The following is a 285,634-nucleotide window of genomic DNA, read 5'->3' on the forward strand; positions in this document are numbered from 1 at the left end:
TGTAATTATTTAATTTTATTGTTTGTCTCCTGTAGCCAAAGACTCTGGCCGTTCAGCAAGATTTCTATATATCAGATCAGCTAAGGCATGGCCGCACAGAGCTGGGGCGTCATAATCTCTAAATGCTCGAGCCCCATTAGGCTTCTATAGATAATAAACGACTTGCACTCGCTGCACTCGTCGAGAGATAGAGCCAAACAGAATCTACTATCATATGCTGTGACGGCCCTCGAGGCTCGAGTATGTTGCATAAATTATTCAAATTGGGTTGTTCGGTTCGCACAGATGGCACTCAAACCTGTCCACGGACCATAACAAAACTCAATTGTCTGTCAGCATTTATAATTTGGATATGCATTCGATACGGAGCTGCAAATGAATTTGCCAACATTTCAGAGAGAGAGAGAGAGAGAGAGCAGAGCGAGATAGCAACAAATACCTGCACACACTTCGCATATTTTAGCAATTCCATTTGAATTATTTACTGCTGCAAATTGTTGACCTGTGCACAAAATGCTCAAATATTTAAAAACCCAGCAACAAATTCTAAATTTATTTCCACTTTTTTTTTTTTTTTTTTTTTTTTTGGTATTTTATGTTTTCGTTTCTTTTATGAATTCATTGAAAATTCATGAAATGTGAATAGAAATTCGTATTTATAAGTGCAGCAGCGAAATGATAACGTGCGCGTATTGTATAAAAAAAACCTTTTGAAATAAAGTTAAAATTGTTGAATATTTGACGATCTTTTCTGATTTCATTTTGATGTAAAATGTGGCACACTGTGGACTTAAGGCAGTTCATAAACAAATGGCACAACTAATTGAATATTTCAACAACACGAGGAAATATATTTATGGGAAAGAACTTCACTCTTGTGTGCTCTCCAGCAAGCAAAAATGTTCAACTCGAACTCTACCTGACTGCATCATACTGATTGCATCAATGATTGATGGATTGAGTTTTCCAGTTACCGACTCTAAAGCTACAGATAATATAAAATCAAACTATAGTATATATTCAAAATATAACACTTTAAATAATAGTATTTCTACAAGACATAGTCTTTCTGGATTTGCCATGTCTATAGTAGTTGATTTTGAGAGCAGCACGAAAATCTTAATATAGAACAATATTAATAATTATTCACTAAATTTATTATTATTATATTTTATTATTATCATTAAATTTAAAGCCTGTGCTTTTAACAACTGCGAAGCGGGTTGCGCATGAGCAGAGAAACGGGCATTACTTAAACCTAAAATACTTTCTTCACTATTCACTAGATGAATAAATCTAAAAAATAAATTAATAAAGATGTTAATAAATAAAAAAATATATATTTCATTTGTAAACTTGTATATCTATATCTATATTGTATAGAGACTGAAAAATCAAAGACGAAATCGATAAAGTTGAAAGTTTTACAAAAAGTAAAGAATTTTCATCCTTTTCTATTATTTGTAATTTCAAATTTCCAACTAGTCAAATCTATTAAATATTATTAAATTATATTATTTTTATTTTTGTTCAGAATTTATTTAAAAATAAACAAATATAAATAAGCATTCTTATTTTTCTCTATTTATTCATTGTTATTATTTATTGACTTTAAATAATAAAATGAATATTATTTATTTACGCAAGCAAACGAATCGCATTGTACTTGAACTGGATTGAAAGGGCGCTTAAATGCTTTATTATAAGCTGTTAGCACAAATGTCAAAATTAATTACTTGTGTCACAAATACAAATCATAAAATATAACATTTCAACATTATTTATCATAATGCAGACAATCAAAATTTCTTTGATCTGCGGCGACGTGTGGCTTTTTGTTTTTCTGTTTTTTTTTTTTTTTTTTCTTTCTTTCTTTTTCATTTTGCGCTGCCTGTCAAAAGGGGGTAACAGAAATTTATGTGACACAAATATTTGGCCATCAAAACATCACTCAGAAAGCGGTATGATTGTGTGTCGAAGAGAGAGAGAGAGAGACAGGGAGAGGTTAAGACTCTTGATATCCGCAGACTTCACATTATGGTTGACTGAGAAATAATGAAAACAACATTAATTCGAGACATTATGATGTGTGAGATATATATATAAAAATATATATATATATTTATATATATATTTAAGATATATATTTAAGATTTTCATTTTCATTTTGAGTTTTGCTCAATATTGTCCCGTATAGATGCATATTCATCTATCTACATCTATATAAATTCATAGCTGACAAATTGTTGGCACAGCTGTTTGTGTTTCGTATAAGCAAACGGATTTTAGTTAATGGCCCCCAACGGTTTCACTTAAGTTGTTTATGGCTTTTGTGTGCGGGAATTGAAATTCCAACCTGATCTCAGCAGCCCCCAACAACATGTACGCAATTATATACATATTTATACATACATATCATTCACATAATTTGCAATAAATATTTATTTCAAAAGACTTTTTTTTTCAAAACTAAACTTGATAGATTTAAAAATTTTTAACACGAACATTTACTTAAAATAGCTCATAAAATAATCGTAAATAACTGAATTTTACTTTGAATTAAAAGGTGTTTTTTTTTTTAGCAGTTTGCAAATGAGTTTATGAAGCGTAATTTATAAATACAAAGCGTGTTTCGTTTTTGTTCTATTAAATGGTTTGAATATTTAAAACCTATTTCGACTTTATGCGAACTCATATCTTAACAAAAATAATGCCGCAATATTCATAAATCAAGAGCACTAAACACTTTGTATTTCATCGAGCAATAATCCGCAGTGATAAAATCTTGTGAATGCATCGAACAAGATTTTCTGTTATTTATTTTATATATATTTATATACCCTTTAAGCGATTGAAAGTATTTGGAGAGATTGGATAGATTTAGTGCATATATGGGAGGGAAATGAGATCGACTACAAATTATACGTAAATCGAAGATTTGGATAATTTAAAAAAAAAATTGAATGAAATTCGTTTTCAATAATTCTCGAGAATTTGAATTTTTTTTGCCATTTCAAATTATCGGGATTCTTCAGTATATCTATTATATTACAATAGTACATAATATAATATATTATATGTGTATGTTGTATCTTTACTAAAGAAATTAAACTAATAATAATTAATAATTAAATTTTAAAAAATATATGTATATGTATATTTCCCATGCCATTTGCAGTAAATGTTTATCATTTTGTTTGATATCTTATCTCATTGCTGGAATGACTCTACATTAGTTGTGGAGATCGAGGTATTTGCTGGTCGTATACTCCCCGCCTTGAGCACTGTTGCTTGTCTTTTGTGGAGAATTAGAAATTCTAGTCGTTTAGCTCATAAATAAAGCACGCGGAACCGTTCATACTTAGCATTTATGTTTAAATTTAGGCAGAGTGTAGTAATGTGTACGCAAACACATATTAGAAAAACAAATAAATAAGAATCTTAAGCTAAAGCCAAACGCCAACGTTGTGTCGCGCCTCATGCCATGGCTAAAAGAATTTTCAAATTAATTTTTATTAGCGCACGGCTAATACTGAAAAAAAAAAAAAAAAAAAAAAAAAAAACATCAACAACAATCCCCCACTCACTCACTGAGGCGTCTCTAGAGCATGTCTTTAGAGCAAGCATAAATCAAGTCAACAGTAAAAAAAAAATATATATATATAAATACAAATTTATATATTTTTATTAGCATGTCGCGACATTTCTCAAGGAAAATAATGTAGTTGCCATTTAGCCATTTCTCTCTGGTTCTATTCGTGTGTCTTTCAATTTAATTTATTAATCGAGCGTGAACATTTTAGTGGGTGCTGTGCTGGGAAATTGAAAATACAAAATGGAAAACGAAAGACGAAAAACGGCAAATGTGACCGATGAGGTATTTTGAAATTAACATTTTTCTTGATTGCTCAATGAGCACACAAATTGAGGTGTGGGCAGGGCCAGGGGCAAGAGCGGGGCAGGGGCGATTCGAATGGAACGCCTTGTGCGAGTGGGGCCATTAAATATGCCAGCTAATGAGTGTGAATGAATGACAACATCTGGTCGACTCTAATCGATATTTATCGGTTGAACTAGTTGACAACATTTTCCAATGAAATGAGTGTGAAATGTTTTGAATGCAAATATTTTAGTTTATTTTTATTTATTTGTATTATTATTTATTTTTATAAATTTGTTTTATTGTATTGCATTTAATTTTGTTATTTTATTTTTATTTCTTTTATTTTAGCTTATTTACAAGTATAGATATTTGGATATAATATAAAAAATATATATGCATATTATATAATATGTATATAATATATATAAATTCCAAAATAATGAGAGTCATTAAATAACTTTTCCAGTATTTTATCAAATTTTATTTGCTTTTATCCATATTGTATTAATGTATTATAACTGGAATACTCAAAAATTAAAAATGAATAAATACATATTGTTTTTCTAATAATTGTGGCATAATTTATATTTGCTTTCGAAAACAAATGCGATTCATTTCTGTTTATTTTTATTTTTATTTATTTTTTTTTTTTTTTTTTGCATGATATATTAATGCACATACATTCCACTTAGTTCTAAATTACGTCAGTTTGTGGCACAGAGGCTCGTTTTAAAGCCATAAATTATAGTCAACAAGTTTGAATTATGATTGCCTGCTGAAGCCAAAAGAAATACGGTTTCCAATTAAACACAATAATTTACACAAAGCACTCTGACGATGATTCATATTCGTTTTAATGTTTTTAGCACAAATTTCATTTTTGCCATAATCTGGTTTTAAATAAAATAAATATGCAAATGTGTTACATAAATACAAGTTTGCCATAAAAAATAAATACAAAGATAATAAATAATATAATAAATATATATATTATTAAAGCAAACAATAATTTTTTTAAGCCATTAAACGATATTTATCGATATTTTGATTTAAGAATATATAATATATTATTTTAAAAGTATATATTTTATCTATTTAGGATGAACAAGTAGCTCATAAAATTGATCGATCATAAATATCGTTATATAGATTATATATATAATTATGAATACAATCGTCAATCGTTTTTTTTTTTTTTTCATTTTTCAACCTTAAACGATAATAAAAAATATATTGAATAATATATATTAAAGAATATTAAACAAAGTCTACTACTGTTGGTAGACAGGTGATACAACCTGCTAACTTATGCGTGCTTAGCCTGGCTATTTGTAGATTATAAATAATAAAATATTGCATTGTCTCAGCTGACAAGATTTAAAAACATCAATTTTATAAAAATCTTTCACAACTTATTTCTTGACAGCATATAAAAATTTGCAAAAAAAACGTCAATAAATTTTAGCTATTGTGAACATTGTGTGAGCTGTCAAAACATAGCAAAAGACAAAAACCCCATAGAAATGTAGTGAATCGATTCGAATATCTTATTTTCTATTTTATAGGTTCAATGAAGATTTTGCATATTGATTTTAGTTTTCATTGTCTTTTTATATCCTGAACCCATTTTCAATGGGAAATCAGGGTATAATGGTTTTGTTTAATATTAATATCGTTAAAGCCTTAAAAAAAGAACAGAAATTTGTTTAGAAACCCTTAGAATATGAATAGATATATTCTTAAAATATTTATAATATTTATATATAATATTTCTACTAAAATTCTACCTTTCCTCCCACATATAAAAGTCAACTTTGATTTCACTCATATTTTTTTTTTACATAATAAAAATTATATATCCATATATAAATTACTATAATAATATATGGAATATAATTTATATATTTTATTATAGTTTTGATTGAATAAAATGTTGTTTGGCCCATTTAAGTGGAAATAAATGTTTTAATATTCGAATGCGCATTTTATTTACATTCACATTCCCATTTTTAGATATATGTCAAGCTCATAAATCAGTTCGACAGCTCGCTTCTGGCATTTCGCAGACTATGAAATACCCTGGATAACTCTTAAGACAAATTAGACAACACTCTCTATAATTATTTAAAAAATAAAAATAAATAAAAAAACAGATTAATAAAGACTTATTTTAGTATCCAAATTTTAGGCATTCCTAAAATATATTTCGCATCTGTTGAGGGTATATCCATATATGTTTTTAATTACATTTAGCAATACATATTTTGATACCACGTCTCTAAGACAACGCTCGTCAATCAGCTTGGCGCGCTCTGACTGGCTGTCATTGCGACGATTGATTGATTGATTGATTTATGGATGCCATTTAGCATTGATTTGTGTTTGAACAAAACCAAATATGAGTTTATGGCAATTGTATAAATGCTACCAAAATACAATCCAAAGAGAGCCATGGAAAGAAAGCGACAGAGAGAGGGAGATAGATAGCTGTGACAAGTATTTGCATGCAACTTCCGCTCTGTATGTTTCCGGAGCAACAAAACAGTTTTAGGTCTAAACATTTTGTGCATAGCATAATAAATAAGATATAAAGATAAATGTGCTTTATCTAAACAGAAGAGTAAATACTCTACAATTTGCTCAACACAAAGCTTTAACTCTCTAGAAACTAAAAAATAAAAAAAATAAAATAAAATAAAAAAAAAATATTTGAGAATTTCGAATACAAAATTTCCGTTTCTTCTACTCTTTATCTATGTCTCTTTCACTCTCTTTCTCTAATTCTTTTTCTATGTCAGCCACTCTCACACTATAAGTCATTCTCTCTATCATTTTCTCAGTTTATCACACAATGTGTCTCGCTCTCTTTCTTAGCCTCAATGTTTATCTGCTATCCCTCTATCTCTCTCTCTTTTTCTCTCTCTCTCTCTCTCTCTCTCTCTCTCTCTCTCTCTCTCTCTCTCTCTCTCTCTGCCACATTTAACCCACTTATCAGGCTGCCTCTTTCATCTAATCTCCATCTATCTCTCTCTTTCTATATTTGTCTGACCCCTCTCTCATTCTTTTTCGATCTCTCCTCATTATTCTTTATCTCTCTGTCTCTTTCTCTCTCTCCTATTACCTTCCTCTGCTTCCCTCCCTCTCTCTCTTTCTTAAATTCTTCATCCTCATCTCCCTCTCAATCCTTAACTCTCACTCTCTCTCTCACTCTCTCTCTCACTCTCTCTCTCTCTCTCTCTCTCTCTCTCTCTCTCTCTCTCTAGTTCCTCCATCTCCTCTCCCTCTCATTATCATTCTCCCCAATTCTCTCACTCTCCCTATCGCACTCTCTCTTTCCCTCTCTCTCTCTCGCTGATAGGTAAATTCCATATGCAAGTCAATGTACGCCTGTTTTGCGAGTGTATTAATATTATTTATGACAAAACATGGAATATGATATTCAGCTTTGGCTTTTGGCCTGGCACTTAATCATAATCAACTGTCGCGTAACTGGAAGTTAGCAGACCGGAGACCGGGGCATAGAGCCTCACCTATTCAGAGCCAAACTAGCTACCCGATTTGGCTCCACGGGCCTCTGTTGACTGTTATTTCCATTGAAGTGCGACTGGGGCTCGAGCTGGGGCTGGGGCTGGGGCTCCCATGAGCCCGGAGAGCGTGCCCAAAAACGAAAAAACGAAAAAACAGAAAATGAAGCAAAATAAAACAAAATTTGTTTGAGAAATAAACTGTGTGCATAAATCAAAAATGTTGACGCTATGATTACGATACACTTCGAGCCTCTTTTGCGGACCGAGGCAGCGGCAAGTCGTGTTTGGAGGTGTTGCGGCTCTGACAGTTATTCTATAAATTATGACAACTGACAGCTACATTTATAAGCCGCAACTCTTGCATTGGCACCGAATTAACTTTACATAAATAAATTGTTAACACGCAACAGCAGAAACAACAAAAGCAACAACAACATCAGCAACAGCCACAACAATCGAGAGCCCACGCTAATTAATTTGACCGCATTTAAAATAATGTAAAGCAATTAACTAAAATATGATGGTGAAGCAAATAATATTTTCAATATGCCATCAGCGAAGCTATAAAATAAATACAAAGTCTATAATATTCATGGTATACACTTAATTAGCCATCTAGCAAAGTCCATTTAATCATCCAAATGGAAAAGAATATCCATTAAAATAAAGTAGAATAGCTATTCAGCCAATCAACTATCTACTCATTACGAAAATTAACTTCTTTAAATTAAAATTTCTATTATCGATTTTATGGAATGAGTAGAATTAGTAGGTAATAATAGTATTAGTATTAATAAAATAGTAGTAGAGGTAATAATAAAATTAGTAGTAGAGGTAATAAAAGAATTAGTAGTAAAACAAATTAGTAGTACAGGTAATAACATAATTAGTAGTAAAATTATTAGTAGAGGTAGTTAAAGAATTAATAATAGTAGTAGCAGTAGCAGCATGAAAAAATGTGAAAGAATAGAAGCGAATCAATTATATGAACATGTGGCTGATTCATCAAAGTCTTTCAAAAATAAACTCCTTGCATATTTTTGAGGAACCGCATAGTCCATAAGCAAACTTAATATTTAATACAAAAAGAAAAATTTTATAAGCGTAACTCGTTTTACGGGAAATAGTTAGATCTTATATATAATATATCAGGTATTCGTCACCTTCCGAAAAAATAAAATTAGTGCAAATTTCTCTATAATTCGCTTGGGAGTGTGCAAAACACATTAAATGCAAATCCGTATTGAGAAATACTATAAAGAGTTAAATTGTTGAAGCCTGGAATATAAATTCGTATAAATTCACATCAAGTAAACAACTAAAGTCTACATTTAAAATATGCTCTTGAGGTTTTGTAACAGCAGTTCACAAATTTATTTTCTCCATTTTGCGAAGCTATTTACAAGATTTTTCATTAATTTAGATTTCATGTTTTAAAATATATTTTATTCCCTTTGACCCGCTGAAAAGATTGTATAAAAGATTATATTCATTTTTTTTATAATGTGTAATGACTAAACGAATGAATTTCACAGCTAAACCCTCAACACAACCATATTTTCCTTTAAAAATAAAAAGAAACGCAAAATAATTTAATATATGATCTCTGTGGGCGTGGCAAATCAAAAAATAGGATTAGTATTATTTTGCATTTGTTTTATGATCTACGCATTGGATCGTAACAAATGCGAAAATATATGCCGAGAAACTTGGGAGAAATTCCTGTTTATTCGTAGATGAGTATCAGCAAATTAAACTCAAGATTTCCATATCATTTTCATGTAGGGCAAAACGAAACTTTACAAAGAGCATAAACGATAGGTAAGAGTCCATTAGCAGCATTTATCTCAATTTAAATGGTGCTTGAATTTTGTAGATTTTTGTTTGCTAGAAGCTGTCGTTAAAGTCATTGTGAAAGCTTCCTTATTAATTTCCATTGTGCGAACACAAATCAGAGTCATTGTCATCTCATTCAGTGAATACGAAGCAATAAAATGTATTCAATTACAATAGGCACAACAATGCTCAATAGCTCTCGCATTGAACTAAATGCGATCAAGTCGCAGACACGACAAAGAACCCAAGATCACAATAAGCTTTATGTTTATAAAATATGAAATCTTTTGTTTGCTGCCGACTCTACAATATTCGCTGAGCTGTGCCACTAATTTACAATTCGCAATCAATTAACATAAATTTTCAAGCATCTGCGATATTTTAGCCAAACTCAAATGACTCTTGACAGTTGGATCATGGCTGTTAGTTTGTATAACAAAATAAAAAACAACCAACAAAACAAAAAATACAATGAGCAAGCATGTCATAAGCTATTGTCTTTTTACATTTATCTTTTCATATGCTCCGCACTCACTAACAAGCTGACAAAGCAGGGTATATTGACAACACGAAGATACCAGAAAGCAATTTTTTTGTTGAGGAAAGAAAACAATTTCTAAAAGATCAATTAGTATCGCTATAAAAGATGAATCAGAGTTTAGTTCTGTTAAGATGTCTCGGAATCGTAAAATCGAATAGCTTATTTAACTTTATGAGAATAAGCTTATTTATTTATAGATTGATTAGGGTAGAACACCTCAAAATTTGGCAAGATTTCAAATTATATACAAATATATATAAAAATCGACAGATATTGACATGAAGCCCGAACATAATTATCAGATTATATATATACATATATATATACATATATATATATATATATATATGTATATATATATATATATATATATATATATATATATATATATATATATAACTAACAGTTTGATAAGAACTGAGAGAATGCGAGGATTTATAGCTATATACAAATATACATATAGCATATACGTAATATCGATAAATATCGATTTTAAATTCAAGTTTAGAACCAATAAATTAGAGCTGCTATAAGATATAGGTATACGAATATGGTATAAAGATATCTATATTTATAATATATTTAGAATATATATTAAGCAGGGTAGCTGTCAGTCGAGCTCTTCGCACTTAATCATATTGAAATATTATAAGTTATTCAAAATGTCTCATATAAACACATTTCAATTTGTCCAAAAGCTTAAGACACAAAATGCCGCTTCTTATAAATAAATTTTCATCTCAATTCGAGTTCCTTGAAATTGAAAAAAAAAATGTATATATAACGCTTTATGAGAATTGCTCATAAAAATATTTTAAGAAATTTAATGATTTTTGCAAAACTTGTTGACATTAAATATTTTGTTTATTCAATATTAAAATATATTCGAACGAGAAACATTTCAATAAACAAGCCGAAGCGAATATTTATTTAATTTTCGCCCAAGCGTCGAAATTTTAATACTCTGCCATAAGATAAATTATAAATGCCGTTGCGGATCTATAAATACTAGATATACATAATTATTTATTTAATTAAGTTTTGCGGGAAATTTGTTGATAATTTTATAAGATCATGAATTAAAACATTTCATGCAGATTTCTTTTCTTATTTTTGTCAATGGGTAAATAGTAAAGGTAATAAAAAATGTACAATATATATTTAAATAAATAAGTACAAAAAAAAACTTTTAATTGTTTTTCACTTTTTTTTAGATATCAATGTAAAATAAAATGGAAAATATTTTCATAGTATATTTATTAATATTATATAAATTTTTATATTAAATAAAATATACAGAAATTGGCATATTATAGTATATTTACTAGTAAGTCATTAGTAGCGTTACCTTAATATCCTATCTCGGCCAGTTTCGAGATTGCATTTAAAAGCTTAAAAGATAACAATAAATTTGTGGTATTCCCATAAAGTGTATGATATAATATAGTATTAGTATGACATAGACTCTAATAGGCATCAATTTTTTGAGATGTTTATTAATGATATTTGAATACGGATTCATCGCCCACTTTAGATTTAGCAGCAGCGGGCCTTTTTTTTTTGGCTAATCATTAAAGCACAATATTTTAAGAGCGTCATAAAATTTTATAACAAACTTCATTAGTGGCGCCCCTGATACACACAAAGAAACACAGAGATTTGTGTATATTTGCTTATACTGTTTTCGTTTAGGCGATAACAGATCTCGCACAATAAAACCAAATATATTTATACATATACATACATAGCATACATGTATATAGTATATGTTTTAAGACTAGGTGTCTCCGTAACACTCAAATATTTAGTCATCATCGGCACACCTTTGCTCTGAAATCATGAGATCAGATTTCCGAATGAGCGACACCAATGTGCAAAGTGAACTGAACTGACAGCTGCAACAAGAGCTTGATTTGATGTGGCTCGCTTATCGCTTATTATTTATTAATCCGCCAGATCACAAACGAGCACTCGAAAATCCCGGTCTATTAAGTCTTTATCTTTATCTAAAGACACCCATGCAATGAATCGCATTTTAAACGAATGTCCGTTGATTTGATTTGCAAATTGCGAATGGCCTAATGGACGCCAAGCCCGACTGTCGTCGAGCCTCCTTGAGCCTCTTGTCCACTGCTCCGCGTCTCAGTCGCCTCGGGGGGCCTTGAGCCACAGACAGCCGCCGCAACATGGTCAGTTATTTGGACCGCTATCTATATCGAATGTCTTTGACCAATCGACAGTTGAACAACCAGATGACAAGTGCCCCGGCAAACGACATCGTTACCATAGCTACAAGCTGCTCTCGCCCTCCTCTCAGCCATCCCCTCGCCCCTCTGGCGATATCCACTTCCATGTACCATGTCCATGTCCGTGGCCGTTATTAACATTTTCAAATGCCAAGAGGGGCCAAAAGTCTGATGGACATTGATGCGGCATGCAAGCCAAACCGAACTCTGCATAGCTAATTGGACCTTGTAAAGCAAATCAACTATTAATTGAGTCCACCTTTTCGGGCAATGGGATAAACTGCACTCGCATACACTCACAAGGCGTTGCTCCACACAATATTTTCATCGAGTATGTAACGCTATGCAGAAAATATCGCCGATGCTATTCCTGGAGAGTATAGCATCTATAGTAACTATAGTTTATTATGGATGCTGACTATATAGATGGATTCTATTTATGCAACAGTTTGTTTCAAGATATTATATATTATATCTCTTTTTTTTTTTAATGTTGATGTTGTAGAGAGAATGGAGTAGATGGGAATAAATTTCTATAGTTATATATTACTTCATATATATTATACATATCACTTATTTCCAATTCACATAGTCAGTAAATATTTAGCTAAAAGATGGATTAAAATAAAAAAATAAATAAATAATAAAAAATAATAAAATAAAATAAATAAAATTCCGGGTTTAACGGCGATCCCTTGAGCATCCTTCTAATCGGATACTATTGTATATATTATATATTGTGTATATTTAGATACAAAACTGTACCTTCCTAGGTTTTACTTTTGACTTTATGAAGTAGACCTACAAAATATAGATCTCAAGTTCCAGCAGACTCGTGAAATAGTCAGGTATTTCACCACTGCAGAATAAACTGATATTTGACTGTGTAGGCATATTATGCAGTCGGTAGTGCCCGAGGGCAAACCTTTCACTTATTTCGATTCTCATTATGTCATACTAAAGTTTTGAAAGATAATTATAGATCAATATATTCATTCCTGAATGATTATTAAATTCCATAATTATCTTAAATACATTTCCAATCAGCATATATCTATCGATTAATGTCTATAAGAAACGTAAACAGGATTAAAAATGCACTTTGAATCAATTTCCTTATTGCATTATAGAATCTCAATTCGATTATTACCTTCTATATGAATATGTATTTAAGTTTTTAGGATCCACATCTCCATAAACGATGCTAAACATATGCTTATCTCTAGGGAGCACTGCGTGACTGGTGATTCGTGGTCATCTTTGCAGTCGACATCGAAACCATCAACGTGTTGATATTGTCTACGAGAGCCGTTGACTGTTGGCTATTTGAAAGCCAAGCAGCCGTTGAGGCAGATGTGGAGCTGAGCTGAGCTGAGCTGGGCTCCACAGCTGCAGCATTTTGAGCGTCTGCCATTCATTTGCCGTGCCTCAGCCGCATTTTGTGGCATAGGGTTCGCTTCAAATGCGATACGTGAGCCGTCATCAACGTGGGCAGCGTGTGGTGCCCCTCCACCCGCTTCGAGCTGCTGTCAGCTGTGTGTAAGTGTGTGTATGTGTGTGTGTGTATGTGTTGGCTCATATTGTAGGTTTGTAACGTTTTTATGATGCCTGGCGGCATGTTAAAATTGAAAAACGCATTTGCGTGATAAATTGCAATATTTAACACACACGCCGCCACACACACACAGACACACACACGCACACACACAGACATGAACACATGGCAGCTGTAGCATGTGGTGTCCAGTTGTAATTGCAACAACTGCTCGGACTCTGAGCTCGAGTCGTACTCAGCCAACACCGGCTCCGGCATCGGGCCATGAGTTATGGCACCCGTCAACTCTGCAGCGCTGTTGAATGTGGCGAAATACGAGCGTATAATGCAAACGCCATTGCACACACACACACACACACACACACACACGCACACATACAGTTGCAAGAAAGCAGTTAACATGTTTCTCCTTCAGCTTTTTTCTTGTTGCAAGCCAACGCGACGCCGCCTGACGATATGAGTTACATGCCGTGCTTAATGGCATAATTTAAAGCTGCAAATTTTGTCATAAATTTTAAAATTGATTACCACAGCACGGCAGCAGGCAGGGGCATGTTGTTGTTGTTGTTGTTGTTGTTGTTGCTGCTGCTGCTGCTGCTGTTGTTGTTGTTGTTTTTGCTCGTTAGTCGAACATTGCATGCCGCCTGATGGCTACATTGGCAGCGGTGTTAAATTGTGTTACCTCTGAGAGTGCCTGACCATAACAGTATGTATGTGTGTGTGTGTCTGCGTTGGCCATAAAAATTACACACTTTGCCTTTTGTTTTAGCCATTTTTCTTGCTGCTAATGATTTTGATAAGCCAGCGTTAAGAGAAAACTTTAAAATTAACCTGTCAAACACATCAATTATAAACCAAAAACTAATAACATCTTAACTGCCGATCATAATGGCCACGTTGGAAAGCCCATAATGAAGTGGAAAAATTGTTGATAAATCAAAGGTCATTTATACAGTAACTTCAAGTATATATAAACATAGAAATCGATGGATAACAACTTTGCTTTAAAAAAAATCGAAAATCTAAAATTAAATTAATAAATTCATTAAACCTAAAACACTAATATAGAAAATTCCAATTAAAACTAATTTGTAAGATTACATTTTTAATTTATAATAAATTAAACATTAAAATACAATATTAAACATTTAAATTAAAATTAAATTTTTTTAAGTAACGACAAAAAATTTAATTTATTTAATCAAAATAAAAAAAATTAAAAATTTTAGTTTTAATTTTAATTTAATTTATGTAACTTAAAATTTTTTAAACTTATAATATTAAAATAAATAATTTAATATACATTTTTAGAATTATATATATAAATTTAGAAGCGACTATTATGTAAGTGCTATGTATAATTTTTATAATTATATTTATAAAATTCAAAATTTATAGTTAAATTCATATATACAGATTATTTAATTTCTTACTAGATTAACTCCGATTGGATTTCGAATGACCTTTATTATAATTAATAATAAATATCTAATCATAAATTAACACATTTAACACATTTAAAATAATTATACTTATGTTTTCAATAAACATCAGCCATCAAATAGTTGTATCCTTTTATCCATTCCTCTACTGTCTATAAAAAATTTGATATACGTACATCTAGATTTGAGGGTTTTAATACAAAGGAGTTTTAATTGTAATTCTCTCTATTCTTGAGCCATGGGTGAAAGAGACAGAAAATCGTCTCATCTGCTCCAGTGAAGACGGATGTTTTTTTTTTTTTTTTTTTTTTTTTTGCATAATTGCAAAACGCGAGATAATTGACATTGAAATATTTATCAGTTGCAAAACTAATTGTTAGTTTATGGCCGATGTATGTGCTGAATGGCTCACATCATCATTAAAATCTTGTATCATTCTGGGCAGATGCGCCAGCCGCAGCGGGCCATATAATTACTGGCCATATCGGGAGTGATGAGCAGAAGCCGACAAAGCATGCGAGATGGTGTGACTGGGTTTGCTCAAGAGCTGCCAATTATGGACAAGTTGGTATACCCGTCTGATTATAGACTTTAGACTGTAACCGAAGAGAACGAACCAAAGAGAGAGAGAGAGAGAGAGAGAGAGAGCGAGAGAGAGGACACGACATTATACTAATTTAATTTTAAACGAACACAAATGCCATACATATAATTTAAATAATTACACAGAGGCCCGGGGCCAAGACTATTGATGATGTTATCATGCGACTCTTATCAACAATTTCCGCTGGCAGCTGCATTCCGCTCGGAACTGGAGAGCTCCATGGCATAGCCTTGTTCAGTTAATTATTATGTATCGCTTAATGGCCACACTTTGTGCCTACAGAAACATTTCCTTGGCGAGGCAGAGCAAATGAGCCAACAACAAGGCCCAGCCCAGCCCAGCCCAAGCCAGGCCCGGCAAGGCCAGAAACTATCGACTGATAAAACAATTTACTCTCCTCATCTGTTTCGTGTGCTCAGCTAAATTATGGTTACAAAATTTTATGAAGCCATTTATTTCACTCACAGCGCGCACCACTCACTCCACTCGCACCACTCGCAGCACTTGCACCACTCTCATATTATACTTAAACCGATCGCCTTTAATCAGTGGGCAGCGCTTCGCTCTGCACTTCTTTTCAATTTCGAGCAGGGGAAGCATCTTGTAGATTATTCATAAGAAGAAAATTACAAAATTATACAAATTAGCCCCAGCTCTAAATGAAAGAAGTCACTTAAGCGACCAGCGAGTGCAGCGAGGGCTGTGCGGCGAACCAGTTCACTAAAGGAACTGCAAATTCATTCGTGCGATTTGTGCGATTTGTTTATGAAACTTGAGTTAGATTCGTGCATGTTCTGATACTAGTTCATTAACCGATTCATCCTGGTTGGAACTAGTGCATTAATGAAAATAAAATATGCCAATTAAAAAAAATTAGCTAAGATACTTAAATGAGTTAGTTCACTGGTCGGAACTAGTTCAAGTGTGAATTGAAGTTTTTAACCTAGTGATTTGAACAAAAGGAATATGGAAATACATAAGACACACATGAGTAGCTGCTCTTGATAGCGAACTAGTTCACTATGGGGAACAAGTTCAAAGCAGAAAACTAGTCTTTGAGCAAAGGGAAAATGAATGCAAATGAACGAGAAAAATACGTTTGTATATATGAGTAGCAACTAGTTCGCTATGCGGAACTGGCTTAAAGTGTGCAAAGTTTGGCAAGTAATACATATTATGAACTAGTGATATAAACCGTATTTAAAAGATGATCAATTTAAGAACACATACAAGAGAGTAACTGTTGGTGGTGAACTAGTTCGCTGGTCGGAATAATTCAAAATGTGAGACAAAGCTGATGAACTACTGATTCAAGCTAACTGAATATGATAACAGAACCCTTATATCTATATTAGCTATTTTCAATACATTCAGGGTATTGAAATAAGCTATAAAAGTAAACAAAAAGAACAAATTTGTTAATATGGTTTGATTTATAGCTATGAAAGCTTGGTTCACAAACCGAAGCGAATCGATCAAGAAGTTCACAGTTTGAGCCTAACCTGACACATGAAGTTTATACAGACATCCGTCAATATTATTTCGTAATAGACAGCTGAATGAATTCATATGCTATCAAATTTGCATTGAACACGTTTCGCTACTTTCGGCTTTCGAATGGCATTCAGCTGGGAGTTAACATGTGTACGATGGAGTCGTAGAGCTGTTCGTGGATCGCTGCATAGGCAGACAATTATGCATATAAACGTACCAGCCTACTCGTACGCTCCATCATTAAGTCTAACAGACAATTTGTCAAAAGGAAAACAAGAAAACTAACACGAAAATTTGCATAAAAAATAACAAACAACTAATATTAGACAACAACAGCAGAAACATAAAAATTTGCATGTCTGAACGACTAACTAAGTTGGCCAACAGATACAACAACAACAACAGCAACAAGTTAGCTACCAATAACAATTTTCTATACAGGTAACACAGAAGCAGAGGCCCAACTGCAATTACCGAAAGCCAGCCAAACGGCGCAGAGCTATCAGAGGAGGATCGTCCAGCCAGTTGGAGAGGGGGAGATGGGGGCGGGGCGGGGCGGAGTCTTGCATGGGGCAGCTGCCAGCAGCAAGCTGACAGCAGCAAGCGGCAAACACTGTTGCAAGCAACATGTGCGTTTGTGTCTGCAACGATTAAGTAAAAACAATTTACACGCCTGCCAACCCGAGCCAGAGACAGAGCCAAAGCCAGAGCCACTGACTGAGCGACAGTGGAGCTAAAAAACAAAACAACAGGCAAAAGTCTGAATAGAAATATATAATAATTTAATATATAATAATAATAATAATCCGTTTTTAAAGTTATTTTAATATGATACAAAAAATGTTGGTATACTAAAGTTTGGGAAGTCTTTGCTTTTTTCAAATACTATGATTTCTGGCATACCGGAAAATGCATTTTCCAATCTGCCAAGACTCTAGTGGGCGGATTGAGAAAATATTAACATTTTATAGCTCGAGTATATGCTCCAAATTTCTACTAATAGCAAGGCTTTGCATAAAACCAATATACTCATTTTTCTCTTTCGTGAATGAGTATAGAAATGATCACAGCATACCACGCATGTAGTTTTTTCTAGGTTAATTAAAAGCCCAGAAAAGTGTGAAATATGATACGAATTGTCTATCAGTCGCGCCATTTTCTTCTAATTCTGCAGCTAGCGGCTGTTGCTGCCGCTGGGAGTAAAATTTTAACGAAAATTTTGGTTAAGTAACAGGCGAACAGAAATGAGAAGCAAGGAGGTCTTAAAAAGAATGTTTAGTTAACAGTGCTTTGTAACGCACTGATATTTAACAGTGATGAATATGTTAAATAACAGTGAGTCAACAGTGCTACGCTCATACACTGTTAACTAACATTTTTCACCCAACTACTCATTTCTGTTCGCTTCCAAAACAAGCACGTCTAGAAACGAAAAGTAGCCTGAAAAATGTTCGCTAAAAGTACAATAACAGTGTACGGGTAGTTAACAGAGTAATAACATTATTATGTTAGTCATTCCAATTGTCGTTGTTGTAGTTGTTGAAATGGTGTCCCCAACTGCCACAATAACAGCTCCCTAAATTATGCAACTATATTTTGTAGGGAGCCTATTCGTAACCGTTATTTTTTGAATATTAATTACCAGTACAAAAACCCTGTTAAATAAAAAAATAACACCGTTTATATATTTTTTGACCAACATAATTTTTAAATTTAAATCTACATTTATATGTACACACATACACACATACATACATATCTCTAAAATTATACCTTGTTTTAGAATACAATGAACAGCAAGAGAGACGAATAGACTGTTTTGCGTTAATACGGTACAGCTTGGAATAAATTAATACCTCTAATGACGGACAGAAAGCCAGACAATACCAATATACTCATTTCACTTTCGTGAATGAGTATAAATATTCGTAAGATTTGACAGCAAATGATGATGTTATTTTTTGCAACGTAAGCTGAGCAATGTGTTCCACTGTGGAACGTGAATGTGAACGGAACGTGGGCAAGATCGAGTGTCCGTCCCATTGCCGGTCTTTGGCCAGTAAACGTGTGGCGTTAATATGCGTCGCTCCGGCTTAGCTCGTTCATGTTAGTGCTTCCTTTTGGCATCGCCAACATGTCAATTATATCGTATCAAATTAATAATTGAGCAAACAAAAAAAAAACTAAAGAGAAATATATATATATATATATATATATACATCTATCTTTATGTCTGCCTGTTAAAATGTGGCACGTCTTCGGCCGATTTGCCAATAGAGTCGCCTTAAGGAGCTGCCAGTTGTTCGAGCCAATTGCCCCCATATCACAGCCAAGTCAGTCCCGTATCATACCGGAATACCCGAACTCTTTCAATTTAAGCTACTCGGCTAATCATTGCCGTCGTCTTAGCAACACACAGGTTTCTACTATTCGAGGTAGTACATGTTTGAACTACTCCAAATCCGCCAAGGGAAAGCCTAGAAATTTTACGCTCAAACTGCCTTGGTAAAGTGACAAATAAATGTTCCAGGCTTCAACTGGGAATCCCTATCGGGATTCGGAAAAATGAACGTGGACTTTTCCATACCCGATCTTTCATCAAGCTCACCCCAATCTACACTCACATCATTTATAACATTATTCACTCATACTTATTATCATCATTGCCTTTGACAGGTCTCTAAGTTACTTTTTTTAATGAGATCTTATATAAGTATATAAGTTATAAATGAAATAAAAATTTGAACTCGCATACCAATACATACAAAGACCCTTTGCTTGGAAGGAATCAAAAATAAAAGTTCTTTTCCGATCGCCAACGAACTCCATTGCAATCGGTTGCCCACTTGGTTTTTTATCAGAGTCAGTAAAAGAGATTTGCAGATATCGAGAGTAGATCAACAATGATTGTAATCCACTTCATGCCCCTTATTTCGGGCAGAGCCAGGAATTCAGAATAACATTGTTAAGGAATCAGTATGCCCTATTAAACCATATTCCCTTGTACAATATCCGATTAAAATTCAATTTGATTAATATATACTGCTCTGAAAGAATCTTATTTGAAGAGGAGACAAGACAAATTGGAAATTTGGAAGGCAAAAGTTAGAGCTGGATAGATTAAAAGAAAATTCTATATCTTTCTCAGTTTTTGAGCTAGGAAGGGTTGAATGGGTGGCACATATCTGAATACAAGTTGTTCCCATCCAAAGACAAAAAAACCTACCCAGTGGATCATGAATGAAATTAAGTTGAAGTTCAGCAAATGAATGGAGCTCACAGAAATACCAGTAAAATACTTCAGCTGATCAAAGCAGAAATACAAAATACAGGGTATCACATAGTCAGCATACAATTTCTTGAATTAGTTGCTCATTCGAAATCGACTTCTGTAACAAAATCTAGCAAATTAATCAACATTTTTAGTGGTTTTATTGAAATGTACCAAGCGAGATGACAAAACACCAAACTGGTTAACAACAATTTTTCAAAGTTCGCGTTGTTGTTGTTGCGTTGGCGTCAGTTGCGGCTGTGTGTGTCTGTGTGTGCAAGAGCCGAAACGGTAATTATCTTTTGACAGCACTTTGCTTGAATTTGGTATTGACATCCAGCTAAAGATCGAAGGCGATGGCAACGGCGACAAGAGCAACGCTTTAGCCAGGCCGACAGCTGAGGTTAAAACGTGGCCGATTAAACTGACAGCCAGACAGATGGACAGGCAGCCAAGCAGCCAGCAGGTAAATTGCCATTCAGGCGCACCACGGACAGCGACTGTTGTTGAAAACGCCAAAATTAAACGGGGCTCCAATATCGCAAATGCACACATACTTACATACGCACATAAGCATAACCATGTAGAAGCTAGAAGAGTATAGAACTACTTGTACTAACACACAGCATCATTAAAAGTTTTAAGAAATTTTTGTTTTACTTTATTTTTATTTAATGATTACTTATTTTTATTTAATTATTTATTATTTATTTTTATTTATTTATTTATTATATTTTTATATGTATGTAGCATAAACAAAATCACATTTTGTTCAAACTTCAGGTTAAAATTTAGACTCAATTCAAATCGTGGTGAATTTACAACAAAAAATATATATATGTACAATATACATACATGTGTGCGTAAATATACAACAAAAACAATAGAAAATAGCCAGCTGACACTGAAACAATGAAAGTTGAAGATCGAACTATCGCCCATCTCTAACGCGCTCTGTTTACCAATAAGCCGCTGCGCGCGTGTATGCGTGTGCATGTGCATGTGTGGGTGCGTATGTGTGCGTGCGTGTGGGATGAGCTAGAAGAGAAAAATGAAAACGGCGCCAACGATAAGTGAAATTCGTGCAAAGAGAGCACGAAAATCGAAGACAAAACGCAAAGTCAAACGAACGCCGCCAATTGAGACCATCGGAAAGAAAATAGAGCCGCATGCAAAATACCAAAGAAAATTGTGGAAAGTTCATAAATAAGCGAAATAACGATCGCGATCGCGATCGGGATCGAAAGCGGGATTGGGATTGGGATTTTTGCCACAGCGCAATTTAAATATAAACAAGTAAAAGTGAAGAAAAACGCGCGAAAGAAGCAAAAACAGCGAGGGAAAGAAAGGCAGAGCTACATAGAGATCGCGATCGAGATTGAGAGGCATGGCGAGCAAGCGGCTGAGTCTGATGCTGGAGGAGCAACTGCACTCCAACGATGGCGTCGCCAATCTGGAGCAGCGCTCGGCCAAGCGGCACAAGGCGAGCGACGAGTCGCCATTGCAGCGCATGCTGCAGCGTCAGATCTCCGGCGGCAACTGCACCGTCCACCTCTCGCCGATCACCGAGCTGGCGCACAATATGCGCGACACACAGCTGGATGGCGGCGGCTGCGGGACGCCCAAGTCGAGCACACTGCGCAGCTACAGCAGCATCTCGTCCAGCTACGACTCCAGCAACTCGCTGGATGACGAATATATGGCCATGTTTGAGCTGGAGGCACTGGAGCAGCGGCCGCCGGACAAGCTACCCGGCGATCTGGATGCGCTGATCAGCGGACAGCTGAAGAGCACCAGCGTGTGCACGGAACGCAATCGCACCGTGCGCCGTTGCCTCAGCATGTCCGAGCAGCAACTGGAGGAGGAGCAGGATCAGCAGCAGCAGCAGCACGATCAGCAGCAGAAGATTTCATCTCTGGCCGTGACGCCGGTTAAGACGAGCAACGTTAGCATGCGCAAAGCCGCCTCCATGAACGATGCGGACATCATGAACGCCCTGGCCGACGAGCCGGAGCTGATCGGGGATCTCAGTAAGCCGTGTGCCCTGCCCGTGCTGCTGCACGGCGTGCGCCATCGCGATCTGAAGACCATCTCGTGCGAGACGCTGGCGCGTCTAATGCGCGGCGAGTTCGCCGAACTGCAGAATCACTACCAGATCATCGACTGTCGCTATCCGTACGAATACGAAGGCGGTCACATACGTGGCGCCCTCAATCTCTATACGCGCGCCCAGATCAAGGACGCCTTCCCACCGTGCGATCAGGTCGCTGGCCAGCATCGCATCTACGTCTTCCACTGCGAATTCTCCTCGGAGCGTGGACCGAAACTGTTGCGCTACTTGCGCAGCAACGATCGCAACGAGCACACCCACAACTATCCCATGCTCGACTACCCGGAACTGTATCTGCTGCACAACGGCTACAAGGAGTTCTATGCCAGCTATACGGATCTCTGTGAGCCCTGCAACTATGTGCCGATGCTGGCGCCAGCCCACAATGAGGAGTATCGTCTGTTTCGGGCCAAGACCAAGTCGTGGCAGTGCGCCGATAGCGATGGCGGCGACAGCGGCATTGGCGGCACAGATGGCCACTCATCCTCCTCCTCTTTGTCCTCGAGACGTGGACGCACTCTGCACAAATCACGATCCCGCCTGCTCTATGCCGAAGAATAGAATACCCAGATGCATATGGCCATGATGGAGCTCAAGCAAATGATCTAGAATTTAGAGTGTCGTTCTGTTGCATTGATGATGCGCAGCGTTGCCAGACTGTTTCAACGATCGAGCCACTCGTATAAGATCTATTTAGTTTAGATGTTTAACCCAATGGACGCAAATTTGAAGTTTCGTTAAGTTGATGCGTTTTCCCATATATGTTAAGTGGAATTTATGTAATTGTTTAACTTGATTTTACGCTTTACGGTTAGCTGTTAACGGTTTACGATTTACGGTTCTGGTTCATTGTTAACAGTTCTCAAATGTTACCCCAAAAATGTCCTCTAGTCAGTGCAACAAAATTCATATATTTAAGCTATTTTCGATTATCATCCTTATGTATGTGTGTGTTTCTCTTCCATTCCTTCTTTATTTTCCTTTGGCGTTTAGTTAAATTTAGTTTTTCAAATTTTCTTTATGTTTAATTATATTGATGATAATAAAATTATTCGAAGCAAACAGTTTCCAAATCGGATACAAATCGCTTTTTAAGCTAAGATTTCGATCATATATTTCTATAATATATAGGATTAGGTGATCGTTAAACAAATGAAAGTATAATCTATATATGGAGCTTATTTGAAATTACAAAAAAAAATAAATATTTTTAATGTGATCTAGAAAATAAGAATATTTATGTTTAAATAAACTTCTTTTAATATAATCTTAATAAAATGTGGAAATATTGAAAATGATACCTTATACTTTTATTGAAGTTATAATTTAAAAAATAAAATGCTGTAATATAATTTCCCTATGTGGGTGGAGCTTTATTAGTTATGCCTAATATGAAACAATATTCAAGGTATTTTCTAGTCAGGCACTGTCATTTTAAAACGTTCTAATTTTATTAAAATATTGAATGCAGGCAATATATTTAAGCAACTAACTTAAACATAAATCTTTTCTGATCTATATTTAAAATATATAATTAAGAAACATGGCTTACAGAGCGATAGAGAAAAGGTAGGATGTCATATATGTATGTAGACCTGCGAATATGTATATATGTAAGTATGTACATATGTGTATGTATGCAGACAAACACTTTGGCATTTCACAATACTTTCGCTTGCCACGCCTTTTACTGCTGCTGCTCCTGCTACTGCAGATGCCTCTGCAGAGAGATAATAAAAATGAAATATTGCCCGAATGTGTTCGGTGCAACAGCTTCAGTTCAGCTTCTCTTTCTCCTTTCTCTCTCTCTATCTCCCTCTCACTCTCTCGTAGCCAACTTGGCTCCTATGTATTGCCACTGCCATTGCCATTGCCATGAAAATCGGATAGCAGACATATTTTATGTTGGCTAACTGGCAAAAGAAACTACGAAAAAAAATTACGTTTTATTTATTGCCAACAGCGGAATATTACGAATATTACACAAGAGACCGCAACGGGCGCCAACTTTCACCCACCGCCAGCCGCCAGGAGAGAAAGAAACGCATATCAAATATGCATACATATACAGATAGATGTGTGTATATGTACAATATATGCGGGATAAATCAGCTGAACGACAACTGTCTGCATACATTCCTATTGCAATTAATTACTCTTCTCTTAACTACCCGCGCATGCTCCTACATCTTTTTCAAATATGTATGTGTGCCTCTTCGTGCATGTGTGTGTGTCGAGCACAATTAGTGCTCAAGTTGAGTATATTGTGTGTGCTGGAGCGAGCGTCAACTCAGTGAGGTGAATACTACAAACTCACCATCCTTGTGTGTGAGCAGAGGGGAGAATTTCAACTCCTAATTTTATTCCCTTCATTTCATCAGATTTTAGAATAATTTTAAGTTTACATAAAAAATATAAATAATGTATATTTATCAGTTAATATGCAATTTTCACTTTTACATTCAACTCAACTTTAATTGTACAATTAATAACATCTAGACTAGGTTAGTAATCCACAAAGATATTCAAATAGTTCTTAAGGCTTTTAGGGTGAGTCGAAAGGCGCCTTGAAGCCGGCCTTGTTGTAGAACTCCGCTGGAAGAGCGTCGTCGGCATCAAAGAAATCCGAGTCCCTCGAGCAGCATGGCCCCAGCTCCAGCTTGACGATAGTGTCGCCCCAGAAGCTGAGCATCTTGCGCTCGAGCAGCTCGTCGCGCAGCTTGACAATCCACTCATTGTACTCCCAGGGCCCGTAGAAGCCAGCGTCGCTCTTGTACTCCTGCAACAGCTCGGCGGCCTTCTCGAACTCCGACGCGGTCGGCGTGCCCTCGAACAGTAGCTGCCAGATGGCTGTGCGGGCCGCCTGGCCAATCTTTTCAACATTCTTCTTGTGCACCTCGTCGGGCACAATGACGGTGGTCAGCACGTATCGCTTCATCAGGTCACGATAGTCGCTCAGCGGCTCTTCTGCACCGATGCGCGCCTCAAAATCGCCAGCCAGAGCAGACGCATTATTGGAATCACGCTCGACCTCATGGCTGCCATCCTCGTCACCGCTGGCGGCAGCCTTCTCGGCTGCGCGCGCCTTCAGGCTGGCCGCGAAGGGCGCCACACAGCCGGCATGGGCATAGAACTCCAGCGGCGGCTCATCCTCACTGTCAAACAGATCCGAGTCACGGGACCAGCACGGACCCAACTGTTTGGCCACAATCGTATCCCGCCAGAAATCGAGGAGCTCCCGCTTCAACAGCTCGTCCCGCACCTTCACTATCCACTCGTTGTACGGCCACGGCGCATAAAAGCTTGCGTCACTTTTGTGCTCTTCGAGCAGTTCGCTGGCCTTTTTCTGTGACTCAGCATCGCCGCACTCGTCGCTGAACAGCAGTTTCCATATAACGTCGCGGGCAGCACTGGCGATTCTCTTGAAGTTCTCCTTGGTCACCGCGTCGTCGACTATCTGATCGACCGTTACTTTCGTTTCGATGAGTCTAATGTAGTCCTTGAGCGGCTCTGCGGTGCCAATAACGAAAATGTTCTTCGGAAATTGTGAAAATACCATTTAATAATTCATTCATTTCCGAAAATCCACATGGCTTACCTCCTGATCTGTGGCATTCGTTTTTGCTGCTGTGGATGTCATTTCGTCTCCCCCTTCTGCGCTGTCGGCTTTGCGTTTTGACATTCCTCTTGATTGTTGTCACTTTGTAAGGTTTACTTTTAATTTCACACTTGTTCGCAACAATCGATAAATAGCAAAAAATTACCAAAAAATACGCTTTTTACTCCACAATTTCTTAAAATGCTCCACATTTAACAGAATTCAATACTCTTAGCATGGTCTCTGTTAAGAATATGGTATTTTAACATTAAAAACGTACGGTCACACTGATTGCTTTTAACAAAAAATATTCGTGCTTGAGAGTTTACGCTTGTCCCCAATTCTAAAACAACTAATTTAAATTGCAATTAGTTGCGCAACAATTCAATTGAGGCGTGTATTGAGCTGCAAATAATCGTGGGTGCATTTATCGCAACATCAAGTGTTGTCCTCCGGCTGTGTTTCGTCTGTGTCCCATTCAGACTTGGTGAAAAAGTTTGAGGTTACAATATTTGACCACGGCAGCAAGAAGCCACACGACGTGTTAATGCCTCCCGCAAGCAATAAATTACCCATTCAAATAAATATAAAACATTTCTAATACGAGTGTAGCAGACACTAAAAAGAGCCTGCAACCAAAACGAAAATCCAAAAATCAATTGCATTTGTGTCTGTGTTTGTGCGTGTGAGTGCAAGTCCAAGTGTGTGCGTGAAATTCCATACTCTCGTACTCGAAAGACAACGAAAAAGTCTCAAAGTTATACTCAAATGTGTATGGCAATTGTGGTAAGTGCACAAATAGTTGCCCAATAATAGTAAATAGATCAAAGTTCATGTATTTAGGCCGAAAAAGGGCACAGCGCATGCAGACAGTCCATGTACATGTATTTGTGTGGGGAGTGTGACCAAAGTCAGTAATTAAATTAAATACCATGTCGACGAAGGGGGTTCATTGCCTTGCAACGATTTCTCTGTTGTACTTGCTGCACTTTGCAAAGTAAATGCATCCTAGGGCGTGACTGGGTTTGCTTTACTTCAATTGAGGAAACTAGTTATCCATTATCCTCTTTGTTTTGCTCAGTGTCCGTCAAGTTCATGGAAAAGAAAGGCAGATAGTAATGCAATGAAGTAATGAAATACGATTCATGATGAAATACACGCAGGATTCATCCTTTTATATATTATTCTCAATTCTGAATAAATCACGTCATTTGCATTTACATTTATTTTAATGACGGACTAGGCAAACTCGAGCTAATTAGTTTCGCGTGCCTATTTAGTTAGCTTAATCTACAAATGCAATCTCTTGCTATCCCTCTCTCTCTCTCTTACAGGCACGGAGCGTGCTGTGCCTGTGGTGAATTGGCATGAGTCGAAAATTCGCCAACTTGTGAAATGATTCAGAATTTGGATTAATGCTTATTCAATTTTAGTCCACTTTGCCTATGAGGTATTGACCCACATGCACTTGCATATACATCCATATATGTATGCATATATATGCTATATTAAATATTTATGTACATTATGACGTCGCTAGATGAAAGTAAATGTCTGCACTGGATTGACCCGGTTACAGTTATAACTGAAAGTAGCGCAAATGCAAAACTAGGGCATGACCAGCACAGACGAAGGAGAACAGAAACGCTCTGAGATGCATACATAGATATATGTATAAAAGTATGTGTATGTATGTACGTATATATGCCGATGCTCTAAATTTGTGTTTACTTTCATTCGCAAATACAAATCGTACTTATGTATGTATATATAAATGTATATGTATGTATGTAAATATGTATGTACGTCAGAGCGCTCACTAATATCTAATCTATATTAAATGCTCAAACAGATTTATCATATCAACGTCAACTGCAACAAAATAATATTTAACCAACAAATAGACGACGCAAAAAGATTCACTTGAGCAAAAGACGAAAAAAAGATTTATATTCGGTTCAGTTGAATTTCTTTCCGAGCAATTGAGGACGCGATATACATCTCCATTCCGCCTAGTTATCGTATTTATTTTTAAACACATACACACACAGGTAGAAACAGCAATGAACATAAATTTATTATCAGTTTGCATCGGTCAAGAATTGCCTGCTGGTATGTGCACTCAACTAAGTTGAAAGTTATTCTTTAGTTTATTCATTTGTATGTATGTAAATATATAAATATATACCGATAGTATTTATACATTTGTTTTTGTCTCGTCTGCAAGACACACAAACATACGTGCAACTCTTTGTCATTTGCGTCAATGCGAATAAACAAATAATCTAAATGAACGGCCTAGCGTAACTGTAAAACAAAAGCCAGCCAGTATTTATTTACATACAAGCATACATGTACGGTAACCAAGTGCCTAATTGTAACTTTAAATAACCGTTAATCCAATTGCATATGTAGCTCCCGGTGTGAACTCTCGCTCTCTCTTCTCGCTCTTCTGTTTTCAGTTTCCGTTCGTAGCGCTCTGTACATTCTCTGCGATATTTGCGCTGTCCTTGAACAAGTTCAATGATATTGCTCAGCGCATAGCATTAGTGTTGTTGCTGTTGTTTTTTCTTTGTTTTATTTTTTGATTGTTTATTCTTAATATTAAAATGAATAGAGCGGTGGATATACGACATGTACGGTCCCAATCAACTGTATTTAATGTTATTTGATTTTATTGTCTGCCTTCTCTACGTACGCCTTGTGCCATTTCGAAATTTGCAAATGCATGTACATATGTACATATGTATCTTTGTACATTGCGATTTCATATATTGTATGTATGTTTATGTTTATATGACAGCTCGGGCATCCTTCAAATTTAAATAAAATATTTAATTTAGCTTTTAAAGCCAACAATTCACTTAAGGCACGTCTGTGTGAGTGTCGACACACAGAGATCTTTTTTCATGTTTCTGCGATTAGATTATGAAAGCTGAATACAGATAATATGAAATATTATTTAAATGTCTTCCCCTGGCGAATAATTTATTTTAATAGACAGTTTTTCGATCGAATTTTGTCTGCAAAAACTATTTGTCAACAGCAAGTATATACATATATAGTATATATGTATATATTTTCACTATTGTCACGTTTCCGGAAGGCGTGCGATTTGCGTTAGTGTGTGTATGTCATATCTAAATATAGAAAAGGAAGAAAACGACCAAAACATGCAATATTTACAACGTCAGTTGCCGTTATTCGCTTGCCAAAGGTGGGGGATGTGGAATTGGGAACTGGGAGTGGGAGTGGAACGTGGCACAGGGAGAGATAAAGAGAAAGAGAGATAGAGGCGACACTAAAACCACGAGCCAAGTCTAAATATAGTTAAGCAAATATTGTTGTTGTTGCTGCAGCCGGTGTTGTTGTAGTTATTGTTGTTGTTGTTGCTGTTGGCTGCCATCTAAAGGGAAAACTGCATAAAACGACGACAATTTTTGACTGGATAACCTTGCAAAGGGTTCTTTGCTGGCATGTGCAAGCGACATTTACTGCGCGAAATCGTTCCTTGCCTGATGGGTACGACAAAAAGAGCGAAAGAGAGAGAGAGAGCGAGAGAAAGAGATAAAAAGTAATCAGAACTTGTTCTTTAGGTATTCTATCTGCGGCACAAACAACGGTTGTATCAACAGCGATTGCAACCTTCAAACTGTAATCATGCTCCATACATGTACATATGTACATGTACATATCTGTATATGCATTGAATCAAATGCGATAAAAGGGCTGACGCATTTTCCGGCTCAAGACGTCATCAAAATTATTGTTGCCTTGCTGCTTGGCACCAAAAGATTATCAGGCAATAATACAAGACTCCTCAGGCACTTCACATACACAAGCTGACAAACGCCGTATCAGTGTATATATAGATATATATATAAGGCTATATACTAGCTTGAAGAGCACTTAATGTTGAGAAATGTGCGTATGTGCCAAGCAATATAAATCGTAAAAAGTTTTGATTAAAGTAAAATAGCTTTAATACTGATAAAAGACGAAAGAAAAAAAAATATCTTAAACAAAAGTGAGAAACAATGAGTATAAGGTTAGTTGTGCTCATGAGCAAACACTGAATACAATATAGAAATCGATATAATATTCAAATGTAGCATATATGCACTGCAGAATTACAACTTGCATTTTTGATCTTAATTAAAATTGTGAAGCCGGCTAAAATGTTGATGTAAACAAATAATTATTTTTGCTTTAAATACTAGAACACTGCCCCACATATTACGTCATTCAATTGCGCGAATTATAGTTTATATAAGTTTTATATATGTATGTATAATTTGTAGTGTATGCTTTATCTATTTTAGATCTTTTATTCAATCTAATAACATTAAATACAAGGAGAGAAACATGCAAGAAAAAATGAAAATCATGCACAAAAATTATTAAGTTCAAATTGAAATTATTAAAAACGCAGAATTTCCTTGTAATACAATAAGATAATATATTTTCATGAAACTAATTAATTTAAAAAATATATGTATAAAATATATTTTATTATTTTGTGGTCATAGGACTTAGACAAATTAAATTGGTAGAATATTCAAATGCAATGATATTTAATACTTTTATTTAATAACCTTTAGATAATTTTATTATTTATATTGAGGACTAACGTCAATGTTAATGTCGAAATAACTGCTCTTAGCAGTACGTAAACAAATTATCTATAAACTAGGAGCGAATATTAAATGCTATTTAGCATTCATTTTTCCTACGAGTATAAAAATAGAACGAGAGCTTCATCGACTCTACCTGAACTTTTTGAGCCACCTTCGATTAATGGGTATCCCATAAACATAGACAACGACCTCATTGTGTGCCGTATCTCTACCCAACCCCAAGCCTTCAGTGCCGATAATTTCCATTATGAAAGTGAAAGGGCAGACTAGCATTTTGTGTTGTGTTTACACTTGGATTAGCCACGCCCTCAACACCTCCTTTGCTGTTCATACAGTCACAACCAACAGCCAGCAGCCGGTAAATCAATATTTCGGAGCAAAGTCGCAATAGTGTCCTAGTTATTTTTTTTAGCTTTACATGTGCTCTACTTTTTGCTCAAAATGTGCCAAATACTGAATTGTTAATGCTGTTGATCAAACAACTTTATTTGCTTGAGTTAAATAAAGTCTTTTAAGGTTTTTTTTTTTTTCTTTTTTTTTTTTATAATAGTTAATGCATAGGCCATTTAATAATACATTTAAAAAAAATAAGAAAAAATCATAAGAGGATTGCTTTAAAGCGAATGATCGTTTATATATTTATTATTACTATTACTATTATTATTATTCTTATTTTTTTGTTGTTGTTATATATATTTATTATATATATATTTATATATTTATATTTTTATAACTAATAGGCTTGGAATTTTTTATGTGATTTTATTCTAGTTGTATAATGTTCTTAGATCGATTTTTTTTGATCCCGAATAGAGTAAAATTGAAATAATCATATAATGACATTTTGTATTAGATCTCTAATAATGATCTCTATACCTCTATTAATGAAACCTTAAATTTTCAGTCGAAAATCGCAAATCGTAGTTTATTAGTGATCCAAAATATTTACTGCTTAGAATATTTTATATCATTCATGTAGCTCTGTTTTGTCCAATATTCTTCTAGTTTAAAATTATTTTGCCTTTAATGAAGGCTTACTGTCTAGAATATTGCCGCATTCAAACTTTTGTCCTACAAACTTTGACTTCCATTTCGCTCATTTAGCAGATCAAATTTGTGTATCGCGCACAAGTTTAGGTAAAAAGTTCCTAGACCTTTGTCTGAATCAGTTAATCCATATATAAATATTTATGTATTTATTATTTTCTTCTTTAAATCGTAATTGTTTTTTGCACTTTCATGCAATTAGTGATATTGATGATTCATCACAATTGGCCATATATCAGGCAATGTCTGACCAGTGTCTGGGTCTTACTTGAAAGTTATTCCCTTGAATTATAAGGGCACGTTTGAGCATATTGAATGACAGACGAATCAGGTTTCTTCCCGTCGTTGTTTAGTTTGATATAAAAAAAAAATATATATATATATTTCTCATTGCTTTTTTCCTTTCATTTAGCAATATAATAAAAAAGTATATATGCGTTTTTTTCGGCTGTGAACTTCGATATTTTATATCAGATTTTGGATTTTTTTTTTTTTTTTTGGCTGCCTTGTTGTCTAGAGAATACCCAAATTCGCATACCTAAGAGGGTTCATATCTGTTTCCATTATTTTGTTCCTTGTGCCGACGAATCTTCGACTCCTTCCGTTGCGTTAGTGTTAATGTTGCTGTTGTTGTTGCTGTTGTTTGTTTGTCTGCCAGCGACATGTTTCACAATGGCATTGACTTGTCTGGCCGGAGTGCAATCAACTCTTGGCTCTCTGCTCTGCTCACTTTATCCTCAATTTCTTTGGCCAGAAAAGTTTCAAGCTTACCTTCCACACTATGTCTCTCTATCTCTCTCTTTCTCTTTGTCATTACCTTGCGAAATCTTTTTCCCTCTATGTACTTCTTCCACTCCACTTCTGCACTTCCTCCCCTTTCGCTGCTTCAACTTTGTCTACTGCCCTTCTCCCCTCTACCCTCTCTCTCTATATGTCTCACGCCTTCCCTGTCTATATACATACTTCTTTCTCCAACTCTTTCTTCTCACTTTCCCCTTCTTTCTGCTCATATATTTTCCTCTTGAGATATGAATTTAATCTTGTGTTCCTCGAGATATTCGTAAATTTAATTCAATTTTTCACTTAAATTTAATGCTTCAAAACCTTGAGTTGCTGCCTGTATTTTACATCACTGTGCAATATACATATATATGTTTATATAAGTATATACGTCATATTATACAGATAAGATTAGCTAACGGAAAGTGTCTCGTGTCTACGAATTTAGTGCCAAATAAGGCTAACACGATTTTCGTCATGTCGCCAAGCGGATTGAGCTGGCATTTTCCAGTCTGAATTCTTATATACTAGACGGACGTAATACACAGGCTAACAATAAATGAAAATCGGTACAACTATCTAAGAACTCTTTTAGATTTATATAATTATACTAAAAATATAATTAATTCAGCAATGTTTAACTAATAAACTATAGTCAGGTATTTAGATCTGGATTAAATGCAAATGCCTTAATAAATCATTTAAGGTCTAGTTTAGATGTGAACGCCTTTTAATAAAGTATTTATGATCTGGTTTGGATAAGCCCACACAAAGCAAAATGAAGTTAGTCAAGTATAGGTATAATTTATCATTTATCTATTTATCAGGCACAAATGTATACTATAAAATAACTTTTTCGCATTGATAGACTGTAAAATACCCTGTAAAATAGTTATGTTTGCATATATTATACAGACTTCTCAAACGAACTAGACTCATTATTTCAAATCAAAGTGTAGGGTGTTGAAAAATTAGCCATGAACTTGAGCTTTTCATAGTCCATGAAAAATAGTCTGTGGTGCACATATTATAAAATATAGTTATGTGAGGCCTTCACTTCCCTGATATATCAAGCAAATTAGCTGAGCGCATTGAAGCGTGGCATGGGGCTTTGTTGTATAGGGGAAAATTGCTGGAAAATTCATCCGCCCACTTGGACGACCGTGTGGGTAACAACAAAAATAAAAATAAAACACAATTACAATAAATTACAATTTACACTACAAATGGGCACATAGTACCTGCCCAGCCATAGTCCGACTGTCTGGAGCCTCATTTTACTGTCGTCATATTAGTTTAAACTGGTTTCAATTTGAACTGCAATTGTTTTGCGGCCTGACCTTGAGTGTGTTTGGTTGCTTTTTCTGTTATCGTGCGATAAATAATCAGATAATTCTTTATAATTTAACTGTCGTAAGTTGGTTTGTTATTTTTCTTAAATATCGTTGACCTTGGCTCGAAAGCTGTCGAGCGGTATTTGCATTCCGATTGAAATAAATTTAAAAAAAAAGTTGGAAAACATTTCTATACTTTTTTAATGACTTTGTTAATGGGAAAAACTTACATAATAAACAAATGTATTTTTAAAAATGTGTATTTATATTATGCTTCGCAAGTACGTAGAAATACATATGTTTCTTTATAATGAAAAAAAAAAAAGCAACGCAAACGGAATATGAAAAAAATTCCAAAAATAAATACATTTTAATAGGCCGGTCTCTCCTATACATAAGTTTTTCTCTCATAGTGCCAATTTGCTGTTGTGTAATTTACCTTTGCAGTCGCATTTTGAGTCTCACAGAGGATATAAATAATATAGGCGCGTCGCACCTAATATTTCGAAAGTAAATATGTTAAATATAACATAATTCACACATTATGATTTGTTGAAGTTCTATTTTCGATTTAATACATGCGTAAATTTTTATATAATCCTAATGACTATGAGTTATAAATAATTATGCTAAATACATAATTGTTATTAATTTTTATCGGGATTTCCTATTGCTTTCGTGTCAGATAACACGAGCTGTAGCCTGCAGTTTGATAATCTCTAAATTAATCGATATTTCGATTGGTCGCTCTTGGATTTGAAATTGAGGTGGGCCACACACGAAATTGGCTTGCTTTGTTTGTCTTTAACGCAATTGAAAACAATTTAAGGCGACAGCAATTCATACGTCTCGTTAAAAGGCTTAAAAATGCGCCAGAATAACCAAATATTGCTTCGAGACGGGAGCATTGTACGTACGTACGTATGCAAGTACATATGTAAATACATCCATGCACACACATATATATGCATATACATATATATACGTGTTTGTCCATATTCCATAGCGATGCGAGTGAACTAATGTGCGTCACAGCGAGAGGCGAGAGCCCAAACACACTCGCAGCTGAGAGAGAGAGAGCAAACAAAACAAATGAACCGCAAGTACTCGTATTCGTATTCGTGTCGCACTGTCGTTCGTTTTTCATACGATTTCTGCGTCAGGTTCGCTCTCTATATTTTGTTCGCTCAGGCTAAGTTCCTCGCCCTCTCCGCCTCTCTTTCTCTGTGTTTCTCTTTGCTGCGCTCACAGTAATTGTTGTTTGAATTTGTATTGGTTGATGGCTGGCTGGCCTGCTCCGGCAATGAGTTGGCAACGTTCAGTCGATAGCAAAAGATGAAACAGTGCTCATCGCGCAGCATTTGGTGTCTGCTCAGTGTAATCGATCAGCGTCTTAGAATTGACACCTGTCGATATCTAATCGAGATATTATCGCGCCGCATTACTGGCGACTAAGATTAGAGTCGGTATTAATCACTTAACACCATATACTAATTATAACTAATAAACAAATAACACCAGTGTCATCATTTATCTATATATATTATAGATAGTTGTTTGTATATACCTGTCTCTCTGTGTGTGTGTGTATATATATATATATATATCTGTGTTTGTCATTTGCAAAGACGCAAAACAAAATACATTGCATAAGTCTAGTAAAAACCAGAAAACGCCAAGTAAACAGCTGATATAGTATGTATGTTCGTACATACATGCATACGTATATATGAACAGATATTTCACTCCCATACGTACGTTCGTTTCGCGTGATTCTGAGCTCCCAATGCCCCAAAGGTACAAACAAGTGAAAGTTGTTCAAATATAAATCATGTGGCCCAAAATGACGAAACCATTCACGTCTAAATACATATATTTGTAGACAAATACCAGGCTATACGATTTCCAAGAGTTTGTTAATTAGTTCTACGTTTCCCACTCGAAAAGCCACAAGTTCTACGATTGCTCTATGTGTGTGTTTATACATTTGTTCCCATGCTCATTCCATTTTTATCAACAATATTATGCCAAATTTCAGCGGAATCGGATTGTTTGTATAGTTATATTTAAGACCTGCATAGACCGACCGACCGACCGACCCACACACCTTCAAACAAAACTAAATATTTGCTGAAGATATTTTCCATATACAACTAAACATATGCAAAATATTTATGTATATAACAAGACTGTGTGTGTGTGTGTGCACCAGTGTCTCTCTATATACATATATTATACAATAATATTCGGTTGTATCTAGTTTTGACGCGCTGTTATACACATATCCATCTATATATGTATGTGGCTGTGTTTCTTAAAAGAAAAACAATCGGGACAAAGCGAAGCATTGTGAAAATCTGTGTATATTTGGAATTTTGTCATATTTTAAATATTTTCTTGCTGTATCATTCACATACATATTTACAATCGCATATATATAATAATAATAATCTAACTTTGTACTAACTATTCCATTTTTCTCGCATTCCTCTTGCAGTTGGTTAGACCTGTTCCCACATCTATGGAGTTTCATCTAGACAGTGCAGAATACTGCCAGGCACAGCACAAATAAAAAGTAAGTCTAGGGCAGACATATATATACATATATGTATATATATGTCTGTATTCTGTCAAAGGTCAAGAATGTTGCTGAACTTTTAAATGCCGAAATGGTGAAATTCCCGAATTGCGTGTAATTTGCTCAATTGCTCCCCTCGAATTCTTCTCCCTTGTACTTGTCCACAGAAAATTTTGAACAATTAAAGCGAAATGAACGAAATTCAAGAGGGCCAACTATAAATTTGGCAATTAATCAAGCTAATTGAACAGTCAATTTAAAATTGACGCAACAATTGCTTTAAATTTGAGAATTTATCGAAACGACTGCTGAAAATTTAGCTAAAGAGACAAACTCTAGTTCTCTTCTTATGAAACAAATTGGTTCAAGTTTTAAATTGTATTCAATAGAATTTATAGAGTAGATTAACTTGATAACAGTTTATCCAGATTTCCAAATGCAGAACTAGGTTTCCAATAGATGAATTCTTGTGTTTGTTAGCTTAGCTTGTAATCCTGTACATATTATATTGTATATACTCTATATATACAATTCTAAGTGCAATTTTTAAGTAGGATTTTTCACAATTTACTCACAACTATGCAAAAGAACTTTACTGTCAATCAATCAAATTGGTTCAAATAAAGAATTTAAGTACTCAAGAAACAACAGCTGAATTGCTGAATAGAACTAGTGGTTCATGAACATTTCAAAAGCACCTAACTTTAATGTGGAAATTTAATGTAAATGCTAAACAGAAACAATCAAGACTCGCTGATACTTAAAAGTCTAAAGGGTATATTAAAGTCAAGCACCCTCTAATTTGCGATTACTATCGATTATTGACCAATGCTTTGTTTGAATTTCAGGTAATCAAGAAGCAAAGAAGGCCGCGATAGCCTGAGACAACGCGCTGTCATCCTCTGCCCGGAAGTCAACGGACGCCAAAACTGATTCGAAGCGTGGAGCGCGGCAGAGTTCAAGACAGAAAGACACTGTTCAACAGAGCGGGAGAGACAGACAGACAGAGAGAGAGAGAGAGATAGAGCAAGAGAAGGAGTTGAATTAGGAGCAGTCCCGAGCGAAAGTTTTTAACGTCTGGGTGAACTGAGTTCATATCACAAAGAAATCACATTTAACCGTAGGGTGCCACAACGAAAAGTGTTTGGAAACAAGAATTGTAAACATTGAAGAGGAGCAGCAACTGCGCCTGAAATAAATTTAATTCGATAGATTCGCCGATAGATTCGATATAGCGAAATTCACAGGGATTTTTACTAGACGGGGTTGAGGCACAGCAAAAAATACTTATATATTTTTTGTGATAAACGTTTTGAAGGTATCCAAAATTTGTACTTAATTATTCATTTATACTTAAACAATTATTTGGTTTGGTGTATAAATCTAAAGCCTGCTAAAGGAAAAATAAGAAAAAAAAAGAAATCTTATATTTATATATATTTTTACAAAACCAATTTCTAAAATTACGCTGAATTTTTTTCTATCTAAATAAAATCGCGTAACTTCCCAAAGTCAAATCAAACAAGGAAAAACAAAACACACAAACACACACACACATTTATATTTAGCCCAGACAATTTTGAAACAATTAACACAAATACACATAACACGTAATATTAACTTAGTTTGAAAAACAAGAATTAGGATCGATTAACATATTGTAATTCAACTGATTTGTAAAGTTATTATAAGTTAAGCAACAAAATGCGTCAAAAAGATCTGCGCCCAGCACCAGCTCTTATTGAGTATAAGGGCATGAAGTTCCTAATCACCGATCGACCATCAGACATAACAATTAATCACTATATAATGGTGAGTATCAAAGTCACAAATGTCCAACTTTCATTTCCATCATAATTCATTGTTATTCCTGGGCTTTGCAGGAGCTTAAAAAGAACCATGTTAACACTGTGGTGCGGGTGTGCGAGCCCAGCTACAATACGGACGAGCTGGAGGCCCAGGGTATTACTGTTAAGGATCTAGCCTTCGACGATGGCACATTTCCGCCCCAGCAAGTCGTCGACGAGTGGTTTGAGGTGTTGAAGGACAAGTAAGTCTGAGCTAAGTGCCTTACCCCCGATTTCTATATCATTTCTTCAACAAGCTGAAGTCATAGTATTTATAATTAATATTTTGTTTTCTCTAAATGACGACCAGAAATTTGAGCTATCAGAATTTAATTGAAATGAAATTGCTTATATGATATAGAAATTTGTAAAATAATATTTCAAAGTTCTATTAGAGAACTATGCACTTATAAGAGTCAAAAGATATAATTATATTAAATGTTTAGTACAAGTAACTTGACTATTTATCAAAGTTTTACAAAAGATTTTATTAGATTTGTTATATACAGTCCAGTCCCGATAATTCGAAACGGGAGGATCATTTTTTTTTTTTTTTTTTCGATTAACCCAGAAATTTAAATTATCGAGAACGATTTTTTTTTCTATTTATGGTGATATATATGGAAAACTTGTCCAAAAATTCTTTGTAAAATTTATTACATTTTTATTTTTTATTAAAACTTAAAAAATCCGAATTTGAATTAAACTTGCTGAACAAGTTCACCTTTATGTCCTCCTAGTTCAGTGAGTTTTGCAGTTCATGAACATAGATAAAGTTCAGTTAATTATGATAAATTTGTATTTGTTAGTCTACCAAAAACAGACGCTGAATAGAGCTCAGTAGAACGTATGATTCATGAACAGGTGAACAAAGTTAAAAATAACGAAGTTATTAAGAACCGCTGGAAGAACAGATCTCTGAGGGTAGCTCATAGCCAATTGAACTTTATTGTTGATAGACTGAATTAGTTCAGCTAACAGTTTGCTGAACTAGTTCTTTGCTTCAGGGAATTTTACAACGATTTCTATATCAACTAAGCAATGACGTTTAATTATTCTTCAAATCCAGTTAAATATGATTTTATATAAATTCCGTAGCTTAGGCTCATTTGCAAAAACAAAAAACAAAAAAGCGATACCAAAGTTGATTTTTATCAATTTATTCAGTATTATTTGTTGCTTTATACACCGACAATGAGATGAACATTAAAACGAATTCCAAAAACAAATCATCGACTAACCTGCTGCTAACAACATTTCAAAGAGCTGCGCTTCAAATCTCCCATCAAGCAATATATTTAAAACATAAACATCGATTATATCTGTATCTATATATATATACCTGCATATATCTGCACCATATCCCGTAGCCCGCGCTTAGGCCTTGCTGTTATGTAGCTCTCTGTACCAGATCACACTTATTGAATATCATTTCTTTTTACCATAAATAAATATGATTTGCTTTATGTAATATATCCATATCCATATCACTTTTTCGTTAAGTTTTCCCTAGATGCCTTTGTAAATTTGATTTAACCTCACAGTAGATACCCATAAATACTTGAATATAAACTATTTAATTTCGGTTTCGAAAGTCTTACCTACTTCCTCCATGCATATATGTATATATCATATATATATATTGATTTGTAAATATATATATGTATATGTATATGTATATGTGTGTACTCCGTTTCGTTTCTTGGTTTTGTGTGCTATTATCCGCTGGCTAGTTTTAGAAAGTCCACAAGCGCCACACTATCCTACTACAGACATAAGCGTTTCTCGCTTAGACACATACCAAAAACAGCTCCAATGGCAGCTCGAGCCAGCCTCTCGGCAGCGGCGTCGGCGGCAACGGCAGCAGCAGCAGCAGCGACAGCATCAAATACTACAGCTTCTTCAGACACAGATACAGATACAATGCCCCTGACAGCAAATGAAACAGATACAAGATACAATAATACTGCATTCGTTGATAATGAGACTTGTCGGTAAGCGTTGCCTTGTAATACCAATTAAAGCGAGCCTTTAGAACCACACTGAATGAACAATGACAATTTCAACAGCTAAACCTCTCTTTACTGTGCGCTCAACAAAATATACTGATATATTCATGCATTTATCTTTTATCTCATCCACAGATATCAGCAGAACCCCGAGGCGTGCGTTGCCGTTCACTGCGTGGCTGGTTTGGGACGTGCCCCCGTTTTGGTTGCACTTGCACTCATCGAATTGGGCTTGAAATATGAAGCAGCTGTTGAAATGATTAGAGAGTGAGTCATAATCTTAAATCTATGGAATCGATTATTAATATTTGTTTCGTTCTCCTCATTTTTTTTCTTAGTAAGCGACGCGGCGCTATCAATGCCAAGCAGCTCTCATTTTTGGAGAAATACAAGCCGAAGGCGCGTCTAAAGCACAAAAATGGCCACAAAAATTCATGTTCTGTGCAATAGATTTCCAAAACCATATGTATATTCCCACCAGATAAAAAGTGTTCATTTTTTCAAAACAAAAAAAAGGAAAACAACAAAAACAAAACAAAACCAAAACAAACGCTAAAAATTCTAAAACTGTATAATTGCTAAAATCACAAAAACGAGAAAATGTATGATTGAAGAGACAGATTGAAAACAGCCCAATATTCTATAGACGAGTCGATCACAGCCCAGTTATATTTATATATTGAAATTCGCATGAATTGGCAACAACAATTGTATTTATTGTATGTATTAATTAATGTAATTTATTTAATTTTATATTTCGCCAAACAAACGCAATTCTAATTTTATTTCACGCCCCCCCCTCAAAGTGTCCATTAAATGGTTGTGTGGCCGGGCATCGTAGCAAAAAGATAAACATCTATAGCATCTGTAATAGTAGCGATTATGTACCTATCCACAAATCCAAATCCAGATCCGATTCCAAATCCAAATCCCAGTCCGAATTCAAATTAATGTCAAGGGTCAGGCGCCATAGGCAATAATATGACTAAATATATATTTTATTGCAATATAGCCAAAAACGAAAAAATACAAAAAAAAAAAAAAAAAAAAAGAAATCAATAACGATAAAAATAAATGAATCACGTGTAGAAAGCTATACATATAAATACATATATAGATATATGGATATACACATATATATATATAGATGTATGGAGGAATGATATCTGCTTTAAACTGAACGCTGCATTTGATGTAAACGATCTGCAAATGATGTACTTAATCGCATGTTTAGTTTAGCCAGCGCTCAGACGCCGATTCATTTCATAGTGAGAAATATATTCTAAATAACAATACAAATAAAACGAAAGGAAAACGTAAATCTAAAGAAAATATAGACTAGTTACATAACTATTAAGTCGAACCCTGCTTGAACCGTAAACGAATTAACGTACTTTCGGGTTTTCCATGTAATTGCAAACAATTTTGATTTCGATGTGCTTAAAGGAATGGTATAATGGTCGGATCCTATGCGCTTTCCCTATTCTCTCTGTAACATACGAAACTCCGCTGGATAACAACTATTTATATACTACTAAATCGTACAGAAATAAACAATTAATTAACAAGTACATACAAATTTTACATTAATGACTACATACATTTAAACGCTATATGCAGCCGTTGCAATACACATAAATACAACAAATACACAGCAAAACAAAAATTATTTATAAATATATATATACATATATATAAATAAATCTATAAAATATGATGAAACAAAAACACAGACACTTAAAAAAAAAAAGAAAAAAAAATTGAGAAAATGAACATGAATGAAAATGATACAAACCTTACAACAAATTTAACAAAGTATAGTCAGGATAAAGCAGAAATTATAAAATTATATGCTTACAATTAATTTATCCAATATTGAATTGTAATTTTTTAAAATGTTAGTCATTACAATGAAATAAAAACGATATATGAAAATTAAACATTTTGTATCAAATGAATAATCTATTTTAAATTGTTCGATTTTGGGAACTTGCAGATGGCCCATTTTTACGTGAAATACCATCGTATATGATTCAATATGCTATTCGAGCTTTTACTATGATGATGAACTGACTATGCGATTCTTAAGAAGTTGCGTAGTAAATGTCTAAATAAAGTTTTGTTAAGGCTAACAGAAATTCTTCGAGTCTTTAACTTATTAAACCCTGAACCCATTGAAAATGGGAAATCAGGGTATAATGGTTTTGTGAAAAAGTATGTAACGGGCAGAAGGAGTCATCGCAGATCCCATAAAGTATATATATTCTTGATCAGGATGACGAGCTGAGTCGATATAGCTCTGTCCGCCTGTCCGTCCGTATGAGTGCGTCGATCTCAGAAGTTACAAGAGCTAGAGAGCTGAAATTTAGCATGCATACTCGTGTGTACCATACGCAGTACGGGTTTATCATATTTTTTTGATAACTCACTCGATAACTCTTTTATCGAAAGTTTCATTAAGATTGTATATCTACAAAAAAAATTATTTGACAAATAATTTCTTATAAATAATATTGCTCACACTACAGCGCAGCCCAAGCGCAGTCGCTGCTAGTTGCGCAGTCAGCAGAGTGCGTGTGGATGCGTGTGTATGCATGTGTGCATAAAAGAAGTGCAGAATGAGTAGAAGCTTAGTAGCTTAGAGGGTTCAGGGTATCTCCCAGTCGAGCAGTCTCGACTGGTGCCTTCTTACTTGTTTTCCATGACATTTTTTTAGAAAGACAGACTCTTTAAATCTTGTGCAGATTCGAGCGTAACCCATTTCTCTTCTAAATGAAATACATATGTTCAATAAAGCGCAGAAATTCGGCCCAAAATAATGCTAAAAGTCGATTATTATTTAACGTGTTCTCTTTATTTTTGCATACGTAAATAAATATATATTGATAATGGTTACAACTAATAAATTTTACATTTTCTTGTTGTTTTAGATTTTTAAACTTTATCGGGCACACATTCGTTTCGCTCTGATGCCGGTTTTTATTAATTTTTTATTTCTTTTTTTTTTTTTTTGTGTGTTTTGGTTTTTCTTATTACAAACTGTAAACCTAAATTTTCAAAGCATGAACAATTTCGTCAATATATGTATTTATGTTGCTCTTGATTTTAATACAATAATTTCATCAGTGATATACGTTTTGTTTTGCCCAAATCAAAGTATATGTAAATAATGCAAAATAATATATCAAATTTGTTTTTCTTGCTTTTTTTCTTTGTTGTTCTTTCCTCTTTTTTTTTTTTTTTGTTTGTCATTTTGTGATAGAATAAGGGCTCTTCCACACACAGCGAACGCTGTTGGCTAACAGTGATCTAGTAACATGTGTTGCAAACTATGCTATGCCAGCCAACAGCACTGCCGATTAACAGCCAAATGTTGTTGTTGTAGTTGCTTTACTTTGAGAATAAAAACTAAAATAGTATGCATAAGAGTAAATATTTATTGGGTTTCGTTCAGTGCACTCCGTTTAGAAGCTATGCATTGATAAAGCTAAGCGCATAGCCAAAGGAGTGCCGCGTTTTTTCTTTGTGTGTGTGTGTGTGTGTAGTATGTAAAGACTAGAAACAAATTGATTTTGGGATATTCTTCTTTTTTCTTTGTATGGCTGCGCACAAAGCACCAGAAACAGAAGCGTTTTAGAATAATGCAGGCAGTTAAAAAGATATATAGTGTTCAATTTCTTGTTTGTGATATACGTAAGTCGGCTAGAGTGGAAAGCAAAAACGTAAACTATATATATACATGTGTAAAAAAATATATATACCTTTTTGCAAGTCCACCTTCAGTTAATTATATCTTATATACATACATAATTCTTTTCACACACTCTTCGGTTTATACAGCGAATTATTATCGAGCGAGAAAACCAAATAAAAGTAAAATTAAAAATTATATAGTATATACGTAAACTACGTTTCGTACCCTTTAAGTAAGCACATAGATGAAAATAAATACAAAATTGGCAAAAATCATATATAAGTTTATATCGTTAAGTGTGTTGAGTAAATAAAAAGCTGCTTTGGAACTGTATTCTTGTTTTTCTAGCACTATCCTGCTGGGTTGTTGTTGCTGCTGCTGTTAATAATCGCTTTTAGTTGGCCGCCGTTGCACAAGCAAAACAAGTGATTCTTTAATTAATAATAACTACTAAATTTAAACATTTTACTACAAGTATTTACAAATCACAGCTACAAACACTAAGACAGCAGGCGTGTGTTGCCAGTGTTGCATAACATCGACATCGACATCCACTTCAACATCCACATCGACAGTCGTTAACAAAATGGCGGCTGCAACGGCGACAACTAACGGTACACCCTCATTTGCTTGGCTCTACTGATCTCATTCGAATCTTCACATGGAACAAAGTCTAATTAAATCATAGTCCGGCGCGCTTAGCTCCCTTAACGAGTCTCTCCCTAGCAGACGCATCTGTATTTCTATGTTTGTGTTTGTATATGTGTGTGTGTGTGTGTTTCTCCTCTCTCCCCTCTTCGTCTTCTTACAGCCAGCCTCCTTTGCGGCCAAACAACAAGGAACTAACCGATCCCACAAAGGCCTGCGTAATGCTCTGTGGCGCCGCCCTCGCCTCACTGTCGCTGCCCTTGGCATCCCCAGCAGCTGAGGCACTGCTGTCCGCCACCTTGCCGAGATCGGGCCGCACTCGCCGGCCGCTGCCTGCGCCTGCTATGGTGCCCAGATCGGGTCGCTGGGCAGCCATGCCGTTCTTCAGGTTCCGTCGCGACTTCTGTCGCTGCATTTGCTTGAGTCGCGTTTCACTGGCTGTGGCGGAAACATCAACGGACGCAACAGCTGCTGCTGGTGCTACTCCTGCTTTTGCAGCTCCTGCTCCGGCTGATCCTGCTCCTGTTCCTGTTGCCGGCTGTGGCCTAGCCTTCAGCTGCAACACTATGCCCTGGTCATCGCTGTCCTCGCTGCTGTAGGCGCTCGTCGTGGCGCTGCCGCCGCTGGCCACGCCCGTCGACGTTGCGGGCTGCTGCGGCGTTGGTGATTTGAGGCCGCGATGTAGCACACCCTTGATTTGTGCGCGATCAAAGTGGATGTCATCCACGATCTGGTTGCTGTTCGTGTGCAAGCTCTGAAGACTCTCGCCGCTGATACTGCCACAGCTGCTCAGCTGGGAGAGCGGCGAGCTGCTGCGATTGGCGATGCCGGCGCTGCGACCGCGCTGTGCGCTGATTATGTTCTCCAGCCCGATGCTCTCCACCTTCTCGATCAGATTGAGCGAGCGCAGCGCCCGACGCTCCAGATGCGACAGCATCACCTTCTGCTGGTGCTGCTGCTTGCTCAGGCTGCGCTGCAGCTGGCTCTCGCTGGGGCCCACCAGCTTGCGCCTGATCAGATCAGCGCCCGAGGAGAGCAGCCCGAAGAGCGGCTCCGGCGACTGGCCACGCGGCGGCGAACCCTCCGGACTGTTGCAGGGCGTCACTGTGGGCGAGAAATTGGGGCCGGCGGGCGTATTCAAAGCGCTGGGCGTGACCGCCTTGATGCCGCGCTCATTCAACATGCCGGCCAAGCCCAGATTAACCGAGAACGTGGAGCACGAATTCTTGCGCGACATGCCGGCACGAGGTGTGGCCGGACAACTAAAAACACAAGAGAGAAACAATGAGCATAAAATAAATTAAATAAACTTTTGTTATTTGGTATCCCACCTTGGCTGTCTGGATGTGGATGTGGAGGCCATGCGCGACGACATCTGTGACTGGGAGAGGAAGGACAAATCGTTGACGAAACCATCATCCGGATGCATTACCATGCTGTTTGTGTAGGTGTACGTGCAGCCGGGCGCCTCGAACTGCTTGCCCAGGCCAATATCATCGCTGACGTCCTCCTCGACGTCGGACAGCGTGTACACCTGCATGCCCAGATCGTCGAGGCCGCGTCCGCCGCGTATTGTCACGCCCGGTCGCTCCTCCAGCAATCCACTTAGCGTAGGCGTGGCCAGGCGCGACCAGTGATGCAGCGTCTGGGAGCCCTCCATGGGCTTCACAATCTGCAGCTTCTCTGGCAGGCGCCACTGGTGCGTCGTTAGACCGGAAGATGAGCCCGATCCCGTTGACATGATGCTGTCCGGCGTGCGCACACCCATGGGTAAAGTGAGTCCAGCCGGCTGTCCGACTGCTGCAGCTCCTGCTCCGACGCGGCCATGCGTCGGGGGGTCATCGTAGTTGTAGGTGCCGGCGGGCGCATAGGAGAGCATCGCACGCCGAGCCAGTACCTCGGCAGGCGTCAGACGCTTAAGTGCCGCCTCCAGCTCCTTGGCACCTGGAGCACCAGGCACGCCAGAAGGCTGCGCCGGATAGCCATCATCCGACTGCGAGTTAAGGCTTTCGCTCGAGAGCGTCTTCAGGCCCAGCGAATTGCTGCTGCCGCGATAATAGGACCCAGCCGGATACGCCATGGAGGCCATGCGCGGACCGGACGAACTGCTCATGGACATGGCGCCCATCTGGGTCATCGACACATTGCCGCTGTCCATGTAGTTGCCGTTCTTGGTGGCACAGCGCACCGTGTCGAAGACGCGCTTGTAGGGCGGCGGCCCGTAGATGCTGCTGGAGCCGAAGCTGGCCGCCATGCCCATGCCGCCCGGCAGCTGCGACATCATGCGACCGATGCGATCCGCGCAGCGCTGGCTATCGCCCGATATGCCCGAGTCGAGGCTGTTCTCCGAGTACAACGAGGACTCCATCAGCTCCGACTGCAGCGACTCTGCGGCCACAGCGGCAGCGGCTCCGTTCGTGCCCAGGCCGCCCAGGAAGGAGCTGCGCGCCTGCGGCTGCGACCGCTTGCGTTGCTGCTTCAGCTGATCCTGGGCCGAGTGCAGTAGCGCCAGCACCTCCTCGTAGCGCTGCTTGAACTCCACCAGCTCGAGGGCGAGCGCATTTTGATTCTCCTTCGTCACATGCAGCAGCGATAGGTGTTCATCGTTGTCCTGGGTCAGCTGATGCAGTCGCATCTCCGCCTCGGCCAGGCGCGCAGTAAGGCTCACAATTTGCTCGTGCTGCAGTCGATTCTCCTCGCGCTGTCGCTCCAGCTCCAGACTGAGGTTGTCGAACTGTGAATTGGCATCGTTCAGCTGGGCACTGATGTCCGCCATCAGGCGTCGCTCGTGCTCCTCCACTTCGTCCGTTTGGTGCGCCAGCTGTGTGGCCTCGTTCTTCAGCGTCTTGTTCTCATCGAGCAAGGAGTTCACTTTCTTCTGCAGCAGGTCCAGAGTGATCGATTTTGACATGGTAGGCGTATCTAAAGGTGGATGATTTCATTATTATTACTTGCATATTATTATAATTTTTATTCAACTTACCCGCATCAGTTGCATCGTCTGCATCGTTGGTGAGCACCGAAATTAGTTCGTTCTTCTTGTGCAACTCGTGCAGCAGCTGGGCGCGGTCATCGTTGGAGGCTTTAAGATCTGTTTCCAGATCACTTACGCGCGCTTCTAGTGCATTGTTTTGCGTGAGGAGTTCCTTGCCAATTTGCACCGTCAGCTCCAGATCCTTTTCCTTCTCTTCCAGCAGACGCGTCACGGCCTCAATATCATCGTAGGCACGAGTCATCTGGCTAACACGGTTACCACATAGAACTGCAAGCAATAAATATTATCCAATTAATACAATGAAATTCAATATTTTCACTAATATTTACAATTCGACTTCAATTACAGACTATCGATAATGTTTAAGCTGAGCCTTACAATTCGACTTAAGTTACAGACTATCGATAAATAAAGATACAAGATCAGAATGCAAGCACACATCGACATATCGATTTAACAGGGCTGCCAGATCATTACGCAATTGAGAAATGTCCAAGACCTAAAATACCTTCCATAAGTAACTGTTCATTCTGCTGCTCCCGCTCTCCCAAACCAAATGTCGGCAGACCATACTCATGCGCTGGCGTCGCTGCCGATGTCGACGCCGCTGTTGTTATTGCACTGCAACCAGCTGAGAGCTCGAGTTCATCCTCATATTCAAGTTCATCCTCTGTGATGCAAAAGTCGTCGTGCCAATCGCTCGACGCTTTTGTTTGGCACGCAACGAATGCGCATTCCTCTAAGCAATGCTCGGCTATTGTTGTTGCACTAACAGCATCCACAGCATCCACATGAGAGCTGCTGCTGCTGCTAGCACTGCAATTCTCAGTGGCTAAAAATCGATGCTCACTGCCACCGGCAGCAGGCGCCACACCGACAGCCGACCACCACTGCCGCCCTCTCTCCATCTCTTTTGTTGGCGCTGACGCCGCTCCTTTGCCATTGTTTACGTGCGTCATGCTCAATGTATGTAAGTCTTTCGCTTTATTTTCATTGGGTTCTGTGCTCACAAATTTCCTTAGTCACGCAGCATTCTGCGAGTTTCTTTTTATAAAAGTTTAAATTTGCTTCGATTTAGCTTTTTCGATTATATCGCGTATTATGTAATAAACAATCTCATTGTAAAGTCTGCTGCCAAGGCACTTGGTTGCTTTGTTGGTGGCGGTGGTGGTTCTTGTTGTTATTGCGCTGATGTTTGTGGATCCAGCGGGGTTGCAACGTTACATTGGTGGTCACATGACTATTTTTTTTGTAGTTTTATCGTTGTTTGTTTTTCAGTATGAGTCAAAAAAGCATTGTCAACCGCAGATGAAACACTTAAATTAATTGCTAAATTAATGCGAATTGTCTGAAGTCAGCAGAGAAACTAAAACTGTCATCGCTATTGCTATTGCATTTGCTCTCTCGCACGTTCTCTCTTCTCTCTCTCTCTCTCTCTCTCTGCGCTCTTTGCCACCCACTAGACGCGCGCTGAGTATGCGCAATATTGCTTTTGCGCTTTGTTGTCGAAAAACTTAACATAAACCGAATAAAACCTAGCTTGAACTTCTAAACGAGTATTTCAATATATTTATAGCCGTGAGCGCAACTTTTTCAACTCTCAAATTCAAAGCCACTTCTTGCAAACGCGACGTGCACACATACACTGACGGCAGCAGCAGCGGCAGCGCTGCTACAGTCGAACAGTGGTACAAGCAGAGAGAGAGGCAACGGCAGAGGAAGCGAGCAGCGCAGCAGGCAACTGCAGGCAGGCTGGAAGTAAAAGGCGTTTTCCCTAACTCAAGTGAAAGGAAGAGCCACAAAAATGTTTGGTGAAAAGAAATGCAGCATCAACATATGTATGTATGTCCATATGTATATATGCTGTCTCCGCCAGCTCTACGGGAATTACGAGTAATAAATTTAGGCAAATGAACAAAACTCACGTGTCGAAAATAGCCACACAGATTGGTTTTTTTCAGTTAGTTTTGATTGCGAACTTCACGCGCGTTTCACTTCACTGGTTGGCACTAATAACAACAACAACACTGTTGGTAATCACAATAGCCACAAGGCTGTGGCCAGTCCAAAGGTTGTGAGACATAAACGAATGCAAACAACAACAAAACTTCCAAATGAATTCTAAGGTAAAAAGAAATATCGCCAGCCGGGCAAACGGCGCTCCAAACTCGTGACGGAGCAGCGACGTCCGACAGATTGACACATACACTTACGCACGCTTACACACGCACACACGCCTTGCTATACACAAACACGCAGTTCGAGTTGTTATTGGATGAGCCAGAGGAGGGTTAAGTTTTTGTTCGCAATTTTAAAGAAAATTGCTTGCTTATTTTACTCGATTTTTACTTTAGAAAATATATTGTAGCACTGAATGAAATTTTCCTTTTCGTTTTAATTTTTGACAATATTTTCTAGTATTTTTTGAACATTACAATTGGCACAAATTGTGTAATTTGCGGATTAGCAGATACACGACAAACGCTCAGAGTGAATTTTATTTGCTTCTGTGTTATTTGTTGCTGTAGTGGAATCCACCACCAAAGTTAGCATCCACATGTGAAAAAGAGAGAGGCAAAGCACTGTTATTGCTCTGTTATGAGCGCTCTGCGACTGTTCTGTTATATTGAAATCCACCAAAGAAGAGAGTGAGAGAATGCTAGCAACCTAACAGCATTGCCAACTTGAAAAAATTTACAGCTCAAATGGCTTCAATGGTTTGAATTCAAATTCGTTATCTTAATTTATATATAAATTATTTTTAATAAACACTAGTTTAAATTTAATTCTGTTTTTTACACTGATACTGAATCATAGCAAGTTAATGATTCAAAGGGCTTCATAAACCACAATTATGTACATACAGAAATATGTATGTATGTATGCATATGTCTCTCATTAATCATTTGACACTGTCTTTGTTTTTATAGTAGGGAAACCGGAATACGTCTACCTGAATCCTAATCCCATTCATGTTTTCAGCACGGATGTCGTGGCGGGTAATTTTCCGCGTATCCGGATATCTGGAAAGTAGGATAGCGAATTTCCCTGGAACACTAAACTGAGATAGAGGCAATAAAATCCAGGTACAAATAATGCAACGCACTACAAACGAACGCCGATCGAGTTGGAACTTTTGTAGAACCGAATTTCGAGTTCCAGTTTCAATCTGCTAAATACTGCTCCGCACGTGTCTGTGCCTCAGCCCAAATAAAATAAAAACGTGTAAATTCAATTAGTTGTCGAGTGTTATATAAGACTTTCGTTGACGATTCTGGCTGGGCAGCTTTATATTTCAATTTGATTTACCTTTAGCGATATGCACACCTACATATATAAATAAATTCATACATTTCTATCTACATCCATTTGTATTTCTCTAATTACTGGCATGGGAACAACTCCCGAGTTGAGCTTACAGGAGCATAAAAAAGACAAGTTTTTGTGCTTACAAGCGATTTACTGCAAGTCTAGTATTTTCTCTAAATCATCGTCGATCATTAAGCTACAAGCTTTAACGACTTTTGTCTGGGAGCGCTAATAGAACTCTATACGTCCATTTACCCATTTCATTGCGAATAGCTAGACAAACAGACAAACAAAACAAATGTCATAAAATTAAAAGAAAAATCTGAATGATCGGCAGTTTTAGTTGATCTAATCAACCGTCATAAGAGCGCTGCTTTGGTCAATCATGCGATAGGTGTAAAACGTTATGCACCTGACCTTAAAAAAGGAGAGAAACAAAACGGCAAAAACGTTGCAAAACTGTTAGGGAAAATAAGTTAAGAGTGCTGTAGATGAGTGAAACCGGCTGACAGATGCCCTAAACATCAAATTAGGCCTTTTCTGTTTGAGAGAAATGTGCATAGTTATCCACAGGTAACTCTTTAATCTATTGAGCTTGGGAATATACGAACTGAGTTTCATATTTTAACGCCCGGTTTCTTCTTCTTTAACTTGTGAGATGTAGTCAAAATAATTGTAATTCGACATCGACCTCAATCGATTTGATGATAATGGAAAATTTATCGCTGATTCGATGTGAAATCTATGTGACCTATTGAAGTCTGTAGCTCACATCAATTTTGCTAAATGCAGTAGAGTCATACCCCACATTTTCTCTCTCTCTCTCCTCTGTTACGGGGATTGCAACAAAACCAATATACCCTAAAAAAGTTAATTTCCCACACGTTCAGGGCATAAAAAGCTTAAGATGAGATCATGTGCTTCGAACTTTAATGGATTATTTTAACTTGCTAAAAGCTATTCTACCTATGTATATGTACGTATGATATAAATACATATATTTATTCATATATCGATAACGCCTTCCGCAAATATCAAGAAAACACAAATACAAAGTCTGAAATGGGAATTAGTAAGAGAAACGGGCGAAAAAAAAAAAATAAACAAAAAATTGCTGTCGTGCCGCTAAACACGTCCACCACAACAAAGGAATTATACAAATAAAAAATCAAGTAAAGAACTAATTCTAATTGAGAAAACATTAATCAATCGACAAATATAACTACTAACGATAAGATACGTCCAGTGACTTTCTACACCGCCACCAATTGCAGCGGAACGAGCTCTCCCCGCTGCACTTGACACTGATAAGCCGACAAGCAGGCGATAAGGCCAGCGATAATGGATAATGAGGCTCAGTCAGATAATTCGCACCTGTGAAAGCTAATTGAGCACCTAATGGCAGCTTTAATAACCTAATTAAGTGACGCCTGCCCAAATGGCCAGCCTGGGTATAAATTTTGTAAATATAAACTGTCAACAATTCAATCTAAAGGGGGTATTATAAAGAATGTATAAAAAAGTTTTATATATATTTTATATGACTGAAATTTCAGCTGATTAATAATTGAAATAAACAAAAAATAAAACTAGCATATCAAAAAGTATGAACTCGAAATAAACCCTTTCTTTAGGTGTAAATACATATGCATATATCAATATTTGACTTAATTATTAATTAAGAGTAAAGTCTGTTTTCTATTTAATTAACTGCTGTTATAGTATTACGGAGTGGCTAAGAGCTTGTTGTGGAGCTGTAATCCCAGTGAGTTTGCGGCTTGAGAGCACACTTCTCATTTCTAACTTATCACTCCCTCATCAGAGAAAGAGGAAGAGGGAAATATAGCTAAATAGAATCCCGCAGGTGTTGCTGAACAAGAGTGAGTGGTAATTTAGGCCATTTGTACAGGGTCTTTGGGACAAAGAGGAGCGACTCAAAATTGCCATTTGTTGTTGGGCGCGGTTACACATTATGCAATTAGGATGAGAGGTTTAATTGGCACAGAACTAATGTATGAAATAGTATAGTACTTAGTATAGTATATCCCCATTTATTTTTTGCATTTTTTCTCAATATAACATTTTGCCTATCTATTACTCATATATATACCCATATACCTATAAATGTCCAACAAAATTAATATGCTAAAATAGTTAAGGGGGTCATAAAGTCTGCACTTTATTAGGGGACTCACATACATGTATATTATTATTAATAATTATTGCAATCAAACGAAAAGGCACAAAAACACGTAACAATAATGAAGACATATGAACTTTAGCTGAAAATTATCTTTTACTTCATATATAATTATTTTTATATTATATCTTGCAGACGTAAATCTTCACATCTACTTCAATAAATTAAATGTCTATTAGACGCGACTTTAGTCAACATATTTTCCAAATATATCTGAAAGCCTTTCCACAACTCGCCTCAGCACCAGCTCTTTGCTTGATATCTAATCGCATATCTATTACTGCCAATAAAGTTATTTCCAACTAAGTTCGTAGTTTCTTAAAAAGTAAATCATTTTAGATTTAGATTTTTCTTATTAAGATAAAACTACATATTTTGCTATAGTTAATTTGATCTTAAAGTAAATAATTCCACTAAAATATGCGAGCGAAATAGTCCTAGTTTTTTTTGTATTTTCTTTACATATTTATTGAAATGATGTCTTGTTTTATAAATAGGTAGTTAAAGTACGATATTTATCAGTTCGGTAAGAGACATCTCTAGAGAAACTGTCTTAACTTTCTCTACCCACCATTCTAAACGAATTTTGTTCAGCATTTTACTTTCACCCGTGTTTGCAGTGACAGAATATAGAATAATATTTGGATAGCAATTCAATTGTAAAAGATTTCCAAATCGAATTAAAGAGTTGAGCTCGCGCCTTCAGTGCTTCAGTGGGTGATGCTTACCTTTGTTGGTCAACAGGCTGCGCACCACTTTCAGACAGTTCTGGCCATCGACGTTCTTGGAGGCGTAGTACATGAGCTCCCAGGAGTTGGCCGACTGCAGCAGCTGCGCGGGCAGCTCAAAGTTGGGCCCCTCGACGGGCAGGACGCCCGCGATGGGACTGGGCACTGGAGTGCTGGGCGTGCTGTCATCCTGAGCTGTGCTGTCCCGCCTTGGCTGTCCCTTGGCCGCAAAGTCGTGCAGCAGCGCCAGCAGCGGCGCCGAGGCATTCGTTGTTGCCTCTTGCGGCGTCGCCTTCATCTGTTGCACAATGACGCGCATGCGATCCACAGCCTCCAGCTCGAGCTCAAGTCGCGTGGGTGGCGGCTCGGTGCCATTGACAATCGCCGACATCGAGGCACAGGAGCTGCTCAGGCTGTCCAGGCTGTCCAGCTGCTGGTCCAGCTGCTGCAGCTTATCCGCCGTGCGCTGGCAATTGCTCTCCAGCTGCTTGCCCAGCAGCTTGTACGTGTTCTCAAAGTGTTTGCTGGCGTTCGAAGGCTGTTTGCTGATTGTCGAGGTGCTGCTGCAGTTGCTCATGTTGCTCATGCTGCTCATGTTGCTCATGTTGCTGCTGCTGCTGCAGTTGGACGTCAGCGAGCAGAGCGAACTGTTGCTGGCCACATGCTGTACCATTGAGCTGCTCAGCAGCTGCTCCTCCTGCTGCGTCTCAAGGCCGGCGACAAAGCTCCGCTGATAGCCATCAGAGTCGTCTTCCGGCTCCAGCGTGAACTCAGGGATGATGGGCAGAGCTACAGTTGTTGTTGTTAGTTTCACATTTAAATGTGGCTTTTGTTGTTGTTGTTGGTGCTGTTGTTGCAGATCGTTGCTCTTTAGAGCTGAATTGTTGCTAAATAGTGGCATTTGAGATTGTTGCTTTTGTTGTTGTTGTTGTTGGTTTTTGAAAGCCAGCGCATTGTCTTGTCTTATTTGGCTAACAAGTTTCACACTTGATTTTCCCTCTCTTTTTGTTTACGCGCACATTGAACAATTAATTTTAATTTTAAATGCTGCAATTTAATGTTGATGTACCAAAGAAATTTATGAATGAGTATGTGAAGTTGGATGTCTGTCAAATGCCAGTGTTGGACAACGTGCACATTCTCAATTGAGTCCTGTTGTGGCTAACAGCCCAAGCTAAATATGCCAATTTAGCTATTTACAAGCTAAATAAATCAATTTAGCTAATATCAAGCGAAGTTTACAAATTCAGCTATAATTTGAAAAGCAATTAGATTCCGTTTTGGCTTGATTGAGGGCTCTAATAGCTTTCCCACTTGTTATGTTGACTCCACTCAGAATACAGTGTTTCCACTAAGTTCGTGCACAGTTCATATTTTGCGCTACATTAACTTTAAGCACTGCCAGAAAGTTCTAAATGTGAGCTGGAAGACACTCGACATAGCCTCAAGTCCCCTCAGTGTTGAGTAACACAACCAAATATATATATGAATATCACGATTTCGTGCTGACTGCAGTCAAGTCATAACACTTCTACAACGCCTCGTCCTACTGATTTGATTGATCAACTCAAATGCGCATTTGGCTATAATCAAACTGACTCACGGCCGCTCAAGTAAATATGTTTATTATCTTTATGGTTACGCACTTATCGATGGTCTATTTTGGTTTATCTAAACACTTGCAGCACTATATGAATGTCTTGACTCACACACATATGTATATAGATACCATACATATATTACTTTAGACAATGGCTTATAACAAATTACAAAATTCCAATTTACATAATACAGCATTTCCACTTGCCATTCATGACACTTTAGTTTGCCTGCTGCAGCATTAACATACAATGCAAGTGGAAAATATTTCAAAATCCAGAGATCGAGAGAAGGGAGAGGCACAACTGAACAACGGCGTGTGGACTGAGCGACTGACTAAAACTGAAGAATGGCTCTGATGAGGTGGGCCCTTGGATTCGGAAAAATGTCGAGCATAAAACAAGTTTACATTTTATTAGCCAGCTCGAAAGATGCGCCTTTCCACTCAGCCATAACATGTCGGCGATCACGTAGCTAGCTCTAGTGGGCTTTCCTAACTGGGTCTGGGCGAGTGTCTATGTGTGAGTGTGTGTGTGTGTGGGCTGAGAAAATGTAGAACCCATCTAAGCGGAGGACGTTGAGATGACCAGCTAAAGTAAAAGGGGAAATGATGCAACATTAAGTTAAGAGCCACTGATGTAGGCTGATGATGCTGCTCTATCTACTGCCGATGCCGCTGCCCCTGCTGCTGCGCTTGATAACTATCAGATCATAATTTATGGTCGAACAGAGTGAAAGAAAGAAAATTGAGCTGAGCTAAAAAACAAACAACCGTTATAGCTTGTGCCAAATAGAATTTTCCGCTGAGAGATGATCAGCAATAAAAAGAAGGCAATATTCAAGCAGAACCAATGGCTATCTGAAAATAGATAATACTCGGGCTAGCTAAGCAAATTCATTGTCGTAAAAAATTATACTAGAATTATCTTTCATTTTGTTTTTTAGCATATTCAAAAAAACTATATATAGATAGGCTGGCCATATGCATAAATCATATTTCTTAGGCATTTGTCTTAAGGAATCAGAATTAATATTCCTTATTTACAAACTCTGTGTTTGTCTCTCTCTATCTTCTCTCACTGTTATTAAATATATAAACTCAAAAAAACTCTCAACCTATAAACTTAGTTTAGATCATAAATAATTCTTTTTATCATATCATCGGATACATATGTACATATGCCGGAATATACCATATATTATATTAAAATTTAAAATTTTAAGCCAACATGGGTCTTCTCTTATAAACTTGAATGAATCAACACAAAACAGTTTGATTAATGTGCAGTCACCATTTAAGCGAAATTGCAAAGAAATAAATACTTTGACACAGTCTTGGAATACACTATAATTTTTAAATATATAAGCAAACAAACTGGAATTATGACAAGCATAAAAAAATAAACCCAAGAGGATTTAAATTAATAACAGAATTTGTTTATTTCTATTTGAAGACAGAGCGAGAGAGGGGGGGGGGGGGGGGGGGGGGGAGAGAGATAGAGAGAGTACAGAGAGTATTGCATATAGCGACTGCAAATAATATGTGAGTGGTTCATCGACATGCTACAGGCGTAGAGCCCTCAAATGATATTCATTAATATCTGTATACGTATATAAATATATATATATATGTATATACACACACACTTTATGAGTCAGACTTTAAAAGGTAAGCCTCGGCTATAAAGGCAACGCGTGCACAGACAGGGGCGCGGGGCTTTAGTGGGTTAATGTAAATTACGCTATCGCATCGATAATAAAACATGTGAGAGACTCAAGAATGGCATTGCTTGATTGGCTAATTGGCTTTGAATGACAAAACTATCAAAATTATGTAAAGGAAGACAGCTGAATGAAACAACAAAATAATACACTTTTGTTAGTGGCGAAAGAAAAAATATGATAATAAACATACAAAAAATGCCAATCAATCGTGCTCACACGCGAAAATGAAATGAAAACGGTTTAAAGCAGCAGCTAAAATAAGACAAACTTTGTAGTTTCAATGTAGTTTTTTTTTGTCTTTTTTTTTGGTTCACATCAACTTTCACAAAATGCTGTTGGTGGTAATTAATTATTGGCAAAAGTTGGGCCCAATTAAATCTACTTCTACTTGTATGGTCAAGCAACGCGCTGAATGCAAAAACAACACAAGGAATGCACTCGCTATCCAACACTGCTAATAAGGAAGTTCACTGCGAGATAAGTACATGTACGTATGCTTGTGTGTGTGTGTGTACTAATAGCATATGCAACTATTTCCACTTGGCTCAACTGCAAGAAAAGCAAAACACTTTGCGCTCCATTTCGCTGCGCTAATTGTGGACCGCAATGTGAATGTCCTAATCAATAGGCCAGTGACAGACACACAACACTCTCCGCCATACATACACAAATACATACATACATGGCACAAAAGACACAAGAAATTCACACACTCACACACAACTGTATAACAACCGTTGGCCATTGGCGAACAGTAGCCAGAGGTGTGTAGTGTTGTAAAATGACGCAATTAAATATGTCATTTAGCATTTTGTTTGTGTTTGGCAAAGAAGTGCTCGCGGTCCCCCCTCGGATATAATACGTATTATATCCAAGCATAAGCACACACACATGGCACACATTTTTGCCAGTTTGTGCATTGTATGTTGGCCGGCACCAGCTTAACACCAATAAAAATAGCCAACAATGTGGGTCGGGGGGAAATGATCAGCAATTTAACGTGCCTAATAGCTAACAACAGCAACGTCCACTTTTATTGCGGTTTATTCTCGTGATGAGTAAACCAACGCAACGCGTTTGCGTTTTTGCGGGTTGCTTTAAACGCAAAAGATAAACTCACACGCACAGCTGACAAGAGCGGCGGCGGTGTCTGATTGATGCGATACGGCCAAGAGCAAGAGCAACGTAGCCATAAATATTTTCTGATAATGATTAATCAGCGTAGCTATGGCCGGTTGCAAGAACAAGAATTCGAACTCGAACTCAAACTGGAACTGAAACTGACACTGGCACTGGAACTGGAATTGTAATTGGCAGTGGATAAGCGGCATGTACAGAGCGCAACGGTAAATGGTTAAATTACGAATGGCATGCAAAAGGCGACGAACAAGCAAATAGCCGAGCAAACACCTAACAGCTGTGCTTGCTCGTCTGTCTGACCGATGTGTCGAGCGGACGGACAGTTGTAGAGAACGAACAGACGCTAAATTCCGATAGGCAAACACACTTGATTGCTTATCAGCAGCGGCAGCAGCAGCAAGCGACAAACAGCGAGACAGAATAGCGGCACATGGAAAAACGATTATGTAAAGCGCAGCCAGCAAATGGAGACATTCAGCGGGCGGCAGCAGAACAAGCAAGAACAAATTAATCTGACAGACGAAGACCCTGCCCTGCCCATGCCCATGCCCTATTATGAATTACAACTCCTACACTTACACACACACACACTGAGAGCATGGCGACCCCATTCATAAATGCGTGTGTTTACACACAGAAACAGGCAATGGCAATTCGTTTTCTTCGTAATTCATAAGCAAGTTCAAAGTTTCTGTTGCTGTGTGCGCGTCCTAAAAATAAATACAGTTGTATGACGCCAGGCGGCGGCAAGCTGAAGCACTTGGAGAAATTCCAAATGTTTCGTTTAGCTCTTGTATTTCTTTTCCTTTTCTTCGTTTTTTTGCACAAATGAGCAATACACACACACACAATAACACACTCAAAGTGCGTGTATTAGTAATAATTTTCGATTGTTTTTAGCTTATGGTTTTGCAACACATTTTTTTTTTTTTAGCGCTTTTATAGTTTGATATTATTTTTGGTAATTATGATTTATTTTTGCTTATTGGGGCACGCATACAATTTCACTGGGTACACAGCAAACGTCTCATATTTTTGGTTCAATGTCGACGTGTTTATATTTTTAAATTACATATTAAACAAAAACGCGCACGACGCTTACGAATTTCTTTTGGCACTATTCATTGCTTACGGCGCAACGCCGTCAGTTGGCAAAATCTTTTGAAATGCACACACATCGACGACGCACGCGGAATGACAAAGGCTAGGCAATGCCCCAAACCCGTTGGCGGCGGCTCCAACTACAGCTGATTGCGGTGTGAATGTCAAAACGGCGAATGACAACACCAGCTGATGCCAGTGTGACCAGCTAAATTAAAACTAAATTAGGCATATTCGAAATAATAATTCAATATGTCTTTCATTTAAAAGTATGTCTTAGAAACAAAAAAGTCAATGCCAAATATTTAATATTAGCTCTGACCAAATAATATATAGGAAAATATAAATTAACTCAAATATCGTTTATCTTGTGCGAATGGCAAAGAGAGCTTTTCCAGTTCGCAACACTGAACATACGAACAAGTATTGTGATATGAGTGAAAGAAAGCTTGGCGCAATTTTTAAATAGGTATTGCGATAACATTTGAGAATATAGCTGCTCACACATAATATATGAATATTCAACAGATGGTTAGCAAAACAAATTAACATTACAAATTACACTTTGATATACAGTATTATATTTGTTGTACATAGTCAAATCCTTTAAGTAAATTTTGGAGACGCATTAATAATACTTTGTCACAAGTTTATTGGCGTCAAAAACGCGGCACATTTGCAAAAAATAGAATACATATAGAATTTATTTTTATCTTGCTTTGCGTTGCGTAGATAAAAGAGAATTGCGTTTTGTCTTTCATGCGGCAGAGATAAACAATTTTTTTAAAGATCTTTAAAAATGAATAAAACTTGGCAAAAAACAAGAGATAGACGATATGTAGTATATGAATATATAAATATATATTCTATAATGACAATATGCACAAACTGATTCAATTTTTGCTCTATTATATAACTATAATAGCAACGGATTGAGAAATTCTTACACATACAAAATGAATTCAATTGAGCAATTATGAATGGGTGGATATTGGGCAATTAAAGTATCATATATGTATATGTATATAGAATTATATTTTATAAGCTTATCAGACAAGGTCAGACAATTTGTTTAAACAACTTCATAAACTATTTATAGCGTTTGAGTAACTTAATATTAGTATTGCTGATTAGTGCAGTACTCACGGAAATAGTTTAGGCACTCTCTAGTCTGTTCCTTGGTCAATCCGAGACCCTCGACCGGAATGGGCAGCGCTGGAGCTGGCACAAACCAATCCTCATTCGCATAGCCAGAGAAATCAGTGAGGAAATCATTTCGCACTTTATATTTGGGTATCTGTTCCTCCAGCAATGAAAATATTTCCACCTCCGGCAAATTCTCGTTGCTGCACAAATCTGTGAGGGTGTGAACAGATGGAAGTAATTAGCAAGGGGTTAATTACAGTCAAACAATTGCACAACTCACCAGTTAGGCAACTGGCATCCGCGGTCTGTGGTTTGTTGGGCGTCGTCGCCTGTTGCATGAGTCGCTTTGTTTGCAGCTTGGGCAAGTGTTTGCTGAGCGTCGCCTGCGCCGAGGGACTGAGCGGCATTTGGCCGCCATTGGCCCCCAATGTTGCGGATAGCATAAATGTTGAAGAATTTTAATATATTGTCGTTATCGATACCGATGTAAATATAATCGTTTTATCGGCTGGTCAATGTGTAGTTAGTTGATTTTCTGCAATTGGAAATATACATCGGCTTGTTAATTCACCGACTCTCAAACGAAACTAATATTTAGTCAACAGCTAAGAGCCAACAGCTAGCAACAAGTAGCACCCAGACTACGCGCGTTTTCCCCATTTGCTTTCTATTATTGAGTGGGCGCTTATCTTGCTGCCCAAGTTTCGATGATAAAGTCAACGTCAAAGCAATGATTATTAATACTATAAATATTAGTGAAACGTCAAAGGATTTTAGCGTTAATTTATCACAAGCATAATTCGCACATTTACACACAAGTTCTGCTGCCGAAGCTAGCTCCGACTCAATATCACTTATCATTACAACTGATTATTTAAACATACTGATTGATTAAAATTTGTTTTTATTTTTTATTTATCATTATTATGCGTATGAAAAATCATTATCTTCTTCAAGATACCACGAGCAGTATCTTATATGAAATTCGTTTGCTATCCAAATGTCACATTTGATTTAAAATTGCAAAATATTTTTGTCATGCGAATTGCACAACTTGATCATCAGGTATAAGGAAAGCCTTTTAATATAATAATTTTAAGTTTTTGATCACTACTACATACAAAATCGTAATATAATTATGTTTACGTTTGAAATTGATTTATTTTCATTATATATATTTTCATAGGTTCAACAGTTCGCTTTTTTGAAGAGTTTATCAATAACTCTGATTTGGTCACACTCGACTTGAAACTGGTAAAAATTTGCATCCAACAAGATAGCGATCATAGGACTAAACAGCAATGGTTTGTATCGATAAATAACTCCCAAATATGTATAAATTCATACGTTATTAGAAAAGGGATCAATATATTTTTTCCTATAATTTCCCGCGCACATTCACAAATATTAAAAGCGTTGCGTACTGACTGTCGTGCAAATGTTAACTGATTTATCATTGTCCATCTGGCAGTGGGTTAAATGGAGTCTGCACGAAGAGAACTCCAACTGAATTGAAAGTTCGATTGGTAATTGTTGTTGGCTTCTTATTTAAGAGTATGAAGTCAAAGAGAGATGGCCAAAAAGCAGACAGACACTCAGACTACGTGCCGAACGCGGCGTATACGTATCGCAGCAGACTCTGCAGCTCGCAAACGAAGCGATATAATATAACATGGTGCGGCGCGGCGTGCGGAGCGTAAAACCGTGTAATTAAACTGTAAACAAAACACAAACAGCAAGCAAGCACTCGCTCGAATACAACTTATTAGTGGGAGCGAAATTGCGGTGAAAAGTTGCACTTCCTCTGCCCAAAAGCTTTTCAAGGCAATTCGAAGTCAATGGCGCTGACGCACAAAGGCTGTTTTAATAAGAGCATGTGACGCTGACGCGAACGGCGATGTCGACGGCGACGTCGACTGCATGGAAAGCAATAGCCACTGCGCGCCACATCGGAGGTATTCCCTGACCGTCGCCGTTAGATCGAGCGAGCACAAAGGTTTCGCGATAATTGCGATAACAGTGAACGAATTTTGCGACTGCTTATTAATTTATTTCATTTTGTTTTTTTTGCTATCGACGCTTAGCCATTTCCACTGCAGCAGCTGCATTGCGTAATAGAAATTTACATATAGACAGAAGCAAACACAAACACAACAAACTCGTAAGTGTGAATGTGAGTGGAAGCCGGCGATGTCAGCAGCGAAGCGAATGATATGTAAGGGAATAAGGGAAAAAAAAAGCAAATTGCTATTGGCTGCCGTTGCTCTTGTTCCCGTTGTTGTTGATTTTTGTTCTCGCGCGTCTTGTTCGAGACATTTTCCACTTAATTTTTTTATTTTTATTTTTTAGCTGTGTTACGTTTCGTTTCACTGTCCACTGTTAAGCGCGCGTTGCCAGCAAAACTGAATGGATGAATGGCATAATTCTCTAAAATAAATTTGAAAGCCAAAGGCAAGCAATGGCTGGCTGCAGCAATGGCGACGCTTGCCAAAAAAAAAAAAAAACAAAAAAGAGAAAAAGCCAAATACTAATTTGTTAAAGTTTCGTTTCCCTTTGTTGGCATCAGCTTGTGCTTAAATAGTTTGCCTATTGCTGCTGCTGTTGTTTTTGGCTTTCCTCGCTTCGTTCTGGCTGTTTTTACGGTGTACTCAATTTTTTGGCATACGCACCGACACAGACACACAATATACACATATTTATCGCACACTTATATAAGCAGCGCTGCCATCGAAGACGACGTCGCCGTCAGTGGAGCAGGGTCATTAGACGACACCGTTGTAATTTGTAAAATGAATTTATTTAAAGTGTGTTCCGCATGCATTGCCAAACATGAATCAGCTGGGCTGGGATTTGGAATGGGGGATGCTGCTGCTGGTTATGCTCAGTAGGGGAGGTCAAAAATGGGATGCGTGGGCGCAGGAATGTATTGTGCGTATTCATATGACACTGGTTGTGTGTGTGTTTGTGTTTGGTCGAGGAGCGCGCCCACTACAAATGTGCGATTATAAAACACTGTCATCATTTGCTCAGCACTCAGCACTCGCGCACTCATTCATCAGCGTGAATGTTACTCATATTTCATAATTTTTTCCAAGCTTGTTTTGTTTTGAATATGTAACCCACACAATCCACGAATTATTGAATTTTCATTTTCAGCACAACTTTATCGTTGTTGTTGCTCGACAATACCTACATTTGTTGTAGTTGTGCATGTGTTTGCCATTTTTTATTTCATTTTTTTTATTTGGATGTGTTGTGGCTGCTTTCACACTAAAAATCGAAGCGAAAACCACATGCCAATGTTCTCTCTGCACAAGCGCGCGTCAATCGATGGAAAGAAAAACTAATCGTAATTTGTTTAGCTAGTAAAATATACACTTTGTATTTGTGTGCGTCGAGTCACATTGAGTTTAAACTAAATAAAATAATCGTTGGTGTAAGGAATTTGCTTTTTCTGCAGCTGCAGCCAATATCTTGCGCACACTGGTGGTGGAACGAAACGCGATTGTCAGCCTCTTAATAGCAATCGATGTTTTGGTAAACAGCTTTTATTTATATCGATAGCTTTTTCGATATTCATTTTGGATAATCATTTGTACATTTTACTTTTTCAAATATATATATTTTTGTTTATTAAAAAGCATACGAATCTTCGCTAATTGCATTCAATTACTTCCACACAACATCTTGAGAGCGATCACGGATTGTAAATAGCCTTGGTTTGAAGCAAAAAATGTCAAATTTGATTTTTATTTTTGTTTTAAATTCTTGTCTACAAAATATTTTATTTTATTTTTTTGTTTACATAGCATTTCACATTATGTAGCGCTGTCTAAAATCATGCTTTAGGGTAAAATAATTACAAATTTTTAATGTCTCAAAATGTTTCGAATTAAAATCCAAATAGATTTTTTGGCGTGTTAGGAATGCCTAATTATCTGATGCATACATTGTTATATATATTATGTATATCTTTAATTATAATGTAATTGTATTTTGATTTGCCCCATATATTCTTCAGCTAGCGCAGGACAATTACACGAGTTTGGAAAGTCTTTCAAAAAAATGTTAAAATTATTACAAAACTTGGATGTTTAACGAATAATAACAGTATTTAGTTGCATAGTGTTGCAGTTGCAAATCTATCGCCTTCGCCTTTGCCTTTCCCGTCCGTTTAATCGTCAGCATTTTTACGTGTCGAGGCAATCAAATCGACTGCACTGATAGCATCCGGAAACATCGAGTGATAGTTGATAACTGGCACGTACGCCGCCGTGATCACACGGCCAGCGAACCAGCGTCCGTGCAGCGCATTTACCGCAAGCACCGCTGTCGTCGTACTCGGACATTTCACATAAACCGTACCCGTTGGTGATACGGTGTCCACGTGTATATGCAGAACGCCACCGTGCTTGGCGCATTCGTCGAGCACATCGTCACGCACATCCGTAGCCCAGGTGGGATTTGTCTCGGTGCGCGGATCAAACATGTTGGACAGTATAAAGCACTGAGTAGCTATGGATGGCGTCTGTTGCTGCTGCAGCACCGGCGCAGGCTGTGGAGCTGTTGCCAGCAACGCATTGGCTGCAGCCTGTGGTACGGCCAGGCCTGCGCCCTCGGCTAGCTTAAACATCAGCTGTAAACGTCCCGTGGCACCGAGATCAATGCCGCTGCGATCCATTTCATCAGTGTCCAGCGAACTAGTATTCATGTCCAAACGCTCTGTCACATTGCCCACTTTCATTGGCCTTCCCGCCAGTTCAAAGCCGTTCAGTTGCTCCAAAGCCTTTTTGGCATCATCTGCGTTGTGATACTATAAATTAGAAAAATATTAATTGTTAAATCTACAAAAATATTGAACGCTTTTAGTATTACCGTAATAAAGCCGTAGCCCTTTGACCGACCCGTCTCCGTATCCATAATCAACTGGATAGCATCAATTTTGCCAAAAGGCTCAAATATGCCACGCAGCATGTCCTCGGTGATGTTGAAGTGCAGCGATCCCACATATAGTCGCATGGGTCCTGTGTGAGCCTTGGGCTGAAATGGAGGCGGCGCACTCTGCAGTCGATTCTTCTCTGCCTGCGTATGCTGCACCATGATCGGTACGCCCAGCAACCGCTGTCCCGACAATCCCAGAGCTAATGCCACAGATTCCGGGTCCTCAAATTCAATGTACGCAATACCCTTGAAGCGTTTAGTCTTGTTGCACGTAATTAGACGGACATCGCGCACCTTTCCCACGCTGGAGAAGAACTCCTCTAGATCGCGGGCGCGCACACGCTGTGATAGCTGAATGCAAAAGACTGTCCGTGCATCGCGCTCCTCAGGACTTAGCTCAGTGGGTGGTGTGCGATCCCCAATGCCATTCGGCGGCGATCTGCCACCACCACGTCCGCGTCCGCCATATGGGCGTGGTGAGTAACTAGTGCGACGGCGACTGCTATACGATTCAAATTAAAAGAAAAAGAAGACAAAATTAATATCATATGATAAGTATAATAATATAATTACGCCATACTTTGTATCTCTGGAGCGTGAATGGCTCCGCCGACGTTCGCGTATGGGACTCATGCGCTTGCGCTGCAGGTCACGCGAGCGACTACGACGACGCTTGTCACGAGATCTGCTGCGTTTACGCTCGCTATCCCGTTGCATACTCTTGCTGCCGCCACGCCTTTCGCGTGAACGCCGATCACGATCACGATCGCGATCGCGATCATTGCGGCCACCACGTCTGTCATCGCTGGGACGTTCGTCGCGTGTGCGACTGCTGCGTTTGCCATCGCGATAACGATGATCTCGTTGATCGCGCTCCCGTTCCCTATCTCTATCCTTTTCACGATAGCTGCTGCGCTCTCTGCCGCGCTCCTTCTCGCGTTCCCGATCCTTGGAGCGTCTGTGGCGCGATCCACTGCGACTACTGTTATGGAAGAAAGAAAGAGAATACAGTAAAATCAATTAAAATGATTTCAATTTTGTAAGAATTTCCATTCAAGTTTACCGTGAGCGATGGCTCCGTTTTTTGTTGCCATTTGAGGAACGGGTTCCGTTCTCCGCATAGCGTTCATCCTCCTCGTTGTCATCGTGGCCTCCGCTCTCGCTGCCGCTGCTGCGCCCGTGTCCACGTCCAGCGCTGCCCGCACTGACGTTCTACAGATAGGGTTTTGGTTTTGGTATTTGGTTGGTTGGGTGGAGACATGGGAGGTGGAAGTCGCAAGCAATAATGTACATACATAGAATTGGATAGTTTCATTTGTTCATGTTTTGTGGGGGACATGGAGACACAAACACACATAACGTTTCGGTTCGTCGACGATCCCACGTTACGTTGTTTTCGGTTTGTTGTTGTATTCATTTTACAATATTTGTTCAGGTATGATTTGTATTGTTTTTTATTGTAAAATATTTGTTTTTTTTTTCGATTTTTTTTTTTTTTTTTTTGAATAAGAGAAAGCAAATCAAAGTAAATTAGTTAAATTTTTGGTATCTGCAAGTATATAAAATAGAAATGCTTAAGTCAACAATGATCGGTTTACAGATCATTGCTAATTTACAGCAATATAGCAATAGAGTAATAGTAATAGTAATACATATGCGATTAATACGAGTATCAAATATCGACAGATTTCTTCGAGACGCTTGTCTGTCTTGTAGAGAGGTATATATATATACACATATGTACCTAAGAAATATATATGTATATATATAAATTTGAGTACATCATATCACGTATACCTATCTATTTATGTATAAAGTGATAGATAGGCTTTGGAGCACACACATAGATAAGTAGATCACGGCGAAATGTCTCCACACATATTTCAATATTCGTTTCGTTAATTGGGTATTAGCGCTGGCTAGTGGTTGGGATGGTTTGTTGACTGGTTGCTTTGGCTCTTATTTGACTCTAAAGACTCTGGCCACCAGATCGCAGGCGCTCACGTCTATATGGGACATACATATACATAGATATAAGTTATAAGATATATTTGTGTAGTGAAATAAATTGATATTTTCTTATTACGTTTTTCTTTCAATTTTTATAGGCTTTTGATCTTTGGTGTGATTTATATATGATTTTGTATATATATTTTATATTAGGGCATTTCAGACTCGACTCCTGAAAGAGCAGTGAAGTGGACTTGTGACATTTTCTTTCATTCTTGTCTGTCTGTGAGTGAGAGTAGTAGTAGAGCTGCCTGCTGCCCCAGACAACAATAGGTAGAGTATATCTGAAATTTAGTGCACGTTCAGTTTTCATTGTTTGTTTTTTTTTTTTTTTTTAAAGCAATTTAAAGAACAAATTCATAAAAACATAACAGAAACGGAAATTATACAGAAAACAAATGCCTACATGTTTTGGTTTTATTTTCTTTAAATGTTTTTGTTTTTTATTTTTATTTTTTTTTCGCAGTTTCTGGTACATTCAAAACTTACCAAATGGTCTCCAGCTTTTTGTGTTTAGAATGACCAAAACAATCACTAGCAACAATATTGAGCTTATACGATTTCTGCAAAGACATTTCACCCTTAAGAATTATTCTCGCTTTTTGTTTTAAAAGTTTTCTTTTATTTTGTTGGGTAGTGTGATATTATCTTATTAACTTGCACATTGCAATTGTTTTATTTTTTATTTTAAAGAGAGATAGAGACAGAAAAGAGAGAGCAACCACTCAGCTATTAAGTTTGAATAATTTCATATTTCGAAAACATTTTTCATGAAAAGTAGAAATCAAATAGACATGGCATACATAAATAATATTCTATCATATTTCATATGATTTAATACAAATTCACTTTATATGATTTCTGATACTACCTGGTATATGCAATACCAAATACCACACTATAAAAAAATAATAATGTATGAAACCGCTTTTTTGTGATGAAAGCTTGTCAACCTGTTTTGAATAAAAAACAGCATAGGTTTGAATATGAATTTCTTAATTCACATTTCCTTATCAAATTACTACTTGACACTTTATAAAGATAAGAAATTAAAGAACCAGCCTAACAACCGAAAGCCTCAAATAAAACTAAAGGTAAGTATATGATACATTACGATTATGTGCAAATTAATACTAAAACAAAGAAGTCACACACACACACACACACACACACACACACACGCACACACTCGCCCACTAATGTACATGGGGGTTTCATTAGGCATCACATTCAGTCATGTAAAGACATATAAAGACGATAACCAGCGGCCGACCTTTGCAAATCGTTGTCGTCGATTGTCGATTGCACTTTTAGAATTAAGGCTTAAAATCGATTTAAAGAAAGCCATTTCAATGCAATAGCCACACATGCACACATATATACACACACACACACACACACACACACACAGAAATGCATACATAAGCGCATAAAGATGTTAAGAAAACTTTACGTGTCTGTGCCTGAGTGCCTGTTTTTCAGACATCTTACATACATTCATATGCATGTATGTATGTATATCACATGAGAACGCGAGAACGCTTGTAGGTGTCTATTTGGGAAAGAAGTATACAAATTTTCATAAAATATACCATTGTCGTAGGGATAACATAATTGGTACATACCGTTTCTTAATTAATATATATGTCTAGATAACAAATAGCTACACTTACGTTTTTTTGGTACGGCGCTTCCAGCATTGCTTCAACATCAAAGTCTTCGGCCATGTTGAATTTTTGGGACGGGAACAAACTCCCCAAGTAGTTGTCTAGCACGTTTGAAGAAACCAAAAGTTTTGTTGGTATGCACACCGCAACTCGAAGATTCACTTACGAACAGGGGTTTCAATTGCTTTCGAAGTTTAATGACAATTTCCTTATATTTTAATATTTTTTCACAGCGTGGCTGGCTATGTTGTGTTGCTTCAGGGTTGATAATGAATACACATCGATACCTACAACGGTATCGATTCTTTGTCTCGCATGTAAAATTTAAAATTTTAAATATGGTACTAATTAACAGAAATAAATATTTTACTAATATTTATATTAAAATAACAATTTGAACAACATTCATTTGAACAAGTTTGTTATATAATATAAATTATTGATTTTGCTTGCAACTCTAACCTGCCTTCAAGAGGCAACTATAGCGTTGCCATATCACCATCAGATTAATCGATTTGTTTTTATTTACATATACGCAGCGAAATTTGGGATTTGCAGAAGTATTATCATTACTTGCATTTACAGCCGTTTGAATTGAGCTTTATAAACAAAAGAAGATCGTGTCGAACAGGTGCCAAATTGATTGAATGGCGCTACGTAGTCCAAAACGTATTCCCGAGAACTTACACTGCTGGCAGTGCTAATTGTTGAGTCATCAGCGTCCCAGTCAATAACACAGAGCAGAAGAAGAGTTGCAGCAGCCTTGGAGGTAACGGCGAGCGCTAGACCGTATACGTAGGTTGCGTGTAAAGAGCGCACCACTACCACAGCCACAGGTGAGAGGCAGTTGCGTAAATGAAAAGTGGCGTAAGCTGCATCTGCGGGTGAAACTCCAACGCAACCCAGCAACTAAACCATCCCCCAATACGAACGCGCCTACGTTTACACACACGTTACGGGTGGCTAACTAAGGTGTGTCTAAGCCTAAGTAAAGCTCTGTATACTAGTTTCTTTTTTTTCTCTTTTTTTTTTGTTTTTTTTGGTTTTACATTTTAGCAGAACTCAACGGCAAATGGAGGACTACAAGTTCCTATTTAAAATTGTGCTCGTAGGCAATGCAGGTGTTGGAAAGACTTGTCTGGTGCGACGCTTTACTCAGGGTCTCTTTCCGCCCGGACAGGGAGCTACAATTGGTGTGGACTTCATGATTAAGACCGTTGAGGTCGAGGGCGAAAAGATAAAGCTGCAAATCTGGGATACAGCCGGACAGGAGCGCTTTCGTTCCATCACACAAAGTTACTATAGATCGGCGCACGCGCTGATACTCGTTTATGATATCAGCTGCCAGCCCACGTTCGACTGTTTGCCCGACTGGTTGAGAGAGATCCAGGAGTACGCCAACTCGAAGGTGCTCAAAATTCTGGTGGGCAACAAGACGGATCGCGATGACCGTGAAATTCCCACGCAAATAGGCGAGGAGTTTGCTAAACAACATGACATGTACTTCCTGGAAACATCCGCCAAAGAGGCGGAAAACGTAGAACGCCTGTTCTATGAAATCGCCGCCGAGCTCATTGGCCAAGCGCGCAGCAAGGACGGCACCAGTGCCGCAGCTGCAGCTGCACAACGTCAGTCGGATGGCGGCGGCTCCATTGGACTGGGCAGCTTAAGTGCCAAAGCAGCGCAGAGCAACTGTTGCGGTGGTTCGAACAGCTCGAGCAGCGGCAACGCCAACTCCAACTCGAACTCTAGTCAAGGCGGCTGAGCAGGGAACATAGCAATAGAAAGTCGACAAATGGCAGCTTTCAGCTGAAAAGCAACTCAATGACTATGGATGCTAAATATTTGTGTTAAAAACTCCATTGGATGTGTAGTTTTAGTACTCCTTGATTTTCTCTTAGTATTATTTGTTATGCATAGATCTGAATCGGAGATCTGGTTGGTGACAGCATCACGAGTTTATGCTTTAAATTCATGTTTATATTGAAAACATCATCATAGCAATGCAATGCACATTTTGTTTTTATTCCTAGAGTATTTAACTGTGTATTTAAAATATTTTTTATATGTTTATACAAATGCGTATTTATTATAATTTTTATTAGCAATAATTTTTACATATGCAATTTAAATGGTATTTACGCGGACTGGCGTAATAGTTTATAAGACGATTTTATGACATTCCAAAAATTAAACATGTAGTTCAATGTGAAACGAAAGGAATAACTCACTTTGTAATTAAATAAACCCAAATACAGTTTTTAATGTGCATCTGAAAAGTATTTCAATGGGGCAGATCTAAAATCTATGTAGATAGTTCTATGGGGAAAATTATTTAGGTTTTAACGGAGTTTCCCTTTCCTGAATAAACCGATATATTTTATAGATGTAGATTTTTTATAATTACTTGGGAAGTTATTATTTTCTTAAAGTTTTTTTACTCAAATCCCACCAAATATCTCCCTGAGTGAAACGATATCGTTGAATATCAAATTGTTTCTTTCATTTATTAAATATTGGTATTTTAAATTGGTACATTTGTCGCTTGATGACTTTTCTCTAGGAGAAAATTTCATGCTTAGTATTAAGCTCTCTTTGTATAAACTACAATATCTGTTTCTGTGTGTATATTCGACATTCAACTCTAAAAATATAATGGTGTATATAGTTTATATATATGTATAAATATATATATATATATAAATAGAGATATGTATGTGCATGTATATTGGCTATATATGGTAAATATGCTTGTATAATGTCATGGTAGCAAAAAGGCATACGGGTATAGCATAATCAAAAGAGTATATAATAATAATAATAATATAATATAATAGATAGAAGAGTTGTAGCTGCAGCTGTTGGATTAGTTTCTTGGCTAGCATTAGAGTCTGTTAGCAGGCCACACACGAACACATACACAATAAATTATATACATTTATGCATAAATAAAATACATGTAAATGCTAAAAATTAATATAATAATAATAATAATAATTTCATTTAATACAAAGATTATGAATAATTAAACCATTTTAAAAAGTAAACAACAATTTGGGTCGGCCCTTCACAAAATATTACATTCCTGACAGCCTGGCACTTTCGTTATCTATATATGTGTGTTTCAATATATATATATAAATATATATAGGCATATATATATTTTTGTTTTGATTTGATTTTGGATGTATGTGGTATGTGTGTCAGAGCTGGCGTGAGATTCGTTAGATTGTGATATGATTGCGACCGTCGCCGTCGCCTCTATGCTTCCTTGCTTTGATGCTACTGCAGCATCAGGGCATTTAAATTCCGCTGCAGTATCGTGTCCTTCACCGAATTGAACACCACGTTGATGTTGCGCGTGTCTATGGCAGTGGTAAAGTGATGATAGATTCGGCTGGTGCTGGTGCTGCGGCGCACGCTCATGAACATTTGCAGCATGAAGTTTTGGACGTCCAGCAGTGAATGCGGATTGCCATTAAATTGCGGATAGTACCAGCGTATATCAGTCTCTGGATTTCGTACTTTTTGCTCGAGCAAATCGGTCTTGTTTAGAAACAATATTATTGAAATGCCTCTGAACGTGTTGTTGTTCACAATGGTATCGAAAATATTTTTGGACTCTTCCAGGCGATTGGTTTTCCTGCAAAGCCAAGCAAATCCACATTAACATCTTAGCACCCGCTCTCACATTTCAGTATTTCCCACTCACCTGTCTTCGGCAAGCACCTGATCAAACTCTGAGCTGGATACTAGAAATATAATCGATGTGACCGAGGTATCAAAGCATCTGGTCCACTTTTGACGCTGTGTGCGCTGTCCGCCCACGTCCACAAACACAAATGGAATGTTCTGCAACCGAAATGCACCATTAAAAAAAATGGAAATACTACAAAGCAATCAAATCTACGCCACAATTGCAGCTCACCTGTACTTTGACACAAAACTCGTAGACACCTTTGGTTGCTTTGCGACAGTGCAGTATGTCTTTGTGTGTGGGCACATAATCCGGTTTCGCCAGCCGCTCAATTTCGTCTAGAAAATAGCTGACCGAATCGCTCTGCAACATATATAAATTTGTTTATACTATGTATGTAAAGTGTTTGAAAAAAGGTTTATAGAAATAAATATAGAAATGATGCGCAACAGAAATCCAAGTCATAAGATCTATTACTTATTTTACACTAATTTTATGAAATACAACGTAGCGTAAACTGGTAAACTCTTAGTTTATCACATCAAACAGCGTCTAAGTAAAGTTATTTATAGATATACCAAATTTTATATTTTTAGAGAAACTACAGTAGTTCAAGTCTATTCAATCTATCCCGAGCTTAAGTGTTAAGAGCCAAGAAATGTTAATAAAAATTACGTATGCATAAAATTTCTTGTATTCAAATTTTATCAACAATTTGATTTAATTTTGGGGAAGCGGTGCTAAATAAATAAATAATTATAAACAAAGCAAGCAACTACATAATATATAAATACTATTTACATAGTTTGCGCAGTTGGTTGCGTTGTTTATAATTATTTGAATTTATTTAGTAAATAGATTTGACTGTTTTAAATAAAAACATGCTAGGTCTTAACGCTAATATTTATGGACAATAGTTGAAGAATTCGGAATCTCAGTAGCTTGCAAAGTCTGTGCAAAATATAATCCATTTACTAACGTTATTTCTTCTAACTCCGCATACGAAATATTTAAAATCCTCGATTAGCTTTTGGCACAAAAGGGAAATATTTGGACTCTCTAACTTTTAAGTTGATGCTGATCAACAGATATATAAATATGCCATTCTGAATCCAGAGTAAGGATTTAGATGACAGCTTACAATTTGGAATTCGCGTCGTCGTTCGTAGGCACGCCTTATGCCACGATCCTGCCAAAGGCGGCGTATGAGCGGCGCATATTCCACGAATCTGGCTGCCTCTATTGCATTGCATTCCATTGCTTTGGCGTCATTGGCATCCTGTTCTCGTCCATCGCTGCCCCAGGGAATATCCAACTTTTCCCGCGCGTCGAGGAGCACTTGCATACCTGCAAGGCGAAATCAATTAATTGATATGTAATTATTTACTATGTATATTGAAGCACCTACCTCTTATAACATTTTGGTATATCACATGTTGGTATTCGCGCAGCAGCTCCGGATCAAAGTTGACGCCGTGTATGATGCGCATCTGTTTGAGGAAGGTGGATTTGCCTGACTCGCCAGCGCCCAGGAGCAGCAGCTTAACCTGCAAAGTTGAGTGTGCGAAATTGAAACCTTGACCGATATAGAAACACACACACACACATGCACACAGGCACACGCACGCACGCGCAAGAAAATCAACTGCAGCCAGCGGACAACACACAAAGAAGTTGTTAATTGAATGCCTTTTGTGTGAATAAGACTTTTTGTAATGATTGCCTAAATGATGCAACAATAAAAAACCCCAGTGCCAAGCCCAATACCAACATCAGCAACAACAACAACAACATCGAACGAAAAGTGAAAATTCGTCTGCCGTTTCATTTGTTTGCCTGGGCGGCCCATGCGGGCTATACAACCGGATGAATGTTGTGTCTTGTGCTTGTGCGTGTGTGTGCGTGAGAGAGTGTTTGTGCATGTGTGCGTGTGGGTCCAAGCAAATTAATACTAATTACTTAATTAAACGGAATGTGGAAACGTTGTGTGCTTCTCTTAAATTCAATCTTACCTGCCGTCGAAACGTATGCTTCTCCTTCTCCAGAAACTTATCAATCTCTTTGGATTTGTAGCGTTGCTCTAGCTCCTCGGGCGTGCTGCGCAGCCTCACCAGATGGGTCAGGAGGTTACCAAAGCATCTCATGCAGGCGAATCGTGACGTTTGCAATCGACTCCCTTGCCGTCGCAGTCTTTCCGCTCCGTCTGATATCAGTCCGGTAGAGCTGGATGTTGTCCCTCGGCCGCTCACTGTCTGCTGATGATGATGATGGTGGTGATGATGCTCCTCCATCAGGTGGGTCAGCGTTCCAGTGCGTGTATCGTTGTTGCTGTTGTTGTTGCTGCCGCTGCTGCTGCCGCCTGTGATGCCGCCACTATGTGTTAACGTGGTCAACGTAATTCTGGACATGGTTGTGACTGCGACGACAGCCAACGCCTGACGTGCGCACTTTCTACACAGGCACACACACACACAAACTCACACACATACACAGTCACGCACACAGACGCGCGCGCTGTACGTTCAGTTGTTGATATTATTATTATTGTTGTTGTTGTTGCTGCTGTTGACTGTCTCCCGTTTTGTATGTTGATACTGTTATTGTTCTTGTTGCACACTCGCTAAAATTAGCCTGGTCTCGGGGGTTTATTGTTTTGGTCGTTGTTTGGACGTCGTAGTTGTAGCCAAATCATATCTTGACCACAAAAGCATCGCCGCGCTCTTCCTCTGTGTATTTCGCTCCGCGGGCATTGCACACACACACACTTTCACAGTTTGCAGCCACTACAACATATGCTAATCGCTTTGATGACAAATTATTGAACTCCTTTATTACGCGACGCCTTCTTTTTCTCGTATTGGCAAATTTTGTAAATAAATTCGCATTTTCACTCCCAAAAGAATGGATAGGGTTGTATTCACGATGTCACACACTCGATATTTTGTTCATACTCTATCGAAAATCATAACCGATAGTTCACATGCGATATTCGTAGTTACAAGCAACCCTGTTGTTGCAAACAGCTGTTTTTATAGTTAACACAATAATAACAAACACACATACAGCTCTAGTGCCTGCTGCTCATTGGTCTATTTTGCTTAGTCGCTGTGAAGTTGTGGTTTAGTCGATATCAACAAATTGTGGAAAATATTGTTTATTAAATATGATTATTAATACAGGCAAAGTATCTTTGCTTTATGCTGCGCGTCTGTCAGGCGGTATGCAGTATATGAAAAAATATACAGGTAACTATTGAAAAATTCAGTGCGTTAGAGGTCATTAAGTTTAAATTGATTAAAATCCATTTGCGAAGAACATTTTGCAATGGTTGATGGGTCTGCAGATAATAGCCTATGTAGATTTAATTCAATTTGCGCGCAATAAGCGATTCTTTCACTGTCACTCATAAAAATATATGTACATGCATACATACATACATGTATATTTGCATATGTATGTATGTATGAAAGTGAAAGCTAATTCCAGTTGGATTTTGCACCCTGGGCGTCTATCCAACTGCGCAATTTATTTTCTCATATATTGTTATTTTAATATAGCATTAATAAGACTCTTTTTGTATGCAGCATTTCAACCTTTTCACACCAGTTCCAAGGTGCTTAACAATGCTGAGCCGGCCCCCGCCCTGCCGCTGCCCCACAATGTGGACGCTGCCGAAACGACGCGCTTTTCCCCGCAACGTTCCAGGGATATGTCCGACAATATCATGACCATGTCACACGCTCCCATCTCGACAATCGATATTACCACTGACAACACCATGAACATATCGCAGGACAGCTCTTCTCTGCAGGATCCGCATGTGCAGTCTTACGATTGCTTCGGCGCTGTCAGCCTCAATGCGGTGATGCAGAGTAATGTGCCGACCCCGTTCGGCGGCATGCACAAGTTCTCGCATCTCAATATGCCGGGTGGGCAGTGGTCGCAGGAGTACAAGTTCACCTCGCAGAACATGCACAGCTCGCATTATCGTTCACTGCGCGACATCACGCGCGCTGATTGGGTGACCTACGATCAGAATGCCACGATGCCAGTGGCGGGCCACAGCCAAGGTGAGGATAGACAGCAGCTGTTGACGTATAGGTGACACGTGTTGCGCGTGCTCTACTAAACCTGTTGCATGTCGCGCGCATGCGCTCTAGCTCTAGCTAACACGCATTCGCATCCCATATCATATGCATTGCTCGAATTTCGTAGGCTTTCGGCGTTGCTACAGCACACAAGCAAAGCCAGCACAGCCACCAACAGCAGCAGCAGCAACAACAGGAAGCGCAGCGCCCTCAACGTCCACAGCAACCACAACGCCTGCGCCTGAGCAGCTGAGCAAGAAGGAGCAATTGAAGAAAGTGTTCAAGGAGTACGGCGCAACCATTGTGGTATTCCATGTGGGCATTTCGCTGCTCTCTCTAGGTGGCTTCTACGTGCTAGTCTCCAGGTATGACCAACTAACGGAATGCGCTCATCCATTCGTAACCGCATCCAAAACTAAACGCCTGCTCTGCATCCACCTTAACCAATTCTAATTTAATCCCCAAACTGCTCTCTTCTTGTTTGCAGCGGAATAAATATGATGCCCGTGATGGAATTCCTTGGAATCGAGTCATCAGCATTTGCGGAAAAGTTAGCCGTGGGCAGCACCTTTGTCACGGCCTATGCCGTTCACAAAGTCTTCGCTCCGCTTAGGATTAGCATCACGCTGGGCTCGGCGCCATTCATTGTGCGTTTGCTGCGCTCCAAGGGATTCTTGAAATCGAAAATTAAGAGCAATTAGTGCCATATACGAACGCAATCTATATTTTATATACAACTTTTGTCACCAACGACAAGAATCTTTAAATTCTTTATAGTTTAGCTCTGCATGTCAATAAATTGTGTAATTATGCTGATATAATCAAATAAATATTCCACCAGAAAATATGTAAAACGTATTTCATGGAATTTGATCTTAATAGATTAAATTGCTTATCCCCAATCTAAGTTTTCATTGATCTGAAAAAATTACAGCTCTATTTTAATTATCATCTCCAGGGCCCAAATTAAAATCCATTTTGAATCATTTTTATATTTCAGTTGGTTTTACTGCTTTTTTTTTTAAATTTTTTTCTTTAGCATATTTATAGAAAAAATATTTTCACATCTTAAGTTTTCACTGCTCTAGATATTTTTCATTTAGTTATTAGCTTAAGCTATAAATTGATTTTAAGTAAACAATAATTGTAATAATTATACAATTTAATAATTAAGACTTAACAGTTAGACAAAAAAGCTAATGGAAGAAACAAATTAACAATTTCCAAAATTTCCAATGCCATTTGACGTCCTCCCACAACTTAGTGAATCCATCCCTCGATCTACACTCTTCCATTCTGATATACATTGATTCCCCCCCAATTCTGATGCAACTTCTTTCAGTTCTCTATCGTTCTCTCTTTGTACGCATTTGAAGCCTAAGAACTAATCGTAATTGTACGTGGTGTGAGAGCCGGACGGCTTAGTAGCCATCGATGGCCTCCTCGTCTAGTTGGGCCTCCAGCTTCTCCTCCTCTTTGGCTTTGCGTCGCTGTATCCATGGCATGAAGGCCCATAGGGCCGAGCCGGCAAGTAGTGTCAGTCCCAGCGTATGGAAGAGCGGATTATAATTGTTGACCGCCTCGGTCCACCAATTGCACAGCGGCGGTCCCACCAGCTGCAGAATGCCATTGACGAACAGGCTGATGCCATAGGACGAGGTCAGGCGCTCCGTGCCCAGCATATCGGCCATGATGACAGCCGTAATACCCACATAAATGCCTGATGCAAGCCCAAAGACGGCGCACCAGAAGCAGACGGCACCGTAGCTGTAGGCCAGCGGCAACAAGGCTAGCGAAACGCCCGAAATGGAAAGGCCGCCAACAAAGTACCACGTCTTGGGTATGAAGCCCATGTCGGAGAGCGCCGAGCCGCCGATGCGACCAATTAGATCAGTTGCCGAAACCACCGAGAGCAAGTATGCGGACAGGGATTTGTCGAAGTTTCTGGCCAGGCCAAAGGCCGGCAACAGAATGATGAAATTCGTGTAGCTGATGGCATTCGTTGAGTTTGAGATGAGTATGACCAAGTACATGGGATCCTTCAGCAGGCTAAGATCGAAGAATTTGCTGCGTTGGCTCTGTGGCGCCTTGCCCTGACCCGTCTCATCAGCACCACCGGCGTCCTGTGGCGCCGCCTCAGCCGCCGCACTGCCAGCCGAACGCAACGATAAATGCGACGAGAACTCCTTGGGTTGGAACGACAACGTGCTGCCGTGATATGGTGTGCTAATATACAAGAAACTGCTGGTCGAAGGCGAGCGCTTGGACAGCCGATTCCTCGAGCTGTTGCGCATGGCCAGCTTGTGGGAACTGGAACGGCCCTCGGGCACTGCATACAGCGATGACTGTGAGTTCAATTGGCCGGGCGTGAATGTCTGGTTGCGTTGTGGCAGTCGCACTGGTGTGCTGATCTTTCGGGCACGTGGCTGGAATTCATCGCCGGGCTTGGCATAGCTCTGAACCACAGCGGCCGAGGCGCTGCGCACGAACTGCTGTTTGTCATCGTCCAGCAAGTAGAGCGGCGACGGTGGCGAGTTATAGGGCATCAGCTGCTTCTCGGCCAGTTCAGCCTGATTTGGCGCCGTTTCGTCCACATTCTCGAACTTCATAACAATGCCAACGTCCTCCTCCTCAGGTATGTCCTCCAGCGCCTGGCGAGCGCGCGGCACGCGAATCATATGCTGTTCCACTGGCTCGTAGAACAAGGCGCCCACCAAAACGTTTAACGTGATGCCACCCATAATCAAGCAGGAGCCACGATACCCATAGGTCTCCAGTAGCCAGCGCAGCACGGGCGGCAATATGATCGAGCCAATGGCACTGCCAGAGATGCAAAGACCGTTGGCTAAGCCGCGCAGCTTCACGAAGTACGATGTCACAATATACACAGTGGGCGGAAAGGAAAGACCAGCACCAATGCCCACCAAGACGCCATAGCTGGAAGAGCAAAGAGAGGCAGAAAATTAATGAAATAGCCGGCTAAAGTCTGGTGATCTGAGTAATCCCCTTCAACAGGTTGTAAGCCCCCTAATTTATCAGTTGATCTTTATAAGATAATTGCTTGAACGGAACCCCCTACGTCAAAACGAGTTTTGTTTAAACCGGCTCAATAATTGTTTAGATTTAGATCTATATTTATTTTCTATAAATATTAATATTTTTCGACTAATTTTGAAGCTGGATTAACTTACCTAATGTACAAGTAGCCAACGGACGATGCCCAGTAGGATAGTATCATGCCCAACGATGCGGAAACCGCACCGATCAAAGTTACCGTGCGATAGGAATACTTAACAGACAGAATACTCGAGACAGGTCCTGTTAAAAGGAAACAAAATGAAGTTGAATAGAATTTCGATACACATTTATCTCACTTAGTACTCACCCAATGAACTGTAAAGGAAATAGCATAATGCCGGTATCCAGGAGGCCTGCGTTTGCGTCGTCTCGAAGGCCTGCAAGAACTCAATGAATAGGACACCAAAGCTCTTAATGGTGCCCGGGATGAGTATGTTCGTCAGGCATGCGCCAAAGAGGACTAGCCAACCCCAGCCGCCATCGGGTGGCACGAGGTCATACTCGGCGCTATCATCCTTCTTGTTCAGCAGGCTGACTGCAGTGTGCAGCGTGTATATGAAACGAAATCAAATTACAAGAGCTGGGTTAGATCTTTGAGCAAATGTTCAATTCAGAGGTTGTGAAGAGATATAAGTTAACGACGATTCAAGTCGAACTCTTAAGCTTAATACGAATTTTTCAATACAATACAAAAGGTGTTTGCTGCTGTAAATATTCGGATATGAAAAACCATCGCTGAATGTATCACAGGAAACAATATTCCAAGCAAAAATAAATAAAACATATACATACATATAGAAGGCAGCCAAATATATAAAGCGTGAAAAATGGCAAACTAATTTAATTTGGTATTCTGTTCCGTGGGTCATAGGACTTTAGTATTTTCTACAAGTATTTTCTTTGAATACTTCCTTTAAGTATTTTCTCTAGACATTTCTTATACGTTCTTCCTCTGTTTTACCAATTATTTCCTCTAAGAAAGTGCTCTAAATAGTTTTTCTATGTATGTCTTTTACGTATTTCCTTAAGCATGTCCTCTAAATAGTTCTTCTGCGCATTTCCTAACAGTCTTTAATACTTGCTGACCCCCATCAGGACTGGGCGAGTGAAACTGCTGCCCTATAATAAAGGGGCGACATTCACTCAAAGAGTTACAGTCGAGCTTTAAGTGACCAATAGGAACTCTCTGCTGCTGCAAGAATTCTAGCTTCGGGTAACTCAAATATAAATATGAAATGAATTCTCCTGCATACATATAGAAAAATAAAATGATCTTTTGAGTTAAGCAGAGAGATAGACTGTGAAATAGACAAGGAGCCAGAAAGCCATACGAACATACATTGTCAAATTAATATTTAAAATGTATATGGCATAGATAGCAGTCTCTTTTGTTATATAACTCTTTAGGACTATATGTACGTGTGTGTAATTACATGCGTATGTATGTGTGCGTAAGAGAATCGTAAAGGGATTAGAGTATGAGCTCTTTGCAGATTTCATGGACCTCTTAGTTAAGTAGAGTACTCTTACTAGTTAATACTTTCCTTATCCTGATTTTTCAAACTTTGGATTGTATTTCAACCCTTGATTTTTATACCCTGAACCCATTGAAAATGGGAAATCAGGGTATAATGGTTTTGTGAAAAGTATGTAACGGGCAGAAGGAGGCGTGGCAGACCCCACAAAGTATATATATTCTTGATCAGCGTGACGAGCTGAGTCGATATAGCCCTGTCCGTCTGTCCGTCCGTCCGTCCGTCCGTCCGTCCGTCCGTCCGTCCGTCCGTCCGTCCGTCCGTCCGTCCGTCCGTCCGTCCGTATGAGTGCGTCGATCTCAGAAGTTATAAGAGCTAGAGAGCTGAAATTTGGCATGCATACTCGTGTGTACCATACGCAGTACGAGTTTGCTTTATTTTTTCAATAAATCGTCCGATAACTTTTTTATCGAGAATAATCGAAAAATTGATTTTGTTTTTTTAGCCTAACTTGAACATTTTTAGACCTGGAGTCTTCAAATTTGCGTTGTATATAAAGTTAGTCGATACAAAGATTTTGTAATTTACAGATTTTGGATACCACGCCCCCTTCTCCCCCAATTTGTAAAAAACGCATTTCAAGTACTAGAGACTTGGGCTTTGGAATATACACACATATTCACCATATAATTACGCTCTGAAAGTTTCATTAAGATCGTATGTCTACAAAAGAAATTATTTGACAAATCAATTCTCATAATATTGCCCACACTGCAGCGCAGCCCAAGCGCAGTCGCTGCTTACTGCGCAGTTAGCAGAGCGCAGGCTTATGCGTGCGTGTGGATGCATGTGTATGTATGTGTGCATAAAAGAAGTGCAGAATGATTAGAATATCAGCTTAGAGGGTTCAGGGTATCTCCTAGTCGAGCCGTCTCGACTGGAGTCTTCTTACTTGTTTTTTTTTTTTTTAAGAACGTTATCAAATATTAAACGCTGCGAGTTCCAGGGTAGCCAATTTCAATGATTCTTTAGATATTATCATACAGATACTGAAAAACCTTGAGTGTCGTACACAATGCTTATAAGTCTGTATTTTAAGTGTCCGAATCGTTTGGTGTTTATATTTAAGAACAAAGTAAGCCCTATCTTATCTCTACAAGGGGTCTGCCGAAACACTTTCACACTTTGCCCGGAACCCGAGTCCGGGGTATAGCCGTGCTCACAGTTACCTCCATTTATGCGTCTGGTTGAGAATGCCAATGCGTATCCCTGATAGCGCCACATATATATATGCATACATATAAGGCCGGCAAAAAAATAAATAAAATAAAAACCGGCAAAACGTGCCAGCTCTAAATAACTAAACAGGCACTGCAGACTGGTCTATACGTCAACAACAATAGGGATTCGGGGCCTGGTGTTATTTGCCAAGCGATTTGGGTTGTCAACGTCCAGAAAATTATGATAGGGGCAATCTAAACGGAGCTACATGCTGAGTCAACCGTAGGGGGGGTTGGTTGGTTGGTTGATTTACCAATCCATCCAGTTGGGTTCGTTGGCTAGCTATAAACAGACATCGGGCGTAGACCTACGCAATTGATTGCGCTATAGCTTTGTTATTTCCTGCTAATTAGTTAGATTACGGCGTAACTGTACCATTTATAATCGTTGCAAACTATACGCGCTCTAACTAAAACAATCCTCAAACATTCTAATTAATCATTGTGCAGAAATACAATAGAAATCACTATATAGATATGTAATCTGAAAGGGATTTCAACTTATAAAAGTGATCGATTGAGGTTATCAATCAATCAATCAATCAATCAAAAATTTAATACAAACTTTTACTGAAGATCGATTGTACTTCAATATATGAATGTACTTACATATATCATTTATATGACTCAATAATTGTTTATTGTTTGTTGATAGATAGATTACTGACCTGTTTTATCACTACTTTCTTTAGTTGTTCCATTTATTTTATGCTCTTTGTTGTTTGCTTTATTTGCATTTTGTGTACTTATAACTTTTTCCTTATGCATGGTCTGTAAGAAGAAAGAGAAAGAGAGAGAAAGAAAAATAGTGTGTTGTTTTGTGGGTTGAGGATATACTAAATTTTAGTTTGCGTTGTTTTTTGTTTTCTTTTTTTTATTGAAATATAGAAAATGTATGTTCTTTATGAGTATCACGCGTGTTCTAGAAGTCATTGGATCTGAATTGCTTGGCACACATACAGAGGGAGCGAGAGAGAAAGAGATGGTAGGGATGACATTCAAAGAAGAAGAAAACTGATTAAAACATGAAACATCCGGCAGAGAACTGTACAAATACATACATATACGCATCAATTAGGGATGGGCGCGTGTTTCTCCATTTATATTCTCAAGGCAAAACAAATATTAAGCAGACGATCGATATAAATATTCATATATGTACATATGTATATGTATATGTATATAAACTAAAATATCAAGAAATATATATGTATGTATAATGAATATATGCCATTATTTTAACTGATTTTTTACATTTTCTTTAAATTTAGGATATATGTATATAGGATAGTATATACATACATAAAAAATCATTATATATTTCAGAATCAAATATGTATTCATATTTGCATTATTTACTATTGTTTTACACATCTATCGCTAACTTTAAAAGTTTCCGTGTTTGTTGTCATGCACGATCACATACGAAACTATTTAAAGTTCGTGTCACGTAAAAATATTCGAATATTTTGTACATATGTACATATATTTGAGGGCAAGTTGTGTTCAACCACTAACCAGAGAACACATAGACTAGACAACTAGTGGAAAGCTTTTTGCACGCTTTTTTTGAGGCTTTAGCACCCCAGACAGCTTTGGACTCGCTCGGCTCCTTACTTTTAGGTTCGAGCTACGAAAAAATACGAACGCACAATCATTTCGCTTCATGCGCTCGACCGAGATGGTCAACTTTTGAACAAAAGATCCCTCTATGCTCAATGTTTCCCTTGCTCTCTCTCTCTCTCTCGATGCTCTCTGCTCTCTCGAATGTGTATATGTATGTATACATGTGAGGCTCACATTGTGAGCACAAGCAGCAGCTCACGAAAATTGAAATTTCTTCGCAGCATAACCCATGCCTTCCCTTATGTGTGAAGAGTATACCGAACTTTTCAAACCGTTTGCCATGTGTTTTCGTTATTATTTGTGGGAAGGGTATAAAAGGGTTGGTGCGCATAATGAAAATGTTTTCGCGACGAGCATGCACACACACACTGTCCCTTGCTACATGTACTATGTACTGCATGTGAGCACAAGTAGCGCTCACAAGAATTGAAATTTCTTCGCAACAAGAACCCATGTCTTCCCTTCTGAGTGAAGAGTATACCGAACTTTTCAAACCGTTTGCCATGCGTTTGCGTTATTATTTGTGGGAAGAGTATGAAAGCGTTGGTGCGCATAATGAAAATGTTTTCGCGACGAGCATGCACACATACACTGTCCCTTGCTACATGTACTATGAGCATTTGTATGCCTGTGTGCAAAGCCCTTGCTGGCTATAGCAATTTGAAATCCTAGCATTTGCATTTGGTCGATCTTGTGAAGTGCTCACACTTACATAAATATGTTTGATTGTGTGTACGCAGGGGCCGCGATGCTCACAAATGATGGGGTAATCATTGTAGAAGCAATTCAGTGCCTTTATATGTATGTGCGTGTGTGTATGTTTATAAGTGTATGCATGCGACATGAGCATTGACGTGTGCCTACGACAACTTTGAATTGTGTGAACGATTTTGGGTTTTAATTGAAGAGGCGCGCTTACATTTAAGTAGATGATTAACTAAAGTAACAAGTGCACTTCCTATTACTTTTATAGGTATTTTTTAATTGCATGATTTTTATGACATCTAACATTTGCACCCTTTAAAATGGGTCCATTTAGTCAGTATATGTATGTATGTACATACATATGCTTCTTATTAAAAATGTAAATTTCACCTGTATATGTGCAGGTACAAGAGATCGAAAATCGCATTCCAATTTGGCCACTGGGATTGATCAGGTACTACATTTTTAGCAAATATCATTCTGATAGGCAAACCCACGACCATTGAAACAAAAAAAAAATCATCTACTTAAATGTAAGCGCGCCTCTTCAATTAAAACCCAAAATCGTTCACACAATTCAAAGTTGTCGTAGGCACACGTCAATGCTCATGTCGCATGCATACACTTATAAACATACACACACGCACATACATATAAAGGCACTGAATTGCTTCTACAATGATTACCCCATCATTTGTGAGCATCGCGGCCCCTGCGTACACACAATCAAACATATTTATGTAAGTGTGAGCACTTCACAAGATCGACCAAATGCAAATGCTAGGATTTCAAATTGCTATAGCCAGCAAGGGCTTTGCACACAGGCATACAAATGCTCATAGTACATGTAGCAAGGGACAGTGTATGTGTGCATGCTCGTCGCGAAAACATTTTCATTATGCGCACCAACGCTTTCATACTCTTCCCACAAATAATAACGCAAACGCATGGCAAACGGTTTGAAAAGTTCGGTATACTCTTCACTCAGAAGGGAAGACATGGGTTCTTGTTGCGAAGAAATTTCAATTCTTGTGAGCGCTACTTGTGCTCACATGCAGTACATAGTACATGTAGCAAGGGACAGTGTGTGTGTGCATGCTCGTCGCGAAAACATTTTCATTATGCGCACCAACCCTTTTATACCCTTCCCACAAATAATAACGAAAACACATGGCAAACGGTTTGAAAAGTTCGGTATACTCTTCACACATAAGGGAAGGCATGGGTTATGCTGCGAAGAAATTTCAATTTTCGTGAGCTGCTGCTTGTGCTCACAATGTGAGCCTCACATGTATACATACATATACACATTCGAGAGAGCAGAGAGCATCGAGAGAGAGAGAGAGAGCAAGGGAAACATTGAGCATAGAGGGATCTTTTGTTCAAAAGTTGACCATCTCGGTCGAGCGCATGAAGCGAAATGATTGTGCGTTCGTATTTTTTCGTAGCTCGAACCTAAAAGTAAGGAGCCGAGCGAGTCCAAAGCTGTCTGGGGTGCTAAAGCCTCAAAAAAAGCGTGCAAAAAGCTTTCCACTAGTTGTCTAGTCTATGTGTTCTCTGGTTAGTGGTTCAACGTGTTGCTTTTGGCATCTAATCTCAGCTATAGCTTGGCTAAAGTAATTGTACGCTAAATGGCTGAACATGTTTCGTCATAAATGTGTCTCGATCGCATGCAAAGCCGCGAATTCGATGCCGACTTTTATTAGAGAGCTACAGTTGTTGATAACTGCAGGGGAACACAAGTGTGCTGTGCCCATTCGTTCCGAATAAGTTCGATTGAACAGCTCATTTTAATGAACGACAGAGCTTCCTGTGTAAATGAATGAATGAACTAGTGATCGGCATCGGTTCACGGCAAATGAACAACAGTTAGCAACTCTAATATTTTGTATACATACATATGTATGTAGGTCGCACACATCCATTTCAGCTGGTGGCCTGATCCCAAACCTCGCCCCATCGTGTTTGTTTCCCCATAGCAGCGATGATTCATATATATATATATATTTTTTTTTTTTGGGGATCAAGCGAGAGCGGCATAACATAATTTTCCGAATGCATATTCATATACATATGTATGTGCACATATACATACATATATATTCACATATTTGTGTAAATATTTTTATTTTTGTTTTGTTTTAGTTGATTTTCTTTATTTTTTGCGTCGTTGCTTGTCGCTAATGATGAAATTTTTTCAGCTGTGACGTCATCGTTGGCGCTAGAAATACGCTTTCTCAGAACGCAACGATAAACAAAACAAACAAAAGCAAACGAATGGATCTTTTTTATGCGTTCCACAAATCGAGAAAAGATTATTGATGGGGGTAGCAGGAATTACGAAAAATTATAGATATGTATTGCAACTAATCTCTCTATTATATTTGTTGACATGTGATGGTCAAATGGTTCTCAATTGCTTTCAACTTGTCATAGTTTAAGAATTTAGATAATAGATATCTGTTTATGATTAAATTGTTGCGTACATGTGTGTGTGTGTATGTATGTACATATGTATGTACTTTAGGTATAATGGAAATTTTGTTTTGAATTGAGAACAACGCAATCAACAACTCGTTCCATTGCCCCCAAAAGATTGAAGGTCGTTTCCTGGGCAGTTATGAAGCAAGAAATCGACTCAAAAACAATGTTACACATTTAAATTCAATTGGCGCCGGAATTGAATTGAAATGTATTGACAACAATTACGTATACTATATGTATACATATATGTTTATGTTTGTATGTTTATATGTATGTATTCACTCTATCGAAACGAACACGAGGTCTAAAATTGTTTTTCTTCATGCCCAATAGTCACAGTGCTGATCATTTAAAACTGCGCTCAATTCGCATCTATTGTCTAAACAATTTAGATTCCTGTTCTATAAAGCTACACAAACAAAATTAAACAAAGATAACAACAAAACCATGTGCATTTTCACAGAGGACAATTGCATTGGGAAGCAAGCAGTTAGCATAAATCAACACTGCTAAAGTTGGATTTGTTTGAGTGTTATCTAACACTAGCAACAATTGGAGCCTGGCTTCAGAATTCGATGTGCGGCTATCGGCATTCGATAGTCTGTTTATTTCTATTTTTTCACATTAATAAGTATTACTTAAATATTTATTATTTCTTTGTCTGTGTGTGTGTGTTTTTTTCTTTGTAATATGAGCGAAAATTGTTTGCACACTTCGTTAAACAGCCATAAATCACACAGTAATAATTTAAACTTGTATGAAATAAAACAGCTGCGTTGTTTGGCGGAGTGACCCAGCTCGCATGACGAGGCCGCGCATTTATTAATTAATAATCGAACGACAATTAGAGCCTTTTACATCGATAATCGAAAGTTGACCTTGATAAAATGAAACTAAAACTTAGGGACAGTGACGTATTTAGGTGCCATCAACTGTTTCCAGCTGAGATGAGGGGAACAACACTTACTTGTTGCCAACTGCTGATAACTGTAAACTTTGTGGCGAATGTAGACATACAGATATAAATTATATACACTTGCTCGCAGAACTCTGCGTACACTTGCAAACAAACCCCTATTTCTATGTTTACATGTATATTGTATTTAATATAGAAGACTTAATGCAATACTTCTTTTTGTATAACAATTTTCATTTATTTATTAACATAATTATGTTTTCATTTTATTATTAAAACTAAACCAAATATTAAAAAAAAATATAAACAAAACACATTACCAAAAAATGACACCTCAAAAGTCTGCGTACATTTTAAGTTTGCTGCGTACAGCGCTGGAATTCACGATCACCGTTAGTTTTTGCATGTTTCTTTAATTCCTCTTCGCTCATTTGCGTAATTTGCTATCACTTTGAAAAGAAATTTGGCACGCGTTTCATCATGGAGCAAAAAGGGAAAGAAATATCGGTAGAAGTTCGTAAGCTTATATTAAAATATAGGTTAGAAGGCAAATCCTACCGAGAAATTGGTCTATTGGTAGGCAGAACTCATTCTTCGTGCCAAAGAGTGTACGACAATTATGTCTCATCGGGCTCTATATTGTCAAAGCCTCGTTCAGGCCGCCCACCCTTGCTCACGGAACGAGAGAAAAAACGTATTGTTCAATTGGTACCTCAAAATCCAATGATATCTGCTCACCAAGGACGTCTGGAAGTTGCAGAACGTTTCTCCAAAACTGTTTCTGAGGAAACCGTTCGACGCACTTGGAAAAAAGCGGGCTATCATGGCCGCGTTGCACGTAGGAAGCCACATGTATCAGAGGTGAACAGGAAAAAGCGTATGGACTTCGCCAATGAGCACATTTCCAAGCCTTCTAGCTTCTGGAAAAGGGTAATTTTCTCAGATGAGAGCAAGTTTTGCCTATTTGGCATAAAAGGAAAGAAAATAGTATGGAGAAAAAGCGGAACAGCCATGGATAAGGAAAATTTATTGCCTACAGTAAAGCATGGTGGAGGTGGTGTAATGGTGTGGGGATGTATGGCGGCTAGTGGCGTGGGAAATCTCTCTTTTATAGAATCAACAATGGACCATAAGGATTATATAAGAGTTCTTAGTGAGAATCTGCATCAGAGTGCCCAGAAATTGCACCTGGAGGACGAATTTTGCTTCCAACAGGACAATGATCCGAAGCATACAGCCCACAATGTAAAGCTCTGGCTACTTTTCAATGTAAAAAGCCAACTCCGAACGCCTCCCCAGTCCCCAGACCTCAATCCTATTGAGCATCTATGGGACTTACTCGAGCGTAGGATTCGGCAGCACACCATAAGGTCTAAGAACATGCTGAAGGAGGTCATGATGGAAGAATGGGGCAAAATAACTGCAGAGGACACTAAAAAGCTGGTTGAGTCAATGCCTCGCCGTCTGGCTGAGGTGTTAAAACGAAAAGGGTATCCTACAAGATACTAACAACTAACAAATTCCAGCGCTGTATGCAGCAAACTTAAAATGTACGCAGACTTTTGAGGTGTCATTTTTTGGTAATGTGTTTTGTTTATAATTTTTTTCAATATTAGGTTTAGTTTTAATAATAAAATGAAAACATAATTATGTTAATAAATAAATGAAAATTGTTATACAAAAAGAAGTATTGCCTTAAGTCTTCTATATTAAATACAATATTCATGTAAACATAGAAATAGGGGTTTGTTTGCAAGTGTACGCAGAGTTCTGCGAGCAAGTGTACGTATGTATATATTATACGACTTGTGTTAGGTATTGTTTCAAGGGTCGATAGTGAGCAATTATATTTTGCCACAATTGACAATGATGTAGTTAAATGCAGATGATAAGCTTAACAGCTGTCTAGTCCGCCGATGCATTTGGATTTAGAGATAAACACGTTTTCGGACAATCGCTATGGCATGATAGACAAACATACATAAATGTGGGTAAATTGTTTCCCTTTCCGCCTCTGGCTTGCTCATAGAATTCCACGAATGATTACTACTGCGCATGTGGGTTTATCATTGTTGAGACAGGTCATTAATGACCGGCCAAGAGTCTAGCTGCATTTCACGCTAAATGCAGGTAGCGTACACAAAGAGCCAGACATGCGGACGACACAAGAGTCGGCAATGTCTTTTGTCTGCTTAATGTAACAACAACAAAAAACACAAAAGGAAAAGAAAGAGATAAGTGTGTGTGGGCGAGAAAAGGAAATGCGCACTGCATGCAGATGTTATCGATAGCAGTGCAGTCAATTAACAATTAACAGCAATGCATGTCAAACGCAATTATGTTTACATACAGCTGTTGCCTAGTGCAATGGCCCCTGCGCCAGTCGCCCGCATGCAGAACAATAAACAAAGCAGCAGACGCCAAAATAGAAGACAAATGTAAAGACTGATTGATCATCCCTTTTGCTCCCGTCTTCGGTCTCTTTCACTCTCACTCTATCTCGTCTTTGTTACTCACGCCTACACCGCAAGTGTGAGTAAATTGCGATCGATTAGCTATCGATAGCACACTTTTTATTATAGTTTATGTCAGCGAACATTTCATTATATTATATTTGTACAGATTAGTTGAATGGCTTTAATCAATTTTGATTTTTAATCTGATCAAAAGCCAGCAAACAAAAACAGTCGGCTAACGGATTCCAGATGTCAGCCTGACCACACCCCAAGTAAATATTAGCCAGTAGCAATAAATACTATATAGCATGGCCTAGATGTTAATGACTTTTCTACGTGTAAATGCGTCATATTTTTATTGTTTGTTAACAAATATCTGGGTGGGAATTATATATACACACATTTTGTATGCATGGGTTTAAAACTGCTTAGGGCAATACCAAAACAAACGACAGATTGTCTCCACCTACATATCCTCTTTTATCTGGCAACGACAACAAATTGGGTTTGAAGGCATAGGATCAGATGGCAACAGTGACCCAATTTACCTACTACGCACTTTAAGGCGCACGAAATAAGAGCAAACAAGTATTTGTATTGAGATACGTACACTAACACATTCACACATTCATTTGTACATGCATACATGTAAGTTTGTGTTGGGCAGGCAAGCAAACAATAACAGCTTAGCCAAAAGCAAAAACAACACCAATGCGGCTCCCACTAACACACTGACTTTTTATGCTGCCTATGCCAGCGACGACGCGTCGACGCCAACGTCAGCGCGAGCACTACTGTTGCGCGCGTATCGGGGCCTGTGTGCTTCAGACATGCAGTAACAGAGAGCAGTTAGAGCAGCTGAAAAAACGTTACGTGGGGTGGCTGGTTGGCATTGGTAATAACAACAACATCAGCAGCAAGCCTATCACTGATTTACTTTCCGTCATTAACGGGAGTATTGATATCGGTATCATTCGTTGTTATCACGTCGTTTAACGCCCACAAATTCAAATCTTTGTGCAAAACTAGTGCACACAAAATGCAAAACAACAACAACAACAACAGCAAAAGAAACAGCAATATGGAGAATAACAGTGTAAATCTGAAAATAAAACAACAGCTTTTGTCACACTCTTATGACTTTGCTTTTTGTTCTGCCTCTGCTTCTTCTTCGTTTTGTTCACATTGTTGTAGTTCATCGCCCTTGAATCGCTGGCTGCTGTTGCCAAAAGGGGCCGGGGCCTGTGTAAGGGGTTGGGGCTCAGGCAAGGTAATGTCAGCGCACATTATTCTGTTTGTTTCTGTTGTTGCGTTGCGTAGTTGTTGTTGTAGTTGTGCATGCGTCAGCTGTTCTTTTTTGTGCATTTCAATCGCTGCTTACACTTACCTTAAATTTAATTGTTTAGCTATTTAAATTCGTCCTGAGCAGGCGGGCCTCACACACACACTCACACAAGCACACTTGAACACACACATACACACACACACACACTGACGCACGTTTTTTGCACGTTTTATAATGAATGAGTTTTTTGTATTTTTATTGGTTTTTGGCTATTACATGACATCGGGCCAGCGTTTGTTGCGATTATTGAAATTAAGGAATTATTGTAAATTAACTACACTATGTACACAATTATAGACGTATTTTGTTTGAAATATATACAAAAACAAAACGCGAAAAACGAAAGGTTCCCGTCGTCGTCTTTCACGCGCACTCCACCCACACGACGTGCCACACTCTCGGACGTGGAAAAACAAATGAACGCTGGTCCACTCGCGTTTTGTACCAGAGCGCAGTTCCGTTGCTGAATGAACTAGTTACCGTGAACCATGCACAACCAACACATTTTGAGCAAAAGGCCACAAAATTAGTGAACACCTATTTAAACAGAAAGCAATAAGTAAATATATAAATTATATGCATAGAGAGTTCAATGAGCAACATTTAAAATTTAATATGATGAATATAATTTTGATATTAGTTGAAATATTTTTATTTAGTAAAAGTAGTCCCATATAGCTGTATACCTTATAATTTATAATCCCATATATAAATTTAATTACATGTAATTTTTCTTTTTTTATGTATTTATTTTTCAATTTTATTTATTTTTTTAATTTATTAATTTAAAAGGTATAAAAGTCTATCAAATTCAACAAAAGAATCTAGTAAAATTATTGCAAAATGTTCGACAATTAAACAAGTTGATTGCAAGAGAATTTAAAATTTATAAATAAACTTACAATTCATTCATAATATTATATTATAATATGTATTGAAACAGGCCTAAACAACATTTGTTAGTTATTTATAGCCGGGCAGATAATGTTATTGTGTGGGCAACCTAATGTTAGATAAACGTAATGTTGCTGTGGTACTCAAAATGGTCCATCAGCTAGGTAACTTATTCAAATGAACTGGTTGAGAGAAAGAATTATCGAAAGCAATCGCTTTTTTTTTTGTTTTTTTGGCGCCAATTTGATGTGAATTGGCTTTTTTAAATCTGATTTTAGACCGAACATTTATTAATAGTAAAATGACGCCGTTAGACAATATCAATTACAATTATTGTTGAATCGCAAGAAAATGTCAGTATTCGAATATCCGCGTGTGTTTCGCATTTGGTTACTGTTACTGTTACATATGTATTAGTATCACTTTTGATTTCAAACTCAATTCACGGATGGGGATTTAGCCCATGGTTGTCAAATGTTTATTGGTGCCAACGGCGCCAGCTGGCGCATCGTTGGCAACACAAGTGGGTATGGCACTCGACCATTTGCCATTTTTCATGCACTTGAGGACCTTGGAGCCGCGCAGCTCAAGGCCGGCATCACAGGTGAAGGTGATGCTCTCGCCGATGGCATAGTAGAACTTAACGGAGGACATGCGACCGCTGATGGCGGTGCCTGGATACGAACAGGCCTGCACACATTTGGGCAAACCGCCCGACCAGCGTCCGTTATCCTGACAGGCAATTATTGGCTGACCTTGCATCATATATTCCGGGTTGCAATTGAATTGGACCACGTCGCCGGCACGATATGGTGCCGAGCCCTGGGCGTAACCGTTTTGCGGCGCGCCCGGATTATCGCATTGCACTTCGACACAGGTGGGAAACGGTGTCGCCCATTCGCCCGTAGGCAAACAGATGGCCTCCGTGGGGCCGCGCAATCCGTAACCCGTGGAGCAGGAGAATGCCGCTCGCCCGCCCACCTCACGCGACAGCACAGAGACGCGCGGTGAGCTAACATTGTTCGGCATTAGCGGTATATCGCCGCACTCCACGCTCTCGCAAACCGGCAACAGTGCGCTCCAATTGCCACTGGGCAAGCAAAACAGCTCCGATGCGCCAATCAACGAGTTGCCATTCGAACAGGACAACAGCACGCGTGTGCTCAGTTTCGTATCGTTCGTGCTTACGATCAGGCCACGCCTAGTCGGTATCTCTGGACAATTGATCGCCTTCACCACCACCTCGACGGCATGCTCGTGCCTGGCCGGTGTCATGCAGGAGTAAATGCCGGTATCGTCGGCAGCAGCATCGAATATGCTCAACCGATACTCCAGTGTTGAGTCTCGACCCTCGTCTGCCTCGGTTACCCAGCCCTCAGTGTAGTTTCTGGAAATGAATGAATCAGCGGCAGAAAGAGATGGTGTGATTGAACAGTTCCACATGGATCGCATCGCTTGCTACCCACTTGTGTGTGTGACTGACGTTCCATTTGGGATTGCCGAAGCGTCGCATCCAGAGACATTCCATGTGCAGCGTGGTGCCCGGATACACAATCAATTTGCCATCGTTGCTCTGGGCAATGGGCCCGTTCTGGTGACGAAACAGAATGGTGGGTGCCTTCTCCACTGCGGGGGAATATCACTTGTGAATATCTTTTAGAATACAAGGCAATCTAAGTGCGCTACCCACTCGCATAATCGTTCTCCTGATTCAGGCCAGAGCACACGGGCTTCGTGTTTGTCCACTCGGAGTGAATGCAGGTGCGCTCATGACTGCCCGTCATGGAGAACTTGCCAATGTCCACGCATCTATGACAGAGGATTTAGGAGGAATTAGTCCGATAGATTTGGGCTGACGCCACGTACCTGGATATAATTGTAGCGCCTGGCGGAAATTCCACAATGTCCTCTCTTATCTCCAAATCGTTGTAGAAGCTAACCACATTTGCCTCATTGTTGCGAAACAAACACGTGCCGTTCTCTGTGTGGGAGGAAGCTCATCTCAGATTGAAGCTGCATCAGAGCGCGACTCAGACTTACCGCAGTTATAGGAGCGACCTATCCACTGTCCATTGTCGCAGATGATGCGCCAGGTTTGCCGATCGCCTGCGGCGTTGGGGATGCAATTGAAGAAGATCTCTGTGCCGCTCTCGTAGGCGCCTTCTATTTCCGCATGGTCAGCGTTTCTAAAGGGAGAACAGAAGAGGCAAGTTTAGTGAGCAGGTTCACTCAATTGGGGTAAGGATCATCTAAGGCTGACTCACTTGTAGACCAAAGCGCCGTCTGTCAAACTGGGATGTCCGCACATTTTCAACTCCTCGCCGTGCTCGTCTGTATTGTTATCGTGATGATCGTTGTCCAATTCGTTGTGCTCGATTTTGCTGTGCGTTGTGGGCGTGGGCGTGGCATGTTCCAGTTCCTCGCGAGACTTGCGCAAGCCGGTTTCACAGTGTACGCTGGGAGGGGTTAGGACGCCCTTATGACAGGACATCTCAATGGGATTGGCATTCGTGGACAGCTCACAGCGCACGCTGACTGTGCTGCCATGGCCAATGGTCAGGCCAGCGCGATAGCCGCCCTGCAGGAGAAACCCCAGTTACAGCAACTCAAATGCAAACTTTGGGGAAATGTTTTGAACTTGCCTCATAGATAACGCCGGGTATGTTGGGCAGGGTGCAGGGCAAGGAGGTGCACTCGGAGAAGGCGTTGACAGACCAGGAGCCATGAGCGCAGCGCAGCTGAGCAGAGCCCTGAAAGTGAAAGCGTGAAGCGAGAGAGGTTTAGATCTAGCTTGCTTGGAGTCTAGTGGCCCACCTGTATATTGAATCCATCCTCGCATTCCAGGGTTATGAATTCATTTGACTGAATCTCCTCGTAGGTGGAGAGTGGCGTCAGGGATGGCTTGTCGCTTAGCTGTTTGGTGTGCGGCTCCACCTTGTAGTACTGTCCGTGCTCCACGGCTGGCACCAGACACGGAGCGGACATACACTTGGGCACATCCGGCTTCCAGATGCCGCGTATGCAACGCGCAGTCGCATTCTCGCCCTTGATGTTGAGCTTGAAGCCCGCATTGCACTCCAGCTGCAGCATTATGCCCACCGAGTTTCTGCCCGGCGCTTTGCCTGGACGCACTACCGTTATGTTGGCAAACGAGTCCCAGTCGAGCTCCTCGCAGGGACCTCGCAGTCGCTTGCCACCGGCTGCCTTGTTGGCGTCAGCCCCGTCACTCGTATCCAGCTCGGTTTCGGGCGGCGGTGTGCCCGTGGCGCCGATGCTGGTGCTGCGCCTGCGCCGTCGCCGCACAATTTGAGACTTGAGCTGTTCGATCAAAGTTCTTGTGGCGTTGCCATGCAGCTTGCGCTCCACCGAGCCATGCGAGAGCGGAGCTGGTGCCTCGTTGGAGTTGCGCGAGTGGCTGTAACGTGAGCTCTGATTGATGTCGGGCAGAGGCAGCGATCCACGTCCACGATGCTCAGCGATATCCTCCTCGACCTCGTTGCGCCACTTCTGTGAGGCCCTGCGCATCATGTCCAGCTCAGGATTATTGTACTGGTTATACCAGCGTCCATTCTGGCCGTGCGTCTGCTGGAACAGTCGATTGTGGCCTAGGATTTTGCGCACATAGCGCTGGTAGCGTTCCTTGATCTTCTGATAGTACTTGGAGTAGGCCAACTCAATGTCCGAGGGACTCTCATTGTTATGGGCGTTGCGCTTGACGCGTGCAGCCATCGCTACTCCAGCTGCGGGCTGAACGGCGGCAGATTGCAGACCTAGGAAATCCTGATGCTCTGCCAGCTGCCGTTGCAGTTGACGCTGGCGTCGCAGCAAATAGATGGAGCGCAGTTGACGCAGCTGCAGTGAACGGCGCCGACGTCGATTCCAGCGCAGACGCGGATGCTGGCTGAGCAAGCACTGCGGCAAGTCCAGGGGACGCCATTTGCCACCCACGCAAGTAGCGCCTGGCGGACCCACCTGAAGGACATCAAATGAGGAACTGCTTAACTGAACTTAAGTGGGCAAGTCAATAGCTCACCTCCAGCACGTAGCCCTTGTCGCAGTCGTACATGATTTGCTTGTTGTTCACAATCTTCTTGACATACGGACGATAGTCGTAGAGGCCCATGTTGCCCACGAGCAGCACCTTGCCGTGGGGTATGTAGCCCGGAAATGAGCAGAACACCTCGTCACACTTGGGCGTCTCGCCCGTCCAGTTGCCAAAGGAGCAGGTTAGCACATAATCGTGTGGATCCGTGATATCCTTACCCTCGGGGCTGACCAGCTTAAAGCCGTCCTTGCACTTGAATCTCGCCTTCATGCCGTGCTCCGTCTTCGGGGCCATTACCATGCCGTGCTTCGGCGGCTTCGGCATGCTCTTGCAGCGCGCTGGCACACAACGTGGTATGATGCTCCAGGTGCCGTTGTTACAGGTCGGTGGACTTACCAATGAAACGGGAAACTCATAATTCTCATCGCACCTCACCTCCAGCGCTGTGCCGTGCTTGACCTTCTCCACTCCGCCCACAATCTGCGTCGGCGACGGCGTTGTCGTCGTAGTCGGCGTGACTATTGTCGTGCCATTCTCATCGGTAGTTATCTCAATGGGTATAACGAATCCCTGCGATATGGTGGGCACCACACAGGGCGCCAAGCACTCGGGCAGCGCATTGCGCCAACGGCCGTCGATCTGACAGACGCTCGAGCCCAGGCCGTTGATCAGCATCTCGGGCTGGCAGCGAAAGATGATGCTGGCCCCCAGGCCAGTCCCTGCCTCAATGTTCTCTATCCAGCCATTGTACAGCACTCCCGGATGTCCACAATTGATTTCTGCAACGAATTTATTGAGGTAAGTATTCGGCGAGTAAAAGCGCTTTCACTACCTTTGCAAGTGGGCACAACTCCACTCCACTTGGCGCTGGCTCCGCAGCGGCTTGAGCTCTCACCCACCAAGGTGTAACCATAGCGACACTCGTAGCTGACCACCGAATTGTACGCTAAGGTGGTGTACGTAGCCTTGCCATTCTTAGGATTCTCGGGCGTGGGACATACCACAGATGTGACCACTGCAAAGATAAGCAAATGGATAAAATAGGTTTGAAGTTATGAGAGCAAAAAGAGGAGAGATAGATGGGGGAGATGACTATGAACAAGCTTACAAAAAGCTTCAAGTGATATATATTAAAAGAATGTATGAGAAAAGACGAGTTCTTTCAATACCACAAGGATGAAATGCTTTGAAAAAAGTTTTACTTTTGATAAGACACATCCTAGGGGTAACTCCTTCGATAGTGGGGAAACTCTTATGGTGGTATCTGAAGTAAAGGGTCATTTAAAGATAAGGGATAAGGTATAACCACTGTGAGATCAAGTCTAAGAATGGGACTCTTCAAGATTTAAAAGTATAAAGGACTAAGCCAAAGATACGGCTTGAGATAAAAAGGCATCAATGGACGAGAGGTGATCTATGTTAAAAGAGTGCCAAAGATAAGGCTTTAAAGTTGCTCGGATGTGTTCATAAAAGCTATCACAAATCTTAGGAAAGCGCTCGCATCGACCACCGGACAAATGAAACAACTTTGGTTTTGTTTTAGTTCTTTCTTAAGATTTGTGGTAACTTTTATTAGATTTATTAATCAATTAACATTTTGTAGGCCAACAACAACTTTTGAACAATTATTATTATTGAATGCAGAACGATAATTAACAATTTATTTAGTTTTTTTTTGTTTTTGGTTTGTTTTGCTTTGCTTTTGGCTAGGAGCTTCGAAATTGGGCGCTCGGAACAAATTGCAAATTGTATTTTGGTTTTTGTTGGTTTTGGAGCAATCCCGCGCGCAATTGCAAAAGAAATTCAAATTGGTTTGCTTTAGGACAACGTTGCTTGGGTGGTTGTAACATTTGCGTTATCCGCTTTGTTGTGGTGGTTGGGAATTAGTAAATTATAAAATGAAAAGTTATAAAATCGCTCTAGACTAGATGGACAAAGGCGCAAGATACTCACAGACACAGGTGGGCAGCTCCTTGGGCGTCCAGGAGCCATCCGATTGACAGTAGCGCTCGTGCTTGCCCACCAGCTCGTAGCCGGTGCCGCAGTTGTAGGTGATCTTGCAGCCGTAGGTGTAGCACTCGCCGGCGTGCCAGCCGTACGCCGGATCTGGAGGCTGTCCACAGGAGCGAGCTGTAAGCAGTTGCGATAAACTTGATTAAGCTTGATTTATTGACCCTCATGCTCTTGCAGTTGTATTGAGTATAATATTACGGATATGCAGAGAAGAGATATCGGAGAATAGGAAGGACCTCTCAATACAACAAAATCCATTAAATATCATAATGATATTCATTAACGTAAATCAATTATTAATTTGAAGACTGAGTATAATAGTTATTTTCCTTTTCACTATTGTCCTCCATGTCTCTCTATATTTCTCTCTTTTTCTTTCCCGCCTTCTCTCACTCACTCTCTCTTTCTCACAACTTCCCCCTCTTTCATTTGGTCCATTCCACTCGCTCTCTCTCACGCACTCTATTCCACTCGCTCTCTCCTACCTTCACTCACTGACTCTCTTTCACACTCACTCACTCACTCCAAGTCTCTCTTTCTTTCGGTCACTCAGTCACTTTCTTTCTCTCTCTCTCAACAGCTCTCTTACTTATTCACTCTCTATCTCTCTCTCTCCACATTTTTTTCTTAGACGGGCAATTTCCAGCAAGACTATCTCTTAATCAATTTCAATAGCTTTACATTTCCTATAAGAACCGCGAACACTCGCAGCAGAGGCACACTTCCAATAAGAATGTCGTACTCACGTTCGCACTGTATGTCCGGTCCATACCAGCTGGCCTGATTATCGATGGCCAGGCACTTGGCGCGCGGGAATCCGTTGGTCACATAGCCCGTGTAGCAATGGTACTGCACCGTCGAGTCCAAGTCGAAGGTTTCCTGCTCCGGCAGAGCCGAGTTGCGTGCGTGCTCGATCTGGGGCGGCTTCAGGCAGTAGACTGCAGGAGCAAATGGAGTTTGATTCGATTTTGAGGGGATGGGGATTTAAATATTGAGGTGTCAGCCACTTACTGTTCTGCTTGCAGGCTGGCTCAGCGCCGGCCCAGTTGCCGTCGGCCTGGCAGAGGCGACTCTGGAGACCCACCACGTGGTATCCATGGGGACAGGCATAGGAGGCGCGTGCGCCAAAGTGACGGCCGGCGACGGTGACTTGACCCAGGCTGGGCTGGGCGAGCTCCGGGCACTCGCGATCTAGGCAAGACAATGATTAACGAGGGCAACAGCAGCTGGAGCGCTCCACTCACCTGGCTTGATGCACGAATTGCCGCAAACGCCATCGCACAGACACTTCTTCTTCTTACTCTTGCAATCCTCGTCGGAGGAGCACTTGCGCAAACACTTCTGGCCCAACAGCGTGGCCTGCTCCTCATCGCGCGGACACTCCGTGGACGGGGAATTGCGCGGATTCTTGTAGACGCGTCCATCATCATCGGACTCCAGCGAATCATCGCCCTCGTCCCAATCGTCGTCGTCGTCATCCTGCTGGGGTATCTCTGTAGTAGTTGCTAGGCCACTCAATGCGGTCGTCTGGCTGGTGGGCACCGAGATGACTAAAGAGGGTTAGAGAGCGAGAGAGAGAGAGAGAGAGAGAGAGAGTTAAATTTCCGGTTAAGCACTTGCTCCACTTCCGGTTCAGCAAAAGTCTACACATCATTCGCGTATTTTGTTTTGATTCCCCATTTCGTCTGTATTGGAGAAACGAACAGCAACAGTGGCGGAGAGTGGGGTGGGGAATTGGCAGGGGCCGGGTGGGTGTCTGTGTGTCTCTGCTGTGTTGTTATGGTTGCCTGACTTGCCCTCAAAAACATTGACCCATTTATGTGTTGACGTCTGCTCCACATGTCAGTCAGTCAGTCGTTTGTCCACGCAGCATCTGGAGTCTGCGCACTGCGGCCACGCTTATATAATCAGCAGCAGCAGCAGCAGCAGCAGCACAGGATATACATTTTTCAGCTGCAGTCCAATTGAATCGTCTGGTCTCTAATCGAAATACACTAAATATACTTATCTGTGCTGTTATCAATCAGTCAATCAGTCACTCAATCAATCAATCACATAATCACCTTTGTAGACCAGAATCATGGCCACCAAGCAGTGCAGCAGCAGACGATTCATTTTGCTGGCCTGTTTTTCAGCTGGGGGTTTTGCTTAGAGGGTTTTGCGTTGTGGTTGTTGTTATTCCAATTGGATTTACATCGGCCCCAATCGGCTTACATCTGCATCATTTTTTGCTTGATTTTAATCTTTTTTTTTTGCTAGTTGGTGCGTATCTCGCAAGCTGCCTTGTAAGCTGCAGACTGCACACTTTGGCGAAACAACACGAAATGCAGCTCAGCTGCTGAAATTTCGGGCATTTCGCTCTCAGCTTGTGACAGATGGTGAGAGCAGCATCGCATCTGACAGGCAGAGGATGCGTTAATGGTTGGTGTCTGAGCTAAACTGTAATGTGTTCCACAAAGCGTATGCTCTGCGAGCAAATATCAAATGTTTGTATGTATGTGTATGGGAATTGAAGTGTTTCAATTTTGCTAAACATCGGAGAGTTTTTCCCCGATCGACATTGGTTTTATGTATGTATGTATATATATGCATAGAAATACCTGTGCTTAAAGTTCTTTAATAGAATGAGAAATTTTAAAAAATTACAAAACAAATAAAAAGCAAGAAGTCCAGACTGCTCAACTACGAGATCCTCTAAAAGCATCGAGTCACTGATATTTCAAAATTTTTCTTCGCATTTAGCCTGTGTATCTATCCGTCCGTCTTTTCTCTTTGTCTGTCTGCCTAACTACAGGAGATCAATTACCTTGTCCTATATGTATGCAGCAGTATTCATTTGGTTTTTATATTTGGATAAACCGAAGCCACAATTCTTGCAGAAGCGGAGAGTGTTCCCATTGGTCACTTAAAGTTGAGCACTCACTCTACTACTGCTCAACTCTACTGATAATCGGCCGCGGCACACAGTAACTGCAAATTGGGTTGTGTCTTTGCTAAATGCTAATAAGTTCCATACAACTCTACACGAATGCACACACACAGAGCATTCGTCCATGCAGGATGCTCAATTGGTTTGCGTCTGGGCTAAGCACTGATTGTGCTCAACTCTTATAATTACTCAATGAATGCAGCATAAATAGTGCATTCGCATCAGTTATTGTTTGTTTAACTTACGATTAAATAATAAATACCATTCAATTTCCCGCTCACATTTCTCTACAATTATGTTGCTAGCCTTTGGCATTGGCAGCTACTACGCTTTTCCACACCAATTTGCAGCCCTCGCCAAGAACTTGAGGAGAGCGCCATCGAGAGAGAGAGAGAGAGCTTTCGCTTAAAGCTTTCGCCACACACGTTTAGCCGTCGAGAAATTTTCCAACGCTCACAGGCAGAACGACGCACGGCACGGAGCACAACGCACAAAACGGGAAAAACTATCCAAAGCGCGCACAAGCGAAAGCAAAATAAGAAATAGGAAGAAAAAAAAAAAAAAAAAGAACGTCGCAGAGCATAAAACAAAATCTTCAATTCTATTTTTTGTTGTTGTTGTATTGTGTTGCAGTTGCTGTTGTTAGTGTTGCTGTCGAAAATGTCTTAGTGCAAGCGTGTGGCGAACGTTTTGATTAAGCAATTAATTGAGACGAGTGCTGTGTGATAAAAAAGAAAAACAAAAACAAATAACGGCAAGTGCAAGTGCAGTGGGTGGAAATGTTTTAAATTTGATTCGCTTTTGGGTTCGGGTTCGGGTTTTTGGGCTTCGGGTTCTCGGGTCCGGGTTCAGGTTCGGGTCCGGGTTCGGTTCTTTGGGCTTCGGTCATCGGGCAGTGAGGGGAGCGTGCGAAAAGCGCGTAAAGAAAAGTAAGTGCCAGAATTTGTGTATTAAAATAAATCAAATAACCAACTAAGCGATGCATACACACACAAACTCATCTCCCTCCGCTGTCGCTCCATCTCTCTCTCACTCACTCATACACACATGCACACACACACATGTATGCGAGCAGTGTAAGTGGCATATGCGCAAAAAAAAAATTTAGAAGAGATCGTTATTATTAAAGGAATGCTTGGAACACATTAATTGCTATTGAGAAAAATAAAATAAATAAAAATGTGCGACAAACGCGCGACAAAATGTCGAATATAAAAAATGAAAAAAAAAAAAAAACACAAAATTAAAACACAAATACATACATTTCTATGGCTGTGTATAAAGTAAATTTATTTATAGCGCAAACTGAAAAAATTAAATTAAATAAAATAGAAATCGGAGAAATATGTGACACGATTGAACAATTTTTTTGATATCCAATAAATATTGAACTAAAAAAAGAATTGGATTCTGCAGCAGCCGATAATTTTCAAGCGTGTACACAAAAACCAAAACCCAGACCCAGACGGAGACGGAGACCAAGACCAGACCAGACCAAATCATGCCGCACCGCACCACAGAGGCAGAGCAACGAACCACAGTCAACCCAACCAAACACCCACCCACCTACTCAACCAGCCAGCCAGGCGGACCCACTTGATTAACGCCAATGCCAATTCGAACGCAGAAAATCTCTATAAAAGTTCAGCAGAGAGCATGCGTTCACTGAGCTTTCGCTCTCTTTTCCTCTCTCGCTCCCGCACTGTCCGCGCTCTGTTTGCCTCTCTCTCTATCTCTCTCAGTGAGCGTCTCGCGCCTTGCACAGGAAATTCTCTTTTTGTTTTTGTCATTGACCTGTTGTGGTAGTGAAAGATTCAAAATAGTTTAAATATTTATGAGAAAAGGAGAAAACAACGAAAAACAATGCGAGATTATTCAACAATATATCAAGTGCTAATTAGATATATATTATATAAATATATAGATTTAAGTGTAATTGTTTTGTAAATGTGTATATGGAATTTGCATATTGAACGCGTGCCTCCTTCCCTGCTTGTACTCCCCCTCGTCCAGTGTTTTATGTGTACCTGGCGTAAAATTAAAGCCTCGAGGCATTTTCAAAAGCCACATCCCTACAGGCCGTCTGTAAATCGATACGAGGACACTTTAGGTAGCATCTGATTATGGACAATTAAATACTTTGCCCACAAAGAAGAAGAGGAAGTAGTGAATCTTATCTCAGACAGATTTTCAACTAATCCTTTGGGCAGGCTTTCGATGTGCCACTCAAGCTCGTGTTAAGTGAATGATAAAAGTAGTTGACAAAATTACAATGAGTATTTAAGCCCATTTAGGCCTAGTGCTGCCACAGCATTGGCTCTGTTCTGGCTGTACATAGCAAACAAATAGGTTATTTGAATTGCAATTTTAACCGGAGTGTTGCCACTTTGATAAAGTTGTAGATAAAGTTACAATGTGTATTTGAGCCTAGTGTTGCCACTTAGCATTGAGATACAAATAACATGAAGGTAATAATATACATTGCTAATGTTGCCCCTTTGCATTGGTAAATCATTTTTCATGTTAAGTTTAGAGCTGTACAAATTATCTTCAGTGTTGCCATTGGGCAATGTCAATTTGGCAAAAGATACATAAGAAATTGATTTTAATTAAAATGAATGCCAATCTTTTTTTAGTGCTGTCATTTGTCAGGGATATTTTTAGATACCTGAACATCTTATCAGACTCTTATATAGACTTTTTAATCATTTCCATTTCAATCGATCACAATGCAATCTATAGTGCTAGCGCTTGGAAAGTTCATTCAACATATTAAGAATTTGAAATGTTAAATGAATGTTAACTGAATGCTAATAGTTATAGTTGGGTGTCAACTGTAACCCAATTACCGTCATGATACTTATATTGACAAGTTCATGTTAAGAGTTCCAAAACGGCACATTTAGAGATTGGCAATGTCTGAAAGACCTAAATAATGATTTACAAACATTTTTATTTTAATATTAATGGTAAAATGATATATTTATGCCTGTATGTTAGCCTAGTTTTAACAGTGTTGCCACTTCCACAATAAGTTAATCAGAGAATTCCATATGAAAAAGAAATTTCGCTACGGTTGCAGTCAACCTTATAACAAGTGAATGTTAACTGCATGTTGTTAACAGATATTCAATCAGCATTTGCTTTTCGAACATGAAATGGGAATTCAGCAGCAGTGTTGCCACTTGCAATGAACTTGCAACTAACAATAAAAAAACGTACTATATTCATATTCTTATATATTATTTATAATTAACGTATTATGTTCCCCTTCTCTTTCAGGACAACAAAAGTCAATTTTAAGTTAATTCGAATTCGCAGTGAAGCAGAAAGTTTTTAGCTCTAGCCATGGGCAACGTTTGCAGCTCCGGGCAGAAGAAGAAGAAGAAGGATAAGGACAGCGCCTCCGAGCAGTCTGATGAGTATGTTGAGGCGCAGTTTATATGAATGTCTCAAATCTTAGTGTCGAACCAATCGTTACAGCTCCCCGCCCTATGAAGAAGCCGATAAAAAGGACGCACAGCTAAGCAACGATGCGAAGGACTACAATGAAAGGCGAGCACCGTTGGCCGATGTGGAGGCGCTGCCGGATACCAATCAGCCCAGCGACTCGAATGGCAATCAACAGCAACAACAGCAGCAGCAGCAGATGTCCCTACCCAAGTCCAATGCCACAGAGAAGGGTAAGTAGTGGAACCATCGGATGGGATCGGATCTTAATGAGTTCTGGTTTTGCAGAGTCGAACAGCAACAATACAACGCAGGGGGCGCAGGCGCCTGGCGATGCGTCTAGCGGCAGTCCGGGCATGGGCAACCTGAGCATGCTGCAGGGCAAGCCGCCGCCCGGCCGCAAAATCGAGCGGGACAAGAAGATCGTCATCTACATACTGGCGGATAATAGCACCGAGTACAAGAAGCACAAGCGTGTCATCTACAGTCTGTATAAGCATTTTAAGAGCAAGTGCCAAAGCAAGGGATTCGACTTCATCATTGCCGATGTGCACGACAGCGAGGCGCTGACCAAGGAGGCGGGGGCGACAACGATGACGACGTCGCTGGAGCAGCAGGCGAATGGCAATGCGAAGAAGGACTTCTCCAGGCTGCAGGAGGTTAAGCGCTGGACGCAAACACCGCTGGAGGCGCAGGGCGGCCACGAGGAGGCAGCCAACTGCCTGTGCGAGATAACGCGCCATGCGACCGACGCCTACATAATACCGGTGCTCTTCCTCGGCTCCACGCTGGGCACTCCCATGCTGCCGCTGACCATTGAGAGCCAGGACTTCACCTCGGTGCTGAGCGCCGCCAGCGATGCAGAGAAATTGCTGCTGGAGAAGTGGTACACCATTGACAACTCCTACCAGCCCATGTGCCATCGGCTCTACACGCAACAAATCGATCCGTACTCCACGGAGGTGAACGATGAGCTGAATGAGCTGCTGGCGGTGCTGCTGCGCCTCTTCTCGGACGATGTGAAGGACTCCTACCTGACCACCGTCGTCGAGCAGGAGATCAACAACACGGTGCTAATAAGCCAGGAGCTGGCCAAGCGCTGCATATGGATACAGACGGGCGCCCATTACTCGCGCGCCCCAGAGAATGCCACACAGCTGGAGCTGGAGGTACTGCGTCGAATCACGCGCATTTACGCGGAGCTCAAGAATCAGCTGTGCGAAAAGAATCTCATCCGAATGCTACCCACCATGAATATCCTGGACGACGAACTGTCCTCGGTCATCGAGAGTCTGCTGGACAAGTCGCTGGCGGGCATCTTCGAGGAGCATCTGCAGAAGAGTATACCCTACAACACGCTGGGCGTGGATCGTGTGCTACTCGAGGAGCTGCAGCTGATCGGCCACTACTCCAAGCTGCTAGCCCAAAACTCGGCCAACTTCGACATTATGAACGATGTGAAGCGTTACATACGCGACGGCACCTCCCAGCCGTTGGTGGTGTCGGGCGCCCGGGGGAGCGGTAAAAGTGTGCTCGTGTCCAAAATCATGGAGAACGTCCATCGATGGAAGCCAGAGGCACAACTAGTACTGAGGTGAGCTTGAAATTTATAGCCGAAATTGCGTTACCAAACTCTCAGTAGGAGAAATCTACGAATGTGCTGTGGATGTAGAAAGTGGAGATTTGATGTGATATATCAGCTGATATTATCCTAGGCAAATAAATTATTTCGTAAGCGATTCTCGCTCCTGTTTTAAGGCTAATCCTAAAGGGTTGGAATTTAAGAATATTCATTAGGGTTTCGTTATTCCGATACCTCTGCATCAAGAAACCTCTTCAATGTTGTTCAATGTTGTCTATATAGATTGGATTTGTGTATGCCTGCCTCTTTATTTATCTATGTGAGTAGTTACGATTTCATCAAACATGTAACCCATAAAAGTTAATACAATATTTACGAACGAAGCCAATAGCTGAAGCCATATAGTCGATGTGTCTAGTTAATTGAAAGCTCAATAGATATATTTTAATTGGCTAGTCTAGTCTAATATACTCCTAGATCTAAAATTGTATGGTAGATGGGTTTCGTCATGTGGGCAAAACTCCTAGTCTTCGAAATTTAATATATAGTCCAGCTAACTTCTCTATTTATCTATCAAATACCAGTTAAAACTTTGGGTGGATGATTCCCTCTCGCTGGAAAAGTAATTGAAGCTCGTAAACAAATCTCTTAGTCATATTTTAGGTAACTAACTTCTGCTTTCGGAAGTTCCCATATATGTATATTGGCTACATTTTTAATGAAAAGGTATTTAGCCATGATTAAAATATTATATTAAAAAGTCTTCACTTTTCCTATTCAGGTTCAGTCTGTTCAAAAGAGTATGAAATAAGCTAGCTTACCAATTTGGGTAATTCCTTTGTAAAGCTGAGCAGCCAGTTGAGAGGCTCCTCCTAGCCTAAGAATATTTACCTAAGCATAACCACTAATCTATTCTCTTCTTAGATATGCCAATTTGAGCGCGCGTTCCTCAGACATCACTTCGCTGTTAGGATCGATAGCCAATCAGATGTCGGTGCTGGAGACGGGTCAGCAGTGTCAGGTGCCACACGTAAGTCGAGCAAACATGAGTAAAAACTCGAGCTTAACATTTCAAGGTCCTCCACAGACCCTCGAAGCATATGCAGGCGTGATCAAAGCGATTTTGGGCAGACAACAGCGCTTCTTTGTGCTCATCATAGACGGATTGGATGAGCTGCAGCGGGATGCGGAGCTCGATTGGCTGCCACTGCAGCTGGGCAGCTGCGGCAAGCTGATATTGACGGTCAGCGAGCGGGAGGACGAGGAGGACGAGAGCGATTCATTCGATATGCTAGCAGCGCTGGCGCAGCTGGGCATTCCACAGCGCTGTTTCCTGCGTCTGCGTCAGTTCACCGAGCGCCAATGGCACGACATACTCAGCTCTGGTGGCGGCGATTTCTATGCAGCTAACGGGGCACTGAAGCTGCCCGACGATTGGAAGTCGCTGCACGGCAAGACGCCCTACCATGCCAAGTCGCTGTGGTGGCTCGCCTGGCTGGGCCATGTGGCGCAGCCAATTAGCGAGATCGGGGATATATCCAGCAAGATATTACAGGTGCTGGAGACGAAGTTTGCGGCAGATCAGGTGGAGCTGATGCTGTTGATTGTGCGACTGTCGCCGTGGGGCATACGGGAGAGCGACTGCTTGGGCGTTTTTCAAAAGATCACACAGCTGGAGGCGCAGGTCGTCTTCAAGATTTGGTCCAAGTTCTGCTGGCTGATGGGACCAATGCTTTTAAATCTGAAAAATATTAGAATAGCGGACAGGAGCTTTGGACGCGCCGTCCTGTCGAGGTATGCGCAGAAGCAGTGGCTGGTACATGAAGCGCTGCGCGACTACTTCGATCGTCAGGAGAGCGAGTTCAAAGGCAGCGCCGGTGTCAAAACGTAAGAGAAACTCAAATCGAGACCAATATATCAAAGTACTCCCTAACTAACTTGATTCACACTTGCAGCTACAACTATCAGAAGTACTTAAAACTGCCTTATCATCATTTCTGTGCGGTGATCGAGGATAAGCCGGCGCCGCATAAGATCGACATACTCTTCAATTGTTTCTACTTTACGGACTTGCAGTGGATAGCCAACAAGGTGCATGCCACGGGTCCGGCGCATCTGATGCATGACATTCTGCATGCCGAGTGGCTGGCAGGCAGCGAGGGCTCTACGGGCTATGTACATATAAATTTCTTGAAGCAATTTCTGGTGCGCTACCTTCACGAGCTGAGCTACGATGGTCAACAGTTCTATACGCTTATGAAGTACTATCTGAAGACACGCTTCAAGGACGACGAGAGCCTGAAGGACGATGAGAAAATACGCTCCTGGTGGGAGTACACAAATGAGTTGGAGTTCGCCTTTCTTGAGATACTCAATGCCGATCTGGATGCCAAGGACAATGAGGCTAACGTTGACGAATCAAATGCCACACCAGCTGTCAGGGGCTACGATGTGCTGATGAATCTGCCGCAGCCGGGCTGCTATGTGGCGTCGCTGTGCACCGAGCGCGCTGAGATTTGCATCTGGGATGTGAAGAACTGTTGTCGCATACGCGAGCTCCAGGGCATTCAGCAGCCGACAGCCATGTGCCCAGTGGGCAATTACGAGGCGGCTGTGCTATGTCGTCGCGAGATTCGGGTCATCAACCTGGACGAGGGCAAGTTTAAGGTATGATTTACTGCTGATTCGATAACATAATTATTAATTATCATAATTTAATTACCATTCGCAGGTCACACTGAAGGGCGTCATGAACCAGAAGATGCCCTACTTCGGCCTGCACGATCAGAATCATTTGGTTTGTCTCTCACGCAACCGCATGTATGTGAATCTGATGAACCTGGAGTCGGGCGACTGTGTAACCACCTTCAAAGCGGGCGAGGATCGGTTCCTGAACTCGTTACTCGTCTCGGGCGACGGACGGTGAGCAAGCGAAGAATTATTCTGACTTAGCATTTGACCCATATTCAAATACTTGAATTTTGTAGAATTTTGGTTTGCGGCGATGAGACGCAAAAGCCATTCCCACTGCTCGTCTGGCATTTATCGCAGCGTAAACTGCTCTACGATCTGCGCATACCCCACCACGATTTTGTCACTTCATTATCGGCCATTACCCACGAGGGATCCTATGTGTGCGTGGTGGCCAAGGAGCTAAACGAACCGACAACGCCAAATTTCATTGTGGTCTACGATCTGCAGAGCGGCACCTTGTTCAAGAAGTGGAAGCCCAGCTGCAATACAGTATCATTGGCCATCTCTCAGCTGAATGCCTGCGTCATCGCTGGCCTGGAGGATGCCAAGATATTGATATGGGATCTGGTCACTGGAAATTGCAAGTGCACGCTCATCGGACACAATGCGCCCGTCACGTACTTGAAACTGGATCCACTCGGTAAAGTGCTGTTGTCCTTCGACAAGGAGGGACGCGACAGTGCAATACGCTTGTGGGAGTTGAACACAGGTGGGTCAAAGCACATCTAGCCTCTCAATGAATTCTTATGCTATTTTATATCATCTGGCTTACAGCTAAGTCCTTGGCCGTCTTTAAGCCACCAGCGAAGATCAGCACCTGCGAGATTTTGCCAAACGGTGCATATGTTGTGCTCGCCCTTGTGGATCGCAATGATTTGCTAACGCTCGCATTGAAGAACTATGGAGGCAGCTCGGCCAATGCTCTCGAGGATGACTGTGGCACCTTGTATGGCAATCCCGACAACCAGCACAAAGTTTTTAACTTAAGTAATTAAAAGTTGATACAGCTGCCTGAATCAATTAAACTTAGATATCATTATTCAAATTAAACGTACATTTATGAAAACAAAACCAAAAAAAGAAAAGAAATGCAAAGAAATTATAAATCCGAATTATATAAATATCACATAAAAAATCTTCTCATGCATAATTCATTAGTTGTATGTAAAATTTTTGAAAAAAAAAAACTTACCAGATGTACAAAAGGCTAAAGAAATAACCAAAAAGAAATTATAAATTAAAGATTCATTAAGTCATCTAGCTTTATTGTTGTTAATTATTATGGTTCTCCGATCAATTCTGTCGTCTCTCTTTCTCTCTGTCTTAGGTGGTGGCAAAAAGATAGAGCAAATTCTTAGCGAATTGAATGATTTCAGTGCCGCCCAGCTTGGAGGTGCCATAGATGCGATCCACAAAAGTGATGGGCACCTCGGCTATGGTGAAATTATGCTGACGAGCACGCACTAACATTTCCATTTGGAAGACGTAGCCCTTAGAGACGCAGCTGGAAATGCACTTTTCGAGCACCGGCTTCTTGTACAGCCTAAATGAGCCCGTCAAGTCGCTGGCATTGGGTCGGAGCAGCACCTGAGACAGATAGTTGGCACCACGCGAGATGAGCTTGCGCTTGAAATCCCAGCCGTAAACGCCGCCGTTGCCAGCATAACGAGTGCCGGAGACAATATCGTAGTCACCCGATTCCTGTAACTTTATGAACTCGGGTATAAACTTGGGCTGCAAGTAAAGAGACACACACGAATATATAAATATCACACGTCAGTGCAGTGCCATTATCTACGCTCACATGATGACTCAAATCGGCATCCAAGATAATAACAAAGTCGCCGGTTGCATGCTTTATTCCGTGAATGTAGGCGGTGCCTAGGCCCAGCTTGCCAGCGCGTGGCTGTAACACAATTGTATCTTCGCCATAGATCTTCTGCAGATCCTTGGCCACATCCAATGTGCCATCTGGACTGCCATCGTCGATCACAATCACCTCATAGTCGTAGCCGCTGGAAAAATAATTTGATTTTAATCAATTCGGTTATTCTACATTTAATTCAATTCAACTTACCTAGCTTTCATATATTTTACAATTAACCATATGATAATTGGTAAATTGTCCTTTTCGTTATATGTGGGCAGCAAAATGCTGTATTTATGGCCATTTGCTGGCATTTTGTTTTGCTTACTCCAATACAAATAATTTAATAAACATTAAGGTGGCGTTCAATTAAAGAACGAACTGGAACTTACACTAATCTAGATCTAGTTCGATTATTCTGCGCAACAATTCCAATGAACAGTGCTAGTAAATACAGTACGAAAGCAGCTGTTATTTATCGATATACCAGCGCTATCAATGAACTGCACTAACTGCAACTGTGCAAAGGCATTGTAACCACAGATACGGCGGAATGCACCGCTATTTAATTTTAATTGAGTTTGTGTTAAATATAAAATAGATGCTGCTAAAGGCACAACCTCGCGACTTCAATTAAGTAAATGTGTGTTTAGTGTAACTGCCTGCACAATGGCCAAGAAAATTCCATTTAATGTGGTATTTGCCTCAGGTAAACAAAATGTTAAGTATTAGAGAATCGTTCTGTGCTTTACAAATAATTGTGATTTACTTTTATGTAATTACGTTTCTTTTTGTTTTATATTTTTATTTTAGTTAACATTAGCTATGCGCTCGTCCAGCGCTGAGTATCGCGCGCCATTTGGCTGCACTTGAGAAATCGATAAAAAATCACACATACGCCTAGTGCGACGCCTAATTAAACAACATTCAAAAGTAATTTCACGGGATAGCAAAACATTTATTTATGACAATTATACATTTATATATTGATCTAGAGCAACCATTGAACACATTTAACACACATTTATTTTGAAAGACATAAGACATCAATTTTAGAATACTCTCTAACTGACTGCAATAATGCACTTGAAATCTATGATGCTCATTGTTTGCATATATCTTCATTATATTGACAGATTACGGTTTGTCATAATATGTCTGGCATGTCTGCAACGCATATCCAATTAAATATGCAGTCAAAGAATTTGTTTGGCAACGAGCCAAGCGCGAAGCGCTAAGCCAATTGACAATTCAAATTGCCTTCGTTGCGCTTTGGAAAGTTTATTTTGTATTCATTTTTTATTGTACTCAATGAAAGAGGATTCTCCCTTTCATGTAGCCTCATAACCTTCACCAATTTGTATACCTAGCCGACGGCCCCTTTTACGCGGACTTTTGCCTGCGGTACTTGAGCTTCGTTAGCAGCGAGCCCACCGGCCCAATTATGGTCAGGAGGTAGACCAATACCGTGGTTAGCATTAAGGCAGGTATAAATTCATGATCAACGACACGAGTAAAGAACTTTGAATAGTAGCCCAGGTAAATAGCCGTCATGCCAATCGTAAAGCTGAGCAGCCCAAAGAGATTATGACGGAATCGCATTTCCGATGGTGGAAATACTTTCAACGCAAATTTGGGCTGGAAGAAGTTAACCAGACCGCCAACAACGCTCGCAGCGCACCCAAAGGCAGCTGCCACACCTGAAAGTCAATTAAACTGACGTGTTTAGTGCTCACTGAGGTGTGAAATTTATGCGCACACGCACCGAATCTTCCATGCCATGTGTTAAAGTGCACATCCTTCTGGGAGAACTTGCCCAAGGCGCCCAGCAGCACCATCGAACCACCGACCAATTGCAGCACGCCATGCAAACGGGATTTGTTCTTGTGTGAGAGCCAGCGGGTAATTCGGTTTACCTTATAGTGTGACATCAATGCCTGAGCAATTAGTACATGAAACTGAAAAAAAAAACAAAGTATTAAGGTATAAAGGTGACAAAACCAATGATAAGCAGCACAGTTAAACTTGATATGAAAACAATGATTACGGGGTATTTAAATTTATAGTTACGTTATGTTATTGAAAATGTTTCGATATGATAATGGAGATTTCAATTTAAAGTTATGTTATCAAAAGTGGGTTCCGGGCTACTACTTACTCCTATGCCCGTCATGAACATGTGCATGGCCGTATCTTGAAATTCCAGACTCCTGGCGAGTGTGAAGAAGAAGGCACCCACCATAAAGATCAGCATATGATTTATGCTGTTTAGCAGGCTTTGAATTTGTAACAGCCATGGTGACGACTCAGAACCCGAGCTTGTTGCTTGCTTCATCTTGAAATCAGCCGTGAAGCAGAATAATGCGTTCCGCCGTGTCGCAGACTAAAAACGAGACTAAGTTATATTCTCAGTGAGCTGCGCATAGTACATATAAAGAGCGTCTGAACGATACACAGCCACGTAATCGTTGCTGTTTGTATGTGTGATAGCGTCATTCTCAGACCTCTCTAGAGAGGTTTTGTTTTTGTTTTCGCTTAATTTACACATGGGTTTACTAGCCGACAGTCGCTAACATTTGTTATGATTAGAGATGTGTCACATGCTTCACTTGAATAGTTCATTAAAATGATGAAATACAATATTCTTCTTGTAAGAGATCACAGATTGTTAATTAAGTTTTAAATTAATATATCTAAGATTTTTGTAAATGTTATACAAATTATAAACTATAGTTCCTTCACGATTGTTGAACTAACTGAACTGAAATGAGAATGAGCTAACATTGCCAACTCAATTTGATTTTTTCATTTCACAATATTCGTTGCTTACCAACACTGTTAATGTTAATGTTAATCAATTAAGCCTGCGTTTTGTTTTATTTTTGTGGTTTTAGATGAGGACCCCGGCTTTCCAGCCAGCGAACTTAATACACATGGCCCCACAGTACATGGCTGGCGCAGTGCCGTGGACAGCGGAGTCAGCACACACGACATCATATTGCGTTTCCATCAACCCGCTAAAATTTATCGCATCCAGCTCTTGGCCCATCAGTATTTGATACGTGAGTTTGGCTGTTTGTAGAGGAATTCTTTTACTAAGTAAGATTTGTTGTTTTAGCCGAAAAAGTGGAACTATGGCTGCACTACTCCCCAAAGTCTATGCCCAGCACTCCGTCCTCACAGTACTTTGATTTTCTTGGCTTTGTCGCGCTCGCCGACAATGCGAATACCAACTACAAATCACGCGAGTTGCAGAGCGTGACAGTGAATCCGAGGCGAGGAACGCACTTGAAGCTGCGTCTGATTGGCGTTCATTGCAATGAGTTGAATAGCACCCAGCAGATTGCATTGATAGCGGTCAATGTGCTCGGCGAGGATCTGGAAACGGCTGCCCTCAATGAAGGCGACGAGCATCTGGCCAGCGAGTCGGCGCCCATAGACACAGCCACGGGTGAACTAGCCCTGGCCTCCATATGTGATGATTTGCTATTTTCCATGTACGTGGAGGAGTCCATTGTACATTACATACGCGAACTGGAGCAGCGCAAGATTAAGGCAGTCAGCATGGAGAGATTCGAATATGCGCGCAAACTAAAACTTTGCATGACGGCACTGCGAACGGCGGGCGAGCGCTTGGGTCGCTATGCGTTGGCCAAGCGGCAGGCGGTGCAACAGGAAGATTTTAGTGCGGCCAAGTTGCGCAAGGAGCAGATCGAAATGTATCGCGCCTGTGTGCTCAAGCAACTCCAAGTGGAGCAACTGCTCGAGAACGAGGGAGCACTCAGCCAGAACGATCAGAGCTGCGAGATCTATGCGGGCGGCAAACCTAGCCTGCCAGCTGCACCGAGTCTTCAGGATGTGGCACACGCTCTGGCCGAGGCTGTCAGCAATCCCAAGTCCAGCAGTGTGCAGCTTGAAAAGTCGCCCAGCCATGAGGTTGCCATAGTTGCGCCTGTTGCTGCACTGCATCTGCATGCTAAATCCCACGACGAGCTGCCTCAGTCGCCGCGCCTGCCCATGGCATCGCGCCATAGCTCGCCCATGTCCAGTCGCCAAGGATCGCTAAGGAGGCGAAATAAAAGTGCACCGCGTAATTCTTACGAGGATTACGAGGAGCGAGCCATACCCACGCTGAGACAGTAAGTTTGAGTATAAGAAACAGATCAATCTGTAGCTATTGCTGTTGTTGTTGTGATTAGGGAGCAGTTTGCATGTGGCATGAGTTGGAAGCAGCACAACACAAACAAATAGTTATAGAACCGCCGCAGTAAGAGTAATTGTCGTCGATGTTTATGCTGCTTTTTTTCTTTTTATTTCTCCATTTCCGTAAACGTTGTCTCGTTCCTTTACCATTAACTGTTTAGCTCAAATACTAATGAATTTTTAAGGGAGTGTCAGGGCAACGCGCTGCTCGAAGCGGACCCCAATCGCAGCCGTTCCCGGCTCAATGACCGCGAGCGTCGACAAGCTGCGCTGCCCATCTTGGTATTTGGCAGCGAACTGGTAAGATTGGCCAACCGGTTAACCAGCCTCGATGTCCATAGTTTTCTGATGTGATCTCTTGCAGGTTGAGCTATTCTATTCGCGACAGTTTCAGGATCGAGAGGATGGGCTAGTGCGCTTGCGCAGCTTTCTCAAGGAACAGGAAACGGATGAGGCGGCTAGCAATGAGCATGCAGCCAGTCCCAACAAAGTTGCACGCAGCGCTGCTTTGCTGCTGCATCGTGCCGTCCGAGATGCTGTCTATTCGGTGTTTAATCAGGCGACCGAAACGGTGCGGGTGCTGTTCCTTGAATATGTGCCCGGTCGCGTGTCGCCCAATGAGGTGGCCCGATGCGTGGATCGTCTGCTGCCAGAGCTGCTGGCAAAGTCGGGTGATCCCTCGGCGCGTTTGCATACGCTGGCACAGCACACCATACTCAGCATCGCCGCATGCCCACAGGTGGCCGAGCAGCACCTGGTCGCACCTGCGCTGTCGCGAAGCGTTGGCTCTGGCACGCATCAGCGTCTAGCCATGAGCCGGCTGCAAATGCTCGAGCAATTGGTGAACACACAAGGAATTAGCACTGACAAGCATAGCGGATTGACATGCCGAGCTCTGTCCGACTGCGGATGCTCGGGCATACATCATCCAGCGGAACCAGTACGCAAGGTGGCTGAGCGTATACTGCTGCTCGTCTATAAAGTGAATCCGCGACTGGTACGCAAACAGCTGCCACCAGACGACGACATTACGCGTCGCAATCTGCTCTACCGCCAGCTTTTCACGGAGTTTGATAAGCTGGATCTGGAGCGCAAGCAGGAGCTGCTAGAAGTGCACAATTCAGGCAATGATGCGGAGCTAATGCAGCCCACAACCAGCACAGACGCGTCGCGGCTGCTGAAGAGCAAGAGCGGAATGGCATTGGGTGCCTCCGTGGTGGACAATGGCTACGTCAGCTGCAATGGCAAGCAACAGTACAATGAGCAACTGAAGCGCTCCATGCAGTCGGTCTCGAATTCACGCAAGGGATCCGCAACCAACTCCGAGTCCACTGAAGAGACAACGCCAAAGATGTGAGCACCACACAGTGTAATTAGAAAATCCCGTATGTAAGCTGAATCCTTCATTTTAGCAATTGCATGTTTTGTGGCTGGAGCTGCCCTGGGAGCGATGCTGGCCAACTGGATCGTCACTATTGGAAGACTTGTCCCTTTCTCACCAAGTGCCCACAATGTAGCCAGGTGCTGGAGGTAGCTGCGCTCAACTACCATTTAATTAGTAAGTTTCCCCAGTTATTCTTCCTTGAATAATAATGACAGTTGACAGTATCTTTCTCGAATTACAGACGAATGCGAAGCCAAGGAGAGCTATGTGGTGTGCACGCGCTGCACGGAGTCGGTGCATAAGCAGCTATATGAGCTGCATCAAATGGAGGACTTTTGTCGCGGTATTCTTCAATCTTTCATTTCTCTTGTAGCACACACTTAACAAATGTATATTTGTTTTATTTCAGAGCTTAAAACTGGCGCTGCTCGCTGTCCACTTTGTCATGATGATGTGCATCTGCCATTAGACGGAGGCTGGAAATTGCATCTATTAAGCGCTGGCGGCTGTCCAGGCAATATACGTAAACGGAATTTAAAGAAATCAAACTAAACAATACCTTGCGACGACACAAGTCATCAATAACTGAACTATCTGTCTATTATAAGGTAGATCATTTATGACAAGCCAACTATTACGGCCATTAGCGTAATTTAAAGTAATTTTTGTTACACACAGATTCAATTTAGCACATTTTGTTACAGGACTTGGTGTTAAGTTCACCATTATTTATGCTTTATACATTTTGTTAAACTTTATACGAGTATATATGTTTTCTACGCAATGTGATTTGTTAACTTATACATAAACACGAATTTCTAAACGTCCCACAATAATAAAGCCAATCAACTGAAGTTTCGAATGTGAGTTTCTATTCAAGAAAAAAAATAGATATGCTGAAAGTATTTTGGTAAGGCCGCCCTTATTCGGGCTGGTGGCACTTTTGTTGCAGCCATGAATACATATTTGAAAAGGGGTAGCTAATTTTAATGTTCATAATTTTAATTTACATAAGTAAGCGGCTTATTAAGAATTAGCTTAAGAAAAAATGGCGGTGAAAATTTAAATTTGAATTTATAAATTCCGCCAATAATCGATAAATTAGAGAACGTTCTGTGCTAGACAATAGACAATCGACCTGGTCCTTTATTGAGCTGGCAGCACTGTTGCTGCAGCATTAAGTGCCACTTTTTCATGAGGCAATTAATTGGCCCTCAACACTCGCGAATAGTTCGATGGTGTTAGATTTAAGTAAAAAGTATTTGTTTAATATAAATGTATTATAAATAATAGATATAAATATATATACCATCTCTAAGGTGAATGGGTCAAAGTGTGTGTTGCAAAACAACCCCCTGACCAGCTGAGAGTGTAAGTGTGTGTGTGTGTGTGTCAGTAATTTAGTGTATATAAATGCCTGTGTGTGAGTGCACGCGCGCGCGCCTGTGTGTGTGTGAAGCGTGAAAAAAACAGCCGGCAAAATTGGTTTTTGTTTTCGCATGTGAAATTAATTGACCAGTGGCCGTGCTTCGTTCTGTATGTGTTGTGGTCAGTAAAAGTAACTCTATCGCGCAAAACAGTTAACGATGCGCTGAACATTGACAATTAACGTAAAAGCCACTGCCGCCATTCAGTCAATTGCCACAACAACAATTAGAACAGTGGCGCCGTTGCTGCCGTGTAAACCATATTCATTTATAAGAGAGACACTCTCGCGACTAAAATAGACAACGGAGCACGTGCGTTACGCCTGGAATATACATATACATACACATACAAAAAGATGCAGCGCTTGTGGCGATTGTTGCATTGGCGGTACCTGACACGGGAGCAAATCAATGGCTTTGACAATTACAAGGTATGATGGAGCAGGGGGGATGGCGTCGCACTGGTCCGTTCATAAATCTAATGTATCTTTCTATATATGCAGTACAGCGCCATAGACACGTCGCCGCTCAGCCAATATGTAATGCATCCATTTTGGAATTGGCTGGTCAAGGTGAGTGCAGGCGGCATATTCATAACAACATCAGCAACAACAACAAATGACAAACAAAAAAATCAATAATTTTAATAACTTACGTATTCATTATTCATGCAGTTCTTCCCGCGCTGGTTTGCGCCCAATCTGATGACCTTTCTGGGCTTCCTGTTCAGCGTGATGAATCTGGTGCTGCTCTCCTACTATGATTGGAACTTCGAGGCCAGTTCGGGCGAGGAGGGCACCACACCGATACCCAAGTGGGTGTGGCTGAGCGCAGCAATCAACATATTCCTGGCGTACACGCTGGATGGCATTGATGGCAAGCAGGCGCGTCGCATTGGTCTGTCCGGGCCGCTGGGCGAACTGTTTGATCATGGCCTGGACTCGTATACGGCGATGATCATACCCACATGCCTGTACAGTATCTTTGGACGCAGTCGGGTCTATTCAGTGCGGCCGATGCGAATGTATTACGTTTGTCTAACGGTCTATTTCAATTTCTTCGTGTCGCACTGGGAGAAATACAACACGGGCGTATTGTATCTGCCGTGGGGCTACGATGTCAGCATGTGGGGCAGCACGGCCATGTATTTGTTCACGTGGTGGGCCGGCTTCGAGCGATGGAAATTCGCTCTGCCATTGGGCCCGCTCGGCAGCCTGCCTTTGGGCAATGTTATGGAAGCGGTGCTGCATATCAGCGCCATGGCCAATCTACCTCTAGTAGTTATCAATGTCTACAAGTAAGGGTCTTGCTCTATCACTGGCCAAGCGTTTCAATTAACATTCAATTTTGTCACTTACAGCTCATATATCAAGCGCACCGGCCGGATGCTGTCGGCATGGGAGGCAGTGCGTCCGATGTGGCCATTCGTGACCTACTTTGTGCTGCTGTTGCTCTGGCCATTTTTATCGCCCAATGATATTATGGAAAGGGATCCGCGCGCCATGTTCATGCTAAGTGGCACAATCTTCTCCAACGTCAGCGTAAGTTCCTTATCTTCCCTTATCTCTGCAGACTATTGTGAGAGCGTTACATACTTACATTTGGCCTGAAGGCTTCAAATTATTAAGTTTTGTTTTTTGTTTGTTGTTAAAAATTGCTATTATCATGCTCGAGCCCTCGAACACTTGTTGGGTCATTAGCGAACTAATTGTCTGCCCGCCCAGCCCTCTCCTCTGACCAAGCGTCTAATAACGGGGCAAGTGACTCAGTTTAGATATGGAGTGGCGTGGTTATGTATTCGTCATTTTAAGGGGTTTCTTGGCTAATAACTAATAAAAACAACTCAATATCGCTGATAGCTAAGATAACAGAACAATGAGTGCTTAATAATAACAATAAATATAATAATAAATAATTGTTAGTCTTACGACTATAAACTTGCATATTAGTAGTTCTATATTGAGTGATTAGAATTTAGGCTAGCTATAGCAAACACAGATAGCTTTGATCAATGTTTGGGCTAGACACTTATCGGAAGTGCTATATATCAAAGTTCTTAGAAGTGAAAATGGAAATAATCTAAGTAATTCATGTATGCGGCTGTTAAACTAAACGTGTTATAGTCTTGGAACTTGGAAATAGGACCAATGGTTTACTTATATATCCATCACAACTAGGAACGTGGCAGATCGGGTTTTTTTATATGTTTTTGTTTTGAGAGATTTTGTTTTGAAGCTAATAGTTTTCCCAGTCTGAGAAATAGGAACACCAAATTTTCGAAATAGAGCTGACTTTTGGCTGAGTTCCTCGTCATATAGCCAAATAGATTATATGTTCCATTCTGAAAATATCGATTATAGTTATGGTCATTGATTAGCGATGAAAAATGATTAGATCTTCTTATCTAATCTAAACGGCGTTCAGTATGCACCTCTTTCAAAAAATGTTCACTTACGTTGATACATGCGAAAGTCTTAAATCTTATGTTAACTACGTAACTTCTTTCAATATAAAATTTGATTGGGAAAGACACTCTTTAGAAATCTCTTATGGGTTTCCAGAATATCAACTGTCTAAAGGAGCACAGAATTGTACATATTTTTGTGTTACAATCTTAGAATGATCTCTCTATGCCTATCAATAGATACTGAGAGGACTTCAAAATTACGACACAATCAAAGCAGTCTTTAGATGTCAGTTTCTGTAGTCTAAAATTCTCAGCTTTCATAACAATAATAACACTCAGAAAAAAAAAAAAACATTCGAGAGAGAACTTTATCGACATGCCGCCATTTTGCTGTGGCGGCCGGCGCTGTGCCAAAGACTTGGAGAAGACGAACGCTGAAGGAGACGATGCCACCGAGGAGCAGCAGGCGAAGGCGTCGCCGATAACAGTGACCGAGGCGGAGAAGCCGCTGACCCTCAAGTTCTATGCCCGCCATGATTGGCCCTATTACCGCTGCACCGATGAGGAGATTAAGCGCATGCGCGAAAAGTTTGACAAGAAGGGTCCCGAGATAAATGTACCGGACGCTGATGGCAATTTCAAGAAGTATGAGCCGAAGCACTCGACACCGCAACCAGTGACAGAGAATCAAATATACGGCTGGTATCACAATCGCGCCTTTCCGTACAAGGCCAAGGATCGCGGAGTCTTCGTATTTCCACGCGAAGCGGATCCATTGATAAAGCTGATTCTGGAAACCAATTTGATGGCTAAGCAAAAGTCGCAGACATGAGTAGATATGATTACCTGCATTAAATTATGCCTATGGCTAATATGATGCATATAGACATGTCTATCTGGACAGCATACTGAAGAACATCTCGTTGTTATTGAACTTTCATTATGGGACTACGACAGACAAAAATAAATGAACAAAAATACGCCATTTCTGTCAACTTTCATCTTGTTGTCCATCCGTTCGTCCGACTATAAATATACCGTGGGTTCCGGTTTGCTAATTGGACTCCAACTTTTTCAGAGAACTCCCGCAGTGCGTTAATTATTAAAAGCTATATACCGTATAGGGGAAATAGAAATTAGTTAGAGAGTTGAAATTTCGAATGTAAGCTCAGGTTGATAAGCCGAGAATTGAGTTTGAGTTAGAATACAGCAATTTATTAATTTTAATAAAAAAAAAAAAATTATAATATATAATTATTTTTAGCATTAGGAAAGTATTGGGATTTTCCTAATGATAGCCTTATATTTCTGTCAATGCTTATTTTACTCCATTTATTTTCCCAATTTTTGCAACTACATATAAATACTAAATAGAGAAGTAACATTACTTGACGATATACTCTTCAGTCTAATCCGTAGAAGCGGACTGTATTGTATTGGTGTATCATTCAAGAACAGTTGTACATAAGAAAGAGGTCTATATAATTAGAATGGAATTGATTTGTAAAACAATTCAATTGTAACTCCTAGAGCTATCCAATACACCCTCTTTAGCCGATTTCAATGGGTATGCAAACCTTGACATCCGAGTTATAGTAGTCCGATACGATTTAATGGCGTTCTCAGTCAGTGAACTACTTTCAACAAATACACTACACTACACACATAATTTTGGATTCCAAATTTTGCATTTATTATTCGCTTCGATTGAAGATTTTGATAGGTTTTTTGAGGTGGGCTAAGTGCTAGAAGATGCCAAGACATCGTTATCGTCGTCGGCGTTGCAACCGCGACTTGCACTTCAACATCGACCGGGGGTTACTGAAGACCCAGATATTTGATGCTGAGCGTCCATTGACCACCAAGTTCTATGCGCGACACGATTGCTCGTATTACCACTGCGACGATGAGACGCTTGAGGAGATGCGCCAGAAATACCATAGGAAGCTGCTGCCCGAAATGAATGCGAACGTGAATGGGAATGTGCATGTGGCGGCCAGGCCGTCCAGTCAGTCAGCCAGTCAGCCTGTGCCGCGGCATGTCTCCACGCAGCCAATGACGGAGAATCAAATGTACGGCTGGTATCAGCATCGGGCCTTCGACTTCTTGATAAAGGATCGCGGCGTCTTTGAATTTCCGCGCGAGGGGGATCCAATGATAAGGATGCTTAGGAGTTCGCGCTAAGGGCGCCAGAGAGCTGTTGCTGGATGGTCGGGATGGTCCCTTCCCAATAACAATTTTAGTTGAATTTTCGATTAATTCCACAATTAACATTGTTTGTTCCAATGTGGCTCGCATTGTTGAGCCAAAATAAATCTTAGTGCTACAATGGACTCCACAATTCATAGCCAATGGCTTTTCATTTGATGTACCTTGCAGTGCCGCCTGATTGTGTCGCAGATGTCACAGACGCGGTGCGAGGCCTGGCACTGGCAGACGCCCATGTTCGTGATGTCCTTGCTGATGAGCCTGTGGCTGCCGGTCCTGGAACGGCCGTTGCTCTATCTCCTGCTGATCGTGACCACCTTGACCCACTGGCACTACGGCGCCAGCGTCGTCAATCAGATGTGCGAGCACTTCAATCGGGTTTGCTTCACAGTGCATAAGCGCGTGACGCATCTGGATGTGACACAGCAGCAGCAGCAGAAGACGCTGCAGGAGCAGCCTGAGGAGCAGCCGAGGACAACAGCGAAACAGGATTAGGCTCAACTGGATGTTGGTGAACTGTTTAACGTGATCGAGTTGCATATTTCTGATGGGCATCGATCAGCTTGGAGGCTTTTTTTTCATGACAAATCACGGGAGATTATACAGATATATACAGATATATATATATATATATATATGTATGTATTATAGTTAGCGCTTCTTGAACAACACAAAAATGCTCAGGTAACAGAAAACACGAAGAGTTTGCTTGAGTTGCACTCAATTATCAGTTACTATCGCTATCTGAAGTATTCTTAAATTCAATTGTATTATTCCTTCTAGTATCTATTTATGAGAGAAATCTCATCTCTGGCAAGTTAAATATCAATCCATGACAAGTCTTCGCCAAGTATTCAATTCAGTAATCCCCATCTGCAGTTTAGTTTTCAATCCTATTTTACATCACAGTCATTTTGGGGGACAACACGAAACTACTGAAACGACGCTCGCTTCCTATATCATATAATAATTATTCATGTTCTTACTCGTAAATTGTCTACATCAATCTATATAGGTGTATATGTATATGTGGATCTAATGGCATACCTTACATGTGCTTAATTTATTTTGTATTATTTTTGAAATTGTTTTAGTTCAAATTGTTGAGATTGTGCGAAAGGGCCAATTGAAATTTTAATTCATGCAATTCTTAGCTAAGATATAACCGCCAAGACCTCTAATTATTTAAATGCATACTATGTAATTATTATTTTAAAGCAACACACACACACACGCATATGTAAACTTCAAACTATGAATGCTTAATTATATTATACACGCATATATTTAACTGTAAATGTCGCTTCCCTATCCTCGAAAACTGTGCGAACAGCAAACAACAAAGACAAAAACCACTTAAGAAATAAATTCGTATTTTAAAAAATGAAAATTACAATTGAAGTGCTAAGTGTTTCAGCTGAGTTCTGTGAGTGAGCGCCTAATCTCGATTAGAGATCGGACAGCAAACATTTAGCAACATCCGAAAGCAAATTAGTTTATACGCAAAGAAAAACAACTGAGATAAAACCAGTATGAAAGCTCTAGTCGGGGTGTCCGGCTAGGAGATACCCTAGATACCGTCCAATCCCATCACCTGATCTAGCACAAAGACATTTTGGATCTCTTACAATCAATTAAAAAAAAAAAAAAAAAAAAATAAACAGGAAACCCTAACACTGCCTAGCTCGAACATAAGATATCTGAATAACCTACAATGCCTTTACCACCACCGCCGAATATAATATATAGAATCAATAAATATCAATGTTGTATACAAAATCATCAAGCTAACTGTAAATTTGAAGGACTACATTTCGATAAGGGGCTTAATCGATAACATTTAAAGGATAAAAGTGATCGAGTTTTTAAACAAACTCCAGCTGCCTCTTAACACTCGGAGAGACGAACAGAGCTAATTCATATCGTCCTCGTGATCAATATTATGTATATATTTGTATATACTTTAGGGCGTCTGCCACGCCCACTTCAGCATGTTACATAAATTGAAACTATATAAACAGTATGGTCCGATTTCACAGTTTCACTGGGTTCAGAGCATAATAATTGTATTCGAGGGGCAACAATAGAATCAATTCTTTGAATCGTTAATCTGATAGATAAATAAATTTAACTGGAACGCGACTTCTGCTTCATCTAGTTCTACTGAATTGAATCTATTTAATTGGTTTATTGATGCGTAGAAACTGCACCTAATAGAGTCCCCACGACTGCCAGCAGGTTTGCCCAGCTGTCCAGTTGTCCAGCTGTCAACAATGTATCGATCAGTTTTGAGTACGTGCTCGGGCGATTAGCTGGATATCGAAATGCTTCCTCATTGCCTAATTGGTGTGAAAATCTAATTCACGGATCGCTGTGCGCACTTGGAGAACCCATAACACCCCAACTCCACCCTGCCTCTTCTCCATTTCCAGTGGACAACAAGTAAACATTACGTAGCAGCGCGGGTGGCAGCGAGAGGCAGAGGCGGCGGCGACGACGTCGACGTACGCAAGTCACGCACACGAAATGGGCACGACAACAGCAACAACAACAACAGAAATGAAGATTACATACGAATAAAAAAAACAAACAATGACCATCAGCAGCAACAACAACGTGAACAGAAAACCAGAACGAGAACGAGATGCAAAAGAAAGCAACAAAGCAGCGACGTCGGCAGCGACAGCGGCAGAATATGAAAGTTGCGCATGCGCCGACGCTCATATTCAACAGTGCTGCGATTTTTTCTGCAGCACAGAAAGGTAGACTTAGCTGGAAAGGAAGGCAAAAATTTTTGATGAATGGTGAAATGAACGCATTATTACAGAATTTTTAATGTATATATGCATATATAATATACACAATTGAAATGTAGAAAAAGAGCTTTTCCAGGTTACAAAGCCCTTACCGCAATCGGATTGTATAATAGTCTGATCTGACAAGCTCGTTCTCCAATTGGACTTTTAAAAAGCCAGTTCTGATGAGAAAAAAAGCTAAAGTTCCTAAACTGGCGTCGAAGCTGATGCGAACGTCAGCGCCGTCGTCGACGTCGACGTCGATGTTATAGCTGTTGTTGCTGTCTTTTAATCAGTTGCGAAGCAGAAGCGCGCGAGTTAAGAACGTAGAATTTATTGAGCGCTTGTTAAATCTGTCGTGCTCAAACTCTAAAAGATTGTCTGAGATATGTTTTGGAAGACTTTCACGCAGCTGCCGCTGCTGCTGGTGCTGTTGCTGCTGCTGCAGCTCGGCGCATCAGCGTTTGCTTCAAAGTCGTCCTATTTGCGTGACAGCACAACTGAAATGCCATCCACTAGCAATCAAGGACCGAGCCCGAGCCAGAATCAGAGTCCCAGCCAGAGTCAGAGTCAGAGTCAAAGCCAGACGCCAGCTACTGTAGCGGAGGAGCATTTTCCGGCTGTTGCGCCGCCGCAGGCAGCGGTTGAAGCGGAGACAGGTCTGCTGCAGCCACCGCTGTTGCCCACTGTGGAGGCTGAGGACGGACTGCGTCGTCGCGTAGTCACCTACGATCAGCGGCAGGAGGGCCAGTATAACATACGTGGCGATCTGGAAAACTTCATGATACTGGTGATCCCATCCGCTACCCAGGACAGTTTCACTCTCTTGGACCTGTTGAGCAAGTCCGCCATGCGTGGCGGCACGAAGAGCAACAGCAAGCGTAAGCATGCCTCGGCACTCAAATCCTTCTACCAGCGACAGCAGCTGCAGCAGCAGCAGCAGCAACAGCAGCAGGTACTGCAGCAGATGCCCCAGTCGGGATTGCCAGGTGGTTTGCCCGAGTTTATTGAGGGACGCACGCCGTACCATGTGGACATCTCTGCCACCAATGAGGAGCTACTGCAGCAGCAGCAGCAACAGCATCCGCGTCTGCATCGCCAGCAGGTGGATGTGTTGCCACCTCAGCTGATTCCCATGCCGCAGCTGATCAAGCCGTATCACCTGGAAGCGGAGCCGGAGCTAATACAGGCGTTGCCCCCCGTGCCTGCCAGCAGCAGCAGCAGCAACAATCTACTCGAAGGCTTTAACCAGGCGAACTCCCAGTATTATCGCAATTCTCGCTCGCTGCGCGGCCCAAGCTTCCTGGAGACCAATCGCCTGGCTGGCGACTCCATGGCCAGCTCCAATGCACGCGCCATTAGCGTGCCCCTGTACCGCACCGATGTGGCTCGCAGTCAAGCCCAGCCGGGCACTGCGAGCGTCCTGTATCCGCCCATCGATGTGCCTGCCTACATAATTAACGAGGCACAGCCGCGTAATTGGCAACTGAGCGATGAGCCCACACCGATACAGCCCAAGCATCTGATCGATGGCGAGCCCCTGCTCAGCTTCGAGCTACTGGGCGATGCCCTGGCTGACTCCAAGGCCCTATTGCGCGACGGCCTGGCACGCTGTTCACCGGGACAGCGACGCGACAGCTATGGCGCCTGCCGCCAGGTCGAGGGATACTGAGACTGAAACACTTTCTAGACTGCTCAACGAAAGCGCACATACATATGTATTAGGCTAAGCTTCGCAATAAATGATTAGGCATTCGACTTAAGATTCACACTTTACACACACACATAAAACAAAAATAAATTAGCTTAAATAATAAATTTAAAAAAAAAAGCTTACAAAAATTGCATTTTAAATAATAAAAATTAAATTACATTTTAATTACATTTTAATAATAATTTAAACTTACAGAAATTACATTTCAAATTGAAAAATATTTTGTTATATTTTAACGATTAAAATAAATCGAAGAAAAAATGATAATAATCAAACAAAAAGAGTTTCAAGTAAACAATAATTTAATAATTTAAATAAAATAATAATTTATTAATTTAAATAAACTTACAACAAGATTACATTTCAAATTAAGCGCCCAGCGTTTATGTTTAAGGACAATGTTAAGCTTAACATTTATGTAAAGGCTAAGGCGCATCGAGCTGTTAATTGCCAATGATAACATTAATTCTGTCTGTTGCATAGCAGCAGGAAGTCAGTGTGGGAGAGCATAAAATGCAAATCAAACGGGAGGACAAACCAAATTGAATTAGGTTCTATGCTTAACGGTATTCTTAATTGCCAACGTTAAACTTTCATTGGTGTATTGAAACCGGAAGACGTGAAAAATGAATATAACGGTAATGATGCGATCAAGGATAAGTCAAGTTGAATGTGAAGTTCAGCTGTCAGCAAGGGGCTAGCAAAAACAGAAAGAAACAAAATGAATAGCGATGCATTAACTAAGGCCAGAGCCATCATTTTGCAACGTTGCAATTTTCAATTGAAAACCAGTTTTAAGCACACACACATGCACACACACCTGAAACTAGAAGATAGAAAGTGCAGCTTCTAGTTTCTGATAGCAGCATCTTCCTGTATGAATTGGCAAGAGAGTTGGGTGCATTCTCCGCTGCCTGCTGCCTGCTGCTTAGTGGCTTATTCGATGGGTCAATGAACTCACACACTCTACTCCAAGCAGCTCAAACAAGATGCCGTTACTTACAATAAACAACAAACCACAGCAGTAGTCAAAGTAATTAGAACGTTTTACAATGACTCGCGTTATTTTCCTCAAACAGCTATATGTAGGTTATAATGCTAAGCTAACTGGATGTGCTAAATATTATATATATGTACTTATATATGTATAGACATTCTTTATATAATATATATATCAAATATCAATTAATACTACCCACATAATTGACAATTTTCTTTAGCATATGTAGCTCTTGCCAGTGGCGTAGCGAGGTAGTAGATAATGTTTGGAGGGGGCTGATAGACATTAGACTACTGGGTAATTTGCATTTTCAACTTTAAAAAAAATCCGATTGTGGAAATTGTAAACTTAAATATAAATTATCATACATTATTGAACGAAAATAAAAATCAAACAAAACCAAAAAAAGTGTACAATAATACGATTTCACATTTCTAGATGAATTTGATTAGCCGATTCATTTCAAGCAGATTGTCGACTCCGAGAACTGGGGGATAGAAGTGTCACAGCCCTCAAGTCGAGCACCCCTCTTCCACTCTCTTAGCTACTGGCTCTGGCATTGTTTAGACGCATCGAGCTGCGGTCAATGGCAGCATCTAATCAAGGTTCTCACATTGCCATTACAATGCGGAAGTCTTTTGGCCATTGAACTGAGCATCTGTCTAGCACCCAAGCGGGTTTTTCGTTAGCCATATGCAACTGGGCTACTGGCAACTGGCGACGGGCTAAGGCTCATCTTGTTTGCCTGGCTGCAGCTGTGGCTCATTCATCGCCCGCAGTCGGAGAGCAACGGTCCTGTTTACGCAAAGGAGACGCTCAGCTAAAATGTGCAAGTTTACCAATCGTTTATTTGTCCTGGCCCTGCTGCAATGCGTTGCCTTGGCCCTGGCGAAGCCACTGAAGAGTCGCAGTAGTGCCAGCGATTTAATTGATCTATTGTACAATGATTATGGTGACTATGGCTACCAGGTGGAGGAGGTTCACTACGATCAGAGGCAGAAGGGTACTGAGAACTTAAGATGGCATCTAGATGGGTTTGTTTTCGGCTTACCAGGTCGCGAGGACTACTCCTGGATGGAACAGCTCTTTGAGACATATTCAAGTGAGCAACGCTGATCGCAAACAAAAACAAATATAAAATATACAAATATTTATATTTTAGACAGTCCACTGGCAGCCATACGGGAGCCAGTCGATATATATCCAACAGAGTCTATAAGTAATAAAACAGATCAGACAACTCAAGTGGTAAATATATCAACGCCGAAGAAGGAAATCGAAAGCCGACACAGCCCCAATTCTAAACCGTCTAGTGCACCTCGGTTTGTAACTCTTACGGAAAGCCAACTACATCATTTATTTATTTATTTTTTATTTTTATACAGCACAAAATCGGAAATGGTGCAGCTTTTAAAATTGTTTCGACGTCCGCAAGCTTAGATCGCTTTAATATAAGACATAAAATCGAATTTTTAAGCTATGGAAAATAAATAATATCATTGAAAACGAACAAATGTGAATTTAAATTGAATTTGGTTAAAAATTAAATGTTGAATAATATCCGTTATATGATTATATAAATCAAAAAACCTAATCCTTGTGTTAGCGAGTATTACAGAAAAGTTTTATACGACTAACAGGAAGCAAGAACAGTATAAACTCGCCTTTAATACTGCTTGATATAGTCATCAAAGTTGTTAGACAACATCGACAAATATGTGAATAAAAAATTATTGAAAATTTTAAAAATTAATTCGGAGATGCGAATTGAAGGGAATGCAGCTCTCAGTTAAATATCACATATGATATGAGAATTTATTTTGCCGAAACATACTCTCTGTTTCAACATAATGTAACCGAAATTTGAAAATTGCGCCATTTAATCACATCATGTGAATATCAGGGCTGATACGATAAATTTATCGTTTACAAATTCAAAAAATTAACCAACACTGTTAGTAGTACGATACAAAATCACGAATTTCGATTAATAGTCGGTCAACTTAAGACCAGCTTGGCACTACTCTTCGTTTTGGCGAATCATTTCATAAACAAATAGGTGTCCGTGGAGTGATTTGCAGTATTTTCGTTCGTTCTACATCGAATATTCAAGAACCGTCGTGTCTAACTGCACGACGAACAAGACCCAGTATAAAAGCCGAAGTGCAGCCATTGCGGCTGTATACATAGTGAACAACTGCGACGCAATAGACGACATCGAAGCAAATTGTAAAACAAATAATCAGCAAATACATTCTTTTGCTGTCTACTTTGTCGAATAAAAATAAAATAAAAATACCTGAAAGAAAAAAGTAAAACTACTTGAATATGTCGGAGAAATTGCTGAAAATCACTTACCACAATGCACCAGCTGGCACAGGCAAGAAGTTGAATGCATATCTGCGAATGCCATCAAACAACTTTAGCATTCTACGTCGCGAAATCGACATGTACCTGTTCCAGGAGCGACAGCTTGCCAAATGCGAGATAAGGACATATTGGATTGGTAAATATACACATACATATACGTAGATATGATATAATAGACGAATCAACATGCGATATCAATTGTATGCACTTAAATGTGTGTGTGTGCGTGTGTGGTATGTAATCGGATGCTTGCAAGCTTGTGTGCGTGCGCATCTGTGTCAAGAGATGTATATTTGTGTTTATGTATGTATGTAAACAGTTTTGGGTGTGTGAGTGCATTTCGCAAGCATTTGTTCGGTAAATGGAAAAAGGCTAAAGTGCATTTGCCAACTCCTCGGCAAATTTCATAGGTATTCACTAAATATACAAAGTATACGAGTACATACAGATATGTATATGTATTTGCATATATACAAGTATGCGTATATAGATGACTCTGTCAGCCCTATGTGTGATTCACAAAGCAATGTATGTATATCATTATCAATAGAATTGATAGCAAAACAAAATGGCAGAACTTAATCCAGTCAAATCAAATGATTCACGATATTTATATATACAAACATTTTTTTGTTTTAATCAAAAGATTATAGACCGTGTAATACTTGAATTTTGTTTACAAATTACAAACCAAACAGCGATACTTGATTTAAGTTTTTCTGACTGGCCGATACACAAGGGAGAAATGTAGATTTGGGGTACAAGTAAACGGCATTGGTTCTTGATATCACGAAATAGTTAAATCTGTCATGAAATTAGCACATTCGCTTAGTCATTGACTTATTATACAGACCCTATTTTAATTTGAGCACGCAATTCTCAGAGTTTTTAAATTACGCAATCTTAGGTAAACTAAAGTAAATTTATATTTCTTGCAGATTCCGATGGTGATGAAATAGAAGTCTTCAATCAAAATGATTATGAAATATTCTTGGCCAAATGCAAGGAGAATATGCATTTGCAAATTGCAGCTGTTGACGATGGTAAGGCTGACGCCAAGCAGGCATCAGCTGCTAAGCAAGCTGAGGATGATCCCAGCAATTTCGTCATCCATGATGGAGTCGAGTGCGATGCATGCGGCGCTCTACCATTGGTCGGCTTTCGGTACAAGTGCATACAGTGCCCCAACTTTGATCTGTGCCAGGCCTGCGAGTCGGCTCACAAGCATGCCGATCACTTGATGGTCCGCATGCCCACCAACAGTGGACCGAGTGTGGTTGAGGCCTGGCTAAGTGGTCCGAGTGCCACCTCGCATCATCATCGTCGTTCGAGCCGTCGCACTCGCGATCAGTGCCCATTCGCAGGGGCAACTGCAACTGCTACGACAACTGCTACTTCAGCACAGGCTACCCCAGCTGGTGCAGCTCCGTGCTGGACTCGTCGCGAAAGACGCCATGGTCGCCGGAATGGCAACGTATTCTCTCAATTCGTAGACATGATGATGCATTTGCCGGAGAGCAATGCAACGCCCACTGCGGCTGCCGCAACTCAGGAGGCACAAGAGCCGGAGCCAAAAGAGAAGCCAACTGTAGTGAATAATGACAAATCTGAAGGAACCCAGAAAACCGAGAAAGTAGGGGAGTCGACTGACGTCCCAGTAAAGCAAAAGCAAGCAGCTTCAACTGAAGCAAATGCTGAAGCAAATGCACAAGAGCCGGTGGCTGCTCCTCGCAGCCCCAAGGAGCAAGCCCAGACACAGGCAACTGCCACGCCTACTCCGAATAGCACACCAACAACCCCAGTAATCAGTCTGGAGAATTTGGCACAGGTTGTCAATCCCGAGTATATGCGTGCCGGTATTGAAATCTTGAACAACTTTAGCGAAATGTTTGCTAAAATAATTGATCCCAGTGCAGCAGCCGATTTTGGCTGTGCCGAGACCTCCATGGCTTCAAATGGCTCAACGGCCTCTGAGAAATCTGAGGCTAGCAATGGAGTACAGGCGTCTGCTCCAACTGCTGATGCAGCTACAGCTACAACTGCAACTACAACTACAACAACTACAACTGCCACTGAAACTGAAACTGTTGGCGAGCCAGTGGCACAGACGACTAATACCCTGGTGGAGGAACGACGCCGATCGGAGAGCTTGGATCAGGATTGGCAAATGATTGATAACACGGCCTCGCCCATGGCCAATGTCTCTAGCTCGGATGCATTGATCAACTTGAGCAACACAAACGCGACCACAACTGATTCACCGGTGACCCCAGCCCGTGATTTCGCGCAATTGGGTGAGATGTTGCGTCAGCACGTGAACGAGGAACAGCAGCGGGAACTGGCAACAGCTCACACCCAAACCTCCCAGGTGAGCACGGTCAGCACATCGACTTCAACCACAGCTGTGGCCACCAACAGCACCTCGACATCGACAGCGGGCAATCCTCCAGCCCCTGAGCAGAAGCGCCAAGTGCCCATCTATCATACTGGTTAGTAGAAATTTATACTCGATGTGCATCAATTTTATTCAAAATTGTCATCCATTTCACAGATGAACGCATCAATAACGCAGTGCACGCGATGATGGCCATGGGCTTCAGCAATGAGGGAGCCTGGTTGACGCAGCTGTTGGACTCAGTGAAGGGCAACATACCGGCTGCATTGGACATTATGAATGCATCGCAAAGTGGTCGCAATTGATTCATTTTGTCGCATATTTATAAGTTCATTCATTTTATCTTCGACAATTAATATTAGCTTCAGGCATATTATGTCAATTTATGTTATCTTTGGTGAAGTGTTTTCATTCGTTTTACGAAACGAATGATAATCAAGTATATAATCTATGTGTAAATGTATATGTTGCAAATAATCAAAATATTGTTATCCCATGGTATCGTGTATCAAAATAACAAATAAAAGCTATATAAATCTATGTATATACTGAAAAGTATTTAATCAAATTAAAGTAATGGAAATGAACAACATTTAACTTCCCGTTAAGCTAATGCCACACTTCTCTCATTATTAAGCTAACAATTTCTCGCGCAAATCTCCTAAATTCATAGTTCATTGTTGTGATCAGTGCAATAAATGTAAACAGCTTGAGCAGCCGGACATGGTGAGCTTTCCATTGGCGGCGAGCGAAGCCAGTGTTGTAGCTGAACATCTGTGAAGTCATCAGTGTTGCAAAACTGCCGAGAGCGCAAAAGCGATGAACGAGCTGTAGAGATTTGTTTGTGTAGAAATATAACGGCAGGCCGCTGAGAATGCAGCACAGCAGCAGAGCGCACCCGACAATGCCTATGGAGAGTGAGCGAAATAGAACGAGAGAGAGAGAGAGAGGGCATATGTAAATAGGCTGCTTGCATTTTAAGCGAGTGCCTTTGCACTTACCAGAGAATCCGTGATTACTGCGGAAGTGCCTAACCGTAGCATTTGGATCTTCGCGCTTGCGCTCTCGCTTCTGCAAGGTTTTGATGCCAACGCCGCCAACGCCGATGCCAAAGGCGAGTAGGCCAAGAGCACTGTGCAATAGATCCACATTAGATATGCCCAGCCAGAGCACCAAAATTCCACTGTGACGCACAAGCAGAGCTTCGCCCAGAAAGAAAACAAACTGACGGAACAAACGAAATGTAAATATTCGAGAGCTACAATATGTAAATATATAGATGCATACATACATATGTACGTATGTACAGACATACATATACATTGTATGTACTTACAGCCACTGTACAGTAGAAGGCATGCCCCGCTGTGTGCACCATCTTGAGGGAGACGCATTTGTGTACTATGACAGCTGTGACGCCCGCCAGCAAGAGGTGCGAGATCAAGGCACAGAAGCCAAAGTAAAACACGGCCGAGGATATATCGAAGCTCAAGGATTGGGATTGCGTGCCCTCCAGAAGCTTTCCATTCGTTACATTGTCATCGGCATGTTCCTTCAATGTCCTGACATAGGCCCACAGATCTGGATTCTCGCAAACATCACGCAGTCCCGTCGCACTGCAGCCTGCCATAACTTGGGCTGCCATAATTTCTGTGTTTTTCCGACTTTAACAAGTTTTATCTATTACGTGCGAGACGCGCGCTCGGCCGATAAGAAATTCGCTGACCGCGCACTTCGACTGTCGAATAACATTTGAAAGAACGCTGGCAGAGCAGAGCGCGCAGAACAGCTGTGTGGATCACATCTCGGAGAGAAGTTTGTGTGCAAAAAAAAAAAAAAACATTAATAATAATGTAAAATAAACTTTCAAAGCAAATGGAGCGTGACTCAGCGCTCTTGCACGTGCTTCACCTTGGACACCAGCCAGGTGCCGCTTGTCGGATTGGCATCGCTCGCATTCTACTTCCATATTTATGTACATATGTATGTATTATAATGTTATTTTCGGTATATTCTAAACCGGTTTGTATAATGATCTGTCCAATTCGCCAACGGATTGCGCTCTCTACGTCATTGACAACAGCTGACAGTCACAGTCACACAGTATTTACAGTGGTATTTTGGTCCACTCTAAAACTGTTTCTATGATTCATACGAGTGTTTGTGTTATGAAATGCAAGCTGAAAGCAACTGCTTGATAAACCAAATACCACAAGAGAGCACACAAAAATAAGCAATACGTGCGGTAATAACTTTCGGTAATAGGGTTTTGCTCAATACTAATCTGAAATTATTCTTTATTAAATAATTAAAAAAAAAATTTATTGAAAATTGTTTGTTATTAAATTAATTGACTGATATATGTAGGTACATACATATCTATGTACATAAAATAAATTAATAAAAATCAACTTTTAAAATTCTAGTGATAGAGAAAAATACAGTTAAAACTAGTTTAATTAATTTTAGATAGCTATTAAAATTAGATATGTACATATGTATCATGTTTAGTAAGTGCATTCAGCTTTTTATCGAACTGGGGGACTTATACATCTCACATAGACGACGCAATATACATATGTATGTATGTAGTTTTTCAGGGCAATGCGAAATGAAAGAATCAATGACGTCATTCGAGAGGGAATTCCCCACGCTTGCGAGCAACAGCAACTCAGATACAGAGCGAGAGAGAGAGAGAGAGGGATATTTGATATTGGCATTGTACGCCTGTTCTATGAGCACTCTCCATCGAGGCGTCTAAGCAGTTAAACGCAGCGATTGCATTTATAAACAGAAAATCGAGTATTACAAGTTTCATAACTTAATAAAAGGCTTCATTGATCAGCGAGTAAAATAGAATATTACCAAAAATATCTTTCAAAAAGTTTACAGGTAATCCAAATAAATGATTTCGTTAAATTTAGTTAAATATTGATGTAAATATCAGTTAAAAATAAATATTATCTTAAATATGCAATATATAACAACAAATTTGCAGGCAAAAAAAAAAAAAAAAAAAAATCCATATAAATAGTAAATCTAATCTATAAAATGCGATATGTTTGTAGTCATATAAATATATGCATATATGCATGTACTTGCATCAGTGATGACAATTTGTCCTTTTTCTGGACAGATCTGCCATGTTTTTAATTGCTTCGTCCGAAAAAAATATCAAACATTCTTTATCCGGAAATCTGTCCTTATTTTGTGAATGCGAATCGTGTTCATATTCTTCCAATTGGTTGGCTGTTTTTCCAGTTGATCGGTTGTGGATGCAACAGAATCCTATTAACATTGAAGAGCACTTGAACAGAACTTTAGCATTTAATATGCTAAATTGTGTACCCATATTTAGTTAAGAACCGTGCCAAAATGCGTATAAAATTGAATTGTGTAGGTGCTTTGTATTTTCGATATCTTTTGTAATGTGTTCAATGCGAATAGAGTGATAAAATGCCCAAGGAGACTTAAGGGCAAAAAATTTGGGAATGCTGGCAACAGCAGCCAGATTTCAGGTCGTGGATAGCCCGAAATGAAGACGACAACAATAAGGCGTACTGCAGAATCTGCAAATGTGGTATAAATTGCAATTTTATAAAAAAAATTGTTTGTACTCTTTTCAGCCTTTTCAGCCTTTTTTTTTTCGTTATTTTCCAGACAAAAAAAAAAAAAAAAAAATGACATCATTGACTTGCATACACGCATGCCATTCATAAAAACTGTTCCACAAGTTTCCCTAATAGCTGATAAAAATGTAATGTATATAGGTTACATATACAGGCATATGTACATACATATATGTATGTATGTGTGTGTTCTTTGATAACTAAGACCTTGTAGATAACTAATACAAGCGCATACTGTAGATAAGTGAATATATGCATTTAGGTAAATCATGTGATTTTCAACTTGAGGACAAGATAACAACGTGAATCCGAAATTAAATAATTTCCCAGAATCCATTGAACATCGAAAATCCTTTTGCAGTAAAATAAATGCAAGCTCTTTCAGAACTATCAGCAATGGCTTCTGTGGATCCCGCAAGCTCTACCAAAGACTCGAAGACGTGTGAAGGGTAAGTCAAAGTCTTCTGTGGAATACCACACTGACAAGCCTAAATTGCCTTGTCTGATGATCCCAATATACCTATGTTCTTGACTCATGCATTTTTCACGCAGGCAATACACCATTGTTGCCTCGGAAGCCTTACGCGCTAATCGAGATTACAATGTGGCTGTCGCCGTGCACCACACCAAGGAGCCAGTTACCTTGAAGATTGGTATTACGGGACCTTCGTACAACGAAGCTCAAACAGTTGAGCTGTTAAATTCGGATGAGTTCCAGCAGATTACCTTCAAGGTGCCTGCTCTGACTTCGGGTGACTACTTGTTAACCGCAGAGGGTGTCGCTGGAATGGAGTTGAAGAACTCCAAGAAGCTCTTCTTCGAAGAGTTTAAGCCCAGAGTAAAGTTGCAAACGGACAGGAGAAAGTACAAGCCGGGAGACACAGTTAACTACCGGATTGTTTTCTTGGATGAAAACCAAATGCCTAGCGAGGCACCGGATGATTTAGTTGTACGGTTCGACGACTCCAAACGCAGACTCATCGCGATGGTAAAGGACATACAGACCCGTTGTGGAGTCTATACTGGAAAGCTTCAACTGTCCGAGCTTGCTGCGTTGGGCCTATGGACCCTTTCCGTTCAGAATTGTCGCACGGATGAGCGTGTCCAATTCGAGGTCGAGAAGTACGTTCTTCCCAGATACATCGTGAAAATGGATGCGAATCAACATGTCTCAGTCAAGGATGGCAACTTGTACGTTGTGGTAAGAGCCAAGTAAGTAGGTTTTACTTGTTTCCCCAGGGAAGCCCATAAAATTCTCATTGCTTTATTACCAGGTACGCCTATGGCAACCCAGTAAATGGCAAAGTATTGCTCAAAGTGCATAGGGAAAACTCAACTTGGTGGAGCCACACTCTAATAAGGAATACTAACCTGGTCAACGGCATTGCGAAATTTGATATAGATGTTAAGGAACTGGACAATTTTTCGCAAGATAATTTCTGCTCGTTGCACTACAAGATTTTAGCCACTATTGAGGAAGACTTTACGGGCGTTAAACTCAGTGAAACCGGCAGCTTTCAACTACATGCCAATCGCTATAAAATGATCAATATATATTCGGACACGAGACATGAGCTAGTGTTTCAGGTCACTTATGTTGATGGTACGTTGCTAAAGGACAACAAGAGCCCTGTCAAGGTAGGTCATTTGAAAAAAAATTAGTTAATAACTAACGTTAGCTTATAACCCAAAACTTTAGCTTAGGCTCTTCCCGGGCATGTATAATACTGGACACGGGATACAGGAAATAGAAGGGAACAGTTACTCGGAATTCCTGACCCAACTCAATGAGTCAAGTTTTGCTGTTTTTAAGTTGCCGCCATCAATTTTACCAAAACCTGGATACTATTCGCCTCACCACATCGCGGTGCTTCAGTTTGATGGAGAAGAGCAAACCCAAGACATAAATTCTTTCGAAGAGCCGATCAAGTGTATGCATGATGAAATAATGCGTGAATTGTGGAGTAAAGAGAGGAGTAAAGATTTGTTCAGGCTCATTGTGCAAACCCCTACGAAGAATGCGAGGTACTGTAAATCATTCTATTCGGCAAACACTTAACTGACCACCCTATCGCAGGCTCAAAATCGGTGAGGTATATCAAGTAACTTTGGAGTCTAGCCGCCCCCTGAAGAATTTCGTGTACAACATCATTGGACGTGGAAATGTCCTGCAGACGGAACGAGTCGTGCTGAGTGAGCCACAGGAGGTCCACAGCATCCCTCTGACACCCACATTCCAAATGTTACCTAACGGTCGCATTTATGCCTACTACGTGGACGACTCTGGGCTATTCCGCCATGCCAAGACTGAATTTGATGTAGAAGTCCAGCTACCGAACCCGATTCAAATTACTGCTCCAGTTGAGGTTAAGCCAGGCGCAGATGTTGAGCTAGAGATCAACACGGCGCCAGGATCATTCGTTGGTCTTATGGCCGTTGATCAAAGCGCTTGCCTTGGCGCCAACAACAACGATGTCAAGAATGACCCGTTCTCATGCCTTGGACGTTATAATATATACCCAACCAGGCAACGGCTAATTGGACTTGTGGCTATGACAAATGCCGAATTCTTCTATGATCGCATGCCCATTTACCTTCGAGAAGGTAATTCAATAATGATTGAGAGATGTTTCACTCTCATTGCAATTGAGCTTTCCCAGTTGAAAATGAATTTTTCTTTATGTGCAATTTACAGAAAGCTTTTATAGTAGCTCGTCGACAGACGAGATGATGACACGCGCAGCAACGCCAGCAGCACCAGCTGCACTTGATCGGCCTCTACCGAAGGTGCGGAGAAACTTTGCCGAAACGTGGCTATTCGAGGACATTGAACGTACGGAAACGGAGACATTTAAGTGGGTCCGCAAAATTCCTGATACAATTACAAGCTGGGTGCTGTCGGCGTTTTCACTGCATCCCGAGAGGGGCTTGGGCGTGATCAATGACCAGCTGCAAATTAAGACCTATCAGCCGTTCTTTGTGTCCGTGCGTCTGCCCTACTCGGTGAGGCGTGGCGAGGTGATCAATGTGCCGGCTCTGGTCTTCAACTACCTGCCCCATCAACTGAACGTGGAGGTTACTCTGAGCAATGAGGATAACGAGTACGATTTTGTGGATCTGTCCAGCGCCACTCCTGGCGACTTCCAGAAGTGCACGAAGACAGTGAAAGTGGGCGCAAATGCCACAGTAGGCGCTTCTTTCCTTTTGCGTCCCAGAATCGTTGGCAGCATTCTGCTGAAATTTACGGCCGTTTCGCCTCTTGCCGGAGATGCGGTGCTCAAGACCCTTAAGGTGGTGCCCGAAGGGGTGACGCAATATAGGAACCGGGCTTTTTTCCTGAATTTGACGGACGTGCACGAGTTCAAGGGCAGCTTCGAACTGGATCTACCGGAGGACCTTGTGCCAGACTCGCAGCACATTGAAGTCGGTTTTAGTGGATATCTGCTTGGCCCGGCTATTAAGAACTTGGAGCGGTTGCTGCGCTTGCCCAGCGGCTGCGGCGAGCAGGCCATGTCCAAACTTGTGCCCAACTATTTGGTGTATGATTATCTGAGGCACATGAAGAAACTAACTCCAGAATCGGAGCATCGCATAAAGCGCAATCTGGAGCAGGGCTACCAGCATATGCTCCACTACCGTCTCGACGATGGCAGCTACAGCTCGTTTGGACCAAGCAGGTGGCATAAGGAGGATCCCGAACGAAAGGGATCCACCTGGCTGACAGCCTATGTGCTGCGCTCCTTCGGTCAGATAAGGCATTTGATAAAAGTGGACGAGAATCTACTGGAGAGCGGATATGAGTTTCTGCTCAGCCGCCAGGCTGAGAACGGAAGCTTCACGGAGAATGGCGACCATTTCTATGCCGCACAGCGTTCGGCCCTCACGATCACTGCCAACGTACTGCTGGCTCTACTTGAGCACCAGAAGCCCAACCAATCGGCCATCGATCGAGCAGTGGCCTATCTGAGTGCCCGCGCGACTGAGAAGAATGCGGAAGGCCTGTTGCCCAGGGCCATTGCCACCTACGCTCTGCAGAGGGCAAAGTCTCCAGATGCCGCCAAGCATGTGGCTGCACTGCAAGCACTGGCCAAGCACGAGGCGGATCACACCTGGTGGACGGAAGATAATGTAAAGTTTTGTGCCAGTCAGAACATTGAGATCACTTCGTATGCAGTGCTTTCGCTACTAGAATTGGGCCAGGAGACTCCCGCTTCACTGTTGTATTCGATTCGCTGGCTGGTGGCACAGCGGAACTGCTTTGGTGGCTTTGCTTCCTCGCAGGATACGGTGGCTGGTCTGCAGGCACTCATTCAGTTCGCCAAGAAGTTTGGCGGCGAGCCAGCTAGGTGGCACGTATCCATCTCCAATCATGGCCAGCGACAAAAGACGGAGCAGCTCAGCCTGACGGAAGATGACGCTTTGCTACTACAAACTGTGGAGTTCCCGCAAGGCACAAAGTCGCTGTCGTACGAGGTCAAGGGAGCTGGCGCTGCTCTGCTACAAGTCAGCTATCAGTACAATGTTGTCGCAAGGGAGCCCAAGCCTAGCTTCAAGATTCAAGCTATTGTTCAACCAAGATCGCCGCCAGCCAAGCTGGCGCTCAGCGTAAGCGTTGAGTATGTAGAGGAGGGCAATGCTAAGGCATCCAATATGGCCATACTGGAAGTCTCACTACCTTCCGGCTATAAGGTGGATGAGGACAGCTTCAAGGACATACAGAAAATCGATCGCGTCAGGGTGGGTATCAATTCATCACCTATCCGATATACTAATCTCAATTTGTGTAACAATTCTAACTACTTTACGCAGCTGGTGGAGACCAAAAATGACGACTCTGTGCTGGTCATCTACTTTGAGAGCCTGCACAAGGGAGATATCAAGTGCCTTCTCATCGAGGCTGTTATGAGGCATCATGTGGCATATTTGAAGCCCGTCCCCATTGTCCTCTATGACTACTACGATACGAATAGGAAGGCAACTGAGTATTACGAAGTAAAATCACAAGTTAGGAGCATTTGTGAGGGATTTGACCTTGCGGGTGAGAGCTAAACACGATAGGTGCGAGGAAAACTTGTATAAATACATAAAAAAATATATATATATTATATAAACATGTAAAATATATAAAATAAATTTATAAATATATTATAAACAATAAAATATATATAAAAATTGAAACAAATTAAGAGCTAACCTCTTACAAAAATTCATATAAATTGTACCCAGCTTAAGCTTAATGAAAAACAAGTAAGAGTGACCTAGGCAAGATTGCTCGACCAGGAGATACCCTGAAGCCGTTTATTTTATACATACAAACATTTAAGGAACAGACAGACGGAGATTGCTATGTCGATACTGCTTGTTGCCATTATCCAAAATATATATATTCTCTATTGGGGTCTACCACACCGTCTACTGTCTGAGATAGCCCAACTAGGCCACACCTTCTTTTGCTTGAAGCATATAGCTTTTCAGATTTCCCATTTCCAATGGGTGCATCGCCTTAACAAATGTAGACCCTATGAAATCAAGACCTTATGAAATCATTGTCAATTAATTATTTTGCAAAAATGGAATGTGTGACATAACGAAGTTGGAAATGCATTTTCATATGAAATTTAAAATGTTTGTTCGCTGTTTGAATGGCTTTTGAGTTGGCTGCGCTGGCATCACTCATACGCCACGTGCCCGCAGCACTTGTCATTCGCAGCTCTAACACGGAAATGAAACTTTAATTATATTTATGGTAAACGTCAGTAGCAGATGGCAGACACTGCTTGAGGTATCTGACTCTCTGCTTGCCTCTCCCTCTCTCTCTCTCTCACTGTCTCTGAGTCTCCCAGGCAGTATGATGATGGGATTGCATAAAAATGAGCCATTGCAGCTGCATTCCATTCCAGTGATCCATCCCTCCTGGTTAGCAGTCGAGAGCAACAGCTTATTGCTCCAGCCTCGTTGCTCAGCAATTTAATGACTTTTGGCAATTTCCCCTAAGCACAGCCCCGCTTACTCGATTACGTTTGGCTGCAAGCTGCCGTCGACTCATCCTCCTCGACTTCCGTTCGAGGAGGCTTCAGCGACTCTTGAGATGTTTTCATACATTTTCCGATGCTTTCTTAAATTTTGTTAATGCATAATATAAAGCCACATGAGGCTTTTCTTCAGGTTCGTTATCAACTTTTGGTTTCTCTCAATTTATTTTAGCTTGAATTTCTCTCGATTTGAATTGATTGCATTGTATCTGTGGACGTATCACAGGCAATCGCCTTGCCTTTAGGCTATAAATAAAACTTTGGTCATAAAAGGAGTTATAAAATCGTCAGCTTAATTGGCAAAATCCCAATGCCTCAAAAACCCTTCCTAAGCACGGCCAGGCAGAGCAGTCGAGCAGCCGGCTGCCAACAACAAACAACTGGCATGATTTAACTAGAGAGATACTCTGTAGTAAAATCAAAACATTTAAATTATTAATTTCTTATTTTATTCAGTAATTTATCATTTTAAATTTTATACGGATTATTTGTTTCTCAGATTTGTAATTTTTACGAAAATATCCGTACATCAGTAACTATAAAAAATATTTATATTAATTATACCCTATACCCATTAAAAATGAGAAATCAGGGTATGATGGATTTGTGAAAAAGTATGTAACAGGCAGAAGAAATCATCGCAGTTCCCATAAAGTATATATATTCTTGATCAGGACGACGAGCTGAATCGATATAGCCCTGTCCGTCCATCCGTCCGTCCGTATGAGTGCGTCGATCTCAGAAGTTACAAGAGCTAAAGAGCTGAAATCTGGCATGTATACTCGTGTATTCCATAGGCAGTACAAGTTTATAAAATTTTTTCGATAACTCATCCGATAACATTTTTATCGAGAGTAATCGAAAAATTGTTATTGTTTTTTCAATATGTTATGTTTTTGTTTTTTCTAATTTGAACACTTTTCGACCTAGAGCTTAGAGGGTTATCAGCTTAGAGGGTTCGGGGTATCTCCTAGTCGAGCAGTCTCGACTGGAGCTTTCTTACTTGTTAAAATTAAAATTTAATATTTATTAAAATTAATATTGTTGCAACATAAATGTATAAACATTTTGAAAACTTGTAATCAGAAATAAAAATGCATACATATGTACATATTTAATGTATAATTCAAAAAAAAAAAAAAAAACCTTTTCATTAATCATCATCATTAATATTATAATTTACAAAATAGTACTGATATTTTCATTTAATTAATTAATTGATTTATTTATTTATTTTTTTTATTTTATTATTTGAAAACATTTTTTTTAGATGTGATTTATATTATTATTATATATTTTCCAGTTTTTGTTTTGTTTATTTATTTAAATAAAAATAGTAAAGACATTTAAAATTTTATTCGTGCATATATTTAGTAAATCATATTCTAATCATTTTTAGAATATTTAATACTGTTTTTTTTTTTTAAATTATTTTTTGATCATTTATAGTTTTACATTTATTATTAATGAAAATGTTAAAAAAGGCTTCAGATGTGTTGTCGCCAAATTATGTACCCATATGCATCTGCTGCCTACACACATTTATAGGGTATGAAAATGGCATTTTCATTTTCGAATGAGCCCATTAAACGGCAAAGGCATCGTTGCTCGAAGGGGCCCCCGCACTTATTTGGCCATAAATTCAGCGGCTTCTTCCTCTCTTAGTAATTGGAGCTCATAGATTTGTGCAAGTTTTGTGGTTACATTTCATTTAATTTGTCCTCATTGAATATGAAAGTTGTTGGCCGTTTGGTTTTTTCCAGTTTTGGGCTGCAATTGCTGTAGAATTTATTGCTAAAAATATTTCGCCAGTGGAAAATGTATTTGGCTAATGTGAATCTTGGCTTAAGCCGCTGCCCTGGCTCAGTGTCCGGCTAATGGCTTGACTTGTTTTGGCATTGCCTTTACGGTTCGTTGGCGTTCGTCTGTAACGTTGATTGCCGTTTAGGATACTTTGAAGTTTTTATTCTGTTTCTGTTTTGGCAAGTGCCAGAGAGCATATTAGTTACGGATTTTCGAATTGTATATGTGTGTGTATATAAGGAAAGGAAGAGAGAGAGAGAGAGAGAGAGAGAGAGAGAGAGAGAGAGAGAGAGGGAGAGAGGGAGAGAAAGAAAGAGAGAGAGAGAAAGAGAAGCAATTGGGATTTCGTTTTATTTTCATTTAATACGCTTTTTATGCGTACTTTACAATTACTTTGATTTCAGCGAATGTCTAGACAGCAGATGGATTGGACTGGGAATTGTATATTAATGGATTTTTAGCATATTTATTCTTGATTTTTTTTTAGCCGTTTGCCCAATTCAAATCACTTAGCAGCAATAATTCGATTGGACAGCGCATCGTGTTCGCAATATTAATCATTTTACTCTGACGAGTTTATTTGCGTCATTCATAATAAACATGAAACGCTTAAATCTCTTTTTTTGTTATACTCGTTTACGACGTGTAAAGAGTATATTCGTACAATCATTCATGTATCCGTACACCCGTTCATTCGGACATATCTTTATTAAACGAACGACCGTCCGTATGTCTATCCGCCCACCTATTCGTCCACCTATTCGTCCACTCAACTATGTCCGAATATTATACCGAGAAAAATGAATATTAATAAATTTAATAATTATAAATTAATATATAATATATTAATATATCATTAAACTCAAAACTCTGAGACTCACAGCTCCAAAGTTTTGACCGCTAAGCCGTCTCTCTCTTAAAATCTACCATAAATAATTTCACTCTTCATCCACTCTGAACGAGTATTATGCCATCGCTGACGCCCAACTGCAGCATGTTTGCTTGTTTTTGTTCGGACTCGTCGACAAACAAACTGAAACTCAATACTGATTGATTAGATTTCACATAAAGTCCGTCGGGTCAATCCCTTCAGTAGCTCGTTCTGCTGCTCGCCATTGAAACTGTAAAACTATGTTCGACTACTCACATATAGAGCAATGAATGGTAAACACATATTCGCTTTTCAGACCAACCAATCTTAATGAATTAGTGCTGTCAGCTGCCAGAGTCAACATTGCTAAAGCTTTTCCATTCACTTTAAGATTCAAGTTTTGGCCAATTTGATTTCTACATCAATTATCTGCTCCTTAGAAGTCAGTTCCAGTAATTGACTTCATAGCACACAAATTCCTAGTCGGCGTATACAAATATATATATATATTAGTATGTTTATTTTTTGAAATGCTTAACACAAATTGTATATTATTGTTAGCCATTGGCTATATTGTGAACGTAAGTTCCACTCTTAATCATTTGAATCTCTCAAAATTTTCCTATTATATTTTATTAGTTTTTGTGTGTGGGCGATGTAAGTGCTTTTCCAACGCAAACACCTGGAAGCCCGACTGACAATCAAAATGATCCTGGAAGTGCTCAAAGCTTACCTTACTCAGAAGCTGAATCTTCTTTGAATCGAAGCTTACTTCCAATGGAAGGCATGGAATTAGTTAAGAGTTCAGGTAATTACAGCTTACTTTTAATGAAAAGTCTCAAAGACGTGGAAAATGGCAACAAGCAACATTCGTTGCCAATGGAAGGCGTAACATATGATGACAAGGTTTATCACAAGGAAAGATTACTTCCAGATGAAGATATGGAAATAGTAAGGTCTTATAAAAATGAAAGATTTCTTCCAACGGATGGCAAAAAACCAGTGGATAACATGAATAGTCATGAAGTATCAATGGAAGGGCAACAAAATGCTGGCAAGGTTAATCAAATCAAAAGTTTACTTCCAATGGACGATATGGAAATAGTAAAGTCTTATAAAAATGAAAGATTTCCAATGGAAACCGAAAAGCCGCTGGAATATAAAAACAATCCACATGATGAAAAGTCTTACCAAATCGAAGTATTACTTCCAAAGGAAGACCTAGAAGTAGCAGAGTCTCATAAAAGTGAACTTTCACTTCCAATAGAAGGCCCAAAGCCAGCGGACACCACAAATAGTCAACAAATATCAATGGAAGACGTTCAAAATGCTGGCAAAGTAAATCAAATTGAAAGTTTGCTTCCACTGGATGATATGGATATAGCAGAGTCAGCAAAAATCGCCAGCATTTTTCCAAGAAAACTTAAGAAAATAATCAAAAATAACAAAAATCACAAAACTCTTTCAAAACCAAGAGATAGAATAGATAATATGTTCATTTTACATCACGCCCTCAAGAATCGAAAAAATACGAATGTTCCACAACATAATCGATCTAAAATGATCGAATCCTTACGACCCACAAGTAAGGATAATAGAGAGTCTGGCACAACAATCAAATATATAAACAAACAACCAAAAGCCAACTTTGATACATCTGGAGAAATGTTCGAAAAGTTTCCGAATCTGTTAGCCGTGAACCATAATAAGGATCTTAAGCAGATGATATTAAAAATCAATGAACGGGGTGGCGCGACAATGAACTATTATCCTGGGTAATTATTTCTTAATCACGCACACATTTGTATTTCTCTTGCTCTGAGCGTACTCAGTTCTGTTACACAAGGTCCACTTATTGGATCGTAAGAGAATGGAGCTGAGCGCCTTTGTGCATAGCGCAAGCATTCTCATTCATGTACATATATGTATTAGTAGGATCGCTAATAAGAAAGCTAGTCGCTTACACATACATGTGCATTGGCTTGCTGAGTATAATTGACGCTTGAGTAATTTGACACGGATTCCACAACTTTGGATCGTAACAGATTGAGTGGATTTGTGTACAGTGAATTGAGCGCTTTTCCAATGTTGGAGCTTATTAGATTACCTTATGCTCACTGTTTCTATTAGAATCGATGGAGCTGCAACATTAGAAAAGAAACTGAGCACGAGCATACATGTGCAATTCTGAGTAATACACAGGCTCCACAGGTTACATCGTAAAAGAAGAAGGAGCATATGTATTGCTTGCTCCCTCCGTCAGTAGTTGTACCCAGGTTCCACAGTCTGCATCGTATAGACGTGAATTAGAGCGCTTTTGTATATGAAATATGGAGAGCTTTACTAATACATATTAGAGCTAAGTATCTACACACATCTATACACACACACATATAATTAAAATGCACGAAATGTAAGTCACTCGATTCTCTAGTGTGAACAGCAGCATGAGAGACCCGTATATAATGAGGATGAGAGGGAGTGGGCGAGCTATGAATATGTGTTGACTGGACTATAAAGCTTTTCTTGTATGTGTTAGAGCGAGCCAGACATTTAATTCTTGGCGAATTTTTGCATTGATCGCAGTTTAGTTACTTATGTTACGGACTGAAACCCGAATCTTATTATAGTATTTCGTTTCGTTCTTAGTAAACATTTGGATTCTGTATGCATTGGCCGTTCCACCATATATAACAAGCCCGTAGTAATGGATTGGCTGAAAACGAAAATATATTCGGGCTGCAGCTCCAATTCCGCTCAATGGACCGGACCCGAGGCGTATAGCATGTGGTTTGCTTTCAGATATAACCTCTTCAAAAACGGAAGATCTGAGGAGTGCCACAAAATAGCTTTCAACACGTATAGGTCCTATCTGGAATGTGCCTTGATGCGCAATCAACGCATGGAGTTCTTAATACCAAAATATCCACTTCATCAATTGGGATACGTCTTTATGTCCAGTAAGAGTATAAATGAGAACCTGTATAACAGTTATACATCATATCAGCCAAAATCGTAATTAATATATGTAATCCATTAATTATATATAAGAAAAAACTTTTTAAATGTTTGTTTATATATTCTGAGTAAAATCCATTTGGGAAAGCCCCTTAAGTCATATATTCTTTATCAGGTCAACGACTGCTGACATCACAAGCTAAGTTCATTTTTAGATCTTTTACCTTTTATTATTCTTATATTTATACTGTAAATATTTGTACCCCATCTATATAAATCCACAACATAAATAGCTTGAAGACGCCATTAGCCAATGTGTAATTTGATTAAAGGTAATTATACAAATATTTTGTCTGATTCGCCCCACCCAATCGAAATACTTACAGATTATTCTAAGGTATTGGGTTTCGCTATAAACAATGTGTGTTTGTCCTTACACCTGTCGGCTAACAGATATATAGTGCTTACATCTGTGTTTACTCAAGCACTTTGACATCGAGCCCATTAATTACATTGTCAATAGATGGAGATTGGGTTGGTAATGCAATTTATGAGTCTAAGTCCGTTGTGAATTGTTGGGGTGGAATTTAATTACCTCTAACATTGATGGCAAATTAATTTTTTAATATTGATTTTAGACAAATTGTATAGCATTAGATTAATAAGTACTTGTTTCATATTAAGGGCATTTAAACTAAAACTTTTCGCCTTTTCGAAATTAATCTAGAATATAATATGTATTATATAAAAGGTATTTAATAATAAATTTAAAAATAAAGAAGAAAATAACCAAAAATATGCACATTTATATACATATATTCATACATAAATACACATATATATTTATGCATACATTTATATATACTTACATACATAATTCCACATATATACATATATTGAGGTCTATCAAAAAAACCAAAAGCCCAAGCCTCAATAAATGGGCTTTGAGAGCCGGCACACACACACGCGTGTCTACAAAATCCAGCGGAGAGCTGATATAAACCGTTATCCTCTGGTGCATACATTAAAGTATCAATGGCTTACAGGAACATGAACACACCCATACGCATATATGTATGTATGTATGCATGCATGTATGTGCGTGCATAGCTCACTCATTGGACCCGGGACACATGTTCAAATTGAAAACCAATGCGCCGCGCATTTACGAGCTTAGCAAGTGAAGCCGTCAAAAACGTATGTTCAGCCACAATTTAAAAGTCGCTGTCAAACTGTGCGCGATGCGTGCCAAAGTCGTTTGTAAATATTTGAGCAACATAAATGGATAACTTTTGCATAAATAATAAGCGCACATCAGTGCACAGCCGGCTAGCTAGAGATTTTTTTTGTTATATACACATATGCATATTTATAAATATATATATACATGTATATGCATAGTTGTATGTCCATGCGATATATCAATTTATTTGAGTTGAAAACATATTGAAATATAAGGAAAGTAAATGTAATGTTGTATGCTGCAGCCATGTCGAGTATTGACTATAAGAATAAATTTATTTTTTGGATTAATTAACTAGTATTTATTTATTTTCTTATATGTATTATTAATTATTAAGAGCTGCAAGCTATCAATAATTTAAGCAGTTGCTAAGACATAATAATCATTGGAAATAGTATCATTATAAATACTTTTGTATACAAATGCATGATAGATAATCCAAAACATTAAGTCATATATTTATAGTGAAAATAATTGAAAATTCACTTTACTTCTGCCCACAATAGTATACAGAATAATTATTTATGTTGATAATATAATTGAATGTTGTATTTTTATTAAATGCATATATACAATATTTATTAAAATTACTATTAATTTATATGTACATATATAATTTAGCGATATTTAAGAAAATTCAGCTCAAGAGTCTAAAAAATTGAATTTGATATTTATAAATATAGCAACCTGGTCATCATATCAAATAATTTTTTGCAGTTGAATATTTTTCTAAAATCATAAAGAATCAATTATTGTATTGAACAGCTTAAGCAAAGAAATGTCATTAAATTGCGTATACGCAGCGTGTGCCAGCAAGTGGATTTTAGGCATTAAAAAATGTTTGGCAGAACCAAATTGATAAATACCACAAAAATGTGTGTATGTGTGCAAGTGTACGTAGAGAAGGCGAGATGAGTGTGTACGAGAGAAAGAAAGAGAGAGAGAGAGAGAGAGAGGGAGAGAGAGATACGGGAATGTGGCGTGTGGCTTTTGTGGCGCTGTGTCTAGTGTTTGCGGTTTAATTTCTGGGGATTTGAGCTAAAGCTGTAAGTAGCACAGAAAATTATAGGCATATGTGTGTGTTACAGTGTAAGTGTATGTGTGCTATCGAGCAATAGCTATAATTTACGATTGCAATTTAATAGAAAAGTAAAAGCTTTGCTATCCTAAAACTCAGCACTTTGACGATAACCTTCTATTTACAATACGTTTTTGTGTGGAAATCGTATTGGAAGGAGAATCAATTAAATATCAATCTTAAGCGGAGAATTGTTTTTAGCGTACAACAAGATTGATACTTAATATGGTGGTAGCAGGTATATGGGCATATAAATAATGAGACTACTAAAGAATAATTAAATAAAGAATAACGAAATAAATAAAGAATTATTAAATACAAATAATGAGATTACTAAAAATTAGTTAAAAATTAAATGTCTGATTCTGAATAATAAAGCATTCTTAGTCACCATTTATTCTTTACTTACATTTTGAGGCCATGAATTTGCATCAATTGTATTTTGGGGTCTCAGCTCCCGATGTTCGTCTTGCGATCCCTGAAAATATTATGAATTTTGCAATTTACATATTAATATTTTATAATTCCCAACTAATTAATACACTTCCTCAAGGCTACAGCTGTAACTGTCGTTGACTGTTATAAAATGTGCGTATATTTGTCTAATTTGTCTACTTAACACAGTAATACAGTGCTTAGGGCAATTAGTTTATGTATTGCTATTCAATTTTGTGTATTAAAGCAGAGATAGAATTTACAGAGCACGGTGCAGTAAATAACTAAACAAATCAGCTCAGTGGCTAAACCTGTCTAAAAAAGATATTTTAATTAGTTAAGGCTTTCGAGAGAAGCTTTGAAATACTCAGAACTACTTCTGTTAATAACGGAAGTTAATTGGGACTCGACTGTAAAGATAAATATAAATTTGAATATGCAGGTATGAATACGAATATCAATGAAGTCACTTTTCAACTACAATAATAAATACTAAATGTTTGCAATTTCAATTTCAATTACTTGTTATTTATTGAGCTCAAGGAAAGTTTTCATTGAATTGTGGGCATAGGGTCATTGAAATCCCAGGACCCATGATGTCAATTAATATCAAATATGTCACATCAATTTGCGCTAGGCCAAAAGGAGGCCGAAATGTTTAGACAGGTTGACCAGAGTTTGGCCACAACGACAGCTATCGCCATTTAATGCCTTTTTTATGAGGCGGCCAGGCGGCGTATACGTAATCAGTGACTCAACACACATAACTGAGAGCGAGAGCGAGAGAGAGAGAGGGATAGTGTGTGAGTGTGAGCAGCTCAGTTTGCCAAAATTCGATTCAGTTAGGAAGCGATACACATAAACCACCTCACGCGCCGCCCCATCGATTCAATCAGACATTGCGTCCATAGGGGCGCGTATGTGTATGTGTGTGGACTGGGGGCGTTGATGTGTCTATTTAATATGCAGTGCCAAACACAAATTAAAACTCGGCTCCACATACACACATACACACACCACCACGTAATAACAACGTGACAACAACTAACTGTTATTGTGTTTGTGTTTGCTGTTATTAGATTTCCCGTTCCTGACAAACTTCACTTAACGCCAGTGCACTGGCAGAAGCTCAAGCTGTGCATGAATGTGAGTGAGCGCGCATGTTTGTGTGTGTGCTCTTCTCCGTACAACTATCATTATACAGAAAGTTGGGAACATTAAAGCCGCATTCAATTGGCAACGCTTTAAGCCAATGTTTGTCCAAGTTTTAGCTCAAAAGTTGGATAACCTGAAGTACTTAATTTTAATGCTGCTAAATTTATAAAATATGTATGTAAAAAATTCCCTTTATAAATACATATGAATTTGTTACATATATGTATGTATGAAATACAAGCTTATAAACTTTTCTACAAATGCAAGTGTTCAAAACTAATTTTAATTAACTCTAATGCAGCCACGCACAAAAATGAACTGCAAATTCATGATGATTTCCTGTTCTAAATCCAAAGCTCGCCAAAATAATGCAGTAGCCAAAATAGTTATTTAGCATAATGCAAAAGAGCGAAATAGTCACTCAGCTAAAAGGTTCCACATACGATGCATTCCACACTGTACTGATCCGTTATTCCTTGCCGAAATGAGTGAGAGAGAATACTCGTGTGTGTCTATTAAGTATATGCGCAAATTAAATTCCACAAATGCGCTCATCTCAATTTTTATGATCTTAACTACACCCTGAAAATTCTGTACGATAACAGAGCAGGATATTACACGTATGTATGTAAGTGTGTGTAGGCTCAGCCTCAGCTTTACTCGACTGCTGGTCCCACAGACACATACATGTATATTGCGTATATGCGTATATTTGTATATTATTTGTTTTTCATGTTCTATATAAATACATTTTTACATATTCCTACATATATATCTATATATATAACTACATGCCATAACGACTGTATGATATTTATATACATACATATACACACATAAAATAATAATTAGCTAAGTGCATGTTTACAATAGAATATATGCATTTGCATTTAATGCGATTTATAAAATATAAATATTGCTAGAAAAATATTAATTAATATTGGATGCTGAGAGCCTCCAGCAAATTGTCATATTGCAGCAAAGGCGCAATCTTCAATATATATTTATGTATGCACATATTTATATATAATTTCAATATGCGGCGTGGGGTTTTTGTATGTATGAAACTCATTGTATACACATGCATACATACATATGCGAGAAACTCATGGCTATATAAGGATCTAGCAATGCCTACAGCAGCAGAAAAGATTGGCCGACGCAGTTATAATTGCCAACCATCTCGCAGTCTAACGAATAACAGCAACAGGAGAGTCAAACGTTACTCTAAACGGTACTAATGGAGATATGTAACTGTCTTAAGAGTCTTCAATAAAAATACTCAGCACTGTACTATTTAAATGCATCAAATAAAATAAAAAAACAATATTAAAGCATTCCGTTTGCAATTAACGCGAAAGTTCTCGAAAAACTGAAAGCAATAGAGAAAAGCACTAATTTGCACTCATAAAATTACAACTTTGAGCATTTAACTTAGATAATTCCCAAGCTTTCACATACACAACGAAACAAACACAAACACTGCAAAGAGCAGTTGAGCGTCATTGCTCCTTCGTCAGACACAATTATCGGTAAATGCTCTCTCACTGCAGTCCACACATTTATATGCATGCTAAGCATAGCTTTGGCTCTCCAACGAACTAGTTAAGAAGCTCTCAGCTTTAGCTTCCACCATGCCTCTCTTTAACTTACGATCCAATTGTGGGCTTTGAAAGTGAGTGGTTTGTGTTTGGATAACAATTCTTAATTCTGCAGAATTGCGCTCAGAGCGAACAGCTGCGTTCGATTTTAATACCTACTAGTATGTATTTAACTACTTAAGTAATTTCATTAAACAACAAGAGCACTTCCATTATATCAATGTAACTCAAATTTATCTATTTTAGATAGGCTCAGACATAGTAATTTAATCAAACTCTATTCAGGAATCAATTGGCTTACTTACAGAAGTACCTATTCAGTTAGGCCTTTTAAGCTGTCTAATAAGTCACACACACGATATACAGAGAAGGGAACATTTACATGAATACATATGTATGTAGATAGATAACCATCAATAAGAGCGAGAGAGTAGAAAACCCAATAAGCCTTGAGCTTGCCACTTGGCCAAGCTGAAATCATTTTCGATTTCGTTTACGGGAAAAAAAAAACGAAAAGGAAAACGAAAATAATTCCTTCGATTGATTTTCATATTTTTTCATTCATTTCATTTCAATTATTGTTGTTGTTGTTATTGCTTGCCTGCCAATTGGCCCGAGTTTCAATTTGAAACATGAAACACCACATCAAATTGCGATCTAGGGACTAAAGCTACCAAAGCTGCTTGTCGGTGTATGCGTGTGCGTGAGTGTGTGTGTGAGTGTGAGTGTGTGTGTGTGAGTGGTCTGTTAGTAAATTGGCCACTTGAATAGTTGCGCCTATGCCTCTCCCTCTCAAACACACACGTACACACATAACGGCTGTTATTTATAGGCGCTGGGCGTGGCTGGTCTATCTTCTAATAGCCAAGTAGCTAGTGAATGTGCGTATACATATGTATGTGAGCGTGTGTGTGTGTGTGTGTGTGTGTGTATGCGTGAGCCTGTGCCTTTGACTCTGCCTCTGCTGTTGAAAGCCTTCGCCAACTTTTCGACTCGCATCAAAATCGACAACTAACAACAGCCTTCTTCCTCTACACAAATTCAAAAAGGAGAGCAGAAGCAAATAAAAAACCTGCCTCAACAGCACCTACTGAGTGGGCTTGTGATAATGTTTTCTATGTGTGTGTGTGAGTGGGTCTACGGCTGCTGCTGACACCTGACAGCTTTGTTTAGCTCACGCATTTTCTTTGTGCCCTGAATTTGAAATTACCTTTGTACACCCCATTTTTCACCGGGCTCACGGCAAATCTTTTGAGTCCCTGCGATCGCGCTCAACTTTTTCGAGCGCTCAACTTTTATTTATTTATTTGTGTTCGTCCCAATGGTTTTAAATATGTCTGCTTAATAAACTCGATAAAATATTTCATTATGCTTTTTGGCTGAATATAAAAATAAAAAATAAAAAAAAGCGAATTTATTGATGCTTTCGTTCAGGCCGCGACTCGCAAGTCAAATCAAGCAAAAAGCTTCACACGCACAGGTGCACACGCACACACATCTATTGGACAAATTTTTTCTTTTTCTTTTATACTTTTATTTGTGTTTGTAGGCGGCGCACTTCAACTGAGTTTGCGTTTTCCTTTAAGGTTTTTTCAATACACTTTCAGAGGGCATTTCATATTTTCGGCAGGAAATGTGAATTATGTAAAAAAGAAAGAAAATAAATAATAATATAATAAATATACTCATATAAATTTAATGGGTTATATGAATATTTATTATTTTTTAATTTTAAAACATGCATATTTTAGAAATGAAAAAGTATTCATATTAAAATAAAATGAATAAATTATAATCAATTGAATTTTATTGCATATACATATAAATATTTATAAGCTGAATATATATTTTAGAAAACAAAAAGTATTTAGAAATTTATGTAAATTAATAATGCTCTGTATACAGGAACCTATAGGAAAATTTTCAAGCCTCTAGCTCTTATAGGTTCTGGGACGCTTTCTCTTATAGGCTCTGGGACGCTTTCTCTTATAGGTTCTGGGACGCGTTGGTAAATAAGAAAAGACGGACGAACAATCGACTCAACTCCTCGCGCTCATCAACAATTATATATAGGGTCTTATATACAATTTGAGCAAAATAATTTTAATACAATGGGTATAAAAATATCCTATCAGTTTTCCCACCTACCTCTCTCAGTGCATTCCATATTCGTCTTAGCTCAGCTGGCACACCTTACGCTACCTTTTCCTAATTAAATTTTTTATTTCATTAGCAGTTACTTTTGCCGCTGCCTTTTGACTTGAGCCCTGTCTGCCGAATGCTTTACATTTATTATTAATCATAAGGCTAGTCAGGTAGCTTGTTGCACACACTGAGGTGTTACAGGGTGTACTTTGGCCTAAAGTTATTCGCTTGCAGGGCAACTTATTTCGCTGGCAATACCTCGACTGCCTTTAGGCGCTTTTCATTTAATTAGCAGTTTCATTTGAATTGTTGTGCCAGGTGAAAAGTTTAGAATTAGCGGAGAGCAATAGTTTATTATTCATAATTAATTGGCCGGAGGGCGTGAGTGGAATTTTGTAAAGCATATTCAAATCATATTAAATTCATATTAATAATTCTGTATACTTTAATGAATTGTTAAACAATTCCTACGCATTTTTTACGATCTTAGATATATATTCATATAACTTTCAAATTAACATATTTTTAACGCCCTTTTCTTCGGGGGCTCAAAATTAAATGGCACCATTAAATGAAATGAAATTCTTCGCACTCATTTCAGTTTATAATTTAATGCTAGCTATTAATTTCAGCGGAATATTCATTTTTTATTTCTTTTCTTTTTTCTTTTATTTCTATTTTATTTTTCGTTCGTTCCGAGGCGTAGGCCAACAACAAATAAATTTCCTAATTGCTCACCAAGGAATAAGTTCGCCGGCTTCTAGGAATTATTTTGAAATTGGCCGAGAAATTATTTGCAGCAACTCGAAGGCAACTCGAGCGCAACGGCATAATCGACCGGGGAACAAAGTGCTCAACAAATCGTTGAGTTGAAACAAATCTCGATACAATTTAATGAGTCCATTCAAAATAGGCATTGCCAATGCCGCGAATATGAATTGAACTAGGCCCGCCAATAGGCCAAGAATTCTCGATTGCTTTGCTAGTGCTGGGCGCGTGATGAAAATTCAGAAAAGCACGAAATTATATTGATAGGATTTTCCAATAAGAATAATACATTGCCTAATGCCTAGTGGCTAATGCCTAATGCCTAATGCTTAGTGGCTAATGAATAATGCGTAATGCCTAATGCCTAATACCTAATGCCTAATGCCTTATGCCTAATGCCTAATGCCTAATGCCTAATGCCTAATGCCTAATGCCTAATGCCTAATGCCTAATGCCTAATGCCTAATGCCTAATGCCTAATGCCTAATGCCTAATGCCTAATGCCTAATGCCTAATGCCTAATGCCTAATGCCTAATGCCTAATGCCTAATGCCTAATGCCTAATGCCTAATGCCTAATGCCTAATGCCTAATGCCTAATGCCTAATGCCTAATGCCTAATGCCTAATGCCTAATGCCTAATGCCTAATGCCTAATGCCTAATGCCTAATGCCTAATGCCTAATGCCTAATGCCTAATGCCTAATGCTTAATGCCTAATGCCTAATGCCTAATGCCTAATGCCTAATGCCTAATGCCTAATGCCTAATGCTTAATGCCCATTAAGTAATGACTGACGGCTGATGACTAATGCTTAGTGCCTTATGGCTAATGACTAATGAGTGATTAGTGACGACTGATGACTGATGACTAATATCTAATATAAAACCAGGCCATTCAGCCCGCATCATCGCATCGTGTTGGCACGTATTCAACTCTGATTGGATATTTCTAATTGGTCCTGCGGGCAGCTGAGCCACTTGACAGTTTGCGTTCCAGCAGCTCCGCAAGCTTTTGCATTTGTTTTTGCTGTTTTTGTTATTAATTTGCTTTTGGAAGTTTTCGCTCTCGTTTTCGTTTTCGTATATGTACGTACACACGCCGTCCTTGAGCTGGGCGAGCTGTAGCGAGGCAACTGGTGAGCAAAGGGGGGCGTCGCCCGCCCATTTTGCTTGTAACGCAGTTGCTAAGCGTATCTAATGTCCACCCACAAACGAATTTCGTGTTCACTTCAGGTTCCGGTTCGGTCTAAGCATAAGCTACAATTCCGACCATCTCGTTGGGTTATTTGTTGGCTTTGGAGGTTTGCCCCATTGACTTTGTATGTTCCGGGGCTCTGGCTTCCGTTGCGTGGCGCAAACAATTTATTTATGAGCACGAAAGATGCTGATTTCATATAAATTCATAGACGTAGCTTACATATTGATCCAGATAAGTATTGTGATACATTCACTGTGCATTTTCAAGCCCAGGACGAAAGAGTGTTGCTTCCAAAGTAATTTCCGTAAGACTGTATGTGTATGTAAACATATACATATACATATATGCATTTAATTTTTCCTGATATTAAAGTCGTCGACTATCTTGAGGTATTAACACATATTCATTCATTATGCATATGATTTTTTCGTTGTATAGCTGAAGTCTAACAAAAACACAATAGGACTTTAATTACTGCGAGAATTAACATATTAATTACAATTTTATGAATCATAAATATTCATTTACGTTTAATGATATATGGCGCACTCTCAAGCGTTAAATCAATAACCATTTGTCAGCAAATGAAAAAATAAATAATTACTACACTCAAATAGGAGTAAGGAAGATGTAGACTGTATCATTGCAAAAAGAAAAGTAATAAAAAAAATAATAACACTAAATGAAACCATATTTAAATTGTATAATGAGAAATACTACAGTTAATGATAAAACAAAATTTAAAAAAATTTCAATTCAAATGAATATTATATTTTAAATATATATAATTTAAACGCAATATAATTACTATTATATAAATATATATTTTTAATAAGCATATTTTCAATTGTATTATTTTAAATAAACATTAGGTATTTAAAAAAATAATATAAATTAAAATAAAAATATTTTTGATATATTTGTACATATGATTTTATGTAAATATTGAAAACGAAAATTTAAAAAATATATAATTTTAATATATAATGTTTTATATAATTGATTTACTTGTTTTTTTTTTTATACAAATTTTTTTTTTTTATTTTTTTTTTATTTTTATTTTATTTTTTTTTTTTTAAACATACGTATGCACATAAAGGCTATAAGTTTATGTTAGGATATATCTTATGTTATACCTGTATGTATATATATATTTTTTTTTTATCAAAGTTTATATGTGTATAATTAATTTTAATTCTAACACTTTACGTATATATGATATTCATAAAAAATTCTTTAGTGTTGCGAATTTATCAGAAATAGCTTCAGAATTTCGCCTATTATTTATTAGTACTTGCAGTTAGAGTTTAAGAACTTCAACTAGAAAGGTTGGTCATTTGAAATTAAATTCAGTTGGAAAACCTGCGGCTAAACGGGATATTTATTGAAAAACTTTCCGAAAGTCATGAAAGTGAAATGTAAAGCTCCAGAAATATTCGCATTTGATATTCATAAATTCATAAATTCATATTAAACTTGTGAGTTATTCAAATTAGCTGACAATTGTTGCTGCCAGAAGAAGGCGAACAAGACAACAAGAAGCATTAAGAAATCTGTTGAAAAATGAAATGGTACAATTTATGGTCTATGTGTGTGCGACTGTTGGTGTGTGTGTGTGTGTGTGTATTGGTGTGTTAGGCTATGGCTGTGTAAATCTTTAAACACACGCGCAAATTGCCACACATAATTATGTAAACGAGTTTTGCGTGTGGCAACTGTTAGTGTGGGGGAGCACAAGGGGGGGGGGGGGGGGGGGGGGGGGGTGTGCGGTGCTCGTACAGCGAAGGGTAGCGAATGGGCGAGCACATTTTAATTACCAGGAAAATGTAAATTAACCGAGCCACCTAAGACAACAGAACAGCAGAGAACCAACTGGGAAAACGCACAGCAGCGGCGCAGCCAACAAAACAAAGTCATGAAGCCCATATTCTATGGGCCTGCGTTTGAGTGGGCGTGGGCGTGAGCGTCCGTGTGGGTGTGGGTGTGGGTGAGTACAAATGTATGGGTGTGAGCACAGCTGAAAAGTATGCTACAATAAACTTGGGCTGCGACTCTATGATAACTTTTCCAGTTGCCAGTTGGCGCAAAATGACACAAACGCCCAATGATAACAAATATGAATATGCAACTGCCGTGAGGATAGCCGAGAACTCAACATACCCTAACTGAATAGAGTCATACAAATTGGAATTGGAGGAAGACGAACTATGGCCATCACTCAACTGGCCTTGGTACTTGGCAGTGCTTGACAAATGAGTTGTCTGAATGGACAGCATCGGCTATTTGCGAAAACTTAATTAAAATTTGTTAACTATATTCAACGCTTAGACTTGTACTTAATTAACATTTACTTCAAAATTATTTACCAAGCGTTACGTAGTTTAATATATTAATTTTTTATGAGATTGAAGTGAATCTTCAGCTATTTGACGAAGTTTGGCATATCGCTAAGCTTTTGGGACACTTGAGAAAGAAGAAATTTGTTCAACGTTACCTTGTAAGAGCGACATTGACAGCTTGCATTATGTGCTCTCCGCTCGCTCCTCCGCTCGATTATAGTACGCTCACCAGAGCTGAAGGCAGCGAATACGTTTTTTCCCTTCTAATTATTATCCTAGAATGTTACAGTGAATGGAATATGTTATTGTGAATCGAATGGATAATTATTTTTTATTTTTTTCCATTATTATTTTTTATAATTTTTCACACAGAAGATGCCACTAGTCGCTACTCAGCACGTTCTTCTGATAAAAGTTCCTTAAAATAGAGCACTTCATTATTGGAATGACACCCCTACAATCTACTGAAAATACGAAGAAAAAATCTTCCAGAAAATGCCAAGTCACTAAGGATATCTATCAGTCGCTCACTCTCAATTAAATCATCCTGAGTTACTTTAAAAATACAGCACATACAGTATGCGAATATATATATATACATATGTGCAGCATGCGTGCGCATCGCATACAGTCAGTAGAGTCAATATAACATTTAAAGTATATTAAACGATAGATAGGCACGACGCTGCCGCCCGCTGTCGCCTCCTGCTGCCGCCGTCTACGTGGCTAAGCAGCTTTAAAGCGCCGCCTGTTGGCGTCTGTGATAATTACATCGCACACACACTCACGCACGCACATCATTGCCTGACAATGACAGTTGACGATACTCGCGCTCACCCACACAGGCACACACACACACACACACACATACTTTCTCTCTCTCTCTCTCTCTCTGTCATACTCATACAGCGACAAAGTCGGGACAATCGAGATTGTGTGGCTGTTTCGCTTTTTACGGCTCATTTGAAGCTTTTTTTTGTCGCTGCTTTCGATGCCTGACACTTTCCGCTTGTTGATTAATTTTAATTGTTTGGCATTCAATTAAATCGTGCAAAAACAAAGATTATCGCAACACACCAACTAATTAAAAAAAAAAAAAAAAAAAAACATTAGCTAAACAAGTCACAAAAACCATTTGGCTGCGCGCGTTAAATCCATTTACCTGTTCACTTTTCACATATTGCCGCACTGGATTAAGTGCTACACTGAAAAAAGGAGCGGAAGAAGCAGCTGCACTAGAGGCAACTACTGAATAATTGAATTCAATTAAAAGCCAGCAGCTATAAACAAGCTGGAAGGCGTCGCTTGGCTCTGCTCGACTGCCGCGATACCTAGCATAGAAATTAGAGCGAGAGTGAGTGTGTGTGTGTGAGAGAGAGAGAGAGTCAGTTAACTGTTACAGGAAATTACACTGCAACACACAATTTCAAATGCCATTGTAGGGTATTTAAGGCACGAGACAATTAGGAAATCGTAGAACCATTTATGCAATTAAATAATTTATATTTTAACGATTCAGTGACTTTGGCAATTGCTTAGTGGAAGCAACAAAAAATAGTTCACTTTTTTAGCTGGAGTGTAAATTGCAAAAATATGCAAAATACTTGAAAAGCAAGGGAAAAGTGCAATACACTAAAGCGACAGTGCTGGCTGGCAAACAAAGAGCTCGTTATGTTGCAATTAACTGAAACAGAGAGAAAGAGAAAGGGACAGAGAGTCAACTGCGGGCATATCAAATAAACGCATTTAACTCAAATTAGCAACAAAACAGAGTTTAAAGAAACTAAAAGGAATACAAGTTGAATCAGTAGCAACTATTTAATGGCCACTTGGGAGAATCGAAATGCGAAATCAAAAGCCAAATTATAAAGTTGGCAAAGAGAATGTAGCCAAGTATGGGCGGGAATGGCCAACACTTTGTCTATGTCACAAGCCCCAAATTGGTTGGCACTCACAGGCAGCTGCACGAATATCCTGTGCATCCTGTGTGGATGCTAAACAACATAACAATAACCATTCTCGTCCGACAGTCCCTGCTGTTCTAGCACTTTAACCCCTACGAGCCAACGCATTCACAATTCCCAAGGAGGGAGAGGGAGACAGCCAGAGTGGGAGTGAGTGGGAGAGCGTGGGTGAATGTGGGCGAGTGTATTTTATGCCATAGCTGGCTATCTAAAATTTGCTCAAATGTCAACTTTGCCTTACAAAAGAATTTGGGGTGAAGTTGCTTATTTATTTTTTATTTATATATGTATTTGTGTATATATTAGAGTGTACATACATTTATATACATAGAGCCGTGTGTATATATGAATATATATAAAAGAGTATTCTACAGTTATCTGATGCCAACTTGTTAGCCAACGCAGCGTTTGCATCTCAAGCGTTGGAAGCGTTCTTACTTGTTGTGCTTCTAGATTTGTTAAAGCTATATAGAGTGAAAATAAAATTTAAATAAATTATTAAAAAAAAAAAAAAATTAGCAAATCAATAATTATGAAAAACTTTTGAAACTTTGAAATTTTGTAACAGAAGTAAAAGTTAGTTATGAAAGAAATAAAAATTAGAAAAAAATAAACATTTTCACTTCAACTATTAAGTTTGTTTTAAAATTATTTTAGCTTTATTAAGTAATATTAAAATAATTTTGGTAAGGGATTCTTACAACATTGCATTCGAAACATTTATTGAAATACATTTATTTGAGTACTATTTTTTTTTTAAGTAATTTAAAACCAAATATGTGCATATATATATTCTATTTACAGAATAACAAACTTTGCGTAATATATCTGAATATATAAATATATTTTGTGTTATAGAAATTATATTATATTTATAAAATATTAAAAAAAATTTTTTCTTTTTTATAGTCCGTATGAAAATACAAATTATTTTAAATATTTTGATTTTTAAATATAGCTTAAAATTCTTTACACATTTCCAAAATTATTTACCAAGTTTTTAAAAATCAAAAATTAAAATTGTTATTTTTTCAATTGTCAGATAGAAGTTCGAATTGTTTCAATATGTTAAACTTCATTATGAAAATGGTTCTATTTAATTTTAACATTTACTTTTATTGAAAATAAAAAATTCAAAGAAGTCGAATAAAAAAAGATTTTTTTATTCTGTGAGCTTTTGGTTTTCTTTCCAGGGTATCTATTGGCACTGCTATTCCCTTAGATAAATATTTCTTATTACCGCGTGTATCCAGGCAATACGCAGGCATAAAAATCAATAGATAACAGGTGGCACAGGAGTCACAGGAAGTCTCTGCCTCTTGGCGCTGAAATCGTCAACGGCAAAAGGCAAAAACAGTGAAAACAAAAATCAACAAAGAGCAACAGCAGAAACAGCAGCAACATCGAAATATAAAATTGTTATAAAAACAACATAAAAATATTCAATTTTTTTGCATTTTATGTATATGTGTATATGTATGAGCGTGGGGCGTGGCTTGTGTGTTGACATTAAGTAAAAAGCGCCATTAGCTATAAAAATACTTAATATGGAAATATGCGCAGAGCTTTGGGGTATTTACGTAAGCGAAAGACTGAGCGAAAAACAACTAAAGAAAAACTGTCGCAGAAGTTGGCCGCGCTTCCTGCCATATAGTACAACTGCCAGCTGGGTCAGCAACGGCGTCAGCAGGGGGTGGGGCGGCTGAGGAAGGTAAGCAGGCAGCCAGGCAGGCAGGCAGGCAAGTAAACTGTTAACTGTTCATACATTTGCACCTGCCAGCAACAGTCCGGCGCGGCGTATACGCAATATCTGGCATATACGCCATTTTTTGTTTGAGGGAGTGTATGTAATATTCTCGAGGAATTTTTAAATTCTGCTCTAGCTGCGTTTACTTTACATTATAATTAAATTACTTGGAATATTAAAAATAAAGTTATTTGTAATATATACAGGGCGTAGAAGCAATATTTGGCCTATTCGTAATATTTTGTGGAGTTTTCATGCTCTAGTTGGTGGGCTTACTTTACATTATAATATGCAAAAAAATGAAATTACTTAGAATATTAATAAAGTTATTTGTAATATACCTTGCGTATACGTAATGTTTATAAATTGAATTATAATTGTAATTTCGCAATTTATTCTTGATTTATAGTAAAAGAAAAAGTTTACTTTGAAATTGAATAAAAAATTATATGAAATAATTTAGCACTTAAATTTACTTAATTAAAATTTAATTTAATATTAAATGTTTTTTTTTTTTTTTTTTTTTTTTTTTAAATTGAATTATAGTAAATGCCAACAGTCTTCTATAAAATATATAAACATATACAAAAATAAACAAAAATGTACCAAACAGAACCGTAGCTCGAAACAAAAAGGTTCTGCTGTAGCCAAATCTCGTCTGAGCCCGTCAGATTAATGATCCAGAAAACTTGTCAATTTGCGTTTGTTGTACGCGTTCGGTTTGGTTAGCAGCCAGACAGAGATTTCATTGTCTTGGAGTCGAGAGAAAATTGGTAAGTTTACAGAGATTAGCTGCATTTGTGCTTTACGTCATGGACAATTACTTGGCCATCAATGGGGATTATCAGTAAAAATTGTGAAAGTATACAAAAATATATATACATAAATGCAGGCTGCAAGAAATGCGAGAAAACTAATTTAAATATTAAATAAATGTATTTATGCAAATGCCCCGCCTGATGCTCGGAGCATACAAAATTGCTCAATTGCCTTCAATTGCGCCCATTTAGCGCCAGGCCTGCAGTCAGCCAAGAGGAGTGGCCCGGGGGCATGGGGGCTGGCTGGCGGGCAGGCGTGACTTTATAGTGGGTACTGCCTAGGCCGCATCTATTTTGCGCGACTCCCCAGTGACAAGAAGCAGCGCCACAATCGCAGTTCCAATTAAACTTTTCGCATTTGCCTTTAATAAGTTGGAATTGTTAAAGGCGCGCGTCGAATTCAATTTCAAGCGCTTTGCTGTTGATGTAGGTTCCAATTCGAATGCTTCTTTAGATGTTGCTCCCGGTCCGGCTCCATAGATTCTATGGCCAGCGCCGAGCTTTTGACGAAATCAAATTCATTTTGCATGCGGACTTCTCTCTCTGTGGTGAGAATGCGCAGAGTGGTCCAGAGCATCCTTCGCATGCACTGCGAGAAAAATACTGCGAGTTGTGCAGAAAATATAATAAGAGAGTAAATTGGAATATTTTTGAAGGATTTAGGAGGATCTTATTTAATTGCATGATTAATATATAATAAACAAATCTATACATAATAAAAAAATAAACTATATAAAATCTGAAAAAGTTAAAATTCTCTGTCTTTATATTGTATGTAAAATGAATACAAAAATTATAAAATTTGACCCCTAATATAAAATAAACATTGTAATAAGGTAAATATTTATTTCTCATATTCTTAAAAAGCACTATTTTTATTTTATTTTTATTTTTAATTTAATTTAATAATTTATAATATAATTCATGTATGTATATTGTAAATATTTGTTATGTAATTATAACAATTATAATTTTAGTTTTCATTTTCTTGTGAATTATTTTATTATTCATAATATTATTATTATGATATTTACATTGGTTTGATTGTTTATGTTAAAGGGCGATACATTAAAACATAAAAAAATTAATCCAAAAATAGAAAACATTATTATGTCTCTTGCATCACATAATATTATTTAAATTTGTTAATTTTCGTATACCTATTCTATGATAATTCTTGTTTCCATATGTATTTCTTATGCTTAATTTTTACTAATTTATTTACTCTATTTTAATACCAATATTTATTAGAGAATATCAATATTATTGTTATTAATTTGGTAGATGCTCTCCAAGTTAAATACTAATAATAAAAATTAGCATATTTGTTTAACAAATTTAACGTTCCTCTGACATAAATATAGCTGACTAATTGGTCGTAGGTAAACCAAAATACCATTCGCTTGCAAGCATTGAAAATATTCTACATTAAATGTTCAACCAATCGTAGTCAAAATGAAATGTTCATATTAGTGATTTGAACCTAATCAACTTAGATCAACAACTCTAATTTCGCGTATGAATTGCAATTGAGCATGCTGCAGGCAATACTGAAGGAGCTGCAGAAGCCTGCCAGTCCATAGTGGCACTCGCCTGAATTGAGATCCGGCAATTACTTAACTAATCAAAACTAAACACATTTAGCTCTGGCACAAACGAAGCAGTAATTGCCATCAGTTGCCACACTGGATGGCCACAGCGCCAGGAGGCGGCAGCGGTAGGCGGTAGATGGAGATGCTGGACATGCAGAGCATGCAGCAGGACATGCAGCGTACAGAGCATGCAGAGGACACATGCACGACCAAACCTCATCATAATGAGAACAAACAAAATTCAGAGCTAGCCAGTGCTCATAGAGCAGATGCAGCTGGAGACAGACTCGACTCGCTTGCCATGTCCAAAGTCCAAGCAAATAATCAAGTGTCTGGCACAGAGCAAGTGGCCACAGCGTTGCGTTTACGACCCCTTAGTCAGGCGACTTTAGTGCAACTTATAAAACCATTAAAAATGACAGAAATTGCATTAGTACCAACAGTTTAGAGCGTACGTGTAGTTGTGACCGAGCATCCTTTTCTCCCACACACACACACACACATATATATATATACGTGCACAGAGCAACGACAGGCAATGCTATGCAAGCCACAGGCTAAGCACCTGGCCGCGTGCCACACATGTCTTCAATATATATATACACATATACTATATATTACCGATGTTTTTGTATCTGTGCGTAAATGTAACATGATGCGCCTTGTTATCCAAGGCATTAAACTGTTTCAGCACACACACACATCTACACACACATACACTCACACACACACACACTCCATAAAAGCTTGGCCTGCAGCTATGAGCCAGCCCATTCAGTTGATAACAATGAACGAAACGTCAACACGACTCGGATACTTAAAACGCCACGCCCATTTAGCTGACGTTGAAAGGTGAGCAACTTAGTCGAGGAGCATGGCTTAATATTTAATAGCCGTTTAGTTGTGCCTAAAAATTGTGAAACTAAATTTCCCTTGGGCAAAGCCAAATATTATGATAAACTAATACTCAAATTACAGCTAATTAGAATAATTTGAATATTAATTAAAATAGCCTTAATACATATCGAGTATCATTTGCCATGTATTAAATTGTGTGCTCAAGCAACATCAGTGCTTTTGGAAAATGTATGAAAAGTTATTGATTATTAAACGTAAACATGTTTATTATTAATTAGAACATCTTAACTATACATACTTATAGAAATAAAAATAAATACACATATATTTACATAGAATATAACATATCGCCTAAATTTTAAGTATATATTTAACAAAATATTATATTCAATATTATAAAAAAAAAAAGAAATTAAATATATTTTTATTCTAATAAAAAATGAAATTTAAAAAAAATATCTATACATTCAATACGAATATTCAATTGAGTTTCTGAATAGGTACATACATTTTGATAAAAATACTGTGTAAAAATATACTTAATATATAATTTATAATTTAAAAAAAATTGTTTAATAACATCAACATTATAATTATTAGTTCTATCTATTTACTATTTATATTCACTTAATATTCATTAATTTATATTTATATTGATTATAAGAATAAATATTTTAAATAACTGTTGAATTCATAATACAAATTTTGAATGTATTTTTATTTATTTTGATTTCTAGAACTTTGCTTGTATTAAACAATCGAAGAAATGTTATAAATTTATATATGACCTATTAAATTATTAGTATATATTCAATAATACATATGTAAATAGTAAATGTCTAAAGTTTAAGCTTAAATTCTAATATTTTTTAAAGTAATCCTAACATACCCCTGTAAATTCCTAAGAACAGCGCATAAAAATGTAAATAAATTTCAAAATCAGAGATAATAAAGTGTTCTACGAGAAATATGAACTCACCCGAATAACGGCTCTGAAATACTTTTGATAACATTTCATTTAAATAACTGCAGATGGCAACTCAACGTGGTTACAGCTCGCTCTCGCACATTAACTTCAAAGTGCTTCATTTTCTGGCAGCAGAGAGAACTCAAGCTGAAACGTTTGACAAGAAGGTGTGTGCCGAACAGTTGAAATTTGTTGAAGCATGAAGCATTTTATTACTCCTATAAATCAGATTGATGTAGCCAACACCCCCCCCAAAAAAAAAAAAAAAAAAAAAACATAACAGTAACTGAAATAAACAATAAATAAAAAATGTTCTGTAAGTGAACGTTATGATATCCTCAAACATTTTTTGGTTCAAAAAACGTGTATCTGGATTTTCTTCAAAGATAAATTAAATAATTTACCCTTACTATAGTTTTATCAAATTCAATATACTAAGTCAGGCTTAGCACTAAACTCAATGCACGTTTAAAAGAAATATTTGTCAGTGCATATTATAGATATATATGTACATATATTTGCAGTGAGCTCTTCCTGGATGCTGAGCGATGGGCACAATGACTTATTTTATGGTTTGATTATCGCTAATCCAACTGAATAATTCGATTTGACCTAATCGAATTCGTGGGACCATGGGGTATAATTTAATTCAAGCAGCTAGGCACTTTTGCCAATATGTCGCCTCTCGCAGACAAGCACAGGAATAGCAACAACAACAACAGCTGCAAAGAGAGAATACAACAACCAAGTATAACAACAAAAGTAAAAACAAACGACAGCAAAAGCGAATGCAATGCTAAATTGAAAGGTAAATGAGAAAATCGTGTTTTAAATGTTTTGGATGTCAGGCGCAGCCAACCCTGGAACAAAAAGCCGTCCGAAGCCAGAAGCCTGAAAGCTGAAGGCTGCAGGCAATGCTCTCCAAAAAGGGGCAAAAAGGTCGGCAGCTGCGCCGCTAACTGTGTGGTGGGGTGTGGCATTAAGAGCAACTGGCAACTGGCTGGCACTTTGGCATTTATCAAGTCTATGCAGCTGACAACTATTAAAATTTTGTTAGACCAGCTAATTGAAATATTTGCACCATTCAACCTGGCGAATGCGCAATCTGAAAATGTCATGGCTGCCAAAAGACCAATGGCAAAGAAAAGAAAGAGAAAGAAAGCGAGAGAGAGAGAGAGAGAGAGAGAGTGCAAGAGCAAGACGAGACTTTTTGGGCTCATGTGTGCATATCTCATTAGCAGCATTTGAATGTCTAATCTGAGTGAATTAGAACTTAATAGAAATTAAAGAATATTAATTAATGCGAAAATATGTAATACTTGCAATCGATATGGATATTTATGTTATATTAATATATATAATATTAAAATTAAAATTTATAATTTTGAAAATTTTAAATATATGCAAGATTTATATATTTAAATATTATATATTACATATAAATTTAAAGTATTAAATATTTAATATATTTTAAGATATTGTTTAAAAAAATATATTTTTATACAATTTACACAACAAATACTTAAATTTTTTTTTTTAATAATCAGTCATATTGTGATTAATAAATAATTTAAAAATTAGTGAATATATTATATTTATAATTATGTTTTAATATAATTTTAAAAGTAATAAAACTAGTTTTTAATATTATATTAATTTTTTTTAATATTTTAAAATGTTTATATAAATATTGTAAATATATTAAATTTACTTTAAATTATAATTCATATAAAGAACATTTGTTTGCATAAATCTTATGGCTACTTTACGCATATAAATAAAATATATATTAAATAAGTTTCCTAAATAGAAATCCAAGATATAAGAGGAATACAAATAATTTATTTAATCTAAATTTTGAAACCTTTTTCATTGTACTGGCCTAGTATTAGTTAAACAAATCTGTTAATCTAGTTAATTAATCTGTTGAGCAAACCAGATTTAATTTTCTAATACCTCTTAAGACCTTTCGTCTATATACATATTGCTAGTGGTTCGCCAATGCTTGAGACTGGTGTTACAAGTGTTGCACAAATTTGCAGCTCATGAGTGTCGAAATGTGTTTAAATGCAAATGTGCGCCCGCGACCCTAAGCCGAAACCCTCAAGCAAACCAAGAGCAACAGCGACAACAGTAACAACAACAATAACAACAGCAAGAGCAAGAGCAAGAGCATCGGCATCAGCAGCTCTTGAGTACCCCCTACATATTGCGGTACTGCACTTGCCTATAAATTATGCATAGGTCGGGGGACCTGGACCTGGACCTGGGTATCATCATCGGCATCGTCATCATTGTTCGGCTTGTGGCTGACCGTCGCTCTTTATCTTTGTTTGGGTAACAAAGAGAGTGAGAGAGTGAGAAAGAGATGGAGATAGAGTGAGAGGGAGGTTAGCGTATGGGCGCTGGCTGGCAGCAGGTGGCACTGGAATGCTTTGTTGATGTTGGCGCTGCTGGCGGAGTGTTTGTTATTGTTTTCCTAATAGCTGAAAGCGTTGACTTTTGTTTATGTAGAGGGGCTTGCCATTATAATATGTACCACACACCCCAGCACACTCACACACACACACAAAGGACTTAAAACGAGATGCCAACTGCAAGTACGGATGCGCCAGATGCCACAACTTGCATTTGCATGTCAAAAAACATGACAAGGCTTTGAGCCGACCGAAGGTGGACACACAAAAGAGAAAAAGTTCAGACATGGCAAAGAAATATTCATACGCTTTTTATGCTATTTTTAAAGTTTTTATTACTTTGAAATTTCAAAATATTTATTAAGATATTTTTAGTGAGATTGTTTAAGAGCTAGCTTTAAATGGTATTAGGATTTAACCACTGCTCTGCAACTAGATAAATGCAGCGGTAGCATCCAACGATTTCTTATTCAAATTTATGTTAATGTAGCCGGGCATCAAGCCCGACGGGACCACTGTGCAACGGGCTCGACGACCAAAATGTATGCAACGACATTTGCTGTGCGACAATTAGCGTGATTTTCAGCGGGCACAGAAGACGTGAAGGGAACACAAAACTGGCCAGGGAGTCGACCATGAAATACCCTAAAATAATATATTCTATAATATATATCAAATAATTTACAGCAATCTTGAAGATGTCAACTTAGTGCTATTAGATTATACAACTCATTAGACTTATAGTTATAGTCACACTCATAATTTAACTCCTTGGCAAAGTGCATAGATCCGAGGTGAGAGTAGCCAACGAAACCTCAACGAGCAAGTCAACGCCAGCGCCAGTTGGCTCGCAATTTGTATGCACCGCACAAAAAATGCACCAATTCAATTTGTCTCGAGACGCGGCGGCACAAGTCGTAGCCGAAAGGGGAAAAGTGCCTGGAAAATGTGGAGAACAAACGCGCAACGGAATCAGTTTGGAAGGCATTTTGACAAGTCCCGATAGAAACTCAGCAGATCACGTAGCATGCGAATGAGGCCACATCATGTGCATTCCGCATGCACTAGATGACACCCAACATTGTTGTTACCCAATCCCAGATATATATCAGTCAACCTGTCTGAGTCCGACTCTCAGTTTGAGTCTGACTCGACTGCAACGCGCATCGGGCTCGAGGATGGAAGGCTACAAAACTTTTCATGGCCAAAGTTTTATGCGCACGATTTGACAAGTCAAGACAAGCTTGTCTTTCCACCTCTCTTTCTTCTTCTCGTTCTATCTATGTATATGTGTATATGTATATACCCTGTACTTGAAATATTTAACTTTAGAGCGTTTAAGGGATAACAATTAGTTTAAAAAGTAATTGAATATATTATATATATTATATATTATATATTGAATTGAAAAATCAGCCTTTTCATATTTGTTGAAATACCAATCAATTTCAATCAGAAATAATACGATAAAGTGTAAATTATTTAAAATAATCAAGTTATTGTTTTCATGCCAAGAGCGACAGAAAGATAGATATTATAGGGTAAGTCATGCCTTTTTATGGCAGCTCCATAAATGTTTAGAAAATATTTTGAGCTTATAAAATATGTAAATTAATTAATTAATTATTTATAAAAATTATAAGGTATATTATTATTATATTTTAAAAAATCTATTAACGTTACCTTACCTGCCATTCAGTTTATGTCAATATGTATAATATATAATGCGATTATTTTTACATATATGTAGATTACATATAATGGCTACGCACAAATAAATATTGACTTTTCCCGGATTAAGTTTAACAGTCAATTAGTTCCACATTTATAAAGCTGTGCAACGGTTGGAAAAAGAGGACAAAAATCAAAATTATATTATATAATACCTAGGCATGTGCAATTCATCGAACATGGTGTATCGCCATATCGCCATCTCACCTCTTTAAGTTCTAGGTAATTGTAAATAAAAGCAGGGTATCTCTAAGTGTGGAAATAGTTTCAGAAGTTGAATTACTAGTATTGTAAGTCTCTTATATATCACATTCTACAATTTACTCTAAAACCAAATTCAATAACACAATTTTCAGTGTTACTTAATTTTATAATCAATGGATTATTATGAAATGAAGTAATGCAGGGTAAGTTTAAGTCAGGCAATTTAATTAAAATTAATTTGAAGTTTTAGAGCAAATTGAGCACGCACTAACCAAATCACTCCAAGAGGTATATATAGTTAATATAGGATATATTTAAGTCACACAACTTTTCTATCAGGTCTCTTAAGCTTAAGCTGAGTCTAAGTATACGCGGGCTATATTTAAATATGTCAATTTTTGTATTTGAATAATGACAGGGTATATTAAAGTCAGGCAACAGCAGCTGTTGCAATCTGACATGATTTTGCAGATGTTGCGTGCGGTTACAAAAACGCGACAAAACCGGAAGTTAAACGATGCCCTATATGAAAGTGCATGTTCGTGTGTATGTGTGTGTGTGTGCCGTCTGCAAGTGTGTGGGTAATGGAATGTCGAGCTCGCAACTCTGCGCTGTCTGTGTGCTCCCATTGAGTGTAATGAGTGTGAAAAGTTCATTAAAATTGCACGTGCGAAATTACATGAATATATACATATATACGTACATACATACACACAAACATGAGTATATACATATTTAAAGGCACATACACATATAAATCTGTACATGTGTAGAAGTAATTTTAAGTGCATGACTTGTCTGTTACAATCCCGATTAAGACTCTTTTCATTTCTGTTATTTTTTTTAATTCTTGCGGAGTCTTTGTATACCGTTAATGGCTGGCAGCGTCATTAGTCATTAATTTCCCATTAGCTTATGCATTATGCATTATCGCATTGCTTTCAGCTGAACAATATTAAGCATTCATGAAAAAAGAATTTTTTCAGATGCTTGAAGCTTAAGTTCTAGAACAATTATTATTATAAATAAATGCATGAATGAAAGATTTTTATTAAAGAGAGATATATTATACAAATTATAAAACCATAGAATTATAAAACACAATGGAAATGGAAGCAATACTAATAGTAAATGACCATTTTCATTATTTATTGCCTTAAGCTAATTTCCTACATTCAATTTACTTTTGACAGTTTAACTGCTTGAGACTGCAGATATATGAAACTAGGTAACAAATCTTGATTACCAATTTAGTCATATTTACATTTATTCACTTTTAAATATCGTTATAAAATCTTCTACTTCAATTGCTTAAAACTATAACAAAAACATCCGAAAAATATCATAGATTATTCATAATGAAAGCGATGCACTCTGAAGACAATCTTTTCAATTTTTTCTTTCATTATTTATAACCTTTTCAGTTGTACATGGTGTATACTCAGCTATTTGTTATTTATTTCCATGGCAATGCTTCTGACAAATTTTGATTGATTTTTCTAAGCGACTGATTTCAATTACAGACAATCCCAAACGAACTGCACAGCTAAGCCGTCCCACACATACCTACAGACTAAAATACATATATATGTATCCTCGACTGTAGCAATTATGGTAATAAATACGTTAACATCCCCAGTTAAATGTCCCGTTGTGCTGCACGTCGCATTCGCAGTAGCACAAAAAGTCACGCCGTGTTAGCTTATCGCATCCAGATTCGCATCTGTCCCTCTCCCCCACCCCTTATTGATTATCCTGGTCATCAGCCTTGGCTAAACTTGTTGCTCTCCCAAATCAACTAGGGATTTTCGGTTCACTGGACAAAATGCCAATAAAAATGTGAGAAACTCGAAAAAAAGAAGATTAAGAAACACAGAAACGAATAAAAAGAAAAAGTAGCAGATAGGTGACATCTACTAAACTGTCATTGACACTTACAAATTGAATTCTCATTGGCAGCAGGCCGGAGGCGGGGCTCTTCCTTTCCCACAATTATCGCCGCTGACAATGATAACATTCGATAGACAGTGAATAGCAGAATTTTAAAGGGAGATCTTGATAAACAATGTGGCATGTAAATAACAACAAATCAATTTTTAAATAGACAGACAGCCTAGACAGGAGCTGAGCCCGAACCCAATGTCAAGCGCCAACAACAATGAACCCTATTCAAATGCCACTTACACAATCTATAAAGGTGTCTGTGTGTGTGTGTATGTATGTATGTGTGTGTTGGGCGGTTGGGTGTGTAATTGGGAGTGCGAACTCGGAGTAGTAGACCTATTAGCTGTCAGTTAGCTAGCTCTTAAATTGAAGCCAACAGTTTGAGTCAGGTAACAAGATAGCAGATAACATGGCCAACAAATTGCTGGCAGCTCGTAATTGTCTTGCCTCCTGCATCCAATTGATTAATAGCGGTTAATGATATGCTAATTTGTTGGCACTTTGCAGGTGGACATTTGAGTCCGTGAATAAGTATATCTAGATGGAGGCCATTAGTAAAGGTAGAGACGCAGATAAGGATACTAAAAGAGATACAGATACAGATACAGATACAGATACAGATACAGATACATATACAGATATAGATACAGATACAGATACAGATACAGATACAGATACAGATACAGATACAGATACAGATACAGATACAGATACAGATACAGATACAGATACAGATACAGATACAGATACAGATACAGATACAGATACAGATACAGATACAGATACAGATACAGATACAGATACAGATACAGATACAGATACAGATACAGATACAGATACAGATACAGATACAGATACAGATACAGATACAGATACAGATACAGATACAGATACAGATACAGATACAGATACAGATACAGATACAGATACAGATACAGATACAGATACAGATACAGATACAGATACAGATACAGATACAGATACAGATACAGATACAGATACAGATACAAATACAGATACAAATACAGATACAAATACAGATACAAATACAGATACAAATACAGATACAGATACAGATACAGATACAGATACAGATACAGATACAGATACAGAGATACAGAGATACAGAGATACAGAGATACAGATACAGATACTTATCCATATCCACTCAAAGATATTTTCCTTTTCTAAAAAATATATCTGTCATATTTCATATGTCATTTAAATTCCTAAAAAAGTAAAGAGCTTCGACTAAAACCTGTAAGAAATAAATATAGATATCAGATGGAGGCACTGTCCGTCTCCATTGTTGGCCTACTGCAGCTGCTGGGTTACTCGTACTTTATGACACAGCCGGAGGATCAATGCTCACCAGCTCCTTGCCTGGGCAGCTGGCTCTTTCTGCTGGCCACGCTCTGCTTCCTGTGGGACCTGAGCATATATCCGCGTCGCTTTATGCACATGGCCTGGCAATGTCAGCTGATAGTCGAGATTGTGGCTGGCTTATTTCTGGCCGAGATTGCGATGCTACGCATTTGGTGCGGCCTCGAGCGAATTATCTATTGGCTGACGGAGCAGCTAATTCATGAGCTGCGAATGGACGACTGCCGGCACGAACTGCATCAGTACTGCCTGCATGGATTGACCACCGTGGCGGTGAGCGGTGCAATTGTGTGGTTTGTAATCAGAGCTACCGATGTACCCTATTATCTGGATTGCTCTATGCGCAAGATAAAGCGCAACGGGCAGCATATGATACGCATCCTTGGCTGCATTGGTCGCATGAACAGCTGCGAGAGACGACGCACTCTGAGAGCCTGTAGGCGGGCCATATTTTCAAGATACGGCGAGACTACCAGCTCCGAGGGGGAGGAAGATGGCGACGGTGATGGAGTCGAGTATGGAAATGGTATTGCCGATGAGGAGGATGGGGATGAAATTGGGGATGAGTATGAGCTTGATGATGAGGTTGGGGAGGAGGATGGGCTTGACGATGAGGTTGGGGAGGAGGATGAGCTTGACGATGAGGTTGGGGAGGAGGATGAGCTTGACGATGAAGATGGGATTGAGTACGACGATGAACATAGCGAGGGGAATGGAGATGAAGATGAATAGCGATTGAGAGCCAGCACTGACCATGGCTGCGTGTCTAACCCACTAAACAAATCATGTGCCCGCATTCGATAGCCCACATTGCTTTCCATCTATTTGGAATTTATATTGCGATTGCTGCATATCTCGACACGATTTCTGTGCCACACGCAACGGAAATTTACTTTTCCTCACTTTCGCCCCCAACAACCACCACGTTTCTATTTCTTTTTTTCGGCTATCTGTAACAATAAATTTTGTTGCACGAACAAACGGAGAAGCGGAAAATAAAGAGAATTTGCCTTTGCTGACTGTGAAGTTCTTCGACTTTCGTCCTAAATGGCTAGGCTGCCTTCAACTGTTGAATGAGAACTCCAACCCAAATGTGAGCTAATCACTGAGCTATTTAACTGTTGAATGCCAGTTATTTATAGACACGGTGCACAGGAGGAAACTGTCTTCGCAACGGCACGTAGAGGCCTATGTATCCTTAGCGATTGTGGTCATTGTTGGTTGACAGTTTCTATGGTCTGCTGTTGTGCAACGTGTCAGTTCAATTGTATGTCACTCCTATAGGACTACTAATTGCTTAATACATATACTTTACAATTGTAGCAGACGAAGCTATAACACATCGAATGGCATATAAATACGATATCGATTGCGGATAATTTCTTTCTTAATTAGCATCTAATTGCTACTTATTGTTCAAAAAACCTATTTCTTCCCACTTTCCATTAGTTTCATTTCCCTTTTCATATATTTAGTACTGACTATTTTCTTTATAATATATATATTTTGAATCGAGTTTTCTTTACCTCTACGAAACTTGTTCCTCTAGATAATAATTTAGTTGAACAGACCGTCTGTCATAGGGTTAGCCAACATGAAAGCCAGCTGCAGTTGGGGTTGTTTTTATTGCTATTGTGGTTTTTGTTGCCACTGTAACTTTCAATCATCGTCAATCATCGTTAGATGGGCAAAAAATGCGAATGAAAACAATCGCAAAACAAGTATAAACAAAAACAACGAGAAACAAAAAGTAGAAAAGCGAATCATTCACGGATTGTATTGCATTTCTAAGCAGGCCAGGGACACAAACAGGTCACAGCTGCTAACTTTGATTACTCGACTGGCAAAAAAAAAAAACAAAAAACAAAAAAATGAGAAAATATCATTTGATTGGCTTAGCCAAGAGATCTGAGACGTCAAAGTACAAATGATTGTATAAGGATTTATTAAGTCGAATATAATATAACGAATATGTAGATATTTATATGCCGAAATCAATTTGGCACAGCTTTTATTGGCGTAACTTAGCAAATAATTTTGATTGGCATTCAGGATTTTCTTTTTCAAGAAAACATTTTCTTCAAACCTTAAAAAATATTTGTGTTTATGTTTTTTATTTAATTTAAATTTATTTTATTCTTAGACATTGTCTAGCCAAAGCTGATTTGTTAACAGAATTTCTACTTATTTTCGCGCATACCCAAAATATTGGCCATGAAATTCTGAGCGACCGAGCTTGGAGATATTTCGGTAAACATATGCGAATGGGGCTCAAAGTGAATTATGCTCTATAATTTGTCGGCAGGCAGGCGCTGCTCATTAATCTTGTGCTTGCTTTAGAGCTGCCTCTCTCGGCGCTTCTCAACCCCCGCTTAGTTTAGCACACTCTAGGGGCACACCGACACACACACACACACACACACACTCGTACACATAGGCACTCGCTTATGCACAAGCATTTTACGTAGATAAGCTTCTCACTTTTCGTTTTAGCTTTTTTTTCTTGCTTGTCCTACCTGCCTGGCGGTTTTATGCCTAATGGATTTGCGCTTTGATGTGCAAACGGTTTAGACCGTATTACGTCTACGTGTATGTGTGAGTGTGCGTGCGCGTGTGTGGGGTTGAGTGACGTTGCGTTTGTGTGCGTGTGTATTTAAGTGTCGACATTAGAGACCATCACTTGCAGTCCTCAGTGCTATTTTTTCCTTATCACTCTCACTCACTCACTCACTCGATCTCTCTCTCTGTTTCTCTTTGGTGTAGCTATGCGGCGCACATAAATTTGTTTCGGAATGGCCATATAAGGGCTATGTGGCCATAATTTTAAGCCTCAGCTGATACGTTGTTAATAGCTAAATGGTGGCTGCTGCGTTTGCTTTTAAAATTAACAAGAAATAGGAGCTATAGATATGCGCCAAGATTAGATACCCTTTAAATGCATAAATTAAAGCATAGATTTAATCCCTTTTTGATTTCAGAGTTTCGAGGACAAAATTGGGTAAAAACGTTCTTATTTTATAAGATTTTTCCTGTATAATTTCACAGTATTAGTTTGTAAATTATTACTAGATTTATAGCTTCTAGCTCTACAATAATCTTCCTCGTTTACTCATGTCATTCTTTCAATTTGAAGCCATATCTATCTTGCGGTATATATTTAGTTTATTATTTTTATTATTTTACTATGCTTATTATCAATTATATTTTTTTCCACGAGGTTCTAAATGATTTTGCTTCTAAATATAGTATTCAAATTATTAGCATTGTTTGCATTTACTTCTAACTGTACCATAAAAATGTACCATTAGTTTACCATCAGCTATACCACCACCATATGAGTCTTACCTTTGGCATACAATTTTAAATTAATTTTAAGATTATTTAATTATTATTTAAGATTATTTGCATTCATTAGCGTTTAAATATTAATCTTACCTTCAATATAGGATTTAAAATTTATTTTATTACCCTTGGGAACTAATTTAACATTACTATTATTTTCCAGATTATCATTAGTATTCACGATAAACTTACCATTAACCTTACCATTTAGTTAACTCTTAACCATACTTTCCTGCTATCCTTATTACATTGAAATTAATTTATCCTTTAGTATTCAATATTCCTGAGTTTGCCAGTAAAATGAAGTTGATGATAAACTTTTAAGATAAATGTTAAAGCTGTGTTAATTGCAAAATTCATCGTAAGTTAAGATTAATACTCACAATGAACTTTAGGATTAATATAACCATTAGCTTTGGTCATCAAATTGAATCTCTAACCTTAAATCTATCTATCTATCTGTCTTCACCTTCAATTTAATCTTTCATCTTCATCTAGAGATAACTATTCAACTCAATCTTAGATTTCGCTATATTTCAACTTATATTTTAAATCTTGATTTAAGCAACCCACAACTTAATGAATATATATTAAAAAGGCATACATGTTGTGCCAGGAGGGTATTGACACGTTGTTGTTTAGCCATTGCCTTCATGCGCTGGAAAAAAGAGAACCATGGAATTACTTTATTCCCTCGTGAAAAAAATTACCATATGTATGGATGTACGTGTATTATATTTGTGTGTGTGTGTTGGGTAGACTGTTGATGAAATTTCGCTGTCATCCTTGACATTGCATATATATTCAAAGAAATTGTATTTTTTATTTTTAAAATTGGAAATTTTTTGTTGTTGCACATACACCACAAATTTTTGTTTGTTCTTGTTTTTGTAATTTGTTTAAATGTAAATTGTGTTACTGTTAACATTTAAAAATTTGCTCAAATTGTTGGGCGCTTTTGTAAACATGTTATATATACATATATATAGTTGTATACACATATATGTATCTATTCATATTTTTTATTAAATTTTCGTTTTTGGCATTTTGTGTTATGGAAATACAGTTTCATCTTATCCTTGTGCAATCAATTAATGCAAATTTCCGTGTTTAAATATTCGATTTTTTTTTTTAGATATTTTACAAACAGTTTTTAATTTAAATTTAGTTATTTATTTACCTGAAAAGAGCAGGTGACATTTTTTTCTTTAATATTTGTAATTATAGAAATCGTTGAACTGTATTTCCGTTTGCCAATATTCGCATAGTTTGTCCATGTTTTAGATTTAATCAAATTAAATTTTTGCTATGCAATAACGTAAGTAATTTCTTTTTAGGCTTTTTTATCATAACTTTTAATACAATGTACATTAACAAAATTTTAATTAAATCTGTTGAATTATGTATATTTTTTTTGTAATTCATTACAATTCTGTAATATGTGAACTTCATGGAAATTTGTTTAAATTTGCTTAAATTAGCAAATTGTTTTGGGTTACATAGAACAAACTATCACTGCGGCTGTTGAGAAGGCTTTAAACGATATATTGAAACATCTGTGTAAACTATTCAAACCACTCAATAATTAATAAAAACAATTATTTGTATTATAGTATGACTATCTTTTTTTTAATTTCTTTTTGTTTTTAAAATGGATTTCTTTTAATGTAGTAGTAAGTAAATATTATAATTTACTTTATTTACTGTAAACGAGTTGCTTGAGCCTGTCTAATTATTTATTTACTTAGCTACTTACTATATTTCCTATGATGCATCATTTGAATTCAGTTTACATTCAACTAACTTTCCTCTGCTCTATTTACTATATTTTTTTAGGTGTTTTGTTTTCTTTCCATATCAAATGTGTTTGAAAATCCTTGAATTTTCATTTTGTTTTTAATTTCACATCAAAAAACTATAAGTATTGGACCAAAAATTACGTTTGAACCTCAGATAAGTTTGAATGGACATGCGCTATATAAGTTCTGTTCTGTTCTTGATACCTTGCCCTAAAAACTAAACGAATATTTACAAAAACTTTCATTTTCTTTTGACACTTTCGATTTTACATTTAGATAAACCACATAAATTGAGTAAAATATTAAATGGTCAAAAACTGTTGACCAAAGATATATGATTTTCTGTTACATATATATAATAAATACATCTATATGTTTGTATAGGATCTGCAGCCATGTCGTTGTCTGCACAAAAGCAAAGAAATGCAAAGGGAATAAAAAAGTGGCATGAAATTAAGTTTGGCGCCATTATACTTTTAGCCATGGTCGCCATTGTGTCGACATTATTGTTTATACCCTGTAAGTAGTCTTGGAAACAAAGGAGACTATGTGTGAAACCAATTAGAGATGTTGCTTACCTTTCTCTAAAAGAATACACTTGAAAAAGGTGAATATGAAAACTGAATTCAACGATAATGAGAAGAATAATAAAAATAAGAATAAATATTTAATAATAATTATTATAATGAGTATTAAAGATATGCTCAAAATGTTGATAAGGGAATTGTGGAATAAGGTATGTTTATGATTAAAGAATGTGTTTTCAAATAAAAATAAATTGCTAAATTAAAAATTTAGTTAAATATTTTGTAAATCCTTAAGTATCCATCGCTTATACCCCATTGCCGAACCATTTCTAAGGTATTATTAAGCTGAGCATTCCAGTCTTAGCAGCTATAATTTTTCAGTTCATTGAAATAGTCTGACAAACATTTCGTCTGATGGTTTTTATTTGAACTTTAGAGATGAAGAGAGGGATAATAGATTGAAATAGATGAAGCTTACTCGGGTGTTAAAATTTATAGTTGCATGTTTACAGGCAGCCAAGATTTATATGATAAACACCTTGGCAAGTGTCAGCCACAGACAAACAGACAAACAGATATACAGACAGACTCACTGGAGAGCAACTTAAGCTATAGAGCGGAAGCGGAATAGCAATAACAACTCACACCGCTTGACCCGTACAACTCCCCGCTGAATTGCCCCACCCATGCAGACATGTAAGTGGACACGTTTATTTGGATGATATGTTTGCCTTTGTGCACTGTCTGGCTTCGTGTTTGTCTTGGCATGAAAATAGTCAGCCGGGTCCAGTTCAGCTCTGTTCAGTTCAGTATCGCCACGCCCCGCCCTCCTCCGCTCCGCCGGATGCAGGCATACATATATCTCTGTCAATGACAGTTGTCAACATGACAGTTATAGGGACAACACAAATGTAACGGAAGTTCGCTCGCCTCCATGCTCGAGACATGCTTAGCTCTGGAACAACAAGTCTGGGGCGTGTCTTGAGAAAAACTTTGATTTACAACGGAGTGATTCGGGCAGCAAAGAGCATTTCTTATTGCGAATATTCTCAGAAATTACTGGTAAGAATCTTTGTTGATTATTCGCATTGAAGAAGGAAAAGTTCACTGAATTCTAGATACAAATAATCTTAAAAGCCATCTCTTCTAAATGTATCCGATACATTTGGGAAATATGATAAATAATAAATATTTTAAATGCCCAAAAATAGCTCAAATTTGACCAAAGAAGAGCAAAAAGAAAACATATTCCAATGCGATAAAAATGGTTTGATATATTATGAAAAATCTAGATTGCTTTACAATATTCTATATTCTACCAATTTATGTATGAATTAGCAGATGAATTAAATCCATAAAAAAAGTACAATTAGAGACAATTTCATCTTCAAGGAAATAAATTTTCAAACAATTTTTTTTTTTAAATAAAAAAAAAAAAAATTTAATCGCAAAAATAGATTAAAATTAAAAAATAAAATAAAATAAAAAAAACCCTTAAATTTTAGGATGAAGAAAAATACAATTAAATAATCAAATAAAATATTTAACAATAAAATTAATCAAAGAAGTTGCTTAGTCACTCTTCATGGCTTAACGCACCACCAATTTACAGGGTATAACCTAACAGCATGGCTTACATTGTTTGCTCTCAATTCGATGCATGGCCGTAGCAAACTCGAATACAAACAGTATATAGATGTACATACCTCGACTAGCAGGGAAATTCCCACTTGATGGCCAATAATCAATGCTTGGGGCCAACGTAAATGCCGCCAGAGCTGTCGCCGCTGTCCTCAGCCGTGGCGCTCTCCTCCTCCGGCTGGGCCTGCCGATTGCCGCAGGAGACGCCATTGTTGTTGCTGGTCTCGTACGTATCGCTGTCATCCACCAGGCAGCACTCGGCGCAGTCATCTGTCGATGAGTTGATCTCATCGCTCAGATCGTCCAGCAGCGTCACCTTGGGCGCCATGCTCTGGCCATGCTCGTCGGCACATGTTGGGGCCGAGGCGCCTGCCACGGAGATCTTGATGTTGCAGTTGTTCGACGTGGAGGACGACTCCAGCTGCTGATAGTGCTGCGGTATGGGCTGCTGTATGGGCGCATGCGTATGTGTGTGTGTGGCCCGGTAGCTGAGATTCGGTGTGCGCTGGCCCATGCTGGCCATGCCCGGCGGCATTTGAGTGTGCGTCATGCTGATGGTGGGCGGCACACTCAGCGCGGTGCCCACTTTGGGGCTGTGGCCGTGGCTGCCATACAGCTGTTGCGTATCGGAGGCCAAATTGTGGGCGGTCAGCTGTAGAGGATGCTGATCCTTGCGTTCTGTAAACGAGCACAAAGAAGGGGGCAGAGTAAGTGGGAGCCACTCAGGCAGTGTCACTATCGGAAACGGAAGTGTAAGCGCATGTCAGCGCATTGTGCTATCAGCCGGGCACATTGTGTGCTCGCTTCATGCCAATATTGAACCAAAACTGTTATCAGTGAAAACTTTTGCACAGCAGCAGCTGCTGCTGCTGCAGTTGCAGTTGCAGTTCGTGCAAACAATGGCCTAGGTCAACAATGTGGCCCCGACAGCTAACACAATTATCTATCGGAAAGCTATGCGGCCTCTAGTCTAATAATCGACTCACCCAGGGGCACGGCAGGTTTCGGCTGGAGCGGCAGCATGAAGTCGTGTCCGGTTGTTGCCGCCCTCGGCTGCAGGCTCTGCACGGCGGGCACACTTAAGTAGTCCGCTAAAATGCCAAAAGCAGTTGAATGTATTTTTTAATGTGCTCCAGCCCAAATGTAAACAATGCTAACCAAAAGTTTAACTAACAATGGAAAAAATAAAATAAAAAATCAAATACAAATAAAGCAAGAGAAATTGCAAAAAATCAGAAATCCTTCGTGGCCATGCGAAAACTTTAAGAAAACACGCAGGAAATTTTCCAACTTTTTTTTGCTACAGTTTGTAAAATATTTTGACAAAAGTTTTACAAAAAAAAAGAAAGTTTTTTAAGGAAATCTTAAAAAAGTTATAAAGTCAAATTCTGTTCTTTCTTTTTTTTTTTTTTTTTTTGTCATATAAAAAAGTAAGTAAGTAAGTAAAATTTGAGCTATTGAAAATGTGTATAATTTCTGGTGATAAGTGCGAAAAACTTAAATTATAATACAATTATTTCACAACTTAAAGATGTATGAAATATCATATAAATAGCAAATATTATATTATTACATTACAGTCAATATATTTATTAGGTAAACACTTTATTTAGCCAACCTTTAAGCAAAGATATAAGCAAGCGACTTGGATTAATCATGCCAAAAATATATTATTTAATTTAAACATAGAGTAGACAAGTATAAATAGTTAGAAGACAAGCATAAATACTACTATTTATTACTATTTCTACTACTATTTTTTTTTTATTTTTATATAAATTTCATATCATATTTCTTGGATAAGTTTCAAAGATCGTAAATGGTATATGTAGCAAAATTGAGTTTTATTTATTTATTTATTATTTTTTTTTTATTTCTTGATTTCAGCATCTACAAAGCCTTCTTTACATTTAGCAGTTTCTGCTCCCCTTGCCTCGCATACATATTCACACTCTCACTCTCACTCACTTTCTCTCTCACTCTCTCCTAAGCTCTCCCTCTCTATCTCTTTTATCAATTTTAGTTATTTTTGTCTTTTATCTACCTTCAATTTATTTATTTCGCTGAGTCTTAAAAATAAAGCATAGTATTTTTGTATAATTATTTTACTTCAGACATTATTTATTTATTTCAACCAATATTTATTAGATAATATTTTTTATTGTATTCCCATAATTGTTTCTGCCATTCAAACAGAATCTTATTTGTATTTTCAGCTTAGCATGAAATATGTTTCATTTCCCTTTTTAGCCATAACATTTAAATACGTGCCCATTATATATCCCATTACCGGCAAAATTTTCTTTTCAATTTGGCGCAGTTTCGCCATTTTCCGACGCCGGCTCTTAGCGGCTTCTCGCTAGCCATTAAAAATGCAGACGTTGGAAAACATGCGCTCAGCCGAGGCGCGCAAAACTCGTCCAGCAGAAGAAGTGTGTGAAAATATTTTTACTTTTGCACTTTTCTCTCTCGCCTTTTTTTTCCACGGAGCACAACAATTTTAAGAAGTGAACAAAATTAATCGATAGGTCGACTGCTTAAGTAGCAAAGAGGGAATATAGGAAGACATTTTTGAAGAAAACTTTACAGTTAGGTATTCACCCGAGCCGACATACTACTTAATATAAGGACTCTATCCTCTGTTAGGGTATACAAATTAATTTACGGTACAGCTGCCCAGGCAACACGCACCAAATGGAGCAGCCGCCGCGCCCAGAAAATGGGCGTAAAAATAAATAGGGGCATGAAATGTGGGCACTTCCACCAGCACCGAGAGCCCCCGAGCCTTCGCCTCCCCCCCCCCCCCCCCCCCGAGCCAGCATCCGCATCGTCACTTCGCTCCGAGGTGTTTTCAATGTTGGCTGACGAAATTGCATTTAATTTTGCAGGCCTGCACCACTGTGCTGTGCACACATAAATTGCTGCAACGTCCAACCATTTGCGTGGTGTGCTGCCCATTTTAATGACCACTAGAAGTCGACACAGAGAGCAACCTTGCCACACTTTCACGCCCACCAACCGACCATGCCTGCTAATGATTTACTTGCTATTTTTATGCTCTTTGTAGCATGTAGCTGGCTGAAAGGGGTCAGAGCTCGCAGCGGACTGTGTCTAAGTCGGGCCGTCACCTAAGTGAATGCCCCAACAAATAAAAGAAAGAAAGAAAACAAGTAAGAAAGCTCCAGTCGAGACTGCTCGACTAGGAGATACCCTGAACCCTCCAAGCTGATATTCTATTCATTCTGCACTTCTTTTATGCACACATACATACACATGCATCCACACGCACGCATAAGCCTGCGCTCTGCTAACTGCGCAGTAAGCAGCGACTGCGCTTGGGCTGCGCTGCAGTGTGGGCAATATTATGAGAATTTATTTGTCGAATAATTTCTTTTGTAAACATATGATCTTAATGAAACTTTCAGAGTGTAATCATATGTTAAATATGTGTGTATATTCCAAAGCACAAGTCTCTAGTACTTGAAATGCGTTTTTTACAAATTGGGGGAGAAGGGGGCGTGGTATCCAAAATCTGTAAATTACAAAATCTTTGTATCGATTACCTTTATATACAACGCAAATTTGAAGACTCCATCTCTAAAAATGTTCAATCTAGGCTAAAAAAACAAAATCAATTTTTCGATTATTCTCGATAAAAAAGTTATCGGACGAATTATCGAAAAAATAAAGCAAACTCGTACTGCGTATGGTACTCACGAGTATGCATGCCAAATTTCAACTCTCTAGCTCTTATAACTTCTGAGATCGACGCACTCATACGGACGGACGGACGGACGGACGGACAGACGGACAGGGCTATATCGACTCAGCTCGTCGCCCTGATCAAGAATATATATACTTTGTGGGGTCTGCCACGCCTCCTTCTGCCCGTTACATACTTTTTCACAAAACCATTATACCCTGATTTCCCATTTTCAATGGGTTCAGGGTATAAAAACACAACTAACTTGTGCCAAATACTTTTGACTGCAACACGTACTACGACATTTTCCGGTCCAAAGAGAAATCCAATTTTTCACAGCATTCGCAACAGGACTCAACACTTGGCCAGGAAGTGCGCCAAAGAGCTAAGGAAGTGGGCGTGGCGTTTAGGCTTGAAGCTGTTTAAATATTATAATTAAATTAGGCGTAAGTCTTAGTTGAAATTTCGAACTGATTTTTCTCAGATATAATTGCCATAAATTGGGCAATTAGCTTTTTCAATTTATATATAAATCAATGATATATTTCTACATAGACTGCATATATATAGGTACTATGTATACACATATGTATATACATGTGTATATGTATAATATTATTCGCTAAGGTTTTTACTCATTTACGGCCAGCAATTGAATCTGTTTTGATAAGGTCTTCAGAAAGTAGTCTGCATATTGCAAAAATATTTTTGTTTGCTGCTTATATACATACAGCTGCGAAAAATAAAATAGCACCACTTGCAAATGCAAACTTTAAGAAGTTCTCCTAGGTGCATTTATCAATGTATTGATCTAATTTTTGCTTGTAGATAAGCAGCAAGCAATTAATGATCGCAACAAACAAGAATTATCACAAAAATATTAATCGTTTTTTTATAATTCAAAAAAATCTCCAAAAAGTCGAAAAAACACCGAAAAAAATAATAGCACCACTTTTTCATTTTGCACTAAAAACTATTTTAAAAAATAAAAGTAAGCAACAAACTCTATCTTATAGTTAATAACAACTAAAAATAAAAATATTCCTTAAGTTTAGTACTTGGTTGTGTTGCCTTTATTGGCAATTACGGCTGCACAACGCCGAGTCATGGAATCAACCAGGTCCTGGCATCGTTTGAGGGGAATCTTAGCCCATGACTCTTGAATGACTTCCCAAAGCATCTTTTCATTAGTTGGATTAGATTCAGAAACTATTTTTTTAACATCCGCCCACAAGTTTTCGATTGGATTTAGGTCCGGCGACTGCGCAGGCCACTCCATAACGTTAACTGAATTATCCTGAAACCATTTCTTCGCTTTCTTCCTGGTGTGTTTGGGGTCATTGTCTTGCTGGAAGACCCATTTTAGTGGCATATTGTTTATTAATATTTTTGTGATAATTCTTGTTTGTTGCGATCATTAATTGCTTGCTGCTTATCTACAAGCAAAAATTAGATCAATACATTGATAAATGCACCTAGGAGAACTTCTTAAACTTTGCGTTTGCAAGTGGTGCTATTTTATTTTTCGCAACTGTATATATAAATAAACGCAATCAGAATTTGATACATTGTGTAGCCCATATATTGCCCCAGAAAAAAACTCTATAAATATATATTATTTGCCTTCAGTAAGTTCATTCATAATTTGATTAACCTCCCCGTAATAAACTGAGGAGCTAAGGGGCGACATTTTTATCTACCCTTGTGCCACTCGTCAAGTTAATCAGAGACAGCGTGAAATGCCCTGAGGGTCCAGTCGGGCAGCTAGAGAAGTTTCGGAAAGCACTTTGCGCTTGACTTGCGCTGCAGTCCTTAAGTCCTTTAATTAAAATGCACATCGAGCGAGCTGTGTGAAGCTGAAATTTTTGGACACGTTTTTACATTGGATGGACGTAAAAAATTTTGCTGCTCCCTTTATTATTTTTTCTTCAATTTTTTCTCCATTTTTTTTTTTTATTTTGTGCAGTTTTGGGCAAATTTTCCACAGCTTTACCGAACGAAGCAAATGGAAAAAGTTTTTCAATTTGTTTGACGGTAAATGAACTTTTCTATGCTGCCAAGCCTTTGCCTCAGTGTGTCTATGTATGTGTGTGTGTGTGTGTAAAGACGAAGCTGGGCATTTGAATTATGGCATAAAAGAGGCGTTCTGCTATCATAATAAAATTGTAATTAAAATTAAATATAAAATTGGGTAAACGGGTACTTCCAAAAGGGCTGTGTGCAGCCCGTGCAAATGCCGAAAATACGGGCCAAATACGGCAAATGGTTTCTAAAATGCTAACGGTACATCAAAAAATAAAAGAAAAGTTTTGTGCTTATTTTTATTGACTCCGAATGTTCAAGTGACAAAATTATAGCACTCAAATTTATAGCATGCGATAAATTTTAACAAGCCCCCCTCAGGCATGGTCGGCTAATTGTGAGAGAGAGAAGCAGACAATGAGACAAAGAGACAAAGAGAAAGCAGCTACAATGGGACGGGGCATCATAAAAGTTTTTGCAAAGCCATTAAAATGAAATTTCGTCGTGTCTCTGCAGAGAGAAGGTAAAAAAAAAGAGAAAAGGCAACATGAACTGATCAAACATTTCAATTCCGTTGCAGGCATGCAGGCGCTTCTATAGGTGCGAGTGGGACAACCAGTGTGTGTGCGTGTGAGTGTGGAAGGAGAGTTGAAAGCAAAGACATGGGGACAAGACAACACTTACAACTGATGTACGAGGGGCCGGCAGCGGCAGCGGCAGCAGCAGCCGCAGCAGCGGCAGAGGCAGTGGCCGACAGCGGCAGCGACGTCGTCATAGTCGTTGTTGTTATTGTTGTTGTTGTTGCCGTTGCTGTGTAGCAGCCATTCAATGGCGTCGTCAGCGTCATCGACAGCGTCGTCGGCGGAGTCGGCGTCGGCGTCAGCGTCAGCGTCGTCTGTGAACAATGGCCATGACTCGCAGCTTGGCCGTGACTGTGGGCGTATGCCGGCGTATGGGCGTGGCAGTTGGCCGCGCAGCTCGCTGGCGGCGGTGCCCTGTGCAGATGCAGGCCAATGACATTCACGCCGTTCACATTGCCTAACATTTGCCGCGCACACATACAGACACAAGCGCAAGCACAACACACGCACACACACACACACATACATTTGTAGTTACAGTTACGAGTTACAGTTACAATTTTACGAGTTACATTTACAGTTACAGTTAAAGTTACGAGTTGCAGTTACATGACAGCACGCACACACACAGACACACACATATGAATATGTATATGTATGTATGTAAGTTGGGAGGTGGGAAGGAAGCCAACAAACAATCAAACAAACAAATACACGGAAAACAACATCGAAAAGATTGTGAGGATATGCAAAATATTCAATATAGCGTATTAACACATACACACACACAAATAAATCATAAAGCACACATACACGCGCTCAAGGGGCTTGCTGATATGTGATTGTGTTTGTGTGTGTTTGTTTGAGTGTATTGCATTTGTACTTTGTGTACGTGTTTTGAGTGAAAAGTTGTTATTGAAAAATAATATTTGCATTTAGCAAATAATAAAATAACCAGAGTGATAAATTTTAAACCAAATTAAAGAAAAATATTTTTTTTTTCGAAAAATAATAAATTAAATATGACTAACTCACAACAGATGGAGTAAGAAATTTTACAAACTAAATAAAAATATATTTTCGAAAATTATAAATAAATTTTAAAATATATTCCAAATTATCTATATTAATAAACTAAATAAATATATAATAATAAATATATATAAATACAAAAAATAAAATATAAATAAATCTAAATTCAAGTTAAAAAAATTAAAACTGAATAAAGAGGCAAGAAAAAAAATGAAATAAATAGTAATAAAAAATCATAACACGTTCCTTTAAATAAATCAAAATTTTTACTATAATCTAATAATAAATAATCGAAATAAAAAGGACGAATAAAATCAAGGTTTTTTTTTTTTTTTAGATACCTACACATCTTAAATAAACGTAAATAAAATTCAATGAATAAAATTTTTTAAATATTTGAAATCAAATAGACACAGAATATTTTCCATTTTTATATATTATTTTCCAAGTTTGTATGAATATCAAAAATTATCTGGAACTATCGTATATAAACTCAAATAATAATAATAATAAATAATATTAAGCAATACAAACCCAAAAAGAGATTAAATGAGAAGAGAATAGAAAACTAGAAACCCAGGAGAGAAATGCCTTTGACTTAACTTGAATAAAAGTTTGGCTAGAGGCCAACAAAGCACTCAGGATTAATAACTGCCGAGTTAAGCCACATACGCAGCTGCTTTTGAGTAATAGTTGGAGCATAGTTTGCATGCTCTGGCCATAAAAGACGCCCCAGGGAGGCGCCGACACACACACATACTCATGCCCAAAGTGGGGGCGCTGCATTGAGCCACTAAAGGGTGAATAAATAATAAAAATAATTAAACAATAAATTGAATGAAATTTGTTTTGGTCGCTGGAGAGAGCTCAGCTGGCTGGCTGACGAACATATGTGTGTGTGGCATGTCTGATGTGTGTGTGTTTATGTGTACGTGTTTGTGCGTGTGCGTGTGTAGAGCAAATTAAGCTGAGCCTGTTCTGTTGTCTGTTTGTGTTTTGGTTGTAGCGAGTTATGGCCCTGTTGGCTTTTTGGCTAAACACACGAACGAGAAACCAAAAAATGCAACACAACAGCAACCAGCAAAATAAAACCAAGAAGAAGAAGAAAAACAACAGAAAATTATAAACAACTTTGAAGCAACAACTACAACAACAGCTGGGCATGTAAATGGGATAGGCAATCGCGCGAAAGAGCGAGAGCGCGAGAGAGAGAGAGAGACAGAGGAGGAAGCGAGAGATAGAGAGAAAGTTTGTCTGGCACTTACCAATTTTGGCGCTACCAAACGCATCCTTAAACATGGGCGCGGGCGTTTGCAGCGTGGTATGTGCGCCAACCACACCCCCCACCGTCGGCGTCGTCTGCTTGATGGCGTTCGTGCGGCCGCGATGCGGCGCCGGCGGCTCACGTTTGCGACGCGGCTGCTCCACGGGCAAAACTCGGCGACGTTTCTTGGGCAACTTGGAGCGGGCCTGTTGAGAGTATTTAAAATGATTAGCCACATTTATTATTCTTCCCCTTTCGCCTCCTTGAACTCACCTGCGTGTGCGAATAGAACATGGAGAAGTTGCTAACGATAACAGGTACGGGTAGGGCTATGGTCAACACGCCAGCCAGGGCGCACAGTGCACCAACAAACATGCCCGGATAGGTCTTGGGCGCCACATCGCCATAGCCCACTGTGGTCATCGTGACGATAGCCCACCATAGGCCCAGTGGTATACTCTTGAATTGATTATCTGGATTGTCCTGCAGGCCAAAGGAATTGAACAAAAAATAAGTAACAAGTGAAATTGGAGCATACAAAGTTATGTAATGTGGGTGTTGAAATACCCTGTCATCTATAATTATTAATTAATTACTTAGTTAAGCTGCTGTTAAACTGAAAATAATCCGTATTTTTATATATGTTGAATATATATAATTTTTATATATGTTAGAAAAACAAACTTGACAAACTTTTTTTTATAGAGTATCTTAATTCCATTAACCAATTTTAAGTAAATATATCAACAGTTGGAGTGACGAAACTAACAGACTTTAGGTCATAAACATTATAAAACGGTATATAACCATTTGCTTTTTACTGTTAGTTATCTGTTAACATAATGTTAACATTACAATATTTTCATTATTTTTGACAGGGTATTCAGTAGTCAATCTTTTTAAATTGCTGTAGGGTGCTTGAGTGGTCAGTCAGCCCCAGTCAATCTGGTGAACAACCTAGGGACACAAAAGCCGCACAGCACATGCTCCAACATAATTGTGTAGTATACATTTGGGAGGCATTGTAGAACAACAATAGAACACAACAATGGAAAAGAAATCCTTGAAGTAGCTGAACAACGAGATAAATGCAATGAACTTTTCTTTTTGTATTAAAATTAAATACAACAAAAAATATGTAACTTAAAATGAATATTGTAAACCATGAGCTGAGATGGAATTTCTTACAATTTTTCAAATTATTCACATATGCTTCGCGGGTTTAAAAAGATTCATAATAAAATGGCAAACAATAAAGAATATTTCAATAGCTGCGTATAATCAATTACTTCAAGAGCAGCAGAAATATAGCTAGCCGAATACTCTTACTCCTGATGGGTCACCCCACACATACATATATATATATATATATATATATATATGTAGCTAATTTACATTTATACACCAGCTCACCTGCAATTTTTCAGCATAATACGCCAGGCTGGCGAAGAAGACAATGCCCAGAACGAGAAAGAACACAAGCAGCGTCAATTCCTTGGCCGAGGCCTTGAAGGTGTGTATGAGTATACGTAATCCGGGCGAGTGACGTGTCAGCTTGAAGAGACGCATAATGCGCACTATGGAGAAGGCCTCCAGCAGGCCCGTATATTCGCCCATGCGTTGCATAACATCCGTATAAAAGCTGAGCGTGGCCGTGAAATCAATTATGTTCACCGGTGACTTGATGAACTGCCACAGATTGGGCGAGACCTGTGAAAGATGAAGAGAATATGATAAAGATATATATAGTGTACATATACTGCGCTTTTCAATGATATCCTTCTCAATTATTTCGGGCAAAGTCCTATAATTTTATCTCTAAATCTCTTTAATTTTTTTTTAAATAAACTTACAATGAGTCTGATGACCACCTCGATGAAGAACCAGACATTGCAAACGAGCTCCACGTAGAAGAACGCCTTATGTGGCTGGCCATAGGTCTCGACCCAGCCATGTTGTTGTCCTCCATCATTACCCAGAAGCTTTTGTTCGAAAAACTCATTGAAGGTGTTTGTCGTATTGAGATCACGTTTCAGACGCTGTCGCCCCTTCATGCTGGCTATGGGCGTGGCTTGGGCAGCGCTCAGATTGCCGCTGCTGTAGCTCGTATAGTTCGTGACACGAAATGTGGGACCAATACTGCCGCTAGGTGGCGTTATACTATGCTGATGGTATTGATGTTGCTGTTGCTGCTGCTGATGCAGCTGCGATTGTTGCTGAGGTATGGGCGACGCAAGCGGATCGTGGCCAGCGGAGCCGCTGTAGCTGGTGGGCAGGTCCACGCGAAAACCAGGATGGGTTTTCAGGCAGAATGATATCACAGAAACAAATATAAAGAATACCGACATGCCAGCAACAAACTGAAAAGCGAATGCGATTTATATATGTATAAGAATGATACAGGCAATATATGTATATAATTAGTGGATATACCTTAGCGCCCGTTGAGCTAGAGGGCTCATCGAACATGGCCCAGATCTTGGGCTTGAGACGTTGCCAGCAGTTAAGCTCGCCGTTGCTTAAAGCCTCCTCGAAGCCAAATAGACGCGCTATTTGCTCTTCCGTGGGTTTCTCATTTTCAATATCTAGTTTATCTAATATAGCTAAGGTGTTCTGCAAGGGCAAGCAAAATAGATATTCTCATAATTTTCAGTAAGTTTTTTTTATAGGTATTTTTACTCACTTGCGTATCGCGATGTATGCTATAAGTTGACCAGCAGCATGGTTCTACCTGATTCGAATCGAGGCCCCAGAACTCAAGTTCCTCCTCAAACAGCGGACCGCACACGTCTGTGGGATAATGCAGTTTGCCAGTTCTGAAATAGAATAATTAAATATATATAATAATTAAATATATATATATATATTTATATATGCATATATAATAATAAATTACTTTTTTTAAACATATTGTGGAAAATATTATTATATTTTTAAAAGTGCTGTATAGCTATTATCTTTACCTTGAAATATATAAAGTCAACAACAGTAATACAAAATTAATTTTCTTTCCTGGTAGTTCTTATAATGACTGTTCAATCAAAGTTTATTTATCCAATACTAATTATGTTAATCTTATCCATAATGATGGATATAGTAGTAGGAAAATGATCATCGATATAACAGAGATTATTAGTATAATTCAATATTATAATTCTATTATATATTGTATACATAATATTGTTAGCACAATGATCATTAGTCGAACTGCGATCATTCTTGTATTAGATTAGAATTTAATATGGTTTATAACAATTATTTATTTTTATTTATAATAATTTATAAATTTGCTTATATAGTTGTAACAAAAATTTAATAATTAATGTTGCCTAGATTTATTAATTAAATATATTTCATACTCTTAGTTATTTAAATATTTATCTCACATAAAAAAAAGAAGACGAAGAGGAAGAGTAGCATTGCACTGCACGACTGATCACGAGGAGTTAAGGAATACGACTAAAAGTCCGCTGCAGGTGTGTCGCTTTTATATACGGAACGAGACTCCCGCTCAAAATCGAGCTGCTACTCTTGAGTATTCTCTTTTTGAGTAACTTTATATTCTCATTCATTGGTGTTTGAGTGTACGAGTAGTGATGGAAGGTATACTTAGAGCAATTTCAATTCGGAGCCTCAACAAAAAAAATTTTATTAAATATTACATGAATAAATAATATATTTTAAAAATAAATTTGTATAATTTTTTAAAAATTACAGAAACCACAGAGAATAAAAACGTATAGTGCTTGACTAGGAAATGCTTCAAGGAGCAGACGAACAGGTCAATTCAGGTCGGGCATATATACTATACTCAGAGATATGCCGCGCCCTCTTCCGCTTTTAACATTCTCGCACAACCAATACATTCTCAATGCAATCTCTCAATGGATTTATACAAATTCAAATAGAAATTATAAATATTAAAAAAATCTTTAATTTAAGTTGATCTGCAAATCAACCAAAATAATAATTAGTTTACAATATTTTAGAATTTCTCCAGCAATGCACATGCATATCGGGCATATTCATTGTTGAGATACACCTCATTTTCATCCACATTCTCAGCAGCACCGCCCGCGTCCATTGTTTTATTCTGACCTGTGCAGGTGCAAAAGAGAATAAACGAAAAAAAGGAAACTGAAATACGGCTTGTTTTTCATGTGGTGCAAATTGCTGCAAATGGTTGCACGTGCGTGAGGCATGTTGCCTGATGAGGCAGAGGCGGATGCGGATGCGGAGGCGGAGGCTGCAGAGGCTTCGCGCTCGGTTTTCTGTTCTCTTTTTTTTTTTTTTTTTTTTTTTTTTTTTGGCTAACCAAGGACATGAACCTGTCCGCAGCAACTGGCCAAGTTGTAATACCATATCAGCTGCTGGACAGCCGTTGTCTCTTTGTGGCAGGGCCGTGTGTGGCAGCAGCAGCTATGCGAAATAAAAGTAATCGCATCTCTCGACAGGCTTCTATACATATATATTTTTCCTTTCATATATGCTTTTTTTACGTCCTGGCTGGCTGATGGCCATATGCGGCATATGCATCCTGAGCTGGTTCCTTTTTGTGCATATTTTATGCAACTTTTCTTTGGCAGCTTTTGTTGCGCTGCTTTTTCGTGTGTGCCAGCTCCCAAATCATTTCGTGCCCCGAATGTTGAATGCCCCAAAAACAGAAATAAAAACCCATAAAATGGGTGAAAAAAAAAGAAACGAAATTAAGCTAAGACCCAAGCTATGAGTGCAACAGAAAAAAATAAAAAAATAAAATAAATAAAACGAACGCTCAAGGCCATTATGAATGCGGGTGGACATGTGAATTGCGGCTTTTATTATGCGCGATGTGTCACGCCCACTTTACATACATACATTCACAAGCCCAGCGTGCCCAATCCTCTTGATCTGTCCAACTGCAGTGCACCTTTTTTTAATTAAATTGATAGCGCAATTAAGAGGACATTTCGATAGTCTTGAAGGTTATTTATATTGCGATATTATTTATGGCAGCGAATATAGACGTTGGGATTAAATGACAGAAAGCAAATGTGGAATACATATTGTAGTACAAAACGAATTCACCTGGCAGTTTAGAAGGAGAGATGGTAGGCTTAACTTGTTAGTTGTGTATCGTGTGACTATGAGAATCGAAAAAAAGAGGATAATAATCTCCAATTAGAAAATTTATTTTGTATTTTTATCGTCCTCTTAAAATCTGTTACATAATATGTACCCCAAAACTATAAAAACCCTTAAAATCGAGAAAATTCTATCGCCTTGAAACAAATTCATTCGATAGTTTGAATTTCTGCGTAAATCGAGAAAACAAAAAACTGATCCCCTTGCCATTTCGAATTATCGAAACTCAATTGTCATAGTTGAAATATGGACTGTAAATCTTTTTAACATACTTTTTTATTTAATACACAGGCAATTCCTAAAGTATATTAAAAATGTTTTAAAGCCTTAAATAGACCATTTTTTCCATAGTTTCACTAATACAACAATAAGAGAAGCTCGCTGTAAATAATATATATCGATGAAATTCATAAATCAAAATGGAACTGCAAAAAAATGTTGAAAATTTAAGTTAACTGTATGGCATATTGAAATATATTTAAGCAATATACATATTCAATATATATATATAAATAAATATATATATATGTTGTTCTATATACATAAATGAAAGTTGTAAATTTAATTTCCCATCGGATTCAATTTAAATCGAAAATAAAACCGTATTCCACAATTATGTGTTAGATTATGAAGGTATATACATATATATGAATATTTATGTATATATTATATAATATATTCAATATTCAAATCTAATCACATTTCTCTTCTTGTGAAAGCAAGCAAGAATACGCAAATTGCTTTAGAAATTGCAAAATGCTTCTGGCGTGTACATAATTCGATTGTGCAACCGCAGTACAGCATATAGAGATAAATATATATGCTATAAATATACATATATATATATAGAGTAATAAATGTTTATTGGGGTAGCTTGCTTATATGTCTCAAGGCTATGGCGCTGCTCTGCTTTGATATTCTTTTGCCAACTGCGAGTTAATTGAGTTGGAAAAACTGTTTGCCAACGCCCATGGCTATAGAGGGGTTCCACTAATCAATAGTGCAGATAACCGTTAGATCTATACATATACGTATGTACCTGATGCTTGTGTAAGGCAACAGCATGTTAATAATAACACTCTTTAACACAATTTGGGAAAAGTGTAGCACTCATTAAGAAAATCCCTAAAGAAAAGCGTCTTTATTATTTGTTCAAAGAACATCGTGCAAAGGAAGATTACATTTTCACGACATTCTACCATTGAAAATGTGTATAATAGAAATGGGGAAATGCAGAACAGTACAGAATAATTTATATAGAACTTTAAGACTTTCAGTTACCATAAGTTTTATTAAAACTGTCTTGTCTATTGGTATCACAAGGTATTAAGTATGCTTTTAGTTCTCAACACGTAAATAATATAAAAGTTCTCAAACTATATTTTCTTTACTTAATTATTGAATCTTGTTGGCCTGTGTAAACGCATCCAAGTTGCCTTCAACAAGTTTTGTTTGGCGTAAAAGGGGAAAAAATCGTGTCATTAATCTTGCCGTAAGCTAAGTTATTGAAGAGTGGAAACCTCGCCCACCCCCATGGCGCCCCCCGCCCACCACCAACTAGCTTACAATTTATCCTTGCCAACTAATGAGCGTTGAGTTTTTCTTGCGAAAGCGAAGCCCAAGAATTTTGATAAACTTTGCAGCCAAAAAAGTTGAGATTTATGACTGCCTGTATTTAGCTTGAGGTGCATAATTAAAATATAAGCTTACTCCTACTCTTACTCGTACTGTTCCTCTGATTTGATTTGATTTTATTTTATTTTGCTTGCTTTCAAGTCAAGGTAAATGCGCTGGAGTCGCCTAAGATTAATTACCCTGGTGAATATACTAATTAAATTGCTCCCAAAGTGGCTACAGCGGGGGAGATGTCATCATCTGTTCTTCAACAAAGTCGATAAACTTTGCCAAACTTTGAGATGCTTGTATGCAAACTGAAGAAGTGTTTGATGTAATTCGTGTGATAATGATGGCAACTAAATATATGATGAGTGATTATGGAGCAGAACATTGGCTTTATTTCACTATAATTTTATATATTTTTGTATGAAAAGGAAAACATAATTTGAAAATAAAACACAAATAAATAAATTAGAAAAAAAAAATAATAATCAATAAAATATATATTACAGCTGTGAAAACTAAAATAAAAATAAGTAGATAAATTCATTGATAAACAAATATAGCAGTACCTCTAAGACTGCATTCGCAAATTGTGCTATTTTATTTTTCACAGCTGTATATATGTGAAGTGAAAAGCATAATTTGAACAATAAAATACAAATACCAAAAGAAAAAGAAAAATATTTTTAAATATATATTTAAAAAAAAAAAAATAATAATAATAATAATAAATATACAAACAATAAAAATAAGAAAATAAAATCATAAAAATTGAATGTATCTATTTTGTGTTAAATAATAAATATAAGGCCAAATATAAACAATCTAATTTAATTAATAAAATGAATTATTTAATAAAATTAATAAAATAAACGATTTAATAATTGTATAAAATAATACAAATAATACAAATATATGTATGTCATTTTATCTATGGATCTTCTAGCGTGCTCTGCGTGTAATTAAAGAGGATCCAATAGCTTGTCTGTAAAGAGATGCATTCCGCTCTCTCTTTATTCTATACACGCACATTTGCTAGCAGGGCACTCGAGTGTAAGAGAGACTTTGTTCGATTAGGACAGATGCTCATGCGTCGACAGCTCTGCAAATTTGTCTGGATTGACTAAGTATATTGATAAGTATGAAGTAGTGTACAGCAAGGAAAGCAAAGTCGTAGGCTGGCGCCTAGAACAAATTGTGTAAGCTCAATGCGCGTAATAAATTAAACAAATAAGATCTTAAATCTGTTTGAACTGATTCAATGCTACTCGAAAAATATATATAATATATTAGAAAATATTTATATATAGTTAAAGCTGAAAGATTGCTTAAAATTGAAAAATATGCCATAATTCATGGCACACTATTACGTTAAGCCAATTAAAGCCGTTTAACTCACCTGTAATAATTGAGTATTTGCGTAAAGACGCCCGGATGACGATCGAAGAAATATTCATTGAGCACCGGATCATAATTAGCCAGGGCTTCGGTCAGGCGTGAGAGGCGCGTTGCAGGTATTTTCTTGAGCGTCGCCTTGTAGGTTTCATATCTGCAATAAAGAAGCAAAGTGAGCCAATAAATTCAACTGGATTTGCATGCAAATTAACTGCACTACGCATACGCCCCGCTGACCCAATATAACTTTACAAATTACCATTGCCATAACTCTATCTACCTCTCTCTCACTCTCTCTCTCTCTCACTCTTTCTCTCCCAGCATTTATATATGTGTTTGTGTGTAGTCTTGACCCTTTCGCATTGGCCATTAAATCAAGCCACAAAAAATTATACGTAACACAATTCGCTTCGGTCGGAATCTTACTACCAAAAAGTGAGTGATAAAAAATTCACTTGGGGTGGAGCGCGGAAGCGGGACGAAGACAAGGCTAAGTGTAAGTAAAGCCAGCTATAAGCCATTTGCATACATTTTGGCATTTGTGCTGACCTTTTTTTTTTATTTCCTCTTTTGGCCATCATAGATGCTCACTCTTTACTTTTATTTTCGCCACATTTATATATAATGCATAGCATCGTGCAATGCGCACACATTAACCCTTTGCTTGGGTTTGCTTTTGGCCCTTAAGCCGATGATTTGGCGTTAATGCTTCCATGCTAAGTAAATATTAAAGTTGTGCATTGGTTTTATAAAAAAAAGGATATGTTCTATATTTATATTTGTACATTTATATATAATATTATAGAAATTCGCATTCTTTAATGGTTCCTAATTTCCTTTCCTTTCCTTCCTGCCTTTGTTGACTTACAATATCCTCTTCTTAAATACCCTACATATAATCATATATATAAATATACTATCTTATTTAGTCTTTCGATCCTTCGCATGTTTCCATGCTATAAAGCTAAACTTTTACAAAGTCCCCACGAATACAAATTATTTTGAAAAGTTTTTATCTTTTGAAAGCCTTTGTACATGTTTTTCATAAATACATATATATGTATGTATGTCTCTTTTAAGCTGTCGATAAAGTTCCACCTGTGCTAACGAATGCCACATTGTTGCTGAAACGAATTGAATTTCCGACTTTCGCAAGATATAATTAAATTCAATTAACTTAATTTCCAGCAATTTATTTTAAATTTAATTTCACATTTATAACACGCGCCACGGCCTCAATATCTGTGTTGACATCCTGCATTTGGGAGAGCAATTCATATGCGTTTCGTGCTTTATTGTCAAATTGTTTGTATGGGATAAATTAAATATTTCATCCGACTGTTAAGAGCAGCCGGCAACAGCAAAAGCAATGGCGATGGCAATGGCAATAACACAAATGCGAACCGACGCACAACAATTGCCATTAACATTTATGAAGGCCATTTGATTATGGTAATTGACCCTGGCAGCTACAGGCGGCTATCGATAAGTGGACAGGGTCCTACGCATAAAAAACATACCCACACGAAAACTTTCATTCATTCACTCATTTTGCCAGGAGATTAGCTTTTCTGATTGGAATTTGAGCGACGCTAGGTATGGGTGACAAACACTCAACATTTGTTGTAATCCAGGCGATTATATTTGGCACAGCGTAGCTTATAAACATACAAAAATAGTACGAAAATTATTAAAGTTTCTTTGGATTCCTAATTGCATTAATAAATAAATTTCACACAACTAATCCTTCAGTCATTCCCATCATAATGACATAATATAATAACTCACAAAATTAATAAATAAATTACAAACAATTTGCATTCAATAACTTGCAAAAAGTCCATATTCAATGTTATTTATTCTCTTCCATTTATTTTGAGCATTGCTTAGCTCTTGCATTCCCCCATACTCAGTCTGTGAAGGGCTCTATTTAGCATTCCCCTCTAAAGAGAAACAGTCACTACGTTTGTCTCGTTCGCACTGCCGGTGCCTTTGACAGCGCACCCTCCACTCTTCAAGTACTTTCAGATAGCAAACAGCTTTATTACCCCAGTTGACAAATTATTTGAAAGCTTTATTGTTGTTGGCAATCTTAAAGAGTAAGCAATTCAATGGAACGCATATATGTATGTAACTTGACAAACACATACACAACAATTTATTTAGACTGAGTGTTGTTTTTGCTCATTTCATTTGCTTCCATTCTCTTTAAATGCTGAGCACTAAGAGTAGATTGCTGATCAGCAGCTGTTTGAAATGCTCTCATGCTCGCACAAGTGTGCGTTAGCTCGCAGCTGTCTGATAAGCTGACGAGTATGTCAGCGTATATATGTGTGAGTGAATGAGCGGCATGCCGTCTCCATAGTTTTCGCCTTTAGTGTCGCAGCAACAGTTTCTCAGTTGCTAGCTGCCCGCTAAACGACTAGCACGCGCTATTTCAATTAGAATTGTGCTAAACGGCCTAGTTTTTCATACTTGAAATTAATTAAAAATATAATATAAACATAATGCTGCGTATTTTGAGAACTAGTGGATTGCTGCGTGCGGAATGCAAAAATTTGGCTGCTGCTGCTGCCTATTCGGCTATGCCGCAGCCACAAACAACTCCAGATGTGCTCTACACTGGCGTAAGTATAGTCTATATATAAATTATATACATATGTTTGTTTGTGTACATAACACGCCTTATGCCTTGATAAGACCACGATAATGTGTAAGTGTAAATGAATACATATCCTCTACATATGTACATACATATGTAAGCTTTCAAACTTGATTATTTGCTAAGTAAAATTGCAAGTTTTTTCGTCGTTTGTTTTGCTTGACCTTGACAAATCGCAGCTGCCCTTTTGTTTTCACATTTGCGGCTACTCAACCACAGACACAAACAAAATCTATGTGAGAGCGAAGAGGGAGAGGCAAAAAAAGCAAACGCACTCTTTAAACATATTGAGTTGAATTCTATAATTAATGCAAATTCCAGGCTTACATGCAGAAAACCGGCGTTCATATGTCGCATTAGATAAACATTTGCCTGCTTCTATGTACATTCAGACATATGTTTATTTAAGTGTGCGTGTGTGCATGTGTATGTGACTTCTAAGCATAGGAAAATAACCAGACAAGAAACGCGAAGCACACATGCAAACCGGCGAATAGGCAGAGGCAAAGCAAGACAAACAAAAAATATATCGCGCTATTTACTACCGGCTGTTGTTGTTATTGTTGGTGCTTGCTGACGCTCTCGTTATATCACAGCCGCCGCTCTTTTTGCAGTTCACATTGTCAGAGAGAATAGAGAGAGAGAGCGCAGTGACTTTTCTCTTTTAAATTCAGCTGCTTTAAGCGCATTGTTGAATTTTATTTGGAGTTTTAAGCTGCTACAGTGCAGTGGGTATTTTTTATTTAATAAAAAGAGGAGCTGAGTTTTATTAATTATATGATATATTATTATACCAGTAACAAATTTTGTTTGATCGTGACCTTCGAATGTCGAACTACCTCTATAGGTCGCTCTGTTGTATATTAATAAACTTCTGTCAATATGTTTTTATATGAACACAAAATGCTACTGATAAGAGTCTTTTAATATGTATGTTCATTGCGATTAAGTGTGAATATGACTATACCTGTTTATATTTATTTTACCTGCCAATCGAATGTTTGATCGATGTTATCGTTTAATTAATTCATATACAGAATATATTAATATGGAACATAACGACTAAAACAAGTACATACATATATAAAAAAATATAAATATAAAATATAACACATTACTATTTAAATATCAATAGGTATAGGTAAGTAATATATATGTAGATTATTAAGATCTAACAAATTTAAGGTTGAAAATTATAAATTTTCTTTATATATGTTTTTAGACTACTCTCGCATATATTTATGTCTATATACAATATATGTCTCTAAACCCTTTTAAAATAAACTTTATTTCTATGCCAGGAAAGCAAATTCATATTTTTAGCTATTGTCCAGTTTTTTCGGGTATACCGCTAACTTGCTTATCTAGGGCTTCGGCTAGTCATCTGTCCCACACGTGTTGCTAAAGTATTTTAGTCTGGCGGAAATTTTTTACGATATTTCACAATTTACCTCGTCATGCTGAGATTGATTATAAACCTGAGAGACATTTGAATAAATTTACATACATACATACGTACTTATATATTCAAATATATTTTATAGTCAGCATGACTCTCTGCCTGCCCAGCTGTGTAAACAGCATAGTTTTAATCGAAGCCAACTAATTAGACAACATCTGGATTACACCAGAACAGTAAATTAATCTTATTGATTAGCTTCGTTCCGGCAATAATTGCGAAGCTTAACTCAAATTGTTTATCAAATTGTGTGTGTACAATGGGCTGGGTATATCAATCCCAAAGTGTAAACGAATTGGCAGCAGATTATTATGGAATAAATGCCTAGTAGATACACTATAACAAGTTTTGTTTATGATTAAATGACGATAAGCTCAGTAGATTCTCAATAAAAATCGGACTCGAACAAGCTTTTGAAAAACCTAGAACATGATTAACTGAACAGAGCTAAAGGAATTGATATAAATAAATAAATCTATATGTTGTAGTAAGATATGTTGTAGATAGATTTTGTTCTTACTTTTGCAAATAAATAAATAAAAGTAAATAATCATAGCTAACTACTTAGATAGTTAGATTATTATACCCGTTAAAATTTTCTTATGTCTTTACTTCAATTCATCCACTCCAGCTCTTCATCAACAATGAGTGGCACAAGAGCAAGTCGGGCAAGACCTTTCCCACTATTAACCCAACCACCGAACAGACCATTGCCGAAATCCAAGCCGGTGGTAAGGAGGATATAGACATTGCCGTTAAAGCAGCGCGTCAAGCATTCAAGTAAATATAATTTTGTAAATAAAATGAAGAATAATTTCTCATGCTCATTTGAACTTTATTTAATTTTTAGATTGGGTTCACCCTGGCGTCGCATGGATGCTTCGGATCGTGGTCGTTTGCTCTATCGCCTGGCTGATCTCATTGAGCGCGATCAAGTTTATTTGGCTGTAAGTGGTGGATAGCTATTCAAATATCAAATTGCACTCCTAATCCTAATCATAATGCTCTTTCGTTCTAGAGTTTGGAAACCCTGGACAATGGCAAGCCCTATAGCATGTCCTACAATGTGGATTTGCCCACGGCTATTAAGAATCTGCGTTACTTTGCCGGCTGGGCGGACAAGAATCATGGCAAGACCATTCCCATGGACGGTGACTTCTTTACCTATACACGCCACGAGCCCGTGGGTGTTTGTGGCCAGATTATACCATGGAATTTCCCAATTCTGATGATGGCCTGGAAGCTGGGACCTGCTTTGGCCACCGGCAACACCATTATTCTGAAGCCCGCCGAGCAAACCAGTCTGACGGCCCTCTACATTGCGCAGCTGATCAAGGAAGCTGGCTTCCCCGAGGGCGTGGTCAATGTGGTGCCTGGCTTTGGTGACGCTGGCGCCGCTCTGGCTAACCACAGCGATGTCGACAAGGTTGCCTTCACTGGCTCCACAGATGTGGGCAAGCTGATTCAGCTGGCGTCAGGCAATACGAATCTGAAGCGCGTCACTCTGGAATTGGGCGGCAAGTCGCCCAACATTATTCTAGCCGATTCGGATCTGGACTATGCCGTGGAGACAGCTCATTTCGGTCTCTTCTTCAATATGGGCCAGTGCTGCTGTGCCGGCTCGCGCACCTTTGTCGAGGACAAGATCTACGATGAGTTTGTGGAGCGCAGCGCAGAGCGTGCCAAGAAGCGCACCGTTGGCAATCCCTTCGATCTGAACACCGAACAGGGACCGCAGGTCAACGAGGAGCAAATGGAAAAGATTTTGGGTCTGATCCAGACGGGCAAGCAGCAGGGCGCCAAGCTGGTTGCCGGCGGCAAACGCCCCGAAGGTCTGCCCGGCTACTTCGTCCAGCCCACGGTCTTTGCCGATGTCCAAGACAACATGACCATTGCACGCGAAGAGATCTTTGGCCCGGTGCAGCAGCTCATTCGCTTCAAGAAGCTCGACGAGGTGATCGAGCGTGCCAACAACTCAGACTACGGCCTGGCTGCCGCTGTCTTCACCAAGGATCTGGACAAGGCTAACTACATTGTGGGCGGTCTGCGCGCCGGCACCGTCTGGGTGAACACCTACAATGCCCTGGCCGCCCAGGCGCCCTTCGGCGGCTACAAGATGTCCGGTCATGGCCGCGAGAATGGCGAATATGCTCTCTCCAACTATACGGAAGTCAAGAGCGTCATTGTCAAGGTGCCACAGAAGAACTCCTAAGTGCCGCAGCTCTGAATGCGAAAACCAATTTGCTCATTCGCAAATTGGAATTGGATTTTCTATTATAGCACTAAGCGCACATTAACTCGTCAATCGCATTGCTGTGTATTTTCCATTTGAATTAATTTTAGTGAACAACAAAGCACTCTGAAATATAATTGAAATTATTTTTTTACCAAATATTTGCCGTCTACTTCAAATTTGGCTGGTAAAATTGTAGAAAAACTATTGAATTGCTTTTTATTGTTATCACGTTATAGAAAAGAGTTTAAATTCTATTTATTAATCATTCTTTCTCTCCTATAATACTCTCTCTCGCTCTTTATTCTTTCTCTTTTTTTCAAATATCCTCTTACTCCCCTTATTTATTAATTACAGCGCGACTCGAAATACAGCAAAAACTAAATTTTTTTCCTGAGGTAGAGAGAGAGAGAGAGAGAGAGAGAAACATGAAGCTAGGCAAAGATTCAGTTAGAAATCGAGCAGAAATAACTAAATTGAGCATTCCAAAATTCCTTATTACATGTTTATTCATAGACTCTAAAATGCCCATCTATTCGCTGCATTTAATGTACAGGGTAATTTTGTACATGTATGTACGTGTATGTGTGTGTGTGCTGCATTGTTTAGTTGTTCTTAGCCGCATAGCAGCCACACAACAACAGCAGGAGCAACGCCAGAGCAAGAGTTGAAGCCATGGCAGGAGATGGTCGAGCATCCTTTCATCCTTTCTGTGCTCTAAAGTTGTTGCATTTATATTGGACGGCAGCTGAGCGTGTCAAGTGTTTTGCGGTCACTGCAAAGTTGTAGCTTATTTTGCTTGCCTTGTTGTTGTTGTTGTTGAAATTGAATCAAAGCATTTGTTAGCAATTTATTTGGAAATTTGTCTATTTTCCCCTCTGTATATAAATAAATATATGTATAAGTAGATATGTATATATATGACATCAGTAAATTGCATTTGGCTCTGGTCCGGACCACAATTTATTCGCCATGGCAAAGTGCTTTTCGAGTCATTTGATTTATTTACAAGAGATAAGTTGCAGGTGCTTGAAAAGTTGACTGAATTTTAAAAGAGTTTTTCTTTGAAATATTATGTAACAAGCAAAATGTAATAATTGAAAAAACAGCACGAGAAAGAGAGCAAGAGATTTGCTCGAGCTTTCACTTGATTGTTTATTGTTTTTTCTTTAAGCCAAACAAATATAAATAAGGCTTAACAAAAAAAAAAAAAACTAATAAATAAAATAAAATGAAGAAAAATATAAAAATACCCTGTGCATATTGCAGAGTAGCAAATAGAAATAAAATTGAATACATTTTTTAGGTCAGATTTAAATCAGCTTAAATGCAACTAGTGTTGCCAGTTTAGCTTATTTCAGGCTAGATCCAGCCTGTTTCCTGGGGTCTGTCGTGCAATGCGGTAAATGTGAAAAGTATATAATTTTGATTTTTTATACATATAAATAATATAATAATCATTATTAAATATATTTTTCAGATTTGTCATACATATACCATATAATTTCATATTACTTATCCAACTTTTTACAGGGTATTTGCTAGTCAAGTTTAGCAGCCTTTTTTTTTTTGCAGTTTTTCTTTCCACTTCAGTAGTTTTTACGCCATTTGCACATTGGCAACCCTTAATACCCTGCCAATGAAAAATGCAATATATATACATGTATATATTTTTCAATAATCAAACATCCCAAGCCCATCTCCAGCTGCTGCCGCCAGGATACATGTGGTATAGGAAATTATTTCCATTGCATGCGCTTTTTTTCTAAGTTGATTTTCACAATGCCAATTTCATGCATATTCAAATATGAAACACACCGTCAAATATCTCCTACACAATGTATACTCAAAAATTGTAAATGATTCCAAATGCCCGGCTATATAATGGCGTAGCGTGGGCGTGGCAAAAGAGGAGCACAGCAGGCTTGGAGAAGCTGCCAAAAGCGCAGCCGTGCGCAATGAGCCGAATGCACAGGTACGACAGAGCGTTACGAATGGTCCAGGCCCAACCAAAAAAGAAACAAGAATATGAAGCTGACTCTGAAGCACGGAACATAATTGAAAATCATTTTCCTCAGAAAAAATAAATGGTAAGAAAAAAAAAAAAAAAAAAAAAAAAACAACGCTTAATGCACACTAAATGTGTCAAATCCGTTGGCAAGGACAAAGTGGAAAAACACGACGACGGTGATTAAGTGCCTGACTAAAAGATACCCCCACTTTTCGGTGAACGACTTTTAACAGAACGACTTAGATAATTTATGACCTTGTTTATGCCATTTAGAATTGATGAATTACTTTAGTAAATATTAAATATTTTTATATTTTAAGACAGTCATTTATTGATGGTAGTATATGATAATAAAATTGATTGTGCTTAAAATATATATAAAAAATATATACAAAAACCATATAGTCATAAAATTAAGTATTTTGAAAATTAAAGTTAAAATAACAGTAATAGTATAATAAAATATATAAATTTTTGTATATTATAAGAATATATTCAAAATTTGAGATAGGTATTAAATATTTATTTTGTAATATAAAAAATTATTATTAGGAATGCATAAAATAATAATTCAATTGAAACAAATTTTGCTTTAAATTTTATATATTTTGAACAAACAAATTTTTGTTATATAGATATTTTATAATATTTACTTATTATTCATGTAAAATAACATGAAACAACATTTTTTTTATAGCTGTATACTTTTCCAGTTATTTTATATTTTAAAATATATTTATTTATCATTTGTCCATTTGTCACATATTTTAAATATTGCCCTCTATACGTATTCATTTTGTATACTCATCAATACATACACAGTAGCATATCATCAAATTGCCAATATACCCCTTTGCACTTTAGCCGCCAGAGCAAGTCAGCATAAATGTTCAATGCTAAAGCCGATTGGGCGCTCTACTGTTTCGGTTGGGCAAACCACGAACGCATACCGACTACATTTAGGGCCAATTACAATTATGATGCCTATGGACCGCAACTATATTTTAGCATTTGGCACTTCATTAAAAGGCCAGCGGAACGTGGCGTGGCGACACGGCCAGCCAAAGGAGGGTTGGGGGCAAAAAAAACGCCAAGTTGGCCAATTTGCCGGCACATTTTTTCACTGTTTCTGTTGCCGTTTGGACTGACATTGAGTGCGGCTTTATCGCACTGTATACACTCGATTACATTGTTATGGCTCTGCCAAAAGGTCTAAATGAGCCAATGGCGAGCACCTAACTTAGATGCGGCAGCCTTGCGACAAGAAAAAAAAAGTAATACACAGAGTTTTAGCTCTTCGCTACCATCGACTGCCACCACCTGCCTAGCCAAAGAAAAAAGCTCAAGTATATTGGTAATGTTGCAAGGCGGGTATACCAAAATGCACAATACTCGTTCACAAAGGCCAAGATTGCATAACTACTTTTTGTATAATTATTCAAATTCATATTACATTTTATTTAAATTATTTTTATTAAAATTATTTCTTATTGTTAATTTTTTTAAATACAAGTCCCATTGTTAACAAGTATAAATTTCTAATAATTCTAAAAATACATTTCACATTTATTTTGTACAACATCATTAAAGCCAGTGTTCTAGGAAAAATTAAAATTTAATCAAAATAGAGTTTTATTACAAATTGAATTTAAGATAAATATTCCTATAATAATTGTCTAGCCAAAACTTGAACTTTCTACTAAAACCTATCAACTCTCTTTTAGCTCCATGAACAGACCATGAAATAAAAGTAAAGAGAGAAATGAGGGCGAAATACCCTGACTTTGATCATTAGCCATCAAATAGCAAGGGACGCGCCGCACTGCGCTGCAGATAAAGAAGAACGCAAACACAAAGAGCACGAAGCGATAGCGGAGTGGAATAGCTTGTCTTAACAAAGGCTTAGTCAGCCCAGCAGGAAACACCACCCACGGGGATTAGCTGTGTAAGTAAGGCAGATCAAGACATTTGCGCCATCATCCACAACTCTGACGTCTTAAGTCGCATCAACATTCTCTTTTTAATGCTTTTACTTTCACCTTTCTTTTTGTATACATATAAGTATACCTATACATATATTTTCATAATACTTTACTCAAATTTTATTTTGTACACTCTTATAGGTTTTTTAAGAATTCACTTTTATATAAAAATATTTTTGAATTTCAAGTGAAATTTAAATTTAGTTTATATTAAAAGTAGTTACTGTATTTCTAAAGAATATTTGTATTTATTTTTATTTATTTTTACATAAGTGCAATGGGAAAAGAAATTGCTCGAAATTATATTTAAATTAGGCTTTTGTTGTTGATTATAGGGTTTTTGAATTCAAAACAGAATAAAGATTAATATTGTCATAAATTTTGCTATCTGTGGCTTAAGTGTAAGCTTTTGCCTATTTTTATTTTGTTATATTGATAAACGATACTTAAAGTTAATTTTTCGAAATTTATAATTTGTATTTTAGTTTCCTTTAATAAAAGGAAATAAAATATGTATTCTGCTGTATTTTAGAATTAATGCAAAGAACAGAAACAAATGAATATTTAATTCAATAATGAATTACAATTTTTTCTAAAATTCAATTTTTGTCAACAGATATGCGATTCTTATTTATTTGTTGTTTTTGTTTTTTGTATGTTTTGGTTGACCTAAAAGTGCGCCAAAAAATGCGGTTCAAGTGCGAATTAGTGTGTATTTTAGACGCAAACACACACGCACACACACAGACTCTACCACACACATATATATTTACAAAATAAGTGCATCGCACTTAACCCAATATATATTTGAAGTGCCTATCAATGCGACTGAGGCAGCTCTGTGTCAGCATTAGGCGTTCAGTTCTCTCCTTCACTCCTCTCCATCACTTCTCTCCACCACTTGGCTAACAAGCCACAGCTGGCTATGCCGGTCGGCTGTAACCACAGCCAAATAGTTTACAGCTAATGCGCAATTTTCTAACCTCATTTTGATCGATTGAATCAAAAATTTATGTGATGCATGACGCATAAATTTCGCAAGCATCAAAGACTTTAATATTTTAATTTAAAAAAAATGTATATAATCAATTTGTGGGGCGATATAATAATATATTGGAAAATAATAAATTATTTTTGAATACAAATTATTTATAATATATAAAATGTATACAAATATATATATATTAAAAAAAAAAAATTAAATAAATAAAAAATTGTATATTCTTGCATAAATATAAAAAAATAATAGTTTGAGCACTATAAAAAATTAATTAAACATAAAATTAACATACATTAAATGAAAATTATATAAAATATATTACATTTATCTCTTATTGTATATAATATATTACTAAAACTTATTTTTAACAACTTATAAATTCAAATTCAGCACTAAGAGAAAAATCAATACGCTTTTCGCACTTCGCCTTAGGGTATATAACACAACGAGGTGGCACTAAGTAAATGCTAGCTGGAAAGGTAGATGGCGACGCGAAGCTGATGAATTTTGATGCCATTGGGAAATATAAACGCAAAATGCAGCGATGCAGTCTTTGAGTTTTTCTTGCTTCGAACACCCGCACTTTGTTGTTGTTGTTGTAGTTTTTTGCTGGCTTTGTAGATGTTTACACATGTCGCAAATGCACGCGCCATTTGACGGATGCGGATGCGGAAATGTGAACAAAGCGAAAGTGAAGGACGCATTGGCATAGAGAGTGTGTGGATGCGTTGCACAGAGCACAGAGATATATGTATGTAATACTATGACAGCGCCGTTTGTGGGTGGGGTTGATTGCGACAGCAATTGCTGGTGGCAGTGCTGCAGGGCCGACAGGCTAGACGCCCAGAACAGCCCTGATGCTGTCGGGCTTGGCTCTTGGCTATTAACTGTGGCAAATATTTACATAGGCAGCCGCGCAGCACCAGACACTGGCAAACAGCAAACAACACAAAAGCAAACACAAGACAAACAAATGCGGCGGCATGCAGTGGCAGCAGCAGCAGCAGCAGCAGCAGCAATAGAAGCAGCAGTAACCAGGCAACCAGGCAACGTGCAACGTGCAACAACAGAAACAACAAAACAAAAGCTGCAACTGTAGCAACAGCAGCAACATGACTCTATATGAGAAGCACTCAAGGCACACGTAGTATTAACCATCTTTTTGAATTCAGACACTTAGCAATATGAACAAGAGAGCGATGAAGCAGAAGAGTAACCGACTGAAAGATATCCTTTACTTTCATATATAAGCATTAGGGTAATCACTGTGGTAATCAGTTCGAGAATATAAGAAATAAGAATGCAATTATTATTATTATAAATTATTATATTTATTTATTATTATTATTATAATTAAATTTAATTAAATAATTAATTGAAGTCTTAGAAAGTTACAGTTTGACAATTCGAAATTCGAAATGTATCAAAATGCTTAGCTTTTGTTTATAATTATAATTTTGTTTTGTATTATTTAATTTAATTTAATTTAATTTTACATTGCCTATTTCGAGAAATGCCTGTATTTTAAAATTTACATTTATAAATGTAAATTTTATAATATAAACATTTTTCTGAATTGTAAAGTATATAAAATTTTAATTTAAAATTTAAAATTTAAAGATATACGTACGTATGTATGTATATATTTTTGTTATATTAAATAATATTTTTAAAAAATATTATAGGATAAATATAAAAATGTTGATATACAAATTAAAAGATTCTTTCATTAGTAACAAATGAAAATACAACATTTAAATTTAATGCATTTTGTCATAATAATAATTTTTTATTAAGCTTTTCAACAATTTCACTTTGTCTACAATTTCACTTCACTCGACAGACAGTCACATTCGTGTCACCCATTTTCGTGCCGACGCTGCTTACAGGGTATCAGAAAAAATACACAACGTTGTATACAAGCTGCCAACAGGTAATAAACTTGACTGCACAGCGAATGAAATATGATGATGGGACCTAGTCTTGTATGTTAGCTGTTTCTTTCCTCGTCACATACTTATTTTTCCTCCGTTCCTTTTTTCCTTTTTTTAATTTAGCTATTCTCTTTAATTTCCCCCAAGAAGAAAAAAAAAAAAAAAAAACAAGCGCCCAATATGCTCGTACGTATACATTATGAGATTATCCAAAGCTTTTTAGATAAGTACTGGAAGTATATTATTAATTTTTCACTGAAGTGCAAGTGCAAAAAGCCAATTTTAGCACTCTCAAAGAACTGGGCTAAATTTTAGCTGACTTCATTTATAGTCTGCTTCGAGCTTGTATTTGAAATCGAAGTAAGGCATTGTGGTTGTCAGTTACTTAAAGTATAAATAAATAAATATATATTTATTTTTTTTTTTATTTATTTATTTTTTTTGTATTTATTATTATTATTTTTTTTTTTGGCCAACAAAAATTTTAGCCTTTGAATTTTGGTTAATTAAATTAATTACTTACAATTTTTTAAATATATATTATGGGCAAAAATTTGTTTAATATTAGTTTAATGTTTGTTTTTGATAGCTAATCAAAAATAAAATAAAAATATATAAGAAAATATTAAACTATTATTAATTAACTCAATAAAAATAGATGTATATAAAATAATAATTTAAAAAGAATAGTAAAAATAATATTAAAATACTTTTTTATGTATTTTTTCTCTATTTTGTTTTAAAATATTTGTGTATACCAAAATTGATTTGAAAACTATAGTAAAAAATTTAAAAATTAAACACAAAAATAATGCAATTTTCTCTTCATTTTTCTAGTTTTACTAGGGTTTACTTTAATTTATAAAATATAATATACATTTACAAAACTTAACATTTCTAAAGTTGAATGAAAATTTGTTCACATTAATTTGCACGACACTCATTCTATTTTAAAGAAAACTCCTCTTTTGTCAGCTCAAATATGAACCTACGCTAATAAAGAGCTTGACAATTAGAGCTGTCGTCTTCTGACACGCAAGCTTTATGTTCCAGTTGTTAGTCGAGCTGAGATTTCCCACATAAAGGCCCATGACAATGCAAAGGAATATACATACATACTCAGGTATATGTACAAAAGAAACTTCCCATGCGGGAACCCTTTTTAATTAACTGCGCGAACAGCAACAAAAAATCATCAAATATAACAACAAACGGGCCAAAAAGTACGTTCTTTAAGCCATTTTATTTGGCTGTTGGCATGGTTAAAAAGCTGCCCCCAGCGCCTCCAGCTGCCCAAAAGATTCTGTGAAAATTTCTTCGGGGATTTTTTTCTGCTCTTCTGTAAGCTTGTATATATATGTATGTGGGTGTGTGTGTTTTTTTTTTTTTTTTTTTGCTTTGCTTTACAAATTGTATTTCAACGGTTTTGCGCTTCATTAAAATTGCTGTTAAAATAACACACGCACAACGAACACCGAAGGGGGCTGGCCTGAAAGAGACGTGGGTGTGGCATATGGCATTGCGGCACAACTTGGGGAATGTTGCGCTGTTCTTCTCTACTTGGCGCAAGGCCGTTGGAGACATGGAGACATGTGAGTGCGCCAGCTGACAAGGCTTACAACATGATTTTGTGGCTGTGTATCCTTTGTTATTTGCCTTTGTGCGTGCAACAGCAACGAATATAAATAAAAGGAAACAACAACAACAAAATGGAAACATGGCCAACACAACAACAGCCACGCCCGCTAGCAATCTACAAACAAAAAAAGCGAAAAGCGAAAAAAAAATGTTACCAACAATACGCCTGTTAACCCAAAGTATTGTATAACGGAAGCTGGCGCACGTATGTGTTCCTATATGTATTTGTATATATAAAAAAGATTTTTTTCAGACTGCATCAAAAGAAAAAAAAAAAAAAAAAAAAACATTTGAAAGCAACAATTTCAGGGTTTTTATTTTATTTTTTAAATCTAAAATAATGCGCTTTAAAATTTAAAATTCTAAACCTTTTTAATGTGTCTAGATTTTTAAGGCCTTGCGGAAAGTTTTGACATTTAATACTTGATGAAAATTTGTTGGAGAGTTTTGTTTGCACTTTCAAAAGTTAAATTATAAGAAAAATATTATAAAAACTTTCAATAACAAACAAAATATTATATGCAGCCGAAGTATTTCTCCATTATATATTAATAACTTTTTTGTTTTCTATATCAACATTTAATTTAAGTTTTTTAATATTTAAATATTTATTTATTAAATTATGTATTTTATTCAATTGTTGTATTCCTGATTATTTTATATATTAGATGCAATTATTAATTTATTTTATTTATATTATATTTTATCAATCTATTTTTAAGTGGAAATTGTTATACATGTTTAATATGTAGTTTCTATATTAAAAAAAAAAAAAATACATTAAATTTAAATTTAAATTTGTTCATTAACCTATTTGTATAGGTGTAAAAGCATACTTATTTAACAATTTTATTTATCATATCTTTGTTATATTTTTTCTCTTTTGGAAGTTTAATTTTAAATTTTAATAATATACTAAAAAAAAAAAAGAAATACACTGAAGGAAATTTTAGGACATGCCTAAGAAAATATCAACTGACTATTCGGACAACTAAAAAGTTTGCTTATACCAAAGGATATTAAAGGACTTTATTTGTTGTGAAACCTTTTTTTCTTGTTTTTGTTGGCAAACTTGCTTTTCTCTTTTTCAATTTCCACCACAAATATTTTATCATAGACCCTAAATTCATCTATGTGTGCATACTCCCCGCAGGACTTTTGGACATTTAAGGCATCTCTGGGTGGACTGACAACAGGCCGGAAAATACGCAACGGAAATTCGAAAGGAAAGTATATTAAATAACAAGAAGTTAATGAAGTGTAGTGCCAAACACATTGACAGCCACACGGGAGGGCAAGGGACGGGCAGAGGCCGAGTAGCCAGCCCATTGTGAAAAGTTAGAGCGCTGAAAAGGAAACCACAATAAAGCAAAGCCATAGGAGAGAATAAAAAACAATTCAAGTAGCAGTCAAGTTATTTATTACTCATATTCGCGCCTACACTTTGCTTTTGTTTCATTTTGAAATACCCTTTAACTAAGCTGGCTTAGACTACTCTTGTGAGGAATTTCTATAATTTAAATAATTAAAAAATAAGACTGGAAATTAGAAGTTCTTAAAATTAATTGCATGAGTGATTAAGAGAACTTTATCCAGGTCCAAATCCCAATTCTAATTTCAATATTTAATATTACACTCAAATCAAAATGGGATCAATTTTGACAGGGTATTCAGCTAGTGTATCAACAATTTGTTCATTACGTTAGCTCCTTTCTATTGTTAGAGTTCTGTAGAATAAAATGCGCAGCTGTTGTTTTTAAATTGTGCCCCTTGTTGCCTGCGGTTTTGTCAGCTCGCTGTGACTGTTCCTGTTACCGACTGGTCCTGTACCGTGCCTCCTCCTAATAGAGAACCTCTTTGTTGTTGCAACTGTTGCTGTTGTTAGCTTTTGGGCATTGTCTTTGGAGCCATTGTCTCTGACACTTGGCTCTAAGCGACTGCTTCAGCGCTTAAAATGCCACGAATTTCCTATGTCTTCTTACTTGATTTTTTTTTTCTTTTTCTTGCAGTGGCGTTTTTTTTTTTACCGCAAGATCCTTGTCAGCAATTTTACTCGCCGTTTTGTTAGGCGAACAAAACTTGATAGGGCAATTGGAGTAAGTGAATTATGTGAGTCAGTTGGTTAAACACATAATGTAAAAATAAAATATACTTGAAAAATAATCTGATTTAAGAAATTGTTTCATTTATAGAATGTTAAAAAAATGGATAATACGGATAAAAAACATTAGCATATATTATTATCTGTAATTCTTTGATATAATTAATAATTACATATATAAAAATGTTGAAATTGTAGTTTTTTTTATATATATATATTTATATATATAGATTTTTTGCCTTAACTTTATTTTAAAATTTAAAACTATATTAATTAGTTGAAATAATATGGATTACATTTCTTTAACTAATAATTAAATTATTATTTAAACACACGTAATTAAAAAATGATTTTTAATGATGTTAATAAAGTTTGGCCACAACTAAAACGAATTTAAATTATTAAAAAATATGTTTTACCTATTCAAATTTAAATAACACGAATTAAAATTGAGCTCAATCAATAACAAATGAAATGTAAGCAATTATATTTATATATACGTATAATAATATATAATATATATATCATAAAATTAATTTTTTATGGTAAACTACAAATTTCATATGAAATATGAAAACCAAAAACATTTTAATTGATTGCACAATAAAATTAAATTTAAGTTTAAATAAACATAACAAGAAATGCATAAAAATTTAATCGGACATGAATATGCAAATTAAATTGATGAATGAGATAAAAAGTGTGAAAAGTATTTAGTAAAGTTCTATACAAATCGAATTTAATTGTACAACTAGACTTTAAATTGAATTCGAATTGAATTCGTATATGAAGTAAATCAACACACGCATGTATATATACATATATATGTACGTGTATGTGAGCGTATATATTATATATGTATATATTTTTAAGGCTATAGACAACTGTCTGTGGTGGCCCACTTTGTGCTATTCGTGTATGCCCCCTCTTTTATTTATTGACTGTTAAACTTTTCATTAGCCATTTCGTTTAATTCGCACACAATATCAAAGATTCAAAGGCAAAGGCAAAGCCAAGACTGGCAGCAGCGCCAGCATCAGCATCAGCAGAGGCAGAGGCAGAGACGCTAGAAAAGCAAAGGCCAACGGAAACCAAAAAGAAAAACAGCAACAACAACAACAAACATAGCAATGGCGACAACGAATGGCACAGCACAGGCAACAACAACAACAACGGCAACAACAACAGCAACTAACGGCACTAAGTATAATGTATTTGTGTTGAAAGCAACCACAGCAGAAACTTTATTGCCTGCATGAGTGAGTATTTCTGTGTGTGTGTGTGTTTCTTTGTGTGTTTGTGTGTGTGTGTGAGTGTGTGTGCGTCTGGGTATGTCTGCTATATCACAGATACAATCAGAGCGCAATTGTCTGCGTTGATGAGCGAAGCAATGGAGCGCCCATCATGTATGCCATTTCAACCTTCTACCAACAGCCACCTCAGCCCCTCCCATTCCCGCTCCCACTCCAGTGCACGCCCACAAAGCAGCCGCCCATTGACTGTGCGCTTTTTTTTATGACAAAGAGAGCATCACGTAATCACAATGATAAGAATCACGCATCCCAACACAGAGACTTACTGACAGCTACATTCCGAATGACAAAAACCAGAAATAATTTTTGTTCCGCAAAAAAAGAAGGAAAAGAATTATTATTTTCGTATAATGATTAAGTGAAAGTTTGCAGACAAACCACAAAATAAAAAATAAAAATAAAAAGAGATGATTAAATACGCTTTTACTGCCCATAGCTAAGCGATTATGTGCTCTGAACTGAAACAAGGTCTATGGCAGCTGGGCAAATGATTAAAATGAAGCTTTAAATTAAAATATAAATTAAGATAAATAAATAATAATTTATTTATAGCCGTCATGAATAATTAAAACGAGTATCAAATAAATGTATATAACTATAAATGCATGAATGCGGAAGAGGTTAGGCAAAGGACAACAGAGTCCGGAGGGTATAAGGAATATATATATATATCATAAAAAATTATTATGCTGATGGAAAACAGAATCTCAAGCAAAATTAAATACTTTTTTTAGGTAAAATACATATTTTATTGGTTTCTAATATTACAAAATAATATATTATAATTTTATATTTTTTATAAAATATATATTTTAATATAAAAAAATGTTTAAACAAATTTTTGGCAGTTGGTTCTATTAAGAAAATGTTATAATAATAACAAAAATACTACTCAACTATATTTTTATTTTCTCTGACTATACATATATTCAGAGAAAAATTAAAAGTAAATAAAGCTATATTAAGATGCTGATTGATATTTAATAACATTGCTCGTAAATAACTGGTACCCGATTTATTCTTTACACTTCCTTACGCTGAGCAAGGACCTTTCGGTTTAGTTGAGCGCTTTGAGTTGTTCACGAACTTAGCTTGGGGTACAGTAGCATTGATGTTCTCACACTGAGACTTAGCTATTTGCTAAGTCTTCACATACTTATACATGCACACCCCAATACGCTATCGATGTGTATAATTAACACCAGCATCGCATACATACTAAAAAGAAGACTCTTTGTTTCATTTAGCATAACTAAACGGTCGGCGAATGATCAGAGCGAACAGGGAAAACGATTGATAGCTGATCGCTAACAAACTTGAAGAACCGAGGAAATCGTTTGCTCTCTGACTTTTTTCTCAGAGAGACCGCAGAATTGATTTTTATTTTTAAATTTTTATTTTACAATTATAGTTTACCAGAGTTTTACAGTTTATACAATTTTTGACAATTTTAACAATAACAACAACAATTTTCAGATATTGGCCCTGGAAGTTCAAGTTGTGTGGCAGTGGGCCCCACTGGATAGTGATGTGGCAAAACGCTGTATCGTGAATTAGATAGTGAAGTGTGGAGAGATTTTGCAGAAAGATAATAAAGTAGAACGTTGAGCAGCTTTTTAGTTTAAAATGAAAAAGCTGCGAAAATAATGATAAACGTTTATGCGAGCTTCGAACAGGGGAAAAGTAAGTCAAAAATTCACAACGAGTAAGTATACTATTTTCATAAGAGCATAACGGACTACACACACACAGTCACATAGTCACATCAGTTGTGACTGCCCTTGCCTTTAGGTTAAAGCGAAAACTTTTATTCAATGTGAGACTTTAACAAATAGCAAACAATATTTAGCGAAAAATATACACACAGAAGAGCTAGCACGGCCATGTAACTGAGTTGCTTTGTACATGTTTGTATATATATGTGTGTGTGTGTGTGTGTGTATTTGTGTTTGTGCTAAAAACATCTGCGATGTGACAGCATGATGCCATGCAGCTCAGGCAAAAGAGTCGGGCAGCTCTGACCCGCATAAGTATGCTACAAAAAGCATGCGGCTCACCTCCTACCCTCATGTCACGGTGTAACAGCCAGAAGTCCCAGACACGTATACACACACACTCACACTCACACTCACTACACTTACACAAATAGATTCTCTCCCTATGCAGTCGCAAAGTTGTGCACAATGCTTGAACAAACATTCGAGTAGTGTGACATATACATATTGCAGCACTTACCCCCCCCTACTCGTACATGAGTGCTCAGTACTTCCCAGCATGTTCCACTTGGGCCGAAAAAAGAAACGCAACGTGAAACGATTTTCATGTGTAAATCAATATCGCAATAAAAAAAGCATACCATATTTATATATATGTATATATTATATATGAAAGCTGAGTTGAGTTAAGACGTTTTGTGATGAGGCCTCAGCTAAAGCATTTTTGCCACAGCATAACTGAAGTAATCTTCAAGCTCGAGCAAAACTTTAGAAGATAAAATTTTATGCTCTGTTTGTGCTTGTGAAGCAGGGAGTCTGTTGTTCATATTGTTATACTGTATTATCTTCATCTGTGTATGTGCATACATGAACATACATACATATAATAATATTTATATTCGTATATACTCAATTTAGGATTAGTCAATTTTTATGATTCGAATATTTATTGACATGATATTGATGATATATCATAGACTTTTTATATAAAACTACAATATGAAGAAAGACAACATATATGCGCAACTTTTTTTAATAAAAAAAATATATATGTATGTAAATATGTATGATTTTTTTATTTTTTTTATTTGTATTTATTTATTTTTTGTATATATTATTATTATACCCTGAACCCATTTTCAATGGGAAGTCAGGGTATAATGGTTTTCTTGAAATGTATGTAACAGGCAGAGGGAGGCGTGGCAGACCCCACAAAGTATATATATTCTTGGTCAGGGCGACGAGCTGAGTTGATTTGGTCCTGTCCGTCTGTCCGTATGTATGAACGCGTCGAATTCAGAAGATATAAGAGCTAGAGACTTCAAAATTTTTTTTTAAATTTCCATATTTACAGCGCGGATATCGATTTTATCATTAAAAATCGATAACGTATCCCGATATTTTTATCGATAAAACCCTTTCGAAAATCAGTTATAAAATTATATCTCCTACATCTTTAGAGCTACATCCCTCACTTTTGTAAAAGGCGTATTTCAAATACTAGAGACTTGTGCTTTGGCAAGTGCAGGCATATTATGGCTATAATTACGATTCTTCATGAAGATCGTGTGTCCATAAAAAAGTTATTAAACAATTAAGTTCTCATAGTAAGCGCACACTGCAGCCTATGCGTGTTTAGAGCTTTCTTACTTGCTATTTTTTGGGGTTTTTGCTCTTAAAATTATTTGTCAATAAAATTTTGAATAATATTATCGTATCACATTTTCTAGTCTCAAATATCAAAATCGTATAAATTATTCAATATTATATTGATACAAAACTCAACCTAAACCATATACATATATAATAAAAAATATATGTAATAAACAAGGCTTGTTTCATTGTAATTTTATCCACAAATGTATACATGTAAATATATTTCTGCTCTACCGGAACTACAATCCGATTTACATATCTCAGTTAATTTTTTTGTAGCGATTTGTGGTTTGTTGTTTTCTCAAATGAATAAAAAAATATGCAAATATACGCAAAATCAATGTAGTTCATTTTACAATGCGGTCGGCAGAAAAAACTTGTTACAAGTGACATGTATATTGGTAGCAATAAAAATTAATCTGCTTTACGCAACCGCATTGCGAAAATTACCAAATAAAAATTGCAGATGTTTAATCTATACCGCCCTCTCTCTCCTTGTATATCTCTGAAGTGGTACAAATATATTATGTGATTTGGAATTAAATATATTGTAGATTAAATTGTTCATATTTGCATGAAAGGAGTAAACCTTCACATTTTATCATCAAAACATATTTTGATTCATCTTCATAAAGCATTTTCCTAAAATATGATAAGAAATATAACTTATAACCTAAAATGCACTCACCTAATTCCGCCCACATTTAATATAATCCGATTTTCGCCATCCATGTTGCATGCAACAGTTGTGGTAACAGCAGCCGCATGCCCAAAATTGTAAACACTTGCCCAAGCACTATTTAAGGAGTTGAAGTAACAAATCCCTTAATCATTTAGTGCGCACATATGAAACACATTGTTAAATTAATGTAAATTTGTTATTCAAATTAATTATTTATATTTTTATTTGATTTTCAATTTTTTTTTATTTTTATTTTTAATTCAAAGACGCAAACGCGAAATGCTTTTTAATCAGAGTTAAGTCCCTTAAAGCCCGCTGGCTGCATCTGTTTCACGTTCTTTTGGTTTGCTTTGCATATCCTTTGACTGCAAAAAAAGAGAGAGAGAATAATTTTATCTCCATTTTTGTAAAGTGATGCGCAAACCCAAATTGGGTTTTGCCTAGAGTGATATGCGTGTGTGTGTGTGCTTAGAGATACGAGTGCAATGCATAAAATATGTGGGTCAAGAGCTCTTTCCATACTCTTGCAATGGACATTATCATTTATGTGCTTAAATTGTTAAGCTCAGCGTAAAATTGGACTATGTCAACGATAAAAAACAGTCAAAAAATGAATATGATATAAAATTGGGCTTTAGCTAATATTGTATAATAAACTGAATTATTAGGTATTTAAACAGTTTTAAAATACGCAGAGAGGGTACTCTATTTTCATAGCTAATAATTTGGAATATATACAAAACATTATCACAGAATTTAATATCTTGACTCGCACTGTCAAGTGCGATCGTTTGTGTAGAGTTGCTATATGTAGTAAATATTCATAGCATACTTTTTGGATCTTCAAGAATAAGTGAAACACTAAAGTAGCTCATGCTCTAAATGAAAAACTAATGCTTCTACTAAATACTTTATGCTTGCAAGGGTATTTAAGCTTCGGCATACTGAAAGATGTGTTCTTCACCTCATTCATATTTTATATAAATATAATTTGTATAATGCACATATTTTTTCCATTCTTCGCAATTTCTTCTAAGCCCATTAAAGTTTTCTTATTTATTTATTTTTTAATAATACATTAGTATAAAAAAATAAATAGAGTTGAAACTTATATGTTTATTAAATTATATAAAATATAAAAAATGTATTATTATACGCAACATAATTAAAATTATATACAAATTACTTAAACAAGAACGAGAAGAACAATCAATCAAACAGTACGTGAAAATAATATATGTATATGTATATGTATATACATTAGAATCCCGATAATTCGAAAGGGTATCAGTTTTTTTTTTTCGATTTACACAGGATTCTAAATTATCGAGAATTATTGAAAACAAATTTCTTTCAAGGGGATAGATTTGTTCGATTTATCGCGATTTTCGATTCATCAGGCTACAAATTATCGAGACTCGACATTAAAAATGCTTTTTATTTATATAATAAGTATTTATTTTAAGTAATATTTTTTATGAAGCATGTTGTAACAAAGTAAAATTTTTTTTATTTTATTTTATTTTTTTATTTTTTATTTTAATTTGTTAAAAGTTTAAATTGAAGTTAAAGATAATTAGAAATAAAATGAATAAAAATAAAAACGTACAATAAAAAAAAAAAGATTTTAATTTGAAAAATATAAAAGTAAACCAAAGCCAATAGAAGTAAATTTAAAAATAATTATAAAATAAGATGAATTCTTATAATACAAATGCAAATATTACTAAGCATTGTTATATTTTACACATTCGATTTAGTATATAAGATGTCAATTTCAACACTCGTGCTCCGCAATTCATATTTAAATTCGATTTGAAAATTCAATCCATGTAGAGGTCTATCAAGGTCCTTGGGGGCCACAGCTTTAGCAACAACTGTCCCGAGCAGCGTGTGAGATGTCATAGATTCAATAAACGGCAAAGTAAAGTCACATAAACGGCTTCGGCTTTGGCATCGCCGTCGACTGCCACATCGACATTCCATTAATTTAATATATACAAGAGAGCATTGTCAGTATCAAATGCCAAATAATGTGAGAGGATCCACAGATATGTAAATATGACAGCTGCTTCGACAGCTACGTCCCATGTTCTTTGGCCTGAATTTGAAAGAAATTCCACAGTCAGCCCACATTAAACATGAGCGAATGTTTATTGCTTGCCGAGAAGTTGGCGGTCGTTATGGGCCGTCGGGGACTGTGTATGGAGGAGCGAGAGTGGGGGCGGCAAAAACTTTTGTTGTCTTAGATTGTGCTGATTGATAGTCTGTGAAACATGAGCAAAACTTGTGGTACAAATAAATGGCAGTCATCCATAGATGCAAAGCTGACAAATGGCTCCTTGAAAGACAAAAAGGAAAGTGCTTTGCACTTTCCATTGTCAAACTTTTAGATTTTCGCGTAATTTGAAATAATAAATAGTTGCGAAAGAAATAAATTATGTTCTTTGATTGTGATGATAAATTATATTCAAATTTATCTTCGAGAGCTTTTGTGTTTGGAAAAACGTGAAATATGTGTGTTGAAAAAGAGAGCAAGGGAAATAATTAGATCGATAAAGAAAGAGAGAGATAGACAGACACTAAAAAGGAAAAAGGACAGATCGAGACTTATATAGAAAGCAAAATCGAGATCAAAGCGAAAGAAAGAGAGAGACAATAAGAGACTGAAGCATACTGAAAGGAAGGAGTGAGAGAAATAGAAACCTCGATAAGAGTAAATCGAAAAAGGGCGATTAAAGAGGCAGAGAGAAAGAGAGAGGACATGATAGATACTGCAGAGTAGCCTAATCGGAGTAAATGAGAGAGGATAAAGATAACAAAAACACAAACAGAATGAAAAAGAAATGCGAAAAGACCCAGAGAAAAAGTTGCTGTAAAAAAGTGAAAAAGCGACTGCAATTTGTGGTTAAACCTGATAAATTGCAGCGCCCAGCTTCACTTTTGCCGCATGACAATAAAATGCCTAAGCACGAGGTCAATCTGGATGAAAATTACAAAACCAAGAGAATTAATTTCAAAGAAATTGCTCAAGTAAAAAAAAAAAAAAATGTAAAAGAAAGTACAAGAAAAATGCCTCACTGGGGGAAAAAGCTTTCAACGGAGAAGCACAGACATACATACATATATATGAATATATAAGTATGTAAATAATCAGGAGGGTATATATCACGTCGTTGAGGCATTTTATGGCCAACAGTCGAATGGGCATCGTTGCCACTCGCAGAGCATTTAACGATGAACATTTTTGGCTGGTAACTTTTATTCGCTTCATTTTTATTTTTTGTCAACCACTTTGCTTGGTATGCAAATTTTTTACTCGGCCGCACTTGTGCACATTCCGGTAATAACATTCAAGCCAAGTTGGGCAACCCACTGGCCATGTGCTCGATGTCAAAATAACAAAATGCTGGTTAAGTGCGATGCACAGCGAACAAAGTCTGGGGAAAGGGCCATTCAGCTACTGATGGTTAATCAACTCGCAAGGAGTGGAGCACTCACTGGCCATATATCTGAGTAGACAGACTATCTGAATATATAAACGAGTGGCGTGGTACGGGTACGAGCACAAGTAATCGAATCTGCACAGCACCAGCTGCAGCTGGACCAGAAGCTGGAGCTGGAGCTGAAGCTGAAGCTCTAGTGGCATCGTTTCAAGAGCGTCATCAATCTCTGCTGCGTAGGAAATTTTCATTCATTGACTTGAGAAGAGTCTGGGCAGACGACAGACGAACGACGAAGAGGCGAGTGCGGGTGGAATTGTGCTTGAGCGCTGAGTGCTTTCCATTGGCGCTTTGTCTTAGCCGCATTGTGCGCCGCCTGTCGCTGGCACTTTTGGCCTCAACATTCAGTCAATCAACGGCTCGTTGAGGCTTTCGTGGATTGCCACTTCAAGGAGTGAATAATTTTCACTTGAACCTCCATTTAATACCAATCGTATTCACATGTGATCCTTGTGAATAACCAAGAGCTCACTAAAGCCAAATACGTGATATTCAAATCAAAAACGTGAGTCAAGAGTTCTCAGAGAAATGCATGAAATATGCTACATCGGCTGTAAAAAAAAAAAAAAAACAATTTTCTCCATAAAAGTAAGTAAATTTCGTAATATATGTATTTGGATTTTATTGGTACAAGAACCAGAATTTTTCTAAGCTGACGATATGCAACAAATGCACAAAATTGGAAATTGTAAATCGATATTTATCGATAAAAAGTATTATTTTTATTAATGATTTTTATGTTTAGAATTTATAATATTAGATATGTACTCTTTTTACTCAACAAAATATTGGACATATTACGTTATATCAAGGTCTCCTTATAAATATATTAAAATATATCTTTCTACTCAGACAGGAAAATTTTTTTTTTTTTTTTTAAATATCTAACCCTCGTTTTTTCTCTTTAAAGAAATTCCAAACTCTCTATCATCGATAGCAATAAACTTTGAATGTTACTATATTCTTTGAGAAACTCTAGACAAGCTAGTGGATTTCCAAATTTTAAAAGTATTATGCAAAGCTTTTACAGCAAAATATATATATTTTTGACTTGTATTACTATCGATACTTATCGCTTATTGGTCAGTAGGTTTTCAACGATATGTGAACTTTATTTAAGTAAATCCTTAAATTTCTTGCACTCTACACATGCCATAAATTCCCACTAGTTCAATTCATTCCTAGTTATTTTAATCAATTCTGCTTGCTATTTTCCCATAGAGAGAGCTAAAGTCTGTAAAGTTCCGTTGAAGCACTTTTTCGCCAGAGGCGATCCAAATCAACAAAATTGCTGCTGCTGACAGTAAATAAGTAACTGTGCAACTGACTATCTATTCAAAGAGTTACATATTTATATACATACACATCTTAATATTCATGTTGTGTGTGTGTGTGTGTATTCTTGCCTTCTGGCAGCAAATAAAAAAAAAAAAACTTTTCGCAAAACAATGCAACGAATGCCAGATGCCTGCCTAAAAGTTTGGAATTACGCAAAAACTAAAAAGCATTGTACAACAAGTTAAACAAGAAACTAAAGAGAAACAACAAATATCCAAAGCAACACAAACGAAACAAAATAATGGCAAAAGCGAAAAAGCGGTAAGGGGGAAAGGGGAAAAGGGGAAAGTGCACTGGCAACTGATCAGACTGTATAGACATAAATATACAAGTTTGCATCTCGCTTTGTTTGACTACCAAATTACAGCCAAAATCAATGGCGACTTTTGGTTGTTGTTGTTGTTGTGTGTCAGTTAGCCACAACTGCAGAGCAAGGTCAAAGCGTCATTGCTCGCAGCGGAGACATGGCCATAACCAAAAAGCAAATCAGTTTATCAGTCGATATCAAAAGGGCAACAACATAAGAAGTGAGTTTTTCCAACTGATTTTATTAGCACTGAATGAATTACCAGACTTGTTAAGTAAGCCAAACTCATTTTGATTGTTAGTTTTATGTGTATTTTAAGATGCTTTCATGTATTTGACTTGGCTAATTGACAAAGCCCAATATAATCTTTGTTAAATAACATTTCATCCATCACAAATTGAGTTTGCACCTAGTGCTTCACTTCAAACTCATATAACTTCGTTAGAGATGCCTGAATTTTTGTGTTGAACAACACAAGTCCTTATTGACTTTTTAATAGATTGATTGACTTTTCCATTTTGGCTGTCATAATTGGCATAAAAAGAATAATCAATGTGATTTTAAGCTATGTTCATTATGAAATTTTCATGTAAAACATAGTTTTTGATCTTTTGACTCAAGATAATAAAAACAGCAAATATTTTATGTTTTTTGCTAACTAATTTTTTTTAAAGAATTATTCATGTGTGCAATACCTCAAAATTATTCCAAGTTGAGCTTAGTTTCAGAATCAGACGCATTTTTCTGACAGACTGCCTTATAGATATACATATAATGTATTTACTATATATTTATACAATATGTTCAACTACCATACAGAAAGAGAGGACCATATGGCACTATCTACGTAGGTCTGCCCCTCTATTTTCCTTAAAATATATACACTCTCTATCATAATATTTTCATAAAAATTCACAAACTTTCATCAAGTTTATTTATATAAATACTTTCAAGACTTACTAAAAAAAAAAAAAAAAAAAAAAAACACCAAAAAAGATAACCACAATAAGCTCTGTCAAAAGCGTCGCACGACAAACTTTTCTACGGCCCTCAAATCTCAAGAGGCAAAACATTTTATCCATGATAATGGCAGGAAATCCATAATTCATGTGTCTGTCCTCCTTTAAACAGAGACAGCACGAAAGAAGCGAAACAGCAAAGATATTGCCGTAGTCCATCACTGTGGCACTACGGCCGGCTACTAAGCAAATGCAGAGCCTAAGCAAAGGAATCAAAAAATCTAATTATGAATACAATGCAAAAGAGAGCAACCCAACTGCTGCACAGGCAGATACCCTGGACAATAGGTCAAGAGTTTTAATATTTCTAAGGAAAAGTTTAAAAAATATTTATATTAATATTTTGGGTTGTCAAAACATGTTTATTTATTTTCATCAAATTAATTTTTATTAATTTAATTTTATTTACTTATTTATTTATCTAAACTAATTTAAATTTATATTTTTACAGATTTTATAATCGAGACCTGGTCACACACATCTGTACAAGCCTCATATACCCCATATTCCCATTTTCAACACAGAAAAAAAGTACCTAATGCTCTGGGAAATCATTGGACGTTGCCAAAATGTGATTATGTATATAGGTATTTATAAGTATTATAGAGGTTTTTGTTTTTTTCTTCTTCTGTTTTACTTGTTCTGTTTTACTTGTTCTTTTGATTACTACTTGGCAGCTGTTGCAACTTTATGGCTCTGGGCGTCTCCCTCTGCGCTGGGCATAAAATTAGGAGTATCAGAAATCGAATTGTGTTTTATGCGATTTATTGCGAAATTGTAATGCACTAGGCTGGGCATTCGCATAAATATGTCTTCAATATATGAAAAATAGGCGATAAACTGATGAGTTATGTTTATGTGTGGCATACATAATAGAGCTTGAGCATATACAATTTGATTGAAGAACATCTTAATGCCATAAATCTTGTACGTAATATGTAATTCAGTCGGTGAATAAATGAGTCTAATATGAGGAATATTTATAAAGAGCATTATTTATGTTTTTATTGCAGACAAGCTTATTCCTTCAAACCAAATTTTTTGATTTGTGGCATATTTTTTAAGATATTGTTGATCCTCGTACATTAATTAAATAGTGTATTCTAGTCGAGAGTATCCGATTATAGAATAGCCCGACTACTACATCGACCTGCTATTTGTATCATGCTAATGTTTCTTTATACAAGCATGGCAAACATGCACACACACACACCCACACACGCACACACACGCATTCTGCTTGCAGCGCAATTTGCGTAGCGACTGCATTGCCAATGGAATTTAATTATTGAATAGCTTTTCTTTAAAGTAGAATTTCTTTATCAACCTTTTCAGAGCTGTGGTCAATACATTCAACTGTATGTGGATTGACCACAGCTACACTGACTGTACTTTGGAGTGAGTATCCGAGTAAACTGTGATAGAGTAGATATCGACAATCCAAAATATGTAAAATAATTGTATTCGCTGGAGAGGTCTATATGGTAGATTTTGAGTCCCTTATATTGTGATATTCAGATAACGATTTACATGATCAATTCGTAAATGAGTTGTCAAAAAAAAAAAAAAATAAATAAATAAATAAATTAAAAAAAAAAATAATAATAATAATGATAATAATAATAATAATAATGATGATAATATTAATAATAATAATAATAATAATAATAATAATAATAATAATAATAATAATAATAATAATAATAATAATAATAATAATAATAAATAAATAAAGTAAGCTTTTGAAAGGACTTTTTAAAAGGATAATGTTCTAGATTCCAGCCTAGCTTGAATATTCACTAAACTCGCCTGTTTCTTTGCTATTCCTCTCCTAGTTCCCGATTCAGGCTTACTTAATCTCATCAAATTTTCTTGTTGTTATCCTCATTTGTCTTTGCCATACAGCACAGCTCATACCAATATGCCAACATCAAATTTGCAGTACATCTCAGCCCATAGTTAACTGCTTGTTAACTTTAACAGCCAGCCATAACTGATTATGCTTCAAATGAAAACAAGTGAAGCGTTAGTTTTATGGCCACAGCTCAGGGTCTATGCGAAAATTTAACGCTTTCATAAACTTGTTAAGCCTAATGTAGTTGGCATGTCTGTTATATTATCCACTATAAAATGCACATGAAAATTATGTAAACAAAATTACAACAACAAATTTACCACATCAACGACAACGACAACAACAACAACAAGACGAAGAACAAACAATATATTAGAAAATTGACGTTTAGCTCGAATGCTTCATCAGGTAAATATTTTGTTGCCACGCCTACGCCTCCTCTGCCCCCTCTTCCATATGGCCTCGCATCGAAACTAAGCAAACATTTTGTGGCCGGGAAGGTGGTTTTTGACTAACGTAAAGCCTGGCCATGAAATGTTTGTGTGGTTTTGCTAACTTAAAAGCAAATATATTTGCTTTTAATTAAAATCCCCAGCGAGGTATACTAAACGACGTGGCGTTGCCCAGCTTCCAAGCCCGACATCGAATGCAACTGGAAATGGAACCGAAACTGCAACTATACAAATATTTCGATATGAAACTAAATTAGATAGTTTCCAATATGCACACAACATCTAGGGGCCATCCATAGGTGTTTGCATATACCATATTGATGCAATAAACATAAATAATCAATTAAGCGGAAATTGTTTGCAGCTGAAGGACAACAAATAGATAGGAATGTTAGTCTACGTGAGATACGGCTCACCGTATGTACCTCAGTATATACACACACACATATATGCTTCAATGCATAATCAGAGCGGAGTTCACCCTCTTCAGTTTTTAATATTTTACTGTCATTTAGTCCGTCGGCTCAATTCTGCTGAAGAGACATATAAAAGTACGACAGTAAGGAGATGGGGAGTGCATTAAACGAGGAATTGAACAATATCATAAATATTTCATGGTAAATATGGGATAAAACTATGGCACATGTGAATATATTATATATTTTTCTTTCCTCTTTTTAAAATTCATCATATAATAATAAGTAAATAATAATCAAATACTATTTATTTTATTCATTTAATTATTTTAAATTAATTATTTCTGTATTAATTTTTATACCCTGAACCCATTGAAAATGGGAAATCAGGGTATAATGGTTTTTTGAAAAAGTATGTAACGGGCAGAAGGAGGCGTGGCAGACCCCACAAAGTATATATATTCTTGATCAGAGCGACGAGCTGAGTCGATATAGCTCTGTCCGTCTGTCCGCCCGTCCGTCCGTCCGTCCGTATGAGTGCGTCGATCTCAGAAGTTATAAGAGCTAGAGAGCTGAAATTTGGCATGCATACTCGTGTGTACCATACGCAGTACGAGTTTGCTTTATTTTTTCGATAAATCATCCGATCACTTTTAATGTAATGGTAATGGTAATGGATACAAAGATTTTGTAATTTACAGATTTTGAATACCACGTCCCCTTCGCCTTCAATTTGTAAAGTACTAGAGACTTGTGCTTTGGAATGTACACACATATTTACTATATGATTACGCTCTGAAAGTTTCATTAAGATCGTATGTCTACAAAAGAAATTATTCAACAAATAAATTCTCAAAGTATTGCACACACTGCAGCGCAGCCCAAGCGCAGTCGCTGCTTACTGCGCAGTTAGCAGAGCGCAGGCTTATGCGTGCGTGTGGATGCATGGGTATGTATGTGTGCATAAAAGAAGTACAGAATGATTAGAATATCAGCTTAGGGGGTTCAGGGTATCTTCTAGTCGAGCAGTCTCGACTGGAGCCTTCTTACTTGTTTATATATCTATCAGTCTATGACTAGATAATTTAGGACTTGAGCATTTTAAACACAGAAAGTTTTACATTGACATTGTATGCTTAAAAACAAACAAATACATATTCAAAAAAATTTTTTTTAATGTTTAAAAATTATGATAAAAAATTAAAAAAAAAAAATGGAACAAAATTATGATGCTAAAGTGTTCTGTAAATATAAAAAAAATAATATGAAATACTTAATTTAAAAAAAAAAAAAAAGTATTAAACCACTTCAGCATTGCTTTATATAAATTTAGATGAAATTTTGCTTATGTATGTAAGACACACGACTCTATTGCAACACACAGCAAAACGCACATGAGCAACTATTATATGGATATTTGCGAGCTGAACAAAAGTACAAAGCGCGCAGCTAAAATGACATTTTACTGGCCATATATTATGCAGAAAAATATATGTATAAAATATTATATATATAAATATATTCATATATGTATATATCTACCATTATATGTCACAAGTGCTTGTCGGCAATGCCTTTGCAGTGGGAAATGAAAAGAAAATAGTTTCTTAGACTGGCTTGGCCCGGCCTGGCACTGCCAAAAAGCAAATACCTACACTCACTTTATGTGCCCCTCCCCCAGCACTGGCCCAGCCCACTTTGCCGCCCATATAGTTCAAATAGCTTCTTTTTCTATTTTCACGACAAATGTTGAGAAAAGTTTTCCACTTTGACTGGGGCAGACACGAAGCGAAGAGGGGCGTGGCCGGGACTGAGCTGGCAGTGAGTAAAGCAATTTCTGATTTATGTTGCATTTGACGAAGAAATAGCTGAATAGGTTATATAAGTAGTTGTATGTGTGTTAAGCATGTGCGTGCATGTGTGCGTGTGCATATGTATGCATGCAAATCCCTAAGTCTATTGCAGTTAAATGTGCTGTTCGACCCACCCACTCACAGTTCAAGCGATTTTACAGCTGTAAAATATGAATGTGACAGATAGCTGGAGATATACATATATGCACATATATACGTATATCTGCAGTTGAAGGGACCACAGAGCTGTCAATGAATGGTTGGCAAAATGTCAGTTTGATATTGGTTTAAGCAGTCCATCATGCTGACAGCATTGGCCACAAATAATAGAAAGGAATCTTTGGAATTGTTTCAGCATGCAAAACTTAGACAGAATGGAGACATTTTAAACAGTAATAGATATCCCAGTAATAGATATCAATTCGTACACTGACAAATAATTCCCCTTTGGATTCAATTTTCAATTGTTTGTCTTTTGTTTGCTATCGACTTCTGGGAAGCTCTTACTCTATTCCTCTTTTGATAATAAGCTCACATTTGAGATAACATTCAACTAAGTTACCGTTCATTTTTTTGTTTTTTTTTTCGAAATGCCTATCTTTAAAATTCCAACTCAAACACCGGAGAAAAAGTTAATTTCGTTGCCAGCAGACTTTATCAACGCGTTAATATCGGAATCGTCAAAGTAATTATCAAGCAACATCGACAAACAATCAATCACAACATCAACACAATCACAATGAGAAAAAGTTGTGAGAGCGTATGTCTCATCGACTTATATCTACCCTAAATTTATATACGTTAGTATATGTATATAGTGAAATTTGTATGATAAAATTTTTTTTTTTATTTTTAAATTTTTTTAATTTATATTTATTTTTCATTTTCTATGTATACAATTTTTTTTATATATTATAGGCTCAAAATACTTTAGAAAAAAGATACATATGTATATAAATATATGTTGAATATAAATATATGTTGAAAATATCAGGCGCGGTTTTTAATGTAGAAAAAGTTTCTATTCAACAATATATTCAAAATGAAAAACATAAAAAATGTATATTATTAATTGTAGAATGAAACAATAAATTAATATTTTTTTCTAAATAGATGTGTTAACTAATAAAATAATACAAAATAGTTATTATTTATGATTCCAGTATTTGACAAACTAAAAATACTTTAGAAACAAATAAATACATAGTTAATAATTATAGTTTTAAGTCTGAATAATAAAATACTTTAAATTGATATTTTATATAAATTAATAAAAATAGTTTATTATTCCATTTTTGTTAAATTATACAGCAATGTATCAGCAAATAATATATATTAAAATTGTAGAAATTTTTTATTTTATTTTATTTTTTTCTTTCTAAAAATAATTGAAAATTGCTATTGTTAGATAATATATAAAAATAGTGTTCTTACTATTTGATGTTTAATAATAAAGCAAAGAAGCAATCACTACAGTTAATAACTGCTCATTAATAAATGACTAATTGATGAAACCTTCGCCCAAAAGAGAATTGAGGAGTATAAAAAGCTGTAATCAAGAGCTGCCCATATAAGGAACATATCAATTGATGGCCGTGGGCCATGTGGGGTATCCTGGCTGACGTCACTTGGGGCGCTGTATGAGCTGCATGAGCTGCAAGCTGCAACCGACGCAGCTTGTTTAATTAAATTTGCAAAGTATTTTTCTTGCAGTTAATTCTGTCAACAGCAATACAGCAGAGGCGCCGATGTGGAGGGAGGGGCAAGGGCAGAGTGAATGAGCAGTGAGTGAAGATGAGGCACAGCTCGAGGCAGGTCTAGGGTTGCGATAGAGGCCGACGCTGAGGCAAGCCCAGCAATGAGGATGCAACGGAGTATGGGCAGGAGGCGGGCAAGATGAGTTGCAGCAGCGACAAGCCAGGACATGGCCATCAGCGCAGTTTCCGCACGCTTGGTGCCACGTACTTGGAGCCGCGGGCGCCGGAAAGTAGGCTACACGGGAGTCAGTAGGTCACACAGCAGCAGCAGCAGCAGCAACAGCAGCGGCAACAGCAGCGGCAGTAAATGCTGTCAATGGCTATATGCCTGGCAGGTAGCTCCAGGTGGCTTCAGCTGCAGTCAGCATAGCGGAAAAGTCCCGCATCCGCAGCGCTTGCTACACCCACGAGAATGCGAGCTCTAGTCAAGCCTGTTGCCCCAGGCAGTCTCTATGCTGACGTTGTTGTTGTTGTTATCATTTTTTTTAAATCCTTGAGTTTTCTTGGAATTTTCATAATTTGGTTGGCGTTTACCTGCTTGTTTTTTTTTTTTTTATATTTTTTTTTTTTTTTTTTTTGAGCAACAACAAAATGTTTATCATAAATATTTTGTTTTATCTTTGAGCACAAAGTTTACAGTACAACTTTTTGAGACAACTTTATTAATTATAATTAATTTACAAGGCTTCGCTTGTGTGCAACAAATTAAAAGAATTCCAGTAAATATTTTTTTTATATTTTTATTTAAAAAAGAAAAAACTTCGTCAACTGTGAGATGGTAGCTCTAATGGAAATCTTTAGAGCTTACTTGCTCGTTAATTTCAACTGAGGCAATCCATCGTAATCTAATCTATAACGTTTTAAGTTGACTTGGGTCAAACTAAAGTGCGGTCAAGTTGGGTTAAAGTGAGGTCAGGTTAAGTTAAAGCGAAGTTGGCTCAAGTTAAAGTTTCCGTGAGGGGTAAAAGTTAAGTTCAGGTTAAGCAAAGTTGGGACAGCTAGTCGAAAGGTTCATAGAAGTTCACATGGATTGGCATGTGTGTAATTTGATCAAATTTGAATAAACAAAAGCTCCACGTAAGGCAAAGTTAGTGAAAGTTTATTAAATATGATTTAACAACGGTAAAAATATGCGAGGTAAAAGTTGTGGGAATGTAATGTTCTGAGCTTAAGTATAATTGAGCCAGGCAACTTTGCCATTAGTAAGATTCTGAGAATTTTACAAGAATAGAATAGGATTAAAGAGTATGTAGTAAAATTTTTAGTAAAATATATATGAATAAATAAAATTTAAGTTACAGAAAGTGAAGAAATGTTGAATTTTGTATTTTTTGAATGGGGCAAAATGTGAGATTAGACAAAATTTGCATGGGATTATATAAAACTGTGGTAATCATTTTACCCTGCATGCATTGAAAATTAAAAGTCTGGGTAGAATAATTTTGTGCAAATGTATTTTATAGACAGTAGAAGTCGTAGCAGCCACCATAAGGGCCATATATTCCTTTTCAGTATGCCGCACTGAGTCGATATACATATGTAGTCAGAGTTCATACACATTAAAGCTGCCGCTTGAAATAAATATTATATTTTATTTTTATTAAATATTATTCATTATAGTTTTTTTTTTTTTTTCAATAAGTGCCATTTGCAAAAGACTTTTTGAAGTACTTCGAAGCCTGGAAGAAACTTTGACCAAAGTGTATAATATAATAAAATAATGGGGATTACTTTGAAGGGAAGAAATTATAAATCGATCTTAAATAATTTTCAATAAATATGAAAATGTCGCAATATTTTTTTGAGCAGTAATATTTTTTACAAACTTTAACACAAGCCAACCTTCATTGCATTACTCATTTATTGTATGCTAAGTAGCTAACGGAATTTGAAGAGAATTTTCGAGAAAGTTATGTATATAAATTTCAGTTATATATATATTGAATATTCCTCAATTCCATTAAACTTAAATCAACTAACTGAAATTTATATATATACATATGTATATATATGTTAAGAGAACGTTAGGGATGAATATATGCATCTTTACTTCGATCGAGCCATTAACTTTCTTAATTTAGTATTACTTTTGACTTTTAAGGACACTAAGAAAAGGTACAATTGCAGTTAGGTGAGATTAGTATCTACAAATGTGATTCATCTCCTTTAAACTAGACGATTCATTATAAATATTAATCCAAATAGCATTTTAATACAATGTTCAATAAAAAACCTTGATCCCTCAACCAAGCCCATTCAATCTAGCCAGCTGCTTTAGATAGCTGAAAAGGTCATCCACATCTCCTACACCCAACAATCTATGAAAATTGCCCGTCCATATGCTAGAAGTGTCAGCTGCATGTGTTTTATTAAAATTGTCGAGCAAATGATGTATGCAATGATGTGATTATAATTCAACGATTGCCGACAGATTGTAGTTGAGTTGAGTTGAGTTCAGTTCAGTTCTTTGCGAAATTATCAGATAAAATATTCATATTGCGCATACGCCTCGTTGCACCAAAGAGAACGAGCAATGACTGGAACGCGTTTTGATTACCAATTCCAGCAAATGCTTAACTATGCGCTCTATTAGAAATTTCAGTTTTTCTTCAGCTTTTTATGAAATTACACACCACAACGAGCTGAGCAAATTACAGACACGCACTCGCACACACACACACACGCACACACACACAGTTGCAGCACAAGTGCGACCCATTAGAGACGTCTAGCCCCAGTCCACATGCATATGTGGGTGTATATATATATACAAATTTTTTTTTTGCTGGGTCGTAAACCTCAGGACGTGCACAATTGTAGTTTATGCTTTAATTCCTGTTGGCCAACATTGGCGCCAAAGTCGACTGTTGGCTCTTGGCTCGGTCTTTCTCTGTTTTATGGGCGGGCCACAGAGCAGACACACACACACACACACGTTGCGGCAACGGAGCGAAACCTTAATTACATTGCTCGTTTCAATCAGTCCGCAATGCCCACAGACACTCAATATGACGGCAGAAGTGCAGCATTTGGTGTGCCTGGGCCGTTTGTCTTACGCTCTGGCATCTTCGTCGCCTTCAGATGCACACGCTCGTAACTCAATTACTGCAAAACGGATTTCGGCCAAAGAAGAGGCCAAAAATCAAAAACCAACACCAAAAAAAAAAATAAAAAAAAATAAAACAAGGCAATCGCGCACGCGTCAACCGTAAAACAACAATTTTTTTGATAAATGCATGTCGTCCCCTGCCCCTCGCCACGCCCTTCACCAAGCTCCTTTCATGTCGAGTGCCCTTTGCAGTTGGCACTCTTGACTATTTTCTGTTTATGTGTCTCAGTGTCGCGCATAAAAAGCTAACAAAAGTTGACAAAACCAAAAAGTTTCTTGTCCCATTGGGTTAGGCCAGCATGAATGGTTAGGCAACTCCCCAGCCAATCTATGCTCCCATAAATTAAACCTTTTTCTTTTTTTCTATCCTCCATGCAGCTACACAAAATATATATCAACACATTAAAAACAAACTAACAACTTTTCGTTTCTTTTATTTGTTCTTTTTTTGCTTGAGATCAAACGGCAAACTAATAAAAAACATTTGGCAAGCAATAAAATACGAAGTAAAAATACGCTTTGCAGGCTTTAAATAAGTTTGTCAACGCAACTTAAATTTAGATTGAGGAAAAAAAAAAAAACAAGAAAACCAAGAAAAGAACATAGATGTTTGGAATAAATTTTTTGTCAATTTGTCTGTACGCTTAACTTTGGAAACTTCAAAAACAATTTAAAATAATTCTAAAAAATATAATATAATATATTTATTTATATTTTATTTTATTTTATATTTATACTTATACATATATTATATTACATTATATTTTAATATATTATATTATATTATATTATATTATATTATATTATATTATATTATATTATATTATATTTTATTTTAATATATACATATATATATATATATTTTTTTTTTGTTATTTCCAGAAGTTTCCAAAGTTGTTAAGCTGCTAGCCTAATATCAGTTTTAATATTTATGGAATACATATATACTCATATATATATATATGTGTATATATATGGCTTTTTTTCTTACATATCTAATACAACAATTTCCAATAAATATAGTTTTTGACATATAATAATATTGTTTAAAATAATAAAATAAATTATTTACTTTAACGAATTTGAAATTTATTTACATTTTTGTTTTTGTAACTCATTAAATAACTAATTTATTTACCATGTATTTTATTTGTTTTGATAATTCAATTATATTTATATACAAGTTATAGTCAAACCTAAAACATTTCCTTAATTTTTTGAGAGGTATTTTAAAACTAAGGTTTTGTAAAATCACAACAGTTAGTATTCCGTCTGGACCTCTCCGGCATCCGAGTGTTAAAGCCTCTATAACAATTTAAAATAAATTGTTTTCCTATCATCTCTATCCTAAATCTGTTGCCCTCATCTCACTTCCTCTGGCCCTATATTTCATATCCTTTTCTTTCTCTCTCTAGAACTCTCCCCTAACTATCTAGCGACAGGCTTTGCTTAAGATTGAATTTCTTAGTTCCCTGTTTTTATTTCTGCTTGAAAACATAATATTTGGTAGGCAGAAAATTTACTTTCAGAGGCCATAACGAATATTTTTTTTAATTTAAGGTTTGAATATGAGAAAAATTCCTTGTAATTATTATGTTTTAAATTGTATGAAGAATAAAAAATATATATATATTAAAAAAAAAGAATACAAATTTTACTACACACAAATTGTATTTGATTTGTGGCAGCCTTTTCATTTTCCCCTAAATTTTACTTTTAAATGTTTCACATGAAAAATGTTTATTCGCTAAGTTGAAAGATTAGTGGGTTATATATAAAATGCTTTCAAGCCTAAGAGATGAAAAAATGGAAGGCAAATAATATTAAAAGTTACTTCTAGCCCATATATATATTTCTAATTTTAATGAGTTGTTAAACAAATTAAAGTATAATTTTAATATAAAATGTTCATAAATTGAATATTCAAACATGTTGACTATTTGAGTACTTTATGAATAAATAATTTAAATGAGAATTTCCAATGACACGTGCTAAAAATATTTTGCTTGACTTTAATTCCCCAAGATGTAATAATTAAATTAATAATAATTTCGGTCATTATTTGGATAGAATTTGTTGTAAGATTTCCCTTAGAAAACAGATAACATTTATTATTCACAATTAATGTTCGTGAATAATAGAGATAAGTTTAACTCGACTGGCAGCCCCGAAGAACAAAAGGCGCCCAAATAGTTAAATCATTAATATCCTTAAAAGCCATTTCAAGCCATATGTTATCTTGGTCGGAACCAATTCAGAGCAACATTTTCTTTAGGCCGGTTATAAGGGGCATCGGAAGCCCCATATAAATTGACGCTGACATAGGGGAGGACTAGATACCGTTGAGCTGGTTTATTTTACAGCTCCCTAGGCGGAACACACAACGACTCACACACACTCAACAAAAACAAGAGAAGAAGAAGAAGGCAGCTAGCCACATTAAAGTTTGGCCGAAACAAAACACAAGCTACAACAACAATACAAAAGCAACCCACAAAATGAAGTTACAAAAGTTTGGCTAAACAGAAGCTGGCTGAGTGCAAAGATAGATCTGCGTTACCTCGTCCAACTACTGCTCTGGATACTTTAATCCTTTAGGCAAAGTTTCGTTAGCCGCGTGAAGCACTTGTAAGTATTTGGTAAATAATATGATGCTCACACCATAACACTTACGCACACACACACACACGCGCATATACACAGAGAAACACTCGACTCGCTGTCGTCCAGTTGTCCAAGCCACTTTGGCACCTGAACGTATTTCGCGAACAACACGGCCACAGCCAATGCCAGATTCGCTGGCTTACTAACACTCTTCTTGTAGGCAATTGGCCACTGTGAGAGAGGTTAGCTTGGCGCTGGCAGAGCCCTCGAGTGGCGAGTTGTTCCTGCCGCACGCACGTCTTAACACGAACTGAACGCAGCCTGCCAAAAGGACATGCCATCAACAATTATCGCTGCTGGCGCTGGGCTCTGGCTCAGTCGCTGTCGCTGTCGCTGTGGCTGGCTCCGTCGTCGCATTACTCCAGCCGAATAACGGGATGCTGCAACTTCACGTTGCTGCTCATACGGCGACAAATTGAGAGCGCCGTAGAGAGCGTGCGAAAGTGAGCGCGAGAGTGAAAGCGACAGAGCGAAAGCTCTCAGCATCAGTATGCGTGTGTGGTGAATAACGTTTGACTCTACACTGCGCATTATTTGGAGTAGCTTTCAAATATGAAAAAAAATAACTAAAATGAAAATTTATATTAAATAATAAGTTTTAAATCTAACTACATATTAAAATTAAATTTCAAATTTAACAAGACAATTAAAAATTACAATGAATAGAAAAAAATAAAATAAAAATGGCTTAACATAAGATACTAAAAATATAGTAAAACGAAAATAAAAAAAAATATTAAAAAATATATATGTATATATTTAAATTATGTTTATTAACTTGATAGTTATTAGTTTGTTTAAATATCTTTTTATTTTATTTAGCAAAAAGTAATTTTTTTTTAATAACAAATTGAATTATACTGAAAAAGAAAAGAATATGGTAATATGAATTTGAAATTACAAAGACTATTCACAAACATATAAGACAATATAATATAATATAAAATATATATTTCAAGTGTTTTTTAAACAAATGCCAGATAAAAAACCTTGAATAATTTTAATTAAATATAATTATTTGCTTAAAAAATTGTATTTTCAAGGTAGGTGAACCAAATAAAAGGCCATTGTAAAACTCATCATCAGACTCACTGCCAATGAATCAACTCTAAAAACATGAACAAATATGTAAGTAAAGAGACAGAAGAAGGAAATGGCAGTTATGTAAACAAGCATGCGTACTTTACATATAGCTGTAAAAGCAAAACCAATCAGAAAAGAACAGCGCATACATGTGATATGCAACCTGGTTTTATTAGCAGTGCGACAACTTTTAATAAATGCGAACAAACGGAGCAGACATCAGCAGCTCACACACACACAAACACACATACGTAGACACACTATGCGATTGCAATCAAATATGTTGGCACGGAAGCGTTGCGTTGAATCGGCGGCGTCTCATAAGATGTTTAACATAGTGCCAATCAGAATAGATAAATAGCGCTCTGTTAAGCATTAACAGTGCTCGCTGGCCAACAAGTGCACGTAATTAAAACAACAGACCGGTTGGAACGTAACAGAAATGATCCAAGCAATGCTCTCACGCTCTCGCGTTAGCTCTGCTGCTCGCGCTCTCTCGGACAACGGAGTGGCGATCGTCGCTCGTCGTAACTGGAACTGTTATCAGCAGCAGCAGCGACGCCGACGTCGACGGAGAGTGCGAACGCTATAACAAAAAAGGCTAAAAGGTAAATTTTAGTTTTAGCGCGTTTTGGAATCTTCAAAAACGCCTTTGTTGCATTCAAATTGAGTTAGTTGCGATTTTAACGGCGACTCGCGCGCATACAACGCGGTTTTGGCAGTGAAGTGCAAGTGATATACAAATATATTATTCAACTCCTTGCTAGCTGGTCGCCAACCAATGCTTGTCAAACTGTATTCACCATAATTATAACGAAGCAGAAAAATCTCTAATCTAATGCTATTAAACCGTTACGAAATAGTAATATTGTGTTTATAATTATTATTGTTATGTACAACTTTTTTGTACGCGATAAGTAAAAGTTCTATAATTCATATATATGATGATGATAATATATTTTATCTGTGAGTTGTAAAGATTTTTGGATTTGCTGAAGAGAAAAAGGTAAGCATATTTTGAGCAGAATTTTTCGAATAACTGAAATATGGCAGCATTTCCTTAAAGTATTTAGTCATTCGTCTGAATCGCTTACGGCTCTGCCTGTCTCTACTTATGTCGGTTGAATTTGTATTATCTTATTGCCATGATAAAAAATAAAAACAAAAATTAACTGATTATCAACAACAACAAAATAATAATAAAAAAAAAAAATCTGCAAAAGTCGGCAATAAAAAAAAGCACAAATCATTTCACAATTTTGTAAGATTTTGTCTTGAGCTCTGACTCAATTTAATATATTCAGAATATAATAAAAACATTTGAATTCACATTTTTATAGTGCTCAAAAAAATATTCAAAGTTCAATTTGAATAAATATAAACAAAATTTAAGCTCAATAATAATAATTTGAAAAAAAAAAAACAGGTATTAAAAAAATGATTAGCAACCTGCAGCTTGGCATGTCGTAACTTGTCTTACAATTTGTTGGCCTTCAGCATAATGCTCAGCGCTTCGGATTATTATTATTATTATTATTATTATTATTTATTTAGCTTGTTTTGTTTTGATCTTGAATTTTCGTTGGCAGGCCGTAAGAGACTTAAGAGCTAGTCCTCCTCTTTGTTGTGTAACCGGATTCGGTGGGAAACGGTGTTTCCCCGCACAGCGTGAACCAAATGAACTAGCTCCATTAATGGGTCACTGATCAATGCGGATTTTCCAAGAATAAACAGGGAATATATAGTTCAGCTGCAGGAGAGTAGACTAGTAGATGCCCTGTTTTGAGTGCAAGCTCACGATATATATGCGTATTAAATGGGTAAATGAAATTAGGAGTTGACCTGGTTAGATAATAGCCTGTAAAAGTTTATTTACAAATTTACGAAAGAAATTGTTAGAAGGCATTTAAATGTTAGAAGGCATTTTACATGCTTTTATTTTTTGTGTATGATCAAAGTGATATACCAGTATATAAAAACTATATTATATATATATATATATATATATATATATATATATATATATATATATATAGTCAAAGTGATGTCAGACTAAATCATATCCTCCCTAAACATATAAATTCTAAATTCTATGAAGGTTTATTTAACTTTTAAGTGCTTTAAATTCTTAGAGTTCAGGCAGCAACAAATTTCAATTAGCCTCTGGAAATCAAGCTTAATTGAAAGTATATCGCATTCTCTTTAAAGTGCGCTGACAGATAATATGCATTTAAATACGCCTGACGGCGTCCCCTGCCTAGCTCTAAATAATTAATATGCATGTCATTAAAAGAGTTTCTCAGCAGATAGAATGCGTAAGCTTTTATGGGTCTCTCCCAACGGCGAAGCCGGACCAAGCGAGCAACTCCTAAAAATAGCCAACTTTACATGCATTTAAAGGCACACAAAGCTATTTGTATATACATATATTGTTAAGCAGCTTAAAATCTTCCACTCTTCGTCTTCTTCTTTTTCTCAACGAGAAATGCGGCCAAGAGTGACGTATCTGAATAATTGAAATGCCATCTTGTTCAAGTTAACGAGGCAAAAAATAGATAAAAGTAAAAATAAATACAAATACGTCAATAAATCAAAAGTAAAACTGCAATCAACTCTCGCACACACGCACACACAATGAGCACATAATGGCATGTCAACAAATAGATACATATATAACATCCGTAGAAACTGGTGATAAATGTGAAGCTAAAAGATGCTGACAAATTGTGTTATGCAAGCTGGTTCGATTATAAGTCGCATACCGGGAAGTGAGGTAGCTGCTACATTGAAATTAGCATAAGCTTTTGTCATTAAAAACACAACGAAAATAAAACAAGTGGAAATCCATTAACTATTTTTAATGCAACGTGGCCATAGGACCGGGTCAAACAGAAGGGAAGCAAGAAATAATAAAAGAAATAAGCAGAGGAAATTGCAGTTTGAATGCTTGTCTAATTTATGGGAACTTTATTTATAGTTATAGTTTATGCCATCTACAAATATTTAAAGCAAAGCCAAACTGAAGACGGTTTCAGCTTTTGCATATAGAGTTTGAACTATTAGAAGTTGTTTTAATATATAACTCCTATTGATTCTCTATATATTTTTTTACATTTTTTTTTTGTTTTTTTTTTGTTTTTTTTTTTTTTTGTAAATTGTTTATTTTTTTATTTTGACATTTTTTTAAATTGAACTCATACTTTCTTATTTCTGTATGTATATTACAATTCTTTTTCTCTTAATTTAATTTAATTTATTTATTTTATTTTATTTTTTTATTTGTATATTTAATTTAAATTTAATTTCAGTTTTTAAACTCTTCACTTGCTAATTGTTTGTATTTTTCATTTATTTTTATAATTTTTATTTTTAGTTTTTATTTTTTTGTCATTATCTAAAAATAAATTAATAAGTTATAGTAAAAAGCGTGGTATATCACAGCTTCTAGAAGTAAAAATCATCAAGTATTAACATAAAATAACAAATAGTCAAATAAAACGTTGAATGCCCAATTTTTTGCTATTTTTAATAAGGCAAAAGATAGGCCGTCTATTTATACATACATACATATATAAAATTTAAGTACCTGTAATACTTGGTTTTAACGTTAATAACTAGTTGTTACAAGCTATAAATTATGGCTTTAAAAAAGTATATAACGTATATATAGCTGTCAAATGATTTACGTTAATTATATTGTGTTAATATATGTATAAATTTTTGGGCTTTTTGTTAAGTAAAGAATGTATAAAAGAAAAGTATATGCCACAAGTTATTTTGGAAAATTAAAAAAAAAACAGGAAATCCTTTTGGCTGATATAAAAATGCGTGGGAAGCGCAAAGACGGACTTCAAGAATATATACATATCAGAGATGAAGTAGAAAACTTCGTCGGCTATAGAAACTATGGGCACAATATAAAGAAATAAAAGTGAGAACTATTTACAAAATACTTAGAGACTCTAAGTTCAATTGAAGATGTCATTAAAATAGCACCAATAATAATTGTGAAATCTTAAAATATGTTGAGTATACCCTTAGAGAACTCTATGCTTATATTTATATATATTTATGTGATATAACACATATATGTATATATGAGTTCACTAGCTCTCTCATAAAGCGCTATAACAGAAGCTGACTTCTTTCAGTCAATCCACTAAGCACGCAAATATTTTAACACGTAATTATCGTGATAATATCTGCTCACTCACTGAACGCATTCCCAACCACAGGTGAACGATTTTTTCCCCATTTAACCTTCAGCTGCGTCATTTTGTATTAATTAAAAGGGAATTTTCACGTGTGCGGTCAGACAAGACATTAACCAAATAGGTGATGGAGCTTAATCAATTTATATGGGATTTGTGATTTCCAGAAAGGGAATTTAGCACAGGCGCATGAGCAGGTGTGAACTACAGGTGAAACGCCCATTTTGCATATTCATTTTATTTTTAGCTTGTAATTCCTTTTGTTTATCTTCGCTGTTTAATTTCGTCTAATATTTAACTTGTGAACTCATCCATCAACGTGACTTTTAAGGTACATTTTTTTGTTGTCGGCTTAGAAAATGTTAATTAAATTGATTTACTGTCATTTCAATTAATAATTGAAAGTGCTTAATTATGCGAATAGTCATGGCTGAAAGGAAAAAATCACATTCACAGTTCACGGAGATGAACACAGATAATCGATTAGAGGTGTAGATGAAAGTGAGGCAACCTAAATACCCTGTACTAAGTGGAGGTGAATTGGAAATTATAAATGGAATGAGTGAAGTTGTAAGATTTTGATACTGATAATGATTCCAACATACTCCCATTTAATTAGATTCAATTAATTGGATAAATACTCGGATTTCCTTCATAAGATTTTTATATTCCTTCTTATTTTCTTTCATTATCGGTCCCCTTTCCCTTTCCTAAATCTTTCGTCCTTTCAATTTTCTTCTCTCTTCTTCACTTTCTTTTTATATACATACATATATCCTTCCTCTTCGATCTGCACATTTCTCTCTTTCCTCTCTTCTCTTTCTCGTTTTATATTCCCTCCCCTTTTCATTGCTTCTGTATTTTCTTTTCTACTCTTTGTTATATACATATATCCTTTCGTCTTTTCTGCTCTGTCAGTTTCGTTAGATATTCACTCTTCTTCTGTTTTCTTCTCTTTCATCTTTCTTCTTTCTCTTTTAGCTGTGCTTCTCTTTCATTGTATTTTCTCTCCTTACCTTTCATTTCAATTTCCTTCTCTTTTAATCCCTTCCCTTTGAACCTTCATACCCATACAACTACAGTACAGGGTATCTATCTCTCACCCCACCTACCCTTCCCCACTTGTGTTCTCCTTGGATAACAAACGAACGTTCAACATTTTGATGTCTCTGTCAACACTTCAAGTCTCGTTTATAATGTTCCAGTTCCGGGTATGAGGCGAAGACAGCAAATCGTTTACTTCATTTATTGCTCGATGTCGTTAAAGGCAGCAATAATACCTTTACAGCAGTTTCTAGCAAATATTTTCTCATATGACTGAATCTGGTTTAATAAATTCCAGCCGTGTCAATAGGTGAACTGCTTAAAGCCCAAACAGACAATCGCAATATAATTTGTAAGTCTACATGGCTCAATTGATATTTAATTACCATTAATTAGCATTCATTATCTTTAATGATCTAGACACTCACTCACCCAGAACCGGATATACATACATATATTTATGTATATGACCGAAAGAAAAAAACTCATTAATAATAATATATCTAAACTAAAATTTGAGTCAGTTTTCTTTACAACAAATTTGCATCATAATTCAAGGCATTGATTAAAAAAAAATTATATTTACATGTTAATTAATGTGCCTGAATATTCACAAAAAGTTAGCTGGGACTAGAACAAAATTTGCATTTTAGAAAAATTATTTTTTGAAATATGTAAATTTTCTATTTTATAGCAAAACGAATAAATTTGCAGGGAAAATATCATTTTTATAATATTAAAAGTTGCCCTAGATCGAATATGATTATAATTCACACTGCGTAATACTCGTTCAAAACGGAGGGACAGATGAACGGACAACAAGACAGCAACATTGCATATTACCCATATACTCTATTCACTTCTTATGAATCAGTATGAATAAAATACAAAAATGTTGTATATTCTATTTAAAATTAGCAGTGGGGTCTTAGAGATACCTGTTGAAAATTTAGTGAAATAATTATATTAATTTAAATTAGATCTCTCTTGATCAGTATAAGCATTTCAGTTAAGTTGAGTCTTTACGAATAACTCTTGAATTGATCTTCAGCTTGAGTCTCATTTGCCCACTAAATAAGATGGCTCCTGTATATCATATTGCTCTTCGTTAAGCCCTCCCCCTCCACTGACAACCCGCCTGCAGCGCTTAAACAAAGCTAAATCGATTAATGTCACTGCGAAATAATTCGGTTGCCGCTCTTATAAAATTTGATAATAATGTTCATAAATACATTAAGTACATTCCCTTTCGGGCGTAAATGAAGTGCCACTTAATTGCTAATTAACGGAAGTGCGTTAGCAGTGCGGACAGCGGCCGTCGAGCCTCAGCTCGGGGCATAAATCTTTAAGTAGCTTTAAGTCCAGACTAAACTATGTGCCAGTGTGACCCCAAGAAAACAAGCAGCAGCAAAAAAAAAAAAAAAAAAAAAAAAAAATCGTATCCAATTTTTATGTTTACTCGGCGTCTCTCTCTTTATTGGTCTTGTTGTTGTTGTTGTTGTTGTCTGTTTTCCTTTTCATAATTTATGCGCAGTTTTCTTGATATGCTTTGTGTGCTTCCAGCTGGGAGGCTGGGCGAATGCTTGGTCCACCACCAGTTGCCATTTGCAGCTCCATCGTTGGTCTTATGGACGTACGTGACTGGTGCGATTCGTCAGTGTAAGTGAGCGTGGGCCTGTGTGCCTGTGTGTGTGTGTGAGATAGGACTTGTTTCTATATGTATGTGTGTGTGTTTTGAAGAACAGAGTGCTAATTAATTAAATTTGTACGTGCACTGCTTGTGGGCCAACTTGGCTTGGCTGACCAAATGCTGATAGAGCCCACAATTGCCTAGCATCTAACTGGGCAGACACAAACACACATACACATACACAGGCTCATACATATATATTCGCATTAACTGCCAGCCGTAAATCATACTTAAATAAAAATACAATCTATGTCTGTTTCGTCTAAGGCGCGTACCCTACTCAGTCAATATTAAATATTTGATCAATTGTCTTTAATCGCATGTTGCTGGCTAGAAAAACAAATTCCTCCAAGGCCAAAATAAACCCAGAATTCACATTTGTGAACAATATTTGATAATAATTTTGGTGCTTAACATAAATGTTTTTTAAGGTTGATGGAGTGCTTGAATTCAGATAAATTTAAATATGGGCTTTAAATATATTTAATAATAGACAATAACTATATAATATTAGAAATTCTAGTATAGAATTAAGTTATTGAGTAATTTAACAATTTAAAAAAATAATTTAAAATGTATATAATAATGTTTATCAATACTTATGTCGAAAATTCAATGTTATTTTATTTAATTTACAGCAAGTTGAACATATTTAAAATTAAAACAGCAAAAGGAAATCAACTGCCAAATCTACAATTTCCGCAACAATTTAAAGTACACAGCACAGACACCAAAAATCCCAAGCAAAACAACAAAACAGAGAAAACAAAATCAAGAGCAACAACCGCAAGCGAAATAAACGTACATCATAATTATGACAAAATGAGCGCAACAACAACGTGCAGCAGACAAAATAACTTTATGAAGAGCTATTACAGTCGGAGCAACACAATGCACAGTAACAGAGTCCACACATTAACAGTTCAACTGCTGTTAGTATCTGGACTGCTGCTATGGGAATGCGGCTTGACTGAAGCAGCCAGCGGCTTGACAAGTATTAAAGAGACTGGGGGTGAGTTTTTATATTGAAATTTTAAGCGTAATGTTAAATTGCTAAACTTTTAAAGAGCAGAGCAGCAGACCATAAATAAATGCAAGCTTAAGAGACAATGACAAATGTTGCTTCTCTTCTTATGCTGTCAATTTTTTTTTTTTACAGTGGCTTGAAAACTTTAGGTCAGCAAACAAATTTATATATATTTTTTGGAAATTCATTAATAGATTATTTAATTAATCTTGTTTAATACTATGACTTTAAAAATTAAAAAATAATAAAAAAATATTTATTACTTCAACTCTGAATTTAACTATAAATTATAAGAATAATAAAACTTTCATCGGTTATCAGTGCAAACCAAACTGTTGCCAAGCAACATTTTAATACACTCTTTAACGTAAGAGCATATCTGCTGTTAACTCTGAAACCTGTTGTTCTTATAATGCGTTCGAAATGCGAAGAGTGGCTTACGGCTTTAGATGCCGAGCTGTTAGTTCAAAAGCCAGTTGCTGTTAATGCAACTCAATTTTCAAGAGTGACTTAAAACTGTATCAAAAGTAGAACTGTTAAATCTGCAATCCACATGATAATTAACAGTGCAACCACTTTAAGTCAGCGAGCTCAATCCTTATTGGAGTTCAACTTAACAGTGCCACTGCTGTTAACTTTGCAGCCTGTAGGAGCATTAAAACTGAAAGCACGCATTTATTTACAAAGTCTATGAGAAGCAACATATGAATTAGCTAGGTGTTTACAGAAATACTTAATTAGCATCTCAATTAAAAGCCAAACAATCATAAACAAATGCTCGTCGTGTGAAAACAGCAAAATAGCAACAAATAATTAACAGTTTTTAGCCACTGACCTTGGCCAATATTGAGGGACTTAGCATAAATGTAAATGGCAAACAATGCAAAATAATGTTTAGCAGACGAAGAGTCGAAGGGGCTTCTCGGGCGGGCCATGCAAATTTGCGCAAGTAATTCCACGCTTACATATCAAATATATGAAGTGTTAAAGCTCATCATCATAATGGCCATAACGAGCCATTGAATGTGTTAACATGGCCAGTCAATAAAATGCGGACAGCTGACAGAATAAGTGCGGTAATAATCGCATTTATGTTAATGCCTATAAATGTATATATGTGCGTAGTTCGTTTATATGGCAAACATCGAGTAATTTTGTTACTTAATATTTCACATGCTTGAAGAGAAACTTGAAGAAATTGATTTCAATTAGCCTGGCTAAAACGTTTCGCTGACCCGCCAGCCAAACGCAAACAATAATTTTAATTTACACAAAATAACAATTAAGTGCCAGCAAAAGCTAATTTAAAAATAATATAAATTATAAATGAAAATGTTTACGATTTATACAAGCAGATACCCTATAAATGTTGTATACTCTAAAATTTACGTTGAATAATTTAATCTAAAAAAATTATGTTATCCTCGCTTTCGCTGACAAATCAGACTAGAGAATATCCAGGGTTTTTTTTTTTATTATTATTAACTATGGAATATAAAATATACTTTGTAAACAAAAGGTCAACAGCGCTAATTTAAAATGAATGTATATAAAAATATATATATATATATTTATAAATTTGCGATGTAAACAAGTATATACCATGTATAAAAATAAAATTATAAAAATTGTTCAGAAAAAAAAGAAGAAATCAAAAAGTATTTAACTCGCAAAAGTTTCCATTAGACAATATTCACAAAATAGCAATTAAAATTTAACAAGTTACTGTAAATCTACAACTCTTTCTCTCTCTCTCTCTCTCTCTCTCTCTTTTAATTACAAAAATTGCATAAAGTAATAAACTAAAAGGTACCCTGTATTTCATATAAAAATGGAATGAATTACAAATTTAAGCTATTATTAAATAAATATTGGAAAAACAAATCCCACATCTCTTATATTTCATGTGATATGTCTAAAAACAAAAACAAATTGCCTAATCAATAATACATACTTCTGTTCGTTCCACACACTTCGAATGAGGCCATAAAAATCTATACAATGCCAACACATTCTGACAAACAGTTCTGCTTTACAATACCCGAAATCAACTTAAAGTTAGAGAGGATTTGGTCTATCAAGTACGTGCTTATCAAATTGTGAATTATTAAATCCTGATATCATACGTATGGGTATTGTGTGTGTACATAGTCAGTCATAAACCTAACGATGCTTTAATGTATAAATATTTTTATAGCTCCGCAGGTTGCGAAATTGATTTTCCAATTAACAGATTACTTTGTGGTAGACCATAAAGTTATACGACTGGCGAATACTCTATGGACAAAGTATTACTCATAAATTATGAATGAATTTGATACTCATGCGTTACAGGGTATGCAAAAAATACGTTTGCACTGCTCTTAGTAATTATTAATTCTGTTTGTTTGCTTAAATTAAGTCTTTTTTATAGCTTGGCTTTATGAGCTCAGCTGCGGCCTCTTTGTATAATTCGAGCGACACCAGACACAAAACTCACAAAACAAAAATTATATATACAAGAGCAGTAGGAAAATTGCATTAATAGTGTTCAAGCATATACGATAGAACACACCCTATATTCAGTAAAACATAGAAAAAAGCTCTAAAAGTTTATAATAAAACCATAAAAAAAGATAATAAGATGGATTTTCTAAAGTGTATAATTTATACAGTAAACAAACATCGATTAGTTATCAAGCAACAATAGTTTAATAAATTATTAGCTTTTTTCATAATTCCTAGCTCAGTTATAAATAGACTTTTAAATTATTAAGGTTAATATTAAAAATATATTGAGAACGGAAAATATAAAATTAAAATAATATTTATTTCAAGCTAATTTGATTTAGGTTATTTATTTTATATCTTTGTTTTTTAATTACGATTTTTTAAATTATTTATGTTAAGTAAATTTGTAAGTTTTAAAGTATTTAGCATTTATATAAAAATAAAATTTTTTGTTGTACATATTAAATTAAAAAAAAAAAAAAAACAAATATATATATATATAAATATATTGTGTTTACGAAAAAATATAATAAAACAAAATTTAAATTTAAAAAATTAAAAATTTAAATTAATTTAAAATGAAAATTAACTTATATTATATAATGGATTTTAGTTTATAAAGCAAATTTCATTTAAAAAAAAGTAGCTCTTTCTAAACGAATAATTTATTTATTTATTTTTTTTTTTATCAATTATTTAGATTCAAATAAACTTTGTATATCTTATTACAGGGTATTTCTGAAATTAAAAAATAATAAATAAACTAGTGCGAATTATACATAATACAGTTAAGCATTACAGCGTTTTGGTTCAAAAACCTCAGCTAATAATAATTCACATTAAGTAATATGTAGTAAAATACGTACACGGAAAATTACACTTATACATATAAACATATATTTTAATTAATGTATATATAAATCTGAATTACAAACAAACAACAAAAAAAAGGTATGCGCGTGATTCGACCAAGAAAACGTAGCGCAAACAGCACAAAACGTTTTTTTGTTTACATTTTATTTGCGTTATTTTTTTGTATTTTATACTCAGTTTTATCAAACATTTATTGTCGTACGATAAACAAATAAACAATTCATGCTCAACACGTGTACGGACAGACATTCAAATTAGCAGACAGAAAGCTGAGTGATATGACACTCAATGAGAAGCTGCTTGTGTCCTCTCTCCGCCCAAACAAGGGAGGAAGAAGAACTACAGAAGATCATTTAAGTGGTTCTCTATATAGCGGAGAGTGTTCCCATCGGTCAGTCGAAGCTCGACAGTAACGACCCCTAACTAGCATTTGAGCGTGACTTCGTGTTTGAGCAAGAGTCGCCCTATGTACATATATAAAGGCCAGCAGCTGCGACATTTCTTCAGTCACCTAGGCCTGGTGGGGGTCAGTCGTGCAGTGCAGTAAAGAGAAGTGAAGTAAAGTAAAATAAAATAAAGAGTCAGTTATCATCCAACTAAGCCTTAAAGACTTAGAGGAAAGACTCACAGGTAATACTGAGAGGAAATATAGCAAATACTTGGAGGAAATACTTAGAAGAAATACTTACTAAAACTACTTACACTTAAGCACTTGAGACAAATGCCTAATGAAAATACTTAGAGGAAACAGAAGAAATATTTTGATGAACTACTTAGAGGAAATACTTTTTTTTTTTTTTTGTAAAAATTTTTATATTTTATTTACAAGCTTACTGCTACCATAGTGACAGCTTAATCTAGTTTTATATTAAAAATAATAACAACAAATATAAGATCTAGGAAATACTTAGAAGAAATAATTTGATGAAATGCGTTGATGAAATACTTAGAGGAAATATTTAGAGGAAAAATGTAGATGATATACATAGAGGAAAATACTTAGATGAAATGCTTAGGGGAAATACGTAGAAAAATACTTAAAAGAAAAAATAATATAAAGAATTTAAGAAAATGTAAATAGATAATTATCTATTAAGCTCTATATGATATTATATATATGTATTTCAAAAAATAAAATAAAATGTACTAATAATAATATATATGTTAAACTAATTGTGTGTATAAACTAGATTTAGTTTCCACTAAGGGAAGCCAAAAACTCGTCCACAAAAAAGTATATATTATATAAACGAAAGGGATATTATGGCTGATGCTCTGCTTTCAAAGTGCGATTTAAGACGTTAATCCACGCCAGGATTCCTTTCTCATTACATTTTATTGTTTACATTCTGACTGTTTTTGTTTACATCAGCTTATTTTCGTCACTCATAGTAAAATGAATTTCTCTACCTTCCCTTTCAGCTGCCGGTAGCACCTTCTGTGAGTACAAGGAGCACAATGTAACCCATCAGAAGGAACAAGGTGCCGTCTGGTTTGATGCACAGAACAATTGCCTGGTTTACACCTGCGCCGCAGGTGTTGGCACTGAGCCGCAGGCACACATCGTCGTCACTCAAATTGATTGTAATGAATTTTACTGTGATGTGGTTAGTATTTAATTAAATTGCTCACCAAAATATGTATATTTATGAAAATAAATTTTAAATTAAAAATTACATATGCAGCTAATCAGAGATATTTCTATGAAATAATTTTGGGGAAGTATTTTTACGTGTTAAATTGACAGGCAAATAAATTTAATATTTGAATTTAACAGCTCTGCAGTAGTACTTTAGTAAAACTAACAGTAAAATAAGCAATGGGAAAATGTTAGGTTAGCGTGGGAAATTTTCATAATAATAATAGTATTTTTTATAACAAGAATGAAGCAATACAAAATATATGTATATATAAATATATAATATAAATACATTAAATATATATATCATAGAAATCCATGCTTTAATATAACATTTTATAATAATAATAATAGTACTTATTAATAATAATAATTGTAATAAATTTTTAACAAGAACGAAGCATAAAAAATATATAAATAAATAATATAAAAGTACATACAATTTATGTTTTATAGAAATCCATATATATATCTTTCTAATTTAAAATTCCATTCTAACATATCCCCCATTAATAATTTATAGACTTTTGCATTAATATTTGCTTCGATTTTCGCAGGGTACTGAGCTACGCAAGACGTCGAGCAGCTGCTGCGGGGAGTGCGTGCGGACGCACTGCCAGCACAACAATACCCTGTACGCGGTGGGCGAGTCGTGGCATAACGATGCCGACTGCACGCTGCTCGAGTGCGCGCGTCGGGACAATGGCGAGATAATAATCAATAGCTATAGGCGCACCTGTCCGCCGATCGATCCGAGCTGCCCGGCCGAGCGCATCTACAGGAATAGCTGTTGCTTCGTCTGCCGCCCGTTGGCCACGTCGCGGATCGAGCAGCTGGACGATGTCGAGGTGACCTCAGATATCTGGACAGCCGAGTGGTATCGCCAGCATTCGTGCCTGCGCGACTGTCAAGCCGGCGCCCCGCCCATGACGTGCCACTACACATTCGTGGTCGAATGGTATCAGACCTTCTCGAAGGCCTGCTACGACTGCCCACTGAATCTGACCGATTGCGAGCGGCCGCACTGCATCATGGGCGATGGACTGCAGCGCAGCATCACCGTGGTCAATCGCATGATGCCCGGTCCGGCCATAGAGGTATGCGAGGGCGATCAGATTGTCGTCGATGTCAAGAATAATCTGTTGGGCGAGAGCACCACGATCCACTGGCATGGCTTGCACCAGAAGAAGACGCCCTATATGGATGGCGTGCCGCACATCACTCAGTGTCCCATCTCGCCGCATGCCACATTCCGCTACAGCTTTCCGGCTGACAACTCCGGCACGCATTTCTGGCATTCGCATACGGGCATGCAGCGTGGCGACGGCGTCTTCGGGCCACTCATCATACGTCGGCCCAAGCAGACGGAGCCACACGGCGGCCTCTACGACTTTGATCTCAGCGAACATGTGCTGGTGGTGCAGGACTGGATACACGATACGGGCGCCAGCATCTTTGCCTTTCACCATCATTCCAGCGGCGACAATAAGCCGCACAATATACTCATCAATGGGCGTGGCAGGTACTACAATCGCATCTGGGCGGACATGAAGCGACAGCATCGCATGGCGACGAATGCAGCGACGACAGAGGAGCCAGAGGCTGGTAGCGATGAGCCTACTGCCAAGGCTTCAGCTTCGGGTTGGGACACGGGATCAGCTTCAGCTTCAGTTTCGGGCTCAACTTCAACTTTCACTCCAAACTCGGCATCAGCTTCGGCTTCGGCTTCAACTTCCGCTCCAGCTTCAGGCAGATCGCCTCAGCTCAAATCAGCTCGCCTTAACGTAAAGACTACTGATGCGTTCAATAATGAAGAAAAGATGTTAAGGGAGGATTCGGAAAATCTAGGTATGTAATCCCTAATCCCTATTTTTTAAAAGCGCGATTCGGCTTCCTAAATCTCTTTTTTTGATTACTTCTTTCATAATATCTACCTTACAAAATTCACCCATCTCTTTTCATATTATTTACCATAAAATATTCTCTCATATTGATTCCTCCTTTCATATTATCTACTTTACAAAATTCTCGCTATTTGTTGTCTCTTTACATATTAACTATTATTCAATATTCAACCTTTCAAAATTCTCTTATCTATTTTCCATATTATCTACTTTATGAAATTTTCTCTATTCTCATATTATATATGTATCTTAAAATATACTCTCTCTCTCCTTTTCTTATTATTAACCATACTATCTCTCCCCTTTCATATTATCTACCTTAAAATATTATCTCTACTTGATTCCTCTTTCCATATCATCTACTTAGAAATCATTTACAACTTCTTTACAACTCATACAGCTAGATCAACTCCATGTCCTTCAGCCTTCAGCTAGTCACTAAATATTACCCCATTACACGTTAATCATCTTCTAATTCCCTCTTCTCGCCCTACTCTAATTTCTCTTTAGCAACCACAACTGCTCCAGCAGCCACGCCATCAAATCTCATCCAACTGCTCTCCAGCGAGCCATTGCAGCCGCCGCGCAACAGCAGCGAGTCGTCGGCCGCAACAGTGGTTCATTCGCGTCCACGTCGTGGGAATCTGCAGGAGATCCCATTGGAGCAGATACCGCATCAGGTGTATCACGTGAAGCGCGGCTTTCGATATCGCTTTCGCATTGTGAACGCCGAGTATCTGAACTGCCCCATTGTGGTGTCTGTGGATGACCACATGCTGACCGCCATCAATTCGGATGGCTATGACATTGAGGCCATGGAGGTGGGCTCCATTGTCACCTACTCGGGCGAACGTTTCGACTTTGTGCTGAATGCCAATCAGGCGGTGAACAACTATTGGATTCGCCTCAAGGGTCTGATGGACTGCAGCGAGCGGTTTACGTCCGCCTTCCAGGTGGCCATATTGCGCTATGAAGGTGCGCCCGAGGCGGAGCCAAGCGCGGAGCTGCGCTACGATCACAATGCGACGGGCATTGAGCTGAATGTGATGAATCGCGGGCCGGGCTACCCGGATACCAAGACCGTGGCCGAGATGCGAGCCTTGCCCATATACGACTCCGTCTCGGGCATCGACGATGACACCCTGAAGCCGGAGGCCGACTACAAATTCTTTGTCTACTACGACTTCTATCGCAAAGACAATCCGGAATTCCATCACAGCGACTACTACAGCATGGCTGACAATGTGTCCAGGGAGAACATGTTGTACACGCCGCAGCTGAATCACATCTCGCTCAAGTTCCCATCGGTGGCTCTGCTGCCGCAACGTCATCAGCTGAGCGACGCGCTCTTCTGCAATGAGACGACGCTCGCCCAGCAGGGCATCGATTGCCGCGAGCAGTTCTGCAAGTGCCATCACGTGCTTCAGGTGCCACTGAATGCGGTCGTCGAGCTGATCATCGTCGACGAGGGCTTCACGTTCTATGCCAATCACCCGTTCCATCTGCATGGCAACGCGTTTCGCGTCATCGGGCTGGAGCGTCTGGGCGAGAATGTGACAATTGAAATGGTGAGTGAATACTTCCAATAAATATCCAAATATTCTATCAAATTTGATCAAATATTATTCCCATTGCAGATCAAGCAGTTGGATCAGTTTAAGCTGCTCAGGCGCAACCTGATCAATCCTCCGGTCAAGGACACGGTCACCGTGCCCGATGGCGGCTACACGATCATACGCTTCGAGGCCTACAATCCCGGCTATTGGCTCTTCCACTGTCACATTGAGTTCCATGCGGAAATCGGCATGGCTCTGGTGCTCAAAGTGGGCGACGATGATAAAATGGTGCCGGTGCCGCATAATTTTCCCACCTGCGGTGATTATATGCCCGATGGACGGGAGGAGACGTCGTCGACAGTTGATACATCCGAAAGCCCACCGACTCGAGTGCCACCAACAAAGGACATATCGGCTAGGCATTTGGCAACGGCTCTGCCCTTACTTGCTCTCATTTTACACCAACTATAGGGGATCCCCATTCACTAACCCAATGCTATCATGACACTGGTTCTGTTTTTACGTCACCTTAAATCACAATTTCAAACTAATTGCCATTCAGATTAGCTTCTTGAACAGCAGATCAATATCCATTGCCTGTTAAATTTAACAGTCATTTAACATTCACTTTATCTATGTGTCTGAATTTCATATTTATTATATTTTAACTTCTGATTAGCCTACCTTACTGAAAAACTATTCAAATAAGCAAATTGCTGTTCAATTTAACAGTCGTTTAACATTCAGCTTACCTACATTTAACATACACTTTAACAACATGTAATTCCATAGAATTTGTTATATCTTAACTTAGCTATTTGTTATACATATATTACATTATCATCTACTTAGTCTATATACAACTCTCCGAGTATTTTCCAAGCCAGTATTCATTATTTGTTCAGAGAATTTTTGAAATACTCATCTGACATGGCCTTAACTTAAATCCGTGCAAAACGAAATCTTGATTTTATGTGACTCAAAAGATTTACTTGGTTTCATTTTAACATAAGCATCTGTGATTGTCTACAACATTTCATTAGCTCTTAAGCGTAAAAATGTTCAACATTTTGTAAATAAATTATTAAAAGTATTTAAATAAAATGAAGATAACATTTCTTTCCTTTTTTGAACTTATTTAAAGATTGTTTTTGTGATGTTTTGACTTTTGGAATTTTTTTAATTTATTGAGAATAAAAAAGTTTTTAAATAATGGAGCTTCAATTTTCCATAAATTATTATTATAAATATATGTATGTATATTCCAGAAAATATATTTGCTAAAAGATATACATAATATTGACATCTCGCTCCCTTCTGCGGGAAATTGGGCTATTTTAATGTATTTGGGAGCAAACAGAATAACTTTTATAAAGGAAAAGATAAATATGTTACAGGAGGAGACACGGGATAATAACTATTCGTTTGATATAGTAAAAATTTCCCTTTACGAATAATTAAAAATTTTTTAAATATTCATCTCAATCTTAAGCCTTTCAAAAATAGAATAAATATTCATATAATAATAAATATTTAGAAGTATCTATATATATATAGACTTCAATTCTTCATGATGCAAATTGTCTTTATATTACAAAATCTGAAAGAGATTCTAGAAAATAATAGATTTAGGATTTGTGCATTTCTAAGCTGCGCAAAAGCTAAATAAACCTAGAAATTCTTCTCCTACGGACTTTGATAAGAATTAAGCAAAAACAAACATACGAAAAAAATGTCATCAAACCCTGCAATTTCAGCTTATCTGAGGTATTGTCGAAAAGCAAACATCTGGCCGCATGACCAATGCAGCTGACCTCTGACCGAACACCCCATGCAGGTTAATCAGCATTATAATAATATATGTGCCCCTGATATAGCAGACGATCAGCCTATAAAAGGCGCACTCCGAACTGCATTTGGCATAGCAATCTAGCAAGATGTACGACTGGTCGGGCAAGAATGTGGTTTACGCCGGTGGCTTCACGGGCATTGGATTCCAGCTGATGCATCAGCTGATGCAGCGCCAGATGAAGATGAAAATGCTTGGCATCATGCATCACATGGAGAACGTGGAGATGATGAAGAAACTGCAGGCGGAAAACCCCAGCGTGAAGGTCGTCTTCATGCAGGTGAATCTAATGGACAAATCATCCATTGAGCAGGCGATGACGAAAATGGGACAAATGATGGGCAACATCGATGTGCTGCTGAACTGTGAGGATGTGCTGCTCGACAAGGATGTGGAGACTACGATGGGCGTCAATTTGGTAAGCAAATGAGATCAGAAGATGCATCATAAACTAAATGTCTCTCTCTCTCTCTCTCGCTTTCTCTGCAGATGGGCATGATTCACATGACCATGAAGGCCATGCCCTATATGGACAAGACGCAGATGGGCAAGGGCGGCATGGTTATCAACATGTCCTCGGTCTATGGCCTGGAGCCGGCACCAGCCTTTGCCGTCTATGCGGCGGCCAAGCATGGCGTCATTGGATTCACCCGTTCGATGGGCGATAAGCGCATCCATCAGATGACCGGAGTAATGTTCATGGCCATGTGCCCAGGTCTAACCAACACCGAAATGATGATGAATCTGCGCGACAATGTCACCTGGAGCCATTCCGAGTCGATGGTGGAGGCCATCGAGAGTGCCAAGCACCAGACGCCCGAACAGGCGGCCACTCAAATCATGAAGGCCATCGACATGATGAAAAATGGCAGCATGTGGATCGTCAGCATGGGACAGCTGAAGGAGGTGAATCCACAAATGCACTGGCAAATGTAAGCCACACCTTAATATCGAACAATAAAGAAGCAGCTTTTGTTTTGTTGAAACAAAATCGGATGGTGCTTTGTGTATAAGGGATGAATATGGGATGACCTGAGATTACGATTGGTACTTTGATCTGCTAAAGACTAAAATTGAATTTGAATATTCAATTCTGACTTTGATAATGCCATTGGGTAATAATTGCAAATTTTCGTTTGAGATAGGAGCTAATATGAGTGAGATATATAAATACTGACTTATATTATGACTGACTAATATTTAATAATTTATACAAGATTTTTCAAACTACTTAACGTATATCGATCGAGAAAACTGGCATCCAAGCAGCTTAGCCCAATTATTCAAATCACTTAAATATTTTATATAATCAATATAATATAATGTAAATTAAATATATATATATATATATAACAAAAAATATCTCACATAAAATCCATCATCAACATAAAAAATTAAATTCTAAAATGCATACCCGGCGCTATTATTGTACAATGGAATTTATAAAATGATTAATAACAATAATTAACAAAGTTTTAATAATATATATATGCTATATAATAATATATGTAAGTTTTAATATATAAATTTGAAATTTATATATATTTATACATATATAATTGCACATATATGGACTGTTGTGTGTGTATGCTGATCAAGATGATTTATTATAGCTAGTTATATATACTTTGGCATTATTGTATTCATATACTAATATATATCACTAAGGCACGCATATTGAAAGATGGTTGCAAATATTGTTTAGCTATAAACTCTTATATACACAGATTGTGTATTAGTATTAAAGTCGTCACATATTTATATATAGCTTGCATTAAATGCGGATCAGTTACACATGTAGACTAACTACCGAGCAGTACATATTGCTTATAAGTTTACCAAATAAGGCAGTTGAGTTCTTTGTTTGCGTTGTTTGTCTTTTCTAATCGCACAATTCTTGTTGCACCATTCGCTTGAGTTCCTTTTGAAAGTCCGCTGATGTGAAGCTGCGATTTGCTCGAATGAATTTGTCCAGCAGCTGGGCCTGACAGCGGCCCACATTCATCATGGAGCGCCAATCGCTGGCGTATTTGGGCTTCTTTTGTTGCTGCAGTGGCGCATAGGCCGGAGGCAGTGGACAGCTGTAATGCTTCTCATTGGCCGACTGCGACTGCAGCGTGGAGCTGGCATACTCGCACATAAGGCACTCGAACTTATGAAACAGCGATAGCTCCGCTTTCTGCGGCTCAGCGTGATAGCGGCGCGTTAGCAGATGCTGCAAAAGCATCGAATTAGCAATGGGGTTAGCGCGATTCAGCTTGTGGCTGCGATACGTATCGTAGGCCGTTGCGTTCTCAGCCAAAAAGTGCAAATGGGCAGCCAGCGCGGAGGCATTGGCGAAATCACTCACATACACCGCGGAGTTGAGGTGCGGCTCCCAGTCCTAAACAAATGCAGAGTTTATATAGTTGCTATGAACAGATTATGGAATTTTGTAGGCTTTGGCAACATACGCGTATGCTGGGCGAACCAAAGTAAATGGGTATAATGCCAGCAATGAGTGGACGCCAATATTTCTCCGTAATGTAATCCTCGCAGACGCCATTCTCAATGGCAATCATGAATTTATACGGTGACAGGAAGCGCATCAATTCATCCGAATATAGATTGTTTAAATAGTCATTTTGTAGGCTGGAAGATAGGAATATAAGGCATATATATGTAGAATTTTGCAACTTCTGCTCACCTGGCAGGCAAATCCCGATTGTGTAGACATCCGCCGTATGAGTCCACCTGTATGTACTGCATTAGCTCCTGCACGTAATCCTCTCGCCCGGACATCGTATTGCAATCGGTTTGCAGAAAAACCACCGAGCCGATTTGATCATTAAACTGCAGCACCTGCTTATCCTCGAAGGAGCGAAAGAAATCCATCGAACTCAAATCGCTGGCATAGGGCAGATACTGTGTGGTCAGAGGTAAATTGCTGTGTCTGCTGAATGTGGACGTATAATTGAAATGCTGCAGGAATTCAGTGTAGGGCACAAATGGCACATTCCGTGGCGACTCCTCGTGCAGCAGACCCCATTGGTGATTTCGTTGCCGTGGCAGTGGATAGTCAAAGGTTTTCAAGTTGGAGCCATAGAAGAGAATGCCCTGTAAAAGAAGAACACACAAAATGTAATATAAAACCGGTAAAACTCTAATCGGGCGGCCCGACTAGAAAATAAAGAGAATGAGTTCAGGGTATAAAAACAACCAAAAAAGTTTTAATGTTTGTGTGGAAAATTCTTTGCGTTGCTTATTGTTTCGTTTTGCTCAATATATGTTGAGGTACTTAAAGCAATTTATCGTCATGATCAAAAAAAATCCTAATTACATACATATATGCACTTTAAGCCACGCCTCCCTCTACCCGTTACACACATTGGAACAAACTCATTATACCCCGATTTGCCATTTTTAGGGTATACAAAATAAAAATATGAAAAATAAAATCGGCGTTTAAATTTTTGTTTATCAGCTAAAAGCCGGATGCAAAGACATTGGCTCTCTTGCTCTCTCTCTCTCTCTCTCTCTCTCTCTTTGCCTATGCATTTCTTTCTCACCCTCGCTTCCTTCAGTTTTTTGTGATTGTTCGTAACATGACATGTCCGCGCTCCGCAGCGACGCAACTCGTTGTACGGCCAGGTCACATCGTTCGTCCACCAGAGCAGCAGCGGCACACCATCTCGGATGTCGTCCTTCTCGCGGTTGACAACATACCAATAGATGAGAGCCACGCTCCACAGCCAGAGGAAGCAGACGGTGAGGATCATCAATTGGCGTTTACGCCACAGTCGCATTGTGAATTTATCTAGGTAATTTATGTAGGAGACGTCCGAGTCGCATGCCACAAAATTTAAAGAACGCGCGCGCGAAAAACTGCCGAAAATTTTGCAGCAGCTCGTCTTCTTATTGTAACTGTTTCGTGCAGTGCTGCAAAACACTTGAAAGCAGTGGCAGAAAGTTACAATAGGTACGATGTGCACAATAAAACAAAACAGCAGGGCCAACTATGCTTCTACTAAATTCGGTTCAGTATTAAATAAGTGGAACGAATGTTAAATATTTTGTTATTTTAAGTATAATTGGCTTTGCCTGCTTTCTATTAAAATAATTTTTCAGTTTCACAGCGCAAATATTTTCAATTTGATATAACAGCACTTTTTGAACGTCGCAGATATTCGAAAATGTGACATCACACTTTCGATAGTCTCACGGTTACTTAACGACCGCCGTCTGTTACAATCAGCTGTTCTCTGCAGTGCTGTCAAACGCTGTTGGCTATACATCAGCTGCAGCACGTTACAATATGTATGATGTGCAATTGTGCCAACTAAGCAAGCAGTTGAAGAATATCTCGATTTACTCAAATGTGGCATATACATAATGTTTGAGGCATCGCAGCCGTCCTACACGCTCCGAAGTGAATAAAACTTGTCTAAGAGCGATGTTTACTCAACATGAAGATCTATATATACAGTTTGAATACATAAAATGAGAATTACAGGAAAATTCTATATGTCGTTTATAATAAAATGAAAAATCTATTTACTCAAACGCGTACTAAATACACTCACGGCCATCATACATGCTTGAACGTGCACTGCTCTGACCCGCAACTTTAAGCGCTGCTCAGCACTGGATCACGTCATCATAATATTGTTCCATTATACATTTTAAGCCCAAAACGAATCATCAACAGAAATCTTTTAAACTACAGAAACTATCCTCGTAGCAGCTTTTTAAATATCAAGTAAAACCACATTCAATGGCAAAGCGACAAAATGCAACGTAAAGAGTCGAATGCTGGACACAACGAGAGACAAAATCAAATATTGACATAACACGTCAACATTTGCGGCGAGATTTCGGCAATAAAAAAGGAGAACAAAAAAAGGAATATAACTAAATATATACATCTATGTATATATGTATGTAAATGTATAGAAAACATTAAAATTGGGTCCAAGCTGGAATAAGCATGTGTTATGGCCACAGCTCAGTACAATACAACAACAACAGCAGCAGCAACAACAACATCGGCAATAACAGCTGCAACAACTGCAACAACAACAACAACAGCGGCTGAACATGTTGAACGCAAACATTCTGTTGCCTCGAATTCGAATTCAAATTCGAATTTCAATTTGCCTGGCGTAAATGGACCCAGCTGGCAGAACTGTTATTACTGCACACGCGAGCATTTCAAGAGCGTGGCAGAGTTTATCAAGTGAGTGAAGCTGAAATATCCTTTATACTACTCTCCACATGCTCACTCTTCCTCCCTCTCCCTCACACAGCCATCTGCGCACTCGCCATTGCACGCGTGAAGGCGGCTCATTTGTGTGCCGCTATGGCTTCAATGGCGTCTGCGCCTCGCTCCCACTAGATGGCGTCTCGGATCGTGACTATGATGCCCATGTGGCCAAATATCATGTGAATCAGCAGACGCGTGAGCTGCCGCCTGAATGGGGCGTCTATTCGGCGGCACAGAATCTGCCCGCTGTCCTCAATGATCCGCAGCGCGGCAAGCAGAGCAATTTGTTTACCAAAAAATGGGGCGAACACTTTGTGGATCGTGTCCAAATACCGTGCAATCCTCGGCTGCCGGACATCACGCATGCGGATTTCGCTGTCTATGTGGGCAGCATTGGGAAACGCTATCGCTGGCACGAGAGGCGCCAGCAGCAACAGCAACAGCAGCAACAACAATTGCCTTCCACGACCACGCCGGAACACTTGGGTCCTGTGCCCGTGCCGGAGATATTCCTGAAATCCCAGCTGCAGCTGCATCATCCGGCCACCTTTGCACAGGTCTTTCCCGGCTACATGCAAAGCGCTAAAGACGGCGCCGGCTCGCCAGTGGAACGCCAGCAGCTCGGACGGCAGCTGCAGGAACAGCTCTCCCACTACCTGGATATAGTGGAGGTGCGCATTGCCCAGCAGGTAGCCCAGAAATCAGCTGCTTTCTTTCATGCCATGACCACACAGCATGCGATCCTGGCGGAAATGCAGCAGGCGGCGGAGCAAGTGCGTCAACTGCGCTCGGCGCTGGCTCAGCTCCATGGCAGCGCCGTCACGGACAGCTTCCGGGTGATGCGATATGCCCAGCGCCGGCAACACTATCAGACGACGCTGGACAAGCTTCGGCTCATGGCCACCGTGCACAAGACGCAGCCCATGCTGCAGTTGCTCCTGGGCACACAGGATTATGTGGCTGCCTTAGATTTGATTAGCACCACACAGGAGATTCTCGCAGCCGAGCTGCTGGGCGTCCACTGCTTCAAGCATCTGCCCATGCAGCTGGGCGAAATGGAGAAGCTAATTGATAAAATGCTGACCACGGAATTCGAACGTTATGCGGCCAACGATCTGAATCGTCCGCTGTCCGATGCGGATCTGGAGTCGGACAGCGTCTGTGCCGAGGAGGACAAACTGGTGGCCATTGTGATGGGCCTGTTGCGCAAGCAGAACTTCAGCTTCGTGCAGAGCTATCAGCAGGAGGCGATCGCCACGATTCGGGCAATCATTAAGCAGCTGCTCATTGAGCTCCTCTCTCGTGGGGATCAGGAGCTGTGTCTGACTGGAGCGGGCGAGCAGGCCCTTGACTTGACCCTGCCCGAGTGGCTGGCCATGCTGCAGCGAGCCAGCCACGCCCTGATTGCTGTGCTGGAGCGGATCAAGGCGGTGGTTTCGATTATGCAGCAAACGGCCGATGCTGCCGCCGGTGGCCTCGATCCGCACGAGCATGCCGTTAACCTCATCGACGCCGACGCCTTTCTCAGTGCTGCACACCATGAGCAGCTGAGCGCGCAGCTCCAGCAGCTGCTCCAGGCCGTCTGTCACTATTGCCACGAGCGTTGCGCCAATATTGTCTCACCACAAAGCCTGGAGCGCTGCGTGGCCACGGAGCAGGAGCTGCTGCAGCTGTCCCAGGTGGTACAGGAGTTTGGCGATGCCACACTCAGCATTTGTGGGGCGGCGAGTGTGCCGCTCCAGCTGGCGTTGAAGGTGCAGGCCTCGCGGTACGCACAACGCTTCCATGCGGAGCGCAAACAAAAGTTGGCTCTGCTGCTGGATCAGGAGCGCTGGCGTCAGGTGGACATACCACATGAGTTCCAGCGGATCATTGAGAGAATGTCCGCGGGCGACTACTCCAAGCAGGCGCCTCTGGATGGCAGCAGCCACATCACGGGCATCGGCGGCATCGTGGCCGGCAATCCGGTGCTCCTCGTCGAGGGCAAACAGCCCTTTGCTTTGGTCAGCGTGGCGCTGCTCCTCATCCAGATGCTGTACGAGTATGGGGGCAGTGCTCAACGTCTGCCCCTGCTCGCCGGCTATCACTCCCGGAACGTGATAGATCTCTTGCGCTGCTTCAATTCGCGCAGCTGCCAGCTGATCATTGGCGCCGGAGCGATGCGCGTGGCCGGACTGAAGACGATCACGAGCACGAATCTGGCGCTGGTGTCGCGGGCGCTCCAGCTGGTGCTCTACTTGCTGCCACGGCTGCGGGAGCATTTCGAGAGCATGAGCGGGTATGAGGCGATCGAGCGGGACTATCAGGGTCATATCAAGGAGATCGAGCATAAGATCCATGGCATCGTATCGGAACGGATTGCGGCACAGCTGGAGGCATGGGATGCTCGGCCGCCGATTCCATCGCAAACATTTCGTCATATTTCCAGGCATTTGGTCAAGCTGCATGAGGCGATCGCTGGTGTGCTGCCGGAGGCACAGATCCATGAGATCTATGGTGTGGTGCATCGCAATTTCAAGGACAAGCTGCGGGAGCAGCTGCTCAAGCTGAATGTCTACAACAATGGGGGGCCGCAGCATGGAGTTGTTACCTCGGAGCTGACCTTCTACATGGAGACGTTGCGCACGCTCAAGGCGCTGCCCGCCGATCAGCTCGATAACGGTATACTCGAGCACATCTGGGTGTATTGAGAGCCTATTGAGGGCGTGGCACTATGACCGATTGCTGTCGGATTTATGAAATCTATAGCAATTCAACGATCGATCAGTTCCGTTCCGTTAGTCTCTATTTTATTGTCCTGTTTTTGTTGTGTAATCGTCTTTGTTTTTATTTATATAAGCATTTAACCTCTTGTAATATTTCCAGTATCTGAAAATTTTTGTATTTTTGCAAGTGTATATTTATGCAAATCCTTAAGTTAAAGACCAGAGGATGAAGAACTCCCTCTAAACTAATTAATTTAGCGAAACGTTTTGTTTGCTGATTTAAGCGGAGTCCATGAACCTAAACAAATACAAATTATATAAATAATATGAGAAATTTATATGTTTTAATTAATGGATAATTGAATTTAGATAATGGAATATATAAATTCTATTCCCATTGAACTGGAATCAAAAGGAAATAGCTAAGGATATAAATCATATAGCAATTTCTGATCTACTAGACTACTGGTCTACTAAAAAAAAAAATATATATATATATATATATTTAAATTACTGCATTAGTGTATGTAATATTTTTTATATCTCCTTGGGCTTTCACTAAAATAGAATCCAATAGTGCTTGAATAGTTGGGCATAATATTTCTACTACAAATTTTAGATCAAGTTATAATAAAACAGCAGTTTCAGTTGGGAATATTGTGGTCCGAGATTAATAAAAGCGGGAATCCTAATTGGTGGTACTGGATAAGGCGATATAGCCTCGACATACAAGATATATAATTCGATGTTTACGATAAATATCCAAGATAAGGTTGGTTACATGATATCTATCAGCCAAGGGATGTTTATAAATCTTAATGTAATTAAAAACAAGACTCAAATATAAAGAGCTTATTTCAGTTTAGTTAAATTTTAATTAATAGAAATTACAAATTAAATGCGCTATATCAATAAACATTTTTCCGCACTGAAATCAAATGAAACTAATTAAAACTAATTAAGTTTAAAATTCTTGTTAATAATGAATAATAATAAATTTCAATTATTATTACATAAATGTATATAGCTTTGTCAAAATGAAGCACTATATCGTAGAACAGAAATATTTCATACAGCTAACAACAAATTTTCGTCTTTCATAGCTTAAATATAGAAATTGTGACTAAAACAAAATGTACTCTAACATATTTTATGAAGTTGTTCCTAAAGCTCCCACTCGAAGTCTGTGAAATATAAATAAGATGGCAACGGAGGATTGAATATATCATCTTTAGGCTGTTCGATTTCATTCGATTTATATTTTATTGGCTGGCAGGCTATATCGTCAGCATCAAGGTCGGGATGATTAGGGATATCTTCCACAACTTCCTCATCCATTTCCAATGTGTTCAGTAATTTAGATATGAGCTCCTCATTGAGCATGGGTTCGAAATTCTTAAATGTGATGGCTGAAAGATAGAGAGAGAAGAGAACAGATAAGGGAAATGGAAGAAAGAAGCAGTAATATTAGACAGTGAAAGTGTATTTAAAAGAAAAAAGAAACGGAGAAGAGTCGTGGAAGACAGAGATGAAAGATAAGATAATATAATAGAGCAGCCACGAAGAAAATATAAGAACAGAGAAGACAAGAAAATTATAATGTATGAGAAGAAAAGAAAAGAACATTATAAGGAAAGTCAAGAACGGAAATGAGAAAAGAAGGAACAAAATTAGAAAAATTGAGATACAGAAGATATAAGAAAGATAACGAAAATCAATGAAACAAGTAACAAGCACAGAGAAGAGAGTGAAACTGTGTAAAACAGAAGGGAGCATAAAGAAAGGGACGAAAAGGCACAAGAATAGGGCAATAAAATATTTTAAACAAAGTAAAAACTCACGTTTCTGGCAATTATTTAAGCATTTCGCTGAGGGAAAATCCATGTAGTCGAATAAATCGAAATCATTCGTGGAGTCGGCGCTTTTTGCATAAAGATCGTTCGCCACATTCGGCACAGACTGCGGCGCCTTGAACTGCGCCTCCAGCAGCTGCTGGGACGCCGATGCCTTTTGGGGCAGCTTCCGATGCTGTTTCTGCAGCGTTTCTTTGCAAAGGGAAATTTTTGGCGCGCAGCTAGCGGGAAATTTCGTGTTGGCGCCTTTGAAGGGCGTCAGATGCGGTTTATTGTTTAACATGTTGTCCAGTTTGCCGAGCACGCTCTTTTTGGCGGACTGCTGCAGTGGATTGTCGCCCATGGCCTTGCGCGCTGATCGGGGCAGCACTAAAAAAATATAAATTATCAAGTTAAGGCGCAAAAATAAAAACACTTGATCATTTCCGCGGGTTTTTTCCTCACTTACTGTGTGCACCCGCATTTTCGTTGTCCATCCAGATTTGAGCCATTCCGTATACAGTATAGTTTGCTGTTTAAATTAGCAAGACATGCGTTTTGTTTGTATATTTTTAATAAATTTTATTTATAACGACGCCAAGCTGCTCAAATTTACTGTTTCATATAAAAACAGAGTTGCTTGACCAGTACAATGTGACCGTAGTTGGCTATGTAGAAAATACCCAAGATTTTATACAACATGTTCCACCATTTGTCGTATAAATATCCCACAATTAACTAATTTTACACTTATTTAAGTATTTTAAGAATTGTTAATTAAATTTTACAACAAAATATAATATCAGTTTCTCTCATTATCATAAAAATTAAACATAAAAATTGCCCGCCTTAGCAATGTTTATTAACATTAGAGCGGCATTACATGCTGTTGTACTCAAAAAGGCAAATGTTTACTAACATAAAATGAGGGTAAACTGTTTATGTTCTGGTCGCGCTCTTGAGTTCAAAAAAGACCATTGGACGGGTAGGTCGTGCGTCGGGTGCGTAGTAAAATCTCGGGAAAAGCCGTTGATGATTCGTCGTTGCGTCGCGCGTGTTTCTGTGTTTGTGCGTGTTTTTGGATTAACAAATTAACAAGATTAAAAAATCCAATAACATAAATATGCGGCGGCAATTGTAGCGATTCGTGTGCTTGCGATTAAACCAATAAATAATACACAAAATCGCAACAGCCGAACGTGTGTGTGAGTGCCAATTGCAAGACAAAATGGCTGCATTTCAACGCATTTAATGCGCGCACAAAAACAACAACATAAGAGAACAACATACACAAAGCACAAGCAAACATGTAAGTATGCTCGGCTCTGTATGTGTGTGTGTATGACTGAGTGAATATGCGTGCTTGTGTGTGTAACAGGCAATGAGTAACGCGGCATAACAATATTTAATTAGCACCACAAAACTGTGAAATGTAAATCTTTTTAGAATAATGCAAATATCTAAAATCACACCCAAATATGTGAAAATATAAATACAAAAGTGTTTGTTTATAACGGCTGCTGTTTGTTTGAACAGAGACTTGTTTGTACCGCAGAAAAAAATCAAAAATATTAACATAAATTGTTATTGCGTTCCAATGAGTATTTGTTTTATTTCGTTTAAATTTGTTATAGTTCGGAGTTTTATTTTAAAATATGCCATTTGTTTATGCCGCAGCAACAATAACAAAATAAACGCGCACAATCAACAATAACATAAAATTTCTATGCAATTGCAATGAGTGTGCGCTCTCTTTTGATTAACTTCACTCTTTCTCTCTCTCATTCTGTCTTGGCGTCTCTCAATTGTGCGCGTACTCAATTGGTTCTGTTGAGTGAGTTTTGTTTTGAGTAATGTTTGTGAGTGATTTATTTTCTAGTTTATGTGTTTTTTATTTTAGTATAGAAGATGGTGGTGTTAGTAATATATTATTTTAGCTGAAGACATTAAGAAACATTAAACCAACCGCTATTAATTGTAAACATAAATTCAGATATTTGACTATGTGTGTTTGTACGTGTGTGTGACTTAGTTCACCACTCAATACTTATATTGTCTATCTCTCTTACGCCGACGACTTGAGACCGCCAAGAACTCGAAAGACACTCACGCAAGCAACAGCTGCTGCATTCACATTGCTCCCCACTTACCTCTTTCTTATCTTCTTATTTTACAGCTCTGCTACAAAACCGCAAAAACATCACCAACAACAACAACAGCAACAACTTTGTTGAGAATTTAAAACTGTAAATTTCGTTTCGAACGCGTTGCGGTGTTTTTTCTCTTCTCGGTTTTTCGTTTTCTTTTTCATTGATTTTTACGGGCAAAAATTAAAAAAGAGGAGGAAAATATAATAATAATAGCAAAAAAAGTGAAAAGTGATGTATAAAAAGCATAAATCATTACATATAAAATTGTTGCAATATACGTGACGGGTGTTCAAATAAGATCGCATTAAATAAAGAATCATATAACCCAAATAAAAAAAAAAAAAAAGAAAAGGAATTAAATAAAAAAAAAAAAATAATAATAATAATAAATAAAAATTTGATGGTGCTCTTATACGTGTGCGTGTGTGGATATGTGTGAAAATAGTAAATTTTAAATGGAAATCAAGTTGAAGTGGAAATTTGTTGCAGTTAGTTGAGATTCGATCAAAACGCTCACAACCAAAATCAGATTAAACTACTGCCAAAAGAAGTAAATAAAAATAAATATAAAAAAATTCAAAAATATTAAATAATTAAGAAAACTTAAGGATTTCACATCTTTCGACACGTTGGATACCATTTGCATATAATGTCATCAACATGTGGATTAAATATAGTTTTCATGTCGATCATTTTCATTATCATCGTAAATGGTAAGTGATCTTGTGTGAAAAGACCAAAAATGTATTTAAATAATTTAAACATGTTCGTTTATTGTTAATTATCGATAATTCTTTAAGTAATATGAAACAACATGTGATATAAACGTTTTTAACATCGAATCGTACTCAATGATATTTTAAGATTTACATTTTTCTCATTCTCCAAACGTCATAAGAATACGTGATCCATATATATATATTCGGTTTTTAAAATGATTTCCGTACACATAACTTTTATATGACTCAACTCGAGCGTTATTTAACATGAGCTTTGTTCGGATCTCAGTTTCACACAGTCAACTCGTTAATATATGCTGGAATGTATAGATATATCTGTGTATATATATATATATATAGGTATATAGGTAGATAGGTATATCTACATGAGACAACTGGCTGCTATTGTGAAGACCTTGACACCTGCGGGCTGAGCAAAGCGTATCTATTGTTTCACCTGCAAAGACGGCTGCTGTCATGGTAGCTCCCGCTGTCGCTGCCGCTGCTGTTGCTAAAACCTTGATTGTGAGGCACGTTTTGTAGAAGCTGTAAAATTTTGTAGCTGTAACAAAGTTCTATGGCCTTAAAAGTAAAGTGTTTCGCTTTTATTTTGTTGAAAGTTTACAAAGAAAATTGTTAAGAGCCTTAGAACATGACGCACAAATGGGCCTAGAAAAGAAATACTATTTTTTTGCAGGCATTAAATTAAAATGAAAGATGAAGAGAAAAAAAGTGCTAACAAATAAATATGTAGATTAGGGGGAAAAATGTTAATTTATTAATATTTCAAAAAATTCACAAAATACGCGCAGAATAATAATAATATATTATTAGTATTATTGGCATGTTAATCTTAAAAAAAACCCCATTTTCAAATCAATATATAAAAACCATTGAGGATTCCTCTTGAGCTTAATACATGAGTGCATAATACATAAGAATTCTCAAATTAGAAGGGAAATTGAATTCTATAAAGTATTGAGGAAAAACCCATTTGAGTAAAGCTAACCATAAATTTCATCTGTATACACACACATACATAAATACATCCACACAGAGGCCCATAACAGACGCACATAAATAAGCAAAGCGATTAAATGCAGTCGTCGTTTGTGAAATAAGAGTAATACAAAGAACAATGCCAAGTAATTAGGAAAGTGGGTACTAAAATTATAAGAGTACAAAAAGAAAATCGTACGCCGTACCACCCCCTCTACTCATGCCACCCCCAAACACCCACACACACAGAGCGTAATTATTTGTGTGCTTTTATGAAAATGTTAACTTAATTTCTGCATGATTGAGCATTTATTTCAATGTTATTGTCTATGGGTCTTGGGCATTCGTAACGCCCTCAGCTCTGTGCTCTACGCAATACTCTTGCGCCCCTTGCCGAGTTCTATCTCTACTATTGTGGCTTTTGTATGACTCTAATTATTGCTGTGTTCACAGTCAAGTGCTATTTGGGTGCAGGGTTTATTAAACAAGTGTACGTATCGTATGTATGTATATAAATGTATATGTGTACATATAAAAAATATATGTATTTGCATACATCATTTTCATTGACCAAAATAACTCTTGAAATATTACAAATAATTAAAAAAAAAAAGAGAAAAAATAAAAAAAACATAAATAATTATAGATAAAAATATATTAGTCGAAAATGAAATTCTAAATAAGTAAATAAAAGTGTCTCAGAAATAATAAAGATATTACAGATATATTCAAGTATATACGACAATTAAAGAAGCAAAATTGATGTGTATTATTAGTAAAATAAAAGTCAAGCTTCATCTAAAAATAACATACGAAACAATAAATAATGTAGTATGGCAATTAGAAGCCACTTGCCTTAATTTGCTGGTCAAGCATTACAAAATACGGGCGGGCAGCTCTCCAAGCCAACAGACACACAGCAACAACTACTCAGCTAATTAGCTGTGTGAAGCAACCAAAAACAAACAACAACAACAATAACGTCGACAGAGACAACAATAAACCAAGTGAAAACCGGTTAATCCACTCGTTTTTGCCGGCTAATCTAAAAAAAAACAAAAAAACAAAAAGAAAAGAAGAAGACAAAGGGGCCGAAAGAAAATTTCGCATTGAGTACGAAATGTTTATCGTACGTATTGAACGTTAGGGTCAACGTCTTGTATATTGAGTGATAAACAAATAAAAAATGCATGCTTCTATAGATAGAGTTAAAATCGAAAGCTATATACAGATACTAATAACTAGATACAAATAAAAAGGTAAAGATACTTATAAATAGATAAATATACAGCTACAGCTGCAAATATACATATAAATAGGTAATGATACATGCAAATACCTACAGATACAGACACAGATATGGACACAGGTACAAAGATACAGGTACAACGATGCAGATACAATACCGATACACAAACAGATACAGATATGGATACAGATACATATTGAGATACAGATACAGATACAAAGATACAGATACAGACACATCAGAGACATGCAATTAGATACAGATACATGTAATCATATGCTGATACATATAAATAGATACAAATACAACTTTACATAAATAAAAATTCAGATAAATATTCAAATATAGATACAGATAAAGCTACATATTTTCTGCGTCTGGCTGCTTTGGCTCACACGGTAGCAACTGCCTTTGCCTTTGGCTTTTATCTTCGTCTTCTGCTTCCTCTTAGTCTGTGGTTATTTGCCCTGCCCCCCCGCCTCATGGTCTCGCTTACTCGCACGCTCGCTTGACCAAGTGACCAGCCACAGCGGAAGCGCAAAAACTACAACACATAAATACAGCAAGAGCAACAGTCTCAGATACAGATACTGATACTGATACAGATACAGATACAGATTCAGTTCAACAGCAACTACTGAGCACAAATACTCGTTTTACTTATCTTCTTTGGTGGCACTTATTGCGTGTCGCTTTGTATCGTTTTCTTCTTTCTTTCTTTTTCCATTTTTATGCCTCTCTACTCATGTTAATTTCGAACTTTGGAAGAGTTTGATAAATATTCTCTAATGAATCATTGTGCTTTACTAAAAGTATTTGAGATGTATAGATGAGTTTTCCTAATTATTCTTAATACGATTAATTTATATAAAACTAAAATTTTATATTTCATTATTTTAAATTTCTTATATATAATTTGAATATTTCTGATGTCATTAACATTAACATTCAATTATTCAATCAGAAAAATGCCTTCCCCATTTATTTACCTAAGAGGTATGCAAACAAATTAATGTAAACGATTGCATTTATTAATAACAAAAACCACATTTATTTTTGTTAATTACAATTGAACGCAAATAATTCAAAGCAAAACAAACAAAACTAAAAAAAAAAAAGAGCATATTTGAAAAAATTTTGTTGTAATCAAACGCCTGAATACATAAATACATAAGCGTAATTAATTATATATTCATTTTTTTTAGCTCACATAAATTAAGAATGAATACAAAACTAACAAAATAAAGGCATTTTTTTTATTTTTTTTTATTCATAATCCGTTTTTATTTAGTTATTTATTTATTTTTTTTTTTCATTTAATACGTTTGGGAAATCAAACTGGAAATAAAAAGTGCAAAAATAGAATTGAATTTATGTGCACTCGGATCAAAGTTGAATGACTAATTGAACCAGGATTATTATGCTCTTAAATATAAAGTTGAATATATATGAGATATTATAAAACTATCATGATATAAATGATGAAAAGTAGCTAAATTTTTATTTTTAAAATATTATTCTATTAAATAATGAAATATATCCTATATCTTATATTGTATATATTTCTTTAAAAAATATGTAATATATTTCTAAAATTTACTAATTGAAAACAAATAAAATGGGTAAATTCAGTTCATAATCGATTCACATTTTGCTTTGCTTGCTGCATACTCGCCTGAAAAATAAAATTGAATCAATAATAATAATAAAATAATAATTGATAATAACCTCAACCTCAGTTCAGAAGCTAGTTTAGACTGCTAACGAATTTACAATGCGTCATGCAACCGCATATAAAGCTTATACACTAATTGTCATAAGTCTATGCACATACGCACATATACATACACACACACACACACAATTATCAGTGCTGCCGTTTTAAAATGTGGCAAACCGCAAGGGAAATCTCGACGCGCAGCTGCCGTTGTGTGCACACATATATACATAAATATTTTATTTGATAAGCAGCTGCTGAGTGCCGTTTAAAAAATGCTATACATATGTACATGTATAGATGGAAGCATATTATATATATATTATATTTCCGATATGGCAAAGGCGTTGGCAATTTGTCATAAATCACAAATGAGCGCAGGATGGGCTAAAGCAGGGCTAAAATAAAGACAATGAAAATTGAGACCAACTTTACACATTTTAAGAAAGCTTTTAATACACTAACTAAAAGTACTTTGGTTCTATTGATAAGCTTGTGAGGACTAAGAAACACAATTTTAATATATGCTTTTATTAAGTACAAATATTTTTTGCAAAAATTTCAAGAAATAATTGAAAACTTAAATAAATTGTTAAACGAATATTAAATATTTGATTCATAAACGTATTAAATTTCATTACTTTATGTATTATAAATTATATTATAAACTTAACAAATGAAGCAAAAATGTTATTCCATATATACAAAACTTTTCTATACCAATTTTGCAAGGGTATAACAAATTCAATTTCATCGAACATAGCAAAACTTTCTTGTTTTTATTTGCGGTACGTGTCAAGTGCAATAGGCAAACAAAAAGAAGATGTATACAGCCATAACCCATGACCTATCAACCACCGCTCACCGAGCATCACCCACCGCCACCAGCACATGCCAGCCCATTTCTAGCTGCTGCGCTGTGGCCCCATTTCCTCAATTCGTTTTGGGTGTCCTCTCTTTTTTCGATTTCCCACATATGATTGACTGCTGGCCCAATATATCTGCAGCTATTTGTTTTGTATCTGACAGATACATGCGGTAGCTATGCTGCAAATGTGTTACAGTCACCACTCGAAATGCAATGCAATGCCAGATGACACTTATTGTCACGCACATATTACATAGATGTGCATATGTATATAGATATAGAATCGTATATATCTTTATACATATACATACATATATATTTGAATACCTTGCTGATAAATCCTTTAAGCTGGCTGCATATGTCAAGCGCTTTGGCTGCTGCTTCAAAATTGATGAGTGGCTTTAATAAAAGGGCGTGACTTGCCAAACGCCTGACAAGCCCTGAATGTAAACGAAGCTGGTTTGGGTAAAAGGGTGCGCAGCACACCTTACACGTGTGCGTCGTTACCTGTGACAGGTAACAGGATAAAACCAGCGACTCACAATTGCAATATTCTGTGATCCCCCTCAAAAAAAGCAAAAATAAAATAAAAAACGAAAACAGAAATTTGATATATTTTTTTTCATGTTATTTTTTGTAATGGTTTGTGCGTTGCTTTAGTTATTCTGGCAATTGGATTTGAATTAAGTGTCACAGGATGCGTAAATGCGGTTACTAAGTCAACGACAGCAATGCCAAAAAGCAAGCAGATATATATTAATATAAAGTCGCTTTCGAATCCAGACATAAATCCTCCATAAGTCTGTCTGAAGCACAGCTGGATATTTGTGTTGTATTTCTGACATTAACAAACGACATTAAGGCAGCTGTTACTGACACATTTTATTGTAAACTTTAAATGTATTTACATGTGATATATGAAATGTAAAGTAAAATGGTAAATGCTGGATTTACGAATTTCAGCTTCAGATTTAACAAATTTTTTGTATTTTGAGTTTGGGATAGACATAAAAAAATTTTTTAGCATATAGGGATGTAATATCTTACACTTTAATAAATATACGATTTAAAAAAAAAAAATGTATTTAAGTCCTAATATATGTACATATAAAAATATATAAATGAATAATATGATGTTAATGAAATATAACATCGGATATATTAAAGGGCAAAATGTCTCAATAATAATTGAAAATATTGAACTAATATACAAAATTATAAATGAACGAGAAAACTATCAGAAGAAAACTAAAAAATAATTATTTTTCGAATTGGCAAACCTACTCAAATAATGTACTCGATATCTTACACATTTTTAAGAAAGTACTCCCCCTCTTTTTTGTTTCTTATGGCGTGGTAATCCTAGCATTCCCAATAAAGACATAAAGACAAAAAACTCGCAAATAGCTTATTCTGATATTTGCTGAAATATATTTTCAATAACATTTAACTTTATCTTTGGAACTTAAAGATTAAAAGGGAAAAAGATTTCTTTTTAATTAAATTTCTTGCGAACATCTATTAAAGGGATAGAAATAGAAATAGAAACAGAAATAGATAGAAATATATGTATATTTGATTTTCTCTGACAACTCAAATCGCGGCATTTCAATCTCGAATCGATTATTAAGCCCCATTTGCATTTCGCGAGCGAACTTGATGTTTTGGCGTTTGATTAGCTCAAGGCGTGAAATAAATTATTTCAGATACAGATTGCCATGACAAGAACGGTAGATGCCAGGTGTTTGTTTGATGGGTTGTCTCAAAGCCTGTGGCACTACTTGCGATATTTGAATATTACTCAATTCGCCCCAGGAGCTGCGGCAAAGGTTTCAGCTAACCCGACGAGGGCGCTTTACTACGAGTATTAATGTAAGTGTCTGTGTGTGTATGCGTGTGTATCTGTGTTAACGCAATGTAATTCAATAAGGAAGCTGCCAACTAAAAATGCGCCTAAATTAGCTTTTATGTGCAAATTATGCTGCCTCATTATGCCGAATGGCCGAAATAACAATCAAAGTGCCTCACATAGAGAATGCGGTAGCACAAAAAAATTTAATTAAATTATTAAAGCAACGCGGTAAGCCACATACCACAGGCAGATAAACAAATAAACAAACAGACAGCAGACAAAGGGAAAACACAAATAAAAAATAATAAAAAGAAACGGTAAGAGAAAGAGGAGAAAAGTTTGCCCGTTGGCGTAAAGGGAACGGCCTAAGGGAGTAAATAATGAAAGTCAAGTCAAGTTACGAGCGAGAAAAACACAAACAAACATTGGACATTGCGCAGATACAGATACATTATGCACAGACTCTCAACCATAGATACGAATGCGAAATGTGACTGAGAATACCCAAAAACAAAAAAAAAGGGGCCAAAGCCCGAAAACAGAAAGATGAATCCGTTTCATGGCCTTGGGCTGCACGACTAACTAATGCGCTCCGATTATGAATAAAAATGTATAAAATATACTAAATAAAAAATATATAAAATATACTAAATAAAAAATATATAAAATATATTAAATAAAAAATATACTAAATATATTAAATAAAAAAATATTTAAAATATATTAAACAAAAAAAATATATAAAAAAAGTTGAAAAAAATAAAAATTAAATTTATAATTCATATAAAAAATTAATTTAAATGTAATACTTAATAAACAAAATAATAAATAAAAAAATAATATTTACAAAAAAAAAAAAGAAAGAATAAAATAAAATATTTACAAAAATAATCTTAAGGAAAAGAACCACAGCAAAAGCATTCTCAATAAAATTCAAATACATGTTTTTGTTTTGTGCAAATGATTATTTAATTTATTAAATCAATTCGGAGTAGCCTAAGATTCAATCTTACTTCGTGTCTTTAGTTTCCTATATATTGTGCAGACAGGTAAGAGATTCAGCATGTTTACAGGGTATAGAACTAGAAGCTAGAAGTCACATTATCACAACTCTCACACGCAGCAGCTGAATGCAGACAGCTGTTTAGCGACTTTCATTTAACACACGGCAAATTATGTGCATCTATTTTGTGAACACACACGCAGATACATTTCGTTGAACCAAAACAGAGATACGACAAGGTGCAGAGCAAGGCTGGCTTGTACCTTTTGTTCCTTTCGCCGTTTCCTAGGTGTTTTTCGCTTCAGCTGGAATGGCACATTAATAAATGTATTTCATTTTCATTTTAAGTAAACTGGCGCCAAATAGTTTCACGTGGAGTCAGCAAAACTTTTGCTCCATCAACCAAATGCGAGCAACAACAAAAATTACTTTTCAATGTATCTTGTGCTGCTGCTGTATATCTTTAACTTTACGCGAAAGCTTTTAGCTAGAAATTCTCTCTCTTAGTGAAAGATACTGAGGGTTTGTGGTTCATTTTGATGATGTTGCGGCAGCATTTATTTATTTATCAGTTTGCTATATGAAAAAGTTAATCCAACTTATTTTTTATTAGGAGGAATATTTGTTTTTATTGAGGTCTATTTGACTTTACCTTCAAACAATTTTTTGTCAGATTATTAAAAAATATTAAAAATTTAAATTAAAAATCACTTCAAAGAATTTTAAACAAATTTAAGACATTTAGCATATGACCTAGGTATGCCAGAATTTATTTTAAAAAAATGTTCAAAGTAATTTTTATTAATATCTATTTTGTCTGTAATATTTTTATAGTATGAATTTGTTTAATAATTAGGCTTGAAGACTGAAGTTTATGATTGAACTGCTGTATGAATAAAAATATAAAAATGGTTTCATATAACATATATATTTAAAAAAAAAAAAAAATATTTTAGATTCAGCAAAAAAAAAAAAAAAAAAAAAAAATAATAATAATAATAATTATAATAAAATAAATAAATCAAATAAAAAAAATATGTATGCAAAATATGTATGCATTATAAAAATTGTGTCATTTAAAGTACAAGTAATTTTTATTACAAAATTTTAACCTAGCCAAGAAAGTTAGCTGATATTTATTATATTTTTAGGTTATTATCTTGAGTCTGAGATTTCTAATTAATCATTTATCAATTTTATTTTGACTTACATTTTATATTTTTAAATTAAAATAAAATGTACTTAAATATATTATTAAGTTATTTCTATCGAACTATAAATAAACATTGCATTATAAATATTGTATATCCTTAAACATTACTGCATATTATATTTTATTATTTTTGTATTATATTATATTATATTATTTTTGTATATAGGACATCACCAATTCGTATATCTATATCTTGCCCAATTTGTTTGCTGTTGTCTGCCTGACACTTCATTGTTCTGGCTGCCGCCTTCGTCTTTATGCGTTTTTCCCATTTCAGTTTGTCTCGCAATTTTCTTATTCTTGGGGTTATGCCTTCTATGGGCATACATATATACACATATATCTTAAGAGAGGAAGAGAAATAGAGAGAGAGAGACACAGAGAGAAAAAAGGTATTGGGGTTGCTTTTATTTTTATTGTGTCTGCTGCTGTTGCTACTTCTGCTGCTGCTGCTGCTGCTGTTGCTGAGGACTCGAGTCGAGTTTTTGTGCTGCGCGCTTTTTTGGGCATTGTACGGCAACGGCTTCAGCTGCTTCAGCTGCTGCGTTGTCTGCAGCTGCTGTGTGGCAAAGTTTATTTTCATTAGTTTTAATGCTGCTCATTATGCTCATAGCCAGCGTCTCGGATGTCTGCCGATGGTGATGCCGATGCGGCGGCGGTGGCGACGGCGCTGTTTGTAACTGTAGCTGTGTATATCTCTATCTGTATCTGTAAATGTATCTGTATCTGTGTCTGTATCGGTGTCTGTATCCGTATCTGTATCGGTGTCTGGCTGTCGCTTCCTTTATGCCTTTGGGGCACACATTGTGCACATAGCACGGCACAACTGATTGCTGTTAATAATAATTGTCGTTGTTGTTGTTGTTGTTGCTACTGCTGCGGTTGTGGCTGTTGTGTCAAAGTCAAACTCAGACCCAGACCGAGACCCAGATCCACAACCAGACCGAACCAACCCCATCCGTAAATTGTGGCACAGTATTTTGGAATGTTTGGCCCATCGGTAACGAAATTTGTATGCGGGTGTGTGAGTGTGTATGCCTGCTATTTACCTATGCAAAGTTCAAGGAATTTTCTAGCCAAAAAGGCAAAAGCATTATTAATAGCTAAGCCAAAAGCCCATTTCATAGTTATAGAGTCATGGATAAGGTTGTCTTGCAACCCTTTCAAATTTCATTTTGAGCTAAAAATATATATTATCTTTAATAAATTGTTCTGAAATTCTTCAGCATTGAATAATAGACTTTTTATGTGCTCGCTTATCAATCAATCAGCTGGGGAAAGTTGCTTTGCTTTTTCATTCCCTTCCGCTTAATTTTGGCTAAATAATTTCCCATTAGCGAGGCGATGCGCTGCCGCCCACTCAAATAAAAAAAAAAAAAAGATGAGCGTTTTAACCCATCGAGCAATGTTTCATTTGATTTGCATAAAATTGATTAACGAGCAGCAATCAACCAGAGACCAGAGACCAGAGCCCATAAAAAGGGTTCAAGTGAGGGAAATTTATTAAGTTTCGTGTTCCTTTGAAAAATATTTCACGAAATTCCATGGATTTTGTTCACTGCCCGCTGAAAGGGTGGATTGAGTTTGTCAGTCGGAATGCTGGAAGTAGTGCATGTTTATATGGGAATCTATACAAAATGTTTATATATTGCTGATCACAGACAGAGCTAACTTGAGTTTAAATAGAAGTATGTAAACTATTTCGCAATAGAATTTTTTGTATGAGAGTTGAAAGAAATTCGTGATGTAAAGTGTACTGAATACAAATAGTAAACTTTTAGCTAATTCATATGCTCGTCAACTACATGATGAGGATACCTTAGTAATATTCAATGAAGAAATAATCAAGCAGAAGTTAGTTAACGAGCATTTATTATTCATATTATATATTATTCATTGTGTAATGTTTTATGCTTGTTCTTAAAATTAAAAATTAAAATGTATATTTATTTAATTTTTATTATTTATATATAATTTTATATATATTATAATTTTTATATATAATTTTATTATTTTATAATTTTATATATAATAATATAATATATAATTTTCTATTAATCTAGTTTAAAAAAAGTTTTCTATTCATTTGTGTATGATTAGTATATTATTTTTATGTTTTATATTTTTTGTTTTGTTTTGAAACCATTAAATTTGTTTTTTGTTTTATTTTATTTTTATTATTAATTTTTTATTTATCTAGTTTTACTTTTTCTTTGCACAAATACTTTAGGTGTTGGATTCATGCAATACAAAATTAAAATTTTTAGAAACTTTGGTATATTCAACTATAAAAACCAAGTTTAAATTCAAATAAATGCCTTCTTCTAATAAATCGCATCTAGATGCGTAGAGTGTATTGAAACTTCGTTAATTCCATAAAGTCAACTATTCTATTTAGCTTTTATTTTCATTTTCTAACTGATTTAATCAGCTGTTCCAGCAAATTGAACACGAGACCGAGACAACGGCTAAAATTTCATTCTTATGAAATTACGCTTGGCTGGCAATTCGCGCTGACCAAGTTATAATAAATTTCTGTTGGTGTTGAGAATTGTAATTCGAGAGCGCGACGCAACGGGTCGCATGTGTCTTGAGGCGGTCGTGTTGGTTGGTGGCTTAAATGGTTGGCTCAGTGCGAACGCACATGTTTGCCCATGGCTGTGGCAAGGCCATGGTGGAAACGCGCTGCTTAACACAATTTTTGCTACCCTTCGCAGCAAGGTTTTTTGTTTTTCAATTTTGTTTTCTGACTTTATTTTTATTTTTTTCATATACACATTTATCTGCTTTGCGTTTCGAAATTCCGGTTTTTGTGGAAAATCCAAGTCAATGACAGCGGCGCGGCACAGTTGACGCACAGGCAATTAGTGGCACAGTGGCTGCGATAAATGCGCAAACGGCAGAAATTTATTTGAGTTATTTGCTTTCACGAAAATGGAAATAAATGTTTGCGTTTTCAGTTTGACAGGATTTAAGGAAGATTTTTGTTCTCTTTTCTTTTTTTTTTTTTTTTAGTTATTTTATTTTTAATATATGTATTTGATATTTATTTTGTACAATAAACAACCGTAGTTGCAGTTATTTGCAGATATGTATCTATATATTTTAATATGTATGTATGCAAATAAATGTATGCATATATATCCCTGAACCCATTGCAACTGGGAAATCAAAGTAGAATATTTTTGTTGAAATGGCAGATGTGTCTAATATATACATTTTTGATAATATTCTTTTATAGCAAGCGTAGATCGAGCTTGCTTTAAAAATGTTTTAATTGCAACCGTTTTAGTGCTATCAA

At 37.6% G+C, this 285,634-nt stretch overlaps 32 protein-coding genes and 2 long non-coding RNA genes across 70 annotated transcripts in view; 22 read left to right on the plus strand and 12 right to left on the minus strand.

Moving 5' to 3' along the window:
- The first annotated feature begins 21,185 nt into the window (after window positions 1-21,185).
- twe (twine) lies at window positions 21,186-23,571 on the plus strand. Its single transcript, XM_018004585.2, has one exon. It carries the CDS (start codon window positions 21,787-21,789, stop codon window positions 23,068-23,070), a length of 1,284 nt encoding a protein of 427 aa, XP_017860074.1. The 5' UTR covers window positions 21,186-21,786; the 3' UTR covers window positions 23,071-23,571.
- A 1,344-nt stretch (window positions 23,572-24,915) lies between these two features.
- Window positions 24,916-26,274, minus strand: EndoGI (Endonuclease G inhibitor). The gene is made up of 2 exons (XM_018001876.2): window positions 26,108-26,274; window positions 24,916-26,044 (listed from the first exon to the last, which is right to left on the minus strand). Exons 1-2 carry the CDS (start codon window positions 26,189-26,191, stop codon window positions 25,055-25,057), a joined length of 1,074 nt encoding a protein of 357 aa, XP_017857365.1. The 5' UTR covers window positions 26,192-26,274; the 3' UTR covers window positions 24,916-25,054.
- Window positions 26,275-35,186: 8,912 nt separating this feature from the next.
- On the plus strand, window positions 35,187-37,905 carry LOC108610060 (uncharacterized). 2 transcript variants are annotated; one of them, XM_089463587.1, is made up of 3 exons: window positions 35,187-35,371; window positions 36,403-36,480; window positions 37,332-37,905. In XM_089463587.1, exon 1 carries the CDS (start codon window positions 35,241-35,243, stop codon window positions 35,358-35,360), a length of 120 nt encoding a protein of 39 aa, XP_089319713.1. In that variant the 5' UTR covers window positions 35,187-35,240; the 3' UTR covers window positions 35,361-35,371; window positions 36,403-36,480; window positions 37,332-37,905. The 2 variants fall into 2 exon arrangements, with proteins under 2 accessions (XP_089319713.1, XP_089319712.1); XM_089463586.1 differs by having other exon boundaries at window positions 35,199-35,367.
- Window positions 37,906-38,062: 157 nt separating this feature from the next.
- Window positions 38,063-41,394, plus strand: PRL-1 (protein-tyrosine phosphatase 4A family member PRL-1). The gene is made up of 4 exons (XM_018001882.2): window positions 38,063-38,295; window positions 38,367-38,533; window positions 40,475-40,606; window positions 40,678-41,394. Exons 1-4 carry the CDS (start codon window positions 38,188-38,190, stop codon window positions 40,787-40,789), a joined length of 519 nt encoding a protein of 172 aa, XP_017857371.1. The 5' UTR covers window positions 38,063-38,187; the 3' UTR covers window positions 40,790-41,394.
- Window positions 41,130-64,135, minus strand: milt (trafficking kinesin-binding protein milt). 9 transcript variants are annotated; one of them, XM_018001863.2, is made up of 6 exons: window positions 63,818-64,135; window positions 60,905-61,159; window positions 60,625-60,834; window positions 47,665-47,943; window positions 46,013-47,603; window positions 41,130-45,943 (listed from the first exon to the last, which is right to left on the minus strand). In XM_018001863.2, the coding sequence occupies exons 2-6, from the start codon at window positions 61,065-61,067 to the stop codon at window positions 44,839-44,841; spliced, it is 3,348 nt and encodes a 1,115-aa protein (XP_017857352.1). In that variant the 5' UTR covers window positions 61,068-61,159; window positions 63,818-64,135; the 3' UTR covers window positions 41,130-44,838. The 9 variants fall into 9 exon arrangements, with proteins under 9 accessions (XP_017857352.1, XP_089319705.1, XP_089319704.1 ...); XM_089463579.1 differs by lacking the exon at window positions 63,818-64,135 and adding an exon at window positions 62,983-63,097; XM_089463578.1 differs by lacking the exon at window positions 63,818-64,135 and adding an exon at window positions 61,972-61,989.
- A 209-nt stretch (window positions 64,136-64,344) lies between these two features.
- On the minus strand, window positions 64,345-69,548 carry Caper (RNA-binding protein 39-like protein Caper). Of its 2 annotated transcripts, XM_018001871.2 has the most exons (6): window positions 69,409-69,548; window positions 69,249-69,343; window positions 66,629-66,777; window positions 66,146-66,547; window positions 65,500-66,067; window positions 64,345-65,437 (listed from the first exon to the last, which is right to left on the minus strand). In XM_018001871.2, exons 2-6 carry the CDS (start codon window positions 69,300-69,302, stop codon window positions 64,799-64,801), a joined length of 1,812 nt encoding a protein of 603 aa, XP_017857360.1. In that variant the 5' UTR covers window positions 69,303-69,343; window positions 69,409-69,548; the 3' UTR covers window positions 64,345-64,798. The 2 variants fall into 2 exon arrangements, with proteins under 2 accessions (XP_017857360.1, XP_017857359.1); XM_018001870.2 differs by having other exon boundaries at window positions 69,249-69,526.
- Window positions 69,549-69,724: 176 nt separating this feature from the next.
- Window positions 69,725-71,513, plus strand: Rab30 (RAS oncogene family member Rab30). 4 transcript variants are annotated; one of them, XM_018001886.2, is made up of 2 exons: window positions 69,725-70,214; window positions 70,299-71,513. In XM_018001886.2, exon 2 carries the CDS (start codon window positions 70,315-70,317, stop codon window positions 71,005-71,007), a length of 693 nt encoding a protein of 230 aa, XP_017857375.1. In that variant the 5' UTR covers window positions 69,725-70,214; window positions 70,299-70,314; the 3' UTR covers window positions 71,008-71,513. The 4 variants fall into 4 exon arrangements, with proteins under 4 accessions (XP_017857375.1, XP_017857374.1, XP_017857373.1 ...); XM_018001885.2 differs by having other exon boundaries at window positions 70,302-71,513; XM_018001884.2 differs by having other exon boundaries at window positions 69,725-70,078.
- Window positions 71,514-71,723: 210 nt separating this feature from the next.
- cta (Guanine nucleotide-binding protein subunit alpha cta) lies at window positions 71,724-75,912 on the minus strand. The gene is made up of 6 exons (XM_018001873.2): window positions 74,952-75,912; window positions 74,348-74,486; window positions 74,081-74,286; window positions 73,171-73,302; window positions 72,955-73,094; window positions 71,724-72,885 (listed from the first exon to the last, which is right to left on the minus strand). Exons 1-6 carry the CDS (start codon window positions 75,345-75,347, stop codon window positions 72,525-72,527), a joined length of 1,374 nt encoding a protein of 457 aa, XP_017857362.1. The 5' UTR covers window positions 75,348-75,912; the 3' UTR covers window positions 71,724-72,524.
- LOC149269972 (uncharacterized) lies at window positions 73,655-74,924 on the plus strand. Its single transcript, XR_016268930.1, has 2 exons — window positions 73,655-73,888; window positions 73,967-74,924. It is a non-coding gene; the product is annotated as an uncharacterized LOC149269972 (long non-coding RNA).
- Window positions 75,913-75,967: 55 nt separating the features above from the next.
- LOC108610051 (uncharacterized) lies at window positions 75,968-77,885 on the plus strand. Its single transcript, XM_018001877.2, has 4 exons — window positions 75,968-76,184; window positions 76,524-77,009; window positions 77,155-77,392; window positions 77,515-77,885. Exons 1-4 carry the CDS (start codon window positions 76,103-76,105, stop codon window positions 77,726-77,728), a joined length of 1,020 nt encoding a protein of 339 aa, XP_017857366.1. The 5' UTR covers window positions 75,968-76,102; the 3' UTR covers window positions 77,729-77,885.
- A 125-nt stretch (window positions 77,886-78,010) lies between these two features.
- Window positions 78,011-92,831, minus strand: hrm (solute carrier family 16 member hermes). Its single transcript, XM_018001867.2, has 5 exons — window positions 92,435-92,831; window positions 83,529-83,631; window positions 80,413-80,640; window positions 80,219-80,345; window positions 78,011-79,964 (listed from the first exon to the last, which is right to left on the minus strand). The coding sequence occupies exons 2-5, from the start codon at window positions 83,626-83,628 to the stop codon at window positions 78,449-78,451; spliced, it is 1,971 nt and encodes a 656-aa protein (XP_017857356.1). The 5' UTR covers window positions 83,629-83,631; window positions 92,435-92,831; the 3' UTR covers window positions 78,011-78,448.
- A 713-nt stretch (window positions 92,832-93,544) lies between these two features.
- Window positions 93,545-101,689, minus strand: Hasp (Hig-anchoring scaffold protein). Of its 2 annotated transcripts, XM_018001857.2 has the most exons (15): window positions 101,408-101,689; window positions 100,589-100,894; window positions 100,356-100,535; window positions 100,091-100,282; window positions 99,285-99,461; window positions 98,164-98,346; window positions 97,320-98,110; window positions 96,101-97,258; window positions 95,929-96,036; window positions 95,551-95,864; window positions 95,327-95,472; window positions 95,153-95,267; window positions 94,977-95,095; window positions 94,753-94,912; window positions 93,545-94,673 (listed from the first exon to the last, which is right to left on the minus strand). In XM_018001857.2, exons 1-15 carry the CDS (start codon window positions 101,457-101,459, stop codon window positions 93,743-93,745), a joined length of 4,932 nt encoding a protein of 1,643 aa, XP_017857346.1. In that variant the 5' UTR covers window positions 101,460-101,689; the 3' UTR covers window positions 93,545-93,742. The 2 variants fall into 2 exon arrangements, with proteins under 2 accessions (XP_017857346.1, XP_017857347.1); XM_018001858.2 differs by lacking the exons at window positions 93,545-94,673; window positions 94,753-94,912; window positions 94,977-95,095; ... (5 more) ...; window positions 97,320-98,110; window positions 98,164-98,346 and adding an exon at window positions 98,859-99,193 and having other exon boundaries at window positions 101,408-101,687.
- Window positions 101,690-102,708: 1,019 nt separating this feature from the next.
- On the plus strand, window positions 102,709-111,319 carry LOC108610040 (uncharacterized). Of its 4 annotated transcripts, none has more exons than XM_018001861.2 (10): window positions 102,709-103,202; window positions 105,556-105,695; window positions 105,757-105,956; window positions 106,012-107,317; window positions 108,230-108,335; window positions 108,393-109,192; window positions 109,261-109,972; window positions 110,037-110,227; window positions 110,293-110,768; window positions 110,834-111,319. In XM_018001861.2, the coding sequence occupies exons 2-10, from the start codon at window positions 105,622-105,624 to the stop codon at window positions 111,052-111,054; spliced, it is 4,086 nt and encodes a 1,361-aa protein (XP_017857350.1). In that variant the 5' UTR covers window positions 102,709-103,202; window positions 105,556-105,621; the 3' UTR covers window positions 111,055-111,319. The 4 variants fall into 4 exon arrangements, with proteins under 4 accessions (XP_017857350.1, XP_089319700.1, XP_089319697.1 ...); XM_089463574.1 differs by lacking the exon at window positions 102,709-103,202 and adding an exon at window positions 103,214-103,556; XM_089463571.1 differs by lacking the exon at window positions 102,709-103,202 and adding an exon at window positions 103,563-104,163.
- On the minus strand, window positions 111,297-112,343 carry Dpm1 (Dolichyl-phosphate mannosyltransferase subunit 1). Its single transcript, XM_018001883.2, has 3 exons — window positions 112,137-112,343; window positions 111,864-112,074; window positions 111,297-111,793 (listed from the first exon to the last, which is right to left on the minus strand). Exons 1-3 carry the CDS (start codon window positions 112,238-112,240, stop codon window positions 111,383-111,385), a joined length of 726 nt encoding a protein of 241 aa, XP_017857372.1. The 5' UTR covers window positions 112,241-112,343; the 3' UTR covers window positions 111,297-111,382.
- An 84-nt stretch (window positions 112,344-112,427) lies between these two features.
- Window positions 112,428-118,367, plus strand: LOC108610042 (centrosomal protein of 104 kDa). Of its 3 annotated transcripts, XM_089463581.1 has the most exons (9): window positions 112,428-112,635; window positions 112,740-112,859; window positions 114,821-114,988; window positions 115,045-116,065; window positions 116,291-116,429; window positions 116,494-117,482; window positions 117,542-117,687; window positions 117,755-117,856; window positions 117,923-118,367. In XM_089463581.1, the coding sequence occupies exons 4-9, from the start codon at window positions 115,086-115,088 to the stop codon at window positions 118,063-118,065; spliced, it is 2,499 nt and encodes an 832-aa protein (XP_089319707.1). In that variant the 5' UTR covers window positions 112,428-112,635; window positions 112,740-112,859; window positions 114,821-114,988; window positions 115,045-115,085; the 3' UTR covers window positions 118,066-118,367. The 3 variants fall into 3 exon arrangements, with proteins under 3 accessions (XP_089319707.1, XP_017857354.1, XP_017857355.1); XM_018001865.2 differs by lacking the exon at window positions 112,740-112,859; XM_018001866.2 differs by lacking the exon at window positions 112,740-112,859 and having other exon boundaries at window positions 116,315-116,429.
- LOC108610056 (transmembrane reductase CYB561D2) lies at window positions 112,864-114,707 on the minus strand. 3 transcript variants are annotated; one of them, XM_089463582.1, is made up of 4 exons: window positions 114,501-114,707; window positions 114,085-114,309; window positions 113,692-113,884; window positions 112,864-113,626 (listed from the first exon to the last, which is right to left on the minus strand). In XM_089463582.1, exons 1-4 carry the CDS (start codon window positions 114,546-114,548, stop codon window positions 113,310-113,312), a joined length of 783 nt encoding a protein of 260 aa, XP_089319708.1. In that variant the 5' UTR covers window positions 114,549-114,707; the 3' UTR covers window positions 112,864-113,309. The 3 variants fall into 3 exon arrangements, with proteins under 3 accessions (XP_089319708.1, XP_089319709.1, XP_017857377.1); XM_089463583.1 differs by having other exon boundaries at window positions 114,085-114,321; XM_018001888.2 differs by having other exon boundaries at window positions 114,085-114,707.
- A 316-nt stretch (window positions 118,368-118,683) lies between the features above and the next one.
- LOC108610048 (ethanolaminephosphotransferase 1) lies at window positions 118,684-124,945 on the plus strand. Its single transcript, XM_018001875.2, has 5 exons — window positions 118,684-119,371; window positions 119,444-119,512; window positions 119,615-120,237; window positions 120,301-120,481; window positions 123,727-124,945. The coding sequence occupies exons 1-5, from the start codon at window positions 119,297-119,299 to the stop codon at window positions 124,048-124,050; spliced, it is 1,272 nt and encodes a 423-aa protein (XP_017857364.1). The 5' UTR covers window positions 118,684-119,296; the 3' UTR covers window positions 124,051-124,945.
- On the plus strand, window positions 120,506-122,342 carry LOC108610059 (uncharacterized). Its single transcript, XM_018001890.2, has one exon. It carries the CDS (start codon window positions 121,724-121,726, stop codon window positions 122,177-122,179), a length of 456 nt encoding a protein of 151 aa, XP_017857379.1. The 5' UTR covers window positions 120,506-121,723; the 3' UTR covers window positions 122,180-122,342.
- On the plus strand, window positions 122,957-123,694 carry LOC149269973 (uncharacterized). Its single transcript, XM_089463585.1, has one exon. It carries the CDS (start codon window positions 123,100-123,102, stop codon window positions 123,529-123,531), a length of 432 nt encoding a protein of 143 aa, XP_089319711.1. The 5' UTR covers window positions 122,957-123,099; the 3' UTR covers window positions 123,532-123,694.
- A 139-nt stretch (window positions 124,946-125,084) lies between the features above and the next one.
- Window positions 125,085-128,345, plus strand: LOC108610047 (uncharacterized). The gene has a single exon (XM_018001874.2). It carries the CDS (start codon window positions 126,739-126,741, stop codon window positions 128,020-128,022), a length of 1,284 nt encoding a protein of 427 aa, XP_017857363.1. The 5' UTR covers window positions 125,085-126,738; the 3' UTR covers window positions 128,023-128,345.
- A 1,544-nt stretch (window positions 128,346-129,889) lies between these two features.
- Window positions 129,890-131,331, plus strand: LOC108610057 (uncharacterized). The gene is made up of 3 exons (XM_018001889.2): window positions 129,890-130,166; window positions 130,227-130,386; window positions 130,450-131,331. The coding sequence occupies exons 1-3, from the start codon at window positions 129,890-129,892 to the stop codon at window positions 130,502-130,504; spliced, it is 492 nt and encodes a 163-aa protein (XP_017857378.1). The 3' UTR covers window positions 130,505-131,331.
- ref(2)P (refractory to sigma P) lies at window positions 131,070-134,369 on the plus strand. The gene is made up of 3 exons (XM_018001868.2): window positions 131,070-131,570; window positions 132,373-133,923; window positions 133,986-134,369. Exons 1-3 carry the CDS (start codon window positions 131,393-131,395, stop codon window positions 134,132-134,134), a joined length of 1,878 nt encoding a protein of 625 aa, XP_017857357.1. The 5' UTR covers window positions 131,070-131,392; the 3' UTR covers window positions 134,135-134,369.
- On the minus strand, window positions 134,366-135,474 carry LOC108610052 (uncharacterized). The gene is made up of 3 exons (XM_018001879.2): window positions 135,166-135,474; window positions 134,831-135,053; window positions 134,366-134,737 (listed from the first exon to the last, which is right to left on the minus strand). The coding sequence occupies exons 1-3, from the start codon at window positions 135,472-135,474 to the stop codon at window positions 134,439-134,441; spliced, it is 831 nt and encodes a 276-aa protein (XP_017857368.1). The 3' UTR covers window positions 134,366-134,438.
- A 198-nt stretch (window positions 135,475-135,672) lies between these two features.
- On the plus strand, window positions 135,673-142,640 carry Tep4 (Thioester-containing protein 4). 9 transcript variants are annotated; one of them, XM_089463564.1, is made up of 9 exons: window positions 135,676-135,812; window positions 136,422-136,721; window positions 137,490-137,907; window positions 138,011-138,670; window positions 138,733-139,096; window positions 139,158-139,483; window positions 139,536-140,062; window positions 140,154-142,195; window positions 142,268-142,640. In XM_089463564.1, exons 3-9 carry the CDS (start codon window positions 137,828-137,830, stop codon window positions 142,505-142,507), a joined length of 4,239 nt encoding a protein of 1,412 aa, XP_089319690.1. In that variant the 5' UTR covers window positions 135,676-135,812; window positions 136,422-136,721; window positions 137,490-137,827; the 3' UTR covers window positions 142,508-142,640. The 9 variants fall into 9 exon arrangements, with proteins under 9 accessions (XP_089319696.1, XP_089319690.1, XP_089319694.1 ...); XM_089463565.1 differs by lacking the exon at window positions 135,676-135,812 and having other exon boundaries at window positions 136,126-136,721; window positions 137,490-137,586; window positions 137,721-137,907; XM_089463569.1 differs by lacking the exon at window positions 135,676-135,812 and having other exon boundaries at window positions 136,126-136,721; window positions 137,490-137,586; window positions 137,844-137,907.
- A 3,942-nt stretch (window positions 142,641-146,582) lies between these two features.
- Window positions 146,583-149,258, plus strand: LOC108609579 (uncharacterized). The gene is made up of 3 exons (XM_018001299.2): window positions 146,583-146,745; window positions 146,804-147,939; window positions 148,814-149,258. Exons 1-3 carry the CDS (start codon window positions 146,695-146,697, stop codon window positions 149,181-149,183), a joined length of 1,557 nt encoding a protein of 518 aa, XP_017856788.2. The 5' UTR covers window positions 146,583-146,694; the 3' UTR covers window positions 149,184-149,258.
- Window positions 149,259-176,453: 27,195 nt separating this feature from the next.
- Window positions 176,454-177,735, plus strand: LOC108609861 (uncharacterized). Its single transcript, XM_089463839.1, has one exon. It carries the CDS (start codon window positions 176,611-176,613, stop codon window positions 177,439-177,441), a length of 831 nt encoding a protein of 276 aa, XP_089319965.1. The 5' UTR covers window positions 176,454-176,610; the 3' UTR covers window positions 177,442-177,735.
- Shawl (Shaw-like) lies at window positions 177,711-241,741 on the minus strand. Of its 4 annotated transcripts, none has more exons than XM_089463838.1 (13): window positions 241,315-241,741; window positions 223,152-223,510; window positions 200,764-200,913; window positions 195,304-195,436; window positions 195,054-195,233; window positions 194,474-194,980; window positions 194,034-194,330; window positions 192,894-193,103; window positions 192,622-192,826; window positions 190,428-190,781; window positions 185,005-185,109; window positions 184,084-184,696; window positions 177,711-180,709 (listed from the first exon to the last, which is right to left on the minus strand). In XM_089463838.1, the coding sequence occupies exons 2-12, from the start codon at window positions 223,193-223,195 to the stop codon at window positions 184,122-184,124; spliced, it is 2,760 nt and encodes a 919-aa protein (XP_089319964.1). In that variant the 5' UTR covers window positions 223,196-223,510; window positions 241,315-241,741; the 3' UTR covers window positions 177,711-180,709; window positions 184,084-184,121. The 4 variants fall into 4 exon arrangements, with proteins under 4 accessions (XP_089319964.1, XP_089319963.1, XP_089319962.1 ...); XM_089463837.1 differs by lacking the exon at window positions 177,711-180,709 and adding an exon at window positions 180,851-182,255; XM_089463836.1 differs by lacking the exon at window positions 177,711-180,709 and having other exon boundaries at window positions 180,851-184,696.
- Aldh (Aldehyde dehydrogenase) lies at window positions 203,147-207,272 on the plus strand. The gene is made up of 4 exons (XM_018003554.2): window positions 203,147-203,386; window positions 205,512-205,660; window positions 205,731-205,827; window positions 205,899-207,272. The coding sequence occupies exons 1-4, from the start codon at window positions 203,267-203,269 to the stop codon at window positions 207,090-207,092; spliced, it is 1,560 nt and encodes a 519-aa protein (XP_017859043.1). The 5' UTR covers window positions 203,147-203,266; the 3' UTR covers window positions 207,093-207,272.
- Window positions 220,503-230,323, plus strand: LOC149269974 (uncharacterized). Its single transcript, XR_016269001.1, has 3 exons — window positions 220,503-220,775; window positions 229,764-229,899; window positions 229,990-230,323. It is a non-coding gene; the product is annotated as an uncharacterized LOC149269974 (long non-coding RNA).
- Window positions 241,742-243,149: 1,408 nt separating the features above from the next.
- On the plus strand, window positions 243,150-260,072 carry Mco1 (Multicopper oxidase 1). Its single transcript, XM_089463491.1, has 6 exons — window positions 243,150-243,507; window positions 250,085-250,458; window positions 255,259-255,443; window positions 256,033-257,323; window positions 257,890-258,947; window positions 259,017-260,072. Exons 2-6 carry the CDS (start codon window positions 250,269-250,271, stop codon window positions 259,404-259,406), a joined length of 3,114 nt encoding a protein of 1,037 aa, XP_089319617.1. The 5' UTR covers window positions 243,150-243,507; window positions 250,085-250,268; the 3' UTR covers window positions 259,407-260,072.
- Window positions 260,073-260,842: 770 nt separating this feature from the next.
- Window positions 260,843-261,775, plus strand: Fbp2 (Fat body protein 2). Its single transcript, XM_018003556.2, has 2 exons — window positions 260,843-261,202; window positions 261,274-261,775. The coding sequence occupies exons 1-2, from the start codon at window positions 260,873-260,875 to the stop codon at window positions 261,718-261,720; spliced, it is 777 nt and encodes a 258-aa protein (XP_017859045.1). The 5' UTR covers window positions 260,843-260,872; the 3' UTR covers window positions 261,721-261,775.
- A 704-nt stretch (window positions 261,776-262,479) lies between these two features.
- Window positions 262,480-264,806, minus strand: FucTB (alpha-(1,3)-fucosyltransferase 10). The gene is made up of 4 exons (XM_018003555.2): window positions 264,333-264,806; window positions 263,471-263,880; window positions 263,238-263,415; window positions 262,480-263,167 (listed from the first exon to the last, which is right to left on the minus strand). The coding sequence occupies exons 1-4, from the start codon at window positions 264,567-264,569 to the stop codon at window positions 262,667-262,669; spliced, it is 1,326 nt and encodes a 441-aa protein (XP_017859044.1). The 5' UTR covers window positions 264,570-264,806; the 3' UTR covers window positions 262,480-262,666.
- A 170-nt stretch (window positions 264,807-264,976) lies between these two features.
- kuz (zinc-dependent metalloprotease kuz) overlaps window positions 264,977-285,634 on the plus strand; it is a 187,551-nt gene continuing 166,893 nt past the window's right edge. For 4 of the 5 annotated variants that reach the window (XR_016268913.1, XR_016268914.1, XM_089463488.1 and 1 more), the window contains exons 1-2: window positions 271,501-271,872; window positions 272,740-273,426. Coding sequence is in view for 2 of the 5 variants with exons in the window: in XM_089463488.1 (XP_089319614.1) it covers window positions 273,363-273,426 (64 nt within the window). In the remaining 3 variants the exon portion in view is untranslated. Of the gene's footprint in view, window positions 266,000-266,069; window positions 271,873-272,739; window positions 273,427-285,634 lie in introns of those variants that run through there. The other variant, XR_016268915.1, reaches the window with a different exon arrangement.
- On the minus strand, window positions 269,690-271,174 carry pim (pimples). Its single transcript, XM_018003557.2, has 3 exons — window positions 271,033-271,174; window positions 270,573-270,953; window positions 269,690-270,140 (listed from the first exon to the last, which is right to left on the minus strand). The coding sequence occupies exons 1-3, from the start codon at window positions 271,073-271,075 to the stop codon at window positions 269,896-269,898; spliced, it is 669 nt and encodes a 222-aa protein (XP_017859046.2). The 5' UTR covers window positions 271,076-271,174; the 3' UTR covers window positions 269,690-269,895.

The sequence above is a fragment of the Drosophila arizonae genome, chromosome 3 (assembly GCF_054131065.1).
Source record: "Drosophila arizonae isolate 15081-1271.41 chromosome 3, UAZ_ARI_1.0, whole genome shotgun sequence".
NCBI classification, from domain to species: Eukaryota; Metazoa; Arthropoda; class Insecta; order Diptera; family Drosophilidae; genus Drosophila; species Drosophila arizonae.

Coding starts and splice junctions, on each gene's coding strand:
- twe (XM_018004585.2), top strand. CDS start 21,787: ATGGCGAGCAAGCGGCTGAGTCTGATGCTGGAGGAGCAACTGCACTCC.
- EndoGI (XM_018001876.2), bottom strand. CDS start 26,191: ATGTCAAAACGCAAAGCCGACAGCGCAGAAGGGGGAGACGAAATGACA. Junction 26,045..26,107: donor CGAATGCCACAGATCAGGAG/GTAAGCCATGTG, acceptor CAATTTCCGAAG/AACATTTTCGTTATTGGCAC.
- LOC108610060 (XM_089463587.1), top strand. CDS start 35,241: ATGAAACAGTGCTCATCGCGCAGCATTTGGTGTCTGCTCAGTGTAATC.
- PRL-1 (XM_018001882.2), top strand. CDS start 38,188: ATGCGTCAAAAAGATCTGCGCCCAGCACCAGCTCTTATTGAGTATAAG. Junction 38,296..38,366: donor CAATTAATCACTATATAATG/GTGAGTATCAAA, acceptor TGGGCTTTGCAG/GAGCTTAAAAAGAACCATGT. Junction 40,607..40,677: donor GCTGTTGAAATGATTAGAGA/GTGAGTCATAAT, acceptor TTTTTTTCTTAG/TAAGCGACGCGGCGCTATCA.
- milt (XM_018001862.2), bottom strand. CDS start 54,814: ATGCCACTATTTAGCAACAATTCAGCTCTAAAGAGCAACGATCTGCAA. Junction 47,944..53,913: donor CAGCCTGTTGACCAACAAAG/GTAAGCATCACC, acceptor TATTGCTTGCAG/TTCTATGTGGTAACCGTGTT. Junction 45,944..46,012: donor TCCACATCCAGACAGCCAAG/GTGGGATACCAA, acceptor TTGTGTTTTTAG/TTGTCCGGCCACACCTCGTG.
- Caper (XM_018001871.2), bottom strand. CDS start 69,302: ATGGCCGAAGACTTTGATGTTGAAGCAATGCTGGAAGCGCCGTACCAA. Junction 66,548..66,628: donor AAACGGAGCCATCGCTCACG/GTAAACTTGAAT, acceptor CTTCCATAACAG/TAGTCGCAGTGGATCGCGCC. Junction 66,068..66,145: donor TCACGCTCCAGAGATACAAA/GTATGGCGTAAT, acceptor TGAATCGTATAG/CAGTCGCCGTCGCACTAGTT.
- Rab30 (XM_018001886.2), top strand. CDS start 70,315: ATGGAGGACTACAAGTTCCTATTTAAAATTGTGCTCGTAGGCAATGCA.
- cta (XM_018001873.2), bottom strand. CDS start 75,347: ATGTCCAGAATTACGTTGACCACGTTAACACATAGTGGCGGCATCACA. Junction 74,487..74,951: donor AGCATACGTTTCGACGGCAG/GTAAGATTGAAT, acceptor TCAACTTTGCAG/GTTAAGCTGCTGCTCCTGGG. Junction 73,303..74,080: donor GACGACGCGAATTCCAAATT/GTAAGCTGTCAT, acceptor TATATGTTGCAG/AGCGATTCGGTCAGCTATTT.
- LOC108610051 (XM_018001877.2), top strand. CDS start 76,103: ATGATTATTAATACAGGCAAAGTATCTTTGCTTTATGCTGCGCGTCTG. Junction 76,185..76,523: donor GTATATGAAAAAATATACAG/GTAACTATTGAA, acceptor TTTTGTATGCAG/CATTTCAACCTTTTCACACC. Junction 77,010..77,154: donor AGTGGCGGGCCACAGCCAAG/GTGAGGATAGAC, acceptor CGAATTTCGTAG/GCTTTCGGCGTTGCTACAGC.
- hrm (XM_018001867.2), bottom strand. CDS start 83,628: ATGCATAAGGAAAAAGTTATAAGTACACAAAATGCAAATAAAGCAAAC. Junction 80,346..80,412: donor TTTCCTTTACAGTTCATTGG/GTGAGTACTAAG, acceptor TCCTTTTAACAG/GACCTGTCTCGAGTATTCTG. Junction 79,965..80,218: donor GTTGGCTACTTGTACATTAG/GTAAGTTAATCC, acceptor TTGCTCTTCCAG/CTATGGCGTCTTGGTGGGCA.
- Hasp (XM_018001857.2), bottom strand. CDS start 101,459: ATGAATCGTCTGCTGCTGCACTGCTTGGTGGCCATGATTCTGGTCTAC. Junction 98,111..98,163: donor AGTTGTGCCCACTTGCAAAG/GTAGTGAAAGCG, acceptor AATTCGTTGCAG/AAATCAATTGTGGACATCCG. Junction 95,096..95,152: donor GGCGCTACAATTATATCCAG/GTACGTGGCGTC, acceptor CCTCTGTCATAG/ATGCGTGGACATTGGCAAGT.
- LOC108610040 (XM_018001861.2), top strand. CDS start 105,622: ATGGGCAACGTTTGCAGCTCCGGGCAGAAGAAGAAGAAGAAGGATAAG. Junction 105,957..106,011: donor GTCCAATGCCACAGAGAAGG/GTAAGTAGTGGA, acceptor CTGGTTTTGCAG/AGTCGAACAGCAACAATACA. Junction 107,318..108,229: donor GAGGCACAACTAGTACTGAG/GTGAGCTTGAAA, acceptor TTCTCTTCTTAG/ATATGCCAATTTGAGCGCGC.
- Dpm1 (XM_018001883.2), bottom strand. CDS start 112,240: ATGCCAGCAAATGGCCATAAATACAGCATTTTGCTGCCCACATATAAC. Junction 112,075..112,136: donor GTAAAATATATGAAAGCTAG/GTAAGTTGAATT, acceptor TTATTTTTCCAG/CGGCTACGACTATGAGGTGA. Junction 111,794..111,863: donor ATGCCGATTTGAGTCATCAT/GTGAGCGTAGAT, acceptor CTTTACTTGCAG/CCCAAGTTTATACCCGAGTT.
- LOC108610042 (XM_018001865.2), top strand. CDS start 112,596: ATGGCCAAGAAAATTCCATTTAATGTGGTATTTGCCTCAG. Junction 116,430..116,493: donor TGGTATTTGGCAGCGAACTG/GTAAGATTGGCC, acceptor GATCTCTTGCAG/GTTGAGCTATTCTATTCGCG. Junction 117,483..117,541: donor GAAGAGACAACGCCAAAGAT/GTGAGCACCACA, acceptor CCTTCATTTTAG/CAATTGCATGTTTTGTGGCT.
- LOC108610056 (XM_089463582.1), bottom strand. CDS start 114,548: ATGAACTATTCAAGTGAAGCATGTGACACATCTCTAATCATAACAAAT. Junction 113,885..114,084: donor TGTTCATGACGGGCATAGGA/GTAAGTAGTAGC, acceptor TTTTTTTTTCAG/TTTCATGTACTAATTGCTCA. Junction 113,627..113,691: donor CACATGGCATGGAAGATTCG/GTGCGTGTGCGC, acceptor ATTGACTTTCAG/GTGTGGCAGCTGCCTTTGGG.
- LOC108610048 (XM_018001875.2), top strand. CDS start 119,297: ATGCAGCGCTTGTGGCGATTGTTGCATTGGCGGTACCTGACACGGGAG. Junction 119,513..119,614: donor TTTGGAATTGGCTGGTCAAG/GTGAGTGCAGGC, acceptor TTATTCATGCAG/TTCTTCCCGCGCTGGTTTGC. Junction 120,482..123,726: donor CAATCTTCTCCAACGTCAGC/GTAAGTTCCTTA, acceptor TGTACCTTGCAG/TGCCGCCTGATTGTGTCGCA.
- LOC108610059 (XM_018001890.2), top strand. CDS start 121,724: ATGCCGCCATTTTGCTGTGGCGGCCGGCGCTGTGCCAAAGACTTGGAG.
- LOC149269973 (XM_089463585.1), top strand. CDS start 123,100: ATGCCAAGACATCGTTATCGTCGTCGGCGTTGCAACCGCGACTTGCAC.
- LOC108610047 (XM_018001874.2), top strand. CDS start 126,739: ATGTTTTGGAAGACTTTCACGCAGCTGCCGCTGCTGCTGGTGCTGTTG.
- LOC108610057 (XM_018001889.2), top strand. CDS start 129,890: ATGTGCAAGTTTACCAATCGTTTATTTGTCCTGGCCCTGCTGCAATGC. Junction 130,167..130,226: donor GCTCTTTGAGACATATTCAA/GTGAGCAACGCT, acceptor TTTATATTTTAG/ACAGTCCACTGGCAGCCATA. Junction 130,387..130,449: donor AAACCGTCTAGTGCACCTCG/GTTTGTAACTCT, acceptor ATTTTTATACAG/CACAAAATCGGAAATGGTGC.
- LOC108610052 (XM_018001879.2), bottom strand. CDS start 135,474: ATGGCAGCCCAAGTTATGGCAGGCTGCAGTGCGACGGGACTGCGTGAT. Junction 135,054..135,165: donor CCTTCTACTGTACAGTGGCT/GTAAGTACATAC, acceptor TTGTTCCGTCAG/TTTGTTTTCTTTCTGGGCGA. Junction 134,738..134,830: donor CAGTAATCACGGATTCTCTG/GTAAGTGCAAAG, acceptor CACTCTCCATAG/GCATTGTCGGGTGCGCTCTG.
- Tep4 (XM_089463564.1), top strand. CDS start 137,828: ATGCAAGCTCTTTCAGAACTATCAGCAATGGCTTCTGTGGATCCCGCA. Junction 139,484..139,535: donor ACCCCTACGAAGAATGCGAG/GTACTGTAAATC, acceptor ACCCTATCGCAG/GCTCAAAATCGGTGAGGTAT. Junction 142,196..142,267: donor AGAAAATCGATCGCGTCAGG/GTGGGTATCAAT, acceptor TACTTTACGCAG/CTGGTGGAGACCAAAAATGA.
- LOC108609579 (XM_018001299.2), top strand. CDS start 146,695: ATGCTTAACACAAATTGTATATTATTGTTAGCCATTGGCTATATTGTG. Junction 146,746..146,803: donor CCATTGGCTATATTGTGAAC/GTAAGTTCCACT, acceptor ATATTTTATTAG/TTTTTGTGTGTGGGCGATGT. Junction 147,940..148,813: donor ACAATGAACTATTATCCTGG/GTAATTATTTCT, acceptor TTTCGTTCTTAG/TAAACATTTGGATTCTGTAT.
- LOC108609861 (XM_089463839.1), top strand. CDS start 176,611: ATGGAGGCACTGTCCGTCTCCATTGTTGGCCTACTGCAGCTGCTGGGT.
- Aldh (XM_018003554.2), top strand. CDS start 203,267: ATGCTGCGTATTTTGAGAACTAGTGGATTGCTGCGTGCGGAATGCAAA. Junction 205,661..205,730: donor GCAGCGCGTCAAGCATTCAA/GTAAATATAATT, acceptor TTTAATTTTTAG/ATTGGGTTCACCCTGGCGTC. Junction 205,828..205,898: donor GCGATCAAGTTTATTTGGCT/GTAAGTGGTGGA, acceptor CTTTCGTTCTAG/AGTTTGGAAACCCTGGACAA.
- Shawl (XM_089463838.1), bottom strand. CDS start 223,195: ATGGATGGCGAAAATCGGATTATATTAAATGTGGGCGGAATTAG. Junction 200,914..223,151: donor TTAAATGTGGGCGGAATTAG/GTGAGTGCATTT, acceptor TCTTTATTGCAG/ATATGAAACCTACAAGGCGA. Junction 193,104..194,033: donor ATTATGCTGAAAAATTGCAG/GTGAGCTGGTGT, acceptor TTTGGCCTGCAG/GACAATCCAGATAATCAATT.
- Mco1 (XM_089463491.1), top strand. CDS start 250,269: ATGAGCGCAACAACAACGTGCAGCAGACAAAATAACTTTATGAAGAGC. Junction 255,444..256,032: donor ATGAATTTTACTGTGATGTG/GTTAGTATTTAA, acceptor CGATTTTCGCAG/GGTACTGAGCTACGCAAGAC. Junction 257,324..257,889: donor GGAGGATTCGGAAAATCTAG/GTATGTAATCCC, acceptor ATTTCTCTTTAG/CAACCACAACTGCTCCAGCA.
- Fbp2 (XM_018003556.2), top strand. CDS start 260,873: ATGTACGACTGGTCGGGCAAGAATGTGGTTTACGCCGGTGGCTTCACG. Junction 261,203..261,273: donor CTACGATGGGCGTCAATTTG/GTAAGCAAATGA, acceptor CTTTCTCTGCAG/ATGGGCATGATTCACATGAC.
- FucTB (XM_018003555.2), bottom strand. CDS start 264,569: ATGCGACTGTGGCGTAAACGCCAATTGATGATCCTCACCGTCTGCTTC. Junction 263,416..263,470: donor AATCGGGATTTGCCTGCCAG/GTGAGCAGAAGT, acceptor CCTATCTTCCAG/CCTACAAAATGACTATTTAA. Junction 263,168..263,237: donor TTGGTTCGCCCAGCATACGC/GTATGTTGCCAA, acceptor GCATTTGTTTAG/GACTGGGAGCCGCACCTCAA.
- pim (XM_018003557.2), bottom strand. CDS start 271,075: ATGGCTCAAATCTGGATGGACAACGAAAATGCGGGTGCACACA. Junction 270,954..271,032: donor CGAAAATGCGGGTGCACACA/GTAAGTGAGGAA, acceptor ATATTTTTTTAG/TGCTGCCCCGATCAGCGCGC. Junction 270,141..270,572: donor CTTAAATAATTGCCAGAAAC/GTGAGTTTTTAC, acceptor TCTATCTTTCAG/CCATCACATTTAAGAATTTC.